This window comes from Coturnix japonica, chromosome 14, assembly GCF_001577835.2.
Source record: "Coturnix japonica isolate 7356 chromosome 14, Coturnix japonica 2.1, whole genome shotgun sequence".
Taxonomy (NCBI): Eukaryota; Metazoa; Chordata; class Aves; order Galliformes; family Phasianidae; genus Coturnix; species Coturnix japonica.
Window position 1 is genome coordinate 7,365,593 of NC_029529.1, and position 284,978 is coordinate 7,650,570.

Consider the following 284,978-nt stretch of genomic DNA (forward strand, 5'->3'; position numbering starts at 1 on the left):
CTTGTGTTGCTTTTTGGCTGGGCTGTCCATTGCTTCCTTGTTTAGTTGCGTTTCAGAGGAGTGACAGGGAGGCACTGAAGTACTCTCTGCAGTGCAAGATGACACAGAACCAGAAGTCAATTTCTCTTGAGCTGTGGTAACAATTCTTTGTTTTTCTTCTTCAGTTAAAATCATCATCTCTAAAATAAGCAAAGCAATTCAACTTATTAATGCACTGTTCTTGGGAAAGGGGAATACTTAACTGCCTATTACCAGAGAAGTGTTTAAAGAAACTTATTGGCCAGACTCGAAATCAGGAAGTATATCATGTTCATCCCTACAACTGGTGTGACATTTGCTTTATGCTCTACTGTTTGTATTGCATATGGCTTCTGAGATTTGATTTTCAAATTAAGCCTGTCCATGCTCATAAAGCCCTATAAAAGTGGGTAAAAAAGACTGCTATGGGTTAGCAAAATGTTGTTTTAGTGGTGGGGATATAAGGTGACTACAAAAGTCACCCTACAGAAGATATCAGCACCTCCAATACATTCTACTGTAGAATATGTAGATTTATGTTCTGTTTTCTAGGTTATAGGAACCATCACAATAAGTAATACAATATAGGCAAGTAAGCTCCTACCAGAGAGAGGTACAGGACGTTCCTCAAATTGAATTAGGTCAGCAGACTCAAGAACCACTGGATCAGGTCTCAGCTGGGGAGACGGTAAGCAGGAAGGAACTGGCTCGCACAAGAGGTCAACAGGAGATGTATTTGTGAGGCAAAGAAGTTCTTGTTCAGTTTGATTAGGAGCTTAAAAAAAAAAAGAATAACTTTCAAGGTATCTGTAAGCTGTGAAGGTACTGCTGCTTCATAGCTGGTAAATGCAAATTCTCAAACGTGATGATCTGGAAGCTACATCACATGCTAATTTCACTTTGTTAGGATGAAAAGCATCTAACAACTAATTACAACACAACAGACAGAGCTATATTACACTTAGTGCTTACCTGAGTAGGAATACCCCTAGAGCAAAATCCAGTGTTTGCCAAACTTGAATAACAAACATAGCTGAGGAACTGAGAGGGGCCACTTACTAGACAACTCCCCTGCAGATCTATACCGTACAGACCGACAAAACTTCCACTAAAATCCACATGAAACGATATTGCAGTAAAAATAACAGATGCTCTTGTCAAAAGGGCACGTGCCTAACTGTACAGCCTAGGATAAGATCAGCAGCTTTCAAACCACAAAACATTTCTGCAAATATTCTCTCTAACTCACACAGCTTTCCCCATGCTACTTTGCTTACTTCCCTAAAGTAAAGATAAGCAATTTCTTCTATCAATCAATTTTGTATTACCATTGCTAGGTGTTCCTAGACTTAATTCCATTGATGAAGTTGATCCTGGGGTCTCCATTATATGTCCATTATGGTCATCAAGTTGACTTCCATGATCATCCACATGATCAGCAGGGGGAAAACTAGGTGAGCTAAAACGAGCTACAAAAAGGGAAGTTCATTTGATTCATTTACTGGAGTCACCACTTAAAGAATACAGAAAGCCAAGACACAGGCTCAAAATCAAAATGACTTACTTTTCATATCATTTTTCAGTACCACGATTCTCTTATGGCCATGTCCTTTAATCCAGACCACCTATAGAGAAAACACAGAATTGTCAGCACATCCTAACCACAAAGCCCAGAACAGTTTACTCACTGCATTCATCCAACCTTGCAATGAAATTCCTAATAGTAAACTAAATCATGTAGCTGATTTGTACCACGCTATGTAAGTAAAAGCTTTGTCAAAATAATTCTTGCCAAAGATGAAAGGCAAATCACAGAACTAGAAGCATTTCCACTTCTCCTAACTATCAGTTTACTTAAAAGCCATGAACTGGGTCACAAAATTAACCTAGAACACTGAAATGCAAGGACAACAATATACCACAGCAAAATTCCATTATGATTCTTGTGACAAACTGCCATTGCTTTTCACTCCTAAAAGCAATAACCTACCTTAAACAAAACTGAACCTCAGTTACTGTACAATTCTTCATTAAAACAAAAATGAATTGATTTGATAAAGATGCCAAGAATGTTTGTGATCTTACTGGGAACAATTCTTAAGCAAAATCAGATGAAGAACTTAAGTTTGTTTTATTGCATAACAAAGGTTTCTGAGAAGCTACTCTAAAATACTACTGCTAAAAGCCCACTTGAACATTATTATACCAGTAATTCTCACCAAATACCAGAACCATCAGCTGTTTTAACTATTTTTAGTTCATGCAAAAAACTTGATGTAACTGTACAAAACAATTCTTCACACCTGTGGAATTGCTCCCAAGAGCTCTTCTAAGTTATTGCATCCATATGCTTTGGGCTGCAGCACCTCTCCTGTGTACTTGCTATATGCAAGTGGGAACTCATGAAGAAAAATCTGCTGATAATGGTAAGTGTGAAGTAAGGACCTCACATTCTTTGCAAACATGTATAGATTTGTAAGCTTAACATATTCTTCTTCTGCACCATTGGTAAAAACCTATCAAAAAAAGAAAAAAAAGGAAAAGTTTACATATCATACTTTTTAGAAGTAGAACACAGCAGAGGAAATAGAACTTTCATACCTCAACCAAGTAAGGAAGACTCTTCAGGAGCTCAGTTAAGGTCATAAATCCATATTCACATGGATTAAGAGAAGTACTATGGATTGTTTCATAGTGCTGTTTGAGTTGCTCAACAGAAAGAAAGGATGCTCCATCCCAAGACATCAACAAGACCAGTAACTGGGCAGTGAGAGTCCGCAAAGATTTTCTATTTATCAGCTGAATTTGCTTGCCAGACTCTGTGTCAACCACCTACAAAAATGAATTTGCAGTAGAGTTAGGGATGGGAAAGATCCCTAAATTAACACGATCACATGATACATTCCAGTATTGGATACTACTCCAGTTAAACACACTATAAACATCAACAGAACTTAAAATACTAAATTTTAATACTAGTTTTTGTCCATACAGACAGTTCCATTTTTTGTTCCACGCCTGACTAAGCTCCAGCCTGATCACCAGCTGCTGGAATAACAGCATGGAAGCAATTAAGAAAATGCATCTGTATCTACATAACTCTAATCTTCCTTTTCTACAGACAAGATTTATGCATTTTAGAGTTAAATGAAAAAAAAGTATGAAAAAAATCAAATACAAAACATTAGGAGGCTAAGATCTACTATTTTTGTGGGAAATAACCACTCCTAAACAGCTAAAGTTAGGCAGGAAAACAGACAATTTCTATTGTCATTTGAGTATTTTAAACAAAACCTGAAGTGTGGATTAATTTTCCACTAAAAAAGTTGGCAAGAACAAAGGGTTTTTGAAGATACATTTAAAATCTCTTTGTAATTCTCCCTCAATTTGTGAAGTACACCACTAAGTGTACTGGAATAAGCATTTAGAGATAGAAATACTTTACATATCAGATACTCTTTTAAAGGATTAGCAACAAAAGACTGAACATTACCTTTACAACATGACAAAGTTTTTGCATTAAAGCTGGAACTGAGCTAACATCATAGTCATGAAGACGCAGTGTATACCCAAATGTCTTGCTGTACTCTGACAGTAAATCCGTCATCATTAGACAGTTGTCTTTTTGAGACCGCAGCAGTTTAACAAACTGGGCAGCTACTGCTTTAACTTGTTCCACCTCTGTGAGTGTGAGAATTTTCTCTTCCCCACATTCCAACACCTGCAAACCAAAATTGCATTTTGTTAAAAAGTGAGTTACCTCGTTTGACTGAAGAAAATCATCTGCAACTAAAATTCAGTGATTGCAGTCATTAGCTATGGAGCAAGGCTCAACTACCTTGTAAGATAACCATCAGTAAGCAAAAGCAGCATAGCTTGTGAAGTAACAAAGCTTAAAGTTAGCCACTGTCTGCAAGATTAACACAATCTAACCTCAATATGCTAAAACCTTGGGGCAATTCTTACTAACACATATATCAAAGTTCTAAAAACATCTAGCTAGCATTAGAAACACAGTCTAACTTAGACTGAAGTAAGCTCCCACTGTAAGCAACAGTTGTGCAGACCTCGTCAGCTAAACATTTAATATAGCTTAGTATTTTAGAACTTACTTGCAAGACCTCTGGTATGGCTTCAAAGAGTTCAAGCAGTTTTGTAAAACCATAGTAAGCGAGTTTGCACTGTCGACCAAAATGGTGGTGGTAAGAAGGAATAAATTTACTGAAGGGCATTCGAAAATGGGGCTGATGGCGCAGTAAGTCTACCACCTCTTTAGAAAATTGTTTGGTTCTTTCAATTTCCTCCTGTGTGCGTTCTAAAAATCAGAAAAAATAAAGCTATAGATATGTACTAAACTACTTCAAAATGCAGAAGAATATAGTAATAAAATGCAGCGATTTTCAGATTTCTCACATCATACCAGGTCATGTTTTCTGATAATGTTACAGACCTGTCCTGAAATTACAAATGCAAAGCCCAAAACAAAGTCATCAGCATTTTGCAGTTTCTTAATCAGCCAAACATTTCAGAGCTGGTTATTTCTGCATAGCAAATTTCACCTTCAGTCATGCCACAGAAAACATAACTACATGCAGTAGTAGCAGTGTTATTTTGCTTTTACTATCTGCTTTCCTACCTTTTTTTAATAAAAGAACATTTCCTTATAGAGCAACATTCTTTACTTTTCTAGCTTCCTTTTTGTTATAGGGATAGTTGTATAAGTAGAAAGATCAAAACTAGAAAGCCAGCATCACTGTGTTCTATTTCACCAGTTTTAAAATACTCCAAGAACAATTTCTTTGACAACACTAAGAAAAAGTACACTGACGTACCTCTCTTGGGAATACAAATTACCATTTCATTATCTTGCTGTGACAAGCAAATAGTTGTATCTGGAATTTCTGATATTATATCAGCCAGTTCACATACTCCATACTCAGTAACATCCCAATCCTTAGAGAAACACCTGAAAGTTTATAAAAATTGTATAACATTTTAATACTCTCATAGGACACAAAAAAAATGTGTAAGCTTTGAGCTAACATATAGTGAAATGCTATTAGATAAGCTTCTAATTCTTATTAGACGTTTGAAATTCAATACTGCAGCAAAGATGGAATATACTAAGATTAAAAGCACTGATCCCCATTTGTAGAGACATGCCTAATTCTTCCTGCCTAATCAAAAGATAACTTACCAGTGATACGCTTGTAAGAATTCCCTTACAATAACTTGCTTACTGGCCTGAGATTTCAGAAGTTTCAGTAAGTCTTGAGTGAAGCGTTTCACTTGAGCTCTGTGCGTTAGAGTTAACAAGCGCTTGGAACCCATACCAAGAATCTGAAAGAAAGTTTTATTTGATCACTTGTCTCATTAAAATTTATATTGAACAAGAAAAACAGTTAGAAGACAATTCTAATACAGATAGACTTGAAAAAAAAAATAAAAAGGATAAAAAGAACATTTTCAAAGGCAACCCTGTGAAGCCATACACTTTGTATATGGAATATATGCCATCAAGAATTACTTCCTCCATAAGTGCTATTGTAGTTGTTGCACATGATTAATTGGCTACTTTAAAGCCTTGGTTTGGAGAAAACAAAACATGGTCACAGTAGCTTCTTTTATTTTTTAAATGTAAGGCCACATGCTGTGTTACTTCACACCAAAATCCCTCAAGCCACAGGTTATACAGACTAACTCACTGGCACTCAAATGCTTGCTGTGTTCCTATGATAAACAGCACAACTTCAGCTTCTTTACCCAAGCACCAGACAAAGCCTAAAGAAGCTTCAAACTTTCTACCAGAGATTTAGAATAAATTGTTCATTTCCACAGTTGCACTAAGGGAGGGTTGGGAGAATAGAGATGAAATAGAGCATTTCTTAAAAAAAGAAAGCAGTTATCCTCCAAGGTTCAATTACCATCTTTTCTAGGTTGACAAAAAGTGCCATAGGATTTATTATAACAACCAGCAATGTATTCATTTCAGAAAGTCCAACATACAAGTACAGTTCTCTGAAATAAAGGAGCAGTGCCACATAACTCACCTGCAGGACATGAGGCACAGCTTCCAACAACTCCATTAACTTGGAATACCCATAGTCAGACACACGGCACTGTTTTGCAAAGTGATGATGGTATGTTGGGATAAATTTACTGACAGGTATGATGCAGGATGGCTGGCTTTTAAGTAGATCTATCACTTCTCTACTGAACTGAATAAGTTGAGGATTACCTACAGGGCTCTTAGAACGTAGAAGCCAAGGGTCTACCAAAAAAAAGAAAAAGTTTGTTACTGAGCTTTCCATTAGTAGTCTTCCACTAATCCTTGCAGATTTCTGACAAAAATCAGAACAAGAATAAATGGAAATTAAGCTAAAACTTAAATTTAAAAGAATAGCATAAAATGACTTGTATGATTGTTGAAGTGTTTTAGTAAAGAGGTTCATTAAAAAAAATATCAAAGAACTACTTACCTGTGGTAGGAGGAGGTGGTTTGTTATGTATCCACTTAATAACTTTAATGCCATTTTGAGCAGTGGCAATATTCACTCCAGGAACACAGGTAATTAAGTGTTCTAAAGGAACACCACCCTGGCCTTCTGGCACCATTTCAAGGTCATTGAACTCTGACATATAACAATCAGGAAAGCTTTAGAAAGAGAAGAAAGCTTCTATTATACACTAAAATACTACTGTAAAAAGCCTTAAAACATTATTATTCCTGAGGAAAAGGCTTTAATAGTTTACTAATAGATCACAGAACTCTTGATTAAGTTAATATTGAAAAATGCACCTTGAACTTTACTTAATTCTGCATTCAGATCTTAAATTCATAATCTTATAAGGAATTTATTTCCTGTAAAGATGAACATATGAGGCCTAGAGATTTATCATAGCAGGTAGATTCAGAGCATTACAACAGCCATCGATAACAATTTAGATACTATGATTTCAGCCCTTACACTGAAAGATTAATTTAAACTACTTTACCTTAGTAAAGGCACAGTACCCTCATGGGTCTGTAGAAGACTGTGAACTTGGGGAGCAAATGCCTTCAGAGATAAGATTGCAAAAGGAATTCTGTAAGAATCTGGATCAAACTCATGTTCACTGTAGTAAGAAGAGATTGAATTCCATAGGTTAATGCTTAGGTTGAGCATATTTTATACCTGTGCACAACTATAGCATACACAATACACAGATACTGCATGACAATTCTACAGGACAGTCACAAGCATCTACAATCTTTTTGTCATTAAAGAGTCAACTATAGCAGGTTTTCAGAAGACAATTACTTTACATCATTTGACTAAACATATAGCAGCATTGCACCAAATACCAGGCAGTGATAAGTGAACATCTAATAACTGCAACAGTAGCACACCCTGGCTGCTGTTGAATAAAATGAAATATTTATTATGCAGCTTCAGGAAGTCTTCAACCCTGTATGAATAATGATTTACTAAAGATAACCAGAGGACAAGAGGTAGATCAGTTCTTGCCATAATTACATGGATCTCCAAGCTAAAACTATGAGAACTATACACTTCTGATGTAACAACAGAAGGTTAGCATACCTTTCAGCTTCTAAGTAGCATTCATGCTTGGCAGCTAAGTTAAGAGCAAAAAGTTACTGAAAGGGCAGATCCATGAGAACTGCCTAGAAAATTCAGTTATCTATTTTCTGCCCAACTGAATTACTGCAATACAACTACATAATGACATAGGCATGTTATATGAGAGCCTTCTCAACTTCAATACAGCTGCTAATGTAAAATGCTGTTCAAGTACTTCATAGTATTATGTAATATTTTATACACAGCTTACATAACGTCTTTATTCAGGCAATGCTGCTTACAAACAGGCTCGTGATATTCCAACTCTTCAAATATTATAGGACTACAGTTTGCTGATGAACCATCGTGTGACTGTGAAGATCCCAGGGGACTTTGCCGGGCTTGGCTGCTGGGTAGGAGACACACCAACCGCCCACCTCCTTGGTCACGGATTGACACAGTATCTGTTAGTTTGTAAAGGTCTGATACAATTAACTTACGTCCAAATCTAAAAGAAAAAAAATTTGATACACAAATTTTCATTTTATGCTTATAAAACAAGAATACTGTAGAAATAATCCTATAGAAACTGATCAGTACAAACCAATTTTTCTATGTGGGGATGAATAAAGTAAAGCACTAGAACTACATCCCCTGTATCACAGTCATGGGCTCTCAACAGATACATTGCAACACCTAACAGCAAAACATCTACTGGGTTAGTTTCTATCATTTCTAGTAAACAGTCACAAAACTCAATTTTACTGTGATATACCAACCAAGAACAATTTAGAACTTACTTTTTCTCATAGATTTCTGAGAACTTGAACACAGGCAGACAACAAGCAGGTGCATCCTGGAGAATGGAGACAGTTTCTGAGCTGTAAGAAAAGTTTCACAGTGTTATTAAAAAAAGTCAATATTAAAAACAGCTATTTAACATTTGGTCCTGCTTGGAAGATGTTCACAGATATATTTTATGAATAAGCATGATAACAGGACAAAATGTATTCCCTTCCACTCCAGCACTATGAAAAACAACACTTCACATCAGTTGAGTACAAATAGTATCTATTTGTAACTCATCTGGTTGGCATCTCTGAAACACCAGAGTCTTTTAGAGGCAGTAGTAAGAGTTTCAGTATCTATAAAAAAATAGCATTACAGCTGTAGTGCTACAAGTTACCAGCCTGATCTTTACATTATGAACTTGGAATTGGCATGAACTACTACTGAAGAAATAAAGTTGTAAGTTACGCAATGCCAAGAGAACTGAAGAACACTGCACACATCACACACTGTTTTGAGACAAAAATGAGGGTTTTTTTTTTCTACTTTTTCTTTCAATAAGGAAAAAAGAGAAACAATATTTGTATTTGCACTCTAGTAGCATCTTCCACACAGAAAACAGATCTGAAATTGTAAGTGGATTTAAAATGTGCATCTTCTTCCTTAAAGAGACAATTCATATGCATTTTATGGAGAAAGCAATAACATATGTATTCTTAACTCAAAATACACTGAGGCACACAGTACTACAAAAATAGTAATTAAAGTCCAGCATAAGCACCCTATCAAGAAGAGGTGTAGTCTCTTTAAACATAATCAGTGTAAAAGTGCTCAACTGAAAACTGCCAGCCTTGTTGTATTTAGCACATTCATCAGGTTTTTTAACAGACGTTACTTGGTTTTCCTATAATTCTTTCACTCTGTATTTTAACTCTTAATTACTAAAAAGACACATAATGACAATTAGGGAATGTTCATTACCTAAGGAGAGAGAGTGATTTATTAGCAGCTCCCGTTGCTAACGAGACCTGGATCCTTTTACTGCCAATTCTGTATCTGTGAAGACTGTTGACAGCACTAATTGCTTCTTGCAGATTTTCCATTTGCACTGTAGCCTTCAGCTGGTAGTCTGTATGAGGACTGAGCTCAACACACTTTACCTGAAAGGGAAAAAAACAAAACAAAACAAAAAACAATCTTATGCATTTACTCTTAAATATTAATTTAAGCCAAGCTAACAAGCATGCCAGTCTTTCTTTTACCAACCTTTTCAATTGAAAAGGGAACAGAGTAAGACAAGCCTTGGGCAACATGACAATGCAAACAATAATCAAACATAAAGAGCCTTTGACAAGGCAAGACCATGGTACTTCTTTAATAGACGTGCCACCTTCTGTATGAAAAGAATGCCAGAATGTCATCTACAGACCACATAAGTAGCATCACTACAAACAATCTTTACTTGTTTTCTTTTACTGATATGTTCTCCAGGTTGTTGGTTTTTTTTTCGTTTTTTTTTTTTTTTTTGAGAATAAGGAAACTTCATTTAAGCACAGTATTGCGTAGAAGTTATATTTGATAGCTTTCTACTCCTACTCAAAGCTAGACCACAAATACAAAGATACAAATATGAACTCTATAAAAAGATTTATTGAATGTATTTTACCCTTTACCTTTCCATGTCTTGAGAAAGTTTCTTGTAAAGTTTGCTGCAATTCTTTTCTGGACAATCTGTAATCAATATTGCTGATCTGAATATCTGCACCATTTGCAAAAGGATCAGGACAGTCTGTACCACTGGTATGATTTACTACATTAAATGTGAGTGGAGATGATCTATTTGAGAGGTTTGGAGACATGCTCCTGGGTAAAACAAAAGAAGTATGAACAGAAGTAGTTACTGCATAATTCATATACATACTGAAACAGATCAAAGAGACACACATCAAGTACATAAATATAACACTTTGAAGGCAATTTCCTACTACATGTATTTATACATGCAAAAACAAATTTCATACAAACAAAACCAGATCAAGTATTCCCTATGCTACAGATAAAAGTCACTGATATATCAAAAGGGCCCAAATTTAATCTATTTGGTTCCAGAGCCTCCCACCATTTTATTGAACGCAACAAAAAGCAAACTCATTCACATTATTTTAAGTAATTGACAGATAGAAGATATTTAAGCCTCAAAGAAATCTTCATAGACCTGGAGAAATTTGTACTAGGAATGCCATTGAAATTAGGAGACACAAGATGGCTAATACCCCTGAAGATTTCTCAGAAGCTTTAGAATTACCTTATGCAAGCTTTTACCAAGTTTCTGATAAAAGCTGACCTCTGTTATACTCATTCTGTCAGCTAGCGCTGTAACAACCGTTCATTTTCGCATGAATTAGCATTACTGCGTTAATGGGTCTACTATAGGCAATTCCACATGTAGATATCAAGATGTAATACAGAGAATGGAAAAGGCCTAGCACTGGCCAGTCACACTGTACCTTTCAAATAAGGAAAACAGCTTACCGAGATGACCAGCAACTCTGAGATACAAATAAAGGACTGAGTTGTCTTGAGGCTGTCAGCTTACTGAAAGCAGAGGGATAACTGACTTGAAATATAGCTTCATCTTTATCCTTTTTATCTACAGGGGAATTTGTAGTACTCCGGGAAACAGAAGTCTCTTTCCTATTTGCAAATACACAAAAAGAAAATTCATTATGTTGCATAATTCACATTAAAATGTGACATTAGTAGTTAATTTTGAACATACTTATAACTACTTTTACAGGATGATTCTCCAATTCCACTTTTTTTTGTTGTCAGAGATACAGGAGCTGCTGCATTAGAGTTATTCTGAGAAGGAATTTCTTGTAGCTGTTCTTGCTGGCTTTCAGTATTTCTACTGATTGTCTTTGATTCAAGACGGCATAGCTCCTATAGAGAACAGGAGAAAGGTCAGCATAAAAGCACCAAACATTTTTTGCTAGAACCTTTCTTTGTAACAAAAAGCTGAATTCCTTCTTTAATTAGATTGCCATTGGAACCTCAACCAAGAGGTATTTGATTTACTATGACAGAAAGCAATAAATGGTCAATGATGAACTGAAGTAATATTTTTGCTGCCTGTATTATTTGTCCTTGTGTCCTTTAAAACTATGAGTCAATCACTTAGTGTTATACTCTACACCACCTGATCAATACTGCCTGCAGAACTAGATCTACAAGGTCCCTTTAAACTCAAGCCAGTCTGATTCATGATTCTACAACAGAAGTCAAAACTGATGTAAGATCCAAAATTCAGTAAATACCAGCAGTATCTCTAGATAGAGAGATATAACATATAGCAGATGTATAACATATTCCTGTAGGAGATATATACTCATTAGTTTATACATAAACCAGGACTGACTAGTTAAAACACAACTCTGATAGAAACAATTCTCAAAACATGACAGAAAGCAAGGACACTAAATAAGGTAGAACAAAATGATACCTGTAAACTTTTAACATTTGTGGGTTTGATGACTGATCCATGACTCTGTAATCCTCTCCCAACAGAACCTTTGGTACCAGAAGACTGATCACTTCCATCTTTGTTGATGATACAAAGCTTTGTACTCCTGTTAACTTTTTTGGGAGACTTCACTTTTTCAGTTCCAACAAAGTTGGAGCTTTTTGTTTCATTAAGATCTTTGTTTCGGGGAGCAAAAGAGACTACAATCCTGTTGCCAAAAACATCTTCATTTTCCATTCGCTTCCGAGCACGCTCAGCACTTTCTTGATTTAAAAAGCGGAGAATTGCACTGCTTCCAGAAATGCTCAGGACCTTTCCTCCACAATTATCTGACAAACGTCTGAGTCTATTACTGACACTTTTACTGTCTCTGTTTGTGGGCAGATTGTAAACATACAATAGTGCATGGCATGCCTGTTTCAAGGGAGAAAGATTTTTAATTTGTCAGAATATTCACATACTGTTCCAGAACATTTTACATATTTTACACTGATTTTGCTGACGTGCCCTACCTTACAAAAAGAAAAAAGATTTTTCCACAACTTTCAATGCATTTAGAAAACTAATACCAAGGTAAGTTCTGAAACTACCATCTCCTTTGTGTTGTAAGGATTAAACAATCTACAAACTCTAATGGATCAATACCTGATTACTTCTTCAGGTAACAGAGCCCAATTGCAACCCAAGAATGCTACATAGTATACAAATGCAGATAAACACAGTTAAGGAAGCTCTTTCCAAGAAAGAAAAGGTTATGTGCTGAGCAAAGGTAACACAGCAAATCCAGATAGCATTACCAAGAGGAAAAAAACCTAACCCTAAGCCAGTTTCAATTAAGAAAGCATCACAAAGCTCTCTTAATGTACCGCTAAGTTCTTACCCTACTTTCTGCCAGTGGAAACATAAGATACATTACCTAATAAAATATTTAGTGAAAAGCATGTGACCTTGCTGTTGTACTTCAGTAAGATACTTTGTTCTTTTATTATCTCATCCTTTTATTCTTAAGGTAGAAAACATACAAACAAGTAACTAAATTACAGACAGTCAAATACATAACAGACACGTCTCCGCATAAAAATAATGCATAGTCTAAGCCTCCTTTCCCTCTAGAATAGAGAAAGATGGGTTTGACACTTGGAAGCGTCTGTTGAATTAAGAACATAAAACCTTACCGGCATTTTCAGTGGTAACCTCGGTGGCAAGTCTGAAATAAACTCTTCAAAACAAACAAGTTCATGAGCATGATGTAAGAGAGCTTCTGAGGCTTGGTTTTTGTGTACCAAAATTATCCGAAAACCATGACGATGTCTCAAGTCGCTGAGTTCCAAAGCAAAGTTTACATCCGCTGGGGGTAGGGAAACAAACAAGATAAGCACATTGGAAAAAGCACAAATCATGGATTAAACAAACAAAACCCTCGACTTCACTCATCAGTTTTTACACATTACTGAAGACTCCTAATGAAAAAGCACCAACAGAAACAAGCCTGCAGTAAATGCAACTTAAAACAGCAGTTGCATTCCAACTCAGAGTTGGATTACCCCATAGTATTAACTTCTAGCAATCTATCAGCAAGGTACTTGACTGCTACTGTAAATTTTCATAACAAAAGATGTTTAGCTTAATACAGACTACAACTTAAGGGGGGGAACCTAAAATACACAGCAATTATACTTGAGCTGCTCTTACTGTGCCTACTTTTGCTGCCAGCAAGACCATTAATTCTAATTAAGCAATTCAGATAAAGCTGGTTCTAAACACTACTGTTGGAAAGGAGAGATACTCTGCCACATGCAGAAGTATTATTGAAGAACAGAATTCTGTGCCAGAGATTAGCACTGCCGATACTTACTTGACACAAGAACCACAGTGGCAGGTGCAGTGTGTGTATCAGCAAACCTCCTAAGACTCTGTCTAAGTTTATCATCAGCAGCATTCTTTGCAGTAGCATTGATGTGTGCAACAGTCACCTGTGGAAACGCAGAGATGCTCTCAAGAAAGGCTTGAAGGTGACTTGTGCTAATTAGATTTATTTTAAAATAAACATTTACAAGCTTTCCCTTACAGCTTCTCTTTAAGAGGCAACTGATGATTTTCAACACATATAGATGCTAATTTGCTCCAAAGAGCAGTGAGCTCCACTGCTAGTTGCTCAGCACTGCCTTAGGGATGCCATCTACTATTCTTTGTTAAAACCCAATTTCCACACTTCGCATATGTTAAGAGTATATGCTGCTAATACAAAAATATTCCACAAACTCTCATTTTTAAATAGATGAGTGACAAACATGCTAAGTAGTCTTATAAGATCACTTTACCTCACCAAAGCATATATTAACAAATAACAAGCTAATACTACAGGATAAATTGTTCAACTAATACTATCCAGTAACAGAATTTGCTATCACATCTGCAAGATTGTGACTGAGGATTTGTGATGTAGAAACCTGCACAGAAAATATCAGATACCAAAAAAAGGTACTAATGAAAAAGCAAATGGTTAAAAGGTAACCCAATGAATACCACTCATTTACAACAGAACTCATTAACCAGCACAATATTCACTAACTGAAGTTAAAACATTTAAGTTACCTGTTTAAGGCCACATTCATGGTTTTGAAAGACAATACTGAGATAACACTATGTAGAAATACATTTATTAGTAAATTAAAACACAAATTCTCAAGTAATAGGGTAATGCCTTCTTCATACCTGACAGTTGTTCAGCTCCTGAATAACTTCTTTATTTTCTTTACTAATGTCACACACACAGATGAATTCTGCTTCTCTGTGACCTTTAAAAAACTTCTCACGAATTCTTTGTACAACTGCTACAGCTGAACGGCCAGTGGGTACTGAGCAGTTTTCAATATCCCAGAAGACTCCAATGGGAGGGAGGTTTTCCAGGACTTGGCCCGTGACTGCAACTTCTGGAGATCCTGTACAGGTTTAACACAGGTTATTTTAATCACCAAATACAAAAGAAACAACACTGTATATACACTTAAAGGTTACAGTGTAAGTATAAACATTATCCCTTTACAGATACAGTAAAGGCAACAGAGTAAGAAAATACTTTTTAAAGCATAGGTAAAGGACTTGTTTTCACATATAACCAGAAAATATGCTCAAACTTCTTGAATAATTTTTCTAGTTTTTAACATCTTAAAAATACGATTGTCAAAAAACTGTATGCAAACTATGAAATATATGGGAAGTTAACCAGATTACAATGCTTAAAACATACAAAGTATGACCTACAGTTTAGCCTGTAATTTCGTAGAAGTCCCCAGAAAACAGTGCAATTTAAGTACTGTTACATTGGGTTCTCTTAAGGAAGACAGCTAAGTACAAGTTTCTAACAAATGTTTACCATATTTCTGTGGTGATTTGCCAAGACTGCTCGCTAGTAGCAAACTCTTCTCATTTCCTGTTCCTTGGGTTCCACAGCCATTACATATTGGGATAGAAACAGGTGCTGTCTTTGTATTTGGTGGAGGAATATTTGGCCAGATTTTAGCAGCATCAACTAGGCTGTTCCTGGTTGGCTGTTGGGAAAGTTTCACAAAATTGATATTTTTTTAAATGCAAACACACACTACTTCAGAGTAAAAACATTCAATTCCCCATCTGCAATGAAGGCAAGTTTGAAAATAATCTAGCAAGCTATTTAACAGCAGTATCAGTGTACGAAGGATGCTTCCAGCCCTAGACTATTTCCTAGCACACTATGCTCCAAATTTCCAAATGCAAAGAAGGATCCTATTAAACTCTGTGTATGAATATCACCACCTTCAAAAAGATGGTAATGTATTAAGGAACACCTACCATGATAAATCAATGCAATGGAGAGTGCAAGGCTCAACTTCACCTTCTCATCAAAATATACTGATTTCACCACTTAATTTTATGAATTCAATGCAGAAATATTTTCATTTCCGTAAATTGAATTTTCAAGTAACACATCCTCCAAAGCAGATTATCATTTCACTTGAATTTCCTATTAATTCAAGTTCTAAGGAGTACCAAGCCAGTACTGAAGCATAAGTTACAGGTTTGGGAAGACTAAAGTAGGCCCAAACTAAATAAGGACACCCATAAAGCCTCATATTTCATGACTTACAAGTGGATCTTTACTAATCAGTACACAAAGGCACTCAAACGTTATTTGCATTTTCTGCATCACCACCACAGAAAATCTTGTCTGGAGCTGCCAAGGAGAGAACCACCCTCTGAATTCAGTCAAAACTCCGACAATGTTACAGATACACTGTGTCTCATCTTTTCATTAAGCTGAATGTCGCTTCAGAAAAGAGCTAGCCTGCAAGGGGATCCTACTACATGTGAACCATGCACCACCAAGGAAAATGGAAACCATAACCCACGGAAATTAGCATTTTGCTCAGGCTTTATTACTTCAACATTAACCATATACCACAATTAATAAACAAAAAAACGCGATGTGTACAAACCTTATTCAAGCAGTCACTGCAGTAGTGAGAGCCCTTTAAACAAACTGAAGGTGCCACACTTAGGTGCAAAGGGTTGGCGCACACATGTGATGTTAGCTCCGACTGTGCAATATGCTCGTCCAAGCGGCCTGTAGCCCCACTTGTGAATTCAGAACAAGGAAAATAGCCAGAAGATGTGCAGCTCTGAAGGGCTGGGAACTGATGCAGTTTGTGCACATTACCATGACAGGACTGGAAATGAAGTTTTCCACAACAGGGTAGATGTTGATAGGAAGATACACTGTTTTCTATGCACATGCCAGGGAATTCACTGGCAATACCTGCCAAATTGCTTCTAGCTGGAGGGTTCTTCAGTGAAGATGTAGAAGGGAAAGCAAATCCTGACCCTACTTGACAAGTAATCGTCCCAGTGCTTTTTGAGTCTAATACTGTGCCAGGGTGAATCACACTACCATCACCAACACCACAATGCATTTGTGGAGTACAAGAGTCAGAGCCATGAGCACAGCAGCTTACTTTCGGGCCAGGAGAAAGCTGTATTTGCTGTTGCTGAAGAGGATGAACATCAGGAAGCGGCACAGCTGGAAATAACTTAGAGCCAGCATTATGAGATGAAGCATCCTTCGATTCTACAACACCTTTCTGGTTCTCCATGTAATCCTTCTGGAAAATGAACACTCAGTTACATTCAGAAACGTGTTTAAAACAATGTTTTAATATAAATATTGCATATTTTCACATTGTTTGAAGGGTTATCTTTACCTCACTGACTGAGCATGTAAAAATATCAGCACCTGTTGTAAAATAAATGCTAGTTTTACATGGGAGCCTGAGGTATTTAAGTACCAATGGGTTTTAGAAAGAAACAAAGAGGCATAAGCCAAACAGAAACAAGTCTCTAAAAACATGATTTGAAAAGCAGAAAACTTTTTAGCTAAGTTTGAGAAATACTATTCAGCCACAGGGCAAAAAGAATGTTTAAGAGCTAACCAAATGGATAAAGTAACAGAAAGGCACAGTTTGGAGGTTTTTTTGATCTTTTGATGATTTCCAATAGATTAAGTTTTCAAAGTAATACATTAAAAATTAGAAATCGTATGAAAAAGAGAACAGAAGACTAAATTCTCATAACCATACATGCTTTTCACCTGCTCTAAACTAACAAAATGTACACACAAGGACTGCAATGAAAACATACACAAGGTTACGAGAAGGTTATGAGAAGCACCAGAAATGAAAGTCAGTACAGCAAACCTGCATACAGCTGTCCCAAGGCTTTAGATTAGTACTTTGAAACAACTTTCACTTTCTGAATTGAGCTTTGTGCACTGCCTACAACACAGCAATGAGTAATGGGTTACTGAAGTTCAAAACCATTACTTTCCTGATGCCTTATCTTATGCATTGAAGAATAAAAGTCCACCTGAAAGAATTAATGCATTTAGCTTGAGAATTTACAGAATTTACAGGAGAATCTACTCCTACCACCTTCAGCATGAAATGACAAACTTATGTGTCCACCCATTTCCCCTTTGCTTTTTAACTAAAGACAGATGGAACAAGCACAGACATTACTTAAGTGCTGGAGCTTGCTTGCTTAAAGAGATGTTAGACTGTTACTCCTATACTTTTAAGATATAGAGTAACAAGTGTTAGAACAGTTATAGAACAAACACTTGAAGAAAAAAAAATAGGGATAATTAGACATTTATTTAGAGCAGCATCCACAACTAACCAATACATATCTAGTTCAGAAAACAATAAACATCTCTCCAAGTCTGTAAGATCTGAAAGCACAGAGAGTACTTTCCTACCCCACTCTTCAGCAACAGATTCATGGAGCTACCAAGAATCTGCCCTATGCACTTACAGTGCAACTTCTATTACTCCCAACACACAAATATAGAGTAAAAACAGTCAAGCAAAACTTGCTTTTCGCCAAAACTGATGAGAGCTGTGGACACAATTAAAGGCCTGAAGCTTCCAGGCAGACCTTGCTCACAGCACAGTAGCTGCTGTTTGCTCTTTCTGCCCTCCCTACTTGCTCCTCTTAGTCATAACCACAGTCAGGTATACTGCTCTGTACCAGTTTATCAGCCATGCTGATAAAGTTTTAGCAAACCAAAAAATTACCTTTTTCGCACTACAAGGCAAAGTCTTCTCAGCAGCAGAAAAGCAATTAGAAAGTTTCCAGAGCCATGGTTTAACATCATTCTCTTGTCGCTGAAGCCATCCAAAAGATCTATTACAGAGGTTCTCTGTCCTGTTTCCTTCCATCATACAACCAAACAAAACAGTTCAACATTCTTCCATCCCTCCTTCCTTTCATTCTTTCCACCTGCTAAAGAAAAAAAACAACATTTCACTTCAGGTTAAGGAAGCCAAGATCATGGTGGTCTTATGAATTCGCTACATCACACTCCTCCATTATTTAACTCAAATTTAATTATGCATGGGCCACAGCCTTGACTATTCATCTCTATTACAGAAATACTCCTCATGATTCACCATACAGGCAAAGAAATATAAAGAAAAGCTTGTTTAAGCCTATGGTATTACCTATAAAATCCCAAAAATGCATTGCTGCTTACATGAAACAGCTCCCAGAAACTTTCATGGCACTATCCCAGAAAGGGAAGCCATGGGGTAAGCTTTCAAGACTAGCTCACTGATTACAAACCAGATGAAAGTGAGCTCAGCTGGAAGATTCAGACTGCATATTCATTGTTCTTGCACTCATTTAAAGAGCTACATACACACGTATTAAGCGCACATCATCTAGTATACAATTCCAGTTTTTAAATCATTAAGATTAACAAGCTGTCCTTGTAGTTCTCAGGCAGTTTCACAGTCCCACTGCATCAGCTCAGCTTTATGGAACCACAAGGCAGAAGGATGCGCCACCAGAACAACCTACAATTAGAAAGGAAGGCAACATATCCTCCAACTATGGGCCACATTGATTAAACTACAGCTCTGTGGTTTATCCACATTTAATGTTCACCACAAGCCCCAAGGATTATGCCCTGTAATACTGACTTTGCACCAACGTTATTTTTAACCACAAATTCCACTTTTCCTCAAAAAGAAGCAAAAATGTTTATTCACACAACGTGTAAACACTCCAACAGAAAGTATTAAATTAAAAACTTCTATAACCCTCGAGTGGGTCGCTTTTGAAGTTAAATAATACCCAACAGAGGCATTCTGCTCACGAATTAAAGCGACTAAATATAAGTAAGCACACGGACACCAGGACAGCCCTCGACACTCGCAGCCCCCAGCCCAGGGGGCGACACTGAGCCCGGCCCGCTGCCCGCTCCCAGGATGGAGGCGCAGCCCGCGGCACTACGGGCCAAACGGCGGCTGTGCCCCGCGGGCAGCTCAGTGCCGGGGCCGTTGGGAAGCTCCTCCGGTTGAGGCGGCTGCAACTCACGGAGGAGCGGGCCCAGCAGCCCCGGGCCGCAGCGTTCCGCACGGCCCTCCGTGCCGCGGGAGCAGCCCCGAGCGAGCGGGAGCAACACGGCCCGTCCGCTTCTTTCCCCCTTCCAGTGCCTCCCCCGGCCTCACCTGAGCCGCCCCCGGCGCCGCCGTCCCTCACATTCCGCCGCCCTCACACCCCTTTGTTGTCCTCCCTCCCCCGCCGCTGCTCCTTCCGCCGTCAAGCGCCGCCGAGCGCCGGAAAGCAGCCCGCTGTCGTGCAGACGGCTGCCGTAACAACACCCCACTCCCTCCTCCTCCCCGCCAGGCCGGGGGCGGCGGCTTTTACAGTGCGGGGGGGCGAGGGAAGAGAGGGGCGGGCGGGGGCGGGGCTGGTGTGTGATGTGGTACCAGAGTTACCTCACGGCGTGGAGGGTCTCTCAGAGGAGCGGGACAGAGGGATGGTGCCAATGTCCGTAATCGGGACTTGTTTCTTGGCTCTCACAGAATCACAGAGAATGACCCGGGTTGGAAGGGACCTCAAGGATCATGTAGTTCCAACCCCCCTGCCTGGCAGGGCCACAAAACATACACCTTTACTAGATCAGGTTGCCCAGGAGACCCCATAGATCCCCATAGAGACCCCATAGACCCCATAGAGACCCCATAGAGACCCCATAGAGACCCCATAGATCAGGTTGCCCATGGCCCCGTCCAACCTGGTCTTGAACACCTCCAAGGACGGGGCATCCACAACCTCCCTGGGCAGCCTGTTCCAGGACCTAACCACTCTCCTAGTAAAGAACTTCCCCATAACATCCAACCTAAATCTTCCCTCTTTTAACTTAAAACCATTTCAGGGAGCTGAGCCTCTTCAGGAGGCGGGAAGTTACAGAGCAGGGTACAGGCCTTCTCAGACGGCGCTGTCTTTGCGGTGTAAGTGACACGGTGATATTTGTCCAAGTCCTCGATTTATCTTTCTGTTAATATTTATTGCTTGTGTACAGCAGCACCTCTGAGCCTCTGGTGTCTGTCAGCATTTGTTGTGCTGTTTTGGAGCCAGACGAGAGGCTAAACAGATTCCTCTGAAATCTCAGAGATTTTGCTGTGTTTTACCAGCATTTCAAGGTGAAAACTATTTTAAAAGTTCATGTATATTTCAGGTGTCGTTTGTGCACTCACAGCATCCTCAAAGAATTATTGAAAAATAACGAGGTAAAGCATTATTTGTCCCTGACTCGCAAACAGTGTATATATATATATATATATTTTGAATTGCTGGGGATGTAGTTTGATGGCACATGGTTTATTTTATGTAACTTACACACCCAAAACATTCTTGAGCAACTGCAAATTGCTGTTAAATAGTTTGTTAAACACCTAATTTGTTTCCTATTCATAGTTGTATAACAATTAGTCCCTGTTTACTTCTATTAAACATCTGACCTCAAAATACAGTTAACTTGCCAAATATCTGACCTGAAAGTACAATTGCTTTGCTCATCCTTTTCAACTAAAGCCATAGTAGCTCTGGATGTCAGCACAGCATACTGTGGGGTGAGCAGAGCTGCTCAGTGATGTGTGGGTCGGAGCCCATCTGTACCTGTATGTGTGCTTTGGTTTTGACTCAGGATACAAACACTGGGCACACCCAGAGATAGGAACACAGCTGGAGCAGTTGGGAAGGCTCAGCCCTGGAATGGAGCAGGGCTGGCACAGCAGCTCCCTGGTTTCGCTCATCCCACTGTTGGCCTGGATCCCATTGCGGGGCCTGTGAGGCAGTGTGGGATTTCACACAGCGCCGCGTCCTTGTGCTGATGGCTGCAGTCACCAGGGATCGTTCCTGGCTCATAATAATAAAGGATCTAATGGAGGAACGCTGCTTTTGAGGAAGAACGTGACTGGGGAAGCAGGGATAGGGAGGTGATTGTCCCTCTCTACTCAGCTCTTGTGAGGCCCCATCTGTTGTACTGTGTCCAGGTGTGGAGCCCTCAGTACAAAAAAGGCATTGAGATTCTGGAAAAGGTCCAGAGGAGGGACAGGAAGATGATCAGAGGGCTGGAGCACCTCCCCTATGAGGACAGGCTGAGGGATCTGGGTTTGTTCAGCCTGGAGAAGGTTGCGGGGTGACCTCATTGCAGCCTTTCAGTACCTGAAGGGAACTTACTGCCAGGAAGGGAGTAAACTCTTGGAAAGGGCTGACAATAGCAGGACTAGGGGAAATGGTTTTAAGTTGAAGGAGGGAAGATTTAGGTTGGATGTTAGGGGGAAGTTCTTCACTAGGAGAGTGGTTAGGTCCTGGAACAGGCTGCCCAGGGAGGTTGTGGATGCCCCGTCCTTGGAGGTGTTCAAGGCCAGGTTGGACGGGGCCATGGGCAACCTGATCTATGGGGTCTCTATGGGGATCTATGGGGTCTCCTGGGCAACCTGATCTAGTAAATGTGTATGTTTGGTGGCCCTGCCAGGCAGGGGGGTTGGAACTACATGATCCTTGAGGTCCCTTCCAACCCGGGTCATTCTGTGATTCTGTGGGAATCAAGCCTCGATGTGAAGTGAAGCTTCTCTTTTAGAGCATGTCCAGGTAGAACTGGTCACCGTTTGTAATACAGCGCTGTGGGACGGTGGCCGATTGATGCCGGCCCGTCCTGGAGGCCCCTCAGGCGGGAGGGGCGGGACCTGCCGGGCACGGTTTGAAAGTAACGAAAACTTCCCAAACGCTTCTCGAGCCGCTGATTGGCTGAGCGACATGAGGCGCGTGACCAACAGCCAATGGGACGGCGGGAGCGGCCGGGCCGTTCTGAGGGAGCGCAGCGTCCGTCAGTGCAGGGTTCGGCGGTGGCTGTGAGGGGTGTCGCGGCTCGTGCTGTGTGTGGAGGTGAGAGCGGGATGGGGGCGGTGGTCGTTGGTCGGTTGTAGGCAGCCCTGGGTGGGCTCCTGCGGAAAAGGGGCGGCAGAGGAGGCAGGAATGGGACCTCGGTGCCCTCACGCCGGGTTCCGTCGCTACGCCTCGGCTGTCCCCTCGGTGAGGACAGTGTGGGAGCCTGGCTCAGCTCCGCCACGATTCCGTGATCTGAGTGGGAACGAGGAGCCCCGGGACTCCGAGGTCAACGGACCCGGAGAGAACTTAGAAACGTTCTTGGAAAATCGGGCAGGAGCGTTGGAGATAGAACGCAGCGGAGCTGTGATGGAACAGGGCTGTGATGGAACAGGGCTGTGATGGAACAGGGCTGTGATGGAACAGGGCTGTGATGGAACAGGGCTGTGATGGAACAGGGCTGTGGTACAGCAGCCCCCGGCCCGCGGGTGAGCTCTGCTCGTTCTCTCTCATGCTGGTTCTCTTTTGTACCGCTTAAACAAAAGGAGAGGGGTCCTGCGGTACGAGGAGACCCTTGGCCCAATGGGAAAGCTGCTTTTCAGGAGCAATCAGCTGACTTTGGTTTCTTTTCGCAATTAAGGTGAAGCAGAACACTGCCGTGCAGTGTTTATGATGGTGTTTTACTCCTGGCTGTTCTTCATCTTTTTTCTCTCTTTTATTTCTTATTAAAGAAATAAAGAATGCACTCTAACAATGTGGTGGAGCTATGAAGACAGCCAATGTTTTTCTCAGAGTTAAAATGTTCCTTTGTTAAAAAGATATTTGGTATGTAAGGATGGTTTGGTGTTCCTTATTCTGGGATAGAAACAGATTTTAAGTTGAGATCCCCGTGATCTCGAGGACTCTGATTCCCAAACTGAAGGTTCTTTAGTAATTTTAGTTGTGTGAGGATTCTTTTTTTTCTTCTTTAAGAAAGATGCAATTCTGATGTCACTCGTGTGACATAACTTCCTGGGACAATTATGCTGAAGTGTTTTTCTCATTGCAGATCTCCATTCCCCACCCCTGGACACTTCCTGTATGATGTAGAGGTTATGTTTGCAACCAGCACTTGTGCTGCTTTCATGCAGGAACTCTGGCATCCCAGATGTCACATCTGGCTTTGTGAAAACAAGTAAGGTGCAACCAGCAGGTGCATGCTGGAGCATTTGGCTTTCTCTTGTTTTTTCCTCATTTACCTGTTTTTAGCAGAGTATCATTAACTCTTCCTTCATGCAGACACATGTTCTTCCCTTTTCGTAGTGAATCTGTGCAGTGAAAAGTTCCTAATTGGTTTTATTAATTACTTTCCAATCAGTTTACATGATGATTTTAAGCTGCTAAAAAGACAAAAAGATGTAGGGAGGATAGTAGTGGGTGGGAATCAAGGCCATGCCCTTTCTGTTAGCTTTCTGGGAGAGATTTATGTGTTGTTTTTTTGTTTGTTTGTTTTAATAGGGGACCTTTAGTACGTCACCCCCAAACTTAGATTTTTCAGTTTGTATATTTCACCTTTGATAAACTTGAAAATCCCTCTGAGATGGGATACAGTGCAGGTGTACAGAGAGAAAATCTACTAGGCTGTCTTTGCATGTTGTAGGCAAAAAAGCAGCTGCCTGTGGCATGGAATGGTGGTGGAACAATCTCTGCCTTGTGTCCTCTCTGTGGAATAAGTACAGGTCTACCAGTCTTTCCTATGTTTACAGTTTAACAACCAATTTTAAGTTGTAACTAGTCTTCAGTAATTGTAGCCATGAAACAATGTATTCTTAATGGCTGACATCATGAGCATGTCCCTAATCTTTTTTTTTTTAACAAGGGCACAAGCTGTGCACATCAATTGCTGCTACTCTGAAAATTACCAGGTTCTGCAGACTTTCTATAATGTTTGTGACTCAGTTAAAGTCCTTTTGTTCGGGATGTGTTATAAGGTACAAATTAGTGCATTCTCTCACTTTTTCCAAAGCACAGTGTAAAAAGACCGGTGAGAGTCAGATACAAACCAACAGTAACTGTTGGTTTCAGGCCATTTGGTTCCAAAGGGCTGTTTGAAAGCTTTCAGGAGTAAATGTTACACTTCTTCACCTTGTCTGACTTCTTTCTGTCGACTCAGGTAATGGTTTTATTATTATGCTTACATAAATCAGAAGAAATCCTTTCTTGAGACTTCTGAAGTGTATTTTTATTGATGTACCCAAGTCAGGCATATCCTGGGTGGATTCTCTGCTTTTTAAATAAAGAAATTTCCTGTTGTACGCATGGAGAGAATTAAGCATCCAAAAGGATCTCAGACTGACTCTTTTACGTAGTGATTTGACCACAGCGATGGAAACCATTCCTTGATTTCTCATTGCACCTACATCACTTCTTTGTGTCTCCTGTCCTTCATTCTTAAAAAAGAATTTAATCTTCTTCACGCTTTGTCTGCAATGTCTGGTGAGTGTCTGCAGTGCCTTAAAAGTTGGATGCTCATTAACATCAAAAGTACTCTTTCAGCTCACTTAAAAATAGAATAGATGCATAGTGAACTGTCCTAGGTAAGGAATGTTAATTGTGCTTGGTCTGGCTTTTCCTCATAAGAGGCAAGGATACTCTTTGGAAAATCACTCCTTATGTACACTCATTTTTCTTTTCTTTTTTCCTCCTCTTCATTAACCTTCTGAAAAAATCACAAGCTGTGAAAACAACTTGTGCTTTCCTTCTGCTTGGATATGTAGGAATTGGGTTTTTGATCACCAGACTGCTCTGAGTACTTGAAACTGTCCTCTGCAGCAGGGAGGAGCACAGGTTTGTCTTGGGAGATGCACCAGAAAATTGACTGCCTAAACCAGGTGGTTTTACAGAGAAGTACGTGTGAATATGGGTTATGATTTTTTTTTCCATAGGTGTAGAATTAGCTGGAAGAACTGTTGCCATGACCTGATTGACTCCCTATCCTCAATCTGCTGAGGTGTCCATTAAATTTGTAATGTCTTTGGAATCTTTGCCTCACTTAGGGTTGCCCTTGGCAAATTATCCAGAGCTTTATGACTGATATTTCTCCCTTGTCAAGACTACCTCATATAAAATGATACTTGCTAGTTACCTGTTTATTTGAGCACATTATGCACATCAGAAGGCATTTAATTATAGTACCTAATTAGATTTCAAGCAGGAGTTACCAACTTAAGGTGCTTAATTTCCACATGGCTCTTGTATGTGTCATTCCTTTTTGGGACTATGACGTGTACCTGTGCTTATGCTTGCACAAGGACTGCTGGCTGGTCTGGATTGCTCACTAGGTTGCTGCATCTATCTGTACATCTAGTCTAACCAGATGCTATCCCACTAGAACCTCTGTGGAGCTCTTAGCATCTTTTCCCTAGGAATTTCTGGTATTCCCTTCTCCCATGGCTCTCTGATGTATCCAAATATGTTGTGCCCATCAGCCACATCTGCATTCTGATATCTCAGGTTTTAAGTCAAGTAGTTTTTTTTACTGTAATGAGAGGTGTTTTTTGTTTTTTGTTTTTCTCATGTTCAGCAGGTATGTCCATAAGAATCTTAAGTGCTCCTGCAAGTGTTAACAGAGGAATCCTGAGTACCTTCGTGTCTCATGGAAGTTTCTTGTTCAGTGTTTCTCTAAGGCTGATGAAGTCAAACTGAATTTGGAGGTGCTTCTGAGATCTTTATCACCTGTGTTCTGTGTGCATTGGCGCAGCTGTAGCTGAAGTTTGACATTTGGCCTTCTGTACTGTGTAGTCAGAGGGAAGATGCTTGCTGTGGGCAATGTGGTGTGCAGCAACCTTGGGAAACCTGGAGAAAAGACTGTGTTGATTCAGTAGAGATTTTCATGTTTTTGTTCTATCCAGCAGAGTGCTGCTGAAGCTGGTCTTTAGTTTGGTCTCCAGACATGCACCACGTTCCTGGGAGGAGTGGTGCACCACTGTACATTGAAAAGTGAAATGAATAAAAAGTTAATTCACTGCATTAGTTCTTAACGCTTGATCCTTCAGTTTTCCAGGGCAAAAAATGAAATAAAGTGTTAAACTCTGAGGACTTACCATGGAAGACTCGGAAGAGCATCGCTTCAGCTCAGTTGAAGAGGAAGCCAGATACTGGAAAGAGTTGGCTGTGAAATACAAGCAGCGGTAAGGCAGTGGTTTCATTCCTTGAAGCAGTTTGATGGGATGTATAAGCAGTGCATGCCAAGATGAATAGCTGAACTACCTTGAATTTACCTCCCTGTGTGGCACTATGTTGAGCAGCTGCAGAAGCAGTGCAGCACCGCAGGTTTCAGCATAATCTACATCAGCCCAGAGTCCTTCATGCTTATTTGAGCAGTGAATTAGTGCTGCCATGGCACTGCTGCTTTTGGTCCCTTCTCTAGATTGAGTAGGACTATGTGTGTTGGAGAGGGCTTTCTGTGCTAGCAGGTAGTATTTTCTTCCTCCAGTGTACAAGAAATTGTTTTGATTCATGGGAGTGAATTCTGTTGCTGAACTGTGTTCTAGTGCTGAGAATACACAGGAGGAACTGCGTGAATTCCAAGAAGGGAGCCGAGAATATGAAGCTGAACTGGAAAGTCAGCTGCAGCAAACAGAGTCCAGAAACAGAGAGCTTCTTTCAGAAAACAATCGTTTGCGGATGGACCTGGAGTCTGCTAAGGTAACAGTGGATGATACCTACAGTAACTGTGTATCCTAAGCATGAAGGTAAATGAGACTGATGTGTGCAGATTCAGCTTGGAAAAATTGAGAAACGTCTATCTGTAATCTGCTTGGAAGAGTTCTAAATATCTCAGTGTTGTTCCTGAACCCCTATTAGCAATGTGGCTGTGTTTCAGTGTAGGTTTGAAACAGGAGAAAATTGTCTGTGGCAGAGTGGAGAGCACACATGAACAGAGCTGAGTGTATGTTTATCTCAGCTATTGTTTCCTTGAGTCTTTAATTTAACCTCTCTGGAATAAAGAGATGTTCTGTTCCACATCCCCAGCTTGGTGATTTCCACACCTCTAACCTCCAACCACAATCTTTTTGGCAATAAAAGCTCCGTGCCTGACTTAACTGCCTTTTTTCTGTCACACTGATCTTGGTTCTTGCTTTATCAGTGGCATAGCAATATTAAATGCTCTGCTTATTACATGGAGTATTGGCCTGTTCTGTCCCCTGTAGTCACATAAACCCATGGAAGTTGATGAGTGAGGAGGTCTATCCATTCAACAAAATCTTGCATTTCATTTGATTAAGGAGAGCATAGATTGCTTTCTTCTGCTGTGAGAGCTGAGAAAAAAGGGCAGTCAATGAGCTGAAGCAGTTGGGAATGAAAATAGTAGGAACTGGCATAAAACTTCTACAACACAGAGAGCAAACGTTTCAGAAAACCTTACTTAATTTTCACGGTAGATAAGTTTATAAAAACATATTCTGCTTGAAATGAACATTTTAACAATTGGTTATTCGTGCAGCCTGAAGATTGCAGTAACAGCCTGCAGTGAAGAAACAGAGGACCCATTGATGGTCATGTCAGCTGATGGTTTATTACAATTGGCTGAAAACAAAGGCTCAAACCTTGCAGTTCTGGTCTTTTATCTGAGTCAATTCAAGAGCAAAGCATTAAACTCATGAAGCTATTGAGCAGCAATGTTAACTGAACCCATCAAGGATTGGTGTCTACATCTAGGTTAACACAAGTGAACTTTATAAGGCCTGCACAGTTTGTAGCTTTGAGTTTACCTTCTTGCTACTCCTCTGAAACTGGAGTTCAAGCTACCTTGAGTATAAATGGAAATAATACTTTGGAAATGGAAATAATACTTTGGAAGGCTTATTTAAGAGTGTGAAAAGCTAGCTAAAAGTAATCTGCTTCTTAGAGCTTGTGGGGGATCTTAAAGCCAACGTGCACGTGTGCGTTCAGGGATCAGGAATTATGGCAACATGTCACCACACTTAACTAAGTAGAAATTAATGAATTCTAAATGGGTTTCTCTTTCCTTTGTCCTTGTCTGCGTGCTATATGCAAGCAGCTCTCTTCAGATTATCAGCTGTGATAAACTATGTGCCATGGTTTTCAAGTTCCAGTATGTGGATTTGTTTTCAGTGACTTCAAGTGTGTTAAATTCTAAACAGATAAGAATCTCAGAAATGTTATTCATCTAGCAATCTCACAGCTTCAGAAAAGTCTCTGGTATGTTGAACTGATCCAGTGGCAAGGTAGTGGAGTGTGATGCTTTTGCTGTCATGTGGTGCTAACTATGTCTGGAAGAGATAACTGGAGAGAAGTTTGTGCTGGTGAAGTTCAGCTCCTTCCTCTCTGGTGTCTCTTCTAAATATACTCTAAGTGCTTTAAAGGATTTTATTTTATTTTATTTTATTTTATTTTATTTTATTTTATTTTATTTTATTTTATTTTATTTTGCCTTTAAAGGGACTAAGAAAATACCAAGTCCCTGATATGCTGTTTTATTTGTCCTGGGCTAGGAAAAGTTTGAAATGCAGCATTCAGAATGGTACAGGCAAATCTCTGCCCTGGAAGATGACTTGGCACAGACAAAAGCTATCAAAGATCAACTTCAGAAATACATTCGAGAACTTGAGCAAGCAAATGATGACTTGGAAAGAGCAAAAAGGTGACCGGTCTTCTATGCTTTCTATCACCTCAGTGCTGTCCTGCAGATATGGTGGCTCTAATTTGTAATGTTGTGCTTTTTAGCATTGTTGCTCTGGACTAACCTGAGCTAACTACCTACCTAGTTGATGGTTGCGATGAAAGTATTCAAGAAAATTTATAAATGGCATTTTTTTTCCCTTCTGTTGCTCCAACTGCACTATTTCATATTCATAAAGCTAAAATTAAACAAAACAAAAAATCCTAGCCCAAAAAGTTTTACCTTCTCTTGTGGGAGAGGGAGTTTCTATATTTCTGGTAATAAAATCTTGTGTACTCTCTTTCAGAGCTGCTATAATGTCTCTTGAGGATTTTGAGCAGCGCCTAAACCAGGCTATTGAAAGAAATGCTTTTCTGGAGAGTGAGCTGGATGAGAAAGAAAACCTTCTGGAGTCTGTGCAACGTCTGAAAGATGAAGCTAGAGGTTAGACAGCAGATCTTCTATTTTTCCCCTCTTGTACTTGTTCAGTCCAATCCATTTGTCTTAGAATTTAGGTTTTATATTTGTGTCTTTTAAATTTGCCATCCGAAATGGTGAAGCTTCACATATGTCTGCCTCAGTCCTTGAACTTGATATAGAGCAGTTTACAGGAGCTGGAGTCTGTTTTAGTCTTCTAAACTGTAGTGATGGTTTGGGGGCCTGAGGTGTAAAGAAGAGCCAGTCCAGCTAAGGGCATGTGCTTTCTGACATCTTGTAACCTGTGAAGGTCCTCTTCAGCAACCATTAACCTCTGTTATTTCATCGCCTGTGAAAAGAGGAGTCAATGAAACACTGACAGAATGGTATAGCAGGTGGGCTGTGACTGGCTTCCAGTTAGCTTTGACAGTTAGCCTTGTGTGCTAGTTCCTCAATATGTCAGTAAGACTGGATGAGAAAATGAAGGAGACTGTGTGGATGTGGAGCTGAAGTAACACTTCCAACTCTGCTCAGATCCCATGACCTTAAGTGGTTCGTACTAGCTACAGTCACTGTGGGACAGGAGTTCCCCGTTGCTTGGCTAGATAGTTGTGGTTTCCACTTGGCCCTAGTCTAGGCTTCCTTGATATGGATACCAAGGTAGAAGGGGAAGCAGTGCAGTAGGTAGGAATAACTGGATCTCATCCTGGTGGGGATCTGCAATGTAGCCAAGATAATTCAAGTTGCAGAGCCTCAATCTTGATGTGCCTCCGCATACTGGTCTGTAACATCTGAAAGTATTAATTACCTGCCTCAAAGAAAGCCATGTGAAATGGTATGAAGCTTAAATCTGGATAACAGCAACTGAACTAATACTGTATAATATTGTAAAAACAACTTGAGCTGCAATTCTGGAGTATGTGCTTGGAGTAGGCTTTACAAGGATAAGTGATTTGGTTCCATTGGTAGAGGTGAAGTATCTTATGTGCAAAACAGACTCTTTCAAATGCTTTTTATGTTAGTGAATACTGATTCTAAAGACATTGTGCTGCTTCCCTCACAGATCTACGGCAAGAGCTTGCAGTGCAGCAGAAACAGGAGAAACCCAAAACACCAATGCGAACTGGCCTGGAAACAGAAAGAACAGACACTGCAGTTCAAGCATCGTTATCTTTGCCTTCAACTCCCTCTGTGTCCCGAGCATGCAAGATCAACATACCCACCCCTGCGACATTTAGGAGAGGTGTGTGACAGAGAACGAGCACAGCAATGCTATGTCATACCCTTGTTTTTACGATAGATTTTGGCTACAGGATAAATGTGAAAATAGGAGCAGAGCAGAGTAAAACCTGCCTAAATCCAATTACCATGATCTCAGTATTCACTGACTGCAAGTTCGGGGGCTTATTCATAGACTATTCATTTCCACTTGATGTGAACAGTCCAGTAATAATAATTATAAGGGACTAGATGAGATATTAGGACTTGATTATTCGTTCACAGCTGTTCTGGAGACACTGGGCTAATTTAGGGAAAAGATTTGGAGAAACTTCTGCATAGTCCTTTATGCTGTGTTTCCATTACTTGAAAAGGCTTCTTTGTGAGGGTAGGTGATTAGAGTGAAGTCTTCCTTTTACTCTGGAACAGCAGGACACTGGCAAGTCATCCTAGATAACTGTACTAAATTATTATATTTGCTTTTGTGCTAAAAGAGTCAGTTACTGAAATAATCAATGCTCATTAAAAAATGGGTATTCCAGACCCCCAACACTAACTCCCATCTCCACTGTACTTTAAAATCAGAAATTTGCGTAGCTGTGTATCAGAGATTACAACAAGGAGTTGTACTGTCACATGCTGGTGACTGAATATTACAGTTAAGCACTAAAAAAGTTTGATTGTAGGCTTTGGTACCCTTAACTTAATTTTGTGGGGAAGAACTTTCACTTCCTTGAAAAAGGATTGAAATTTTTCTTGTAAAATGAGATGATGGCCCTCTCTGAGAACACACTTTTGGTCCTGTTGCAGTAATAGAGATGGGGAGTAGGCTGGTAAAACAAATGGCTAGAAATGTAAACCATGGCTTGATTAGAGACTTCATTTTAGGACTTAGTAACTTGAGCTATCTCAGGGAATCAGTGCTTCATATTTCTAGGGGACGTGAAAGATCTGAAGGTCAAATACAGGAAGGTGAAGGTACTAATGTTTCATCTGCTCTATATGCCAGGCAGTCTTCTGATTTTGTCAGTGTGGATTTTCTGTTTGTTTCTGTTTGTTTTTAAACAACTGGTAATGTTTTTAACCTGCCCTGTAGGTTTTGAGGACAGTTACTGTGCAACCCCTCTCACACCTGCTGCCAGAATATCTGCACTCAAGATCATGGGAGACTTGTTGCGAAAAGTAGGCGTAAGTGTTTATTTGATAGCAAAGGTTCTAGTCAAAAAAGAGCTGTCTGAAACTGCAGCCAGGACTGAATATCTGCACTGGTGCTTGGGCAAGACTGGAAAGAACATCTCAGGAAGCAAGTTAGTTAAGTGTAGCCTTGAAATTTGGCCTCGATTCTGTATATTTCTGAACAAACCTGAAACAAATAAGGCCCATCTCTGCTTTTCTGAGATGTTACACATGTGTGGAGTCCTGATCTCTTTTCTTCTCCAAACTTCAGGAAGAATATGTGCAGAAAAAGACAGACTGGCATGAGTAAATGATGAGGGAATCTGTTCTGTTGGAGGGCAGAGAAGAAAGCAGGCTGATGCCTGCTGTCCAGTGGCTTCTGATAAAGCTTTCATTAATACTCCAGTTGTGTTTTTAAGTAGGACCTAATGCCTTGATGAGTTAATGCTATGTAGTTTGACATTTAAAATAGTGATGATGCTGGGGAAGTTATGTAATAACTTCCTCCTGTCTTTTCCCCCATGCTCCAGTGCTTGTTGTGTTGGCACAAGCATTTGTATGACTTGAAGGGCTGACTTGTGGAACTAATACAGCAGAAAATTATCTTAGCGGTGACATCTGGGAAAGGAACGTGGTAGAGAATAGGGTATCTGTGGCTCTGGTGTACCACCCAGTACGTACAACCTAATGTAAGTTTAGGGGAGTAGATAGTTCCAAAAAGCATTTAATGATATTAAGTACATATGTATACAGTGTTGATGTTAAGATTCTGCAGGTTCCTCTACTAGACAATTCATTTTAAAGCAAACTAAAAATAAATAAATAAATATTCCACACTCTGTGCAATTTTTGTGTCAAAATGACATTTTGTGATATTATACTTTACCTATCTTTCCCTCAGGCTTTGGAGTCCAAACTTGCCTCCTGCCGGAATTTTGTGTATGACCAGACCCCAGACAGAACCAAGTACATGAAGGGAGATGTCCTTGAAACACGCATGAGTCCTTGTCAGCCTCTGTGTGATACAGGGTTAGTGCCATTCTCAGCTGTTTTGTTTTAGTGAGAACTCCAGTGCTTAGATGTGAGGAAGTACAACAGAGGAAGCTCATCCTTATTGGCTTGGTTTGGTTTATGCTTTGTTCTTGTGCAGTGATGAATCGGCAGCATTTTGGCATATGGGGATTTCTCTTATCACAGTTAGGATTTTTATCCATATGAGAATTGGGGAAGTGGGGGGAAGCAAATAGTGGATTGACTCATTTGCATGCTTTATGGTTGCTAAGATGTATTTCCAGGAAGCAGCTGACAAAAGCTATTACTTAATGAACTGGTTTTATCTCTTTCCTCCCACTCCCAAAATATGGAAATTTGTAAGTTTATTGCAAATTAGAGTTCAGTACTTATGCCATGCCAATTTTATACTGGGTGGTTGTGTTTTGGGTTTTTTTTCAAGTTTTCTCAGTGTTTATAGTACAGATTATTGCAGATGCAACTACTCAGCCAGACCCTTGATCTGGGAATGCTCATTTGTCCTGTTAAACAATGCCTAAAGTTGTCGTGTGGAAAGAATGTTCCATGTAGTACTTGCTATTGCAGCTTGGGGAGAAACCTACAAGAAAGCCTCAAGGGCCATATGTTTGCGTATTCCCATAGGTGATTACACATCTATTACTGTAATAACTGAAATTCTAACTCCTGTGAAATCTAGCCTCTCACTGCTCAGTGGGAAATGGTACCTTGTTTTACAGTGGAGAACTTAGCCTAGTTAAGTTACAGGCTCACTTGATATTCAGACTGTTGTTTTTTGTTTTTTTTTTTTTTAAATCTGTTGGCTTCTCTGTCTTAGTGTTGCATTCTTGTAAATGACCAGTCACTGTGATTGAGATGCTAAAACCGAGCAAGGAATGCTCTAAACTCTACTTTGTATTTGCAGGTTAGTGAATCACCTGGAGTTTCGAGCAAGCCGTACAAATATTCCAGGACCGATGAACCATCCTTCACAAAATGTTGTTAAGATGCTGCTATGAAACGGAAAAATAAAATCTAATATACATATAACTTGAATGTCAATTTGCAATCAGACAGAAGTATAAGAGTAGGTGAGGCCTGAAAAAGAAGCTACTATTGATAATGATATCTTACAGCTTTGCCCTTCTGGCTGTTATGCTGAGTTATGTGGGTAGTTTGAAGCAACATTGCCTAGCAGCACAGGACATAAAATTTCTTCCTGTATTCATTGCTGTGAATAACTCCTGCTTTGATACTGCCGGTTAAAGCTATTGTCCCTTTACCTACCGCAAGTTCCTAGTGCAACTGTTTGGGCTTTGGCTTTTGGTGTTAATGAAATCACCCATAATATTCTGGCTTTCTGGTGCAGTCACCAAAGTTAGAGGAGTGGTTATAGGTAGAGACAGGTGTATTTCTGTGGAGAAACTGTGCAGTTCTTTGTGGGTTGCTTGCTGGTCAGAATCTCGCTATGTGAAATTCTGCCTAGTGTTAAAGCTTTGTAAGCAATGATTTACCTTGAAGAGCAGATAAAAGGTGAGGAATGCTTAATACTTAAGGTACTCAGGAGATCCTGGGTGATGGAGAACTTTTGCCCTGGGTTACCTGTAGATATGCTTTTGCTATATTGTGACCCATAAAGCCTGGCTGTTGTCTGAGTTTTTAGTTCTAATGTATTAATAAGTGGGTTTTACTACTTTCCAAACCTCCCTTTATTAATGTGCCTTGGGTATTTGTGAACTTATTTTATCTCTGTTTTTTTAAATAAGATTGTTTCAGCTGTTACTAATTTAGCAATGTTTTTAGTTTGAAAAGTCCTTTCTGCTGGTCAAGTATGTCAGAATAGTGAGTTATATTTTTTTTAAGTTGGTGTGTTTCCCCTACAGAAATACACTACTTTTTTTTAATAAGTAGACTCACAATATTAGTACACATTAGAGAAGCTTGCACTTATGAAAGCAATAATAGATAAAATGTTTTATATCTGGGGAGAGAGGGAGAAATTTACATGACAAGATGCATTTTTTTTTTTTTTTAATGATGTAAAAACTACTGATGCATCTGCTTCTCTGGAATAGGAAATAACCACAGACCATTCCCATTATTCAAGCCGTGTATGAAGTTGGCTTAACTAGGGAGCAGAATAAAGCGTATTTGAATGCTAATTGTTCACTTTGAATTTTTTTTTTTGCAAGTTGTCGTGCTCACCACATATGTATTTGTCATCAGTTTCTTAGCTGGTTCTTATCAATGAAGCCTAAAGAGACATTGTTTGCTGAAATTATATGCAGATTTTTCTACATTTCTTTCTTCTCGTGGTTTCCTACTCTAAGGAGTGTTACTGCCATAGCTAATGATGCCTTTAGGATTTTGACAGCACTTGGCATTACTCTCTTCAAATCTTTAACTGAGCCTGTAATCTATTTTACTGTTTTTGTCCTCTTCTGTCAGACATAGTTGGCACTCTTTTCTTACCCATAAGGAGCTATAGCACGAGCTACTTTGTTAGTTGTGCTGTCCAATGAACTCAGTGGACCGCGTAGCCTGATGACTCAAGACAAGTGTTCTGTATGATCTTGTCAGAATTTGCCTGCTTAGTGAGCAGGTTAACTTCTGGTCAGACTGGGAGTCAGCACTGATGTAAGGCAGAGACTTAGAAAGTCAGGTGGTAGGTAGTTTTTTAACCACTGGACTGTTATGCTTGTGAATTATCCAGGTGAAGACCTTTCAGAAGGGCATGATGTTCAATTTACAAGTTCTAATTTAAGTAGCGGTGCTTAAGACCATTTTATTGAAGTCTGACTTCTTCCATCTCCTTGTTTGTGCATGTGCAGACTTACCAGCTTAACAGCCAGTTCTTGAACATGTTGACAGCTATACTTCTAGGCTTCTACTTTTTTTTTTTTTTTTTTTTTTTTCCATCTGAATGTACAGCTCTTCTTTCAAAAGCAATCACTTAGAAGATACCAGTTTTTCATTCTAGCAGTTACAGTAGATGTTCTCAGAAAGATATTTGAGTTGTAAAGTATTGCATCTCCCATTCCCTTGTGGTATGCTGTATTGCATCCAAGTGACACCTGCACACGAGAATATTGGAGTGGTTTTTATAGACTTTTATTAGTGTGTAAGCACATCCATGGTGCATATAAAACTGTAACAGTTGATTTAATTTGAACAAATGATATTTTATTTTTCAGTATGTGATTAAAAAGGCACTTCCACCTTGTGAATGGTGCATCAGGGGTGTAGTAACCAGGAAAAAAAAAATACTATATTGAATACTTAAGACAAAATGAAAGTTTAAGATTAACTGACCAATGCCTTTTTTTTTCCTTGCAACAGTCCTACAAATCCTTTGTAAACTTCAGTTCACTGAGATTTAAATTGTCTGAACTACTGGAACTCGCTTTCTGGAAATTCTTCATGAATTACTCTGAATTTATAACAAAACTTTTCAAGAACGTTTCATGCTAAGAGTTCTGGAGTACTTTTAACATGAATCTATACATTGGAGACAAGGCAGTTGTGCTTTCATCATCAGAGGAGTGGGTGTGTGTGACCTTGACACTAAGAGTAGACTTAAACAGTGCTAAATATCATCCTCCCTTCCCTTGCTGCAGTGCAATTTTAAGCGTGTTTATTCACTGGCTTTTCCATTGAAATCTGCATCTCTTCCATCAATTTCTTCTTCACCTCCATCTGTTGCATTCTCAATTACTCTTCTGCCTCCAGATCTACGTGGTGGGGCAAAAGATACTGGTTCATTTCCCCTCCTGCAGCAAGAGAATAAAAAATAAAATCAGATGTTCGGTCATTTACAGCCTTCATAAATAAGCATAGAGTTTTGTAACAGTACCTGTGGGCCTGCAGTTTTTCAAACTGAAACAGCCAAGAGTTCTGGGTACCTAAGACAGTTGACTTCTCTGTAGCATCTGAAGCTAGCATGTGGACAGGCTGAGATTTTCACTTGCTTGGAATTGTGATGGGATTCCTGTTCTTGTCCTTGAAGTCTATTCTAAATTGTTTCATCTGCTCCAAATGCAGATAGATCTTCCTTTTGTTTTTTTTTTTCCTATTTTTTTTTTCTTATGGGGCAACAACTGAGTGTGCTTAGAAGGGACTGGGAGTTGCTTATCCCCATATCATCAGGGGGGTACTGATCCTGCCTTTCTCAATGATCATCAACAAGACACAGAAAGTTCATGCTGAATCTTTGACCTACATTCTGAATAAGTTCACCATTAACTGAGGACTAGCAAGGCTCCAGAGACTGGAGCGGTGCTGTGGATGTCAGTGGGTATTTCATGATCCCACAGTCAGGCTGTGTTGCTCAGAGCACTGCAGGTGCTGTGATATGTGGCATTCTAGGCTGTGAGTAGCTCCAAGCTTTTCCATGATGGGGAGAGGAAGCCATCACTGTGTTTTGGAACTGTTGTAATTCATATGCTGACACTCAGCGATGTCTTATATCTCAGACAATGTCTTATAGAAAAACTTGCAGAAAATGTGTTGTGTTTTTTTCCCATGTTACCCATTTTTCCCTTTTCCCTCCCATCCCCATAGATTTCATAGCTACAGCCCAAGCCAGGGACACTTTGGTCCTCAAGGTTAATATTTTTGGGAGGTGTGAGCAAGTGAGGCAGAAGATGAGTATGTCTCATTGCTTGCGTGCTACAAAACGTTGGAGTTTTGTAACATGGCCTCTCACTTGCTCCTAATTAAGCAAACCTTTGTAAAGGCTTGAGACCACAGACATAAGCAACAAAATAAATTCATGATCACTGAATGTTATGCCAAAATTACTAATTTGGTATTAAAATATATCCAACTCCGCACTTTTGGGTACAGCAATCATGTGTAAATATTTAAAGGCTTGTCTTGTCCTTGCAAAAGACTAAGCCAGGTTTGTCCTTTCCGCAGCAGCTATTCAAGTTCAAAGTTCAATTTTCCATAGTAGGAATTAGATAAGAATGTTGGCTGGACTAATTTATTTTCGAGTACAAACCTGTGTTTCCAAGGTAGAACATACTGTGCACATGTGTAGCTTTTGTTTTGTTTTTCCAACCCTTTATAGTAACTTAATTTTGATGTGAGCAAGCAACTAGCTGGATAATAACACTTAAGATCTACTTCTTCTGAGATGTGTATTAGAATGCTCTAAGATAAGGGTATGTTTCTACTCTGTTGCATTTGACAGAGTAAACCAGCTGCATCTGCTAGTTTATGATGGCAGATATTTGTTACTAAGTTCTAGTTAGATCAATACATTTGTTAGATCTTGTCAATGAAGATCTCAGTCTTCACCAGGAAGAGCTCTTTAGCTCCATCCCCTCCTTGGGCTCTGCTATCTAAACTTATATACAAGGCATGTATCAAATGACTTTTTACACTCTTGTAGTTTGCAGAAGAACTAGAAAAGAACATGTTACTGATGGAGAGTAACAGAAAGAGTGTAACCAAGTCTTGTTAAAAAAGTGAACTTTCATCAAATTGATATTGGTCCTGTTCATAAATAGTTTTTAAGTCTGTTAATCCAAAACAGGTTTATGGCTTCAATAATTTTCTTGTGATCATTTGCATCAGTACGTTTAGAGTAATGCGTACAGCTGAGGCAAGCCCTAAGCATTAGTGTTTTGCTTAGCATCTATTTAGTCTACCTTTGAACAAGTGCTACTGGAGTGATGCTTGAATCACGCTCTGGGAAAATTAGGCTGACTAAGAGGCACATGCAAGGACAAGACAGCTTCTTTAAATATTTGTGTATTCACAGCGAAATTCAGCATATGTAAAATAGAAGATATACAAATATTACAAGGCAGTAGCTCTTTAATTTTTGCAACAGCAGGTGTTACTCCTACTTCTAGAGGATGTGATGAAGTGTAATGTAACGCTGTGCTGTATTACAGTGTTCATGTTAATTTCTGTGTCTGTGCTTTATGTTTCAGTAGCAGTAGACAAGCAACACACTGTAGACAAGCAAGGTAATGTCTGCAAAATATCTTAAAAAGCCTTAGTAATAGCTATTTGTAAGCAACCACAGGCACAGAGTGCTATGTAACAAAAGGCACAGTTTCCTTTTATTCACGATTGGATGGCTTAAATGTGTAATAAACCACATGCAAACAAGGTATTCTAAAATCTCGTGAATTAGGTAGGGTCTTACCTTAGAGTCAACATTACAATATGCTTAAGAAATAACGTGAAACACTTAACATGCTGTGACACTTCATGTTCATTCGTGCTTTTAATCAATTTTGCTAATTAATCGTGTATTTGATTTGCAAATTTTTCATCTTTGGCTGTAAACAGGTGCAAAACAACAAAGACAATTGACATGCAGAAAATGTCAGAGTACTTCACTGGGTACTCTGTTGGTAGAGCTTATAAAAAGTGAGAATGCAACACTGGTAAGTCTACGACAGTACATAGCCTACTTTGTAAGAAAGTTGTATCACTGATGAACAGCTGATGGTAGCTAGATTATTGTAATATTTGTCTCTCTTTAAAAAAAATTTAATGCCAAGATATCCAAGCCTTCACAGTTTGCAGAAACCTCACATAATTTTTACTTGGGCCAAAGAAAATGGAATTTGTACAACACAAGCTAGCTGCAAAGTTGAAGGCATGGTACCTGCTTAGTCATGCGAAGGTTCCTGTGTCCCTCTGAAACAGAGATAAAGAATCCCGGGCAGTTATACTAAGCACATTGTCATGATCAGAGGTAGGTATATTACTTTTAAATAATTAAACAAAGTACATTACCGCCAATTACAGTACATTCAGGTCAAACAAAAATAATCTGCTATTCAATGTAAATATCCTTTTCTATGTAAATGGGCTGGATGCAGCAGCTATTTTGTAATGCAGCCAGCAGTGTGTACCAACCAAGGTGGTGCTAATAGAAAAGGCTACCACATCCCTAACTCTTTGCTTTGAAGTAAGTATCCACATCTGAAGGTGCATGCATGTCAATGGCAAAACTCAACTACAGCAGCAAGAACACAACTAGGCAGGTGCTTTAGTTTCATTTGAATTGCTTTTTGTTTTTAGGTAGAAAGTAGAGTTCCACAGTTTGATGAAGCAGATACAGAAATTTCCTATAAATCGTCAGCCTGTGTTTCAGTGACTTGGTGTTTTCAGACCCAACAAGTGCAGGAAAACTCGGGTATGTATCTGACTGATCACAGCTTTATCTTTTTCCCAGTCAGTTTTAATAAGAAAAATGCAAAAGAATATTTTGGTCTTTCCTTGGTCTTTTGACCCTATATAAGGAAAGGTGAGTCCAGAACCTTTTGAATGAGAGTTGTATAATGTTCTTTGCCTTTTTCTGCCTGTGAAGATATATATATATATATATATGTGAAGAAATATATACAGCCATAGAAGTATTTTCAAAAGCAACCAAGCCTAATTTTGTTCCTATTTAAGCCAATAGGAGTTTCAGATAGAAAAATAGTAAGGCCTATGCCATGTTGTCACAGTTGTTGATCTCACAGCTAAAATCTTAAGACTATTGCAGTCCATGATATGCACTTCACCTTCTGACTTTGGCCTATTGTTGCATTTGCCAAGCTAATACTGCAAGGTTACACCTTATCTGTGTCTGTTACTTGACTAGATTATTTTATTTTTCACTTCTTTAGTTTAATACTAAATTTCAATTTTTCTCAAACAGAAGCACTCTACCTTAGCTTGCTCTTCAGTGCTGCAACCTCCCGGCCCAGGGCCTCGTTGCTCTCAGTAGCTTCATCCAGCTCTCTCTGCAGCTTCCTGCGGTTTGCGTTGATACGCTGAGACTCTTCCTCAGCCTCCTCCAGCTGCCTTTTCAGTTGCTTGAGTCGTAGGTTGCCCTTTTCGGCCTGCAAGAAAAAATTAAAGTAATTCTTCAAGTTGAAATACATCTGATAGCTTTAGATTTTCATTGAAATTTCATATTTCTATTGAGGGTTTTCTCCTCTATCAAAGGCAAAATTTAAAATCTAAGAAGATAAATATAACTACTTTGTGGGAGTTCAGTGTTCTGATGCAAACTTGTTTATTTTGCTACACAGTCCTGACTCTGCATTTCTGTTTTGCAGGTTGATAAATGGTATGTAAAGTTAAATCCCTCAATAGGGTATAAAATGTGATCATGGTCTCCATCCATGTACCAAAAGGGATGTTGTGCAGAGTCCTATATATCACGTGTATAGTCAGACTGTTGCAGCTGGTTTATTGATGAGGACTGGTGCTTTGGCACTTGTATCAGCATGAAAGAAAAATCAAATTGTCACATCTTTTAGCAGAAGGCTTTATGGCTGTCCTAGCACGGACCTTTCTTTGAGGCATAACATGAAATCTTGCTTTCTTAGGAAAGGTAGAAACCTGAAAACTTTCAGTAAAACTTGAAAATGTCTGTGTCCCTGACTAAGACCCTTATGATGCAGACTCATACCTGATCTTTGTATTGCTCTGCTTGTTTTCTCTCGTCCTCCACCTGCAGCAGTGCGTCCTTCAGTTTCTTGTCCTTCTGGCGTAATGTCTTGGCTGCAGCCTGCTTGTCTCTGCAAACGACAATGCAACATTTGGTAATGTGGCACCAAGGAACCACATGGTAAAGACCTATCTGAAAGTAATAGATGAATTCTAAGCAAAATGTAAAAGGTCTTCTGTTTAAAAAACAAACAAAAAGCAATGAGAAAAAAACGATATGCTTTTGCTGCATGATAAAGTCTTGAGCAGATAGGGAGATCTACTAAAACAAAAACTGACTTCCTTTGGAAATAGTCCTACAAACGGTACAGTGTATAACAGAGGATCTGCAAGGGTCACGTGGCAAAGTAGGGGGGTGGATTCTTGCCGTATTAGTAGAACTTCTCATCAATAAAATGGTTGTTACTCAGAATCTGTAACAACCCCAATTAGTGGCCATGTCTCTAAGGAATGTTTTGTGGGGAGAGCATTTACCAAATATTAATGGTACTGAGAACTTGATGACACAAATCATATATGCATTTGTTTACTTAGTCTCATTAACTAGAACAGTAAATGGGTGTCTATGCCCTCTGCAAACCTAAGTACCTGGCCTCCTGTTCCAATTGCTCCTCAAGAGAAGCAATTTTGGCCTCCAGAGCAGCAATTGTGCTTTTGAATTTAGATTTCACAGTTCCCTCCATCTCTTGCAGTTTACTCCTCAGCTCTTTGTTCTGCCTCTCCAGTTGCTGCCTGGCATTTTCATTCTTCTGTGCGGTTGCTCGTTCTGTTGCCAGCTCGTTGTTCAGTTGCTCTGCCTGCAAGGGCAAGAATGGATGCTGTCAAAAGCGCTATGTACTTTCAGGGTAATGACAGGTGATGGTTCATGGTGGCAGTTCTCCAAATATATTTTCAAAGCCATAAATAACTTTCACTGGAATGCAAACAAAGCGACACACGTGCTGAAATGAACTCTACCTGCTGCACTGCTTTCCTCATGCGATCACTCATTGCCTCTATGTTGCCATGCTCCTCATCTAGCTCTTCCTCCAGCTGGGCAATTCTTGCCTCTAGGCGCCGTTTCTCGTCCTGTAGGCTCGTTCTGTAAGTTTAAATTTAAGAAGTGTATAGTTATGGGTCCAACCAATTGAACATGTCTAAAGCTATTAGGAACTACCTATTATTCATAAAGAAAAGAAAATCAGATAATGAAACCAATCAGATGGGTACATGTTGTATTGTCAATATTGGATGTCTGTTGGGACAGGAATATACCTTTTCTTGGCATCCATGCAATTTTCAGCAGTATGCTCACAGCTCTGTGAATAATCCAGTTTATTCTTACCTTCCAGAAGTAGCACTTGCAAGTTCCTCTGCCATCTCTTCTTTCTCCAGATCTGCTTGTTTGCGAGCTCTCTCTGCAGCAGCCAGATCCTAGGAGTGAAGGAAAAGGCAGTATAGTAAAGAAAGGAGCAAGTGTTCTGACAAAGTAACACAACTGTGAACTCTAAAACTGGTTTAAGCTGGGTTGTCTGGTTAGTGGAATAAACTCTTAAATCATAAATGCCAGGGAAGAATTTATAGCTACTTAGAACAACTTGTATTGGATGGTAGAGTTCATTTCCCTTTAAACCTGAATTATGCTTTCCTCCACGGTGTTTTTTTTCCCATCTTGACCTGGCTGTGCTCAGATGTATATCCAGCAACTCCACTGCAGTGCATGAATCTTATTTCAAATTTTAATTTTCCATCTCTAGCTATTATATAATGTTAATGCAGTTTTATCTAGCTACTGAAGATCATGTATATTCTGTGTAATTCTGCCTTAGAAGTTTTGTTTTACCTCTTGAAGCTGGATGAGTTCAGCTTCCAGGTTCTTGGCTTTCTTCTCATTTTCTCTGGCTGTAGCAAATATTTCTTCTCTGGCAGCCCGTGCATCATCCAGGTCTCGCTGGTAGTCCTTCATCTGAGCCTTGTTGAAGAGAATAACACAAGTTTATTTTTGTCTGGTTTTACTACAGTTTCAGTATAAAGTATGCACATGTCAACAAACTTTCATGCTATGTCTGTACAAAAGACAGCAATAGAAAAATGTGAATCTGTGGGTCTTACATACCTGTAGTTTGCGAAGTTGTTTGATGGCTTCTTCCCGAGCTTTGTTAGCAGAATCAACTTGGCTTTCTAGATCTTTGCAATCAACCTCCAGCTTCTTTTTGGCTGCAGCTGCCAGGGCACGTTGCTTCCTCTCATCTTCCAGTTCTGTTTCATATTCATGGAGCTGATCATTAGAGAAGATATGTTTAGAAAGCATCCTTGAATACTCCTAAACACTCTGTGTATCTATTTTGATATTACTAGCAGTTAAAATGCATTCCCATTTTGTTCAAAAATTGAAGATTCTCCAAAGGAGTCAGCAATGTGGTCTGTACTTGTGGAAAGAAGATGACTATGGGATTCCTCCTTGCTGTAACAACACTAACATGCCAATAAGCTCTGTCCTGTCTGTTTCCCTTTCCAATGCTTTGGTATCTGTTTCATGTACTATGGGAAGGAAGATGTATCAGAAGCTGTCTTATTTCACTTGCTCTGAGAACACAGGAAAAGTAGTATTTACTGTGCAAGGGAAAATAATTCATGTGTGTTACATTGTATTGACAGTAGTGTTGACTTGCTACATCTCTTAGCAATTGTGCTACTGAAATACTAAATGTAACGCTGTTATGCTATCTTTACTATAATAGGAAGAAAACATTATCTATATATAAAGTGCTTTAGTAATAGCATGAGGCTGGGGACATCCAGGTTTTTTTTTGTTTTGTTTTGTTACAGTGTCTGTAATAGTTAAATGATACCTGTTTAAGGAGTTGTCTCTTCTTCTCCTCATTCTGTTCATCTCTGGCTTGTAAATCTCTTTCAAACTGGCTTTTCATGGCTTGCATATTAACTTCCAACCTGAGTTTGGCATCTTCAGCAGCCTGTAACTCATCCTCTAACTCTTCTAATTGTGTCTTCATCTCTTCTACTTGCTGTTCAAGTGTCCGTTTAGACTTCTCCAATTCATGGACCTTTTGGGCAATGAAAAATTTATAGATTTGTTATACAAAAATAAATCCGGTTAAACCCAGCTTATTTTCTATGTAGGCCACATTTGGAAATATCAGCTGTGGACAGCAAGTGAGCTAATTTGAGCTAATTGCATTTTTTGTATACTTAGTCTCCCTTGAAACAACCTGAGATTCCTTACACTTTATTACATACTGATTTTAATTGGTCAAGTATCGTCACTGATTTTAGTTAAAGTATTAGAAGTGATATTATCACTGTAATAAAAGAAGTAATTGGCAATGTAACAGTGGAAATTTGCTGCAGCTATATTAATGTTAATATAATTAATATGTTAAGCTAGTAGTGAAGTCAAATATAATCATTAAAATGAAATTTGCAGAGTTTACCACTTGAAAGTTATTTATTAAATTACTAAATGAATTAGAAAGTCTTTAATATTCTTAGAAATCAATCTTCAGGCTTGAAGCCATGTTAAGAATAAAAGTAACACACAGTTACTTTGCCAGATCTCTTGAAGGTTTGGACACAAATGGAATAAACTTGGAGTTCTGCACAAAATACCTGATCTTGCTGAAAGGATTTGTGTGCTACAGAAAACTTCCCACACTGAAAACAATTATCTGTTTGTGAGCTGCTGTTCTAAGTTATTGTGGAAATCATTCTGAGCCCCAAACTTACATTCTTGCCAACATCATCTTTGGAGCTAACAAGATCTTCCATTTCAGCCTTCAACATTTTGTTTGTTCTCTCCAGTTCTTCTTTGGCTTCCAATGCCTCTTCAAGTGCACGGGCCAAGGACAGAGCCTTTGTTTCCTTTTCTCTAGCTTCAGCTTCTGCTCTGTCCCTTTCGTCTGCGTATTTTGAAGAGATGTTTTTCTCTTCAGCCAGCATCTATAAAAAGGTAGTACGCATATAGTAATATTAGTATAAGTTTTTTTTTTTTCTTTTTAGTTGATAATGACAGTGAAATCTGCATTTTGATTAATGCATATAAATAGAATTTAACTGCTATATGGTATTTTTCATTCAAGTTTAGCTTCTTTTTTGATCCTGCTTTATCTTTCACTATCATCTTTCAGGTGATTCCCTGTGAGTCACAGAGAAGTCAGGTGACAACACAGCAAAGGAGAATCTTAAATCCACACCTGATCAAACTTCTTCTGCTTCTTCTCCAGGTTGGAGACCAGCTGACGCTGGTTATCTAAGTCCACCACCAGGTCATCCAGCTCCTGCTGGAGTCTGTTCTTGGTTTTTTCCAGTTTGTCATAAGAAGCAGCTTTTTCCTCAAACTGTTGTGTGAGACTTTCAATTTCCTTCTGCAGTTTCTTTTTACCTTCTTCCATAGTTTCTACTGTAGCAGTAAATTCTTGTAGCTTCTTCTTGGAGTCGGAGAGCTAAAATTTGAATTCAGAGAAGAAAACTTTATGTCAGTGACTACAAAGCTTGGCATAAAAGGGGACTAGGAGAAAACTGAGACCACAGAACCTCTAATTTGACTCAGGCAGACAACCTCTAATTTGACTTGGCAGACTACCTGCCTAGTATGCACATACGGGCCTAGTGTGAAAAACTGCCATGGGACATCTTTAATATATACTTATGCTAAATAAGTACTAGAAGTCCTCTGTCTCCATTGATGCCATCTGGGCTAACAATGTGAGTTCCTGAATATTTGTATTTTGTGCTAGGATAGTTCTACCTGTCTGAAGCCTCTGGAATTACTGATGAAACTTGATGATAGAGTTAATGATTTAGGTATGGCACGGATACCTGTATTGTCAGTGTAGAAATATGTCTCTCCAGATTTTGTTTTGCTTCTACTTCTTCATCCAACTGCTCCTGCAAGCTGTTCTTATCATCCTCTAACTGACGAAGCTTTGTAGACACATTCAACTTCTGCCGTGTTTCTTCCTGAAGCAGCTCCTACAGCAATCACATCAACCAGCAAGACAGTCATTAGCTGAGGTCTTCTTATAGCATATTCCTTAAAATTGTAGGTGAGCTGTTACTAGATACTAGTTTACCTGTGTATCTTGTAGCTGAGATCCTAAGGTTGCCACATCTTTAGTTAATTTGATGTTCTTGCTTTCTGCTTCATTGAGCAAACTGGTAACATTTTCAACCTCAATCTGTGAGAGACCAAAGTGAAAACACTCAGTTATTTTGTGCAACTTTAACAACTTCCCCCACTTTTAGTTTGCTCTAGATTGAAGTCTTAATGTTTGAACAGGTTCTGAATATGCAGCACTGTTACTGAAACAGTGGTGGCGTTACACAACATGGGGAATCCTAAGACTAAGAGCTCTCAGTTCCATGAGTGGTTATAATTGTTTAACAGTGTGGGAACTGAAATAGGAGCCTTAAAATTGAACCCTTCCCCAATCCTTCCAAAAGAAAAAAAAGGAAAAGGAGCATTCTGACTGAAGTCAATAGGGCAAGGATTCCTCCAGACGTACCTCCTTATGAACTTAGTCTAACTGGTCTACTCAAGTCCAAGGTGACATAGTAATAGCTCAAACCCCACTCTTACCTGTAGTTTGTGAACTTTTTCATTGAGTTCTGTCCGGACACGCTCTCCATCACTGTATTTAGACTGTAAATCTTGCAGCTGTACTTCCAGCTTCTTCTTTTTGTGCTCTATGTCTTGTTTGGCATTACTCAGGCTCCTGATTTCATTAGCCAGATCAGCATTATCTTTTTCCAGTGTCTGTTTGGTCTTATCCAAGTTTGCTTTAGCCTACAAACATGAAGAAAGAGTTTTCTGTAAAAGGAATTCATATTACTTAGTGGATGGTTATCAATAGGATGAGTTGCTATTTACCCGTTTAAATTGCTCAAGCTGCTCTGTTAGTTCTTCCACAGCTTGAGTGTGCTTTTGTCTCATCTCCTGGACTTGGGCTTCATGAGTTCGAGTCTCCTCCTCCAAAGCTTTCTTCAGCACAGTGACCTCTTGTTCACGCTTTGCTCTGCAAGAAGACGCACATAAATGAGCACGTAAGAATGTTCCAGTCACTGGGAAAATGGCACTCCAACATAGCTGTAAAGTCAGTCTAGTTATGCTTCATATTGCGAGAAAGCAAAAATGAATTTACAGGAATTCTGTGAGGTAATTTTCACAGGACATATGACAGACAAGATCAGAAGAGTGTTGTACTGAGATCAGTTAACAAAACTGTGGTCCCTGAAATGTGAAACATCAGGAGAAAAGAGTTATGACTGTTAAGTACAAGACTGAATTATTAAGGTGCCTAAGATAGAAAGCTATTTACCTAGCTCCAGGGAAAAAAAAATCTAGGTAACCTGAATTAGATTGTCTATATGTTGGAGACAATCACTATGAGAGTTTAGAATTGTTCCATCTGTGGGCAAAGTCTTCATACCTGAGCTCTTGCTGGGTGGCTGTGGTATCCAAAGTATCTTCAAGCTCCGTCTTAAGAGCCTCCAGCTCTTCACCTAGGTCTCTCTTCTGTTTTTCTGCTTTGTTTCTTGCAGCTTTCTCAGATTCCAAGTCTTCCTGGAGATCAGAGATTTGAGATTCCAATTCTCGGATCTTCTTGAGGGCGTTGTTCTTCTGACTAGTTTCATCTTCAAGCCTGGAAAGAAAGTATTTAATTTTCTATATTAAAAAGTATGATTTCACTTCCAGGATATCGCTGTACAGAGATTAAAGATTTATGTTCAAGGTGCAATTTTAATCTTAATAAACTGGAAATATTTAGTTTTACATGATCACTTCAGTAGGAACCGTGGTTTATCTATGTATTTGGATATCTCCCTCTATCTATTAAGACAGTATGTGAAAAACTGTACATTATTTGTGAATACTATATGTTTATACTGTGTTATATCTAATGTTACACAATGACTGGAATGCATTAAAGTCAGACACTTAAGTAATTTCTGCTTTTTGCCTATCAACGATGTTGCTACTTTTTATTCTTTACTTGGTAGTGCTACTCAGACTGCTGGGAAGAAGTGTTTTCATTGCTGTCTGGGCATAAGGTTGTTTATGAAAAAGCAATAGTATAAATATTTTCAGCAGAAAGGCAGGCAGGATGTACTCGGTGTCTGGAAAGGAATGAGATATATGTCTCAGCCTGGGATTTTTAACTTATGCATAGATTCAGGAGCAAATACCTGGCTAGAGCAGCCTGCAGCTCTTCCTCCTTTTTGGCTAGCTGTGCCTTCAGCTCAGCAATTTGTGCCTGGAGCTCCGCAATCTGCTCATGCAGATCACTTGATTCTCCTTCCAACTTCCTCTTTGTTTTCTCCAGTTCTTGTCTGCTTTTCTCTTCCTTTTTCAGTCGCACTGAAAACATAAAGATTTAGGTCATGAAAGAGGGTTAGTGCAAGCAGCTCTCATCTGATCTTGAACTTGGATGCAAAAATGTTCTGGTCTTCAGTGAGGCTGTACATTTAAGTGCAAATTATTGTCTTTCTGAAGCAACATGCAATACCTTGCTGTCATCTCTTATTTCCAGCCACTAAAAAAACCCCGTATATTTCTCTCTCTCCAAAAACACTTTTTTCCCACCCCAACTTCCACTCCTCTACTCTTTATATATATAAAGAGAAGCTATCTATGGCTTATGCATCTTGGGATTTCCATGGTTGTTCACAAAATGGTTTCAGCATATGAATATGGATAACACAGATTTTAGAAGTTCGCTCCACATGCTCTTTAGGGATTTATTGTTGTTTATTTTTTATATATAGCGATGCAAATATCTGACATAAAACATCTTTATTCATATTACCTTCCAGTTCTGAAATCATAGATTCATGTTTGTTTTTCAGCTTTGTGAGATTTTTGGCTTTTTCTTCCTCTTCTGCAAGATTTGTTGTTAGGTCACTTACTCTTTCCTCAAGGAGTTTTCTTTCCTGAAGAAGGATAAAATAGTCTTGTTAACAGAACTGTCTGTCATTGGTCATCATGAAGCATCTCTATACCAAATAAAAAATGTCCAGTATACTGCCTTTGGATGCTCTGAGATTGTAGCAGTGTGTTTCCGTTTGTTGAGTACAGAGGGACTGGGAAGCGGTATTGAAACTTCCCATATTCTCTAATCTGCTGTCATTAGAACCTTGTGCTCATTTTGGCTGGTAACTTAGTAGTGTAGTTCAGAGGAGTATCCCCTTCGAGAAGTACTTGAACACAATACGTGCTTACTCCCAGTTTTGATCATGAAGTTTGGTTGAAAAGTTGAGACACGTTCCACTGATTGTGCTTGACTACTGTGGGGATTTTCTTTAAGATACACCTTACCTTAGGTTACCACAGGGGACCTCAATAATAGTATTTTTCAGAGTTCTGAACTGTTCAAAAAAGCATGGGAAAATTACCAGAAACTTGTACAATACAGGCTGGCCCGATAGTCTGGTGAATACTTACACATGAAACTCAATAATCAGAAGTATTCCTTTTCCTCTTCTAGCTATAGAGATTTTCTCTCATCCTGTGCTATTTTCACAAAGCAAGGAAATGGACCCACAGTGCTTACCTTTGTTAGCTTGTTATTCTGATCTTCCATTATAAGAATATCATCTTCCATTTTCTTTATCTTGCCATCTGCTGTAACTTTTTCAAGTTGTAGTTTCTGTCTTGCGGCTTCTTCTTCTTCCAGCTGTTCCTCCAGGTCCTTTGAAAGGAAAAAGAAATTATGAATTCTGGAAATAAAATACAATTTAAATTACGGGAAATGCATAATGTTTGACAGTCTGTGTGGGGTATGTTATGGACTTGGTTGTTTTTACTAAGAAGTAGATGATCTGTAATACTTTTTGACTTAGATTTACTGAAACCGTTGTGTTTCTTTTTTTTATACAGAAAATAATTTAAAGTTGGGGTAGGGAAAGATGATTTATAAAGAATTCTGGAGGAAATTGTGTAAATCTGTTACTACTTCAGTGGCACAAACACATTCTAGTAAGGGCTGCATAGCAAGGTCTTTCATTGGCAAACCTCAGGTCCTATTTCCTGCTGTTACTGAGATGCAAGTGACTGTGTCTGTTTGTTGCTTATGCTTCCTTACCAGCATTTGTTGTTGCATCTTTTTCTTTTCTGCCTGCAACTGTTGGCTGCGTTCCTCCTCTTCCTCAATTCTGGCCTCCATCTCATGCAGAATCTCTTCCAGCTCTTGTTTTTTTGCAGCTAAACGGACTCTCATCTCTTCAGCTTCAGCATACAGTTCAGTTTCTGCCTGCAGTTTCTCCTGAAGGAGGTTCTTTTCTTCACAAAGCTATGGAGACAAATTGTATAGGCTGTTAAAATTTAGATTGCAAGTTGTCCCCATGGTGTCTTTATAGTAGTCATAATATACATGTAGGTAGCTGTACCACCGGTCTTTCTGCAGATACTAGGCTTCTGCTGGAATTATTGGGAGTTTGCACAGAACTTTTATTCTGGACCATTGCTATGAATACAATCATAAGTACAAAGAAAACAGACCTCTTCTAATATGTTCTGGAAATAGTGAGACATTGGCTAATACTGTGGAGAGGCTTAAATCTGTCAGTCACCTGGGTGTGCTTCTGTTCCAGTTCCTTCAGTTCAGCCTCGGCTTTCTGTTGTCTTTCCTTAGTTCTTTGCAATTCTTCATCCTTGGCCTGCATTTCTTCCTCTTGGCGGGTGACCTGTAGCAGTGGTTTCACCTGAAAACAAAAAGAAAATTAAGAATCATACCATGATTCTTAATTATATTATATAAGATAAATATAAGATATTTATATTATATTATATTATATATATTTTATTATATTATATAAGATAATATATTATATATATTATATAAGATAAAACTAACTGTAATAGTGTTATAAGAATATCCAGTGTATCTTTTAATCCAAACTTCTGTGAAGCTAATGAAGCTCTTGCTGTCATCTGTGATGCACTGGAGCAGGGAGGGTGCCTGACATGACTTGTTGTCTTGTGCAGTCAATTACTTTTCCAAAGCTGAGATTCACAGACAACAGTTACTCACTTTGGTGAACAGTCTCCACCATTGCCAGTTCCTCAGCTTCAGGTAAGCAGCACAATTTCTTTGGATAACCTTCATTGCAGTCAGCTGTTGCTGTCTCTTGGCAAAGGCCCTGTGATAAGAAACATAAAGAGAATTTGTTTAGTCTGAGAATATAAACTGTAAGACAAACATATTAAGCAAAGAAGCTATGGCATGAGACTGCTAATTTGAGAGGTTTGCACAAGTTCTTCTGTCACTTAAACAGTGCCTTTGCATCTCTGTTTAGATTCCCAGTATTTTATTTAGACTGTGTTTTGTTTTTGTTTTGTCGTTGTTTCTTTCTGTTTGTGCCCAGTAGATAGGCACAAACCAGAAAGTATGCATATAGTTCTGAATATGAAGTATATGGGCAATAAGAGCACACATTGGTTATCATTGTTGAAATGTACTACAATTTTGAAAGCCATGGTAGCGTGCAGAAAAAGGCTATTGCTGTTAATAGTTCTGTGATGTGTATTAACTAAGATTATGCCAAGTGACTCCAGTGAGTGCTTTGTGCTCTGTGTCAGAAATGATGTTTTGTTTTACAAATGCCAGTGGTGCTGCTATTTGTACCATAACGGTGCAAAAGATTCCAGATATAGACTATAATGCACCTTGTCCCACTAGCACATTTAACCTGTTTAAAAGACAGGTTGCTGCCTTGAATGCTTACTGTATGGAGGGTTTAAGTAGTCTCACAATGTAATTGTGTCTCTATAACTGTACTGGTAAGCTACTTCTGAGCAAGAAGCAGGTACTTTTAGGTAAACATTGAACACAAGTTGAATTCCAAAGCAATACTTGCAAAAGTAGCTAATAATAAAACGTCTGAATATCTCCAGTTTGTTATACAGAGAACCAAAGGCTACTTTAATTACCTCACTGCCAAAGAGATTTTTTTGGTTAGTACATATTCTTACTTTCTTGCTAGGTAGCCTCGGCACTGAGCCTGGAAAGCAATAATGACGTCTGTGATCTTCAGGTCTCTCTCTTCTTCCAGGTGTGCCAGAACACCAGTTCTGAAGAAGATTTTACTCTGTCCAATTCTGTACAAGTTGGGATCAAGTTCCAGTGCTTTGATCTGGAGGAAAACAGGGATATTTGTTAATTCCAGTGCTGAAGTATTAAAAATTATTATTTTTTCATTCCCAACAGTTTTTATATAAGAGATTTAGATCTGATAATCCATAGGATCAAAGTTGTTTTCCTTACCATCAGTATGCAAGCCTGCTTCCCATCCATGAATCCTTTGGGAATAGCATTTGCAGCAAGAATTTCATATCTGCCAGAAGACACAGATGTTAGAGAGGTGAAAAAATGTCAGATTATTTTGTGCAGGCAAATATGTATACAAGCCCTTCTAAACCCTAAGTTAGGACTGAGCAAGGGATTCCTACCGCTGACGGAATTCCTGGAAGACAATCCTGTTGGGGAACCCTTGCCGGCAGATACGAATACCTTCCAAGACACCATTGCAGCGCAACTGCTCCAGCACTAAATGGGCATCAAGTTTGCCAGCCTGAAAAGGAAATAAAAAGTATTCTTAGCACAGTAGGAATTTGCAAAGATGTTACCAGCACATATCTATGTTTGAAGACATCTTTTAGTTCTGCAGTATGCTGACAGAGTGAAGAGCATGAGTAGTGTGCCAGGAGTCTGAAAATTGATCATTTGATATTTACCCTTTTTTCATGATTTGGAATGATGCAGCGGACAAAGTTGGGATTGGTATTCCTTAAGGTGGTCATCAGTTTGGTCAGTTGTTCCTTGTAGAGTTGGCCCACAGTACGGAACATGCCTTTTTTGGTTTTTGAAGCACTAGGCAGTGAACTTTCAGTCATCTTGGCCATCTGGTCTAGACCAACAATCCGATCCACTGCAATATAACAGAACATGTTAATGGGACTGCTTATATAAATTGTATTTGCTTCACATTACACTTTTCACTGCCATTGCTGAAGTGCAACTTCCAAAATAGGACCAAAATACTTTTGATGCAATTGAAGCATGCTAATGAAAGAATTAGAAGATATTTCTCTGTCTAACTCGAAATTAAGGATTTTTGTTAAGTAGTGAAAGAATGGAACAATTGAATACACAGAACATGTTTTATGGCTGCTCTACAAAGGACAGTCCTGTAAAGTATCTGTACTGGTAGCTTGTGTCACAATGTGTGACAACCATTAAATACGTATAATGTAGCATATATCTTACAGATCCCTGGAAAATCTTCAAACAAATGCAGTGTTTTCTATACATACAGATATTCTTCTGGTGGAGTTTATTTGAGATGAAGCTTTGGTGAAGAGAATTGTAGTAGAATTTTTGGGAGAGGAGCATGTAAGTTAAGGATTGCACACAGTCTTTCATAACAGCAGTGACAGTGTATTAAATGAGCTGTCTAATATATCCCATAACATTATAGTAGCATAATGAATATTTTTTATTATGTTGTTGAATAATAATAATGTAATGAAATTATTTTGGTAGTACTTAACTACCTAATATGCTTTCCATAACTATTTAGAAAAGAATATTCTTGTTTCTTAGATCAATCTCTTCCACTCTTATCATTTTCACATTTGTTTCCTACTCATAAGGGAGAGCTGATGGAACAGTTTTAGTACAAGTTTCTACCTTTAAACCACATTAATGGTTTAGAGTTGTGATTCATACCGTCTTTCCAAAGGTCTGCCACAAATTTGTCTGATGACTGGTTTAGCAGAGAAGTCACATTGTCGTTTAGTGGATCCATGTTCTTTGTCAGCCAGGCACTTGCATTGTAGGTAACCTACAGAAAACAATGCTGGGTCAATAATCTGTTTTGCCAGAAATATGGCACAGCCAAGAACACAGGACACTGTACTAACATAAAATAACTAAAAACACAATAAGATTTGAAAAGCTTTCTATAGTTGTGAGCTGAGTTGAATACTTGTTCTTACATGTATCATAGTATCATGGTCTCGTGCGGGTTGGAAGGTACTTCCATCTAAAGTGATTTTTTTTTGCAGACATACCCATGGCAGAGGAACCACTATGCCTTTAAAAATCTGTTTGCTAGAGAGGAATCCAAATTACTTGGATATTCAAAACCGCAGTGCTGGTTAGTTTTGTTTTCATGTGAGCTTAGCACAACAATGAATGTTGTGCAAATCTTATTTCCCATCTTTTGTAGTCGAAGCTCTTAATATATATGTCATATAACTAAAGCCATTCATATCAATGGGAGAATTAGATTTATTCATTGTTGGTCAAACAGTAAAAAAAAAAACCAAGTTCTGTACATCAAAGTAGTTCAGTCTCTCTTGTACCTTTCCTGCGTAGTGCACTATGCAGAACTCAGTTTTATCCTTGAGTGTTTTGGACTTCTGGAATTTGGGATGGTTGCCTTGTTCTTGAATTAGTTTCTCCACAAAGGAAGTGTCAGTAGCTTTGGGGAACCAACACTCTTCATCCAGCAGAGCTAGGACACCTGGGGGGTTGGTCTGCAATGTGAACAATACCAGATCAGTATCATCAAAGCCAGAGAAAGAAAGAAAAAAAGAAAGAACACTACCTTTGTTTTACTTTGTTACTAATCCTCTCATGCAACAACAATATAAAATATCTTAAATGGTTCTCATATTGATACATAATGGACCCTGATGAAACCTGCATAGTTTCCCATCTATACAGATATAGACTTACGGGTCTTTCAATTAGCTCAATGCAAGGTTGCAGGTCAAGACCAAAGTCAATGAAATTCCATTCAATGCCCTCACGCTGATATTCCTCTTGCTCCAATATAAACATTGTGTGGTTGAAAAGCTGCTGAAGTTTCTCATTGGTGTAATTGATGCACAGCTGCTCAAAGGAATTGATCTGTGAAGAGGACAAAAGAATTGAATTCCTGATGTTAGAAAGACACCTAATAGAGGCAACTCAAATGACAAGATAAAGATCTGTGTGTATATATATATATAATATATATATATTCACTTAAGATTACTGCAGTTCAGAGGATCTATATTTTCCTAATTTAAGACCTTGAAAACTTAGTTAGATCACACATGGTAAATCTTAATACTGGGACCCATCCAATAAACCATAAAGACCAGACCTTGGTTCTAAACACAAGCCCAGCAATGATGCTGCCAGTTTCCAGCCCTTCCAAGAAGAACAGTCCTGTGGGTTGTCTTGGCCACGTGCTTCTATCCAACTTGAGAGAATCTAATTGTTTATGTGTCTCTGAATTTAGATATTCATTATCTTGCATTCCAAACTACAGCATGACAACAAGGAGTTTAGCCAGTTTGTGTCCCACAGCACGTACCTCAAAAATCTCAAATCCAGCAATATCAAGGATCCCCAAGAATGAAGCGCCTTGTCGTTTAGTTTTATCAAGAGCTTTGTTTACACGAGTCAGAATCCAACGGAAGAGACGTTCAAATTTTGCTTTGGCCAAAGCCTCTATGGCAAAGTCAGCCTGAAAGAAAGGAAATTGTAAGTGAAAGAAGAAATCCAATTAACTGCTAATTTAAGTAAGGATAACACAAAGAGAGAAAGAAAACAGATTCCCTTTAGATGTGATGTAAGAAAGAAAAGAAGAAAGGAAAAATGACGCCAGGAGAGCAGAGCAGACTGCAAGTAGGTACCTGTTCTTTGGTCTGAGCTTTCTGAACAACATCTCGTCCTACTTTGATCCTTGGGGTTAGAATAGATCTTGTGAAATCAGTCACATTAATCCCCATCAGGTGACACACTTTTTGAGCAGCTGGAATGAAAAAGTGATGTTATATTTCACACTGAATTTTCTCTTAGTGTGAATACAAGCAAATTAACAATTATGTAACATAGTTTATCTTCTTTAAAAGCTTCTCTGTTGTACACACAAGAGATGCCACTTGCTGTAAAAGTGTTATCCATGATATAACGAAGGAATTCACTCATCATCAATTTATGGATTCAAGATTACAAAAAAAGGTAATGAATATTGACCTGATTCTAAGTATGGCATATCTTTTAAGACCCATGAAGCATATACACATTAGCAATTTAAAATCCTGATAAAGAGTGCTTTCTCAGCTGCTATTTTATTACCTTCTTAATGTTAACTAATTTTTTTAAGTGACAAATCATACCAGTATTGTCAGGCATAGAAGCTTGATCAGTGTTTCTCTCCTTCTTGAAGACAATATTGCCCAGCTGTAGGACAGACGAGACAACCCTCAGTATGGCTGTAAGAAAAGCAGATAGTATAAATGAGGAGTGGAATGGGCATATTTTGAAAACTTCATTGTCTGTAATAATGAAAGTTCATTGAGTCGCCTTTTGGTAGTCTATACTTCCATAGAAAGATGTAGATTTGCTATATAAGACAGCTCAGGCACTGATGCAGACAGGAAAGGTAACAGAAATCAGCTCTGGCTGACAAAGCTGCTCGAAGGCTCGAGTGATGGTGTGACACTGTTTCTGCCACCAGGTGTCACTTGAGGCATGGCGGCTGCAGCCACGCCAACGTATGCTGCGAGCACCAGACAAAACCCTACACTCTCCCTGGGTCTATGACAAAAGTATGAGTTATTTCAGAGAATCACAGAATTTGAGCCTGATCCACTTATTTAAAAATTACATGAAGTAAGAGTCTACATTCATATGCTTATTTTGCACAGTGGTCGTTCTGGACAGAATTAACTGCAGTGCATTTGGATTTGTATATATTTTTACTTGCAGAATACAATCTTGCTAACAGTTCTCACCTATCTGTTCCTCCTCAGTAAAGCCCATAATTTTCATGGCTTCCAAAGTCTCCTGGAACATCTCATCATCTTGTTGAGCAGGAATAGGAACGTGACCATTTGATAGAAAGGTGTAGTTGTTGAAGCCTTCCAGCAGCAAATCATCTAAAAGACAAAGAAGAAAAGTGTAAGTTGGCCAGCAACAGATTCTTATTCTTATAAATATCAGGGAAAATGTAGAGTTATCCTTTGCTTTATAAATTCTTTGGCAATCGGTAATGTAGGGAAAGATGTTGTATTTAAGCCATGATGTTCCAATTGATGTTATATTGAATTCCCATTTTTCACCATGACATTCTGAAACTATGAGTTTCACACTGTAAGCATGAGCTGTGAGAAGGACATTCTCTTGATTGTGAAAATTCTAGCCAATAATTATATTCAGAACCCCCATTTTTTGCATGGGTGTAAAAAAAAAAAACAAACACAACTTCTCCTTGTTCATCTTGATATCGTTCAAGATGAATGAGTTTATATTGCCCGTCAATTGAAAAATCCTATAAATGGTAAACCACCTGACTTAAACAGACACACAAGTTGACACACAGTTCACTTAAGATAATTATTTTCTATGGCTAAAGAGCTGTTTATTTATCAAAAGGTTTGGATAACATTCTCTGTAAGATATTAAGATAAACCACATAGGTATTCTTCACACTATAAAATGAGATGTAAGAATCGTTAGCATGTAACTTACTTCTCATTTGTTCAGAAGCTCCAGCAATCAAATAGTAAAAGATATGAAATGTTCGCTCATCTTTAGCCTGACGAATAGCACGGGATTTTTCAAGCAAATCTGTTAAGTATGTTAAAAAAACAAACAAACAAACGTATTCCAGTCCTTCCGTAGTTGTGCCTTCAGACTCAGAACCATCACCAGCATTACTTAAATTTTTGCCATGACCTTAACTAACATGAATTTGGTTCTAATTTTGTGTTGGGATCACTAGTACTGATTTAATTATCACCATGAGGAGTAGATCAATTTCCTACCTCTTACTGCATGATAAAAGCTGGTAATGATGATACTAAGCTCTGCAATACTCATAAATGCTTCTAAAGTTAAACATATAACAATGGTATTCATAACATTCACTTCACTTTTAAAATTAGGTACAAATACGATCCTTTCATCATTGAGTGGGACTTCTAAAAGAATTTTTTTGAGGCCGGTATTGTAGCTATAGAAGCAGTAAAAGCAAACTGTATTTACTGTCTATTTTTATGACTAAAATACTAAAAATGTAGTTGACAGCAGTGTTAAGTATTTTGACATCAGTCGCCAGTTTACACTTCAAATGATATAATGCCATAGATAAAAATTCAGATAAGACTTGAAAAAATAAAGTCCATTTTTTCTCTGTGGGTCACTTCTCAAAATAAGTGTGGAAAGCTAAACTGTTCGTTGTTTGATGTTACATTCAACAGATAAGGTCCTTCTTTTAGCTGTATGTTTATTTCTCCTCATTTATTGGAGCAAGCAGCTCCTCTTTGTGACGATGAGCAATGCAGCACTGAGGAATTTAGCTGCATATCCATTTGTACACTATCTCATAAACATAACCCAGGGAAGAGGCATCGGTACTTGCCATGTAAAGTCAGTCTTAAGTTGAATTTCTCTGAAATACTTTTACTTTATTCCTGGAAAAAATTCACATCAGAGCTAACGATACATGGCTCTAGGTATGTCACTTGAATGACCAGGAACTACAGAGCATCCAAAGACAGCTCTTCTGGCTGCACCACGTTATTTAGCTTTTCCTGTCTCTTTTATTTTTACTACTATCAAGTTCTTAGAGGGGTAGGGAAAAGTACATTACTTTTATTAAAATGGCCTTATATGCTGCAGTCATAAACTATTAAACTGTGTTATCATATGGAATTCTGCCTCAGCAGGTCATTCTCCATCCTATTTATTGAAATCCATCTATCTCAGTGCAGCATAAATAATTTTTGCAGGAATGCCAAACCTGGTCTTGAGAAAAGGGAAACATTCCCTGAGCTCCTGGATAAACTGTAGTGATAATGCCACATTCTCAGACCTTTTTCTTTCTTTCTTTCTTTTTTTTTTTTTTTTTTCTCCTCAAAGATTCTGTAACGTCACTGATGAGAAACAGGAGAGTTTCAAATCTTTTTATATTTGGAAACCTAAATGACAGGGAACTGGATTAACCCGTGCATGGTTCTCACCACTGTGAACTGAAACAACTGCATAGCTCTCAAGATCACATGCAACCTCAACCACAAATCAATCTCCTCTACTTTCTGAAGCTGTATGTGGAGAACAACAGACTTTCCTATAGATGAGAAAAGAGATCTGAGAATCTGGTACCGGCATAAATGGAACCACTTCCCTCCATCTTTGTTTATACCAGCCTCAGTGTTATTTGCCTTTCTTAGACATGCAGTGGAGCTTGTTTATCTTTCTTCCTTCTGCTAACCCTAGTTAGCTTCCAGTGCTGTTCACAGAAAAGGATACAAGTCTCTATGTTTGCTCCGACAATGTAGCCTGTCACATCAAAGTTGATGCGGATAAATTTGCCCTGCGAAGGAAAAGAAGACCTAGGTTGGGCTGTTCTTTCAGGTTATGTTGGGTTTTACAACAATAGTGTGTAGGCTGTTCAGTGGGACATGTACATTATCCTCTTAAGAGTAACATGCTCAATTCTGTCCTGCCAGGACAACCAGGCTGAAATTAACTCTGACAGTGGTCAGTGTGGGAGTATCATTAGATCTGAGGGATCCCTCTGCAGAGAGTTAGCAGAGGTAGGAGTTAAGGGCCTGCAGGAAAAAAGAACATCTTCCAACACTCCCAACAAAAAGTAGCATCAACTAGTTACAGCTCCCATTTACTGTTACTCTAATGTGAATCCATATGAGAAGCTTTTTCTCTTGTCTTTCATTTAAGTCATTAACAACTCTTGCTAAAGAACAGGAATGCCTTCCAACAAGATGCATGCTCAACAATGGTGCAGAGAAAAAGGAAGTACAGATTTTCTTTTTGAATTTCTAGAGGATGATATGTCCTGGAGCAGTAGTTGACTTTACAAGACCACACATAGACCAATGAACTGTGAGAGCACAATGGTACCGTCCAGTCTGAGATTGATTTTTAGCCCTGTAAAAGGCCAAGTTCCTGTTTCAGAGAGAAATTCTAAACAATATTTTAAAGGGATTGGTTTAGAGAAGCTTTTTAGACAGAAGTACTGTAGGTAAAAGGGCCCCTCTGTACACTGATTTAAAGAATGGTGTAGACCCGAATGGATTTCTCCTACTTACAAATCTGGAGGAGTTGTCATTCTTCACAGTTTTGGCATTTCCAAAAGCTTCAAGAATAGGGTTTGCCTGTAGAAGCTGTTTTTCCAGCTCACCCTAAAATTCATTCAGACTCAGTTAACCCTGAACTTCATAATCAGATATTTAAAAACAGTACATGTACACTGGAGAAAAATGTGGAGAAAGATAATTTAAGCCTCTAACTTTTTTTTTGAAGACTGCACTGCTTGTGGATTTGTTTTCATTCCCTGTTAATCTTTCTGTTTATATATCTGTGCAGTCAACTGCTGTCCTGTATACATGACCCTTTTCCAGCTCTGTTGCCTGTGGCAGAGCAAAGTCTATTAATCTGTTTAGCATCATGACTGGTCTTTATAATAAGAGGGTCATTCATTGGCAAATTATACATATTTGTATTCAGATTAATGTAGCTTTAAAGAGATTTTCTTAAAGGAACCTCTAGCATATCTTTTTCAAGTTAGTTCATCGAGATCCTTTGCTAGCAAATGACAATGTAATTAGAATAACTTGCCGAGAATCATTTTAATGTAATGAAGCACAAAGCTACAAAGCAGATTTCACCAAGTCTATTAATAATGATCCATGCAAGGCTATTTAGGTTAAAAATGGAAGTGCATTGATTTATTTCAAACTAAGATAATGAATTCTCATGCAAACACACAAACCTTTTATTATGTTGTTAATTGTGCTTGGTAATTGCCAGTGGAAACACATCATGCAATGAAATGAGCATGCATTTAATATTCCTATTTCTAAACAAACCAATGAAGCTGAAAAAAAAGTCTTTGCTTATTAAGGTGGTTGATAGGTTTTTTTACTTTTCATTTAGCTCTGTGCTATGAAATTACTTTCACATTTGCTTCTTCTCATCCTATTTGCAGACTACTTTACAGTAGCATGCCCCATTTTAAATAACTCATGCTGAATAACAGCAGGAAAAAGTCCTTGACAGATAACATGATGCCATTTAAATCATTCTAATATGAAAATGAGTCAATATTTAAGTTGAATCCAGAGGCAATAATTTGGAAAGTGACAGTTCTTCCCAATTAGGGTGCAAAACTGGTAACTTTCTAAATGCCATTTCTGAATTTCTTGTAATTTATATGAGAATGATGGGTGTTAGCTCAAAAATATAATAAAAAACCCAAGAGTTTCTTAATAAATGGCTAACCTTATCTACATGGCCAAATGACAGAAGAATGAGGACCTTCCCAAGAGTATAAATGTTTGGAGAGCTAAGCCATGAAGAAAGTCCACTGAACTCCATGGCATTGTTCGGGCCAGCAGAGAGCATGTCAAATGAAGTAATAAATTTAAAAGGCAACACTTTGTTGTCGCTGAAGTCTGAGAACCAGCAATCAGAATGGGGGGAAAAGGGTAATGCAAGAAAGTGCCTGGCATACAAATGAACAGTATATGCCAGCAAATGTGCCTGCATTCCCAAAGTACTGATATGCTGGATGGCACACCACAGTGCAGGAGGACCCATGAGGGCCTGATACAAACTGCCATGACATACCTGCAGACACACGCTGCAGTGGGAACTGCTCTGTTACACATTACAGCAGCAAGCTAGGAGCATGCTAACCTTTGCGGATGTGAACAGTCCTCAACAGTTACATGAAAACGTAAAATTGTAAGCAATATCAAATGGAAAGCATGCAGCCAAACAAATCAATCAACATCGTGAGTTTTAGGAATTATTTCACAACAGTCCTAGAAAGTTCAACCTGAAGTATGGAAAACATTTAGGTATTTTCATTCAGAAATCACGTTGCTCAATTTCAGGCTGAGTGACTCTTTCAGGATCGTGGGAAATTTCATTCAAACTATGGCAATTTAAACACACACATATAGAAGAGAGTGATATTTGAGAGATGACCCTGCCTGTGTCAGACCTCATTCATCACCATGGAGCCTGACACAGTTAGGGTTGATTTGTGAGAGCATTTTGGCGCTATTGTTGCTTTTCATCATATCATACAACATATTTCAACAAAATCTCTCTTAAATTTTTTTGAGGTGCAACAATAGCATGCAGATCTACACTCAGTGCCTTAAACACACATCAAACAGTCTAAGTTACTCACGTAAGAAAAAGATGGACCTTGCTGTATTGAATAATGTGGTATAAAACAAGTGTCAGTATCATTTCCATTACACAGACATTTTTATCGTTTTTCCTGTATTAAAATAACCAATACAGTTTCCATGCAAATAAACCAGAAAAACAAATGAAAACAATCTATTGCAGACATACCAAGAGTACAAATACAAGTCATGTATTGGAGTATTTTAACTGAATTATAAGAAAGAAAAAAGAAAAAAAGACCTGAAGCAAAGGGATGGGATTTGGATTCAGTCCCAGGTCAGTCTCCCAGCACCAGGCAGATAGGGATAGATATTTCTATGGTAAATCCCCAGCTCTTCCCTGGTGTGGTAGAGGCATTTTGCTATTGATTGTTTCTTTAATGACTGAAATTGCAGTGTCAGTAGCCCCAGGAACTGAATTACTACTTGTAAACATACTATAGAAGAGGTTCTGAGACTTTCTCTCAACCTTCATCTGGTGGAAATTTACCTTTGAGCCTGCCTTGGAGCCAGTTTAATCCTGAGACTCATGTAATTCCCTAGAGGAGTGAGCTGCAACTACAGTTACATACTCAGTAGGAATGGCCCTGAAACCACAAGCTCATTTCCCCCAGCCACTGAGAAGGACTCAGTTGGATGAAATAAGTTTTGTTTTGTGTTTTTTTTCATAAACATTCAACAGAGGAAAACTCTGCCTTTGATAATGGAATGTTTCCAACAACTTGAATGAAGGATTTCTAGAAAGTACTGCCCCTAGGTGACATCTACTTCTTCCCCTTCCCTGAAGCACAGCAATTATTCACGTTGGAAGAGGACAGGCAGGGCTTTGGAGCTTTCTAACTGTAGATGTATAGCACAGACAAGACCCAGCACAGATGCGGTTGTGAGGTTTTTACTTGTTTTGCCCTACGTTGCTAATTCCTTATTATTCACTCAGACTTGCACTTGGGACACACTGACATCTCTCCCTTAATTAAGCTCTTTTTGTCATAAAAGTAAATTGCTACTTCTTTTTCTATTCCCCCCCCCCCAGGAGTATTTGAGTAGCATAAAGTGGGTTAGAAATGACTCAGAACCTGGAGTTGCATCAATGAAAGCAGCAAAGACAGGTGAGAGCTTCAGCCACACCAATGTCTCAGAGAACTGCGTTGGCATAAGCTAATATTACAGTTCAGAGCAAAATGATGAACTTTAATCATGAAGAGAAGGTTTTGAAGAAACAAATTTTGAAGAAACAAAGTTCTTTATTTAAAATCTGCATTTCAAAATTTTTCTGTGTTAAAGGAGCAAAAAGAAGTAATAGGTTACATTTTGGAACTCTGCTGCTTTGCAAGAAAATATGCCTGCTTACAAAGGCATTCAATACTTTAGGAGTTTAAAAGTTGATATACATTTTTCATGATACAGTAGGATAATGTTTTAGTTAAAAGCTTTTTCCAAACGTCTTGTTTTCAAGGGGCTGAGGGTAGAGTAATGACCCAAGTCCTTGCAGAATTTAAATCTTTCATGTTATGATATAAATAGGTGCTATGCATATAGAAAGCTATGAATATTTCCCTTCTAACAAAGTGCATTCTGATTTGATGCCTAAGACAATGTCAAACAAAAGATTTTCTTTTCCATAAACAGAGGGCTGTGACCTAATTGTGTACTCTTAATATGTCGACTATTTGGCAAGCCACAGACGTTGAATTGCTGTTAGGAATAAGCTCAATACAGTCCCAGTAGTCAAAAAGAAGAGTTGAATACAAAAGAGCTCACTCACAGTGATGCTGGTGTCCTTTTTGCCCTTATGTGATGAAGCAACAACGGCCAGGTACTGAATGACCTTTTTGGTGTTCTCTGTCTTGCCAGCACCAGATTCACCTCTGAGGGGAAAGAAGATAACACAAAGAAAGGTAGGTAACTGTTGAACTCCTTCTGCCATATGATGTATGTCATGTATAAAAACAAGACTGGAATCTGCCTGGCTCTGTATATATCCCAGAACACAGTCTCTCTAAATCCACCTGACTTTAGCATGCAAAGAACGCAGTATCAGAGATGTATCTCTGTCCCATTCGTGTTTTGACTGGACACTGGGCCATTTAAGGCAATTGTAAAGCATTTTTTATGGCAGCTCATCTTGCTTTGGCAGTGCCTGAACATTTATGAGAACTGAGGCTGGCAGGGATTCTGCTCATAGTTTAAGAACAAAAAAAATAAAAATAAAAAAACCAAACCAACATTAACTATGGTGTGGTACAAGAATAAGAAAAGCTATCAACAAGAACATAGTAGTTTTCTCTACCAAAATTCTGGCATTAAAGCAAGTTATATCAATGCTGGCGAATAAGGGAATTATACTGCATTGTATTATTATCTGACCTCCGTGTTCAAACTTTCTATGAATTCAATGGGACCAGAGCTGGCACTGCTGGAGGCATCCCTGCTAACAGGACAGCAGGGACATATAGGGACATATAGGGACATATAGAGACATTTCTGACCAGCAGAACTGCCATCCTGGCTGTGCTCTGTCTCTTGGTAAGCAAGAATGCAGTGGTAACTTTCCACCTCCCAAAGGACTTCCACATTTAAGTTTATTTACATCTTCCAAATCTTTTTATAAAGCAAAATGCTAGTTTTCAAAGTGCAGGAACAAGGACCATATTTACAGTCTTTACTCAGAAATAAGAACATTTCCAGCCTACTCTTCCCTCTTTGTCACATTTTATCATTTCAGTTCTGCTAGATACCTTTGACTCCAATGATGATATGGACTAGAATGTTTTTATATTGTCCTGCATCAACAGTCAAAAAAGGCACAAAAGTGGGTATGGATATAGTAATTTAGCTTTTTTGACTCTATCTTGTGAGGACAAGAGTCTATATGGAAGTCAGACCTCTGTCTTTTGATTTAAATTAAAATGGATTTTAAAATAAAAAGAACAATACATGCAAAAGTCCCACAGATATTTGTCAGCTCTTCTGAAACTGAGTTTGTTTAGCTGGATCCACTGCAGTTGTGTTTCATTTCCTAATTAGGAAATAGAGGAGTTAATTTTTCCTACCAAGGGACTAGTGAAAAATGGACATTAAAAAAATGAGAGTAAATGCTGGGAAGAACTTTTAAATTGAGATGACATTGATGTAAACCTTAGAAAGCCAGAAACAATTTCTGCCTGATGCACATCACAATGAGGAACGTTCAGAATTTTAACCTGAAATAATTGAGATGGTTCCCTTTCACAAGACCTGGGTTAATTTGCACAGTTTAGAGGTTGGATCCATCCCTGCTCTGGACTTCAGTGCTAAAACATTTCCATGTTTTATTGATAAAAATTAAGTGTTCTGGGAACAATTCCAAACCAAGCACACCAATTTGAAGACATACGCGTACAAAGTTTTCAAATAAATCTACCTTGCATCCCTGATACTTTGGAAAAAAATAAAAGCATTCTTCAAACAAACTCTAGGCTTTGAACTATTCTGTTTTATTAAAGGTTATTTGTAGTTCATCACTACATGAATTGCATTTCCTTTCTCCCAGGGCAATGGTGCCCATCATTTGGCTTTTCCCTGAATGCCTGTGAGTATTACCATATAAGGCATCATTTTACTTGTAATTATCCTACCATACTGTAATGCTTTAGTTACTTAACATTTTGTTCTGTGCTCGCTTTTCCTTAACTCTTTGCTCCTGCACAGTTTGAGGGTTTTTCTATTTTCTGCAGCTATTCTTTTTGAGCTTTTAAATTCCTTTTGAAGTGGACAATAACAAATTGTTCAACATGAAATGGAAACGTTTCAACATGAAATGGAAAACAGACGGGATCTCACAGCTATAAGGATGAAAAAAAAAATCAAATAATGAAGTATCACTTTCACTGCTGGTGAATACTTGTAATTTTTCAACATATCAAATCACTTTTAAATGTCCCTGACAATACACAAGTCCAATAAACAAGCACTCATTAAACAGCATTACTCTGAAGGATGCAGAAGAGCTGTATGTACAAAGTGTAGACTTCATCTCAGTGATAAAATGCCATGTGTTTGAAGAGTAATTAATGAAGAGGAATAGCTGAATCAGGTTCAGTACCTTTAAACATCAAGAAGCTTACAAGAGGAAAAGCCTAGGAGGAGGAGAGCATGTGACTCAGTTGAGGTCATAGGTGAATTAAATTTTTCCCAGAGCTATTGAGCTGCAGCAGAACTGGTCGTGCTGCTTTTTTTCCTCAGCATCTTTCTTGAAGAACCATCACTTCTAGGATGGCAGAAGCAAGTTTTATTGTGAGGTGGTAAGAAGAATCCCATCTGTTTTGAATCTACATGCCCTCTTGAGTCTCAGTGACTCATTTGTTACAGAAGGTTCTTGCAAGGATCATGACTGTGGCATGGACCATACACACAATGGGGTTCCTCCTAGGAGGCATCTTCTGGTTGTCTGAGTTCCTCAATCTGTACCCCTAATCAAGTTCCAAGTGAGGAGTGCACTATACGCAGCCTATTACTTCATCATTTTGGGGAGCAGACAGATCATTTAACTGAAGTATCTCAAATCATTGCTGCCATACTTAGAAGCAGGACATTTATTGCCAGTGCACTTCTTTTCGCCCAGCTCAGGTGGGCAATGCAAAAACAAGGAGAGGAAAAGCAGCTGATCAGTCCAATGGTACTTAATTGTCTTCCCATACATATTTTCATCCTGAGAAACTGCTTTGTTTTCCCAGAGTAAGAAGATAGACTAGGCTTATAGGCTTGCTAAGCTAAAAAAAAAACACAAAACAATGCTCTCTCATTGTGTGACATATTTCAAATGTATTCCTCCTTCATTTCTTGCCCAGGCATTTTAAATAATTTTTATTTTAAGTAACTCAGCAGTGGATTTAAAGCATACAAGCACACTTATGTAGTGCTACTCAATCCTCCACAACTCAATTGTCTTCACCTTAAATGAAAATCATCTCAGTTTGAATAGGTTTCCAAATTAGCACAAAGAAAGAGTGGGAAGCTGACCGCACTGCTGTGGAGTGAACCTGGGGTGTAAGTAGGACTGCTGCATTTGGGGAAAAGATAGTTAAAAAACTGGATATTGTTGAAAACTTGAAAGCTTTCTGTATTAATATTATGATATAAGACTTAGCTTAATTCCACTTTTGGACGCATCTAAAAAGTAACAGCAGGATTTATTTCCAGCATTTGTTTCATCAAGCAATGAACCACAAAAATTGACCATTCACACATCCCTTAATCTGGCTACTCTGGCACTGCGGGAAGCCTCTGTGAACATAGCAGTCAATGAGGTGCTCCAAATCACATTAGGGCTTGGCAGGCTTCATCCTGCAGTATGAGATGTACAAAGATAATGAAAATCTTTGTCCTAGACCGGCTGAATCCCCAAACAGACCTCGCTCAGAAGCCAGCCCACTGATCCTACTAAGTTTATTTACAAAAAAATCCCAAGAGACTGAACTGATTTGGCACCAAGCTCCACCCCAGGTCTAAAGCTACACAAGATAACCACGCGGGAGAAGGGCCAGACAGCGTTGCTTGCCAGCTCCAGCCTTTGAGATTTAGTGTGCTGGGAAATAAATGAGTTTAGCTTTCTTGCAGAGGAGGTTTTGCCTAACAAGTCTTTGCAATTTGGAAGATGTCTTGGGTGACTGCTTCTTGACATGTATCAGGAGAGAAAGTACGGGGAGGTAATGGAGCCAAGTGAGGCTCTGGAGTGTTTGCCACAAAAGCGAGAGGAGAGGATGGTCACTGCCTAACCCCGAATTTTGTCTGTTGCTGTACCAAATCAAGTGCAAAGAGTACCCTGCTCTGTACATTTTGATAGAAGCTAATCAATCTAAATGCATGCATTAAAAAAAGTAGATATGACAGTAGGCTACTGACAGGCTGGAATGAAAAGCAGTCCAGTTAATATCCAGAATTCTCCATGCTCCTCATTTTTCTCAGTTTCCTTAAGGGACCTCTTAATTTCTAGTTCTCCCTTTATGGTTATAGTACCCAACTGCTTGTCGTAAATTCTGAACTCAAAGTCAGTTTAAACTGAGAACTTTGTGCACTGAAGACATATTATGGCACTGATAATTTCTTCTTATTTTGTCAACAGGCAAATCTACTAGGACTGCAGGTCAAGCTCTTTAAAGGTGAGAATATATCATTTCCATCAGAATTTGAATTGATTCTAGATAACATTGTAATTGTAATGTTGAGATATAACAAAACAACCATTTACTTACGTGCACAGGATAGACTGGTCTTCTCGGTCTGTGAATAAAGAAAAAAAAATCCATTAATTAGGGAGAATAGCTCAGTCCTGACAGAAGTACTTACATTTACAATGACTTACATTGAGCAATCTAGACCTTTCAAAACCTGACAATTCACAATTAGTCAAAAGTACAGGGTTCACATCTTATTTCATTTGCCAACATATTTAAATAAGCATCTCTAATGGAAATATTTTGTACCAAAAAATGAACAAAAGGTTAGGAGTTCAAAAATATTTTTTCGTAAATTCCATGAGAGATGAACTATAATGAGGACAGCAAGAAGATCAGACTCCCTATAAGAAGATTATAATTGATAATTTCAAGTCTGAAACTTGAGTTGTTATTATGCTTATGAAATATGGCTGGCAGCCCACTTCAAAGTCTGGACAGATAAGGTATCAAAACTGAAGACATTTTACAGTGGTCATTAGAAAGCAAGGCAGTCCAAATAGAAATCTCCATTTCTACTGTGTAAGGCATGTAAGAGGTTTCTGTGCTGCAGTCCAATGCACCATCATGTTGCAGCATGGTTTAGAAGCACATCTTGTCATGCATCTCTCTTTTTATAAACTTGGAGTTTCTTTTTCCCTTCAGAAGTTTTGCACAGAGTTTTCTACCTGATCTCAGGACTTCAGGCTGTGATAGTGAACACACACTGAGGTTTCATAATGTGCTCCATAACACTAACGTATTTCCCAAAGCTCCACTGAAAGAAGACTTCCAGAAAAGTCTGTGATACTGACAGGCTTTACAATTGGCCTCTATGGCAAGATGTGTGTTTAGTATGTTTGTTGTTATCAGTTCTGAAGTAAAACCCTCTTTTAAAACTGTGGAAATGTTCAGCACCAGAAGAGGCTATTCAGAAAGGTGTGGTGTCCCAACCTCAGCCATATTTGCAAGTAGACTTGATTAAGGCTATGAGCAACTTCCACCACATTGAAACTGGCCCTTCTTTGCAAGAGGCTGCCTCAAACTGCCTCCTACACTGTGAGTGTAGGAGTGAGCATTAGACCAGTGAAGCTTCTGGGCAGAGGCTAAGACACAAACCATTTCCTCATTTTATTTTGTGAGTTGGATGACTTGCAGGGCTACCTCTCTGGTTGCTCACCCTTATCACTGACCTTGCACGTAATAAATGGCATGAGATAAATAAGCTTTCTGTACTGCACAAGGATAATATAGATAAATTCAGCCTATTAAGATTACAAGTTGTAATTGCTGCCTGGACAACAGCCAGCCCAGGAAAAGCAGTAGTGGATTCTGCTTTGGCCTGGATTGATATTAAATAGTCATATTTTCTAACTGTATTTTATTAATGTTCAAACCAACGTTTTAACATCAACTGCTTCACTGATCCCTTGCTCAGAAAATGGCACCACTTAACTGCTTTAGTTGGTAAACTGGTACAAAATGAATCATTACGTTGCTGTTGGAGGTATTTGTCAACACCGCAGGACTCTTCCACGTACACATTTTGGAGGAGGGGAGTTGTGCGCTGTGTTTATTTTTCACTGCAGGATACTGAACTTGGCTTTCTTTAATATTAAAAAAAATGAGAACGCGGTAGAATTTTTGCTAAAAATACACTGTTGTGTAAATAGAAACCATTGGCATATATTGATATTACATCACAAACCCATAAATATCATAAAGAAAATAAAAGCGACTCCTTGATACAGAGTTGCCAGTGGAAATTCTGAGCTCAGGGGACATTTGAAAAAGTAATATTCCTGCAAGCCAAGTATTTTTTTTTATTTCTCTGCCTGTTGTTGCACCTCTTTCCCTCCCCAGTAAGTGATGGACCCCTCCTGATGGTGTCTTATACAGAGGAGCACCACAGACATTTGTGCACGTGCACTTTGTGACTCTGATAGCAGTTTGCCTGAAGGATGCTGGGAGTTCTTGGAGGGAAAAGCAAAACTATTTGTTTGGGTTTTTTTCATCTTTTCCTTGTAATCCTGAATGGCTTCTAAGATCGCATCTGTGCAATCCAATTGTTCCCTGTAAGTGGGCAGCCCTGTGGCTTTCTTGTAGAAGTCTGTGAGGAAGCAGAAGGAAAAGACAGCATGCTCGGTCACTGGACTTATCCCCTTCTAATGCCCCAAGCACTTGGCAGCCTTATGCAGTCCTGAAGTAATAAGCCCTCTGCTGTTGAGTCGTGCACTCTGACCTGCAAAACCTTCCACTGACACACTGGCCTATGCACATTCATGGAGGGAGAATACGCAACATTGCTCTATTTCCTTCAAAAGCTTCAACATATTGAAAAGGTAAGGATGAAATGAGGAAAGCAAATCCTATTCTGTTTTGTCTTGAGCTTCAATGCCTGCCTTATTTGTTTTCCTGGACTCTCCATATTGATTGCTTCTATTTCTGTTCTGAAATATTTTATTTTCTATAGGAAGGATTGTGCCCTGCTTATTTATTTTTTATTTTAGATTTTTTAAATATTTAATAGTAAACAGACCTACTTCACAGTCTAAAATCCACCACCTTTCCTAACCCTGAAATGGACTTCATTTTTCTGGAATATACTTCACTTTTTCACCAGCCACCTCCAGGTGTAGGAATATGCTGGTGGGTATATGCTTGTAGGAATCATATGCCCCTCTATTCTCAATAGCCATGCTAGTTCTGCTTAATCACAAACAAAATCAGATGGTTTATCACAATGAAGCAGCAAGCTGGCAGCTTTACCATAAAAGGGAAGAACAGACTGAAGCCATGCTCCAACACTCACTGCTTCTTTACATTTGTTAATAACTGTACTGCCTAAAGGGGACATTTCTGTATGGTCCTGCTAAGGACACAGTAAACAGCTGGGTTTTCATGCAGCTTCCTTTTCTAGGACCTTGGGAACTGTGCTTCCTTCCCAAACCTCCCAGTAGCTACAAGGTTGTTTGTTTTTCCATCTTTAACTCAAGCTTGCTTACAAAGTGTTTACATAAAAATGGCTTTGCAGAAAATAGATAAGTTTCTTGGTGTTGCAGAAAGCCTTGGTATGTCTTCTCAGTATTATTCCGAGCATTTAATAAAAGCATAATCTTCCACATGAAAAAATACTTCTGTTATTACTACACAACCTGACTTTCTGTATTTGTGCTGTTTATCACTAATTTGCTGTTTGCCACCTGCAGAGACAATGGCAGAACACAGCAGAATTACCCATCCTCACAGGAATCTGGCAGTGCTGTGGAAGCCATCCATCCACCCATCTCTGGCTCCTCTGCCCTGGACCATGGTGCCCTCTCTTGTGCTGCATCATGCCTTTGTGCAGCCGCACTGCACGCCAGGCTGCAGTAACCCACCCTAAAGTGGACCTAGCAAAAAGGAATGATTATAAGCTGGACCATTTCTGTGTGAAGTCTGAATGAAGACTGGTGCTGGGAGTACTGGAATGAGGAGGCTGAGCCCTTTGCATAGCAACTGTGCAGTGCTATTGCAACTGCAAGGAGAAGCAACTACATCCATAACACAGGGTACAGAGGTCAGTAAAGAGGCATGGAGGGACTTTTTACTATCACTGTCTCTGGTATCCAATTATTTGATTTCTGTTAACAGTGGCTGTGTTGTTACCAGAACAACTTTGTTTATGAACATGAGTATCTCTTTATACTCCCTTTACAAATGTGTTTATGAAAACCCATGAAATACTCTGTCTATACGTAATGCATACACACACACTCAATTATGTTCATGCCCATGCTCACCACTTCAGCATGAATACGACTTGGCTACACTGCTAGTTATATTAAGCTTTGGTTTAGTTTTATGCACAAAACATGAGTCTGTTTTTCCAAGCAAAAGCTCAGCATTGAAGGCAGCTGGGGCCCTCTTCAGAGACGGAGCGACTCCAAAATTGCATGTGCAAGTAAATAAGCAAGTAAAGCGTGGGTGTCCTGGGCTCATGATGCAAGTTCTTGTGGGAAGGGTTTGGCTGCTGTGCCAACTGTGTGTGATTAGGAGGAGGTAGTGGAAGTGCCCCTCTTAAAGGTTCAACTTACAGTCTGTTCCCTCCTCCTTTCTTTCCCCTTCCTCCCTATTTGTTCTCCCCTTCCTCTTTCATGTCAGGAAGGTTTCCTTCCAGAAAATACATATGAAGTTTCATCAAGAATTGATGGAGTCAGAACGTTATTCCAAGCACCCAAAAAGTGAACAGAAAGAAAGGAAAGCAGCCACTTGTTCTGCCTCCTCCTCCCAGCCTGCGAGGCACAGCTAAAGCCTGGCTGTTCTAGAAGTAGTTAATGACTGCAGCGAAGGGTGATCAAGCTCAGATGGCTTCACAAGGCCACCTTAGGAACAACAGATGAGAGGAAGAGTGAAAGAGGTCTTTATGCTGTTGGGATCAGGCAGGGAACTGATACTAGTTTCATCTTAAGAAGGAAAATCATATGTACTGCTATACTGAAACAATCGTTATTTTTCGGTAGTAGATGCAGTACGACATTCCTTCTTTTCCCCTGTGGGTACCTTGTAGCATTTTCCCAGTTGACTTTTCCCTCATCCCATTTATAGGGACAAGTGGCCGAGTTCTGTGCTGAATGAGAAGGGTACTGCTGAACTTCTTGCATAGTTCCCAGTGAGGCTGACTGCTGAAATGCTTTGGGGAAAGAAGACTGCTTTGACTGCAGGGCCTGCTCAGAACCCTGGGAAGTGCTGCATGCAGAGCACAGAGATCAACGCCTAACCTGCAAGGCAGATACGTGGCTGAAGCTTACAGGGATCTGCTTCTACCAAGTAAGTTTCTTTCAGCTTTGACTCCATTAAATATGAGATTCAATGCATGATGTTATCCTAAAAGCTTAAACCTCTCTTCTCAACCCTAAATATTTTTTATATACCTGTCTTTGTTGTTACAATAAGGAGGAATGTCTGATTTCAGTATGTCTGTTACTGATGCTTTATTGATCCTCCTTTGCTGCACTGTAATTCTAATCGAAGTTACAATTAGCTGATCAACTTAGATAAGTAAATGATCTTATCTGGGTTATTTTGTTAGCACTGCAGTTAGTACATTAAGTACTGAAGACATTTTTGGGGAGAAAAGACCTGTTTTGATGCTTTTGATATCTATCACCACTGGTGTGTGTATCTGTATGTACTGCTTGTTCCAAAATAATAGAGATTTGGTTGATATTTAAAGACAGCAGAAGTCTGAAAAGGTATCAGTCAAATTAGACAGCACAGAGGCCTATCGTAGATTTTGTCTTCTCTGAGCCTTGAATTATAACAACATGAACCATCTGCAATGTTCTGAACAGGCTGATCTTAAGATCTAGTCAACTTACTTCTTTCAGATTCAAACTACAGGAGTTCTGCAATCATTGTGATCACAATGTGTGCCAGGGTCATGGTTAGATAAAGTGTAAAATGATTTTGAATGGATTAGTATCTCCATAGCAATTGCTGTTCTCTGTTTGTATATAAACGTTGCTATGAAGTCAATGCTGGGTATTTATCTAGCAGCTAAACTGACATTTCTACATGCTGTTAATCATTTTTCCTCTGTCAGACCAAAAACCCATAAGCCCTAAACCCTTAAATCCTTAAATGTGAAACAAGGCAGCCCGAAGCTTCAGGGATGAGTTTGCAAATCTTGCTGAACCACAGTTGTAGGGCAGAACTGCAGGAACAGACCTCAAATGGAGATTTACATTTCAAAGTGTTCTGCAGCCTCCTGGTTCCCCAGAGCACCAGAGGCTCCTGTGAGATGGCAGCCAGTCACATCCCTGCATTCTGTAGATGTTGCAGCCTTCTGTGGTCATTGCTGTAGCTTTTTTATCTCTGAACGAATGATCATTCCTTAGGACAAAATCCCCCTATCCTGTCAGTATTCAATACAGAAATTCCTTACTTATTTCTAAGGTTTCATTTGTATGTTTTGGGGTCTGACTGCTTTCCCGCTTCTGTTCTATTAGAAAGCAGAGCACATCTCAACTCAAGACTCCAAAGCATCAGACTGTACTAACAGTAGCCCCAAAGTGTTATTTGAATCTGCTTACTAGGAGAGAGCGAGGAGCAATGCCTACCGATGCAACAGCCTTAGCAGCTAACTTTGGAATAGTCTCCACTGGTGCAAAGGGAGCGTTTTCCATGCCCGTATTTGCCAAAACTATTTGCTCAACTTTGAAACCTTCCCACATGCCTCGACACAGATGGGTAAAAGGATTGTTTTTCCTTTTTGAGTCAGTGTTTGTGGAGTGCCGTTCCTGCCAAAGAATTCCTTCGAAACTTCTTGAAAGCCCACGTCTCCCTCAGTATCAGAGCTTTTGACCGTGCTTCTTGCTGGAGCACACGTGCAGCAGCAAGTTGTTTTCTCCCATGTTAAGGTGCAGTGATTTCTAAGAACTTGCCTACCTTGCAGCATGCTCCTGTAGGCTGTGTCCGCAATAGCATAGATGTGGGGCGGCATCTCGTGCCTCTTCTTTCCCTTGTACATGTCAATAATCTTCTCTGAGTAGATGGGCAGCTGTTTGTATGGGTTTATCACAACGCAGAAGAGACCTGAATAAGTCTGCAAGGAAATTCAAGTAAAAAGGGGAATTAATATCATGTACTGTGTCTAGGCTGGAAAACACAGGCATGCACTGAACTAACAGGATTTTAGCAAATAACAATTATTTTTTTCGATTTAGTATGACAAATGAAGTGGCAATTTCTGGATGTACATGTGTGAGTGCAGTTTCAGAGTGCATAAATAATTACATATTTTCTGTCAGTTTCCTTATTAGAAACCATTTTATTTCCTGCTTGTAGAAACACTGCTTTGATACAATGCTTCACATGTTTTTACTTCATTTGTTTTTGGTACGTAGTGGATCACCTTTATTTGTGATGACCTATAGATTATAATGCTTCAGAATATTCCTTTACACATGTATTTGTGTGCTGGGATATTATTTGCTCAGGCAGGTATCAAATTCTTAAATCATAGATCAGAAGTTTGGGTTTATGTTGAGCATATCATCACCACATAGCAGTAATGTTTAATGTGAGTCTTTGGAAAAAGATTACTCCAGTTCCAAACAGATCTCTTATCAGAACGGCCATATGCCTTCACTGAGCTGCTGTTCCTGAAAGAGATTCAAGGAAAAATCTGTTTTCTGTGTTCAGTTTACTGAAGGTATTCATGTAAAAATGTGTGCATAAACAAGCAAGAGCACTGGCCACCAGCTGATGGCTATTATCCAGGTTCTGATAGGTTTAAAGAACATCCTTTGTTTCAGGAAGCTCCAGCTTATTGAACTGGGAACGGAAATATTAGTGAGTGATAATAGATGAAGAGCCATATATTACAACAGTTACTAAAAGTAAGCGATGTAAACAAACACAAAAATAAATAAAGAAAAATAAATGGTAGTTTTAGCTCTTAAACCAGCCTATGGCAACTATTTTTTGAAATGACACTAGTCTGAAACAAATGGAATAATGAACATTTGTCCTTTATGACTTGGACGTAAGTTGTTTGGATTTCCCCATTTCCTGACTGAGCACTGTACTGCGCAGTGCTGCCTTGCCCTACCCTCAGTGCTGTGTCTAAGGACAGCTGAAGCTGCCTCAGTTCCCCCACAGGAACCAGGGTAGCACAGGACTGTAAAATGCCATCTCAAAGGCTTGGATCTGGGCACGGGGGTTTCCCTTTCCTGACCATATTAGGAAATGGCACAACGTGGTCTCGGCACAGCCTGAGGCTTTATATGGTACTGAGCAAACAGGGTGAGAGCGTCCATCAGCTCCTGGCGGTGAGGAGAGGTTGGGTGCCCTGCATTGGGGTGAACATCTGGGGCGCTCCAAGCATCCATGGGGGCATTTCCTACCTTTACAGCATTGTGACTGCATCTTCACTAGCTCCTGATGTCCCTGAGTTAAAACCTTTGGGGAGAGTAAATCACTGCTGTGCTGGCTTTTAATTGATGACAGTTTAGGACAAAACACTGTGCTAATTGTGTTAAAATGAACTTTAGTGCTGCGTGGTCAATACACTTAAAACTAAAAAAATCCTACATAAACCAGAATGACCACTAGGCCCCTAAGGGAAGGATAATAAGGTTTTTTTTCAGTTTATGTGCTATATTTACTCAACTACTAATATCCAAGTAAGTAAAATAATAGATTTTCAATTCTGGACGTTTCTTAGGTCTCTTCCCTGAAATTTTTAGGTATTTTCCTGACTTGCATCATACAAAGTCTAGATGTCACTAGAGACTTATGAAATACATACATCTGAGTTGTTAGTGCCTACATCTGGGCAAAGGTATCCCCACACAGGTTCTAACATCTATGTTTGTTTTCTATAGACAAACAATTTTACATCGTTGAGCAAAGACTGAATGAATAGTGCCTATGAGTGCAGGTACAAGAAACTTGTTTATGCTCTCAGATTGACTTGAATTCCTATTTTATTGATGCTTATACTGTCATTTTTTATCTCATTTGTGTCTGGACCAGTCAGATTCTGTTTGTTCTCAGCAGCGTGAAACAAATGTTAGTGGCAAAGCACTTCTTATTCATTTTTTCTTAACTCCATCAAAGAAAAAGGTCAGGGTACTCTTTCAGTGTATTGTTACCTTGAATTATTGCACACTTTATTTCCTCTGATTAAATAACATTTACTTTAAGGACAGATGATTTGCTCTGAGACTTTTTTGTTTGTTTCAGCTTGTTGAATTTTTTTTTTCTCTATAGCATAATTGGGAATCCCAACTTGCATCAGTGATGCTCGAAAGAGAAGAACAGTAAGGTCAAGTTTTTTTGTATGTGTATGATTCCAAGGCAGGCAATGTAGGCAGACAAGGCAAAGAGAGGAAAGGATCGTTTAAAGTTTGTTTTGCAAGTAGATGAGAACAAAGCCATATGTTTATAACCATACCATATGGAAGGTCCAGTTTCTTTAAGGCATCTTGATGACATGCGTTTAATACATTCCTGAAGCAAAGATCTTCAGCTTTAGCTCTATTAAGTTATGCATAACAATTAAATGTTGGGTTTTTTTTGTTTAAGTGTATATAACAATCTTTTTTTTTTTTTTCTCTTTTCTTCATTTCCTGCCTTTCAATTTAGCATTCTTCAAATTAAAGAGGCCTCTATTCCTGCTTCTAAAACCACGTTACATAAGCTCTGTGCTTTCTTTCACTCATTAGTGGTCTGTCATGCAAGTAAAATTTCCATGGATTGAATCATTTGGTTTCTTCTCTACAACATAACGTAGGGATCCTCCATGTAAAATCAAAGATAACAGCTAAATCCCATGGACATTTCCTGGCTTCTTTTATAATTCAATGACTATTGATGTAGATTATTTTAATGGCAAAACACGGTTAAGTTAACACACTTGTGTGAAATGGGAAGCAGAAAAATCTTGGCCCTGTATCACATGAATGAGGAGAGATTAGAATTTACCCAGGCTTCTCTGATCTGCAGGTTGACCCACAAGGGGGGGGGAAAAAAAGCCCTAGTAGATGCATATCTTTGAAGGATATGAGCATTCACAATTGAATTTTCAGTGAGATTTTTTGTTTTGTCAAACATAAGGTTTTACTCAAGCAGCCACCAAACCAGAACTTGTCCATTGCATTTCATTGGTAATTTGCCTCAGAAAAGACTATGTAACCTGGCTTTTCCATGTGTTCTTTTTTGAAGTTACTGTTGGGGCATATGGACTGAAAACTTGTTCAGGTTTCCATTTAAGTCATGATTTTCAAAGCAGCAGGACTGCAGTTTAACTATCAGAGGATGCACTCCAAGTCAATAACATCATTTCATAATTAGCAAACTTTGGGGAATAAATCCTTTGTGTCTTTTAATTTAGTCGAATAAAGAGGAAAAAGTAATAAGGCAGAAGAATCATGGAGAAAANTTGGCTTAGGATCTTGTTGCTGAGGAATATGTACTTGCATGGCAATGTTATACGCAAATACTGTATCCCAGAGAGCATGTGGGATCCACCTTGTTTGTGATAGGGCATGTGTTAACAGAAGCATGCAAGATAAAATCTCTTGTGCATGTTTGTCTCTACTTACATAAATTAAGCCTGAGAAGTATCTCTCCCTTAGATTGTGCAGCACTGAGGCTTCGTTGAGGCAAGTCAGCTCGGCCATGTCCTCCACTTTGGAGAACTTGGGAGGGTTCATCTTCTGGACATCATCCTTGCTCAGTGTCACTTTCTTTCCATTTTCTTGCAGTTCTACTGTCACCTCATCCCCTTTCTCTTCCTTGATACTTGCTGCTTCAAATCCATGTTTCTCTGATGGAACCCAAACCAGTTTCTTTGCTGACCAGTCAGCCTGGGCAAGTGGGTTGTTAACGAAGTTTTTGTCCACAAAGAGGAATTTCTCATCATCGCTGAGAGCTTTTTGAGACATTTTGACTCAGTAATTACCTGTGGAAGAGGCAAAATATTCTGCTTTAAAAGAGAAGTAAATGTGAAGGTTTTCCAAGCAAAACATCTTTGCTAAATCCTTGCCATGTGGTAGATCCTAAGTACTGCAAGTCCTGGGTCATATCTTGCTTTTCCACACAGATACTGTTGGGTTTCAACCTTAGAGAATCTCATTTGAATAGCTGAGTCTAAATCCTTTGTTACTGTGTCTGAAATCATGTAACTCAAAATCTTTAGGACACTAAACAAATGAGGAATCCTGAGCTAATTACCCTCAGTTTGTTTATTTTGTACAATATACTGGAGAGAAAAGTAAAACACAATTAGCACTTGTGCAATTGGACTGTCAGGACTGCAGCAATAGCACCATCTAAACAGTTTCTTCCAGCCTCATCTCTTATTCATCACAAAGTTAATTTAACTCAGATATATTCAAAAGTTACCAGTGCTGAAACAGTGTTGGGTGTGTGCTGAAACAGGAGTGGAATAATGAAGTAATTAATAGAAGAACAATTCCCAGGTTGTGTTTCAGAAAGAACAGAAACAACCTTTTTCTTGCTAAAGATCATTCCCAATTGCTCTATTACCCATTTCATTTGGAGAAGAAAAAAGATTAAGAGAAGATAAAAAGAAAAAACTTGAAAGCAAACTCAAGAAAAAATAATACCACTGCAGTCAGTAGTGCTGGTGAAGGGGAAGTAATATAGAGTTACTCTCTTTCTGTATCTCAGACAGTGAGAGCTGATCATTTATGAAGGGTTGATATTCACAACTTAAGAAAGAAGCAGAGAAAATAAAACAAGTCCTGAAGTTACATCAGTTATTAGATACCCTGAACTGTGATTCTCAGTTTGGAAGGATGATGAACTGTGTCATGCAGTTGCTCATAACATTGTGCAATTGTGCATGGATAAGTTGCTGGATGTATCTGCTCTGTAGGTGGGAGCAATGGGAGGGTTTTGGCTGTTTTGCACTGTGTTTAAGAGGGAGGAAGCAGCTTTTTTTTTTTTCCCCTGGCCATTGGAAATCAAGATGTAGCTGCAGAAGCTGGACTGATTAATGCTGGAGCATTCCTAAGTATGGGATGTACAGTACTCAATGAGAAAAGGAGTAAACAGAGGTCTTGTAGTTTGCTACAGAGTAGGAAACAAGTGGCGCTAGTCAGGAAACCTGCTGTGCAGCAGAGCAGAGAAGGCAGCTCTGGGGAGTGGAGAAGAGCATGGCTGAGAAAAACAACAGGAGACAGAGGCTGTTTCATTTCCTTATTGAGAATGAATTTAATATTTACAGTATTCAAACAAACACAAGTCTTGAGGGATTTTGGAGATCTGACTGCTACAGATGTCAGCAGTGAACCCATAAGCAGAATGATATTTGCAAAGCCCCAGCTCTGTGGTATGAGGCCAAATGGTCACCCTGTACTCTGGGAGTATCAGAGAGTGGTTTCCAAGTATTTGTCCCCAAAACCTTCCCACAGATAAACATTTTTTTGCAAGGCCGAAGTGTGTGAGAAGTCTGAGAGAGAAGTGTGGATCATGCAGAAGGTGATCTAAAGCTTAAAAACAAAGCTAGGATTCTAGAAGTGCTGAAATGAGTTAGCTGATATCCCAGTGAAATGCAGTGGAAATAGGGTGCCCTGACTCTTTAAACTCCCTTGAAAAGGCTCACAGCTTTCCTTTAAATGTTTGTATTCTAGTGACACCTAACCTGGAAAAACCCCAGCAGGAAAGTTTACCCAAATCACTCATGAGCACTCGATGTGTGTGGTGAGGTGGGTAAGTGGGAAGGAGAACCGAACAGCTTGGTTCTGTGCACCACCGCTCACCCATGTGTGGGGTTCCTTGCCCTGAGCCCCTGTGAGGAAGCTCTGTAGGATGCAGCCCTTTGCTGGCTCCCAGGGGATTCTTGGAAGAGAGCTGCAAGAGGAAACTATTTGACCTCTGTGCGGATTAAAGCAGAAAATGTTCCCTTGCTGCCAAGAGGGCTGGTAGAGCTGCACAGTTCCAATAATGGAGATGGTATTCTCTCCAGCAGAGCTTTCCAGCTGGCGTCCACAGGGTGAAGGCAGCTGGATGGAGGAACCATCCCCAGGACTGCAGAAGCAGGGCTAGGGAAGCAGCAGGAGATCCCATGGCCTCTGTTCCTGCTGCAGCAGCAGAGGCACCCTCTTGCCCCAGTAGCATTGAAGGAGATGCTGCGGAGAGGTGAGAGGCTTTTGGTTTGCCATAGACCCAGAGAAGAGAGCTGGGGAATTGCCCCAAAAAGTTGGGTTGTGATGTCCTTGGGTAAGTGCCAAGTGGCAGCACATCCATATTGAATTTGATATTGCCATCAGAAACATCTGAAAATTACACTGAACTGCAGAGCTGAGTTTCGTGGAGTCAAATCCTGCTATTTGGAGACTGTCCAAAAGTGATGATGGTGGAAACTGTCCTGACCATTCACCTCAAAAGCTCAACCAAAGATGAAACAGCCGGCCTGCTGCAAAGCATGCAACCAGTGGGATGACTCAACTGTTCTTCGCTTGTCTTGTTGCTCAGGGACCAAGGGAAGCTCTTTCCTAACTACACAGAGCTTCCTGTGAGTAAAATGTTTTGTACCTTGCATTTAAATTTCATCTTTCTGAAAATTAGGTGAGGTTGTAAGCTCTAAGATATGGAATGAACTGCAAATCTTGCGAATACGAGTTTTTATTCAGATCTAAGTCCTGTATTAGACTGTTCATAGTCATGTATGGTCCTGTGAATATTAGTTTAAACATGGTGAGAACAAACTCTCTGCAAGAAATTAGGACTATTTAGTCTGAACCATATAACTCCTATGAGAAATGAGGAAGAAACACTGACTTGACTGAAAAGATTTCAAGAATGATGACCTGGAATCTGAGGATGAAGCCTGAGTAGTTGCTGAGTCCAGTTGTAGTAACAAAGGAAATTCTGTTACAGAGTATAGATTAAGAAGCATAGTAATGAAATAAAGTTTTCTTAATAGAAGGTGCATGAGATGAGCACCACAGACTCGAGCAGATTTGTCCTAATGAGGTACTGACGCTTTCTGAATCATAACAGGCAGTAAGCCTGCAGGTCCATCTTTGATCTGTACTGTATTGCACTGGTCCAGCATGACTGATGTTGGGAGACTGGGTCAAGGAGAAAGACTGATGATTGGCTGTTAAGAACGCTCCCTGAGAAGGCAAAGCTGAGCCCTTGGCCAGCCCCTGGGTTTCATCCATAGAGCTGGCTAACAAAAAAGGAGATCGAATATTTTATCAGTGCAAACTCAGCATGAGGTTATTATCTGTTCTTTCAGGATGATAGCGCAGATCTTTAGGGCAAGAGGAAAGCCTGTTCTGCACCCAGAAGTGAGCTATCCTGAAGAAAGGAGGAGTAAAAACAGTGATAAAAAATATTACTTACATGAGGGGTTTTTTTTGCCTCAGAAATATGCCAGGTTACACCAAGAGCTGGATGAATCTGCAATGCTTGTTCAAACTCCTAACATGCACATACAAAGGGGCACACACACTTCCATAACCTATTTTCTATTCCTCCTTCTTCTGCCCTTCTGCTGATTTTCATTGTCCTTTCCCTTATAATGTCAGTGATGGAATCTGATTGCTGCTTTTACAATTAGTTTATCCTGAGTATATTATTCCAAGAACAAATTATAAATATTTCCAGGAAGTGCTCTTTCATTAAAAGGTTATTGCCTCCTGGGTCAGAGCTTATAAGGGACTGCTCTCATCCTAATGAGATGATAAAGGGCACTTCTCTCTTCCTTTGCAGGATATGAATGTCAATATAAAAGCTTATCATGGCTGCACAGGGAAGAATTATCCAAACATAAGCTCTCATAGTGGTTTCTGATGGAAGGATGTAGCCATAACCTGCTTCTTGTCTCAAAGTGTGCCTCCAGAGGTACAGTCACTTTGTGGAGGTCTTTTCAGGTTGCTTATCTTTCATTTTTCCAGTACTTGACAGAATTACCCAACTGAGCATAGCTAAGGGGAGAAATAATGAACAAATAATAATAATCCAAGGGTGAATCCTGATCAATTGATGTTCATTTTGGACTGGCTCCCCAGAGTTTAGCTTTATGACAGGCACTGCGAGGCATCCCTCCTGGCCTTCTGCATCTCCTTGGTCACTGGGGCCGTCGCTCAGATGCTCACTCTCATGACAGACAATTTTATCTGAATACAGAGTTACCGTCAGTACAAGTTTTAAAGTTACTCAACAGCAGAAGTCTGTGTTTTTAAGGGAGCATTTTCAGTAATTTCACTGGACTGGTTTTAATGCGCTGTCCATGCATTTTAATCAAATAGTCTGAAAGTGACTTGGCTTCCTATCAGGTGTGCTCACCTCCCTTAATGCAAGTTAATCCGTAACTCTGATGGGACACTTGACAGCTCTTCTGCTTCTTCAGAGAAAGTGGGAACAGAAAAGGTTATTTGTGTTATAAACTGGAGAGAGGGGAGGGGGAAAAAAGGGAAAAAAGACTTGAATTGCATTATGTGGGGATAGATTCCTTTTCATAGGGAAAATACCAGCTATTTCCAATAGCCCCAGATATCACTCTATGAAGTAAATCAGATTCTGTATCAGAGTTCCTAAATAATCCCTATGTGAACCAGGCTGCGCACAAGTTGGAAAGCTACCTCTCATTCTTTGCTTCTTCTAAAATTAACATACTAAAAGAAAAGACAACAGATTTGCAACTATTAATTCTCAGTGAGTTATAAAGAGTTTGGATCCCTGCATACATCCATGCACGCTACCATATAAGGCGATGTTCTCCTCAATACTCGCTGTTCCACAAAAATGTAATGATAACAAATTCAAAACAAATACCTTTTAGGGACTAGCATGTCAATTGCAAACGAGATAATAAAAATCATTGTTTACATCTAAGCGAATACAGCCAGAGGAGCACCATGCAGTAACAAAGTGATTACTTAGGCAACTGCTTTGCCCTCTGAGGTTTTATCATTTTGGCCTCTGTGTTAGTGGGAAATGAGAGCTTTGGGGGCTTGGGAAGCTGGACCAGGAGCTGCATCCTCCTGCAAGCTGCCTGCCAGGGCCAAACCTTGAGGGAAAGAGGTGGGCTTCCCTTCACACAGTTGTGTTTTAGGAAGGGTTTCACTGAAAGCTACATATTGGATAATAATGGAAAACTTCTGATTTTCCTTATATTTAAAGTATCTCAAATTGCTTCTTCCTTATAAACACATGCACACATCTCCCATATCAATACATATATATGTGTTTATATATATGCATATGCACACATATATTTATGTGAAAGCCAGATAACTTCTCGGATGACATTGAAGCCACTTTCTCTACTGCCATCTACTGTCTTCCTAACTTACTGGCAGTATGTATTGAAATTAAAAGTTTGTTTCTTTATTATCCCTTTAAATAAAAAGAAAAAAGAAAAAAAGGCTTGGAAAGTTACATTTGAAATTAATTAAATTATTCTATCAGAGAAGCTTCACTTCCAGTTGATTTCCAGAATATTAAAAATGCAATAGCAAGGTTCTTCTGTAAAAATGATTTGATTTCCTCTCCTAATCTTTAAGTGTTTTTTTTGTTTAAAGGACCAGCTGACAGGTGAATGATACTATCTGCTTACATGTTCATTGAGCAGCTTAGGAATTGCACTGCAAAATCTGGTGGGTGTCTTCCATATCCAGTGCCCCACTGCAGCGTGACAAGGTGCAAGGTTGCACCTTGCTGTGGGCTCAGTGCAGTCAGTGCTCAGTTTGGCAGTGGCAGTGTTGTAAATAACCAAGGACCAAGCTTGGTCTGTGCATGCTTACAAATGGTCATTGCTCTATCATATTTTAAGCAGAATGCAATTTAGCAGCACACAACTCAGGAGAAGCCATTTGAGCATAGGTAGGTTTCCTGTTTCTGCTTTGTGTGCTACCTGCAGGGTCATTCACTGCAAGCTGTTGTAAAGTAGCACAGTGCTCAGCTCACCACCCCGCTCCATCCCAGCGTGGTGGCACCCAGCCCCGACCCAGCAGGGTGTTCTGCCCCCTCCTCCCCTTATCCCCATACTCACAGTTGTCCAAGTAGGGCAGCAGGGAGGGAACTGGAGAGTCAGGAACCTGTACAGCCACCAGCCGGGACAGTCCGAGTCCTTGCAGGCTTCACTGCCTCCCTATATAGAGGAGGAGAATCTTGTCAGTGGGGAGGGGCCCTGCAAACCACGTCCTGCTGGAAAATCCTCCCAGTACCTGGGTTAAAACACCCCATCTCAGAAAAGGAGCTCATTGCCAACAGGGCCCAGCCCTGGACCACTGCCCTTGCCCCCAGCTGCCCTTCAGCAGAGCAAACTGGGTCTGAAATCCCTTGCTTTTGGGAAGGCCTCAAGGGGTGCCCTCAGGTTCAGAGCTTTTGCTTGTTCCTGGAGGTGCAACTCTTTGGCCAAACAAATGGACCTTTTAACTCCTTCCTGCCTTGGCAGCATCCTCACCTCTCTGCCCTGCAGAGGGTAAAGGACAGAATCTGGTCCTGTGGGGCACAGGGAGCTTCCACCCACCTCAGTGCCTTTTCTTGGAGCTGGGATAAGTTCTGGGTGGAGGGGCTGCTTAGTGTGTGTGGGGTGTTCCTGATGTGGCAAGGGGCAGCAGGGTGTTGGTGGCTCTGGGGTCTCCACGTGTTTGCATGACACTGGGCTCCAGGGGCTGGTGTCAGCCTCCCTTGCCGCTGGGGTATACAAGGGATGTTTCCCAGTTTCCCAGCAGATTTGCCAAAGTTTCTCTTGCCAGCTAACATGCAGCAAAGTTTCCAAGAAAGCACCGTAAATACATTTTCATATATAAGAAATACCTCCCTCTGTCCATAAATGGAAGAAGAGAAGTGATAAATAGCTGAGGGGGAACAGCCGTGGGGATGTGGTGGAAAGAGTGGGCAGCAGCACTGAGTGCGGGGGGAGAGGAGGACAGGGAGTGTGAAACCAGCCCTGGAGCTGGGGAGGGATCTGCTCCTCGTCAAACCTCCCTCACAGCACTGAAGCTTTCAGTCCCTGGCTGTCCCCCCTCCTCCTGCCATGAGTAGCCAACAGCCTTGTGCAGAGAGACCTGGGGATGGAGACATCCCAAAAAGGGAAAGCTAGGATCCTCTAGGAATTCCCATCAACATGCCAAACACAAAATACCGAAACATCCCCCTCTCAGCAACAGACTAAATATGGTGTATACCCAAAGGATCAGAGCATGGTCCTGGCTGAAATAATTTCTCTTGACATCAACAATCGTGTCTAAAAAAATATGCTCTGCTGGGGAAAATGGATGAGACTTATATTGGTCTTGGCACCCTAAGAAAATACCTATGTGGGGAGGCTGGGCTGAAAACCTACAGTGTAAGCACCAGTGCCTGCAGGTGTGATGGACCATCTGGACCATCAGACCCTCTTTCCAGCACTGGACAGTGATGAGCAAATCTGGGCAAATGGGAGAGAGTGGAAGAGTATCAGAGCTTCTTCCCCATCACGCTGCAGAAATTCTGGCTATATTATAAGAAGATGGTGAAGACTCCATCTGCTCATCCAGTTACATGGCTCCAGACTTTGCATAAAAGCAAAGGGTCTGTCTCAGGAGGTGGGGGCTGCACTGCACTGCAGTCCAGCAGAGCCCTGTCCAGATGAGACTTGTGTGTGCATGGCTGGGTTGGAATGAAGCAGGGGGAAATGATACCCTGATGTCAGTCAAGGAAGCTCACCCTTGTTAGCAGAAAGCTCCTCACTGTGAATTTACCCTATTCATTCTGCAGTTTCTCTGTTGCAAGCATAGCTTTTAATCAGGAATGTAATGAAGAGAAAATACTGAAATGCAAGGGGATCCTCTGAAAAGCACGATCTTTTTGGCATTCATCACAGTTATCCTAAGAAGCTTCTTGTAAACCTACCCAGCTGTTTCACAAAACCAGATGCATTTTAATAGTAGCTTAAAAAGGAGTGGAAATTATTCCTGCTGGTTTGCAAACCACTGCATGTGCACATGCAGGCTTGGTGCCCAAGTAGTGTGTTTAAAGAGGCAGCAGTGGAGGGTGATATATGATGTGACATTAAACCGAGCTGGAAAGTTTAAAACAATATTCCTGCTGTGCCTGAAACAGTTGCACTTTTGAGCTGTGTGGGGTAGGAAGTGATAAGTGTAAGCCTGGTTCCAACCCTCTTTTACAAGTCTGTGTAGAATACACTCTAATAAAATAGCCTGGTTGGAGCTTCCCTGGTGCTGTGGTACTTCTTAAACTGAAGGTGCATCAGGCGGGATGCTGCGGAGTCCCAGTGGACAGTGTTATTGTTACAACAAAACAAGCTTTCTTTATCTGCTTTCAAAAGATAACGATTTTTTTACTTTTCTAGAAATAATAGAGCTCATCTTTAACCTGTCTCCTGAATCTCCACAGTAAATGTTGTACTTGGAAAAAAAGAGGGCTTCAGAGGGAAATAAATGGGCTTTCAGCTGCCGCACCATGTGTAACCTGAATCCCAGAGAGGAGAAAAACATCATGGTGATAGGTCAGGTTCTTAAATAACGCGTGTCAGGCAAGCAAATTGTTGAGTAATGATTTTACTTCAAAATCAGCTGTATTTCTCTAAGCTGGAGTGCAGTGGGAACCAGAGAGTAGTGCTTTTGCAACAGGAGAGGCAGTCTGCATCCAAACCAGAACAGTTAATGACACAAGGAGTCTGACAGCAAAAGAGTCAGGAACTGCTCAGGGGTAAATGTGCTAAATGCTGGACTCAGGTCAAGTGAAGTGTGTGAGGCTGAGAGGTCAGTTCTTCATCAGCTGCTGCTGAAAGGGCATCTTTTCAAGGGTGAGCAAATATTTTTTTGTTTTTTTCATCCTAAATGTAATCACCAACTGCTAATTACTCCTCCGGAAAGCCAATCTAACACAAAAATTCAGCTGGATACAGAGTGTGCTCAGGAAGGAAAGTGCAACTGAATCCTTGGGGCTTGTTGATAAAATGTACAAAAAAAGTTCCACCGTGCACGACAGAAACTAATCCCTCCGAAACAGCCCCGTGGAGCTCACACAGAGCTGCTCTGCATTTATGGGAGAGCAAAAAATGGGTTTTAAAGAATCTTTTTGAAACTCGTGGGTCAAATTCTTCCAAAGTGCTTTCCAGATCTGATATCCACACCAAACCACGCCGGCTCCTTGTCACCTCCACTTCTGATACCACACTCAGACGAAGAACAGCCTCTTTTGATGTAACCTCGTGCGTAACAGTCTCACTTACATTGTTCTAACTGATAAAATTCAGAAATGCATTCTGCTCACAAAACATGTGGCACTTGTAGATCCTTGTATCTTTTTCTCATTTTCTGGTATCGGTAGGAAGAATAAGGGCAGTTACTGCAGGATGTTTCAGTCTCTAATTCAGCAAGACAGAACTTCTTAAGTTTGAGAAAATATTGGTTTGCTCACCTAGAAGGAAATTTCATCTAAAATCTGAGGCTGCAACTGAAGGACTGTGAATTACTTTCATTTAAATACTGCCCTAGATTAGTTGAAACTTCTTAGGAATGTTTTTTTTCAAGTGCATCCGTTTTGTACAGAATTTGCACCTCCTCTTCTTAAGCAAGTGAAGGCAGCCCAGCACTCATAGAACTCACTGCATGTCCACACCTTGAAAGATGCCCTCATATTCCAGGTCCTCTCAGGACAACTGATAGACATTAATAATTAGGCCAGCATATTTTCATAGACATGTTTCAAAGCTTCATTATACAAATAAATGCCATGGAAAATACACTTTAATTTGGTTTTAATTTGCTAGTATAATGATTGTGCTTTAAAATAAGATTATTCCAAAACTCCAGATCTGTAATGTGAGGATATAAAGACAATTAGGTGAAATGCATGTTGCACAACAGAGCAGACACACCAACTCCGGCTCCTGTTCCAGCGCAGCATCTTGACAATGGACAGAAGCTGCAGTTCCCAAAGAAAATGATTTTCTGTTTTCTGTTTTAAACAAAATTATACTCTGATTTCTGATATATACCTTTACCTCAAAGCTTACTGTAGCACACCCTTGTAGCTACCTCTGCTTTCATGGCAGTGGAGACAAAAAGTATGCTGAGCTGTGTTACTGGGGAAGGCCAAGGACCAAACTTCCCCTTATCTTTTTTCACAAGAACAAAAATTGTATTTAATTTCAGCAGCTAAAATTCCAGGCAGCTCCATGGCACCTGAGCAGCTTCTGTATGATCTATGACGGGAAGATAGAAAGCAGACACGATGGCTTTGGTTACCCTGGAAGATTTGCATAGCATAGAAGGTTGTGGCTTCTGTTTTCCAGCAGAGCCTTTTCCTTGCCCTTGAAAAGACAATTCAGATTCTAAATACACATAATAGTTCGACCCACTGGGTTATGAGAAAAATAAAAATAGGTTCTGGACAAACACTTAGCCTCTGGAAAACCAAAGTTCAAAATTCAGGACTTTCTGTATTTTGAGCACTCATATCCATGATCTTTAGAAGTTCATTTCTGCAAATTTTCAGAGGCACTTCCAGCTTATTCAAAAATGAAAGTCATCTGTAAATAACTCAAGGACTGTTTCTCTGCTGTACTATTAGGCAGAGAAATGGAGAGAGAGAACAGTGATTTGCACTGTCATGGCAGGAAAGAACCCCGGTAACAAGGCAGCTTCCCATGACAGGTAGGTTTTATATAGATGGCTCTTCATCTAAGCAGTTGAATGTGCTGGTGGTGGTAACACCAAACATTTACTGTGACATTTATTTAACAGTTACACAAAACAACTCTCAGTACCACTGCAAACATTAACATGCATGAATTTGTTAAAAAGAAAAAAATAGCCTTTAGTTTCATGTCATTTGGGAAAAAAACAGAAGTTCCTCCCCTGTCCCATATCCTCAGCATTACACTGTACAATTTATAGCAACTCCAGATGGAAAAGACTTACCCTCGTTTGTTTGCTGGCATAGAGATAAATATAGTCCTTGTTTCCAGAGAATTAAAAACAACTGCAATTTTCTTTTCAAATTGATTTTCCCATACTTATCTAGGAGCAGCAGGTGCTTGTTCTTAAAGGAAAATCATTCCAAAATTATTTCAAATACCCAACACAATAAAACTGACAAAAAAATATTCAGACACCAGAAAAGGCACACGAAGACATAAAAAGACAAGAGCAGAAATTATAAATATCTAGTAAACTTTTATTTTAAAATATAAAAGAAATATTTTTGGGACCTAATTCTAGACGCAGGCTTGACTAATCTGATTTTATGTACAGTTTTCCTTCTATCTTCTGGAGGAAGAACGCCTGTTTGCTAACAGTTTGTCACTGGCAGGAATAATGACTCAGTCTTCCTGTCTCATGGGGAGCTCCAACAAACAGAAATGATCCCACTGGACACAGTGGAGAAATTTACATAACGAAGAATTACATAAATTACTCTCCAAGAGCTTTACAGGATAAGTGAACATATAAAAGACACCATCATGTCATCTCTTTATACTCTGTAGAACAAGAGGCTCTTCAATGCTTGTGCCAGCCATCCTTCCTGGTTCTGGAATTCTATCTAAAAATGAAACATAGACATAAATGTTTTCACACACTTGGAAAGCCAAAGATGCAACCGTTATTAAGAGCTTTGATATGGAACACCATCATAGCAAACTCAGACAATTTTACAAACATGTTCTTTCAGCCAACCACATTACCAAAGATAGGATCTCAGATTGCTTCAACCCACCTCTACAAAGTCAGTTAACAGGAACATCTGACTGCAACTTCTATTGAGATCCCCGTTCCCTGTACCAGCTTATTTGAATATTCACTCAACAACATAAGCAAGAAAGGCAATTTCTAATAGTGAAAGCAAGATAGAAGTTAAATATGAGACTGAATGTTGAACATATGAATGGACTTGATTTGATAGTGCATACCCTAATCAAAATAGCCAGGTTGTATTTTAAAACCACTGCCTGTAGGTCTCCATGGGTATATTCCATAAACTCATACAGAAAGGAACAACTTCCAACTCTGCTTTCATATTTTTGTTTAGTTCAAAGAGTAACATGTTGTCATGTCTTACAATGAATCCTGAGGCTTGTAACTAACTCTAAGCAAATAAATCCCTATGTGATATATTACATTGGGATTAGCAGGGCAAGGTGACTGTGCAGACTCAGTTTCAGAACTGGGACAATTATTCACATATTTAAAAAAACAAAAACAAGCACTTGTTTAATAATGACATTTTTAAAAGATATGAATTTCTGATAAGAACCTTCTAACAAAAAAGATAAGTTATAGCAGCTTTGGTACCACATTTTATGTCTTCAGCCCCCTCTACTGGCAGAAGAGCAACGACATCGTCTTCATCAAATACTAAGAAAAGGTGCTTACTCTGTACTTCCTTATACTTCTTAGAAACTGTAATAACGTCTTAGACCTCAGATTTATTCAAATTTCTGGATACAATAGGAACAGGTGGCAGTGCTATGATGGGAAAACAATTTGTTGGGTCCACATTTAGATGAGTTTTCAGCTTTTCACAGTCCAAAAGAATTGAAAGAATAAAGCTAAACAATTTGGGTTTTTTTTTGCTTCCCTTTAGTATAACAGATAGCTACAGCTACCGCATGGTAACAAGAGCTTCACAGTAACTTTTACACTGCAAAAAAATTCTACACATTTTGCTATCCCTGCTTTTCAAAACTGCCTGCTTTCTAAATAAAATATCCATTCCAGTAAAATATCCATCATCTTTCCGCTGGGCAACCAGATTTGTATGCAGTACATTAACATACCAACAGAAGAGAAGCAGACCTAAGAAGCTGTGTCAGTTGGACACTTATTTAAGTAAAGGAACATAGAGGTAGTTTTAGAAATCAGAAGTTAGATTTTGTAGGGCTATTCTTAAATGAATATATGAGCAAGAGGGATGGTCAGGTCACATGGTTTAATGGTATTCTGACATATAAACAATGTCCTACATGGTTTAATGGTATTCTGATGTATAAACAATGTCCTACTGCAGAAATTTCTCTATAGAAAAGGTTTCCTTGCACAGAGAAGGAAGTACCCTGTGCGCACTCACGTGTTTACACAGTTATCAGCAAACCCAGCTCATAGAAAATGAAGTCACAAATAAAGCTCCTGTGAAGATGACCCTATACTCACACCCACCTTTCTGATTCCTCTCAGTAGATGGTTTGGCAAAGTTCTGCCTTGGATAACTCAGCAACGACACCTTTGGATGAGTACTCTGGGTACTTTCTTCATTACCACGATGTAAGAAATGCGATATAATTCCATATAAGAGGGGTCTGCTCAAGGCAAAAATCACAAAAGCCGTCTATGAGATATATTAACTACTGAGCATTTGAAAAAAATAACCGAACAGCTTCTCCTCAGAAGTTCTTACATCCTAATGTTCACTTCTAAAGAACATTCAGATATCTTCAGAGTAGCTATTTAAAATTCATTATGCTAAATGCAATTATATAAATAAGCACAGGCACAAGCCACCCCTCAAGACCACCCCCTCCCCATAGCTTGCACTAAGGGACGTTCTCAGCTGAACTCCAGATCACTTGCAAGCAAAGAATCAGGGCATACCAAGAACAGGTACGGAGCCATGTTGTCATGCAAATTAAACATGTGATCAGTGGGCTATTGGCTTGAGCACCACCACGTATCCCAAAATACATTTATTACTAAGCATGAGACAGATTGTGTGGGCCCAAGATATAGGGCATCACCAAACATGTCTAAACCTGCTTCTGTACCCTAACAAACCCAGTTGCATCAGAACACTGTGAATTTATATCTTATCTCACAGCGCAATAATCTTTTTACAGCTTTGCGTATCAAATCAATAATGTGTAAAGAACAGGTTTTCTTCTGACTGAAAAGACTGAGGTGGTATGAGGCTCAGCCACACAATTACAACAGCTAGTGAGCATATTCTATAGCGTTCACAGAACTTAATGCTACTTTTGAGGATGTTTGAAAACAGCCCCATGCTTGACACTGTGCGCTTGAACACAGCATGGTTAGAGCAGCTGTGTGATCCAGTCATACTGAGCTGGTGACTGAACATTTCTATGTGATTTATACAATCACTGTGGAGACACACGTGCAGGGTACATCGTGTGTTCCCAAATCAATCCTTACACTGATTTCCCATTCGCATCTTCAACGATGTTCAGCTCCTTGACCAGAAACTGTCTATCCAAGGGCACTTCAGGCTGGCCAGCTTCTGGAAAACAGATCATACAGCAAATGTCATTACCTACCACATCTAAGGACAATTACAGACCTTAACAACTTTAGATATAAATTAGAGCTACCAGTTAAATGCTGTAGCTCTCAAGTCATGCAAGGTGTTTTGGCTTTGTAGGCTGCTGGCAAACTGTTTTGCTCTTCCATCATCTGATCCGTCAATGTAAACTCTATTTACCTCAAGGATAAGCAACTGAGAACACATTTTCTTAAAAACTAATGGTATAATTTGGTGTTACGCTGCAAATAACACAGCAAAGGTTGTTTGTATCCTGTTTGTTTCCAGGGTTAGCCAAGATCACACAGCCTGTTCCCACCTGATTGCATGGCTTCAGTTACCCAGCCAGGCGGTGGATAGTAATGACAGCAGCGATGACACCACGCACAGCCCAGTACCTGCAGTGAGCACAGACGCCGCGTATTTGTACTTGTTGAACTCCAGGTATTCCCGGATCAGCTCATTGATCAGCAGGTTCTCATCAGACAGCGGTGGCCGCGGTTCGCTTTGGTCATCCAACGCGTTGAACACCTCAGCTCTGATCCTGGCTCTTATCTGCCCCAGGGCTCCTCTTTTTTCCAGCGTGTCCTTTAAAACTGTCACCATAAAAACTCAGTTAATATAAACCCAAAAGCGCTGGAGCAGCATTCACCCCCCTGCAATACAAACACCATTCCCGGATACTCGTGATGAAATTAAGAAAACCACACCCGTGTACGGATCGCTGTGTGACAACACTGTTAGATACAGATCGGTATTGCCTACAGGTGTGGGCGTTGAAGAAACATGGGGGATGCTTCAAATGCTTTTCAATGAGCAACAAACGGCTCCGCCACTCCCCAAGGCGAGCAGCCAGCAGCCTGCAGCCCCGTTAAGGCTCGGAGCGACCCTTGTCTGCCCTGCCGTCCCTCCCGCAGCCCCTCAGCGCTCCATCCACCTGCTTTCAGCTCCGCGATCGTCGCCATCTCACAACAACCACCGCCCTGACCCGGATGCGGCCAACGGCCCCCAGCGGGCGGGCACCGCGCAGGCTCTGAGGCGCTGACTGGGCGGGCTGAGGGCGGGCCGGTGTGACGGGAGCCGCTCCTAGCGCTTGTGGTCCCTTGTGCTGCCGGGATGTCCGCTGGGAAGGGCAGGCAGGGGTAAATAGCGAGCAGGGTAATAGCAGGCAGCACATGTGTGTGCGGAATTACTCTCACATTGGTGTCCTGTGTGCGCCTGCTGACTGCTCAGCGAGCGGAGGCTGAGGAAGGGCGCTCTGGTATTGCTGTAGTGCTCTCCCCTCTAATTTCAAAGAGTATTTATTAGTGTGCTAAGAGAGTCCATCCATAGAGAGTTTTGCTCGAGGTCTCTCAAAAATGAACGTTCCACAGACCAAAAACGAGATTCTGTTTAGAAGGACCCGCCTGTAACACTGCCGGGGCTGTGTGGGGCTGTGGTGGCTCCGGGGCAGGTTTGGTGCCTCGCCGTGCTCTGAGGAGCTGACTGTTGGCTCTGTGGATGATGAACCATTTCCCAAATCAGTTCAAATCTTTGCTGTTGATTTTTGTTGGAGTTTCTAATAGAGGTGGAACCAACTGGAAGAGAAATAACTTGTGTTGTCGTGCACAGAGGATGAGTAGAAATCTTACAGATTGTGTTATCTATTTGGCAGTATTTCTCCTGGCTTCTCTTATCAAGTACTACAAAAAAATTCTTCCATCTTATCAAGTGGAACTGGTGACTTTTATTGATTGTGAGAGCTATTAACTTTATAAGCACTGCAGATTAAACTGGAGGAAAGGCAGCGCTGACAGGCTCGGGGCAGCAGGAGATATGTCAGCTATTTCCACAGGTGCTGTAGTGAGCATCAAGGCACCAAAACCCACCCGTGCACCCAGCAGGGCTTTAAGATGAATGTAGTGTACAAAACAGGGCAGAAACCCTTAATAAAAATAAATCTGAGGAATCAACATGAAGGCAGCGCTGTGGATATTTTAACAAGGTGCAGCTTAGGGTGTAAAAGAACATTGTAAAGCGGCGTTCTGTCTCTAACTTCGATGGCTGCTCTGCAGGTTGAACTGATGCACTGAAATGCGGAGCGAGAGACCATCGATTTGCACCGCGGGGCGGCGGGTGGCTTCACTAGTAGCGTATTTTAGTGCGAACTGCGGGTGGAGCCGTTTTGGTGAAGCTGTTTTGGTTCAGTTTCAGTTCCCGCTAGCAACAATTAGAAGTGGCTCAGGGTTTTGAAACCAGTCGAACTGGTTCACGTTGGGAAGTCAAACGCTTGAAAACGAGACGAGGTTTTGCTGCGGCTTTTCCCCGGTCGGTGCCGGGGCTCCCGAGGGGCAGCGCGGATCCCGGGGCGGTTGGACCCCGCGGGCAGCGCGTGTTCGGTGCCGCGGGAGCCGGGGCGGCAGTTGCGACCCGCAGGTGAGCGGCAGGAGCCGAAGCTGTGCCGGTATCGCCGAGCGGGAGCCGAGCCCGTTCCTACTCTGACCCCCCCCAGCCCCGGAGCGGCCCCGCGTGGCACACACGGCCCGGCAATACACACCGCCTGCCCCCGCCTACACCGAGGCGTGGCCGCGCGGCGCCGTCGGGGCCCGCATCCCCGTGACCGCGGAGCCAATCAGGGCCCTGCGCCGGCGCCGTCGGCCGCCGCCGCCCGGGCACGGTATAGAGGTGCGGAGTGGGAAGCGCAGCGCTGCCGCGGCGGGTCGGCTCGACGCCACATGGGGATCGAAAGCCTGTGCGGTGCGGACGGCTCCGAGCCCTTCTGGGTGAGTGAGGGCGGGATGGAGCCGCGGAGCATGAGGGTGGTCTCCGGTGGGCGGTTCGTGCGGGGGGAACCGAGGAGCGAGCTGCGGCCTGAGGACGGGAAGCGAGATGAGCCGAGCTCCTTGTGCGTGGAGCAACAATAACAGCGGGCGGCTGCTGGCGGCACGGAACGGCGGCGTGCTGCCCTGGGGGGAGGCCGAGGACGCTCTTGCTGCAGGGCAGCGGTTGTGTCACGTTTGTGTAGCACTGTTTTGGGTCGTCTGTAATGATCAGCGCTGAGTGCGACTGAGGGATGTGCAGCCTTGTGGTCCGAGGAGGCTCCCGAGTGCCGGGGCAGCGGGGGGGGGGAAAGCCTTGTGCGGGGCGGAGCTGGAGGATGGGGGAGGTTTTGGGTCGTTGTTTGAGGTGATGCCGGGATGCGAAGAAAACACGTGGCTGTTGTCGGGCTGTTAAAAGAACTTGCGGCTGTTGGTCGGATGTTTGCAGATAGTTGTGAGCTAATGAGCTGCATTCACCAGCTCAGGAGAGATGAGATCATGTCATCAGATACCGTTGTGCCACTTATCTCAAGAACCGTTAAAATATTACTTAGCAAACACTATAAAAGCCATTAGCACTTGGAGGTGTTTGCCTTTTACCAGCGGATCGAAAACAACCCATTCTTATATTGCTGATATTAATATCTTTTTCCAGTTGATTTTTCAGGTTTCTCAAAACTGACCCTTGAGCTCCCATCAGCTGTTCTGGTTCTGGTGTCTGTTTTCCTGAGATCCAGGCCTTTGTACAGGAAAGATTTTAGATGCCGCGTGTTTCAGACTTCGATTTATGGAAGAACTTATTTGAGATTTATGAATAACTGTGGAGCTGAACCATCAGGTGGCTGCAGGAACTGGGCTGCCATGCTTGCAACAGCTCATTTGCGTGGCTTTCTGATGACAGCGTCTCTTACGTAAACAGGCTTTTTGGTGTGTAATGTGGTTATTTATGAAGTTCTTGGCACGTTGTAAATCTGTTTTTTTTCACTCTCTGCCCTGGTTCCCAAAATGCAGGCAGTTTGGTGATTTGTCATCCTGCTCCGAGCCACGTGGCGCTGGCCTTTCATTTCATGAGTAAAAGTTCCTCTGGGTGTGGCTGCTTGGTCTCTGGATTCTTCTAATCCTTCAGAACAATTATGAGTTCTCACTGATGCAAGATGTGTCTGGCAAAGTATTCTCCTTTATAGAACTTGTCCTGTCTATCCGCCTTGTTCTGTTGTTTGCTGTGTTGGGAAAGGTAGAAATGCTGCTATTGGCGGCTTTGGATACTCGGGGTGTATTTTATGGTATTTCTATAGCAGCAACAGTTATTTGAAGCCAAAATTGTAATGGCTTTCCACAAAATGCCTGCGTGTAAGCTGTGTTTATTGGCCTTCCAGATACCACTTGTGTGCGTGCTATGGACTGTCCTGTCTTGTGGAGTGTGTGCTTCCTGTTCCCAGCACTGCTTTGCACTTAGGATACGGGTGACTGGTGTCTTTGCATTCTTGTGGTCAGCTGTGGTCACATCAGATGTCCTGGTGCTGGCAAACCCCGCTGCTATCAGTGAGGAGATGTGCTTCCTTTCATGCCTGGTGTTGAACTTGGGACAACTCAGTTTGAAATTGCAGAGGAAGCTTCATAGGCTGGAAGGACCCAATGCACCTTTAGAAACTGTGTGCTAATCTTCTTAAACCTTGCTGCCCGGGATTTTTCTTGTTTGTACACTCAAGGAATGTTATTGTTGAAAATCCTTGTTTGAGAATTAAACAGATGGATTTTATTTAATACCCGCTGTGAAAACAAAGCGGCCCCGTTTGCATCTTCTTCAGTGCTTTGCTTCCTCTCCCTGTTGAACCTCTAGTGCCCAGCGTGAGAACTTCCAGCCCAATCAGTGGAACAAGCACAACTTGTATGTGGAACTTCACTGTTTCTTGTCATTCTTTGAATCACAGTTCCTTCTTGGAAGGGTGCTTTCTCATCCTTGTGTCATCATAGAGTATCTCACTGATTGTTTCATCCATAACATCAGGTTGTAGCTGTGTAAGATACTGATAACACTAAGAGATTTTGCTTTTATTTTTAAGTGAAAACTTGTGGGTTGGGGGAAACATTCAGAGGAACCTGCATTTCAATGTATTGTCTGTTTAATAGGAAAAGTAGGCTGTGGTCTGGAGTGCTGAGATCGCTGTGCCTTGAATGTCACAGGAATGGGAATGCAGTGTGTGCTGTGAAAAAGAACTGTGAGATACGGAAGAGCAAACTCAAGCAGTTCCGTACAGTCCCTCTCCAGCTGCTCTGCCAGCCTTTATGTGCAGACTGTTATTCATTAGAAGATGTTTGTCAGTCAAGTAGAATCTGAAATGTTGGGGTTTTTGCTTCTACCTGCAGGTAATTTTATTGAAAGCGAGTTTTGAAGGAAGAACAGCGTTTTGTGGAAGGGATGTTTGATGATCTGAGTTGTGTGGCTCATGCTGTCATGTATTAGCTAAGTGCTAAATCAGTACATCTCTTGAGTACCAAAGCTTTTTGCACTGTAGATGCCTTCAGTGCATTTCCTGAAGCGTAACATAACCTAGGAAATAACTGCGCAGATAAGATCGTTACTTTGTAATGTATCAGTAACACATTTTTATAAGCAGCGATAGCTCACAGTAACAGCAGGAGTGTGCCATGGGAGGGTGCTGGTGTGGATATCAATGTGAGATGGCTGCATTCAAGCTGTCACGTAAAGTTGGGCAGGTCGGCAGAGATAGCTTGGGGAGCCTGGGTGCAGGTGTGTGTCTGCGGTTCATACTTAACAGGCTTCATTTGCTTTTAATTTTTGTGTTTGTTTTCTTCTTCCAGGCTTAGCTGAGTGGGAGGTCGCTGATATCTTAGTGGTAAACAAAAGGCACAGAAGAATAAGGAAGTTAAATACATATAATAGCATAAAGCGGCGCGATAGATGCATATCACACACACAAGTCTAAGTTATTCACAAAGACAATTGATGATTTGGAAAAACAGGGAGAAGAAAGAGTGATGTTCTTGCAGGGATGTGTAGTCTTGAGTTACAGAAAACAAGAGATTGGTGCTTAAGTGGAGGCAGAGTTTGGACCTAGTTTAGGTTAGTAATAAGATTTCTTGGTTTTCAAACCTTCTTCACACTGATTATTTCTACACGGGTTTCCTTAGTGCTGTTTGAAGGCACAGGTTGTATCTTGTAGTAATTACTGCCTGCAGTTGGTTGTAGTTGGATTGTACTTCAGAGTGTTTGTGGCAGAGCAGGGAGGCAGCTGGGGGTGGTGCTGGTGTGAGCTTGGTTCGAAGTTGTGAATTTAAGTTTTCCCTTTAAATTATAAAGGAATCAACTTGATCAACTGAAAACCTTCGTGTGAAGAATTGAAATGAGTGCGCAGATCATAAAGTACCTGCATTTCCTGACCTAAAAAGGTCACGTGTGGGCAGGATTTGCGACAGAGGAGGAGCAGAAGGTTAAAGCCTTTACACAAGATGGTGCCTTTATTATAATTAGCAGCTAATTGTCAGGCTCTCATTGCTCGGTTGTGGCTTCATCCACTGATGAAAGCCAGATGCAACTTGTCGGCTCTCTCACGTTTAAGCCTGAAAAATGAGTCTTGGTGGTGGTTGCTCTCACAGGAATTATTATTACCTCTGTTGATTCAGGGTTGATCGGCTTAGGGGAGGTACAGGAAAACGAACCTGATGCTGTGTTTTAGATAGAAATTTCCATAACAGATTGTCTGTCATTTTATGGCTGTCATTTCAGTGTGACTGTCTCAAGGTTGCTCAAAGGATTTAAACCCCAGGGGTAAGTTGTGCCGCTCCCAGCAGCCACGGTGCAGTTTACAGGGAAGCACTGTGCTATACTCAGACTGAAGGAGGTTAACCAGGGTTGCACTGGAGTCATTGTGGGTCACTTCTCTATAAAGCTGTCGGCAGGGACTGACCTTTCCCTTACTTTTAATAGAGTTAGAATTCCATGCATTACCTTTCCCCCCCCCCCCTCACTGTTTGTGCCTGGTGGGAGCTTCAGATAAAGTTTATTAAACAACAACAACAAGGAGGTGCTAACAGGGTTATCTTTCTTTTCCTGCATCCTATTAAATTGATTTCATTTCGAAAATTTACAGATAGATAAATGCTGCCCTTTTGATTCTGAAGCTGTCATTGGTAGACAATAATTTATTGTCACACGGTTGCATACTGTTTCCTGGTACACAAGAATCATTGCACCTAGAAAAGTATTTTAAACTGCCAGCTGCTTCTGATGAAATCTGTGATAAGTTTATCCAACCCACAGAAATAATGCCATGTTCCAGAGGCTTTTTGGCTTGGAAATTCCACAAGTGCAAATGTTCCCTTTTCTGGCAACTTGTTGGCACCAGCTGCTTCTTTGAGCCTAAAGGGAAACAAAGGCAAACCGTGCTGTTTTTCTGCCTTTGTACGCATAGTTTCAGCTGATGCTGTGCTATATATTACAAGGGATTTCATCTCATTGTTAACAACAGGAAATGCTGTTTTTTGAGATTTGAAGAAGGAGCCGCAGGCACCAGGACTGGAAGGTGGAAGCCTTATTTTTGAACTACGTTGGTAAATCAGGTCTATGTGATGCAAGCCATTGCTGCTGAGAACTTAATGTTAAAACCTTTTCTAGTAGATACAAGAAACTGAGGGAATGAACGAATGAAGGCGGAGAGCTGGAATTGATTCTAGAAGCACAGGATCCACTGGTGCAAGCAGTACTTGGTCCTGATAATTTGGATGAGGTGTGCATAGTTCATACAGGTGATATTAACTGTGGCTGGCAGCCTGCACCTCTTGCACACCTGTGCACAGCAGGCGTGAAACTGAGCAGTGTTGGTCTCTGTATTTCCGCTAATGAGAATTGTAAAATGTGCTGTTGGTCAAATAGGATTATTGATGTGAGAACAGGTGGGTGGCTGCTCAGTTAGCAGCAGCCTTTCCTGGCTGCCAGGAGGGAGACTGCCAGGCACGGGGTCCTGGCAAGCATCAAACTTTCACTCTTGAGGCCGGCCATGCTGGGGGCACACAGCTCGCCTGGCCTCCTCCTCCCCCCAGCAGCAGCTGAATAACTGATCCTTTGTGTCACAGCTTGATCTCACAGCCCTATTGCCAGTGCTACTAACTGGCCTGATCCTGACATTCTAGATGGGAATTAATGTAACTTGTACTTTGTTTTCCTTGGGATTATGCACCGTTAAATAAGTGTTTTAATTCTGAATAGATCCATGCGATTGCAGGGGTCATCAAGCAGTTTTTGTACTCTTCTTGGAGATGGAGGATTTCACTTGAAATATAACATGGAACCATTCCGTGCTATAGGACAAAATACTTTATTTGGCACAAATCATTTGTGGCCAGATATTGTTTCTTTTCAGCCACAGTGCTCATGATGGAAATGAAAACTTTCTAAAATGAAAACTGAGCAATATGTCAGAAGATTTCAAAAATACCCATTTGCTCCTCTGCTAAACTTTAAATTCGCCAAAGGATTTTCAAAAGAAAACAACCAATGAAACCACAACACCTGGGATGAGGGTTTCATGGAGAACAACATGCAGCTGATGGTCTCTCCCAGCACCCACCAAGAAACCAGCAGGAATCTCTATGCGACTTCTGCTGTGAGAGCCTGAGCTCATGGTTCAGTGTAAAGTAGCTTCCAAATTATACAACACAGTAACTGTAGAACTAAACAGCTTTTTTTTCTCCCTCCTACTGCATTGCAGGAGGCTGCTGGTTTGCATAGAGCTTTTAATGCATACTCGGACCCCTGTCACCTGATGCTCTCTTTAAAATAGAAGCGTTAGATGATTGATCAGAGTGAAAAACAGTAAGAAATGAAAGTTTAGTGCTTGAATAGGGCTTGCTAAAATCACTTCTAGTAGTTGAGTCGCAGAAAAGCATCGTTTTTGCTAATTAAGTTCTATTAAATGCTACATACAAAGGTTTTACTACTTTGATCTTTTACAGAATTTTATCTTGTGCTGGAAGAAAAACAATTGGTAAACTTGGCTTTTGTAAAACAAGAGAGAAGCAGCAGTGGGAGGTGGCAGGACTAGTCGAGGCTCGTGTACCTGTAACTGACTGCTGTAATCTGTGTACATGTCGGTCTCATGATGTGAGTGACGTGCCTTCCAGCATGGATTGAATGTCATAATGCTGTGGTGTCCTCCATGCAGAATTTAGAGTATGTCTTTCCTTTGAAAAGAAGCTTGTGGGTATATGTGAGGGCAGGGAGATCGCTTACTAATCACTGTCAGGAGCAAAACATGCTCAGTGTAAAGGAGATTAATGTAACGTACGCCTATTGCTAACGGGCTAAAGTGAATTAAAACCGCCTCCCTGCCCATCCCACCTCCTCCCCCGAGCAGTACAGGGGAATGGAGGTCAGTCTGGAACACTTGGTGCTGCTCCTCCATGGTTAATCAGGCCCTGCTCTGCATGGGGTCCTTCTCCCCTTCCAATGGATGCTGTCCTTCCCAGACTGATCCCATGTGGGCTTCTAGAACTGCCCCAGTGTGGGTCTGTACCACGGGGGGCCCATCATTCAGGAACTGCTCCAGCACACTTCCCATGGATGGCAGTTCCTCCTGCTCCATCCTGAGCTCCTCCTTCACTGCACATGGATATATCTGCTCAGTGCAGTGCCCGTGGGCTGTATGGGGACAGCATGCTCCACTGTAGGCCTCTCCTGTGCTTTTGGGGAGTTTCTGCTTCATGCCTGGAGCATCTCCTGTCCTCCTGCTCGGACCCTGGGGGCTGCAAGGCTACTGCTTTCACTGCTCTCACCCAGCTGCTGGTCGACAGCAGATTTCCCTTACTTAAATCTGCTCTTTCAGAGGCACAACCAGCCTCACAAGTTGCTCAGCTCTGGCCAGTGGTGTGTCTCCAGACCAGAGTCGACTATGGCTGGCTCTTATCTGCCTTGCAGCAGCTTCTTGGCTTTTCTCACAGAGGCCACACCTTCAGCTTCCCAGCTGTGCCAGAACCTTGCTGTGTAAACCTGAACAAGTGGACCCTCAAGTACAAGTCGAGAAATCCTTCTTAACTTTACCCACTGAACACCTCAGTTCAGACCTGGGGAGTCTGTTTCAGATGTGTCTCCTGACATATCAGTGTGGAGATGGGCAGTGCACTCTGCCCTCAGAGAAGCCCTCAGCTCGTCTTGGTCAATCTGCAACAATATTACAACATAAATATGTCACATTTCTTTTTTCTTTTTTTATTTTTTTTTTGTAAAGCTGATCAGTGCTCTTGTATAATCTTATTAACTGTGTCAATTTGTGAATTGCAAACTGTTCTTGTAGAGTCATGAGACTTTTTTTCTTGGCTATTATGCCGAGCAGACGGGATTTAGGAAGCTGAAAAATGGTTCGTGCGGTGGTGAAAAGTAAGGATGACTCAGCTGAAATTTCTAATGATGGTTTGCAGCTGGGGAACTTAATAAGCTTGTGACTCAGCCACAGCCTTTACAGCTGCAGCCCTTGCACGAATGGCTTATGTGCCCGCAAACTAAAACATAGTTGGGTGTTTTTATGTTTCACCACTGTTAATTTCTGGGAACTGGCTGCATTTCTGTATTTAGGTTAGAGATCAGTGGGGTTTTTTTGATCTTTTTTAACTGAAAGGAATGATATGAAATGAAAAGATTGCAGGGGAAAAATAACAGCTGTGTATGTTGTCTGTTGTATCCAGCCAAGAAGGAAGTCCCAGATTCTGACAGAAAACAGGAGGAAGATAGAGAAGGAAAATATTTTTGTTTCTGTTTCCAAAATATGTTTATGAAGGGAGGAAAAAAGGGTAGACATGATCACCTTCATAGAAAATGGCTGCAGTTAAAGGAAAACCTACTTGAAAACATTGCATTTGATATCTTCTTTTTCTCTTTAGTTCTGTTTTCCTCTGTTTTAATAGTGTTTATCCAGTTGGGAACAAATAAAGATGAGTGCGGTGATTCTGAGTGCTGAGATGTTTCCATCTTTGACATTGGAACAAAGCGAGCAGGCGCCACGGTTCCTTTTGGCTCTGTTTCCTCATCTGTAAAATGTAGATAGTAGCATTTGTTTTTGTGACGTGCTCAGGCTCTTACTGATGAGGGAGATTACTGCTGTTAAGCCCCAGCAGTGGTGCTGCTGCTTGGTGCAGTTGCAAGCTATGCAGCTGTCTGAAAAAATGCTGTAAAGGGCACTGTAGTTAAAGAGCCCCTGGGCACGTGTCTCCTTGTCTTGGATGCTTTGCTTCTAAACAGGGGCCTGTAAGGTGCGCTTTGCCTGGTGAGTACTGCACTACTGGAAGATGCCAATAATAAATACAGCGTCAAGGATAGATTTACTGCTTAGTCTGCCATCATGCCCTTGTACCAGTAATGGGAACAGTGGTCACATTGTCATTACTTTAAGCCAGTTTTGCTTTGACCGTATGGAGGTTTTTCTTTGTTGAGAGAAGTAGGGAAGTGATTAATTGTACTGATGTACATCTTATTGTTGCTGGGTGGTAAATATGCTCCAGAGGTGAGCCTGATGCTTCTTTCTGCGTGCTGTTCTTATGAATTACCAGCAGCTCACAAGTGGATTTGCTGTGTACAACTTTGGATTTGTGAGGCTGTTCTACAAGCAGTGACGTTATCTCGTTCTGTTCACTCCTAATGTGTGCCAGATAATACTTCCACAACTACATTTGGTTATTTGTATGTGTATAGATGTGTCTCAGTACAGAGCTAGTCTAAGTACAAATAAGCACACAATAGACTACAGAATAAGATGGCCATATTTTTTCTTTTTTTTCTCTTTTTAATACTGAGTTCTGCTTTTGCTTAACTGTTGGTTTTTTTTGTTTTTGTTTTTTTCTTCTCCCCAGGATTGGAATCTAACATGGCACACAGAAAATCCAGACTTCACCCAGTGCTTTCAGAACACAGTCTTGGTCTGGGTCCCTTGTATTTACCTGTGGGTCTGCTTCCCAGTGTACTTTCTATATCTTCGTTATCATGACAGGGGTTACATCCAAATGTCAGTCCTCAACAAAGCCAAAACGGTATGTGACTCCTTCAAATCGTTCAGTTCGTTAGTCTGGTTGGGTGGAACCCAATGACCTCCAGAGGTCCCTTCCAACCGTAACCATTCTGTGATTCTGGTTCTCTTGATTCAATTTTGATTATTTATTTTTAGATGTAGCGCAACTGTTTTTTGTTGAACATCAATTTCTACCAGTGTGCACAGTTCAACTGTAATTTACTTATGCTTGATTTCTGAGTGTTGTGTTTTTCTCTTGCTTTCTTAAACTGATCTATCAAGAAAACAAAGTCATTTCTAAGGCCAGCTAGAGCAGACAGTTTTGAGGCAACTCAAATGTATGGTACAGAAAGTTCACAAACTTTTTTCATGTTAGTGGGATTTAGTAGGTAAAATCAAATTATTCTTCCATGCGTGTTGTTGCTTAGAAGGGTTGTCCAAAAGAGGTGATCTCATTGTGGCTTCTCTTCCATTAGCCTATTGCATGTAGTGTTCTGTTGTGCTGCCTGATCTGTGTGAACTCATGTATAAAACACACTTTTGTATTGCAGGCTTTGGGCTTAATACTGTGGATAGTCTGCTGGGCAGACCTTTTCTACTCTTTCTGGGAAAGAAATATTTTTCGAGCTCCATTTTTTCTCATTAGCCCTACTGTGCTGGGTATCACAATGGTAAGTTCTTCTGTTACATCCTTTGGTGACCCAAAGGCTTAAGCAGTAACGTGCAAAACAAAAACTGTCCTAGCTTTGTTTGGTGTGTTACGTGTCAACATGCAAGCCAGTGCTAGTTATCCTGCTTTATTTTAGTAGGCTTGAGCTATTCTTTACTTAGTAACTTGATTTAGGCTTAGGGTGGAAAAATCAAGTCGGGAGGACTAATGGAATCCAGAAAACACAAGTTTCAATGAACTTCAAAAAGTTTTTTGAAGCTGTTATCAACTTTTTACAAACTTTCCTGTGTGGGGCATTTAGTGCCTTTTAGGTTTGATGGTGTGGTGTCTTACAGTGTCACACAAGGCACACAGGTGTCACTTTCAACCTCTTTGTACCCTTGCTAAGCATTGTCTTCCTTCTCTATAGTATCTGCAATGTCAGCTTCAAGGGAAATACCCTGTTGTTTATTAGCAGTTATCTTACATTTATCAGGGCTTAGAATGGTGGTGATTACACCTGATTACACCTGGTATGTTTTGGGAGAGAATAAAAACCTGGACTAAATTGGACATGAAATGCTGAATGAATGCATTCTACTTTGAGTATGTGTAATGTGTTGTTTTAAAACTTCTATTACAAATATGTTTATCTTGTTTGCCAACAGTTGCTTGCCACGTTTTTGATACAACATGAAAGAATGAAAGGAGTACAGTCTTCAGGCGTGATGATGATTTTCTGGCTCATCTCAGTGCTATGTGCCACAGTAATTTTTAGATCCAAAATTATGCTTGCCTTAAATACAGTAAGTGGTTTCTAGCCTCATTCTGTTGAAAATAATCTTGAAAACTGCAGTAATAAAGTAGTTGCTTGCTAATTACGCCAGTCAAGTCAGTTAATGATCCATTCAATGTGCTTTCATTCCTTAGGTTATGAAAATAAAACAAGCAAAGACTTAATGGCCTTGTTTTTCAGGTTTTGAAACGTTAAAGAAATTCACAGTGATCTTACTACAGTGACAGTTGCCAAGAAAATTCTGCTAGCCGCTCCAGAGAGGGCTTCTCTCTGCTTGAGTACACTTCAAATGGCAGATTAATTATAGAGCTGCCTGCAAACAACATATCACTTTTCCTTCTGGAAACCCTTAAACCATATTTTGAGAATTTTGAGAACTTGCAGCTAATTTTTGTCTGGTTGTTGTGAGTGGGTTTTCTCTTTTATCTGTGTTCCTCCCTCCTTATACTTTGATTTCTCAGGAGTGTGCTCTATGTATCTGTCCCATCACAAATTGTGATGTAAATATTACTGCTCCGATTATTATTGTTGTTATTAACCATTATTATTTGATTTACGCTTACCATTTTTCTTTGGAAACTCCATTCCATCCAACGCATAAGTGCCTTGCTCTTCTGCAGAATACTTTGATGTCAAATTGAGGCACGTTGTGTTGATACAACACAAGTGTTAAGGAGCACTTCATGACAGAAGTTTATGCTTGCATGTTTGTGGCACTGACTGAGTGAAAACAGAAAGCTGTGAGGTTCCATATGTGATAAGCTTCACCTTCTCCTCTGTTTTTACCTTCCCTTTACCAAAACAGATGTTGACTTTAATTTGCAGGGGTGGGGTGCTAGTATAATATTTATGTGGTTTGCAGAGTTTACTGTCATGATCTCTTTTATGTTGAAATGTTTTAAGGAAATCCCTCAGCCCTTTAATTGCAAAATTACCTTTCTTTGCAGGACACTGAAGTGGATGTGTTTCGTTACGTCACTTTCTGCACCTACTTCATCCTGTTACTTGTACAGCTCATACTATGTTGTTTTCCAGAAAAACCGCCTTTGTTTTCTGAGGCAGTAAATGATCCTGTAAGTGTGAAGTCTATGCTGACTATTGTAGGTGAAATTCTAAGTGATATGGTATGTTGCCACTGGTAGGCAATGTAGTCTGTGTATATGTGCCTGGAGAAGAGTGTACTGTTGAGCCTTTGGGTTCTTTGCATCTCAGCTGGGGGTAAAAAACATATATGACTGGATTTATTATTGAAATATTAAAACCTTTGATCATGATTAGTCGTTACGTGGTGCTTTGAAAACAGTTATTTGTTTTTGTTTTCTGAGTTCTTCTAGGAGTGTCTCTAGGAAAGAAGGCAGACTTTCAGTTTTAACTTTTGATAAGTGTTGTGTTTGTTCAATATTATGATAGAAGGGAAAAGAAAAAACAATTACTCATTCTTAATTTGATTCTTCTTCTGCCAAACTTTTCCACAATGAAATGTTCATTAGTCTTGAATAAAATCTTACCACTAATGTACTTAAGCCAAAAGATAACAGTGAAAGTTAGAATGTGTAGGTGCTGATGTCTATAGGAAGCAAACAACAGGTTTTGTGTTTTGCTTTATATTTATTTTTACATTAAGTTACTCCAGATTTCTTACGTTGTTGTATTCATTCTATTCTGTATCTTCAATACAGAGATTAATGGGGAAGCCAACTTGTACAAACATGAGTTGAAAAATGCAAATCTTGGGGAAAATCTAGGTTTTCCTATTTTAATTGTGGTACTATATTGATGTTTGGTGAGTTTTATAGATGAAAATACAAGTTACTCTAATTATTGTTGATTAAAATCACAGTGGATTGTGTGCCAAAGGAATGGCTGTTTTTAGCATTGTGTAGGCAGTGTTCAGGGCAGCGAACAAGAGTTTCCAGTGGAATTTGTGTAGTAAATTTTGTTTGTTTTGTTTAAATTGATATTTGGTTTCTCTTTGTTTTGCTTTTCAGTTATTACTTGTGTGTTTGTTTTGATGGAATCTTAACCCTTATGTACCAGAACAGTGCAGTTGAGCTTTTCTTTAGTAATGCTAACTGTAACCAAATAACACATTTGTGCTTTCAGGATAACATTCCTTGTATTAATATTGATAAGCCTATGCTGTTTTATAATATTCCATAGACTATTTATGCCTTATTGATAGGGTGCACTTCTATTTCTGTGACATCCATGAAGCTAGACTTCCCTGTTTTTTGTTTATTATTTGTTTGTTTTAAACAAATTCTTAACAGCATAAATGACAAATAATATTTTGGAAAGGAAAGTCTCCTTTCTGGTTGTTTCTGATGTCTCTGTTGCTGTTATATTTATATGTGGGTTGATTTCTTTTTCTCTCCTTTAGAAACCGTGTCCAGAGTTCAGTGCATCTTTCCTGTCAAGAATCACATTCTGGTGGATCACTGGGTAAGTCCAACATGATACACAAAGCATCAGTTAGAATTGCATGGTATCTTAGAATCTTGCTTTCTCAGTTAATTTAGCAGTAATCATGTAGTGCTTATTTTGGCTATTTTGTCTGTCTGTTCTTTAAACAGATTAAATTGATGTATTTTTCAACTTTTTTTTTTCTTTTTTTTTTTTTTTCTTCTTCCTAATCATGCTGTAGAATCCCTTATTACTTTTCACTTCTTTTGCCAGGTTCAGTTCCATCTGTGCCTTGGATTTCCTGATCTCAGTTTTACTTGTCTGAGTGACATCCCTTCACTCTTCCCAGGCCTCACTTTCTTGATTCCACTGTCTGTGCATTTCCTTCTTTACCCTCAGTTTGAGCATCAGGTCCTTGCTTAGCCATGCTGGCCTCCTGCCTCCCTTGCTTGATTTCATGTACTGGGGGATAGAGAGCTCTCTTGTGCTCTCAGAAAGACGTCCCTAAGGAGATGCCAGTTCTTCTCCATTTCTTTGTTCCTGAAGACAACTTTCCAGGGGATCTTATCCAGGAATTCCTTAAACATCAGGAATTTTGATCTCCTGAAGTTCATGGTTCTGCCAGGCCCATATTTCATTAGATCACAAGCTCAGCCAGGGTGTGGACACTACAGCCCAGGCTGGCTCCAGTCTTAGCCTCTTTCATGATCTTCACTGGTGAGCATCAGGTTCAGTCATGCTTCACCTCTGGCTGATCTGTCTTATACCTGGATTAGGAAGTTATCATTAATGCTCTCCTGGATTGCTGTGTTGTATTCCCAGAGCCATCCAGGTGGTTTAAGTTCTCCCATCAGTACAAAAACCTGCAAGCAACATGCTTCTTGTAGCTGAAGCAAGAAGGCATCGTCAACAAGCTTCTCCTTGATTAGGAGTTCTCTAGTAGACCCTTACCTGTATTTATCTGGTCCTTAATTTCTACCTTAACATCTGGACCTGTGTTGCTACAGGTAACAATTCTCACCTGCGTTTTCATGAAGAGCTGGCTCTGTTTTGGGGCTGAATGTAAGCACCACTGTCTTATGGTATGCATAAAACTTATATTCTCAAATATGTGGTACGCAGGTTGATGATTCAGGGTCATCGAAGACCTCTGGAAGCTAAGGATTTATGGTCATTAAACAAAGAGGACACATCTGAGCAGATAGTGCCAGGTTTGGCAAGAAACTGGGCAAAAGAATGGGCAAAGACCAAGAGGTAAGTTAGTTATCCGATTACTGATAAAGCTTTCATTAAGAAATGGCAACTAGTTGTTTTCATTAAGAAATGAAAACTAGTTGGTCAAGAACCAATTTGTTAAAGTATTTATTGATTCTCTGTGTATTTCTGAAATGCTGAGAAGAACGAAATTACTGTGTGGATGCACCTGATGGAGAATACTAGGGAAGGTAAAGCATACTGGTGCTTGGATCCTACCAGCATGGTTTCTCTGTATTGCCATAGTAGGGAGACCATCCAGGGTCTAGGATAGGTGAGTGTGGTAAAGGATATGATGGTTCCTTGGAGATGTAAAGATTCAAAAATTCAAGTTACTTGGCGTTTGCTTGGAAGTATTTGTCATGTATTACTAAGTCTGTTTCTGCAAAGCTCAAATTTGTCTTTAAATGCATACAGGGTAGGGAACAAGTTGGATTGTGTTTCTTTTTCAAGAGGAATGGCACCGAGTTTTGCATTAGTTGTTCATGATCTAAAGCTGATCATTGTAATTTTTAATGTATAGGAGTATTTAATCCCCCTGGGAGGGAATGTTTTCTTACAACTTTCAGCCATGTAATTTAGGAGCTTGAGCTCCCTCTATAGTTAGTAAAGCCTGAGGAGGGCAGTTCAGGGTGTAAAGTGAGAAGCTTCTTTCTTTCCTTTGACCATATAGGGAGCTTGAACACCTAAGCAAGATATCTAAAATTAGAAAGACTGCATGCCTACAGTTTCCATTCTACTTTCATCTTCTCTTACTTCATCAAATAGAAGTACCTTTTCATTGAAGGAAGAGTACTTGCTTGTTTCCATAGTGTATTTTTACCTATAGCTTGTCCTCAGAAGTTTGGTAGTACGTAGTTTGACATAACCCAGATGTGTGGAATAGATGCATTCAGCTCATTGGGGATGACTTGGCATAAATCTGACTGCAGACTTTTAACTCCTGTGGTACAACAAGGCCTTGATTTTGATGAAAGTTCAACATACTGAATCCTAGAATAATAACACTTTTTTCTTTTGAGTTTAATGCAGATTGCAGCCCTATTCCTCATTCCCCCAGGCTGCTGTAGGAAATATTCACCACAAATGTTAGCTAACCATATGAGGAAGACTATTTCTGAATGCCTGTTCATCTAGCTATGGCCTGTAATTAAAAAGGTGGCTGACAGGCAATAAAACCTAGTTATACTATTAAGAATTGTGGTGAACAACCACTGGGACACTTGCTGTTGCTAAAATGAAGAATGATGCAAGAGGCACAGGCCAGTGAGTTGGCTAGGATCAGAAGCTAAATGGCCCAGTTGAAATAAATGTCTCATACGTATACTTTTTGCATTTGGCTTTATACTTATATAAAGGTTGCATTGTGTACCTTCAGTATGTTTTAATTCTTATTTCAGGCAGTCGCCGAACATGTTATACTCTTCCAAGAAGCAACAAAAATCAAGTGACTCCAATGGTGAAGTGACAGAGGAGGCTGAAGCTTTGATTATAAAACCATCTCAGAGGAGCTCTGAGGCATCTTTATCCAAAGTGTTATACAAAACTTTTGGACCGTATTTTCTCATGAGCTTCCTGTTTAAAGCAGCACATGATCTCTTGATGTTTACAGGCCCAGAAATTTTGAAGTAAGACCTGTTTACTTTATTATTGAATTAAAAGTAAGCAGAGAGGTTTCTGAGTACGCTGATATTTCAGTCAGTTACCAAACTGCTTTGTCTTTTGCTGGATCAATCGGGTACAGCTGTCATCCAAATTATCATGCACACCGATTACTTTGGTCTATTGGTTTTCAAATTATAACGTCAAACATTTGATACATGATGCTATTTAGTTCCCTTCCACCACGAAGAAAGCATGGCAAAAGCATAATTAGTACGAGAGTTTGATTCTAACCTGTGATGACTATGGAACTGCTCAGAAGTCTAAAGGTTTTTATAACCACAAGTCACAGTATGTGTTGCAACATTGGGCTAAAGCAGTAGGAGAGATTGTGTTTAAGGTGAGAAGTAGTGAAACAACTCTAAGTAGCTGCATGTTAGCTGGAGGAAATATAAGACTTTTTGCTCAGGGAATGCTGTGCATAAAAGATGTTAAGTTTTTGTTTTAAAGGAGAACATTGTTAGCAGTGAGAGCTAGTATAAGATTGTGTCCTGTTTCTGAGAAGTTAGCTTAAGTGTTTTATGTAAGTCTTGCACTTTGGGTACTTGTGTGGCCCACATAATGTTTGGAATAATCACACTGTAACCTTGAAACTTCCTTTTGAGTTGCATAAGTCAAGAGCGCTAATTTTTCTCTCCACAGATTGCTAATCAACTTCGTAAATAACAAAAGTGCCCCAAACTGGCAAGGCTACTTTTATACAGGTCTGCTGTTTGTTTGTGCGTGTCTTCAAACATTGATTCTTCATCAGTATTTTCATATTTGCTTTGTAACTGGAATGAGGGTCAAAACAGCTATTGTTGGTGTGATCTATAGAAAGGTAAGTTCTTTCTTCCAATATGTAAGAATACCTCCAGTGACCCTGTGAATGTGCTGCTTAAGTCTGAGTAACTTAAGTAGTTTGGAAATGGCCCAGCGGAGTCTCCTAACTCTTAATAGAAGTAAAAGAATATCTAACTTATAAATACAAAGTTTGGAAATTACATAATTTTGAGATTAATTAGTTGAAATTCTGGTGCCTTTCCCTTCCAACCCCTATGATTCTGTGATTGTGTGAAAGGAATTGCTTGTAATTGTAAAGTTAATTGCTCTGTAAAGCAGTTTTGATTTAGGAGACAGAAAGCAAATAAGTAGACTTTTTTTTTCATGATTTTTAAATTTTTTAAAAAGTTCTTTATTTTAAAAATCTGCGCCAGGCACTTGTTATCACAAATTCTGCCAGAAAGACTTCTACTGTCGGTGAAATTGTGAATCTGATGTCTGTGGATGCTCAGAGATTCATGGACTTGGCTACATATATAAACATGATCTGGTCAGCGCCTCTCCAGGTGATACTAGCACTGTACTTACTTTGGCAGGTGAGTGTTGTATCTATTGTTTCCCGTTTATCTTACAGGTGTGACTGCAGAGAGCTGCTGCCAATAAGTGTTTGACTCAAGACTTTAAATACTTTTTCTCTGTTTTTCTCTTCAGAATTTAGGTCCTTCTGTACTGGCAGGTGTTGCTGTCATGATTCTTCTGGTTCCCATAAATGCTGTGATGGCAATGAAAACAAAAACCTATCAGGTAAGAAACTTCTGTGTGTATGACAATGGTTTTAAGAAACATGTACTACTGTGACTTGTTTCTACAGGCCTACTACATGCTTTCTGGTAAAAGCTTCACTGCTGAGTTAAACATGTTTCCCTCAACTGTTGGTAATTTATTTGAATGAAATCTTTTGGCTGTCTTGTCCAAAAAAATTTCCTGCAGCATTTGGTTCCTACATGGGACAAGTAGGAGTATACAGCCATGCTGCCACAGGTAACAGCTGTCTAGAATAGCAGTCTTGGTAAAACGCCTGCAAACTGTGCTGGGTGCTGAGTCAGAACATCGTTTCAGGTTTTACTCAGCCCTCATTAAAATATTTTCTTCAAAGGTTTTCTTCTTCCTAATGTTCTGTCTTCTTACTGCTGAATAGAAAGCTTTTTGACTTAGTACACATCAGAAGGCTGTTGATAGTGTTGAAAACAAAGCAAAAACAAGTTTGGGCTGAGGTTAGATGCAAAGTAGATTTGCAGTTGTGTGAAGAACTCTTTTGATTGGTGTAAAACATTGTGGTGATTCTGCATACTTGCTTGTTAAGATTGTGTCTCAGATTTCTTGCTTGGAAGTTCGTAAGCTTTTGATGATAATGAGGCAAATTTCACCACTGCAGAATAAAAGCTAATAACTTTGTGGTTCTGCCAAGTACTGTGCTCTAATTATTTATTGCCTTGTTTTCAGGTGGCACAGATGAAGAGCAAAGACAACAGAATTAAGCTGATGAATGAAATTCTTAATGGGATTAAAGTTCTAAAACTTTATGCTTGGGAATTAGCCTTTAGAGAAAAGGTATTGGAGATCAGACAGAAAGAGCTCAAAGTCCTAAAAAAATCTGCTTACCTCGCTGCAGTGGGTACCTTCACTTGGGTTTGTGCTCCTTTTTTGGTAAGTGAAAGAAATTTGTAGGTCTGTTCTTCTCTTTTGGGCCATGTTTTCTGAAACAGTGTTTGATAACTTTTTTTAATGAATGGAAAAGTAGGAATTACCTTTGCAGTAGTAGGAAACCAAACTCTTACCTTCAGTTCCCTGTGAAAAGGCATTTCTGTTTTATTTGGATCTTAATAGCATCCAAGCTGAATGCATCATAGGAGTTAATGACTGAATTATTTAAAAACAAAAACCTCTTGCCTACCTTTACTGTTTTTACTGTTATGCTCAAGGGACCTAAGAGTAAAAGTACTGTCAGATTAAGATTACTGTGTGCACAGCGCCCTCCAGGTGGTAGCTGTGGATGACAGTGGAGTCAAACTTCCTTATTTCAGTATGTTTCTGGAAGCAGCAGGTCCTTGGATAAGAGTCCTTGATCAAATGGAATGCCGCACAAAAAGCGTGCCTGTGGCCTGGGTTCTCCCCACATCTATTTAAGAACAATGTGGAGAGGTAAAGCTGTTGCATAGCCTGGGACTGCACTAAATTCTTCTTATTAGAAAGTATTGTTGGTATGTGAAACATCTCTGCTGTGTTTGAATGTAAGCTAACCACAAACTAATGAAAGGGAGAGAGGAGTGAGATCACATCAAAATTGCTTCAGACCCTATTAGAACAATGGGGCATTGCTCTTCTGCATAGAGGCAAATAGAAGCCATTACTACATTAGGATAAAATATGTACTGTTCCAATTGAAGATGTTTAAATGTACTTTCCAGTCTCAAATTCCTTCCCTTCAAGCATTTAGTGTTTACATTATTTTCTGGGCGTGATGAAAGGCAGAAGAAGCAGTGCCCTGGATAGGAAACATAAGCTGCATTCTTAAGCAAATGCTTTCCTATAACAAGTCTGAGATGGTTTTAATATAAATATATTATTAAATGAAGTTTCTAAATAAAACTATACAGGTGGACTCCATAATGCTGTTCTGCAGAGTCTGGGAAAACAAGTTCCCCTAATGAGCAGCTTTGTTTCAGTACGTGCTGTTGTGGCAAGAGGCCTGAACCTCAAGATTTTACCGCTGTTGCAAGGCTGCTGTTTAATGTGCAATTTCCCAGATTTTTATTCTTGATAGATGTTCTTCTATAAACTTCTGATTAAAGAATTACACGCATGCCTACTTAAAAGCACTTTTGAAATGCAAAATACTTTCTCTTCTCCTGTTTCAATGGCCGGGGTTCTTCCCACATTGTTTAATAATGCTGTCAGGAAACTATTCATTTTGCAGTACCTCCCTTAGTGCTGTCTATGCTGATAAAGTTCTATTTCAGACTAGTTGCTGACAGCACAGGAGTGCAGACATGCTGCTTCTGAAGTTATTTTTTGGCTCCTATAGTGTTTTTGATCTCCGTGGGAGGGCTTTCTCACTGGGATATGATTGTCCAAACTTAGGACTGTACAAACAAACTACTGTACCAGGCACAGCTGAGTCAGCCACCGTAGGATGGACAAGGCTTGTCTTCACAGCAGTCAGTTTTTAAACATAAATACTGATGATAATATTTTGTAGGTGTTTGAGCTAATTAGTTCATGCCTTGTAGGAGGGAGGTCACCAGTGGTTAAACAACCTTGTTTTCCTGTGTCAGCTTGGGAAAGGAGTGCTAGTTCTTGTTACGTACAGAGGTATGAGTGTTGTTATCATGAAAGAAAACAGTGTAAAAGGAATAGGCATATTGAGATTGGGAAGGATTGTACTGTTTTTTCTTTGGCTTAACTTAGTTTACTTCAGTTTTATTATAATTTAATCAACATAATTTTGAAGAATGTTGATATTTATGGCTTTTATTTGTATATCTTGCTGATAATGGTTTATTGTCATTTTCTTGTTTGGAATGAATCTTAAGCTTTTCTGCTGTGAACTGTTTAGGTAATACAAGTTTTCATAATTGCAACACAGTAACATTTAAAATTTCTTAGGAAATCTGTGTTAAAGAGAGCTGTACTTTGCTATCTGGAGTTATAGTGGTCCCTATGGAATATAAAATGGGTTAGTGCTGGGATATTTCCAACTTTTCAGTCCACGTACGTTACTCATCTAATGTCTGTGATTGACTTAGAAGTGAAGGAGAGCAGAGACAAAGGCTGGCTGTCGTTTCTTTCCTTCCCTTCTCAGGCAGTGCAACCACAGGGAGCCTGGGATGTTTGTGGCTTCACACTCACTGTGTGCAGAAAGTGAACACTGGAATGCTCCAGAATATATTCAGATCAAATGTTTGTTTTGGGAGGCGTTAGTGGGAGTACAGAGTTTATCAGAATGATAAACGCTTTGATTTTAGACCTCTGGCTTAAAAAAGGCATTGCTCTGATTGTAACCATTACTCTTTGTATTTCAGGTTGCCTTGTCCACATTTGCTGTGTATGTCAAAATAGACGAGAACAATATCTTGGATGCTCAGAAGGCATTTGTATCCCTAGCTTTATTCAACATTCTCAGGTTTCCATTGAACATACTTCCTATGGTTATCAGCAGCATAGTAGAAGTAAGATTTTGTTCATTAACAGGCTTTTCTGTGTAGAAGTAGTCACTGATTGGAAAGACTACAGTTGTGTGCTCAGATAACATTTGCTGGTGATGTTCAGTCACCTCAAAATAAACTTTGCATTTCCTCTATATTGAATGCTGTACTGGCAAAGCTATCAGTCTTGGGTATGGTGGGTGAGCGTACCCAAAATCACCTGTATTTCTTATAACTGGGAAATACAAGCTTGACTACCCAGGAAGCTACATAATGGTTTAAAAAAAAAAAGGGATTAGGAGTGTGTTGTAATGATATAATGCATACATGGTGTATAATACTGTTCTTAGATATAATTAGCAGAATAAGGGTTTTGTGTCTCTTTCTAATGTAGGCTAGTGTCTCCTTGAAGCGCCTTCGGGTGTTCCTGTCTCATGAAGAATTAGATCCAGACAGCGTAATCAGGGGTCCCATCACAAATGGTGAGTTTCTTTTGCAAAAGAACTTGTGCAAATTTTTGGTGGCTTTGCAGTGTCTCTTTTGTTTTCTGTAACAAATATTCTGGGTTTTGGTGGATTTCACTGATTAATTTTAGCCAGTAAGCAGAGAAGGGATGTTGTAAAAATGAAAGTTGTATACAGTTTCTACCGGGTTCTCAGGTGCAGTTTCTGTCCCCAGCTTCTCTGTCAACTGTTAGACAGTTTTAGGTGTGCTCGTTTGAAAGTTAAGAGGTTGATAATTAACTCACCCAGAGCTGAGTGTTTTGGAGAAAAGGAATTGTAAACCATTTCAGCGCCTTTAACAGAGAATGGGTGAGTCCCATTTCTGGCACATGCCCCTGGTTCATCTTGTGCAAGGAGCATCACTGTGAGCTTTGCTGTATCTAGCACATATATTTAGCTGCTCTGGTTTTATACAGCTGTTCAGGACATAAATGAGCTTGAAGGGAGATCTACTTCCTAACTTCTGATGAGGTTATGCTTATTATTCTAATGCTTATTATTCTGCTTAGAACAGAATACAAGATTTGGGTAAGCAGTGGGTTTTTGTTCTGCTACAGAAGTAGTTGTATACATCTACTTTGGTGTGCTTAAATCAACTTCTGTGGCTTAATCCAAAGCATACAGTTTATCTGCTTGCATTCACATTTGTGTAAAATTATATTTTCTGTTTATCAGCTGAAGGAAGCATTGTTGTAAAGAATGCAACATTTAGCTGGTCCAAAACAGATCCTCCCACACTGAATAGGTAAGCATTGGTACCCTTGATGTTTTGCTGCATCATAAATTGTCTGTATTTAGATTAGAAAGTCTAAATGCACAAGACTTTGTTTCCTTAAAGGAGCAGGAAAAAAAAATGCTTATTTTTCTTAATTTATTATGTTTATTTTACCACATTTATTTTACACACACACACATATATATGTATATGCCTATATATGTATGTATAAATAAATAAATATATATTTTTTTAAAAAAGTAGCAACAGGTTTAATGGAAGGTGGGAAAGCTTCAAAGATGTTAAACTCTTGCTACAGGCTGCAGATGGGATGAGCTCCATCTAGAGGATGCAGTGGTGCAGTGAGGTTATTTCCTCATCCCATGTCCCTTAACATTAGCACTGTGTGCCATGTCTTCCCTATGCTCTCTACTCTTCCTTGATCTTGGCTGCTCTTTCTTGGGTCTTAAATTGCATGTCCTTCGGGATGAGGATACTGTTTGAGCAGCAACCATTAGTATTACATTTCTGCTTACAGAACGTTTAAGAGAAAAACTGGAAGTGATTTTTTTTCTTCTTTTTGACTCATTACATGTGAAGGTGCTGTTTCCTGTCTATGAGAAAAGCTGTGTGCTTTTTGAAAGAAAGGCTGTATTTTCAAGTAGTTTAAGTTCATGTGGTGTGTCAGCATTTTGCAGTGCGAGTTCACGCTGCATCTGACTTTATATGGGCTGTTCAGTAGATTGTTTAACTACTGGGATATGCCAGCAAGTGAGGCTGAATTGCATGCATTTCATTTCAGCATTAACTTTGCCGTTCCTGAAGGCTCCCTGATAGCTGTTGTTGGTCAGGTTGGCTGTGGGAAGTCTTCGTTGCTGTCTGCGTTACTGGGGGAGATGGTCAAAAAGGAAGGCTACGTGGTCGTCAAGGTGTGTGATGTGTCTGAAAAACTGCTTAGCTATTTGTGGGTCTTGCCTGAGTGTTTCCAGGTTTGCAAGTGATGTGAAGGCAGCTTTTCAGATGAACGCATACGTGGCTCAGTTTCCTGGCCAACCATATTTATGCCATTGCCCACACTCTGTTAAGGATTAACTCAACTTCTAAATCGGTCAGTTTCAGGTTTAGCCAAATAGACAGAATAGTGGGAGGCTCAAAGATAAGTTCTTTTGAGGCTTGCTGGCAGCCAGGTATGGGGGAAAGAGACCCTATTACATGTGCTCCAGGATGAGGAGGAGCATCATTAAGTCAGACCTTCTTCAACATCAGAAAATTGCAAGGGGAAAGGGTATACCTGTCCCCTATACAGAGATACCCAAATGTGGGATAAGCTGCTGTTTACTTTAAAAACAGAACAAATCTGTTGCATTTTGTTAAAAAATAAAATAAAATAAATGCATGTTTGGTCACCTCCAAAATTGTTCTGGAAAAACCAAAGTAAGAGCTGAGCAACTGATGATTGGTGTCAAGAGAAAATACAACTGTGCTTCAAAGCAAATTATTTTGCAGCAGCCAAGTTCCTTTGAAGTGACATTCTTACATAAGAGCAACTTCCCCTACTTTTAGCAGAGATCTCTTGGCAGGGATGCATTTGTTAAACACTCTTAAATTCTATATTAAATTGTTTTATGGTGAGCATAATTTATGGGTAGATGAAAGAGCAAAGCTGTAATGACTTTTAACATCCAGTAATTGTGTAAATATTCTCTAACCAAATGTTTCTTCTAAGTTTATGTTAGGGAATTGTGTTTCATTTGAAGTCTTATTTTCCACCAACATGCTTTGTTACATTCACTTGCAGAGAGGATTAAAAAATAATATATTTTAGGAGGTGCTACCCCAAGTGCACGCATTTGTCTGTGTCATTCCAAAGTGACCATAAGCAGTTTGTGGAGTATATAGCACTGCCAGCCTCACAATGCCCTGCTGTGATTTCACGTTGTGACTGGTCTTTTTGTCTTATCTACTGAATAAGGAACTTTAATTTTTTTTTTTGCAGGGCTCAATTGCATATGTTCCTCAGCAAGCCTGGATCCAAAATGCAACTTTAGAAGATAATATTATCTTTGGAAGAGAGATGAATGAGAGCCGGTACAAGCGTGTTATTGAGGCTTGTGCACTTTTGCCTGATTTAGAGATTCTTCCTATGGGAGACAGAACAGAAATAGGAGAAAAGGTATTTAAACACCCACTCTAACTCTACTATTACTCTAACTCTGCTATTACTTGTAGATAAGACCATATGGCTTCTATTCTACTTTGTAATAAAGTTATATTGAGTTGAAAACATTCAGAGTAGGAATCCTCTAGAATAAGAGGCAAATTTGAACAGTATATAGTTTCTTTAATACTCAGAAGGGAGAAATGCTTTCTCAATTACAAGTGCAAAAGCATCTTAACGAGTCCTGTTTTTAAACAGCCCTGAGTTGCCTCGATCATAGAGCATAAACATTTGTGGAAACAGGAGAAGAACCTTCTAAACACTTCAGGGGGGAACGCGTGTAGGAGAATGTGTTGGGGTTTTCTTTTTGGCTTTTGGTTGCAAAAATACATGCAGTGTGATATTTAGAAACTTGCCTAAATGATAGAGTGCTCTGGTTTCTGAGCAGGACCAGGTGTCCCTTAAACACGTGGCCAGCTTTGTGTAGGTTAGCTGCTTGGTGTTTTGCTAAGCTGATGCCCTCCAGAGGACAGGAAGGGATATGCAGAGATATATGCTTTGCCTGCCGGCTAGTTTTAGATGGGGTATAGCTGCCAACTGTCAGCCTCAGCTCCAGATTCAGGTGAGTGTGCAGCTTTATTTTCACCACAAGAAATTTGGCTGGTCAGAAGGCCAACCAAACTGTAGGGTGTGCTTAGAGTTTGTTCATGAGATTGGGGAAGCACTGTAGAAGTAAAACTGAGAGGAAAATTAGCCTCTGACTGCATGGAATGAGGTATGACTGCTCTGTGTTAATTTCTTGCAAGATTAGTAAACAATACTTTTTTTTTGTTTACTAATCCTATAGCACTAGTGATATAAGTTAACAGACTTCCTTATGAGGGGATTTTGGCTGCAGTTGTTCATGCTGTAGTAGTGAATAACTTGTGATAAGTATCTGTTTATTCAGTGCTGTAATGTCTCTGGTTTGCATAAACCTGCTGTGGCTTTTCTATTTCTCAAACACTGTGCTTCTTTCACTACAGCAAGGCAACATCTTTTAGATGTAAATAAAGGATCTCATTTTCTTATTTTCCCCAGGGTGTGAATTTATCTGGAGGACAGAAGCAGCGGGTTAGTCTTGCTCGAGCAGTCTACTGTAATGCAGATACCTATTTATTCGATGATCCCTTATCAGCTGTTGACGCTCACGTTGGGAAACATATTTTTGAAAAAGTTATTGGACCAAAAGGAATTTTGAAAAATAAAGTATGTAATGATGTAATAACTTGTCTTTGGGGAATTATTTGTTTTTCTTTGCTGAGTTCAAATGATTCCAAGTTGCACAAATTTCACCTCCAGACTTTTACTTTAAATATGAAAAGAATAGAAGGATCCTTCTGAGATTTGTTTATTTTTTTAGAAATCCTAAACCACGTAGTTCTTGTGATAAGAAATACTTTGGTTTTTCTAATTCAAAATTCTGGGAAGGAAGAGTCAAAAGACAAGGACAGTTGTTTTGCATGCCTGTCCATAATTTTTACTGTATTATACACAGAATTAAAACTGTGAATCATTGTATTTACTAGTTTGAGATGTTAGAATGATTTTTTTTTTCTTTTGCTGCTTAGACACGGGTTTTAGTAACCCATGCAGTGAATTATCTGCCTCAAATGGATACAATTCTAGTAATGACTGATGGAGAAATCTCTGAGATGGGATCCTACCAGGAGCTGCTGAAGCAAGATGGAGCTTTTGCAGAGTTCCTTCGTACATATGCTAATGCTGAACAAAGCATGGAGAGTAGTGGTAAGCTTCCAAGTAAATCCTCTTCTAGATAAACTGATGTATGGCAAGTTTGGGGACTCCTGTTGAATGATAAGTATTAGTTGTGTTGGTTATAAGTGCTGTTTTTCTCAATATATATGTAGGTAGAAGTGATTTTTTTTATTGCTGTGCTTATTTCTAACAGTATGAAGCTGAGTTGGGCTCAAGAGCACTATGCTTGATAGATAGGATGGTTGTACAGTGCCTGTAGGTATGGATGGTGCTTCCCTCCTATGGCTTCTGGAAAGGCAAGAGTTAAATAGTCAGAGGTGTTGGCTCTGATCTAAATGTTGTTGTTGAATCCCGATATGAGCGTTAGTTCAGGAAGCACCTGCCTGGGTCAGGAAATAATCTGACTTCCTCTTAAATTAATTTCACTTAACCTTCTTCAGCTTTGCTGTTCTCTTTGGTAAGGCAAAATCTGGCTGTATTCTCTGCCTCAAATGGCCTAAGCAAATAACTAATTCAACGTGAGCACTGTTAAGGTACCAAGGTGCTTGGAAGAGTGAAGTATCCCACAGTTCCTTACTTATCTAACCATGCTGTGTGATCACAGAATCATTAAGGTTGGAAAAGACCACTAAGAGCATCTAGTCCAACTGTCAGCCCATCACCTGTGCCCTCTAAACCATGTCCCTCAGAAACACATCTAAGCTTTTCTTGAATACCTCCAGGGACAGCGACTCTGCTGCTTCCCTGTGCAGCCTGTGCCAATGCATCACCTCTCTTTCCGAAAATAAATCTTGCCTGATATCCAGCCTGAACCTCCCCTGGTGCAATTTAAGGCTGTTCTCTCTTGTCCTGTCACTGTTACCTGGGAGAAGAGGTTGACCCCCACCTCACCACAACTTCTTCTGAGGGAATTGTGGGGAGACATAAGGTCTCCCCTGAGCATCTTCTCCAGACTGAACAATCCCAGGTCCTTCAGCTGCTCCCAGCAGGGCTGTGCTCCAGACCCTTCACAGCTTCATTTTCCTCCTTGCAGATTCATTTACATGGACAGAAGTTGTCACTCTTAAAATATGATGATATACATCCTTATTGTTGAGAATAGCGAGTTTCTAAGCTTTTGATATGAAATCTCTTCCATGCCATTGAGGAAAACTCCTATGGTCATTGCTTGTATATTCTGGGATTTTTCTGTTAATTCGAGGTTGCCTTGGAGCTACTTTTTGATTTCTGCTCCCCAGCCCTCATTAGTGCATTTGTAGAAGGAAGTTTAGTGATCTGTCACTTGCAGCCATATGGTTTGGATTTTTTTTTCCCTTTAAGGCTGCCTTTTTTCTCCACAGAGCTGGATTAATAAGATCAGCTTCAGTGAAATTCAATCCTGCCTTGAGCATCTGTTTGTCTTTATGGTTTAGGTTGTGCTGCTTTAATGCATTTATGCTTGTGAGGGTTGAAAATGGTTGTGTTCTGGAAAAAGTTAATAATATATGCTTTTAGACTCAGATCCTTCGTTAGAAAGAACAATTCAACCTCTGGAAACAGGTAACTGCTTTTTTGCCTTGTGGCTTTTACTAGTGCTTGTAGTGTGGAGCTACACTAGTCACTGTACTTCGTTAACAAAAGAGATTGAATCATTATTAGAAGAATTTCATCTGTATAACAAGGCATTTGTTTGGTTCGCGTGTAACCTCTGTGTGTACAGTAATTCACATGCTGACTTACAGGTAACTAATTTACCCACTGTGGTTCTGTATCTCAAATGTTTTCATAGGGAAGCTTTAAATTAACTTGAAAGGTGCATCTCCCACTTTGGATTTAGGAGTATAATGAGTATAATCTGAGAGGGAAAGCTCGGTATTGAGACATGAAGGTCCCCTTGGTTCTTGTATACTTAGTATTTTATATTCTGGACTCACTATGACAATCTTCAGTACATTTCTCTCTCAAAGGGTGAATGCAGTTTATGCATGAAATCTTTGTAGCCTATAACAAGACATCAAATGTAAGAGCTGCTAAGGAAGGGTGGTTTACTTGTGGTTTTCTTACGTTCCTGTGGGTTTAGTGCTTCAGTGATGCTCCAAAGTGATATGGTGTTTTTCATAAGGGACCTCGGTAAAAGAGAACATATCAAGTGCTTAAAATAGCCAACATTCATTTCTTTTAAAAATAAGAACTAAATAATTGAAGCTTTCACTTTTGTTGTTGTTTCTGCTCTTTTTTTTTCCCTCCCTGCTTTTGGACCACACTGAACAGTTTAGCTTTGGGTTTTTAGAGTTTTGCAGAGCAGTTTTAAGTTCAGGCAGCCCATCATTTGTGAACCAATGAGCTGATTTATGCACACATGTTGTGCTTTCTTATAAAAACATGAAGAGTTCAGATTCTAAACCTACACCAATTATTCTTCATTTCTGTTTGATGGAGTCAGGTGAGCTTTTTTTCTGTTTGCATAGACTCTTGAAAATGCAAAATTATTTTGTTACAAATTAAATGTTATACATGAAAATAGGGCTTCACCTAGTTATCAGAGGTCAAAATCATTTACATTAGGGAAAAGATGACATAATCTGAACCCAGAAGTTTTATTCATGTGTTACACTGGATTAGGTTGTTAGGAGAAATCTTAATTCAAGCTGATAGGTTTTGTAAGTGTTTTAGGCAACACTCTTGAGTGTTCTGCATTTTGTTACTGGTGGGATGTTGTGGAATAACAAAACTTCACTGACGTGTGCAGTCATCTCCTTGCTTAAATGAATGATTCCTATGATTGCTTGAAAACATGGGGCTTTTCTATGTTGCTTTCTGCGTCATTTTGCAGGAGGATACAAAGTTAATGGCACCTGTCACCTGTTTTTATAGCTTTCTTCCATTTACTAGAATGTCTGCTGATTGTGTTCTAAAATAAAACTAATTTAAGGCTTAACTGTATTAAAGATGCTGTTTGAGAAGTAGAAGATGGTTTGAGTGTTGGCTTTTTGCGTCAGAGTGAGACATAGTGCAACTTGGTATTTTGTGTTTTAACATCAAGTATTTTCTCATAATTATATTATTATTACTGACCTATAATTGTAAGAAAACAGAAAAATAAATGTTCCCCGTGTTGTCAGCTAACCCTTTTGGGTTGGGACTAAGCTGATGTTCCCATCTGATCAATTATCTGTTAGCGTGTGCAAATACTCCTGTGTTTTACTGTTTATTTGCACACCAGGACTGCACCTAGCATTTATTACAGCAATTCAACCACTGTATCTCATCACTATCACTTTCATATTTTCTTTTTTACTTTATTTTTTTCTCCCTCAGATGCGAGTAGTCCATCTGGAAAAGAAGGAAAGCCTGTAGAAAATGGAGTTATTGTGAATGAAGCCCCTGGAAAGCTGATGCATCGGTTTGTGGTCCTTTTCTTCCTCTCTTTTTTTCCTTTTGTTTTAGTTTTTTTACTCTCTCCCCCCCCCAGAGAGGGGATGCAGAGGGGAGAGGACCAATGATAGTCACTTGCTTGGTGATGGCTAATAAGGAGACTGATTATCACGAGAATAATGCAAACTAGTCACTTTAGCCATAGGCCCTTTAAATCTGTCTATGAAGTAAACACCTGGCTGGTATTTTCCAAGTCAAAAATAAAAATTAAAAAAAAAAATTTGTATATTTTAACAGGCAGCTCAGTAATTCCTCCACATACAGCAGAGAAACTGGGAAGTCACAGCACCAGAGCAGCACAGCAGAGCTACAGAAACCTCTTGCAGAGAAGAACTCCTGGAAACTGACAGAGGCTGACACAGCAAAGACTGGGAGGGTAAGATTTCATGCTCCCACTTCCTATGCTCTATTTCAGTTTCAGAAAAATAACATGATTGGGAAAAAATGGCTTCTAATGACCACACAGCTGGAGTGAGAAAGGGTTGAGTGAATTGCCTCTTGTTCTGTAGAACTTCATTGAAGTATTACTGTGTTCTTTGTATGGCTGACCTCATCCAAACTTAAAAGAAAGAAAAAACTTGCAGCTGCTTTTCTTTTTTTTTTTTTGAAAGAGGTTGTAAGGTTGTGACAAATGAAGTCACCTTGTGAAATCTGTACTTCAGCACTGAATTTTAAGCCAACTTTCCACCGTAGACACAAGTACCTAATACCAGGATACTCAGGTCTTTCTTAGAGACCTTCTCTCTTGGGAGAATGGTAGTTACACCTCCTGATGATGTTGCTCCTGTCCTCTGTTTTATAATAGATCATAGAATACAAAGCTTGTGGAGCAGGGGTTTAATTAAAGGCTGTCTAATCTTATGGTAAAAAGAAAGAGATGAAAACTGGAACTCCACAGTGAAGTTTTTGGCTCTGCCACTTAAGGGGTTTTATTTCAGGCAGTGCTCTCCCTTCCCTTCTCTTGTAAGACAAGGGGAAGATGATGTATGCCTGCCTTCAAGGGATGTTTGATTTGGTACAACTCTTTAGAATGTCTTACAGCTTGTGCTTCTGGGCAGTGGCTTTGTACAATGGAGTTGTCATGTTTTTATGGCTTAATGCAGGAATATTAATTCTAAATAGATGTTCAAGGAATGGGAACTGTTGTCTTTGAAACAAAATGAAAACATTTCTGTTTCTTTTCCCTCTTCAGGTAAAGGCAAAAGTATACTGGGAATACATGCGAGCTATTGGACTCTATATCTCTTTTCTGAGCATTTTCCTCTTTATATGTAACCATATAGCCTCCCTGGCTTCCAACTATTGGCTGAGTTTGTGGACAGATGATCCTGTTGTCAATGGAACGCAGCAGTACACAAATGTCAGACTGGGCGTATATGGAGCACTGGGAATTTCTCAAGGTTTGCCTGATTTTACCTTTTTTAAGAGTAGCTTACTTAGAATTTTCTAATGCTGTTGTTGACCTTGTATTCCCAGAACTGCAGCAGCAATTTGCTAAGGTTGTGGGTTTTGTTTTGGTTAGTTTTTTTTCCAGTCATATAAAGATGAAGGCACCATGAAGAGGCCAGACCAGCTCAGTGGGTTTTTCTTATGTCTTCTTTGTGGCCAAATTTTTTTTTAACATGAAATATAACACTCAAAGTGGGGTGTGCAACAGCCCTCTTTAGAGTTGTCATAAAAATCCTAATAAAAATTATATGCCACCTTAAAATGAAGTGCTGTTTACTCAGGGAAAGTGCTCAAATATTTTGATTTTGGTAATGGAGAAACAAATACTTCCACAAGGGTAAAGTGCTGATTCCACTGAAAAAGCTTTTGAATAATCACCAAATCTAACTGTAATGAACTCCAAATCTCAGGATTATTGTACTAGAGCTGTCCCAGTTCTAAGTGATGACAAAACGGAGGAAAGTTTTTAGTGTGAGTGTTGAGAGCGGTAAAAAAACAAGTCTTCTTTTCCAGGTATTGCTGTGTTTGGCTACTCGATGGCTGTGTCAATAGGAGGAATATTTGCTTCACGACACCTGCACCTTGACCTGCTGCACAATGTCCTCAGGTCTCCAATGAGTTTCTTTGAACGTACACCCAGTGGAAATTTAGTGAACCGATTCTCTAAGGAGATAGATACCATCGACTCTGCCATTCCGCCAATCATCAAGATGTTCATGGGCTCAACATTTAATGTGATTGGGGCTTGTATCATCATTTTGCTGGCCACCCCTATAGGTGCCGTCATTATTCCACCTCTGGGACTTGTCTACTTTCTTGTGCAGGTAGGAGATGTTGGCCAGTGTCAGCTGGACCAGAAATTATTTATCTTCTGTGTAAGACAGTGGGCTAGGATAGATTTTAATGTTTGTGTTGTGTCATTCTTAGCTGATGGTGCTTTGCATGACTTACGGATTAGCTGACTTCAGCAGATCATCTCCTTTTGTTTTCAAGTGTAGAATGACTTGTGTGCAGATGTTAATCCTCTAATTACCTAAGCAGCCTTTCCTAAAATGCCATAAAATTTTGTATTTCTCTGTGTAAGTTGAATGTCTGTGACTGACAGTCCAGAGGTCTAGGAGCTCCTTGTGATTCCCCATGGCTTGTCAAATACAATCTGGCTGTAACCACAGTTTTCATATTCTGATTTGCAGAGATTTTATGTGGCCACTTCTCGACAGCTCAAACGCCTCGAATCTGTTAGTCGTTCTCCTGTGTATTCTCACTTCAATGAGACCCTTCTGGGAGTCAGTGTAATTCGAGCCTTTGAGGAGCAGAAACGATTTATAAAGCAGAATGACATGAAAGTGGATGAAAACCAGAAAGCTTATTATCCAAGCATTGTTGCAAACAGGTAATGGTGCAATTGTAATATTGAAAGATGTTTTGTTATCTCTGCCTTGTCAGTCACCTGTCAGTGTATTTGTCCCAGGTAGGGCAACCCTTGTGAATATAGCAGTTATCTTAAACTTGCATGATGCAATTAAGGTTAATTCTGAGTTTCTCTTGTTTATAGTTCCTGTCTTACATCTGGGTAGTATTTTTAAAAGTCGTGGTTCATCTGTTTCAATGTAACTACATCTGCTTTCTGAACTAAAACAGGAATTAATGTCTCTGAAAGGTTTATTTAATTCTCTATGCCTTTTGCATGCTATTGGAGCAGAACATCAGGTGCCTTACAGTTCCTGTGTCACTGGAAGTACTCAGATGCCACGTTACTAGTCATTTGAAGTTAAAAACAAGATAAATGGCAGTAGCTCACTGCATTCATGATTATCTGGGGATGTTACTGGAAAGATGTGTTACGTCTTTCTGTATTGCAGATGGTTGGCGGTACGTCTGGAGTTTGTGGGGAACTGTATTGTTCTCTTTGCAGCATTGTTTGCAGTGATGGCACGCAACAAGCTCAGTGCGGGACTGGTTGGTCTTTCAATCTCCTACTCACTGCAGGTAATTACACCTTAATGAAAATAAACAACCGTGACTGCATCAGAAAACTAGAATCTTGCTCAGACTTTGGAGAGAATGTAAGGTACACAAAATTTTTGAAAGTTGTTTAGTGTAAAGTGTTGTTAAAATTCTTTTCTTGCAGATTACAGCATACTTAAACTGGCTGGTTCGTATGACATCTGATCTGGAAACCAACATTGTTGCTGTGGAAAGAGTCAAAGAATATGCTGAAATGGAGAAGGAGGTACAGTGAGTTGTTCACCACAGTGAACATTTGATGTTTCCCAGGACTTGCAGTTGTATCATTGTGCCCAGGTAAGGGAAGAAGTGATCAGGTATGTTTGTGTGGTTGTTTCAGGCTGAGTGGAGTATTGAAGAAACTGCCCCAGCAAGCACCTGGCCTGAGGAGGGGAAAGTCGAGTTTCGAGGCTTTGGTTTACGTTACCGGGAAGACTTGGATTTGGTTCTGAAAAATATAAATATCACCATCAATGGGGGTGAGAAGGTAATGACTTTGAATTAATAGCAGACCATTACTGTATTATAAATATGCATACATAGGCCAAAGAGGGGCACATCTACTGTCAGGCCTCTATAGTTGCCGTTTCCATTTAGGTATTTTTATTTTTTTTCATGAGTGCATGCTGTCTATATACAGATACGGGCAGAATACTATGTCAGTGCTAGATAGAAAATGCAGATGGCAAGAGATGTGTCAAGCAACTAAAGTAGCAATTTGAAAAATAAAGCAACACACTTTTTCTTAAAAAGAGAAAAGAATCACTGAAGACTTCAGCCTAAGTGGGAAGCAGAACATATAGTATGAAACTGAGTGTTCCGCACAAATGTGCGGAAGAACTTCTTTACAGTGAGGGTGACGGAGCACTGGAACAGGCTGCCCAGGGAGGTGGTGGAGTCTCCTTCTCTGGAGATAATTAAGACACGTCTGGACGCCTTCCTGTGTGACATGGTGTAGGGAGCCTGCTTTGGCAGGGGGGTTGGACTTGATGATCTCTAGAGGTCCCTTCCAACCCCTACAATTCTGTGATTCTGTGAGTGCTTTTGCTGTAAATGTGCTTTAAATTCAAGGAAGAAAAGGTAAAGGCCAAATCAGAAATGTAACTACAAAGCATGAAGAGAAAAACAGAATAGTTAGGACATCTGTTACCCTCTTCTCCTGATTCCATCTGCCTTTCTGTAAAACTGAATAATTCTGTGGATTGCAATTTTGAGATTTCCTTTTATTTCTGTAACACTTGATATTTTTTTTCCCTTCCTGTTAGATTAGCTTCTGCTTATTGCACTATTTTAGGGTGTTGATAGCTCAAGAAATATAACAACCTTTCAGCAAAGTCTACTTTGGATAGAGTCTTGGAAACGCTTTAACTCTGTCCTAGTGTAAGATCTTCCCGTATTTCTTTCCACCAGATAGGAATAGTTGGAAGAACAGGAGCTGGAAAATCCTCCCTTACTTTAGGCTTGTTTCGGATCAATGAAGCAGCTGAAGGAGAAATTGTTGTTGATGGAATTAATATTGCAAAGATAGGGCTCCATGACTTGCGGTTCAAGATAACCATAATTCCTCAGGTGGGTGAAGCCTAACTCCTTAATTCAGTAGATTGGTTTGCTTCAACTGCAGCTGCACATGTTGTTTTCCTTTCTCTATTTAAGAAAAAGTTTTGGAGCACTTGCTGTGTTCTGCATGGATTGTCAATTATGTTTTTCTGTGAGTAGGATCCAATATTATTTTCTGGTTCTCTGCGTATGAATCTTGATCCTTTTGACCAACACTCTGATGAAGACATTTGGAGATCTTTGGAACTGGCTCACTTGAAAAATTTTGTGTCTTCCCTTCCTGATAAACTCAATCATGAATGCTCTGAAGGTGGAGAAAACCTCAGGTAAACTTAAAAATAAACGGTGCTTGCCTTAAGAGTTATGTATGAACTGGGAAGTGTGTGTGTGGTCTCCAGTCTGCAGCTAGACTTGCTACTTACAGAACACTTAGAGCTCACTTTGAACAAAAGGTACTTGGAACCTCGCAGTAGCAGCGTTGGTTGTTTGTTTGTGGGCGGTTGTTGTTGGTTGTTGCTCATTTTAATGTGCTTTGACATTTGGCATCCTGGCTTGTGCAGACTTGGAAAGGGTTTTGGTAGCAGCAGCCTGCTGTTAGTAGGAGGAGCTCTGAACTAATGATGGCTTGTGCTCAAGTGATGTAGCTTTCCTATGGGGAGTAGTTAGCTTGTTAGCACTGTAACAAAGTTATGCTTTCAGTCTGTAGAAACCATTTGAAGTCCAATTCTTAACAGTGCAATGATTCAGTGATCTAGACCATCTGTAATGTGCTCTTTTATTACATTGCCTATATTTTGTTATGAGAAGGATGTTATAGTTAAGATGCTGTTACATACTTTATAGTGAAGTAGTAAGGCTGACATTACCTATTTTGCTGGAATCAAGGCACTTACACTTGAGAAGAGTTCTAATGGGAATTGCTGGGCTTTGGAAAACAGTTCTGAACTTGCTATGACTTCTGTTTTTTTACACCCTTCTCCTTTCTCCCATCTGTGCAGTGTGGGACAGCGCCAGCTGGTGTGCCTGGCACGAGCTCTGCTCAGGAAATCCAAAATCCTGGTTCTAGATGAAGCCACGGCTGCTGTTGATCTTGAGACAGATAACCTCATACAGTCAACAATAAAATCTCAATTTGAAGAATGTACTGTTTTAACTATAGCACATCGTCTGAACACAATCATGGACTATACAAGGTAAAGATTTATTGTTTCTGTCTTGGTATGTGTGATTTGTAGTGTGCTCTACTTCTATCTAGCACAGTAATGCTCATCTGTGTTGGCCAGTGTCTTTTTAGCTCTCTCCACATTGCTGCTGAAATTGTGGAATAGGTGGGTTGTCTGTATTCTGGCTTACAGTGGCTGTGCTTGGCCTTTGAAGCTCCTCAGCTTCCTCTGTCATGTTGCTGTTGTGCCATTTGTGTAGGGGAAAGGAGGCAAGAAGGACAACAGGAATCTATTCTAATCTGATTTAGGCACAGATGGAAGAGGCATTGGAATTTTAGGGAGCACATAACCTAACCTGGGCATAGACAGCATAAGGACTCAGAGGGGAAGTTGCTGCCTTTGTCTGGAGTTGATTTGATGTTCCTCCATCACTCAGTTCTGCCTTTATGACCTCTGTCATCTTCGGCAGCCTTGTGAAGATGTGGTCGAGTGTAGATTTTTCTCTCACATTCAACTGTAATCTCTCTTGTCCTTTTTATCACAGTATGTCAGAGTGCAAAGTGACCACCAATACAACTGTTTGCTCTTGTACACCTCTGCTGCACTGTTGATACTGAAAGATAAGAGACAAGCATTGCATGTGCCACTGTCACCAGGTTAAAACCCAGTTTGGTTGAGGCAGCCAGTAATGCCATGCAGCAGCAGCACTTTCCTAAGGGTCTGGCCAGCATCTGCAGTGCCTGGACCATTGACAGAGGGATGTGAAGGACTCTTCGAACTCTGCACTGACTTTGAGTGTAGTGACTTGCTTTGTGAATTTCCTAGTTACAATCTCTCTTCACTCATTCAGTCTGGACTGTCTTCCCTTGCATAGAGTAGCTGTGTTACTGTTAATTTCTCTGTCTATATATACCACCTATTCACTGACGTTCTGAATTGACCTTCTTCTGAGTTTTCTTTTTTTTTCTTTAATTTCTTGTTTTACAGAGTTTTAGTCCTGGAGAGAGGCGAAGTGGTGGAGTGTGATAGCCCAGAGAACCTACTTCAGGCAAAAGGCATTTTCTATAGCATGGCCAAAGACTCAGGATTGGCATAGGATTTGAATGTGAATGGGAAAGGGGGAGGTGGTGCACTCAGACAAATGAAATTTCCCCTGAGCTGGTGTGAATTCGGTTACAGATGTAATGAAGTCAGCCACAGCACAGCAATGAAAGTAGTACAAAAATGCACATTTTTTCTTTCTTCTCCTGTGTATTGATTTTTAGCCAGCTTTAGGAGAAGCATATAAACTCTTGCCTGACATCTGTCATTATATGCTCAAACATAAGGTGGAGAAATTCATTGGAGAAATTATTTTCCTTTTCATTTGCTCTTATTTCCTCAAACCCATTTTTATTTTAAGTACTTTTGCAAATGCTAGTTATTTGTTTGCTGATTCCTCGTTTGATGAGCCATCTATTGTGATATGCACTTGGAACATTTTGTGGCATATAGTCCTAACATCCAAAGATTTTGTTCTTGTGAAATAATGCTTGTGCCAGATTTTCTCATTACGGCATTTACTGTACATGGTTAATGCTTCTATGCATTCTCCTAAGGATTTTACATGTGTTTACGTTGTATAGCAGCAAGTTCACTGTGTCAGTAGTGCTGATGTGCAAAAACAAGCACAGCCAACTTCAGAGTGGTATTTAAGCTTTTTTGGAATGATGATCACTCCAAAACCCATTTCTAGCATCTGTTGCAGAATACAGTACAAGATTTTACACCCGGTTCACTCAGGAATTCTGACTTGGGTGGAGAATTCTGGTTATGCCTGTGGGGGCTGAGCTGAGCGGTGAGGACTGACCTGAGCAGAGGTTGCAGGTTCAATGTAATGCTGACTGTGATACCCCTGGCTTCGGCAGTTCTGTGCTTCAGTAGAAGTTCTGCTATATCAAGGACCCGTTGGCCTTACATTGAAGAAACGCCCTTCATGCTGCTCCAGTTGACTCTTAAATCTTCTAGGAGACTATTCTGTGACATAGTTAAAATCAACAACAACCAGCCAAAAAACAAACAACACAAATCCAACACCAAAAAAAACCCAAAGCAAAGAACTGTTTCTCTGTTTTTCGAGTTGCGTGTCAGAGCTCTAACAATTCAGTTAGCAGTGGAGTCTGGTTTTTGAAGTCTTCGTTGAATGTTCAGTTTTTTGTGGGAAGAAAAAAAGTTTTAATTTGTGTTATTTTTTAATTTGTCTTATTTTAGAGGAAAATGCTGGAAAAAAAGGCAAACTAAGCCAGATGGATCCAAATATTGAGTACTCTGAGAATGTGGACATCTGTGAATGATGTTGACCTTAATACTAGGCTGTTGTCTTCTTTAGAGTAAAGCTATTTATTTTTTTGTAAATTATTATGACTCTCTGAAATTGAATAGACTGAAATTTCTTTGTTTTTTTTTGTAATTACTATATGAATATTTACAAAGAACTTGCAGTAAAAAAAAAAAAAATGTTTGAAAGATAACAACGTGTCCTGGATGTGTCCTTCCTTGCCTTGTTTTTGACAAAGGTTTCACTTAAACTGCTTGTGGGTGGTTTTTTGTTTGCTTGTTTGTTTTTTGCCTTGAAAATAGGAATTATTGGTACTGCAGACTAACCAGGCTTGTTAGAAATGATGCTTGGAGGTTGTTAGGATGGCTAAGAAACTTTGAGTAGCGCAGTTTGCTGTGCAGATGGGTGGTAATGACAGATCAGTACAGGAGGTGCTGTGGAGAAGACCAGAACGCTGGTCTTTGTATGTCTCATTCTTTTACACTTAAGTGGTTGTTAATAATTGTCACTGTTTTCCCAGTTTCATATAATTTACACACTTGCAAGCACAAATCGTTCTGTCCCAGCTCTGAAGCACAGTCGCTTTTGCTTGGTCAGAGCACCCATCAGTGCTTTGTGCTGTTGTTTTATTGATTCATGATCCTGATTCCACATCTGTCCTCATAAAAACTTATATCTTTTCTGAATGCAACTTGAACGACATTGCATTATGCATGATGGGAATCTGTCGAAATTAATCTTTGCTGCATGCAAAGGTAACAAATATAGTTTTCTTTCCACAGAATGAGCAGTGTCGTCTAGTCTTCAAGGTGCCTTAAGGTAGGAGCAATGCAGCTGAGAGAGATGTGCTTTCAGGTAGGAAGGAGAGGTCCGTGGGTTGATCTCTGCAGGCATTGCTGTTGGGAGCAATTGCAGAAAGTGGTAGGAGTTGCTGCAAGGTAAGATATGGTGTGTTTTCCTTAGTTAATCTGTTTCCATTGTTGTGCTTGTTTGCCCCTGATGCTCTACTAGTACCTGCACTATCTCAAGACCTGGGTAAGTGAAATCTAGCGTGGCAACTTGTGACTGATCCAGTATGAAGCCTTTCTAGGAGCCAGTACAGAAGAGTTTGGTGCCATCCAGCAGTGGTCAGTGGTATTACAGCCCAGGGCAATGAGCTCTAGAAGTTAGTGTAGAATGGGGAGTAAAAAGGTCACTACAAAATTCATGGATGAATTCCAGCAGCTAAGTGCAGTCATGTAGGAAACGCCTGTTTTATCTGCTTGCTTTTGAGTGCCTTGATGTTGGTGCACGTATTTCCATATTTTCCTTTGCTGTGAAGACTTAAGGGGGAGGAGTTATGAACTGCACTGGGCGCGTGTGTTGCAATGAACAGTTTGTGTGAAATATGAGGTGGGCGCCCTCAGCCAGCTGCTGTAGAGCAGGAATTCCCTGCAGCGTATTGCTGGGGAATGGACCAAGTTCATCCTGTCCTCAGCCTCCAGGCCTCTTCTGGGTGAAGAGGGAATCGTTTGCCATAGCTGATGGTTTGTGATTCCATAGACAGGGGGACTCCTTCCCTGCCCCCTCCCCTGAGTCCCAACTTTTGTCTCTGCTCTTATGATACCCTATTTAATGGCAAATACTGGTTTGGAGAAAGTAGGAAAAACAAACATTTTTTTGGGATAGCATTTTAATACCAGTAAGGCAGCAGGCATTTGACTGCTCTCACTGTCCACCCTTACTTGTGATTTGAGCCATTTTAATACCTGCTTCTATCTTTATTGCAGCTTTATAGCAAATGAAATACTTTAATGAAACTCATAGTAAACAGCAGTATTTCACAGTGTCATTTGTTCACTTTGTTTGTCCTGTTGCAGTCCCTGAGGAAAGACTTGGGGAGGCAGCTCTGACAGCAGCTCCTTGGCACTGTGGGAAGCCCAGGCAGGCTTTGCTTCAAGCAGCCATTTTGCTTTGTTAAAGTAACACCTGAGAGATGCAGTGCCAGGGTGGTACGCACAGGAGGTAAACTTGCACTCCAGGAGAGAGCTGGGAATTAACCAGGTGAAACAGGAACCTTTGCTCATCTGCCAGACTGTCACACTGCAGGGATCAGAGGGAGGACACTGCAACACAAATTCATTGTGACTAAATTCAATTAGGAAATACTGGTGTCTGAGTTTGGGTGCACTTACTGTGACTGGGGCTTCAAATACAATGAATGATGATCTGCTGCCCTCCAGCAGCTCAGTTACTCCTTTCAGTGTGGAAGACTGACTCACATTCAGGCAAGTTGTCAGCCTTCCAGACAGCATGAGTCAGTCAGATCCATCCAAAGCAGATGAGGGAGATGGAATGAATGGTTGTGATTGCCGGTTGTGACAGCAGGCAGTGCAGTGGCAGCTGTGTGCTGTCATGTTTAGTGGCCTCCTACTTTCTCTTCCCCATTCTCTTGAGCTTTTGCACTTTGGATGGTTCAATCCAGCTGCTGCCTGGTAGTCCATCACATGTGTGTAAGAATAGTGCTGAGGTGATCAGTCCTTAAAACTGGAAAAAAGCTCAAATTTGTTCTGCCTGGAGCTTAGGATAAGCTGTAAACATTGTTTGCTTCCTACCAGTTAAAATCTTATTCTGCATGAAATCTTGGCTTTTAAAAGTAGTCCGTGTAATCCTTAAGTATGTCAATGTATTTGGGCTCAACTTATAGCATAAATGGGAAATGCTGTGGTCCTTTGGTTAGCTTTCATACCATAAAGCAGTAAGGTGTTGAAGTTGAAGATTCTGACGCTCATTTTCAAGTTAAGAGTGAGGTTTTGGTATCTGGAATCAATGAAAACAGAATGGCTGTTTCCTAAGGAAATAATGTGCATCTCAGGTCTTCCTTTTTCATCTACCTGCTGCAGTTATATCTCAAACAAGATGTAGCTGAATGTCAGGCATTTTAGAATGAAACCAAGATGATAACTCAATTAGCAGATCAATTACGGATGATAATGGTGGCATTATGGTGTACTCCATGACTCAGTCACACAAGACCTGATTCTTCCATTAGCTTGTAGAATAGTCCCTTCTGAGCTATTAATTGTTTCGGAGTATCAAATTCAGCTATCTGACCATTTTCCAAGACTAGAATCCTGTGAACAATAAAACAGAAGTATAAGTTTGGGAGGATATCAGAAACTGAAGAAACGTAGCTATTTGTACTTGTTTCTGAAATAAACTGTAGTACTGGGTGAAAAAAAAGGGTATGATAGGGCTTAAAAAGCATCAAATAGGCATCAACAATCTTCAGTTAATCTACTGTTGCCTAGTTGATGTGAAACAGCTTCTAAGATCTATAGCAAAGCTTTGAGAATTAAGCACGGAAAGGGCTGAAATGGAATTGTTCTCTAGGATTTTGTCTCATTCATACAGGCTGAGTTTTCCTTCCTCCTTAGGAAAGTAGCAGAGAACATTACCGGTCACAGTCCATGATGGTGTTTATCCGGTGAGCTATTGTTAACACTGTGCTCTCTTTGAATTGAGTTCTCAGGGCAGACTGAATCTGAAGGTCAGTTTCTGTATCTATTGCTGCTGTGGCCTCATCTAGAATGAGGACTTTGGCTTTCTGAAGAAGTGCTCTGGCCAGACAAACCAGCTGCTTCTGACCAGTGCTGCAAGTAAGAAAAGAGATGGTAAATTAAAAGCAACAGTCATTTTTCCCTGGGATCAGGGGATATGATTAATTTGAAATCAGTAATAAAAGGGAGATTGAGGCTGGTGGCTGGTGATGCTGCAGATAAACGTATCAAACAAGAAGCTAAGAAAACAAAAGTTGTGTATTACTACAGAACACAGGAGAACTGCACTTAAAGTATTTCAGCACATGAAGCACTGCACAAACACAAGTTGCAGTGATCCAGTCTCAGAGGTTCTCCACTCTCAGTTATTTAATGCTATCAGATATGCCAATCATGCAGTAATTTGCTTAATGGGTATTGCTCTTCCCCTGCCCTCCCCCATTTATTTACTTATCTAATTATAAATTAGACTCCTTGTCCCGTTAGTTTCATGTCCCACAGCCCACAGGCTGGTACAGCCCTACCACTGTCTGAAGATAAGGTACCTTAGGTTTTCCCCTTGGTCAGTGCACTTATATTCCAACTGCTCTGGCAAATCTGCAACAAAGTTCTTGAGCTGAGTCAGTTCCAAAGCTGTCCAGATGTCTGCATCAGTGTACTGGTTTAATGGGTCAAGATTCATTCTTAAAGTGCCAGAAAACAAAACTGGATCCTGAACACAGAGACAAACAACTCCTGAAATGGATTATATTAAAGGGCACTTTGTTTTTTTCTGCTGAGTGTGAATCTGTGGCTGATTTTATATGGAATGGGAAACTAGAATGGTGTAGAGGTTATTTCCAACAGAAATTTTAGAATGTTCCCCTTCTCACAGATTCTTTCTAAACCCCTTCTGTGCGTTAAGATTTATTTAGCTCTTTGTTGAACTCTGCTGAAAAATTCTGGAAGTTAATTGAATACCTGGGGGATGACAGTTATCTTCATTCTAAGGTCATGGAGACCTAGTTGAGCAATATCTTGTCCATCAATTAGGATTGCTCCTTCTGCAGCTTCCACTAATCGCAGCAATCCTGCAGCAAGAGTAGACTTCCCAGCTCCTGTTCTTCCAGTTATGCCAATCTGTGAAGTGCAGTGTGAATCTTTAATGTTTATCATCTTTCACAGCTGGAAAGACATGCCTGTAGTTAGTTGTTGGCTGGTGTATGGCCTTTGAAATGGATGCTCAGTTTTGTAGCGCTGTTCAAGGCATTCTTAAATCGTTTCAAATTTGTGATTGTTTTGTATGAAGGCCAATCTTGAAAGCCTCTAATGGAAACTATCAACTAGAAGGCTTACCATGTAGAACAAGGCCTTCATGTGGGCATTTCTTTGCTGTTAACTCTGCTAATCCTCTGACATGAAATTTCACTCAGATAAATGTATGGTGCATGGAGCAATCCCAGAAACACTACTTTTTACTAGAAGGGGTGTGCAGTGTGATTGATGAGAGAGGCTCGTACCAGTTCTCATGCTTACAAGTTATTATTGCAGAGCAGGGTCTGCATCTGTACAGATCTCATCACTTTTCACATTCAGCTCTTCTGAAAACTCTTACTTACCTTCTCTTTTCCATTGATGGTTAGATTGATGTGCTTCAGAGCTAACTCCAGATTTGGCCTGTATCGTAAACTGTAGTTTCTAAATTCAATTCTTCCTTCAGTAAGCCAAACTTGACCTTGAAGTTTGTTGTTTAGAGTCCAGGGTGCCTAGACAGATGACAAACATGAGAAATGTATAAAGCTGATTCAGATAACCAAGTGAATTAGCCTTTCTGAAATGGGAATCTTAAGAAGATGTGTATGCTGTATTCTTCCTGGTCAATTTACTGTTTCCAGAAGAGAAAAAGGTCTCCAACTTTGATATTGCAAATGTGGCTTTTTCCTTTGTGCAGTGAGCCCCATCACATTAACTGAAAATGGGGATAAACATTTATTTGCATATCAGAGTTCTGATATTTAAGTGTTTCAATGAAAAGGTTTGTGTCTGTATACACGAGGCTGGGAAAGAAGTCTCATTTTGTATGATATCAGGTCATATGGAGAAATAATGATTACAGAACAAAAATGATTGCACTGGAGATTCTTAGTGGCTAAAAGGCTATCTAATACCCATCAGTTATCAGAATTGCATCTGAGCTTGCACAGTGAATACATACTCCAGATATGGGCAGAAAACATGGCTCATTCATTCCAGGACTGTTAACAAGCGAAGCTATTTTAATGACAAATCTAATGCTTAAGTGTTGTAAGGAAATACAGTGATCTAAGGTTACAAAATGAGCCATGTCAGCTGGATTTAAAAGGCTACAGTGATTTAAAGGAAATACAACTCCTTTCAAAAGGGCAAAAATGGGGAACAATGAAATAACTGATTTGATTGTCAGCAACGTTGACCAAACTAGCACAAGCTAACAACTGGCTGCCTACCTCTTTAGGAGTCCTGGAGTATTCGCTCACTCTCTCCACAGAGACAATGTTGTTTTCAATTTCTGTCCAGGAGCGCACCATCCAGTTCAGAACGCCCGTTATCTAGCAGAAAGGAGCAGAAACACTAAGGTAGATAAAAGAACTTCGATATGTGCTCACAGGTACCTGTTATGTTGTTTTAGTGTATATTTACAAAGGCATCCTCATCAGCTAATGACATGAGAAATTATCCCTTAAAAGGATAAAAACTAAACTTTGACAAGTTTCTGTGGTTATAAGACTTTGTTAAAGAGCCTCACCAGCTCCCTCTGAAATGCCACTGTTTGGGTAGTGAAAGGTTGTGTGACTATTGTATAGGCCATTCTGTAGCTAATCTGCACGCAAATAAGACACACGGAAGAACTTACTTCAGGTGCTTGGAACATACTGCGACTAGTGTGAAGTGATGCAGGAGGGAAAGGACAGCTGGGTTTGAGAGGAGAAGGCACTTAGAAAACTACAGAAAGAATTAATGACTTTTTAAAGAATGAAATAGTAGCAGAAATTAAAATTTGATTCTGGTGCAGTGTAAGATGGTATTCCTATTACCTGAAGAGCATATGAAATGGAGAAGCCTGCAGTTCCTGGGCTAAGATGTGTTCTGCCAATTGCTGCAAAAAGTGCTGCAAACAGTACGACGCCATTGCCTAGGAACTCCAGGTTTGTTGCAAGCCACCTGCAAGAGAAGATTACAGAGCTGTCGTTGGGTGCCCTGCTACTTTTTAACCCACAGCATCCTGTTTGTACCCTAACAGCTCCACAGTTATTTTGCAGTGTTCAACCAGAGCAAAACAAGATCTTTGTTGCTGTTATCTACCTTGTAGCTCACGAGTGACTCCAGTCTCTTCAAACTGGTTGGCCTGTGGTCTCTGTTAGAACTTTATCCATGGGCAGTGGGATGAGCAGCTAGAACAATGTATTCCATTAATTGATTTAACCTTTCTCACTCTGCTACTCCTCACCTGCTCATGACAGGTGGTTGATGGGTTTTGCATATGCTTGCTGTCCTATGCACTGCCATGTGTGTACCCAGACAGGCCTGTTATTACTATAGCTTCTTGCGTTTAGGACGTTGGATGGTACCTATAGCCATGTGTGAGCATGTGGGCCCAGTCATACAAGGAGGGGTGTGTTATGAGTGATACGTGTAAGAGACTGCCCTACCCTCAGATCACTGCATCAATTCTGTGAACCTCCACCCCTGCCCCAAAAGCAGCTCTCTCCACTCACAAGGGCTATGGCAGCAGCAAACTGTGATTTCCTCTACTCTGTAGATTTGTACCTGTCAGCAACTGCTCCAGGGAAGCATATTCTCAGATTCTCATCCACGAGGCTGTTGCTTTTCGTAATAAACCTCTCCTGGTCCTTGTAAGCACGGATCACACTGCTCCCATGGAAGGTTTCTGAAATGTGGGAGTAGATTGGTGATCTGCTGGCAGCCTCCAGGCGTCTCAGCTGGCAGGAGGTGGTGACATAGAAATGCTGGTACAAAGGGAAATGAAAAGAGAAGTGACTGGACAGTTAACATCTCTGTTGAGATGCTCCATAGAAAATTTGGAAAGGGCTCAGCAAGTATTTACAGTCCTACTGTTATAAAACCTAATGGGCAGGCAGGAGATGCCCTTAAAAGGTGAGGTAGTGTTTCTGCCTGTGTTATGTGCTGCCGTCATTAAGAATAACCCTACAGTTGGGTAATGCAGGAAAGACAAGGCACTTAAACTCAGAGCCTCTAAACTTATTCTTGATTTCTACTGTAGACCAGCCCTTTGCCTGGCTGAGCATGGAGGCATACTTGCACTTTTCCATCCCTTCCTTCTATTTAGTCTTACCTGGCAGAGCATTTGAGCTCAGCATGGGAGCTGCTTGGTATATGTGGCTGTATTGAAAATACAGAAATAAAAATGCAGCACAGGAATGCTAAAGGAAAGGAAAAATGCCTTTGGTCTTAATATGATTCCATTTACACTAATGGAGGTGAGGAGTGTGGCCCTGAGGTAGATTTGATTTGGACAGTAAAAACTTAGAAGTCTTCATTCCAGAGACCTTGTGCTTTGGAAGGTTGAGGTGATGTGGGAAGAGTTGATGTTATTCTTGTTTACATGCAATTACAGACAACGCAACTAGTTTCTGCATGTCTCTGCCCCTGCAAAGTGGGAGCAGGCTTTCCACAGAGATACAAGAGAACAGCATTGCTGTATATGTATACTATGAGCTCCTACCTGGAATACAGCGTAAAAAGCAGTCAAGGGCACAATGGCTATTGCTGCCTTTGGTGTAGCCACTATAATTACAAGGTAGATCTCAAGCAAGTTGAACAAGAATCCCAGTAAAGACTTCAGCTTGTCAGGGATGATAGAATCGATGGCATCCATCTCTTTGGAGAAGCGGTTCAGCAAGTTTCCAATGGGTGTCTCCTCAAAGAAGACTGTTGGGGATCTAGCAACATTCCTCAGCAACTGCAGAAACAGCTTGTGTGACGCTGACATGCCGCCTAGAAACACTGCTGCTGTGGACACAAATCTGACAACAGCTGCAATTAAAAAAATAATAATTACTGGGTCTGAACAAAGAGACCTTAGAGATCCCTTTTGTGAGAGACTCTGTGTATAGAGCCCATAGTTTTAGGTCCTATGCCAAACTTTTAGGACTGGTGCCAAGAACCCGGGAGATGAAAAGCCTGTGGGTATGGACTTGTCTGTCTTGTGAGAAAAACATCCTGAACATGGAAAGTGGAGATGGAAACAACTGGGTGAGAGATGAAACAAACCTTGAATGACTCCTAGTGCACCAAAGACTCCAACTCTTAGCTCTGTGTATTGTTGTGTACCATTGTGTACAGGGTCTTCTGTCCACACGCTGAGCCAATAACCACGAAAAAATGATAAAACTTGCTGACATGTGAACAACAAAATGATGTAGGCACACAATGGTAAGCCTGCTGCCCTCAGGTAGGCTGCATAAACTGAAGTATTAACCTGGAGTGAAGCAATAAGGAAAAAAAAAAGTTGGAAGGCTTAAGCTTGCTAGTAAAGAGAAACAGCTCTGAGGCAAGGAATGATTTATTAGAGCATGTCTACTCAGTTATATATTTTGAACCATGGCAAAAATTATTTTCCGGGTGGGTGAATAATTAAGTCATACTTAAATCTGTGGTGTTAACCAGTAATTGTAGGTAACTGATGAATATCATTGTTACACTGGTGTTACTTTCCTTATGCTGGGCTGACTTCCCTGGAGTTGCGCTTTGGCAGAGAGCTGACCCACCTCAGTGATAAACCAGCAGTACCTCCTTCACCCGTAGAGGAAAAGTGCTGTGCTTACCCTGCCCCGCTGAGTTTTCTCTCCCCTGGTTAATCTTCCCTCAGTGACTTCAGCAGTAGTACAGCCTTGACTTATAGGAATGGTCTCCCTTCCCATAGCAGGAGATTTGACTGAATTGTCACTGTATAAAGAAAACAAAAATCCTTTCAATTTTTAGCCAGGGCAGTGAGCATTTAGAAGGTATTTGTCTCTAGGAAATCCTACCACCATGTATGTTTATTTGTAGAGAGTAAAATTGAACTTCTCTTCCTTCTTCCCTAAGGTGCATTTTTAACATTTCTTACAGTGGCAGTGCACCTTTCCCAGAGTCAAATGGGATGTGCAAGTTGTGCAAGTCACCCTTATTCATCTCCTCTACAGTCATGCTCATTTTAAATGCTGTATGTTTGTATGGACTTTCAGAGCAAATTCTTTGATATCTGAGACAGCTTTAAGCTTACCTCAAGAGCTTGTCTCCTGATGGATTGTTTCTAGAGGTGACGGTGTCTCTGATGCCCCCTGTAGCTGTAAAAATAAATGTGCTGTTTCCTCTAAGTGCTTTTTAATACTACATTATCATGTTACAGTCTTTGAGAAACTAAGAGAGAAAAGATTACAAGTAATGGTTCATAAGGATAGAAACATCAAAGTGAGGCTTGAAAAACTGCTTGTATTGTAGGTAATTATGTTAAGTGCATGATTGGTGTTTGCTATAAAGAAAATTCAAAAACCAGTTTTGAGGTGATGCCTCAGCTCATTTGACTGGCATTTTTCCCATGGAATTCCTGCTCAAAATGTCCTTCACAGAACAAAACTTAAGATTGGCTTTTCCAGCTTTGTTCTTTTCCTTCTTTCTAGCTGTTAATAGCAGCAGACCCCCAGTTCATTAAGTAAAACAATAATGAAACAAGGAAGGTATTTCTGGGAAAAACAATTCCAATTAACTTGCATTACCTGGAAAACCAGAGCACGCCTTTTCTTCTGCAGTATTGTGAGACTGAAGAAACTCTGCAAAAGCCCCATTTCTCTGTGAAAGTTCTTGGTAGGAACCAATTTCTGCGATCATTCCATTCACCAACACAACAATGTTGTCCACTTGGTGCAAAACGCTGATCATGTGAGTCACAAGAACACGAGTCTGAATAAAGAGGGAACAGTTACGGTGGTTCTGATGTTCCCCTGCTTACATGAGTTGTTGCAATTAAATGTCTTCTAAGAATATATCCTCAGAGCTGTAACTTGTACTAATGTGAGAATATTTTTGTTATTTGTTCCTGTCAGTTCTGAGTGTTTCTTTGTCAGAGTTTATCTTTGCAGCATGGCTTCGTAAGTGGAAAACTAAGGAGAAAATCATGGAAAAACAAAACAAAAACTAAGTGGAAAATCGTAAGTGAAGAGGTGAACCAACTTGCTCTGTGTCATGCATGGCATAAAGAAGCAAAGGTCGGAACTCATGCCTGACTTTTCAGATTAGCACCGTGTAGGAGGACCTTTTGCAGGGTTCACTGACCAGTCTCATGTTGTTGATTCTACTCAGACTGAAGATCCTAAGGAGAATGATGGTAACTGGAGAGTCTATCGCGTTCATTGTCATTGATGTCAGTATTCTAGAAAGAAATTTGTGTCTGAAAACTTCTTCAGACTGAATAAAACTACATTATCAATTCATCATCTGTGTTGTCTGACAGCAGAGAAATACTAAGGAGGTCTTTATGACTGAATACATTTTGACGTCTTTTACAGTTCAGAATTTATAACAAACCTTATCCTTCAGTAAACCATTGGGTCCAAGAACATGTTCAAAAATGTGCTGTCCAACGTGGGCATCAACGGCAGAGAGGGGATCATCTAGTAGGTAAATGGAAGACCTTTGGTACACAGCACGAGCGAGGCTTACTCTTTGTTTTTGTCCTCCAGATATATTTATTCCCTGTAAAAATGCATTGATACTGTTTATTACTTTGCTACCTTTTACTCCTGAGGTTTTATGAGTTGCTTATTATCAAATGACAGTCTGCTTTTCTCCTTTCCATCCCTCCTATTGGGCTCCTGAGGTGCTGAGGCAGAGGCCACTTGAGAAACTCCACTCTACTGCAGAAGAGGACCCATGAATGACCTGGATTTGTTTACTATGTCTGACACATCTCTCATATCTCTAGTTAGCCCAACTATTAAGAGGTGGGCTTGAGACCCCTTTAAATTATAGCTTAACTTTTCAGAAATTCCTGAGTACTTGCCCTTGCAAGTTTAATTCCTTTCTTGGTGTTTTAAGCAGGACATCCAAAGCTGAAGTTAATCGTGTTTTGGTAATTTTCCATAAAACTGGGCCGGTACCTTCTCGCCTATTTCACTCTTCTGCCCTGCAGGGAAGCTCTCCAAATCAGGTTGCAATGCACAAGCATCAACCACTCTATTAAACCATGTTTCATCCATCTTCTTCCCAAAGAGAATATTATCTTCCACTGAAGCATTCTGTATCCAAGCTTGCTGGGGGACATAAGCAGCTGTGCCCTACAAAAACAGAAATAGAAGAATGTTATCAATTCCTTTTGCATAAGTACAACTTGGTACCGTGTGAATCTGTCTTTGAAGAAACAAATTCCCAATTAGCTGTATGGAAATATGCAAAGACCATCACCATTGAGAGGCCTCAGAGTGCTTTGCAAAATGAAAGGTTCCTCACCCTGCTATTTTACAGGGGGAGATAAAGGTGCAAGTGACATGACTACCACAATGCCACTATAGCTCACTGTCAGCATGGGAAATGGAACTGGATCTCTAAAGTCCTGTTCCAGTTCCCAGTCCTAAGAGTCAGGCTCATTAGAGAGCTCTTAAGTGCCTTTCGATTAAATGTAGGCTGCTATGCTATAGCCTTTGTTAACATTCAGCAGTGAGTTTTCATCAAGTATGTGATGCCTTAGTTTATGCTTCACTGTTCTTGAATATAGCTTAATTAAAAGCAAATGCTCAGGGGAAAATTTACCTTCATAGTCACAAAGCCATCCATCTTTTCCAGGTCACCGAGTAACGCTGACAGCAAGGAGGACTTTCCAGCTCCCACTTGGCCAACTACAGCAAGCAAGGAGCCTTGTGGCACGGTAAGATCTATCCTATAGAGAAAAGAGACCACACCATCCCCCCCCCCTCCCTGATCACTCTGACCACCTTTTAAACACACTTCCTAAAAGAAAACAAGCAAAATTATTGCTGTCGTGATGCAGCAGTAAAAAATACATGCTTCTAATTTCATATAATTTCACAAGATTACCCATTTTGTTATGCTAACAGTTCAGTAGCACAGGATTCATCCCTTCAGAGGCATGTTCAGCCAGAAAGTCTTTGTTTATATCTGCATTTGGATTTCAAACCAAGATTGAAGACACAGAGTCCCACTCTCGATACAGACTTGCCCAAAGTACTGGATAGTATTTCTTCTCTAAAACTGCAGTGCCTTTTGAAATGTAGCAAGTGTACACCACCAATTCCAGTTCTTTTACTTAAATTAATCTAATTCGACATTTTAATGAATAATTGTGTAAATACAGTCTCTATGCATTAAGGCAATATTTAGATACAGAAACTTTCCTGTTTCTGTGCTTTCATTAAGACAGGAATAGAAGAAAGAATACACTTTATCTGACTTAGTAATTGTCAGGATTCAATGTGAAATATGACGCAGACTCATAAACCTCTGTATTCTACACTGGTTTCACTTCAGGCTCTGAATAATTCATTCATTCAGCTCCTGTTCTGACTTACAGCACTGAACAGACTAAGCTTAAGATTGTACCTTCTAAGGCAAGGAGAAGTGTCTTTGCTCCAGCAGAAAGTTCCATTTCTTATGATGATACTTGCTGGAACTAAAGTATGAGGAGAAATAGAACATCTGTAAATTCAAACGTAGCTACAGAAAACATCCCTATGTTTCAGTATGTACTTAGATAAAATCATCCTTAAGTGTCAAAAGAAGAGGCTGATTACCAGATCTGATGTCATTGTTAGAAATTACTAGGTTTAGAAACAAAACAATGGTAAAGGGCAAATAATTTTCTCTCTTGGCTATGGCAGGCACCATAGTAGAAACTAAACAATGGTACCTAATTCCTTTTGTAAGACAACAGTACTAACACAAAAGCTCACCACAATCAGAAGTGTTTCTGTTTGAGCTTTCAGGATTCAGTTCTTCCAGATTCAGAAAAGCTGCTAAGCGTTTTAAAGAAACTTTGGCCTGAAATGAAGAAGCATGAAAACACTAAGATTTAGAAGAGAAAGGGAACTACAGCTAAAAGACTCAACCTGAAAGCCCATTGACTAGGTGGCATGTTGCAGATGCTGTAGGCTTAGATGGACAAATGCAGCTCTTCCCTAAGTTAATTGCCTTTACTTTCACTTAGCTCATCATAAAGGTTTTGTTCTTCCATGTGTTTTTTTCTTCTGTTCACGTTTGATATTGGTGCTTTTTCCTCCAAATTCATCTTGCAGGGTTTTTTTTGTTTTTTTTTTAGCAATTGCTCCTGTATATGAAGAGTCATGACGGCCTTCTTGTGGTGCAAAAGAGAAGTGCAATTTCCCAGTTTCTCACTGAAAAATGACTTGCTTCTATCCCTGGTGTGGTCTAGCAAGGGTTCCCTGATCTGCCATGGAGATTCTCCCCCCCACTCTGATCTCTGATCAGAGCCCATCTCAGGTCTACTGTTGCTCGTGATATAAGACTAACAGGTAATTAATGTTTCCAGGAGAAGTGAAGCATAGATACTGCCCAGCAGAAAAAGCATTAGAACCCTGCCTCACACAGCATGATGCTTGTAAGGCCCTGGAAGATTTAAGAACTATTCCTGGGGAATATTTTGTCAACTTATGGAGCCTTTCTGAAAAACAGTACTTAGAAAATACTTTTAGCTGCAAGTCCTTGCACTTCTCTGTTTCAAAATAGCAATTAAATTGCTGACCTGAGTCTTAAACCAAAGACATTCCTGCCTTTACCTTTTAATGGTGGTATGTACAAAAAACTCATGAGGCCAAAGAAAAAGAAACGTAGCCTGCAATTAACCTGGACAGCAGCATTTATGGAGAATGGCAGGAATGAGTGCGCAGTGTTGAGAATGTTGATCAGTGTTAAAGATACAAAGGCCTTCTGAGCATCCAGGACGTGTGTGTTATCCACCAGCGTGTAGACAGCAAACATGACAAATGCAATCTGGAAGGGAGCAAAGCAAAACCAAACCATTTCCTTCAGACAAGGAAAAGAGAATGATTCCTAGTTGGCAGATCCCTTTCTAAATATTCTGGAATTCATTTAGTTAAACCTAGGCTATCATCCACATACATTATACTGCTGTCCTGCAAATATCATAGGCGTGGTCTTGCATGTTGGTGATAAACCAAGTCTGATCATTTGATGTTTGTCCTGCTTTAAGGAAGTTTTGGTGCTGCGGTTGCAGTAAGATGAAAACATGGCCATCTTCCACTAAAAGCATTTATGGCTGACCTACAACAGTATAAGCAGAAGTGGCTTTTGCTGGTACTGACTGTATTATGAACTGTGTGTAGCTGGAGGTCTCCAGGTGGATTTTACAAAGCAGGCTTCATCTGCTTGGAGCACATCACGAGACAAGGTGACGTGTTCACAGAACTGTTAGGACAGTAGAAGCCTGTGTGGATGATTCACTATGAGTCAGCTCCTCCTGTGAGACCACCAGCTGCTCCACACAGATATTGTCTTTAGCTGTCCAACAGGAAAAGTCTGTCCAGACAGTACCACAAAGAGAAGTGGAAGTAACAGTGCGTGTTTTGTGTAGGAAGATGAACAACTCACCAGGAAAGTTGATGAATGGAAGGAAGCTAGAGATGCTGAAAAGAGAATCTGAGATCTTTTTAGAGCCTGAAGTTCTTGCCTCCGGATAGCATGCACTTTTTCCATGAAGGTTTTTTCCCACCCGTAGAGCTTGATTACTTTAATGTCACTAAGAATGGCATTGGTTAGTTTGGCCCGCTCATCTTTATGCTTCATCTGGGCCTCCTGTAATAGATTGAATATATAACGTGCAATTATTCTGAAAAAACACTTCAACCCTGCCTATGAGCTCTGAATAAATTTCCCCGCAGCTGAAGTGTGTATACCCTTTTGCTTGTAAATTTTTGAGGCTAGGAGACATTTTGCTTTTGTTCTTTAGAGCATTGTTTTTACTGGCAATACATACAAAACCAGAAAAGGTCAGCAAACACAAATTAAAAGAAGTAAAAGGCAGATGATCTTATTCTAAACCTCAAGTAACTCTTCAGGCTTTGGATTCTCCTAGGTTACTTGAGAAAGTCGTGGTCATAGTGAATAATATATATTAACCCATGACTTAAAGCCAAATGATAGTGATATGCACCAATGCAAAGCTTAACAACTTGCCTATTGTAATCATCAGCCTTTGATTTTTTCTGTAGCCTGGGGTTACATGTAGTCCTTCCCTAGGAGAGTATGGCAGCATTTAACTTAGATTTTAAAGTTGAATCCTAGCATAATTCATGTTAGTAAAAAACTTTATGGAGCAAAATGTACCTGGAAATGACTCCTCCTTTTGGTGATCATAAAATTCAGAGGCAAAAGAAAAAGGAATACAGCGATTGAAGCCAAAGCTGATGGCCCAAGGAGCTGCCAGGAGATAAAAGGAAAATGGAGGAACTTCTGGTTTTACTAGAAATGACAGTCTTCCACTCCCTCTTGCTCACATTCCTTCTTCTTTGAAACCTATGATTAACACCCCTGAAGTCTAAGGCTTTTCTCCAGCCCAGCCTTTGCCTTTCTTGGGAGTTGAGCTGCGTAAACACTGTGGGTTGTTAATTCTCCAAGCAGGGTAACTCCTGTCATCGTACTCTGCTGAATTTATTTGCTTTCCTTTTAGGAACTAGATTAGTGCTGAGAGAGATCCAGAAGCACACTTGGTGGTTCTAATCATTTGCTTCCCACCTGCTCTTGGATTTATTAAGGAGGACATCTTGTGGCTGGCATATGGAAGTGACACCAAAAAAAAAAAAACAGGCTTTGTTTGGAAAACAAACTTATCTTGCAATATAAATAACTAAGTTTGCCTGAATTTACGTCAATTAGTGAGATAAAATGGCAGCCATTGAGTACAGTGCCACATACTCTTGGACAGCTCTTGAATTCATAACTCACGCACCAAAACAGAGCTTCTTTCTTGTGGTTTAGTCACATCAGATCCAATACTCTTTTTGAGTATCATATAGCTTTACTTCAGTTTCCTTCACTGATCTCATGGTAACAAACCTTCAGTACTCTATACTAATACAAATAACTTCTGACAATAGAAGTGAATTTTACATGCTACACATCTAAGAAAAAAAGGGCAATTTCTGGTTGTTCAGACCAGCAAAACTTTAAGACGAATTTTGAAAACTCCTTTTTCTTTTGATACCTAGAATGGAAATCGAATGCTGCGTACTGTCATCATACTTTACCTGCCACAAGAAGACAAAGCAGATGATAATCCGAATAGGAGCAAGCCAGGTTCCATTAAAATAGATAATGAGATCCATTAGCTTTTGGACATCAACAGATACCAGATTAACAATTTCACCTACTGTTACTGTTTTCCTTGATGCACTTGACATGATTAGGATCTAAACAGGGTAGAGAAGAAGGGATAAGTCTGATAACAGCTTTGATCCAGACATCAAAGAAAAAGGTCGTAGCTACTGAAAATGTGCTGATGCCTGAAATATGTGACTTCACTTGAGGAAGCAAACTCCTATAGTTCCCTTTCCCAACTATAATCTACAGCATAACAAAGCTTATCTTTCCTTTTCTTGTCTTTCCCTTCAGAGGTAACATCTGAAAAACAAACAGTAAAATACCCCACACATTGCTCAGAGACAAATATAGCACAGAATTACATGCTAGAAGTAGATCTCTAATAGTGTATTCCCTGATATTGTTGAGAATAATGTAACAACATCACAATTACTAATGTCAGGCTAGAAAAAAAATGAAGTTGAAAAGGAAGCTTACAGACTCACCTTCCTGTATACGAGCCCTGTTACTGCAGTTTTCAGTCTCAGACCCAGAACGAGACACATGTACATATATCGTTGTTCAAATAGAGTCTGGAGGCAAGCTAAAAGAACCAGAACGAAGGCATAGAAATAACCATGCCAGCTAGGGGCCTCTTGATCTTCAATGAACTCAAGGAAAAGGCTGCAAGACATAAGCACAATATTGATTAATTTATGTAGAACTGATGTGATGTCAGAAACGAAGAAACACCATCGATTTTTCTGCATTCTCTAGCTGACCTTTGTCAGTAAAAATAGTAGATGAGATGGGAAAACTGCTAGGTATCCTGTCTATGCAATATCTTGTTTTCTGACATTTAGCCACTCTTGGTTTTGAAGTAATCTCTGATCTATCTCAGCATCTCCTGAGATGTGATCTTTCAATGTGAAAGATGGCTCCTGAATTCTGTGAATTTGTCAGAAATATGCAAATAAGCAGCGAGAACCTAAGGAAGTCGTTGAAATTTCCACAGCTGCTTCTAATGACTGAGAAGTGTTTCTGCCTTTGAAAATATATTGCAATGCAGGTTTGTGTTGTACCAACATAATCCACAGAGTGTAACGATCAACTAAATAAGATGCTACTTAAGATGTGTAGGATGCTCAGCTGTGTGCTTTATAATTAGTCAAGGAACATAGAGCTGTGAGTTTACAGCAAACTGCTGACAACCTGTGCAATGAATGCAATGCATACAACCACCAAATAATGCTTGCTTTTGTTCTAGCAAAGTTGTCACAAAGCTTAGGGCAAATGGTCCTTTCCACATAGCAGTAAAGAAAATGTACACAGCTCTGCAAAGTAACACTGAACTGACTGTGGGCTTAGAATAAATGGTAATCCAGCTCCTTTCAACACCACTCAGAGACTGCAAAAGCTAAGAGTCTGTTTATCCACTTTTGTGAGTGCTGACATTTATTTCTCTGGGTGAGCTCATGCACGCAGCAGTCTTATACATGTGGTGTTTTCTTTGGGAAATACATTCTAAATAGGCACATACCTCAGTATCTTTGGGATGGAGAATAAGAAGACATCACAGATAACTAAGCAGAGGGTGCTAAGTAGGAAATAGGTTCCAAACATGCTCCAAAATGCTTGCAGCAATGGCCCGCTCTGACTGTGCTCTGACTGCAGTAGAACCTCTGTCTCTTCAGCTTCTGCAGTATCAGTTTCAGTCTTCTGACTCTTTTTAAAAGTAGCAGACTCCATTTTTCTAAAGAAAGAAACAACAGAAAAGCTGACTGCAACTGAAAAAACTCAACTCAAATGATTTTATGATTTTGTGGTCTCTCCCTCTGTGGGGAATGGAGAAGCTTCAAGTCTGTTCAGAGATGGCATAGCAGTCCCTGTGGGCATATTTGTTTATAGCATCTAAAGGAGAGAGAACCTGCCCAGCTGAATCCATGACACACTCTCTAGGTTAAGTACTCACTGCTTCATTCTCTTGTTATATTTCTTCCACTCTTTCTCAGCCCAGGCAACAATTTCTTCAGAGGAGTCCTTTTTCCTCACTGACCACAGGTCATCCACCCCCAAAGACTGCCGACAGCCTTTCCAGACAAGCCTGGAGAACACAGCTGATAATAAGCACACAGGTATTCATTGCGTATTTAATATTTTCAAAATAGATGGGACTTAATTCAGTGTTCCACAGTGAATTCTGTAAATACTGCTTAGGAATATCCTTTCCCTGAATACATAGGAACATTTAGGAACAGCTGTTTTGCTTCAAATCCCTATGCTGTCTTCTGTCAGCATAATTATTATTTGCAAGTAAACCCTAACTGATAGTTGGGTCTCGGGCAGAGGGGCACAAAGTTCTTTTTAACTGAATTTGTGGCTAAGTGAAATGGAGGAGGCATTACCATAGCTGACATAAGGTCCAAGTTATGTAATCATTTTACTTCTGACTGTTAAGCAGAAGGCTGGGCCAAAATCCTCTTCCAAGATTTTCTCTCTGTCCAGCTTTTGATACAGGAAGGTCTGGCAGGCAGGGATCATAAATTTGTGTTTTAAACTATTTTGAGAAAGATAAGCTACATTTTATAATTTGATCATGTGAGATACCTCCCATTCCCAGAGAAGGAATTAAAAACCTCACTATGTGAGGTAACCTGGGGGCAGAGATGCTTCAACTGCTTCTCACCTACACCCCTCTCTTATGCTTCTGTTATTTATTTACTTATTTATTTCTGATATTATACCAAAACCATGTCTTTTCTGTGTTTCCTTACCCAGAGAACCACCAGTATGTGATTTTGGACAGAAAAGAGCTGCTGGCTTCTGGACACTGATTCTGATGGGAGGAAAAACATGGGTATATGTTATTTATATGATATAATATATGATATTTATATGGAGAAAAGGGAATGTGTCAGACAATATCCCTTCTGCACTTCTGCACTTTTCCATGGAAAAAAAAAAACAAGCAAAAAGCTACCCAGCCCCCACTCCTTGCCTCTGACTGCGTAAGTGTATTGTGAGGGATCAATGGGACTTTGGAGAATTAGACTTTGAATAATGTCTCTGAATACCATCCTTCATATCCAAAGACATTTACTTTCTGAAGCACATAGCTCTGCCATACGCGTACCACAGACAGAGGAATGTACTGGTTTACTGAAGACCAGGCAGAAGCAAAATAAGCCCTATATGCTGGTTTCAATGAAAACAAGTAAGAGTATGGATAGGTCATTAACTCTTCAAAACACAGAGAGAGAGATGGAGTTGTTATCCCCAGATCTGCTGGTTACCGTTTACTACCATTGGCCTTTATACAGGATGATGTATTTTGCATCTCCTAGATAGTCATGTTCCTGTGTATCCCCAGAAGATTAAACTTGCTTGAGCAAGGAAGCAAAGCATTATGAAAAGCTACAATTATACTTACAGAACAGTTGACAGCTTTAGAGAAGAAGGGAGGGTGATCGACCAAGCAGAATAACACAAGCTCTCCAAGCACCAGGCTGACATAAAGGTAAGTGGCAACATGGTGGAAAAAGTCTTCCAAGAACCCCTAAGAAACAGAATATTGCTGAGAAGGTGGTAAAACTTGTTCACATGAAATCAATGGGGAATATGGCTTCTCCATACTCTACAGGCCATAAGCTCTGTGTTTCTGTTTGAAGCATGGGGTTTATTTTTTGTACTTACGTTTATTTAAATTATAACCATGTTACTATTGAAATAGGTAACTCCTAGAACTGGAACACCAGAAACTGCTGAATAATGGACTCGTTTATCATTTATAGTAACACTTTATCATGAGACTTCAGAGAATTCAGTTCCTTCACCTTGCTACCAATGAGACAAAAGGAACCATATTGTTCAGAGCCTTTATAACCTTTCATGTTAAAGATACATGATTTCACTTACTCTTTCCAGGCCACGCTGGATTTTGGAACTAAATATCACAAGTGCAGACAAGAATGTGAGCAGCCAGTAAATCAACATGATGCCTGAAGACCGGATGCCCATCATTCTTTCTGCTTGGGTAAGGAACATGGCGAGGATCTGTGAGGAAGCAGAAATACCTCCAGGTAAATAGTTGGTAGTGAAATGCCAAGCATTATTATCAAGTTAATGGACACAATAAAGCAAAATCAATTTCTTGCCCAAACATTTCAAGATACTTAGAGTTGAAGTATTTTAAGGCTAAAATTGAATGTAATATGAGCAGTTTGCACTGCAGAATGTCACTACTGAAAGAGCAAGTAATAAAACCACAACTAGACCAACAGGCTGGAAGGCTCTAGGCTATGAAGGTGCCACGACAGAAGGGGAGGATAGGCACTTAGTAAAAAAGAAATCCCATTTCATTCATTAAGAGCCAGCCATACTAACTAATGTGCTGTGGTTGTGGGAAACTGGATCTTGTCTTGTTGTTAAAGAACCTCCTTCTAAATATTATTGTTGCTTTGGCTCTTGTGAGATATACGCAACCCACAGAGCTACATAATGTAGCTGCCTCAACTCTTACCCCCTTCTGCTTCATGCATCAGAAACTCACAGAGCATTGCTCCAGCCTTATACTCCCCATCAGCTGTCTTTGTGCTCAAAGACACTCAAAAACATGGGAAACACCAGAAGTGCCCACAGAGGGCTAAGCTGGGCCACACAGAGATGGGACAAAAGAAGAATTACCATTGTGATCCCCAACACTGCAGGGCTAATGAAGAATGCTGGAGTCCGAGGGATTCCTTGGCTTATTTCCCACATTACAAAGAAGACATTAGAAAAACACAGTATAACCAGGAGGAATCCAAGGACCTGGGGAAGAGACAGCAAAAACATATTGGAATGAAATAAAAAGATGCTGGGCCAGCCTACTGAACTGACTGCTCCAAGATGGCTGGGCTGTAAGAATGAAGAGGTAACAGAGCAGGTGTGAGGCAGAGAACATTATGGGAAGCAACAGGGAACTATGTGGAGCTATAGGGGAAGCTCGACGTAGTTATTCCTGAATTTTTACTTGACTTGTACTGATGTGACTTTGACCTGAGTGAATAAATGTCAATACAGACACAGAGATGGATCGTCAGAAAAGAGTTAATGATTCATAACAAACTGTGCATCAAAGTTGCAATAATGTTAGGATCAAATCCCATCCTCCACTGTTACCATTTTGATTTTGAAGATGTGGGACATCCTGATATAGCCTTTGTTTTTGTGTCGAAGATACGAGTAGTAGAAGGGAAAACAGATCCACAGATAGGCACAGGGGATCCAAGCAAGGACTGTGTTCTCGAAGCACCAGGTAAATCTTGGGCTGTTGGTGTACCACGTCTGGTTCCAGTCCTGCCACAGAACCAACACAGAAGTGAAACAGTAATGCTAATGTAAGCAGAATTTCACCAGCCAATGCAAATTGCTCATAGTCCAACTGAGATGAGAGAGCTGCTGGAGGCAATGCCACAGGAGAGGGATCAGCAGCAACGTTCTGCAGGGAATGGAAATGGGAAGAGGAAAGAAAGGGTTGAAAAGTGCCCGAGAAAATGAATCATCTAACAGAAATAAGGAGGAAAAAGCGAGAGGAAATGTAAGTTATCGAGTGCGGAATGAGGAAAAATAAATTTGGAATCAAAAATACTGTCAGCATCTAGGAATGGTCAGTAGAGAACAGCTGGTGCAGCAGAGATAAGGAGAAGCGTCCTGCAGCATAAACTGCTTCACAGCTGCATTTCCCCAGCTGTCTTTATAATCCTTAATAATAACTGCTCTGACAGGGGCTCATCAGTCTGATGCCAAAGCTGGAGCAGCCCGAGGGAAAGCTCAGCCCGCAGCAATGTTGGCAAAGCAGGCGGGTATTTGGATCAATGCTGTCGCTGTGAGAACAGGGCCGGGCTGTGCTCCAGCTCGAGCCCAAACTCACCCACAGCCCGGCCGAGCCGTCCCGGGAGCCGCACAGCCGGCCCAGCGCCATGCTCAAGGTTTCACTATTCAATGGCACCCGCAGAATCGCGTCCCGAGTGGAAAACGGCGGAGAGCCCCGAGCCGCCCGCAGCCACGGGACGGAGAGCAAAGTCCGGCCGGGAGCTGCCGGAGGGTGAAGGGGAGGCAGTGGCCGCGGGGGCAGGAGGCGGAGGTACAGCCCGGGCATGAGGGGCTGCGGCCGGGGATCTCGGGGCGGCGCTTGGGCCTGTGAGACCCGGGAGCGGCGGCGATGTGAGTCCAGGGCTTCATCGCCACGGTCCCGGCACACGGTGTGCAGGACGGCTCAGCCCGATGAGCGACGGGCGCTGCTCGGGCAGCGGGGCCGCCGGGCCGGCAGAGGGCAGCACCGGACCCGCCGCGCCTCTCCCGGCCCTTCCGGCAGCGCGGCGCTGAGTCAGTCCGTCAGTCCGTCGGTCAGTCAGTCGGTCGGTCGGTCCGGTCGCTGGTGGCTATGCGGGCCTGGGCCGCCGTGCTGTGCTGCGCGCTGTGCTGCGCCGTGGGACGGGGCTCCGAGGACATCGTGGTGGGCTGCGGCGGCTTCGTCAAGTCCGATGTGGAGATCAACTACTCCCTCATCGAGGTGGGCGCCGTCTCATTTAAGCGCTCGCTGATTTATCCCAGGGCCGGAGCTGAGTTCTGTGCCGCGGGTCCCCTGGCAGAGCGTAGCAGGAAACCTTTGCCCTGTTACCTGCATTGCCGCTGGGGACGTGCACCCTCTGCTGTGTGCAAGCACTTGCTTGGAGGATGCCCCATTCCACCTTTGGTCACGTTTATTAAAATATCTCTTTGTGTTTTGTTTTATTTCCTATAGATTAAGTTGTACACAAAGCATGGTACCCTCAAATACCAAACAGATTGCGCTCCGAACAACGGGTATTTCATGATTCCCCTCTATGATAAGGTAAGGAGTCAAAATACTGCCATGTCTCCTCTGCAGTGGAGGCACGAGCTGCTGCTGTCAGAGCAGCGCCCATCACAAAGTGTTTGGAGCGGTGCATCGTTTTGTTACGCTTGGATCCAACATCCCTTCTTTTTGTTTTCTGTTTGTAATACAGTTGTTTTGTTTCTCAGCGGTGTTATGGTGAGGAATACAGGTAGTTCCAGCTGTGGTGCTGTGCTATTTAGACTGGAAAAGTGTTTACATTCAAATTAGATACAAGCTGCCCTCAAATGATCTGGTTAAGAATTGTTTAACTTGTGGTTTGGCAGTAAAACCTTCTGCTTCAAATCTGAGGACATAAGATGCATCTTATCTCCTTGGTTTCATTCTTAGGTCTCAGGGCCTTTTAATGGCTGAACTTCAGAACCCATGTGGTGTCTGCTGATTTAAAGAGGATCTCTGTGTAGATTAACGCCTTTTCGGCACAGGACTTTTAGTAGGATTGGGATTTTGTTATCTCATGTTTGGGCAGAACATTTGAGTAGAATCACCCAATGGAAATACTGAAGGCAGATTTAGAATGCACCTGTTGAGGCAGGTAGAGAGATCTGAACTCTTTCTAACACTGAACTGCTTGTGCACAAGCCAGGTTTGATGTAGATGCAGTATAAATGTGATGCTGCTTAACTCTTGCTCTTAGCTGTCATGGTACAAGCTCAGCATTGCAGCCTGTCTGGGTAGATTCTGCTTCTTTGAAACAGTATAATAGTAGGGGAGAGGAGAGGAGAGGAGAGGAGAGGAGAGTTTGTGAGTCTTGCATTACTCTCTGCAGCATGGTGCTTGTATTCTGACTTTTTTGTCATTCTTCAGTTAAATGAAATTCAGATCAGTGAAGACTGTTATTGCTTTTTTTAAATTTATTTTTAGGGGGATTTCATTCTTAAAATTGAGCCTCCACTGGGATGGAGTTTTGGTGAGTGTTCATATCTTGTCTTAAAATAGGACGCTGTATTTGCAGTGTGGGAGTGTGGGACTTCAACTTCTGCTACCTTGAAGTTGGCACGGAAAATCACGTGCTGTTCAAAAGATAGAAGTCCTATTTATTTTTGATAAATATACTGACTGCACAGTAGAAAAACAGAGCTGTAAGGTCTGCACTGACAAAATAACACGTGAATGGATAAGAAATAATGAGTATTTTTCATTAAAATGTCTTTAATGAGAGGGGGAAGGATTTTCAGCATCAGAATTGGTGGGTAGTTCACTTGCTAAGGTAAGGCTTCCAGAGCACAGCTGGTGTGCTTGAGCTAGTGCCTTTCTGGCAGTTTCTGAAGCCGCAATAGAGTATTTCCATGATTCCTCTGTTACTAACTGCGTTGCTGTTTCATTGTTTTTCTCCTCCAGAACCGACCAGTGTAGACATCCATGTAGATGGCATTAATGACATTTGCACAAAGGGAGGCGATATTAACTTTGTGTTCACAGGGTTTTCTGTGAATGGAAAGGTCAGACTCCTTTATATTTATTTATTCCATCTTATGTTATTTCTGCCTTCAGAAAAAACATTCCACTTTACCTCTGGTAGTTATTTTTATCCACTTTGCACTGTTTTCATTTTGACAGGTTCTCAGCAAAGGTCACTCATTAGGTCCTGCCGGAGTCCAGGTTGTACTGAGAAATGCTGGCAGTGATGTAAACTTACAAGCAACTATTACCCAACCTGGAGGAAAGTGAGTATGGAATGTGCATGTGTGCATGCGTGCATGCCTCATCTGTTCATTTACACCAGTCTCTTTCTATTCTGCCATATTGGTTGGGATTATAGAAGTTCTGAAACACACAAAGAATATGAACTGCTTTTCTGTAGACAGGTGTTAATAACTCTTAAGCAGCAACACCTTTTTCTTGCTTTGCAGGTTTGCTTTCTTTAAAGTGCTTCCTGGTGAATATGAAATCGTTGCATCTCATCCCACCTGGATGTTGAAAGAGGTTAGAGCCTAAAAAAGTTCTGATGGATGTGTTTAGTGATGGTGTGTTGTCTAGACTTTGTCTTGATCAGCTCCTTGAGCAAGTTTGTATGAGTGGACTTGCTTAATGCAATTTTCCTAGATTTTGCTGAGGTTACAAGAAATTGCCCTGCATAGGCCTGATTTGGAGCTGGTAGTGAGCTCCTTTATGTTTTCTAACCCTGTACATTCTGTAGGGACTTGGAGGTTATAGCAGACGCTTAAATCCTTTCAGATTGTTTCCTTTCTGAGCTCTGAAGTCCCGACCAAATCCTAAGTCAGTGAAACAGTAAAAATGCCAAGATGTGACTGCAAAACAGCTTTAGCATCCTTCTGTTTTGAATAGCTGGTGGATTCTCTTTGAGTACTGCTATTCTGGGTTCTTCTATTTCTGATGTTGAATACTGAGCCTCTGTTTGTTATTTAGTGCTGTGAACAAGATTTAATATCTAGGTCTGATGCAAATGTACGTGCTTTGGTTTTTCAGTCAAACACAGTGGTGCGGGTGACCAGTTCTAATGCTTATGCTGCGAGCCCTCTGATTGTTGCTGGCTACAACGTGTCTGGGTCAGTAAGGAGTGATGGAGAACCAATGAAAGGGGTCATGTTCCTGCTTTTCTCCTCCTCAGTGACCAAAGAGGTAATGGTGTTTCAGAACCTTTTCAGTACAAGTATGGAGATAAGTGGAAAGCAGCTAAAAAGCTTTGTGTACTCCCAGTGTCCTGCTAATGCTGTGGGTCAGCAAGGTAAAGGGCTACAGTTCTAAGACAGTACTTGCTTCTTTTTTTTAATATTGAATGTTGTTTGGTAAATATGTTCCCTCACGAAGGTTACAATCCACGATTGTGAAAGGTCACCTTCTGAAGAAAGACTGGAGTTATTGCCAGGCAAACTGAATTTCACTACATGGTAGCTGTAATGCTGTAATTTCCCTTCAACACAAGATCTGAATCACTTTTTGCCCTTGTGATATGGAATCAAAGATCAGTTGCTTCTGTTGCCACTTTAAAAGTGTGTTATTTCTGAAAAGACTGTGGAACATTTGGTGGTGTACTCTGGTTTAATATACAGAGTAGAGCTCTGTTCTGTAATGTTAACTTTGTCTTCAGAGCTAAAGTCAGTTAATCTTAGACATGCAGTTTGAGGGTACTGGGGGGGTGTTGAGTTTCTTAGTTCTCTGTCCTTGTTACCATGGTTGCTTTTTCTCTTTTACCTATACAAGAATTGTAAGCTGTGTTGTCAAACTGTCTTTAAAATGGCTTTTATATTTCCCATCCTTCATTCTCAGTATAACATTTTGAGTTATATGCATTCCTGAATTATTTTCAGTGTTCTCTCATTTATTGTCACAGGATGTTGTGGGCTGCAATATTTCTCCTGTGGATGGATTCCAATCACGAGACGAGTCTCTCTCCTATTTGTGTAATGTTGTATCAAAAGAAGATGGATCTTTCAGCTTTCTTTCCCTTCCAAGTGGGAAATACACTGTGGTATGTTTGTTTATCCATTGAGTTGTTAAATTTTGCTTTCTACGCTAGCTTATGTAGAATTTTATAGCTGCTGAAACAGAATTAGTTTAAATATTTTTAATAAGGTCAAGTAATTGGAAAAGGAGAATCCGACCTAAACCATTTGGAGGGGAAATAAATAGCTGTATTAGAATTCTGTGGTGTGATTTCTGAGAAAGGACTCGATTACAAAGTTCCTGAATACACTGTCCGCTCATAGGGCCACACTTAGTGGCTGATGGAAGGCTGAAAGCTTCAGCTGGCTGTGGTTACCCCACATCCTTTAAGTACCCTGTTTTCTTTTTGTCTATTCTCTTCATTTATGCCCAGGAAGTGTGATGAGAGTGTTGTTGTCTGTGTGATGCCTACAGTGATGGTCTTGCAGTCTCAACATGTGTGATCCAGTAGTGGGATCCAGGCTTGTCTCATTCCTTTAATCCTCTCATGATCATATATTCTCTTATATAAACTCCATATAAGCTCTCTCACAAGTTCTGAGTGCCTTCTGAGTGGAGGGCTATTTTCCTGTTTTTTCATGTAGTCTCAAATGTATCCATCAGACATTCTTGAAATACTGCCTTTATTTCTGTCTCTGTTGCTCTCAGTTATTTTTCCAACATGTTTGCAGCCCATTTGGCCATTCGTAGAGGTGTCTGTTAGTGATAAGGACGTGGAAAATGGTAAAGGAAAGGAGTTCTGATGTCATGGCTTCTTAAGAGTCAAAGCAATGTGTTCTCCTTTCAGATACCATTCTACAGAGGAGAAAGAATTACCTTTGATGTTGCGCCATCTAGATTGGACTTCTTTGTAGAACATGACAGCTTACAAATTGAGGTAAGAGAAATCATCTTGTTTGTGCCATTCATTCCTGTAAAAGTGTAACTGATGTTAACAGAAAGCAGATGGGCTGTGGAAAAACTTCTTTGGAAAAAGCTTAAAGAGATTTGTTACATGTAGCCTCTTGCCAAGCAGGTAGACGACAATATCTGGCATTACTGTGCTCTTTCCCTTTCACTAGGAGGAAAAAAACCAGGGAAAAGCTGTCTGCTGTGTTTACTTTCCCATCTGTGTTACAATCAGGCAGTAACCTTTCCAGCTGATTAAGTTTACTCATTCACATTGTCATCTCTTCAAAAAGGTCTTGGAAATTTGTATGGTTTGCAGAATTTCTTGAGTGATATCATTGTGATGTATGATTTGAGCCTTCAGAACGGTACCGATACAGATAACTTGTGAATTGGTTCTATCTCTTAGTGGGACAGTAAGCCTTGGGTTAGATGTATACTTTCATTGTGATTATCCTGGTGATTTTTTTTTTCTTAAATCTGGAAATTAATTTCTCTTATGTGTGTGAGGTGAATAGTAGACCATGTTAATTGCTGTACACACATGGGCGCTTTTGCTGGGTAAAGGTTAATGTTAACTTTCTTTCCCATTTCAGCCTGTTTTCCATGTGATGGGTTTCTCTGTCACAGGCAGAGTGCTGAATGGTCCTGAAGGAGAAGGAGTCGCTGATGCCACTGTGACACTGAACAATCAGATTAAAGGTATGCAAACATCTTGGTCTGTGTTGCTACAGGGAAGTCTTTAATAATCTCAAGTACATGAATAGCAGGATATGCGATGGAATTAAACCTTCATGATAATGCACTCCTTTTTTCATGAATTATTTGTAATACTACAGTGATTTTCATAGAGTTGAGTAATTTTGTATATTTTCTGGCTTAGATGGGAGTGTTAACTGTTCATTAGTTTTGTAGTAGAGAATTTCTTATTATTTCCTTTGAACATTCACCAAATTGAAAGTGTCGCTTTGCAGTGCAGAAATGAAGATTCGTGTCTTAAGAAACATAATACTGTTTCATTGTTGTGCATTTAAATTAAAAGTAGTCGAAAGCAGTGGATGCCCTTTGGTGCTTTTGACACACCAAGACAGACAGTGAAAACATGCTCTGCTTTTTTAACTCTTTGCTTTATTTGTTCTAGTAAAAACAAAAGCTGATGGATCTTTCCGTCTTGAGAACATAACGACAGGTACATACACAATTCATGCCAGGAAAGAGCATCTCTTCTTTGATACTATCACAGTGAAGATCGCACCAAATACGCCTCAGCTAGCGGACATCATTGCAACAGGGTAAGTGCCAGTGTCATGAAAATGTAAATTGATACACAGACAGTGTCTTCAGAGGGGGTTGTCCTTTGTCATGTCATGCCTGGTCTGGTGTACTGTTGTTTGTTAGGAGTTAAATGTTGCTCAAGAGGTTCAAGGGAAATAGGACAGCGTAAGTGCAAAGTTATGCTTTATCCACAGAGTTTTGCTCAGTCCTGTTTAAGCCTTTGAGAGCGCCCTTTTAATCATCACTCCCTTGCAAGCAAAGGCTCTGTGACCTGAGGACACTGAGCAGTTGTAGAAGTGTGTGTGAACCAAAAAAAGGAGAGTTTTGTTGTCACTGGTGCTGCACTTCAGATACCCTCCTCTTGTGTGAGAGTGGAGTTGTGTAACTATCTGATACAGTATGGTACCTGACGTCTATCAGGAGGAATTGGTCCCCATTCATGCAGTAGTTCCTCAAGATAACAAAGCTTGCTTATCAAGGAAATTTTCAAACAAGTGTTTATGAGTTTTTCAAAGTGTTTAATGCATTCTGATAGTTGGCATTTATTTTATAGATTCAGTGTGTGTGGCCAGATCTCAGTAACTCGTTTACCTGACGCAGTCAAACAGATCAATAAATACAAGGTAACCATGGTGCCTCAAGACAAGGACAAAGCATCCACGGTTACAACAGAAACTGACCCTCATGGAGCATTTTGTTTTAAAGCACAATCTGGTGCATACAGTGTTAAGGTAAGAGTGAGCTTCTGTTTCTTCACTGTAGGACTGTCAAAAGGTTTTAGAGGATTTAAATAATTTAATTTCTAAAATTTGAGAAGTTGATTGTAGGTTTCCTTGGCTTTTTTATTTGTGCTGTTTAAACTATGATAGGCTTTTTTTTGTTTTGTTTTTGAATAAGCAGAAATTCTCATACACCTTTTCCTTTATATGTGTTTAAAAGGAGATCAGCCCACTGAGACTGAACAGTTTTCTCTCCCTTCTCTATTGGTAAAGTGCCTCGAATTGCTTCTTTATGCATTTTCCTGTAAATGAGACATGTGATGTGTGCCTTTTTCAGGTTTGTTAATGGTTCCTGAGATTACAGATCATGGCAGAACCATGGCACAACCACAATTAACCTCGCATTGTAGAGGAGAGTGCAGGCTGAGAGATAAGGAAGTGCACAGTTATGAGGTCCCTAACTGTCCTAGATAAATGAAATAGCCTAATTTGGAAACCGGAGTAAATAGATCTCAAAGTGGAAGCTCATCCAGACTTTAGAAACTTTTGTATCATTTTCAGCTCAGACTTACTGCAATTCTTTGGGCAAATTTTGAAAAGCATATTTTGGAGGCTGGTTTTGCTGCAATTTATGGTGAAATACCCATTTTTCTAATTTCTGATAAGTCAGTTCAACTCAGCAGAGTTGGGTGTATTTGGTATTTATAAGCCGGTGATGTGCTGATGACCTGTGCTCTACAGGTTATTATTCCAGAGGCTGAAACCAGAGCAGGATTGGCCTTGAAACCCAAAGTGTTCCCTGTTACCGTTACAGACAGACCGGTCATGGATGTGACCTTCTCTCAGTTTTTGGCATCCATTTCGGGGAAGATCTCTTGTTTAGGTAAGGTGGTTTTGAAAGTGAAGTGGAAATGGACAACTTCAGCACTGCATGTGTGCATCAGTACTGTTTAAATCCAGTTGCTTTAAAACTACTTGTGGTCAAGCACCATTGACACATAAGTTAACTTCTAGTAGAAAGACAGGTCTTTTGTCAAGAGACCTTACAGCCTGGTACCTAGTAAGTTTGGGATGAAGTTATGAACCTGTTTTTAATACTTTCTAGCAGTATGTTCTAATTGTTTTAATCTTAGTACATGTGAAGCTTCCTTGGAGTTGCGGGATTTGGAGGGAAGCTGGCAAGTCAGGATGCACTCATTTTCTGATGTCTGTTCTGGGCAGATGCTTGTGGTGACCTGGTGGTGATGTTACAGTCTGTGAGCCGCCAGGGTGAAAAACGGAGCCTGCAGCTCTCTGGAAGTACAGAGTCAGTAGCCTTCACGTTTGAAAATGTGCTACCTGGCAAATACAAAGGTAGGATAATAGGGAATTGCTGGAAGTCTTACCTTGCTCTCTAAATCTGTGTTAGTCTGTATGCTTCGGTTATCATGTGCCACGTACCCAGTGCAGAGTTAGTCTAAACTTGAAAAAGTTGGGAAAAATGCTGTGTGCCTATGCACCAGGTTGTCTTAATATTGTCTGTTTAGCCATTGTTTTGGTGCTGATATTTAGTTTTTTATCTGACTCTGAAGATTATTGCCTGGGAAGTCAGTGTGATTGGGCTTTTTACACCACAAAACCAGTTTTAATTCAAACAATTTTACATTACTAAAAGCTTTCTGTGGTGTGTGTTCTAGTAAGCATTGTACATGAAGACTGGTGCTGGAAGAATAAATCTCTGGAGGTGGAAATCGTGGAGGAAGATGTTTCGGGAGTAGAATTCAGGCAGACTGGATATATGCTGAGGTGTTCCCTTTCTCATGCAATTACACTGGTATGTATATAACAAACATCCTCATGTTTTTTCATTAACATCTGTAGGTAGGTTGGATTGCTCTTGGAATCAAAGCTTTCTTCTATCTGTAGGTTGTCTTGTGGCGCAGGAGCTCTAATGCTGATTGTGCTTTGAGATTTGTCTCTTAGATTTGGTGAAATGATCTTCAGCTGTTGGTTGCTATAAGAGAAGCATTAATGTACCGTTAGGCAAAATCTATTTTCATTTTGTTGTTTAGTAGTTGCTAATAGTGAATTGTGTTGTGGCTTCACAGGAATTCTACCAGGATGGAAATGGACCAGAGAATGTTGGTGTTTATAACTTGTCTAAAGGAGTTAATAGATTCTGTCTTTCAAAGCCAGGTAACAGCTCTAAAGTATTACTTGAAAAAACAACCATTCAATCAGAGGTACTGGTAATTCAAACAGCCTGCTGTGGCTTCTGAGGTTTCAGCATATACATCCTTTATTTTTTCTGTTTTAGTAGATGAAGGGCATTGGTCTTGGACCAACTGAGAGCACGTTAAAATAAACTTGTTCCATTGGATTCTGTAATTGTAACATAATTGATAAAGGAAAGTTTCATTTCAATCCAGGATTCCTGAAGGGTCGCTATTAATGGTACCTCGGGGTTATTTATAACAAGAAAAAGCAATGCTTTAATGTTTCACTTTTTTTTTTTCCCTATGAATATTTTAGAGCTAATTACATGTTATTGCCCATTAACAGAACAGTTAACCAGTTCATTTGGTTTTGATTCTGTTTTTAGCTTCGCTTAGTTCATCCTTAGAGTCCATGGCTTCATTCACAATTCAGTAATGGAGTTTCAGTGGTGGCTCTTTAATACAAGACCATCAGCTGTGGGATTACATTAGATTACTTCTGATTTAGGTTTGTTATATTTGTAACTGTTCCTGTGTACCTCTCTGTTGAGGTGCCATGTTTTGTATCAGTGTACATTAGAAAGTCAACACAGCTTCCAGTGGTGATTTGTAAGTGAAGAGATGAATTAATTTACTGTAGTCAAACTTAGCAGTTCTTTCTGTACCTCAGGTCATATTCAGTCTTCAGAATTCAGGCAGCACAGTAAGCTTTATTTCTTTATTTGTGTATCAGTGGATCATTCTTTGGCTTAATGTTTACAGGTGTGTACGAAGTAACCCCACGTTCCTGCCACCAGTTTGAACACAAATATTACACTTATGACACGTAAGAGCAGAATCTGCTTTCAATCTTATGCATCTCAGTGTGCTTTCATAAAGCTTCCTTCTGCTGCAGCTGCTTTCTTTCAGTAGTTCGGGATGAGCTGCTATGACTGGCTCTAACCAATAGAAGGAAGCGTTAGCAAAATGTATCAGATGTGTTTTCTTAGCCTTTAAAAAAGAAAAATGTGACTAAAGATAGGCTTTAAGGATGCTTTTGCTGCTTCAGATGGATGTTTCAGTCTGCCTTCTGTCCGTCTTTAATGCGTTTTTGCTCTTGTAACAAAGGAGAGATATTTCAGTGAAAAATGTTGATGGCTTGTAAAGGTTGAAATGCGAAAGATGGTATATTATGTTTGCTAGAAAGCATGTACCGCTTACAGATCCCTGGTACCAGTGATTGATTGTGGTGATGCTGCTCACCTCGATTTTGTGGGCTGAATAGATATTCACCCGAGTTACCAGCGGGCAGTGCGGATCTTCCCAAGTCAGCCATGTTTTGCCATGTACATCTAGGTTGTGATTTGGCAATGTGCTTGTTAGCTTTGCTCCTATAAAGAGGCTTTCTGCTCCCTGACTGCTTTTAATTCCTACACACAACAGGAAACAAATTCAGCATTAAAATATGATTCTTAACTGAATACATGAATTGAAAGAAGCCCCTTTCTGCAGCAAAGCACCATTAGACCTGGGACATTTTTGTGAATCATTCCCAGTATTGTTGACTTCTCTGATATGTGTAGAGAAATTGTATGTATGAATTCAATCAAATCGGCATCAGCTTGAGAGGAGATGAGAAGCACAAAGGAAGGGAAGTTATTTGGCCAATGCTGTGCAGTAGTTGGGGTTTCACATCTGCAAAGTGCCGCCTTTGCAATATGCCATCCCGTTAGCACAACAGCTTTGTTGTGTAATTTGTATATTGTGTTTTATAAAGATCTTTCAGCTTATGGGTAGGAGTACAAAATCAGCTGAATAACATCCAGTTATTTTCTTTAGGAGGGGAGCCTTAAGTTTGTCTCTGTTGCTTTGATTTACAGGTCTTCTCCAAGCATACTGACGCTCACTGCTGTTCGACACCATGTCCTTGGCACGATTGTGACAGATAAACTGATGGATATGACTATTACCATTAAGTAAGAACAAAGAAATAATGTGGCTGTAAAAAGTAGAGGAAAGACATCCCTCTCATAAAGTTTTATTCTGGTTTTAATACTTCAGTGGCTATTCTCTAAGGGAATGGTACCCTATGCTGGACTGCAGGAGGTTTTTATGCTAAGCTGTTCTTTGAGTTCTTTGTAGACAGATAAATAATGCTCAGACCTCACTTTGTACATTGTCACTTGATTGCAGTATAGCTCCTTCCGACTTGTGTGTCATAGTAAAAAGGAATGGTTTTCTGAGTGATTATGCATTTTAATGAACTGAAATTTCTGAATTCAGAAGGTTTTATTTTTGTTTGCTCTGAGCTGTTTAGCACCAGGACTATTTTTTTCTTATTTTATTACCTCAGAATAAGAATCTGCTGCTTTAGAGCACTGTTATTGATGCGGAGAGAGCTATAAGAGGAAAAGTATGCAGAGTGATTACACACTAATGTACCAGTTTATGTTTAGCTGAACAGGCAGCTCAATGGGAAGCACTGATTTGTGAATAGCTTTAATCTGTGAGTTGCCAGATCTTACTGAAAGTGGGTGATAACAATGAGTGTTTTAATGCTTTCTTGATGTCCACTTGCTCTGGACTAGAGGTTCTCAAACTTGGAGTGTAGAAAACATCTTTATGGTGAAACAGATTTCCTCAGTAGCCCTTCCTTGAGTCCCTGAGTTTAATGAGCACAGCTGCAACTGCTGGGCAGCAGCCAGAAAAGAAGCACTGAGACAGAAGAGAGCTATTAGGATTTTAAAACTAATTTATCAAGGGGGTGAATATTATACCAATAGACCGGGCTGGTGGGGTTTTTTTGAGACTGTTGGGAACTGCGGAGGCATCTCAGTTGCCAGTGACTGCCTCTGTTCCAGCCTGTATGAAGCTTTTCAGCTGAAGTCCATTTTGTGAAATGCTGTCAATGTAAAGGGAGCAGCTCTGGATTTCAAAGCAAAGCTCTTGTTTTTAACAGTCTGTGCTTACGTATTAGGTTTAGAACAGTGATGTCTTTAATTTCAGTTAATCAGAAACTGCAGAGAAAGGATTTAAAGTCTTAATGAAATTCGGTGTGTTAGAACAGATGTATATATTTGTCTCAGGGTTATAGGGTAGTATGGAAGCAGGAAATGGAATTATCCTGATATTCTGAAGCAGTCTTAGGAAAAAATAATGGGAATCATTTCTTCCTTTGTATGAAATGAGCTTATTGTGTTATCTTTGTTTTCAGGTCATCTATTGACAGTGAACCTGCCTTAGTTTTAGGGCCATTGAAATCTGTGCAGGAGTTACGCAGGGAGCAGCAGCTGGCAGAAATTGAGACCCGCCGACAGGAGAGAGAAAAGAAGGGCCAAGAAGAGGAGGGAACAAAGCCACCAGTGCAGGAGATGGTGGAGGAACTTCAGGGACCATTTTTATATGAATTTTCGTACTGGGCAAGGTACTACCGAGCTCTGATGGGAAGGGTGTTTTCTTTGGCCTGTTGCCTGGGTTTTCTAACAAACTGATCTATTCCATGTAGGAAAGAGCTGCTCTGCAGGTATCTGTTCTGGCTGACTGTTAGCAAAATGGAAACTAATAGCACGTAATATGAATTTTGCTTATATTATTGCTTGTATTTTCCCCTTAGGGTATTTTGAAGTATTCTGAGGTCAATATGCAGTGTTCTATCCTGTGTGAGAGACACTGATCTCATTATCTTCTAATGCTTTTTTGTTTTTGTAGGTCTGGTGAGAAAATTACTGTGACACCGTCTTCAAAAGAGCTTCTTTTCTATCCACCTTATGTGGAAACAGTCGTTAGTGGAGGTAAATAAAAATACAATTTCTGGATATTACAGCAGATTCTCAGAATTACTTGTATTACACTTACTGATAAAAATAGCTGTGAGGATGGATGCAGGTGTACTTTGAGTATGATAATCAATTGAAGTTTCTGTCAGTTTTTCCTTTCTATTGAGTTAGAACTATAAAAGTAGGTAGAAACAAACAAACAAACAAAAAAAACAAAACAAATCATGCTTCTAAAATTGTGAGGGCTGCCAGCAATCAGTTACGCTGCCTGTTGTATCAGTTTGGGTGTTTTAAGATGTGACAGGGAGCCGTACTGTTATGTGGATGGATCTCTTATTCCAAGGCAAAAGAACTTTGACAATCTCTTTAGTAGTAGTCAAACTCTTGCTGTAAGATCTAATATTGAGTGTATTCTTGACTTGTTTGTTTTGAATCCCCTTTGCAATAACCAAGAGAGCTGTCCTGGAAAGCTGATAGAGATTCATGGGAAAGCAGGCTTATTTTTGGAAGGACGGATTCATCCTGAATTGGAAGGTGTTGAGATTGTCATTGGTGAAAAAGGAGCTCCTTCCCCTCTCATCACAGTTTTCACTGATGACAAAGGTGCTTACAGGTAATTAGTAGATTTGTTTTGATGTTTTGGATTCTTTTGTTTAAGTGCCAACACACCTGTGTGACATCTTCTAAAGTGCTTCTTCTAAAGTGAACTTTTCTTTCCTTATATTTTGAAGTGTTGGACCACTGCACAGTGACTTGGAATATACAGTTACTGCACAGAAAGAAGGATTTGTTTTGACTGCAGTAGAAGGAACAGTTGGTGACTTCAAAGCTTTTGCTCTTGCTGGTGTGACGTTTGAGGTAAGTACATCCTGAGCACTTAAGTTTTGAATGGTGTTTAGTTAAAGGTAGACAAGCAAAAATATTAACCTATGTGTCCCAGGGAAATACAAACAAGTATGGAATGTGGGAATCAGGTAACTTTATCATAATGGAAACAAATCCCAGGCTTCTGAATTGAGCCTCTTTTCATGAGAGAATTCTATCTTACACTTACTGCTATGGCTTTTGTTAAAACAGATTAGATCTGAGGATGACCAGGCTCTTGCTGGAGTACTCTTGTCTCTCAGTGGGGGGGTGTTCCGGTCCAACCTCCTTACGCAGGATAATGGCATGCTGACCTTTTCCAATCTGGTAAGTTAAAATTGATCTGAATGCGGTTGTATGTGTGGTGCTGTGTATCTTTGCCCTCCAAAACAGGGATGTAATCAGTGCTCCTCAGTGACAGGAAGATGTATGAAATCATAGCTTATAGTGAGAGATGTGAGAGTGGACAGCACTTAAGCTAGCACTTAGCTAGTGGAAGTTGTGAAATCTAACCTGGAGAAACCCTTGTCCCCAACATGCAATAAATGGTGTTGGTTGATCTCATTTACGATCTTGCAGTCTATAAACATGATCACCAGCAAACCAGCTGGGTTAATTTTAGAGGAAACAAATGTAGTAAGATTATTGATCTGTACCTACGTGTGGACATACCTGAATAGTTTCTTTCCAGACTCCCCCTGGTCACTTTCCTGCCCTTGCAGTCTTGTGATGAAGTGTTAGAGTCATAGTTCTTTCCCTTTTCAGGCTTCATTTTCTGGTAGAAGTCCACCAGTTCATTGTCTGATGTGTTCCTCGTTTTTTACTACTCGTGTTTTCCAACCAGTTTAACCTATGGCTGGAACAGAGAAGTTTTGCTCTTTGGGGCACTTGAGAGAAAAATAATTGGAGCTGGTGAATTGTTGGGTCACTATCAATAAACAGCTTGTTTTATGCGTCTTTGCAGAGTCCAGGGCAGTATTACTTTAAACCCATGATGAAAGAATTTCGCTTTGAACCATCGTCTCAAATGATTGAAGTGCAGGAAGGACAGAATCTTAAAATTCGGATAACTGGCTACAGAACAGCTTACAGGTTAGTGGGGATGATAAACTGTGCAAAATGCTGCATACTGGATCAGGTCGCATTATACAAAATGTGTTTTCTTCTGATATGTCTGTTCTGAAGGCTTGGAGGTACTTTTGAAGGCACAGTTTAATTATTGTGCTGCTTGAGAGTACTGTTTCTAGCCTTTTTTTCATGCATGTGGATATACTAGCAAAGCCCGTGACAGAATTGTAAGGAAAAACATTGCTAAGAAGGTACTGTGCGAGTGGTTTGTGCTGTGTTCAATAGGAGGGGTTTACTCTGGGGACTGTGTACCACTCCAGGTATCTGATTTAAGGGTCCTTCCTTTCGCTGCCCCCTGGGGTAAGTGTTACTTTTCTTGAAGGGTTGGGAACTTGGATTCCTGAAGATGTCCACTGATCTGCAACTAATTTAAATGCTTTGAAACAGTTTTGGGTGTATACATTACAAATTCTGCTTTTCATTTCATGCTGTGCTGGATATATGAAGAACTTTTCTCATGAGTTATAACAATCATGTCTTAAAAATACCCACTAAAACAGCATTTGCCCATAATTAGCAATTGTTTCTCCTTCTAGCTGTTATGGCACTGTCTCTTCATTAAATGGAGAGCCTGAGCAAGGGGTCTCAGTAGAAGCTGTGGGGCAGGAAGGATGTAGCATCTATGGAGAAGATACAGTAACTGATGAAGAGGGCAAGTTCCGGCTACGTGGCCTTCTGGTAAGGATCAGAATGCTTTCTCTCATTTACATTTATGTTAGCATGTTAATGGAACAGTACAATGTGTTCTATGAATTAGCTGTAGATTTTTGTCTTTTCATCACACATGCAAGGTCCTTGGTCTTTCTGTGTTAGGACAAGGTGTGAGTGATGATTCTTTCTTGTAGAGGGGGAACATTTTTGTAGTGTAAATCTGTGGAACTTTTTGACTGCTTTCACACGAACTGAACAGCTCCCATGGAGTGACACATGAGAGTGTCTCACCAGTGTTCAGTGTTCACCACAGGTGCTATAGCAGGGAAATCTCATCTCTTCAGCTTGTGAAAATTCTGCAGCAAGTGCATCTTAGATGTCTATTGGGTGTTTGTATCTTGTTGACTGTATAGCATATGTATGAAGTAAGCTGCTCTGAGGGGAAAAAACAGCAATAGAATTTCTGGAAGTGAACACACTTAAAGGAGTTAGTGGGTTAAATTATCTACTTAGGGTAAGAAAATGTGTGGAATGCTAGAAAATTCACTTACTGTCTTCTAAAACTAAAGCACATGCTATTTGGTGTTAAACTTATCATCTGAATGTTGCTTGTAGCCAGGCTGTGTGTATCATGTACAACTCAAAGCCGAAGGCAATGATCATATTGAAAGAGCTTTACCACAGCACCGGGCAATTGAGGTAATTTATTTTTTTTATTAATTTTTTTGTATCAGTTACATTTAAAATGCATCTGTGCAGGCGTTACATCGACAACAGTGTTTTTGAATGCATTCTGTTTAATCAACTGGCTTTTCAGCAAGTTAGCTCCTGTTGTGTCAGCACTAGAGCTTATAATTGCAATAAGGCCCAACCAGATTCTTTCACAGCACAAAAGCTGTATGTTAAGAAACAAGAGAATAAATATGCAGCTTACTTTTCAGTGTTCTTTTATGATGCAGGACAGAGAATTCATCATTTGAGTTTGTCATAAATTGTTGTATTATCTTCATATTCTATTACGGAATGTGGTTTCTTGTGGTTTCTTTGGTCCAAATCTTATGGTCTCAATGTAAATGAAATTGCCATCCAGACTTGCAAATCTTTATAAAACGCAATAATAACTTTGAATATAGGAATGATGAAATCTCGTTAAGTTCTCCTCCATCCTTACAGACTCAAACTACCTGCTACTCACCTATCTCTTAGCACCCAGCAGAGGTTAATTAGCCTTTGTTAGTTGCCTAGAGCTTTTTGGTGGAAGACGGTCATTATTTGAACTCAGACTCATGCCTGACCAACATGCTCTCCTTTTTAGCATAATAGGCAGAATTCTTTCAAGTCCTTTGTGTCTCTTGCTAAGAGTGTTTGCTGCTTAGAAGGGGATGTGAATGGCAACACAAGTCAAATGAAGCTTACGTACTGCAAGTGAGAGCTGTTGGCAGTAAACCGTACTAATAGTATCGTAACCAGATTGCCATTTTCTTAAGGGCAGAAAAGCATTTGAAAGAAACCTGCTTTAGTTCTTTCTTTGTCTGTAGAAATATGACTGTTTTGTGTGTTGCAGGTTGGGAACAGCGACATTGATGATGTTAATATTATAGCATTTCGGCAAATTAATCAATTTGATTTAAGTGGAAATGTGATTACGTCTTCTGAGTATCTGTCCACGTTATGTGTAAGTTCAGGCCTGTGATCTTTGTCAAGTGCATTTGCCATTGATTTCCCAGTGTTTTTTTGCAGGGTCACTGAAAATCATTCAGAAGTCTTATCTGAGTATGATGCAATCCTCTTTTAATTACGCTCATTTTCGAGCAAACTGTGTTTTCTCAGTATTTCAGGCTTACTTTGTGCCTCGAGCTGTCTAATTTGTGAAGTAAGTACAGAGAAATTGAAACTCAACAAAATGAGCTTACCAGAGAAATTAGAAACAATCTCCTGCTGCAAATTCCTCTGGGGATTATTTAAAAGAATTGCTGTATTCTCTTTATTGCACTGCACAGACTATGTCTAATACATCTAGATATGGGAAAACATCATTCTTCCCTAATGGTACTCTGAAGTATTTTAAAAGTCTCTTTCTGCGATTTTTCACATGACTTGTTAGAACAAACCCAGGTGTTCATACTTGACATCTTTCTATTTATACAGCCCATGATGAATTTTGAAGTACCTTTATCATGTAGGAGTATGGGCTCTTCTAGTGCAGACTCAGAAATATCTCTTGTGATTTCTTCTTTCCCTCACAGGTGAAGCTCTACAAAAGTGAAAATCTTGACAACCCAATTCATACAGTCAATTTAGGCCAATCTCTTTTCTTCCATTTCCCTCCCCTGCTCCGAGATGGAGAGGTAAGAATATTCCTGAATAATTGGCTTAATTAGCTTTATTATTTTTCCCCTAAGCACACTGAAGTATTATTTTTGGTTTGCCTGCAGTACTGTGTTCATTCTGGAGGTGAATGTGAAGCCTATTAAACTGACTTTTGCCTTTGAATCTAATTTTACCTAAGACTGCTACTAGTGCTGTAGACTTGAGTTTATTTTATACCCACAGAATTACGTGGTGCTCTTGGATTCTACGTTGTCTAAATCACAGTATGACTACATCCTGCCTCAAGTTTCGTTCACTTCCATTGGATATCATAAGCACATTACGCTGGTATTTAGTCCCACTGTAAGTACCAAGTAGGTAAATGTTCATTTCAAATGCTCAACTTGAGAGCAGTGTCTGGGTAGTGTTTCCTGCGTATACTTTGTGATCTTGGCCTGACTTTCTATTAATGTAAATATAAAGAGGTTTATGAGAGGCATTAATGTGGCACTAAGCTTGGTAATTTGGTTTTGGCCACATTTAAAGTATCAGACAACAATGTAATGATCTGGTATATTATGGGAGGCAAACAGGGAGTTCAGAACAGAACTGTAGCCTTGGCACTAGCAGAGGATGCAGTAACTGGGAGCTGAAGACAAGATTATTGCTGGGATTTCCTTAAAAACTTCTATATAGAGGACAAAAGCATCAGCAAGCTCAAATGGAAGTTATCAGTTCTCAGAGCCCAAAGCAGATGGATTCTCAGACTATTCTCAGGAGAAATCTCCTGTAAGTGAGAAAAATGTATTTTTGCACCTTTGGAGCTTGGAAGGAAACCAGATGGGAAGGGCTGGATGTTCTTTGGCTAAAATTACTTAAAGCTGAGGGAATTCCTAGTCAAAATAACTGTTAAAAAATAATAAAATGCATCATCAACACTGTTTTCAGAGAAAGCTACCTGAGCAAGATATTGCCCAAGGATCTTACATTGCACTGCCACTGACACTGCTTCTGTTGTTGGCTGGTTACAACCACGATAAGGTAGGACATGTTTTTGGTTCTACACGGGTGTACTATTGTCTGTTGGTACCCATGAATACTTTGTACTGTGTTAAGTGAAGTTGTATTCTGATGGATATCTAGATAGAGATGCAGTCAGCAGCTGCCTTGTGTGACACATATGTAGCTAAGCTTTTCGACACTTACCTTGGGAAAACTGTAGTGGGGAAACTGTGCTCCTCTGTTATTTCTCAGTTTCTTATTTGATAGCTCTGAAAAACAAACAAAAAAATCTAACACAATACAACATCTTTTAAATTCTGACCAGAGTCAGTGATAATAGAAAGAAAATAAATATTTTATTGACTTCAGAAGCAGTCAGACTGAAAAAACTCTTACAAGTCATTGTGCCTGATCTCTTTGGCTTTATATCCTTGGTATAAAACTCTGAGGAGAAATATAAGGAACTACCTTTTTTATTTGTTGACAAACTGAGTTCTTTCAAGCTTTCTCTGATAGGGCTGGATTGTTCTTTTGGTGATAAGAGGGGAAAAAAACTGTGCAATGTGATTTCTTTCCAAACTTGAATATACTGCACAGAACGTGAGGTTCTCCAGGATTTTTCAGTGGCACTGAAAGTGCCATGGATATGAACGGCTTGTCTATACTCAGATCTCAAATGCTGGTCTTAGGTAAATAGCTGCAAGAAAAAAAATTTGGGATGATTTTTGGTTTTGATTATTAGAAGTTCCAGTAAGTTTGGTTTGCTTCCTTTCCAAAGAATTGCTGCCATTTTCTGACATCTTTTTAGATGTTGTAGATGTTCTGCTTATGCATTGGATTCTATTTGTTTGGGAGCATATCATTCTGAAGAGCACCACTACTATGCAGACCTTACAAGCCACCGTAATCACAATCTTTTTCCCCTTATTGTTGGCCCAGCTTATTCCCTTACTACTGCAGCTGACGACTCGACTTCAAGGGGTCCGTGCCCTTGGACAGGCGGGTTCTGACACCGGTGGCCCAGAGGATGCAAAGAGACAAACAAAAAAACAGAAGACAAGACGGACGTGAGGTGAAAGGGGTGACTGCATAAAGTGAACCTCCATCAAACTGAATTCTGGGGAAGCAAAACTAAAATGCATTTTTGATATACATGCGATCTTCACATTTTTGTCGTTGCTACCTGAGTGCAGTTTGTCACACTGGCTCCATTTTGGTTGTAAATTTTTTATGGAGTTTATAGGTTTACTTATTATAAAGTAATGAAATGAATGCATCTGTTGTTACTGTGAGTACATCTCCCATACTTGAAGACAGTTCATGAATTCTTTTTCTCTTCACTGGAATAGGTTGTGTTGTCTTCATTAATGATTTGTAAAAGCAGTGGTAATAAACTGCCGATTTCACTCCGTATTTTTGGGAATATTTTTCCTTACTTTTCAGAATTCCCACTTTGCTCCAGAGAAGCAGCACAGAGGGATTTTGCTAAATCAGTGGTACTTGAAGCAACAAAGTTCTGGGGGAAATACATGAACTGGTGAATGATGTCCTTGGCACTTCCAATTCAGCAGCTTGATTGAAGAGTCTGTTATCTGCACAGCTGTGATTTCAGTTCTTATCCAGTAAATGTTTGATTTTAATAAAAGATAACATATTTGCCCAATGAAGACAAATCATTAATGTCATGTAAGATTAGTTGATAATGTCAGGTAAGTTCTGCTGATCCCTGGTGCAAAAGCAGTGTTTAAATGTCAAGTTCATGTACACTGTGATCTCTTTAGACCTCCAGTATTCCTGAAGTGGCTACAGCTAGTTAGCTAGCTTCACTGTTCTTTCCAAAGTCAGACTGTGTTGTGATACTTGTCTGTGTGTCTGTCTCATCTACTGCTCAGGCAGCATTTAACTTTTGTGCCAGTTGCTGATGGATTGTTTTCTTTTTTTCCCCAATTATTTGAAGAAGTGTTAGCTTTTAGAAACCTTCAACATGCACGGTCCCAATAATGTAGACTGTAATAAATAATAGCCTGCTTCTTACAGGCCATCTTTTGATTCTTGTTTGAAACAGACAGTTAGACATACACAGCTTAAATGTTAATGGGGCTTTTTATTGACAAATAGTATAAAGGTTAATAGAGCTTTTGAAAGATGAACATAAATGCCTACAAATATTGCAAAGACGTTGGTACTGCCAGTGAGTGGCAATGTTTCTCTTTTATAGTACTTGAAATAGAGTCCCTTTACATTTAAACACTGAAGCTTACAAACCCTACTTTAGAAACCTGGATACAAAAATTGCTTTAGTTTGGTCCTAAATATTAAAACTTCATCTGCTGATCCTTCTACTTAGACTGGCATCTATACAACGGAATCTGAGGGGAAACTGCCAAGATCATAAGAAATGAATGTCAAAAAAGCACATGTGTATAAAGCTTGAGATGAAGCTCTAACAAACTCATGCTCTCAACTTAATGACCTCAAAATTTGTGGTTTACTGTGATGAACTACGTGGGGAAAAAAAACAGCGTTGGAGGCCTTGTATTAAATATGTACAATTTTTATATCTTTTTTTTAGGTTGGTGAATGCTGATAAGGGAATTGCTGCTTAGGGGAGTTGTGTGAGAAGTGAATGATCATTCAGTGTGACTTGAGGGACTACCAGATATTCTGACCTCTGAACTGTGCGACTTGATTGACATTAAACATTGGAAATGCTGTTAATAAAAAGGCACTGATGCTTGCTAATTTGTTGACAGAAGCTGTTTGGTTTGTGACATCCATTTTCCCTTTGCTAGCTAAGGATCTCAGGATAAGATCTGGTAAATAGTTCTTGCTACCTCTGACAGCAGTAGTGAGTCGGAAGGAACAAAACATATCTGAGTGTTGAATACAGAAAATGGGTTTGTGTCAGACTTCTTTGTGAGGCAGGATTCCTGCTGATTTTATCCTGATACTGATCTATCCAGAAAAACTGTATATGCTCATCTTCCATATTGGCCAGAAGGGTCAAAGGCAGCTGGAATTGAGGACTACCTGCTACAGTGTGAGTGCTGGGGTATTTATATTAATACAGAGACTCCGTGCAAAATGGGACTGGCATTCATTTACTTATTGACTTACAAGGAAACACTTGAGGCTCAGTGCTTTGCTTACTTTTCTGGTGGCACAATAGTGAAAGAATAATGAATTCATTTGCATGGTGAGCTAAATGTGGGCAAATGTCTGATTCTTTTGGAAATGAGAGTAAGACCTTCTGGATAAAGTGACATTGCATGCTACTTGTTTTTCTTTTGAAAGCAACAAATGTTGTCGGCTGCCTTATCAGCGATGCACAGAACTCTGTTTCTTAAGAATGGAATGAACTATTGGTACAGAATTTCACAGTTTCTGAGCCTAATTTCTAAAGCATTATTTTCATTATGCCAGTCAGATGAAGTCAGATTTTGAGAATAAGAGTTTTTGCTGCATAAGCAACAGTGTTGTTAAGTAAAGATGAAACCATTTAAAAAGCAAATGTGCAGGAGAATGAATACAAAAAATGAGGAAATGACCCATTTCAACAAGGGTAGGGAAGCATAGATTTCTTCACAATACTTCTTGTTGCATTTACTTTAAAAGGTTCACTACGTGCTGAGTGGCACTACTTAATAAATAATACAGAATTGAATCCTAAGATGATTTTGCGTCCTGATCAGTATTCCCTTCTTTGTATGGTATCTGAATTTCTACTTTTTTTCCAGTCCGAAAGTAATTTAAACTGAGCTTGTTGCAAAGGTGGAGGCAATGAAACAGCTATGGCAGGCAGAGCCCAAAAGTGACTGGATTTCCTGACTTGTGCATGGAAGAGCTGGCTCCAATCCTGCTGAGAGGTGGGTGCGTTTACATGTGGGGAATCACATCTGCCTTACAGATTGGTGGTGGCTTTAGCAAAATCTCCAGAAGCCACTAAATCTATTTCTGGGGTATTACTGACTGATGCCAGAACTCTGCAGTGTTTTTAGAAGAACACCAATGAGTTTTAATCTGTCATTCAGTTGTTTAAACCTGCAACATGCTGTATGTCCTTGTACACGTGGAGAGCAGCTCTACGCTAATTAGCATTCCCTGAGCCCTTGTGGATTATTATTAGCAAGTGTAACTTTCCCCTTGAATGTTTTACAGAGCTTTTTGTGAGCTTTTCACATCAGCTAGCTTGTCCTTTCAATTTTCTATTATACCTTTTGTAATTACTTTCTGTCTTCATTTGATACATTGGTGCTTTACTCCAGTAAGCCCTACTATCACTTTTAACTGTTTGCTATTACTAAGATCAACATGATTGCATTATTTACTCTGCTTGCTTCAAACATCACTTTTCCTCCCTTGTTTTCCCCCTTCCTCTCCCACTGCCTCTCTGGGAATATTTGAGTTTTAACAACCTGATGCTGTCTGAAGTTTTATTTGTTACCTTCATAGCCTAAGACCATGATTACTTTAAGCCCTGTGATACATTGTCATGAAGCAGTAATACCCACCAGACCATTATTGAATTTATTATATCTAAGAGCTCAATAAACAGTGAAAGATAAAGCTGTTTTTTACTGCCTGTGGAAATCAGCCTGTTGATTCCTCCCTTAATTCTCATTCTTGTCGATACCAGAATAATTAAATCCCCATCACAAAAACTCTAATTTCTTCTCAGGTCACTTATCACATGGACTCTGGCTACTTCTGTATATTTATTACTTTGCTGCATAGCATTTTGGCAAACCAGCAACGTATTCTCACTCCAAGCTTCCCCTCTGTCAGGCAGAAGAGAAAATAATAGGTGCTTATGTAAAACACAGGAAAACAAACTTTTGTTTTTATGGTGTCCAATATTTGCTTCATCAAAGTATTTTCTCCAGCTCTCTCTAGGAAGCACATTGATACGCTCCGTTCTGTACTGTAAAACTCACTCCTGAAGGAGATGCTGCCCATGACTTCCTCTCTCCTTTCCTCTCTGCGACAGGTGATGCACCTGGATGATTCCTTTTATCACACATGATCAAAATGCTGATCAAATAACACATCTGCAGGCTCTGGGGGCTGGTGGTTTGCTCTTTGCCATCGAGACAAGTCTGACGAAGTTTAAGTAGCGCCTGTGATTCTCAGCCTGGCCGAAACAGCCTTCTGCATCACTAGAGGAGCAAAGCTGTTGGCGTGCAGAGAGAAACAAATTATTTTATTTTAATAAGCATGGAAATTGGATGCAAATTTCATTATCCATTTAGAATTAGGAATGGTGTTTTCTTCCTATTCTGCACTCCAGCCATATGCACTGTTATCTTTTGGTGGCTCAGAGCAGTTGTGAAGTACAACTACAAGAGTCTGTCATTCTTTCTGCCTAAGGAAAGGAAAACCCAACCTAAAGTAGTAAATGTCGGCTTCAGAACAAGGTCTGTAAGGAGCTCTGTGCTATCAGTAGGCATTCATGTGGCAATGTATACTTGTACGGAGCTTGGTAAAGTGGTCCAGCAGTGATACCTTAGGCAATGTGGAGCAGATGTGGAACTAGTAACATATAATTAGGTCAGAACTTCAGAAAGGAAAACTGGGACTCGTGTACAGAGCAGTCCAAGTACTGTGGAACAGACAAATGTCTCCCTTTTGCAGTAGTATATTGCAGGACTATGGCATTGCAGAAGGGAGAAACAGCAAGAAACAGTATTGTAAATAACTGAAATTGCAACAGATACAGTTCTTGGGGGGAGGACAGGATGATTAATATCATTGGTATTGAATCTGGTTAAAGTGTACATCACAAAACCCAAAATACAAACACGAGGCACTTATCCTGTACTTCATATTCAATAACTTTAACTGCTTAATCTTGCATGTAGGCATTTGTCTTTACTAGTAGCTAAATTGGACAACGAGCTGTGAGTTTGTCACATTTTTTTCTTCACATTATTAGAGAGCATGGGACTTCCTTGACATATTTAGCCCAGTAATGATCATCATCTTAACTTGATCCTTCGCTAACCCACTAGCATTCTTCCTTAAAATAAGGGCTGTTGTCTTTCCTTGCAACTAGGCTTCCTGGAGCATGGAAGGCCAATGCTTGGAGATGTTTCAGTGCCATTTCTTTTATCAGAAAAGGTAGAATTTCTAGGAGAATTTATGCAAGCAATTTCACGTGTTTTGAATTAAGTGTGTATATATATATATATATAAATTAAATGCTTTTGAGTATATCCAATAAACATCTATGTGCATTTTCAGGTACCTAAGTAAATAGTTAAAGCAAGAATTTAGTATGCATTCTAAAATTAAATTCTCTGCTCCTGATCAATGAAACCTGGTACCAACTCATCCTGCTGTGTCTTAAATATGTAGAGCAGATGGCTGCTTTGTAATTGAGCTTCTGTTTTTCCTGCATCCTTTGCTACAAGGGCACTGGGTAGTCAAAACTTCCATTCCCAGGCTACAAGTGTGATGTCTCCAGAAAACAGATGCCATACCCCAGCAAAATGCTTGTTGCGTAGGTCCAGACTCAGCTGGGTATTTGTGTGTAAATAAGGCTTCAGTCTTTTGGTGTGCTTCTGTTGTGCTTGAGCTGTGTAGACAGATCTTATACAGGAGAGAAAAAGAAAAAACAACAAACAAACACAACAGCATACTGAAAAAGCTCAGCTTAATAAAAAAGATGACCTCCACAATTAGAAGGCTTCTATTTTTATAGTCTTCAGCTGTTTATATATCAACTGAGGAAATGGAAAGGAAGTAGCACAGGAGACTAAAGGCAGAGGGCACAAACATATTTTGCCTGCTTAGCTTTTATTCCTCACTGTGCTGTGCAACATTTCTTTTCTCCATCAAATTAATTAGCGGAAACCTGCATCTGTAAAGCCCTGCCTGAGCTCCTGGGTCAGTGAGCCTTTGTTCTTTCTGGCAGTGAATGCTGTCTGTGATTATTGCATTCATTAATTTTTATATGGGAAATAATACCTCTGCCTTGATCTATACAAACACAGATCTCTGTTCCAAATCAAACTTCCTCTGTACATACTCTGTTGCTGGGAGGGAAGTGGGAAGTTAATACAGTATTAAATCAATTTAAAGAACGTGATTTTATAAAAATATCCAATAGTAGTTGTTTGTTCTGTTATGCAAGGTAAACTGGGGCAGATGAGTTGCATTGATTACGTTTTGTGTGATTCTTAACTATGAAAGCAGAACATTGTTTTCCTTTCTCAAGTTTATTTTGTTAGAGACATTCGAGATGTGAACCAGAGACCACCTCCTTCATGAATTTGCTTATGGTTCTGCAGAACTTCTCTGATCTTCCTTGTTTCAGGTGTTTTTTCTTGGCTGTTCCAGTTTCTGTTCTCTCAGGTACCGAAATTCCAACTCTAGTTCTGGTGATTATAACCAAGAACTGCATCTAAAATCATTCTTTTCTTAAGATAACTCACTGAATGAATCCTAATTACTCATGTTTTACTGATCTTATTTGCAAAATATTTTTTAAATATTTTTTTTTAATATTTAATATCATTTCATCCATCCTTCACCCCACAAGAGCCCCCTGTATTTACCTGCACCACATCCACAAGGTCCATAACAATCCCAGCTTCCAAACTCATCTGGTATGACCACAATTCAGAATAAGATTTTGTCAACAGCAAGGAAATTTTCAATCTTTGTCAAGTGCATGTTGGAAATCTGGGACATTTTAGTGCTAAATGGTGTGGGCATTGTTCCACGTTGTTATTTACTAGCTGAAGTGTGAAGGCTTTCTGAAAGCCGAGTGGAAACTAATGCTCATCATTCTAGCTATTCTGTCATAAAATGCCACTGCCTAAAGGCTTTGCAGTCTAAAGGGTTTGGACAGATAAAAAATGATTGGAAGTTCAAGTTAATAGTCTATAAGACGGCCAATGGGATCCAAAGCAGTTGGGTCTTACACTGCTGCCATGGAGCTTTGCAGTGCCCACTCCTATTCGCTGTTAGAGGATCTATGCTCCTCATCACTTCGACTCCTGAGGAAGCCTTTAGAAGCTGCTTCAAGAAGATGGCATGGTGCTTCAGGAAGCTGGGAAAAGGAACTTAAAGAAAGCGTGTAATGCACTGAAATCCTTAGTTTTGTAATTTGTCCTAGAGGAAGGAGCTTCAGCTTGTGTGGATACAAGATGGGACAGAGATTGATATTCTTTTAAAGACCAGGATGATGCAAATCTCCTGAGTACATGAAAACTTATTTCCTTAAAGTAGATACTAAAGACTTTCTCCTTTGGGTCCTTTTTAAGGTGTAGTATATCATCTTTGTTCTCAGTATCACTAGAGGAGAATAACTGATTTCTTTCTTCATTTTCTTCAAGGTCTTGCAACTCTTGCCTGGAGATGTTTCAGCTTGTGGTTTCTTCTAATTTCCTTCTGTATGAAAGAACAAGATAAAATAGGGATACACCATTTACATACTATAAGATGAGGATTATTTAATTTGCAAGGAACTTAATAGTATTCTGAAGAATCGGGTTTGTTTATCGTTGTAGGGAATTGAATGACATTTATGCTTTACAAAAAAAAGCTACTAAAAGATGGCACGTTTATGAGACCTTACCTGGATTGAGGAGGAGAAAAAAGGCATTCCCATGAGAGCTATTGGTTCTTTTGCCATTTGTAAAACTGACTCTGAAATGATGGCTTTAGTGATTAAAGACTGAAAGAAAGTAGTCTCAGAATAATCAATGGATTCTCCAGCATATGTTAATATATTCTGTTTGGAAAGGTTACTTCCATTTATACTCAAGATGAAAATACTTTATGGCATGTAATCGCAATCTTTTTTATCTATGGGAGCTAAATACTCAGGTTAACATGGGCAATAAGAATAAAAAAATGTGATGGATTAATTTCGCGAGGAAGTGTTGGTTTTAATAACACATTTTTAAAGATAAAGCAGCATACTGAGTCATTTTTTTTCTCTTCTACATAACGTTTCTGATCTTATTATGCCGTATCATCTAAAGTAAATGTCATACAGTAATGGTAAAAATAAAAAATGCAACAAGAACTTTTAATTTAATAAAAGCAGGTTTGTGTTTGCCTCCCAAAATTCTGCAAATTTCATGATAGTGGACTTTTATGTCTTTTTTTTGTCTCCTTCCATTTCATTTGGTAACAGAAGGAGATCTGAAATTGCCAGGTGTTTCTCCTGTAAAGGGGTTGTGTGTTCAAACAATCCCAGTCAGAACATGCAGAGTGTTCTGCTGAGAGCCAAACCTTCCTTGTGTTTGTGCAGGCCAGCCATTTAATCTGAGACATTCAGTGGATATGGGATTCACCTAGTATTGATGGTAGCTGGTGGGGTCCTTCATGTATGTCTGCCACCATGCAAAATAAGCTTCTCTCACTGCAGAAATCCATTGCTTCAACCAGGTAAGGAAAGTCTTCCAGTTTTCAAAAATGGGTTGGAGGCCTGGATTTATTTTCCTTTCTCTTCTAGATTAGGACATAAATAACGCCGCCTCAGTTGTTCCCTGAAATATTTTCTGCTCCTTTACATCCGATCCCACCTTTGCTACTTGGAGCACTCATTTGAAGGGTAGATCATTCAGATTCAGATCACTCCTCCCTGCTACAAAGTTAGTAAAGGTATCTTGGCACCTTAAGAAGGTGTTTTAAACATGAAGCTAGGAGAGAGGGAGAAATGGGGCTGTGAATTTGCTGCTGCAGTGTTGAACACATTGCAGGAGAAAAACATGAATAAAAACATAAAGGGTGGTAGCATGGGGCTGACCTTCACAGCACCATGGTTAAGCAGCTACGAACATGGAAGGCAACTGATTTTACAGAGCCCAAGTGTCTCTGCAATACACTGCAGTCACATAGCTGAGGGCAACAACATAATTATTGGCAAATAAAGAGCCATGCATGCAGTGCAGAAAGTGTGATGATAGGCAATGAAGAACCAAAGAATAGAAGAATTTGGAGACAAAACCTTAAACTTCATCTTGGTATTCTTGGTAACAATGTCAGCTGCAGCTATGCTATGGTATTTGCAGATACACACCGTACAGTGCTGACTTAGAAACATGGAATCTTTGATGTGATTTTTGTGGCATGTCACATATGAAGCAGTCTTTGGGGTATGACTGTGTCTGTGTGCTGGGAATGGGTGAAATTGCTTTCTAACTTCTTTTTAGTAAGTAAAAATAACCTCATAAATAAAACCTGAGGACAGTAATTTCTACTTCTCAGGTTGCTTGTCATTCTGAGTATGATAAATGTTAAATGACTGCAATTTCAGTATAAAGTCAATTATCTGTGTGTAGCAAATTAAAATTAGACACATTTTTTAGTCTGGAAATTTATCCTAATGGAGAATGCAATTTGCTTCCTATCGAGGAACAGTTCTCTTGGGTATAACATCAGTGTGCATCAGTTCAGGAGGAGCATTGACTTGACAGGTTTGGGAAACTGTTGACTCATTCCTCACCAGTCCAACCAGGGAGCCTTTATCTAGAGATATTTGGGTATAAATATGCCTAAAGGAAGAATAGGATTCAGACTTAGATGCAATGGGTACCATGCTGGTTTGCTGCCCTGCAGTTTGCACAGCTGCAGAGACACCTGGTGTGAGTGAGGGCAGGTGCAGTGGGGGCAGCAGGGGGCCGCGTGCCTAAAGGGGTCGAGCCACCTTCCTCCAGAGCTCTGGGGGTCTGTTTGCATCTAGATGCTCCTCCTCCTCCGTCCTGTAACAGAACCTTCAACCATTTGCAGCAGCCATTAAGCTGCCTCAGATGGATGCTTTGTGTGGGGAGTCAGGATGGCTGCTGGCCTTATTTCATCACGGCTGTGGGTCAGCAAGGTGGTCTGCTGGCATTACCTCAGTGTGGCCGTGGGTCAACAAGATGGCTGCCAGCATTACCTCAGCTCCAGAGGTGATGTGCTGTGTGGGATGTGCAGGCTGAGCTAAGGTATGTCTGACTGTCTGATCCCTGTGAGGAAGGTCGTATTTTCAGAATGAAAACCTTTTTAATTTTGTTTGTTTTGTTTTGTTTTCCCTAAGTTCCAGTCTGGTTAAAAGCAAAGAAGGTTTTGTTGGGAGGTAGTGGACCTTTAGGTGTGGTTGGCAGAAGCAACAAGCTTTTGACTACGTGAGCTTTTCCTCATGCAAGCAGGTTTTGCCAAAGATTTTGGCACTCATATATTTCTGTTCCCAACAAGGTGGTGGAGAGGCACTCAGGAGCCATTGCTGTCCTTGGGGAGATGCACCTTCTGCCATCTGTATAAAGGTGTAGATCAGTAAAACCCTGCAGAGACTCTTCAAGTTTTGCAAGGAGGGCTATTGTTTGTTAATTATATTGTTCCTAAAACTGTGCTCAGTGCTGGAAATACTCACATTTGTTCAGGAATACATGTACAGGCTGATACACTGCAGCATTTGGTGTATCCTGATGTGTTGCAGGTGCTTGGCTAACATATTGCTTTGCTCTTTTGCTGAGTTCACTGGGTATTGTTTGTGTGAATAAGAAATACTTGTAAGGATGCATCTTGCTAGATCCGAGCCTTTTCTCCCGAATTTTGAGACAAGCTGTCCATATGGTAGGTTGGTTTGTTTGTTTTCTTTGTTTCCTTTGTGTTTTCCTCTCCATTCTTTTACAAACGTTGACGCAGGGTGAACACCTGCATTGAGAAAGTCTCTGTGAGCACTCTGTGTTGAGTGCTGTGCAAAGCATGCTCTGTGCACCCTCGGCTTTGATTTCAAGTGAAATCTAAGCAAGATCTCAACTGTGAGTACTCCCGTGTGACCTGCCTGGGTAACAGGTAGAAAACAAGCGGCATTTTTTTTCTTCCCACGAAGGCAATAGGAAAACACAGTCAACGAGGGAAAAGCTGGCCGTGGTAAATAATAAAGGCCTGGTGTACAAAAACTGATGAGCACGGAAGTCTGATTGGTATATACGGTGTGTTCTGCAGGGAGGGCTCCACCAGCACTCTCTGGGAAGTGAGTGTGAAAGATTTCTTAAGCTGTTAGTTCAAAGGGTGCTTGACTAAGGTCAGGACTCTGCCATGGAATGATTTGAGGAGAAAGAATGCTGCTTAAAATCAAAGCGTTTCCTATTTATGTAAATCATTTTTACTATTGCATGTTAATAGAGCAGTTAACCTCAAGTTGTCCTCTTGAAGAACTGCTAAGACTCTTGGCTTGTGCTTCCTTAGAAGTTTTAAGTGGGTATTTGCAAGTCCTGTTCTCAAAAGAAATACAAGCAACCTGCCAGTCACATCTAGCTGACAGGGAACAGTCACTAAACGGCATTTGCTCTTTGGGGAGGAGAAAAAATACATTTCATACATGCAGCGAATCTTTTCTCCTTGAAGCAGACCTGCCAGTTGGCAGTGACTGTTCCAGCAGGGGAAGACTTTGGCAAGGAGCAGGGTGAGCTGTGGTTGTTGAAAACTGGGCTGAAGTAGTGGCAGCAGAAACAGCTTGAAGGATTTCTGATAGTGTGATGATAGCCTGTCTAGTACTGCCATCCAACAGACTTGGCTGGAGCAGAAAATTCCTGTTGTCCTAGGAAGGATATAGAAAAGTTGTATTACTTTGCAAAGGAATGGTTGTTCTCTTGCAGCATGGAAGATTGTTTTGGCATTTGCTGCAGTGAAACCAGTTCATCTTGACTGGCTGCTATGGATGATGTGACCTAAGTGTTACGGTTTAACTTTCAGTGGAAAAGCTACAATCATCAGCTAAAACATTGTGTTTCTTTCTGAAATCCTCCTGTTACAGCAAGTTACTGTTGCTATAAGACAAGAGTTGAAGTTACCCCTCTTTAGTGTAGAGTCTGAATTTAGTAGAGATCTGAAGGTGGTTTGTTTCACTTTTGATAATGTAAGTGGATAACTTGCAGTGTAACCGGGGAAAAAAATAGGATGAAATCCTAAATAGGAACTGGTTGGTTCCTGGGTATAGAAGCAGGTAATAACACAGAGCTCTGGAGCAATGAAGATTTAGGGTCAGCAGACAATTCCATTGGACAGGTCAGATACTTCTGCAACTATTCTAAGTGCATCTATGGCTGTGTTCGTACTTGCTATGTAGAAGTGTAAATGAATATATAAACTCCATTGTGGAGATGGCAGTGTTTTATTAAGGGTAGAAGGGCTTTTAGCTTCTCTGCTACAGTGTCTGGCTGGCATTTTGGAGGCTAGCGTTATAGGCTGTCCAAATGAATGATTCCACGCAGCCAGACCAAAGCTAAATAGGCACCAGTTGTTACTTCTGGAAACTGTGTGTGCCAGAACAAGGGCTACTATGACAGCCACTGGGAGAGGGAGGTGCCAGAGAAACTCATTGTGGTGTTTGATCTACAGATGAGATGCGTACTCATATTTAGCTCTTGAAGAAAAATGACTTGACTCTTCCTTTCTGCTGTGAGGGAAAGGTACACCTGGAAGACTTACACAACATGTAGAACAGATAGATTCCTCAGGCTTATCCCAGCTGTGGTATGTTGTCTTGCAAACAGATCAAGACTGATGTGTATGGCAAAGCTTGGGTATCTGGAGAAGCTTGTTCTTCCATACTAGGTATGGGGCTGGATCAAAATCTTGGAGTGAAATTAATTTTCTTAGCAATTGTGAGTAAATTTAATTTTGGAGCTACACCTTGTATTTCAGCTTAGTCCAATACTCTGCTCAGGCAAGTATTCTCATTAGTAGCTACCTAAAATGATTCTGGAAGCTGTCTTATACAAATATAATGGGGTAAAATACAGTCTTGAGTATTTATGCAGTGCCAAGTATTAATTAGCTGGAAAGATACCAACAATTGACTGAAACGTCTGCATGTAATTTTATTAATATTTTTTAATCCTTATTAGCGATGTATTATAATTATTTGGGTACATGTTTTTCTAGCACATTTAACACGTACAAGTTTATTCCTGGGGTTTAGGTTATCTCTGTAAAAGAAACAATAGAGGCTGAGCTCGAGGTTTCCAACCTTAAGCTAAGCCTCTGTGTACTTCATTTGGAAGGAGCAGCTGTTAAGGGATCACAGCATGGAGACTGTCACCAGGGATGTGTGTGTGCAGGCTCGCGTTTGGGGCCAGGGATGCAGGCCAGTGTTTTCCAAATGAAATTGAAGTCCTGTTTGAAGGTGTATGTCTGGCTCCTTGGAGTCTTTGAAAATACCAGCTGAAATAGCTCTGCTGCAGACTACTTTTTCTTAGCCAGATTTGATGTTCCAGTGACATGCTTGATTAAAATTTGCATGATGGAATGAACGAGTTCTTAGCTACCTGATGAAAACAGTGATTACATCTAAAGCGGTAGTTATGGTACAGTACACATCTGAGCTGCAAGTCTGAGGTACTGTGGCGTACGAGCCAGTTTGACATTGAATTATGTTTTCAAATGTCAGAATTCCTTTCCCAGTCACCCCACAGTCCTTAGATGGATGGATGGAAGGCTTCATTGGGTGCTTTATCGGCCAACTGGCATTCTCTGAATGGTGGCTGATAATGCAGTAGTGACCTTGCAGTGATAACAGAGTTGCAAAGGGGAAAAAAAAATGGAGCAAAGAAGATAATTTACACCTGCAAGGACAAAATATACAAATCATATAAGAGATAAAGAAATCCTTGGGCTTATGATGACAGTGTGTTTGTTGTACACGATGTTATCACAGGGTGCTGTAGCTAGTTTATCTTGCTGTCTAAGACACTTACAAGACATGCTGGCTTAAAAACAATTCCAAATCGAAAGGGTTTCAGGGAATTAATTTTGCAACACTCTTGGTTCATTCTGTTCTATGAAGGTAGCAGTGAAGACTGAAGCAGAGTAGAAAACACCTTGTAGTCTACTGGCAGCTTTTTAAGAATCATGCTTCTTTTTATTGATGCATGAACATCTGCTACTGAGCTGGAATTTTGGCTGATGTGAGCTGAGACTGGTGGAGCACCAGCATCTTAGGCATGTTCGTGTTGGTTTCTGTCATGCTATTGATTTCTCTAGTGGCTTCGAATTACCATAACCTTGACAGGACAACGTTTTAGTCCTCTGAGGTCTTTAAGTGTCTTTGTTCATGTGCTGTTGGGTTGGATGTGCAATGAAACCACAAGGCTTAACAGTTAGTTTTATATCAGATCTGACATATTTGCAAGTTACAAACATTGCCTTTAAAGCCATGGCAGCTTTACAAATGCATGTACAGTCATTGCCATATTTGCAGTTACACACTATTAGCAGGAAAATGCTTGAGTTCTGGAATAAGATCTTGTTAATCTAATGAGTGAAGAAAAGAAATTAAAAAACGAGTTTGGTTCTTGAAGCAAGGTTTCATTAATTAGAAAAAAGTCATAGCTGCAAGTTTATCAGTGCAGACAAATAATGAATTTTCATGTTACGAAGTATGTTTTCATTTCCAGTAATTATGGGAGAAGTGGAAGTGTTTATTTCAGGAATTGTTTTTCTAGTTACTGTGTTGGTTGAGAATATTTACTAATAGCTGTATGTAATGAATGCCACAATTCACTATCTTGATTTTTCTTAAAATGGAGTTAGCTGAAGGCACTTCAAATCCTATCCTAATTACTGCATCATGCAATTACTGAAAAACTAGTAACTACTCTTGATGTTATTTTTGCTCTACGTTAAAAACTTTGCTTTGCTGGTGTATGGGAACTGTTAGGTCATGGCCTGAACCAGTGATTGAGCACCTGGTGAAGAGGTGTAGCCAGCTCTGGGAGCACAGGTGGAAGCAATTCTACCCCTCCCTAACCTCATTTAAGGGCTGGCAGCCACAAGAGAAGCATCTCTGCTTGGAGATTGCCTCCTTTGGAGTGTTTGGTGATTACTTCTTTATTACTGGATTGTGACCACTACCTTTTTTGGGTTTAAAGCAATGCTACCATCTAGCTTTATAACTACTGTGTGTGACCTTTCCTTGGGCACCATTTTGGGTGACAAGTATTTATTACCTTGAACATTGTGAGGTATGTGGCAGGGAAGTCAGAGGGGTTGAACTCTGTTCTGTAGAGGGTTTCTGGGAAAGCCTTGAATGAACTAGTTGGCTGGTGCATGAAGTGCTGGTCTTGTCTTTTACTGCTTTTATGGTGAAAACCAAGCCTCATTTTGAGGCTTTAATTATACCAGTGATGTGTTGAAGGCAGTAAAGCTGCAGCAAGGTTTCCTGTTTATTCACAGCGCTGTGGCTCCTACAGGGTTCATACTTGTCCCTTTTCTGAGCAATCTGGTTATTGCTCACTGCAATGTGGGTTGCAAAACGAAGAGGTGAATATGTGAGAATGACAAGACTGGAAAAGGAACTGTTAACTTAATATTTAAAATAAGAAAAGGGTTCTGGAGCATGAGGGAATCATCGTTAATCTGGGATCAACCAGCTGGCCCTGCTGAATGTGCAGGTGCTTATGGTCTGGTTTGTGCAGCTGTGCTGGAGGGAGGCTGGGCAGTGGGCTCTGTGGAGTCCCAGTGTGCTGCTGCTCTGAGCTCTTCCTTACTACTTGGTTTTAACCCAAATGGACAAGCTGATTTTAGAACAGAAAGTGTTTCCGTGTTACTATTATTGGACATGTACTATATCTGAAGAGCTGTGAAGAATTAGTAATGGTAAAATCAAAGGTAAATCGAGAGGGAGTTTATATACTGCTTCAGTAAAGTTGATTTTAGGGTAAAATAAAACCCTGAAGGCATATAAATGAAATGTATTAAGGGCGTCAGGCTGTGGATAGTGATTTAAATAAAATTAGCCTAACAACATAAAGTACCTACAATAATAAACATCTCCAGCCACAAGAGGCTCATTTTACTTAATTCAGAAATATTAAGCGTTCTGTATAATCATACTTGAAAACATGATGGAAAATGCACGTGGAAACAAGAATGCTACATTTGCTGAGTACTGAACTAGTTGGAGGTGTACATCAGTACCTAACATTGTTCTCATTAAATGCTGTAGTCTTTAGCTGATTTCAATTGGAGATTATATTGACCGCTGTAGTAAGGCATTTGCTTTTCATATTGGTAGACTTATTGTTGGATGATTTATACTGCAAAATGCACAGCATCTCCTCATAGACTGTAAGCTGATTTTTCTTGAGATATGATATGCTGTTATGTCAGATGGACCCGAATTGAAACCTGTTGAACTCCCCACACTCCTGGATTCCTATTACATCAATCTAAATTCCCTTGCACTTGGTTTGGATGGATTCTGTACTGAGTCAGCATCTATGAGAGCAGGGGTGGAGCTCTGTAAACTCAGATTTGAGGTAACCTTAATACTAGACAAGGTTATGGGTTGATGTGTGCGGGCCAATAAATACCACTTAACTTTCTGGACTCTCAGCAGGCTTGTAACACTGATTATCCAGTAGTGGTCTCTGCTCTTCAGCATCAAGGTACTGCCAGGGCAGTGTGAACGGGGATTTAACAGGAAGTGTTAACTCAGTTACCAACATGTGGGAAAATTGCAAGAGATGGGCAGGCACCTATGGGTGTGTAGAGAGGTGACATCTACAGACACAGAAGGGAGAATGTCTGCAAACAGCCTTGGTAAGAGAGGAGCAAACTTATTTTTTGTTGTGGTGGAGGAGGAAAAAACAGCTACTAGAAACACAATCTTTACTCTTCAATTGCAGAGACTTATTTAATTTCAAAAGGCTTTACCTTTATTTGAATTATGGTATAGTAACACTAAGCTGCTTTGAGTAAAAACAATTCTTTTTTTGTTCTGTCAGTGAACCAAAAAATCAATTTGCTTTTTCAGCTTAGCTGTTAAGTAATATGACTTTTTATTTGCATTCCTGACTGTAAATGCATTTTAATTCTACTCCACCTTAATTTTCTTCTGTCTCTCAGGGTTTTTCCACTCCAGTTCTCTGTATGTGATATGTGAACTATATGGACAAGATAAGGGCATTGCTCATCGAGAGTGTGACAGGCTGGCATTAACCTGCCCAGAATTTAAGTCCGATGCTTTGTTTGGACGAATTATAAATCTGGTCTCTAAAAGCATCTCAACAAGAAGACAAAGCCCTTCACTTTCCTCTTAACAATAATGTAGAGTAATGAAATCTGACCCCCCGCACACTCAGTAATGCATAGTCAACGCAGAAGCACTAGTGTGATGTTACGCAGTGCTTTTGGAAGGATGGAACAAGTTGTTCTTGTTGTTCTGGTTAAGTAGGGTTTTTTTTGGTGCTGATTCAGCACTGGTGTGGCTGACTGAGGAATGTGAATGACAAATCTGGTCTGTGGAGATCTAGCTTAGGTTTCTGCACAGTTCTTTAAACTGGTGCTCTCTGACCTTAATTTCAACTCAGATCCATGTGTGCTTTAATTTATTATCCTCTAAAGCAATGCTTAAGGATTCCACTGTGCACATGGAGAGTGCTAGGAAAAAGCTGGGTTCATTTGGAGACGGAAAGCTGTGATGATAATTTGCAGTTAATGCTGCTCACAGGTGCTTCCATTTGTGGATTTTTACTTTCTCTTAACTGCACTAGATGGCAGTGGAGCTGAAAGGGATTTTCTGGAGTGCTGCCAACAGAAGCTGCTAAACCTTAATGGCTGCAGACACAGATTCTGGCTTCTTCTTTATGTTGTCAGATCCTCGGGATCCACCTGCTGAACTGTACTGGCCCAATGGAAGAATAGCCACGTGCCTCTGGTTGGAGGGGCAACTGGGTTTGCAACAGTGTGCCTAGAGAGGCAGTGCACGGTGGGCAGCCCCCAGTGAGCTGCGTGAGGATGAGCTGCAATGGGACGTGACAGATTCCCAGGAAAGGGGCTGCTGAAGGTTGTTTGTAGATTTTTGGATCAAATACTGCCTTGTGACTTCTGTTAGTTTTGATCAATCCTTAGTACAGCCCTGCTAGCGTTTGCCAGCTTGTGACTGCTGAACTGCCTCTGTTGAGCCTTTTGAAAGCTATTTGTTTCCATTTCTGACAAAGCGTAGTTGCTGTTTCTCTTGAAAGTCTGCATGACTTCTGTAGTTAAGCTTTTTCTGTGGATAAAGCAAGCGGGCAGAAGGCCAGGGCTCTCTAACCATCCTTCATCTGATCAATGTCTTAAATCTTGAGGTAGTGGTCAAAGCTCATCTTGTATGCTCTGCTGATGGCCAGTAGGGTACAATACAGCTATCAGCTCTGTGGGAAGCCAGCTTACTTCTCCCAGGGATCTGGGGCAATGAAGTTTACATTAAACTCATTCTCTGAATTGTCCATATCCACTAAATCCAAGGTCCTTGTCATGTTCCTGGAACCCATTAGTGGGCGGGGACATCTGAAACCCCCTGATGTTCAGAAGTGTGGGTGGCTAACGTTTTGGCCAGGATGGAAATTCCGGTGTGCAAATTGAATGGGGCTGTAAGACACAACATCCACACAGATCACTGCAAGCGGGTGGAACAAACTCCCACTGGGAATAAGCGACACAGTGCCAGACGACAAGGAGAGGGTGGCGGGGAGTGAATCATAGGAGACAAACTTGTCTGTGTTATTGTGGCAGAGGCTGAGACTGACAGACTGAAATGGAGATGGCAAATCGGAACTGGAACTGGAATAATTTCACTACTGTCTGCGATGCAACAGCAAAGGTGGAATTTCCCCTGTTGCAAGCAGCAGGAAAAGATTAAGGCTGGGCACTTACATTGAATCAGGCACAGCGTGAACTCCAGGAAGGCAGTTGTTGCTGCAGGGATAAATTTGGCCCGGTGAATGTCACATTAGCACATTCAGAACACAGAAATGCCCTTTCTGAAATTTTCTATTGATTTTTATGACAAATGGAATATCACAGAGTATGAACACAAACACATTACTCCTGTTCTGCAGAGATATTCCACGTTTTGCATAATAGCAGTGGGGCAGCTGTTGCAAGGGGACTGTCAGAGTGATTCAGACAGGAGGAGGTTGATGTTGAAGTGCCTGTCATGGGAGAGTTCTCCCGTAACTTGTCTGACTCATCCAATTTACACATATTGAATGCACAGCAAATAATTGCTGTGCTTTGCCAGACTTTTCATGACCAAAGCACAGTTGATGGCATTAAGTGATTTCAGTGCGCATAATTGAGAATCAAATTATCATGTGGTATTCATCCTTAATGCTGATTAAGAGTTGCACCCTATATAATTTCACACTAATAGTGAAGCACTCCATATTGCCAGCTATTCGTACTGGTGAGGATAAGAGTTTAATAACTTACACCGTCATGATACACTGTATGCACATACGCTGACTGTACACATGCTTTTCACTGACTTCTGTCCCTTTTCCCTCCCACCACTTTCTCTGCATGCAGTCCCTGAGGCTGCTGAATCTGACAGAAGTTACTGCTGTCACTGCAGCAGCTGCACAGCCTGGCTGAGATTTTTCAGGTTGCTGTTGTAGGCAAAGATGATCTAGGAGAACCTAAATGGTCTCATTCCCTTTTCTCTTAAAGGAGCGGAGCTTCCGTTTATTTGCTAACAGTGAATACAGAAATCTTATCAGTATACTACTACTCTGATGGAAGCAAGTGGTGAGGACCCTGGGATGCTGCTTAGCTGCTCAGACTGCAGGGCAGCAGGTTCTTGCCCCAGATGGGCTGTGTGTAGTGGGGCTGTCTTTAGGATCTTTTCTCTAACAACTGTGAATTGTTAGAACTCTAGACTGTTACCAGAATTAGCCTTTGGGATTAACTGTCAGAAGATATTAATTTGAATGGAAACTCAGCTGTACAAACTCGCAAGACAGTTTTGATAATCTTATCCGTGGCTTCTGGAGAACAAAGTACCAACAGGTTCTTCTGACCTGAGGGAGACCTTCAGTGGTTACCATCTCTAAAAAGCTGCCAACACCTTTTCCCTCAAATTCATTTTAATATCTCGTTCATACCATGAGGTTTTGACATTATGCTAATAGATGCTAATAGGTCTGCAGAGGGATAGATGGAGGGTGAACTTCATTACTCATTCATTAAAACTTTGTATGTGCGTCTGAAGGCATCATGTACTGCAGTGGCTGGGTGGTGTCAGGGAGCATTCACCAGGGAACCATCAGACGTGTTAATCTGCGAACATTTGGAAGGGATGAAGGCGTCCTAAGGAGTGCTGATCCCCATGTGACAACCTCAGCTTGGGTGGAGAAGGTAGGTCTGTGCTGTGCAAGGCTGCTCTGCTAGAAGTACTGAAGCTGGCTGGCATGGCAAGTCTGGCTCTGGTCCTACAAGTGATGTAACCTTGTTATTGAGCCGCTATGAGCTAGCTGACTAACTTAAATGGAGTGCTGTGCCAACTCAGCGAGGTGGCACATTCATGGTAGCTGGCTTTTTGAGCTGGTTAAAGGATATCTAGGTAGTGCTGTGTTCTGTGGCACAGCTACCCTGGAAAAACCATCTCTAGTCTCTGCAGGCAGGTCCAAGTCTTTCAGATGAACTGAAGCCAAATGTTTAAATGCTGGAATGAGACCTGTGATTACTTCTAACAACAGTGAAGTCAAAATGATTCACGAGCAGGATTAAATTGGCACTGGCAGTACCATATGAAGGAAGGAGGCAATGTAGTCTCTGGTGTATTCAAACTGTGTTTGACATGATATTCTATTGACTATTCAGTTTCATTTTTCTCACATTTTGAGTGGTGTTTATAGAATAGGGAACCTTTATTCCCCTCTCTTAACTTGCACTTGCTGTGTGAACTAAAGCAAGTCATTTGAGCATGCTGTGTGTCAAAAATTTGAGCAATTTTTCTCCTTTTTTTTTTTTTGTTACAACAAGACTAACACCTTTTTTGTAAGTTTGATGTCAGTAGGTATGTGATGCTGCTTAAAGGAATTTGGTCTTTAGGAATGGCTTCTATGTAAAGATTTAAGCACTAAAATAATTGGACTTTAGAGAACTGGAGGTATGGCACTGCTGTAAGTTTTTCAAAGATCCCAGAAATCTGGACTCCATCATCTGTTTGAACTACTTGAACGTCTGTCCTTCAGGAGGCTGGAGCTGAGTCACTGTAGTGGCTGGCACAGGACCAGGCAGTGGCACAGCCTTTGTTTCAGGCTGAGGTGGTGGTTGTTCTTTGGGGAGCTGGTTTCTAGTGGCCATGTGGGACTTCTCAAAAACCTGGCCTGGTCTTTCTCTCTGGAAGGTGGTGTTCAACTAGCATGTGTGCTAACTGATTTTCTTTGTTTTTTAATTGTCTGTTTTTTTAAATTAATCATTGACTCTGATTTATTTTTTTTTTTAATTTTTAATCACTGTTTTAGAATGCATTCATAAAGGTCTGTAGAATATTGTTAGTATAACAGGTGTGAGCAATAAGAGCACTTACCTTTTATTGTCCCAGCATGGGGAGATTCAATCCCTTGTGCTTAACAGATCAAACTAATCATGGGCCCTGTGTTGCATTTTGGTGAAATATTACTGTCCAATATTGGCATCTCTATTGGAACTGAGGGCTGGGGAAGTCTTTTGCAGCTAAAGTGAAAATTATGTTCCAGCTCCTGCTTGTCCTGTTGTTTCATTTCAATTCACTGTTTTTAGGGCTGTCTGGTAAACTGTTAATTACACCAGGAGCTAAGCAGATGCATCTATCACTCTTGTGTGCAGAAAACTCTTCAAGTGTGATACTGCTGGTCCTATTAGTGGAAGGATATCTGCAGTGAGTGTTTTGTTTTTCTCTTCTTTCCTCCCTTGAGACCTGATGACTTTTATTTATAGCCAGAGGAAGTTTGTGCTTGTTACTTTTGCACCAAGAGGCTTCTATTCAAATCTAGCTCTTTCTATAAATCATTCACAAGCTATTTAACAAACCAACCCTATTTGCACTCCAACCATTGCTTTAAAGTTCATACATAAACCTTATGACAGTTTGGTGATAAAACACTTAATTTAACAGTTAAGATACCTCTTTGTTTAAAGTTGGGCTGTGGAAAGAAGATGAATCTTTAAAAAAATGGCAGTGCCTAAGCAGTTTGCTAGTAAATGACTTTGAGCCTGCATGCAGAGAAGAAGCCCTGCCAGTGTGCTGGGGGAGGAAGGAGACCACGGCTGCTGCTGACCCTACCTGTGGCCTGATCTTTCATCACAGAATGTTTTCCTGCGGTTGTGGGCCAGCTGAGGGAACTGATCGGTCTTTTAAGACCTCTTCTCCTTTCTCCCTTTTCTAAGTTTGTCACTTCTAACCCATGTCACTTCAGTTACCAGATTTATAATGGAATCTCTGGTTGCACAACAAACCATTGTATGTATGTGGTGTAAGTAAAGGGTACAGAAGCTGAGACAGCGTGTAGGGGAGCAGGAGTGGGCAAGCTGGGGAGAAGGAAAATAGTAGAAGGCAGGATATGCCAGAAGCTCTTTAACCTGGCAATGCTACTGACACCAGTGATTCAGGAAACTATGGCATCAGATCAAAAGCTGCTCTGTAATCACACAGAACACTTTCTCAGTCAGTGGAGCAGGGTTAATAGTGCATCCCAGTGCTTTTATTTCTAAACTGTCTTGGAGAGATTGGGAATATTTGAGATGATTACTCATGGTAGCACAGGAAGGGAGGTACAGTACCATGTCCTCTGTAATCACTGACACTTGTGGAAAACAGCCTCCTTTCTGTGCACTGTCCATCATCTGTAGCTGTACCTGATGTAGTGTGTTGGTCGCAGGGAAATTGTAGGATTGTTGAGCATCACACTCCAGCGTTCTCTGGCTCTTGACTAATGCCGTTTGGAGGAGCTGTAATTAAGCTCAACCTCAGTGTTCTGCTAAATTTAGCCGAAGAACCCACTTAGGATCAAACCAGGTGGCATAATGATTAGCTTGTCTTTGTTGTGGACTTGGAAGTGGGTCTGAAATTGTGAGAGTGACTTTATACTTGCTTTGCTGTGGGGTAGAAGAGTTTGAATTCTGAATCAGGCTTGAAATACCTAAGATGATTTTGATTATCTGCATTTCATAACAGATGTTCTCCCATCATAGAGATGCCCACAGTGACCTGGGTTGTGTCTGTCTTCCTCCGTGCCCCCACCATGTCTAATTGGAGCTCCATGTTAGAGCTGAGAATAAATAGGCAGCTGTTGGAGAACACAGTGAATAAAAATACCCTTCATTCAGATAGCTTAAGTTCCCACCCTTTGCTGTTTCCATGCTGCAGTATGCTTTTCCTTGTAACTGTGAAAACACTAAGTCACAATCCAGCAAGCCTTGTTAAGTGCATTGCATTAGGCTCCTGGAGAGCTGTAGGTCTTTCTGGACGTAGCTCAACACTGAAGTTTCAGCTGACGATGCTTACCGAGAAAGGTTGTATCCCATATGGAGGGAACATCTCATTAGTTTCTTCTCCATTAAAACCAATGCCAGTGAACTTTTCTTATCTGACAGTTGCCTTAGTAACTTGATAGGGACCTGAAAAGCTTATCTAATTTGTTGCAAATACTGCATATCTTCTGTGAGTTGGTGTTGACCTGAAATACAACTGAGTGTTGGAAGTCTGTATCAGACAGGCACAACTCAGTCTATACCAGAGCCTGGCAGACACCAGCTCTTCCCATGCTGCAACCCCCCACGCTTCCCACACACACTAAAGGCATGCCTGACTGAGGGAAACCACTTGCCATCTGTTACGTGCTCTATAAATTCATTTGAACCTCAGTACAACTGCATATGTTGCTCGCACGCTTTCCTTTAGAAGCCTTGCCTATTCAGTGCAGCCTTTGCTTCAGACAAACTGTCCTTCTGGCTTGATTCACTTATCAGTAATTGTTGATAGTAACCTTTGGGACTGTGTATTCGTTCAGCATATTTCAGATAAAAGTTATGAATTCTTGACAGATGCTCCTACGTACTTACATGGTAAGTGGAGTGCTCAAACAGGCAGAATACAGCTTTTAAGCAGTCTGTTAAACCACTTCCTGTGCATTCATTTTTGATGTGCTACGCAAAAACAATGCATCTCTGAGAACAGTTATTCTGCTTGTTGAAAGCCTGAGTACTTTGTGGGAATGCATTAAAGTAGAGAGGTTTATTCCCAGAAGCTTCAGCAAACTTGTTGTTAATCAACTCTGCGTTCCCAGGTGTTCTTCCTTTGCATCTTAAGACAAATTTCAGGACTTGTTATGTGACAAATGTTGAACTTGATCGTCTAGTTTTCTGGTGCCTCTCTCAACACTTTTATAAATAAGGGAGATTTTTTTTTGTCTTCCTCTTCTATTTAAAAGAAATCAGATAGCAAATGAGAACTAAGTTCAACAGCTGCCTTAGCACTGGAGTTTGTTTTGGAAGGGCAATGTTACTGAGCAGTGGTCTGTGAATATAGGAGGTCAGGGTGTAATTATCCATTATAAATTAATATTTACTAGCTATGCATAACCTCTGCTGTTGTCTTATAAATTGCTCTGGTGTAGCTCAAATGCAGAGAGTAGGCTGAGCAGGATAAATCATTTGAGGCCTTTTTCAAGGTTTTGCTTTAACAGAAATTCTTCATGTCTAATTCGCAGCCACTCATGCATACTACACAGTGTCAAACTTTGGTGACCATACATCATTGGATTAATCTTTTCCTACAACAGTCTTATGAAAATATATTAAATGTCTACATCTACCTTGCTGTCATCTCCCTCGCTCTGTGGAGATGGGCATATAAATGTTAATGCCTGGGAAAGGGGGAGAGATTAGATGGAGTATATTGCCATAATCTGCAAGGAAAGTGATTCATGAAAACTAGATTGTTTTACATGATTCTGTCAAAATGTCTTCTAAGATGAAGTAGGAGGTAAACCACATAGTTAACATGGTTTTGCCACATCAGTCTCTCCCTTTTTTTATGCTGTTCTTGTTTTCCACATGATACTTGAGCTAAAAATTACCCCATCTGTGTTTTGATTCTGAAATGTTCCTTATGCTGAGATCACTGCATTTTAATTTGATGTCAGATTTTACTGAGGACTGCTCACGTGTATGAAATAACTCTAACCCTTTCAGGAGATGACTTGTTAGACGTCAGAGATATAGAGTTGGCATGAATGAACCCGTATGAAGCTTTTAAAGCTCTAGAGCATGATGGATGCCATCTCCTTCCTTTTTGCTGCTACTTGAACTACTGAAGTTGTCTTAAGTCACATACTTTTCTACTAAATCTCGAAGGCTGCATGTTCATCTCTATTCTATATGATGCTCAACTCTCCTATGCTGCCTCCTGACTCTCAAGCCATTCTGTGATTGTAACAGAACTAGTAAAACAGCCTGGAAGACCTCTGTGATGCAGTTGTGTATCTGGACAAGAAGTAAGCCATACAATCTGATCTAGCTATCCTTGTGATGTTATACTGTAAGCAGGGGGTTTTAGCTTGTGCTGTAGATCAGAAAAATCTGGGAAGTATATTCATCTCGTTACCTTCACGGCACAATTTAAAGCGCAAGTGCAGATCATTTCAGTAAAGATTCCAGAACTGGAAAAAAACAAACCAACAAAATACCCTCAGTTTAGCAGAATAAGCTCTAAATATTCTGCAAGATCTGTCTTTTTAGCTATAATCCCATGTACAACCTTTAACAAACTTTAATCCTTGGTAGGATTGCAGTGCTGACCTTCTACAAGGCCTGTATCTCTAAAATATCCAGAATGGTCAAATTGTGAGTAATTCAGGCTGCTGCAGTTATAACAAGAAGATGAAGTGAGATGTGTCCTCTGAACTCTAGAAAGCATGAGAGGCAAAGCTCAGCTGTGTCCCCATTTTCCTGGCACAGAGCCCATTTGTCTTATCAAATCAAACACAGGATTAAAACTTCTGGTGTCTAAAGAGGAGTTGATAGGAATTGATGAATGACATACACGCCTTGGTTTATCTGTGTGATCAGATAAGAGGTGCCTCTAGCCAGATATTCTGTCTTAAGCAGTGGATAGATAATAATAGGGAGGGAAAATAGAAAGGCATAGTGTCTGTTCCCCACCTCCTTTCCAGGAATGGGTGGTATAGTACAGCTGGGAGCGGCATCTGGATCCTGTGCTTTTTGCTATGCCCTACTGATTCATTCAATCTGTTGAATCCCTGCAGGCATCTTGACTTCTTTTTACCTGTGGTAAAAGGTTCACAATGTATTGTTAGGTTGGGGAGGGAGGACTTGTCTGAATTTGTAGCTAATCCCAAACAAATAAAGAAGCAGCAGCATTCACCTTCTGGAAGCTGGCACCAACAGCTATTAGAGCAAATGGATTTGGAAAAATGAAACCATTTTGGAGCAGGAGAACACTGCCTGGGAGTTTGAGGCTGTCCTGTGAAAAATCAAAAGTAGTATAATGAGAAAAGAGCCAGAATGCTGTTGGCTGCTGGCAGTGTTATCTGAATTTGGACTGAGATTTCTTTGGGGTTTGAGTGAACATAAAGTTTTCGTAAAACTTGTCCGAGTTCTTGAGATTCCCCAGTCAGCTTCTGTTTACTTGTATTCTGCTGTCTGGAATTTATTTTTCCCCTCTTGGAGTATTCAAATCGTGAAATCTTTGTGGTTGCTTTTAGGTCTGCTATTTCAGCATGGCTGGAGGGGAGGAGGAGAAGCAAAGATCACATTCTATTTTTGAAATGTGTTGCCTCCAGACTGTCGCCCCTTGGCACTGCTTTGAGGAAATAGAAATATAGTTCTGTGTAACCTGAACATAAAGGTTTAATACATTCTTTTCAGAGCAGTGGCATTCATTTGCCTTTTACACTCCAGGTGCGCTGGGTTTTAGTCCCAGTTGTGTAGCGTTGCAGTGTAGTGTAACATAGAAGTAGAGGAATGCATGATAGTTTACATTCATGATCTGCATCAGCCAAGTCTTGGTTTCCAGTAGTATGCCCAAACAAGTCAATGATAGAATCATTTGAGTTGGAAGGGAACTTTAAAGATCATCTAATCCAACTCCCCTGCAATGAACAGGGGCACCTACGGCTTGATCAGAGCTTGATCCAGTGTGACTGCACTTCATTTGAACCATCCCAGAATGCAGTTGGCATTTTGGGCTGTGAGGGCACATTGCTGGCTCTTGTCCAGCCTGCCATCCACTAGCAACCCCAAATCTCTATTGGCAAGGCTGTGCTCCATCCGTACATACCCCTACTTATACTAATAGCAAGAGTAGCCATGACCCAGATGCAAGACCTTGCACTTAGATTTATTGAATCTATGAGGTGCTCCTGGGCCCACTGCTTGAGCTCGTCTAGGTCTCTCTGAATAGCATCTTGTCCCTCAGGTGCATCAATCACGCTTCACAGCTTGTTGTCATCCACATACTGTGGAGAGTGCACTCAATCCCACTGTCAATGTCATTGATGAAGGCAGGCAGTATAATAAGCAAGAACCTTAAAGAAAAAGAAGAAAAAAAGCCCTTAAAATCATCAACAAAAAATGTGACAAACCATAGCATTCTTAAAAAAGAAGGTATGAGCAGAAAAATCCCTCATCATATGGATGAGATTAGCTGGCAATTAAAAAGCCAACCAATTTGAGTTAAGAGGTGGATTAATTAGATAAAACACTGGGAAATCTGATTTACTCAGCAATTTATTTTTAATCCAAGTCAAGAAGATCTTATCGTGGCTTCTATGAAGTTGGAGGAACCCAGTTGGATTTAATTATACTCTCGTGTAATGACCCACATCTCTTAAGTTTTATGATTGTAATTTATTTTATTTATAAATAGATGTACATTTAAGATCTGAAGAGAGTATCGAGACCATTTGATAGGCAGTTTTGATGCATTAATATTGAAACTGCAGATGGAGACAATTTTATGCTGTTATCCTTGAAATACAACTGTTGGCCAGGAGTACTGAAATTTCTTTATTCCTTCCTATGTATCAAAAATCTATTTTTCTGTTTATGTGTTAGAACTGTCTCTTTATCACTGGGCACCTAAATGTTCAGAGAAGGAGTAAGACAGTGAATACATCTTCTCCGTGTAACTGTACGTGCTTTGAAGGGTAATTATTTTCCTGGACGCTTTCCTAACCAGATTTCTTAGTCAGAAAATGCACATATCCAAAGTTAAGATTGTGCAGACTGAAACTGGGTATTAGTGAAGACGCTGCAGATAAACACACTTGTTGAGGACTAGATAAAGCTCTGCAATATGGCTACGCAGCAGCAATTTTATTGAGTTTCCCCATATGACTTGAAATATTTAGTTTAACTGCCCTGAGCAAACAGTCTTGTATTGATGCAATTTTCTCCTATTTTATGGAAGTACATGAGGGTTAAGCATCTTTAGGCCTGTGGTGTGGCTCACAGGGTTATCCAGGATGATGTCACCCTGTCTTGTGGGTCTGTGGGGTCTGTGCCCCAGCTTGTGCACCAGGTCCCAAAGGTACAACTTGTGTGACTCCTGCCAGCCATGGAGGCTGTGTAGGTATGTCCACTTCAAAAGGAGGGGGGAACTTGGGTATGTTTTTTCAACGTGCATTTTGTGTAAACAAGAGGTAACTTTTCTTTGACTGAAAAATACATATGAGAGGCTGTAAATGTGGTTTCTTACAAGTCCTTGACAAACTTATTCTAAGGTGAAGACTAAAGAACAGAAACTTTGGAAGTAGAGAGTGAGGCAGATCTCTGCTCAGTAAGGACTGGGGGAGTGTTTCTGGAGGAGGAGAAACTTATTGAAGAATATGTTTTTTGAGGAGGTAATCACTTAGGCTTGAGTTATACTTTTTTCAGCCATAAATGCATATTCTAAAAGTGGCAGAAAAATGTTCAGGAAAGTTAATTGTTAAAACTTTGAAATAAATTAAAGCACCTTCATAAACACCTTCATATCCTATTTTTTGCATGAACTGAATGAATTTTTAATATACCTTTCAGTTCTGCAACCAACCCAATATATACATTATTCATGCGGATCTGCATCTCCAGATAATTATAAGGAACATCCTGAGTAATGTCAGAGGTGTTTGTGCTAGCATAGGAAAGGTGAGTCAGGTGGCAAGAAAAACTTCCCACTGCTCTGCTTGTGGAGTCAGCTATAATCCAGAGAGGGCTTGCATGGCCAACAAAGAAGTTGTCATAACTGGATTTGTTGGAAAAGAATTTTTCCAGATACTCTGCTGTTGTGGGTCCATTTTCAGCATTTCTTACTGGCCCTACCTACAGGTAAACTCCAGATGTGCTTAGGTACAGCAGCTAGATGTGAGATAAGATGTTCTTCAAGTGTGTGTTCCATATCTATGGGTATAAGCAAAAGTAGGAGATACTAGATTCTGCTTCAAGAGCTAAAACTGGTGATTTAAAAGTGCAAATCATCCTCAGGCTGTGGAAGAATAGGAGGAAAATTGATTAGAAAGGAAAGCTTAGGATTGGAAGATCTTAAACAGAGGTTTACTGTGTGATGAAAATGTGCATTCTCAGTCCAGACAGGTGCTGGTGTTACCCAGAAGACATTCCTCATTCCTTGATGAAGTGAAATGAGCCTCTGCAGACCAACAGACAAGTGGGGAAATAACATATGTGAGAAATATGAATGAAAGGCAAAAATTTAGATGTAGAGAAGAGTTTTAAAAAGATTGGGGAAACTGAAGACATAGAAGGGAAAATAGAAGTGGAAGGGGAAGGAGTCCCTGTGTATTGGGTGGGAAAAGCTTTGACGTGATTCTAAGAAAAAGAGCAGTTGTAAGCAGAATCTTTAGAATTTGTATAAGTTTTAATAAGAATGCACCAAAGTTAAAAAGCTCCTGGGAAATGCTTGCTCTGGAGGTAGAAGAATTTAATTAAAGTCCATCCTATTCTTTTAGTTTTTTTTTGACAATAACCCTAGGCGAGCCCGGAGCTTCCTTGAAGATTACGACTTTAAATACAGCTGCATTAATTTAACTCCTGTAAGCTTTTAAAAGGTGCTTGATTAAGAAGTCCAGTGTTTGGGTTCTTAAATGAATGGATTAGGAATGAGTGAACTGCCTGATCTCAAAGGTAGATGCCAACAGGATTTTATTTGTTTCATCTAAGGTCACTGATCATTGTCAGTGATTGCAAAGTAACATAACAGCATTTTTAGCAGCTATTTGGAACTGACATGTGAGTAAGGGAAGGGCTAAATAAAGTATAAAACTCTGGCATAGAGAAATGTCCATCTTTTACTTGGTTTCCTTCAAGGGTTTTTGATTTACTGAATGAAAACTGTGTATTTGAAACACTGAATCATGATGTTCCCATGGAGGGTGTATTTTGGATATCTCTGTTGGAAGGGCAAATTAAACAGGCAGCTACTCTTGAAGTGGTTCTGTCCTCATCTATACAGAGCACAGGAAAAAAAGAAAAGAAAGCAGGGCCTTTGTCACATCCTATTCAGTCTATGTTTGTGTGTGAGCTGTGATAGGTATTGGATGCAGTGCACCCTGGAGGAAAAAAAACATCCAGTAGGGACTTCTGGCAGGGGGGCGGTACTTGGGCAGCTGAGTATTGGAGCAGCCAAGGACACATGGGGTTCTGGGCAATAAAGAGCAAGGCTTTAAGGGAACTGGAGAAGCAAACAGCTTGCTGCTGCATAGTCCTGGAGACTGCTAAATTAGAGGCTGCTAAATTAGAGGGAAATTTTGTTTTTCAGTAGTAGCTTGTATGTCATGTCCTCTTACTGTCATCAGTTCTACTTGGAGGAAAGATGCCTCTGCTAGTTCTCCTGGCTGCCTTCCTGTAACACTTCCATTCTAGAACAAAGGACCTCAGCATATCTGGCCCTTCTGTTGTTGCTAGATCATCACTTCCAAGAAAAGGGATGCATTTCAGATAACTTACCCAGGGATCTAAAAGCTTTCATGTAATATTGAAAAATATGTGCACCAAACCAGATAAAACTCTGCAGGCTCTGTCCCAGTTTTCTCAGTTAATATTGCTGATTTCTTTCCCCTTAATAGTTCAATACCTCATTGACTTAAAACGTGCTGGTGGCTTGTGGCACTCTCCTTGCTTTAACCTGTTCAGTATGTTTTCTTTGAGTTCTTTGGTTTAAAAGGCTCCAGTTCTGCCTCTTTTGGCAGGCTGGCTCCTTCAGAATACTCAGATTAATTTTCATGCCCTCTAATTCTCCGACCAGGTGATAGCTTGTTCCTCTTGATTGAAATCCTGTCTGGATTGACCTTAATGCTTCTCTATCTGTATCTGGAGTTACCAATTGTCTCTTCACTTGAAACAGTGCAACTGTTCAATATTTCCATTGCTGTCTGAAGACTTTTAATTGCACTGTTGATTCCTTAGCCTTCCCTGCTGGGTTCCTGGGCTCTGCTGTAGCTCAGGTCTTTGCTGTTTTGCCCTTTTACTCTTTCATCAATTTTCCACCAGTTCACTGGCCCTGCTAGATGGCTTCACTGACTGTAGCTTCATTCAGTGCAGCTGAATTCCTTTAAATTCGTGGTAAAAACAATTGTTCTGAATATTTTCAAGGGATCTCATTTTGCTAAAATATGTGGGATGAAATTGGCAAAAGACATGGGGGAATCCCCAGGAAGAACAACTGCAAGGCTGCTAAACCAATTTGATATCTGTCCGGTTCTTTCTTTTGTCAGAAAAATGGTTTAAATTAGAAGAGAATCAGGTCCACTTGAGGAAACCAAATACAATCATGTTACACTGTGATTTAAAGGAATAATTTACACTGAGCAGAGAGAATGCCTTAAAGTTTTGTAAATTCCTACACTAAGAACTTAGAGCTATTTTGTTCATCTGTCTTTATTTCCATTTCAGAGCTGATTCTGGCTTCATGGGCTTATAATTGAAATTTGATGTTGTTTGTTCATATTAAAATATTGTTGATATGCAAAAAGGCACACACGGACTGTATTTGATTTGCAAACGGCTGCTTTAAAATGGATGATCTTGAATATTAATGGAGGGAGCTTTCAAACAAATTGCCATTTTCTTTCCCTCCTCCTGTCCCCTCTATTTGATGTGGATGCAAAAGGTTTGACAGCATGGAAATTATGAAAATAAGCAAATTCATTTCATCAAGTGCACCATTAATTTTTCATTAACTATTTGAAAGGCAGTGTCTCAGCTCTTCGTATATATAATGTCATGCTTCAGCCACTCCATATAGTGTACTCTGCCTTGATTTCTATAGGCCTGTTGCACAGTTTTATCATAAGTTATTCAGAAGTTTGTGTCTTCCTTATTCAGATCTTTTTTGGACTAATGGAGCCATTACTGTTCCTGCTCTGACTATATGGGCTTTTCTGAGTGATGTGTTATATGCAGTGCATGTTTTTATCAGAGCTTCATACAACATAGCTTTAGAGTTAAATTAAAGTTCTCTTCATCCATTAGCTGGAATTTCAGCTTATGCTTCTTACTGTATAGAGGAGATAGCACTCAGTGAAATAAAACTGATTTTGGTCTTCAGATGTTTATTCTCCTTGATAAGGAGATTAGAATGGTATTGTAATGAACTTCTTGACAGTTCTTAGCCTTGGTCATCAAATAAGATGAAGGGTAAATATAAACTAGATCTGGTTTAAATGCAAAATGTGAGAAGTTTTGAAGGTTATCCTGACAATAGTAACTGAAAGGGACAAAGATGAAGTCAACACAATAAACTGTTGCTTTTGTATCCCAGGAAGATTTCATATAAATCTACCTAGGCACAACCTGTGTTGCTTTGACTGCAGACCTAGGTCCAGTATCTCAAGGCAGGATGTCATTCAAAGCAGCTTCATGAGCCAATTGGCTTTGGGAGAGCAGAAGCATTATTTACCTATATATGCATATGCAACTCATGTGGTTGGGTTTACTGATCCACACTGGACTCTGAAAGCCCTTATTTTTTTTGTCTCATCTCATGCAAATTAAAATCTCTTTCCAAACAAGTTCCAAGTGCCTTGTAATTAGATGCATTTGAAAATCAGTAATGTCGAAGTGATGTTGAAAAATTATTAGCAAACAAATGTCTGATCAGTTACACAATTGAGATTGCTTACACTGCACTAATCAGATGGAGGGAGGCTGTTAGCAGCAAAAGTCATGCAGCTTCAAAGAGAACAACAGATGCCCAAAGACAAGGTTGATAATAAAATAGTAAGCATCCCTGTATATGTAATTTATTCAGTTTGCTGTGCTCTTTATCTAATTTGCCATATGCTATGGGATATAAATTTTGTGTATGTGTTCTTTTTTTCTCTTCTACTCTGATCATTGCACAAAAAATACTAAAATCTTCACCAGAAGAATGCTAAGGATCTGCTGAGAGCAAGGACGTTTCAGTGTTTCCTCCTGTTATTATAACACGGGCCATTGAGTTTAACAATTTATGATGGTAGTATGTTGTGCAGGCTATGCTAGGCTAATAATTTGCCATTAAATACACTGTCTAGGCCTGATAGCAGAAAAGGGAAGAGGGTACTGGGATCTGACACTTTTTTTTTTTCCCCCTCTCATATGAAAATGATTAGGAGGAAGAGAGACAAAAGGGTAAAGTACATGACTCCTTGTATGGCTGATGTGTGTGCTGGGCCATGCACAGTGCAGTCTGTTGCCAGCGGTGCTGGCGTTGATGCAGCAGCAAAGCTTGAGGAACAAATGCTGTGGCCACAAATGTACATTGTCAGAGGGTGTCTGGGATTGTTTGAGTAGCAGCAGACTTCTGCAGTACCCTCTTCTGCCAGCATCCATGAGATGTTGGTACCAGGGACATTCCTCTCCTGCAAGAAAATGAAACATTTCTGCATTCTAATTCACTAGTGCTAACTGGTTGAAGACAGCAGAGTCAATCTGTGTTCTGTTTGCTAAGGAGAGTTGCCTGTTGTGGGTTTTGTTTTTTTTTCCCCCCTAGAATATGGGGAAATCACGTCAGAAATGGTAGGAAGCTACAAGCTAATAATGAAACATGTTTCTTCTTAAAGAACAACAGAACACTTGCTTAAAGGCAGGCAGTCTGAAGATGTGTTCAGAATGCACAATGTAGGAAACATTAAGGAATATGACTTGAAATATGAAGAAACAAAGCCTGCAGATAAATTAAATGTCCAATTAAGCTATCTGCTTGGCTGCAAAATATCTTCTTGACAGACGATTAGTTCTGGGCAAGTCAAACATTTCAGCTATGAATTCATATAGGGCAATTAAAGAAACTAAGTTGTATTCGATTTGAAGAAATAGTGATTTCAAAAGAATATAGAAGTTTAGGTTGTGTGGACTTTTGTGTGGACTTCTCTGCAGCTATCTGACTGCATGAGGAAGGAAGCAGTGATTTTTCTATATGGCTCCATAGTACCTTTTCTTTAGAATGTCTCAATTGGAATAGAATTACAGCAGTGTCTTCCTGCCTACAAATCATGCTACCATGTGGTTTTTCAGCAGAGTGGGTCATTTCAGATTTTGTCATCCTGAGGTTGAGCAGTTGGAGTTGTCCCAGGGTTGGCCTGTTTCCCCTCAAGCAAGTGAAGAGGGAAAAAGGGCTGAAGTTGAGAGGAAAAGAGGTATCTTAAAATTAATCTTGATGCTCCAGCTGCTTCTGGAGGAAGGAGAGGAGAGGAATCATAAGAGAAATGAGATGGGACAGAATCAGTTTCTGTAAGATTAACTCAAATTTGGAACCTGTCAAGTGTTTAACCTGAATGCATGCATTACTGCTGCCTCACGTGCACACCAGTGGTTTCTCAGAATGCCCCTTTGAATTTTGTCCTGAAAAACCTTGATTATTAATAATTTGAGGAAAAATTGCTTGTGATACTGTTTATGATGTAGAACTGAAACCCCATTGGTGTTCCCAAATCTTCTCACCCTTCTTTTTGATTCTCCTTTTGCATTCAATCCTCTTCTTATCCTGCAAAGTAAAAAATTTAGATGTACAAGAAATTCAAAGCAGGATCTGTTCTGTTCCTCATCCTTCTAATGCTGGAGATGCTAAGAAAGAAGCTTGAAAAACCTATGGGAAAAAAAACTTTTCTGCGGCTGAAGAGTTTCTTGGCTCCTTGTTCCCTTGTGTTCCTGGAAGCAAATTTTTTTTTCTGCACTCCAAAGATATTTTGTAATCTTTAAAATTGATTTTCTTCATTTAAGTGGTAGAGAACCATATGTGCTGGTAGGTTGCTGATATGCCAAAATCTAGTCTGATACAAGCTAGAGCTCCTGAGTTGTATGAAGTTCTTGAAAAGCATTTAGACTGGAAGCAGCAACTGACCATTAACTAGAGTGGTGCTGTTGAGGTACTGCTATAATAAATTGTTTTGACTTTATGAAATGGTGACATAAAGAAAGAACATTTGGTTTTAAAGCATAATTATCCCATTATTCTACTTTCTGAATTTTGTTTTATGACTCTTTCTCCTAAAATTTATTTTATTACAACCATGAGCACATTAAGCCATAAAGAAGTTTATCCCATGGGCGAGTGTTTGCAGTTTTAATGTATTCTTTGCATGTGTAAGACACGCAGTATATTATGTGACATGTGCAAGGGCCATAAACTCGGTTAGCAATTGAAAACGTTAATGTAGCTCCGTAATCACAGTTCAGAAGCTTGTACAGGTTTATACATTAAACCCTTGCTGAGCAAACATATCGCTTGATACACAAAACACAGCTGTAAGACCTGGTGGTTTTTTTAGTTTTCTAAGGAAATTTTGCAAAAGGAACAAATAACAACTGTGCTTTTTTGGTGTTATTTTTATTTTTTCAGTTACAAAATCAATATTTGTTCTTTGTCAAGTAGCCTGTCTGAGATTTTCTTTTGGGAAGCTGCTGAACAGAAGATCTGAACTTCTTTGGAGTTACTCATGGGAAGTTGGAAGTGCTTCTCCAGTTTGCTCTCTTCTGTGGAAGTTGAGCCCCATAAGATTCTGTTTGTGGTTCATGCACTTCTCTGTTAGACCTTTTATTCCATGCCTCTGGCTGCATGGCTAAGTGTAGAAGTTCTCCATCATAGACACCCCTCCTACATGCTGCATTGTCCTAAATTATGGCTGTAGACTTCTGTCTCAAAAATGGCTTTCCTAAATCACAGTAAATGAATTAGTGCAGAGCAGATACATGGTACCTGTAATACTATCATGCATGTGACAATTCATATTTATTAGACAAAATGATAAAGCAGGTAGAAAGAAGAAAAGAAATATCAGAGATGCCGACAGTCTCCTGGGTGTGATGGAACATAGTTCACACCAGCCTATTCCTCTTTCCCTGATCTCCAAAGTTATCAATTAAAAGACAATCCTCAGGCAGCTCCTGTGTAGCATCATCTACAAAAATAAGTTATAGTCATGAAAAAGATTTATTCACTCTTCTGGTGATTACCAATTCCTGGTATGATGAATTCTGTGCACCTGAAAAGGAGTATGAGTATACTGACATTAAGAGTGAGCTGTATATTTAATGCCACTATAAATAATAAGTAGTAAAATCTTTGTAACCAGCAAATAATAATTAAAGGAGAGAACTGTGAGATGTTATGGAATATGTATCACCTACAGAAAGGAAAAAAAACAACAACAACCCAACCCTTCCTTTTATACTCTGTATAAAAAGAACCTACTTAAAGCTTGTTTACTTTGACCTAATTCTTTTCAGATGGTAAGGAGCCAGTGGGCCAGCATGTAGACTACCTCATAAGATACATTATTCATAAGGAAGTATTGACTTGTGTACTACACTGCATGTGTTAGCCCTTAAATTTGGAAAGCCATCATTTATCTTCTTCATAGCATGACACTTCCTGAATCTTCATGAGTGCTGTACTCACCAGTTGCCTGTTCTCTGTGGGATTTAGCTGAGTGTTTGACCTTGCCAGTGTTCCTGACTTTTTATCAGGAAGATTGCCTTTGAAAAGGGTGATCTGTAATAGATGTCCTCTAATGATTAATGTCACAGAAAAAGTAGTGGATGGTTCTGGGGAATACATACAGCATTTTTCAATTAGAGATCTGCTAACATATCAATTAATTATCAGGAAGTTGGTCGATCAGGTATTATACATTTCAAAGATTCTAGGTTTTCGTCTATCTACTCCTTGCTTTCAGAAAATGTTTGTTAGCTTAAGGAATTTGATCTTTCCTGGGAATTGAACACAGCTCTCACAATGTTCTCATTTCCTAGATTTGGTACTGGTGAGATCAGTCTGTTCCTAGTTCGGACTGCATGGTGCACTTGGTGTGGTTGGTGCAGTCTGTTCCCAGGAGAGTAGCTCTGGCAGCAGGCAGTGTGGGGTAGAGCAGTGGGAGAAAGTTAGACTCGTGTTATGCTTGGATTTGGTTGGAGTTTCTCTGATGGAAGGCACAGCTCTCTGTGGGACCCCACAATGAGCAATGTGGGTGAGTCTCCTTGGAGAGAACAAGAAGGGAGGAAGGGGCAATCTTCTCTTGCTCTCTTCCAAATTCATTTTTGCTGGAAGCAGTTTATGCTGTGCTTTTCAATGCTGTTAATAAAGAAGCCACCCATTGTTCTCCAAGCACAGAATATAATCAGGGTGATTAAAAAAACAATTTTTTTACCTCTCATCTTCTACTTAGAAACAAACAAATAAAACAACACATTCATCTGTTTGCATTTCTTTTGTTATTTACTTTTCCAAGTGAAGGAACTATGAAAGATGACATATTTAATGTTTTTGTTTGTTTGTTTTGTCTCTTTTTTGGCTTATTTCCCAGCTGTCAAAATTTCAGGTGGGGGTTGGGATGAGTTCTGCAAGGTTGTGTATAATTTTATTTTGCTACATGATGTAGTGCTGTTCCAAATCCCATGGATAGAAGTGGGAAGCCTCTTGGTGTATGTTACAGCTAGCAGTTATGATAAAGGACTTGCTGTTCCTTTAGCCTAAAGAAAAAAGAACTAATGCAATGTTTGCTTTAATGGTTAGCAACTTGTGTTGTCACATCAGTCTCTGGGGATTTGTTACAGTAAGTGAGTGAGAAACATGCTGGACAGATAAATATCTGGATATGGGGGATAACTGAAGAAAAGAATATCCCTTTCAGACAGCTTAGTCCACCTTGCATTAGGGTGTGTTGTCTTTTCTTACCCCTGGTAAAATTATTGTTAAAAATGACTTTGATACATTAGCACATATCAGAAAGTTTTCCTGCTAGATCCCTCTTTTTCTTCCTCAAGTCTTATGTTCTAGCTTGAAATAGAAACGTTTGTCTGAAGCACACTTGGAAGCAAAACATTGCTTGCTTTTCTTTTTCTGTGTTGTTGCTTAAGGGGGAAAGCGTGTCAGGATGATCTATGGTGGGCAGTTAAGTAAATCCAGTTCCAATTTGTATTCTGCACTTCTATCAGTAGAACATTTCCCATGGCCTTATCAGGGCAATTTAAAAATATGCAACGTATTGTCAGATTTCATAGAGAAGAGCAAAATGATTCCTGAATAATTCAAAGTGAAGTTGTAGTGGTGGGTCTGTCATTTTTCATCATGTAGTATATAAATGACTGACTAGTTACCTTCTGTCCTGGTCTTAGGTGTTGACCTTCCTGCACTGGCAAAGAGGTTGCTTACTCATTTGACAGTAACCTTTTCAAGGCGATCACTTCCATGCCATACAATATTAATGGAGAGACAATGAATAATAAATGCTTTCCAAGACAGCCTGCTTGTTTCAATTAGATCATTGGATTTCCCAGGAAATACGGCTGCCTTATTTTGTCAGGTGTGATGTAGATGCTTGTGCTGGCAAGGACAGCCCAATATTGTAAGAACAAAACATTTTGCTTATAAGTTTATGGGCTCAGGATAATACAGGCTTCATTGCTTGATGCTAACCCTGCTGACTTATAAGTGTATGGTGTGGTGTGAAAATAACAGCATAGGTTGTAGCAGACCAAGGATGGGCAGAGTCTCTAGCTAAAGAATATTACTAGCATTTGTGCAGGATGTTTTGGACCTAAACTTCTGGCACGTGTTTGAGAAGAATGAGCACATTGTTGTTCTGACTTCTTACTGCTGTGAACTGGCTGTTTAAGTAGATGTGACTCATTTGAGATTTGAAGTGGTCAAGAACCAATGGTATCATAAAAAGTGCTTTTCATAAAAAGATGTTAAAAAATACTCCCACCTTTATTTGTACATATTTTGGGGGAAGGAAAAAGGAGAAACTCCCTTATTGCAAGGGCTGGAAGCAGAAATGTCTTTTGATAGAAGAAAAATCAAAGTGGTAAGTCAGTTTTGAGCAGTAGAGAGGACTGAATGTGCATTTAATAGAGATCTATGCTAAGGATCCTGCTGCCTGCTCTGAGGTTGAGTTTTGGTTTCACTGCCACCATTCAGGTGCAGCACACCAGGTGTTTCTTTGAGACCTTTGCACAGGTTTTGTTTCAGTGCATCTCATCTATCCCACCATTCCTGCCTGCCAGCCGAGTCACGGCAGGGCTTTGTATGTAGGTGAAAATCACTGTATTTTAACTGATATCCTAAGGGAATTTGGGTCAAGTATTGTCCAGCATTTCAATCCTTGAACTGAAGGTTCTGCACCAAAAAATAAATAATAGCCATGTCTGGAAATATGGCTGTCCCCTGGTTTTCTGTGCATAAAAAGAATCGCTTGTAATATTTTCATTAACAGATTTAAAGGGTGAGAATCTGTGCATCCATTCTACTTTGCTTTAATTATTATGATTTTCCTCAGATTAACTTATTTATTGCTAGTGGGCAATAGAAGGAATGAGAAAAAATTCTCATTTCTGTCGCTGAATGACCCATGGCTATTCAGAATTCCTTTATCTGGTTATAAAATCTGACAAGCTGTATTAGGGACAACTTTTAAAATGAAGTTGCTCTGTCTGTTACTGACAGTTAAAGCCCCGTATATGATTAAAATGGAGCCTACTCCAGGAATCCTGTAGGCTTTTCTCACAGTGTAATAAGCAATGCCATTGCTCCTCCTGTGCAGGAGGACAAAGCCCTGCTTTTATAGCTTTGTGTAGAGTTTTATGCTTTGTAATAATCTGAATTTGTTTCCACTGAGGCAGTATGTTTGAAAAACATCATGTTTTCTGATGTGTCTCACTTAAATCTGTTGGATTGCTAACCTGCCTACAGTCTGCTCAGCTGGGGGGGAGAGATTTTATTTACCAGTATATTAATCATGGTATTTTAGTGTATTCAATTCTGTTCCTGAAAGTTTCTTGCAAGACAATATTTGTATTTGTTCTGGCTCTGTGTGAGGTTTAGGTCTTTTCATGCTCCATGGAGCTGCTTATTTGATGTTGGAAGAAACAGAGCCATGGGATGGGGCTAAGGCAGGGGGATGTGCTCAGTGGAACTCAGCCACCAGCTGGTCATCTCCTCCCTTCCTGAAGTGTGAGTAGATTGAGTGACAAGTCTCCTAGCAAAGAGCTACTTTACCTGTCCATCTGGGAAATAAACTCTCTCATATGTGGCTGGATTTTCTTCTCAGGCCATCACTAACGTGTTGATGTGTATGCAGGAAAAAAAAAATAAAAAAATCATTTTACCCTCCCTTCTCCTTCTGGGATGGAATGAAAGCAGTGGAAGTGACAGTGCTGGAGCAGCTCACAAGGAGGCAGCTCTGTATGGGGGAAAGCCTTTCCCCTTCTCCTGTCTTGCAATGTGTGCAGTGTTCTGTCTAAGGAAGGAGAATGACCTGGTTCTTGGTCTAATGAGCCTTCGCCTGCAAGGCGGGCAGCTGGACTATATGTTTCAAGAATGCTTTCTACGATCCTTGAATTTCTGTGATCTGTTAATAATGTGAGTGCACTGAACTGTCTTGCACTTCTTTACAGTGCCAGTCTTCTGTCCTGTTACATCCTGAATGCTTGCTTCTGCGTGGTAACTTAATTACTTAGTGCTATCTTCAATGTTTAGGCTCTTGAGCTTGAAACCTGAGGAATGTTTTAACTGAGTATGTGAGAATAAATGGATTTTAAAAGCATAGATTTTCCCATGGGGAGTGCCTGCCAGATCCCGTTTCCTTAGCTGTTTCTATCGGGGTTTGCTGATCCAAGAAGAGATTTTTGTATGATAGGTGTGACAGGATCAGAAAATCACTTATCACCATGTCTTGATGATAATTGTGCTTAATGATCATATAACATTAGGGCCTGGGGTTGCTGCTCATCAGCTGGAGGAACATAGGCCAGCAAGCAGTGTGCCCAAGTGGCCGAAGATGTCAGTGGCATCCTGACCTGGACCAGGAATAGTATGACCAACAGGACCAGTGATTGTCTCCTTGTCTGCAGCCCTGGTGAGACTGTGCCTTGAATAGCCTTGTGCTGAATGCAAAAAATAAGCACACAAGATAGAAATGTCTGTAGCTACAATAGACAACAGGCTTTGGCTCATGACTTTCCGATCAGTGACTTCAGGGCTGAGGTGACTGACATAACATAGCTCTCCAGCAAGGTGTCTCTAACTAAATTTACAGGGATGTTGTCAGAAATAAAACGAAAGCATAGAACAGGTTTTCATTTTGTTTTGCCTTTGTTTTTCTGACTCCCCTCCTCCTCATCTTCCCACACGTTTTTTAATGACTATTCCGCTTTTCTTTCTCAAATCTCTTCCAGATTCACTTTAGCCCATTAAGTTTGTAAACATTAACTCAAAGAGATGATGCAGCTTTACACATACACAAAAAAGATAGAATGCCAGGGCTTTTGTGAGGTTGTTTTGAACCAAATAACTTGGTATTGCTATAATAATAATAAAAATTATGGAGTGGCTTTAATTATGTTGCACATAATAATTTGGCAGTGAAACTATTTTGAAGAAAAATCTATTCCCAAAGTGCCCATGAGCCAAAAATCAGATAATGAAGAGAGAAGATTAAAAATGATCATTGTTGGGATTATCTTTCAGCTCTTGTGCAAATAAAACAAAGTTATGAAAAATACAAGCAGGTGAAGGCAGTTTGTAGCATCTGTAGGTATAGATCAAGCAGTTTTGTTATAAATTTTGCAGCATCTTTTGCCACTTTGGGTATTTAACTTGCAGATGAATTACTTTTTGCTTTTATCAAATGCATTATATGTGGATAAAATTTATGCTAATCACAAGATATTCTCTATGAGTTTGTTATGTGGTTAGATCTATCAAATAATGCCTTTGTACCAGTTTGATTTTCTACCTTTGACCTGACTCTGCTCTTCTAGGGGGCAGTGTGTTGGAGGCATTTTGATAAACAGTGCCGAAGTGACAGATTTAGGCTTTAAGTGAAATTGTGTTCCATAAACTGTGAAACAAAGAGTCATAATTTACCCCGAGCTACATACATTTCAGGGAAAATTATCTTTCATGCTTTGATCTACACTGTATCATTTTACTGAGTGGCCTTGTGTGTAATATCAATCAAATCCACTGAAGATGTGTGAGAATCTCATTTAACATCAGAGAATACAAATCATAGATTCATCTGCCTGGTTGGAGGGAAAACGTTCCATGAGTCCCCCTTTTCCCAATTACAAGTGAGTTATATTTGTAAAACTCCAGAGCAGCACTCTGGCCATCTTGGTGTTTACTCATCAGCTTGGGTTGTCTGCACGTGGCGGGCTTGGTCCTGGGCTGCCTTGGAGACCCTGGAGCCTACCTGGTAGATCTATTTCTTGTCACTTGAACCCTGACCAGAGGCTGGATCTGGTGATGGACTGAAGGAAGGATGGTATGTGTTCCTGTTCCCCATCAGGTGCTTTCAGGCTCTGCTGGCAGCGAGCTCACTTGGTGTGCTGGTGAAGGTGATTACCCGGGAAGGTTGTTTCAGGTTGCACTGCACCTACTGCACTCAGGACAAAGGGCAAGAAAACAGGGGGAGGTAATCTGCTTTGAGAAGACTTTTAAGGGTGGAGTGAGTGGTTATGTGCAAGGTGGGGAATCTTCATGCAGTGCAATACATCTCTCTACGCTACTTTCCAGTCATAGCTTATTGTCTCTTCTTTAATATTTGTAGCTATTTCAGTGTGTTGCCAGGGAAATAAGGCCTGTGATGTGATAAATTCTGTGTTAGAACTTCAGTCCCAAGATAAATGAGATCAGAGATCAGAGAGGAAAACATTTTTTTAAATGCCAGCAGTGGTGCTAATGAGCAGTGGTAGGAGGGGAGTGACCTCTGTGAGGCAGGAGGCCTTGCGGAGCCTCTGAGAGTCCACAAACCTTTTCCCCTTTTGTTTCTTCATCTGGAAGAAAGGTTTTAATGACTGTTCATAAAAGAACACTTATTTGGAAGAGCTGTGTGAGCTGTATTAGTGATGCGAAAAGAGGGATAGGTAGATGTCATTGCTCTTCATCTGGACATGGCTTCCCTATCTGCCTGCCATCAAGCCCTCAGCTTTGCTCAGAACCAGAGGTGGTTGCTGTTGTCTGATCCATCTGGTGTGCACAGGGCACTTGTGTGCTGCTGTAAGCTGATGATTGCAAAATGCCCTACCATGTCTATGTTTAGCTTAAGAAAAAGAAAGGCAGAAGAGGTGCGGAAAGAAGAAAACTTCTCACCCAGGCTGTAGAGATCTGTGTCCTTGCACTCATTTTGGCTGGAAGACAAACTGCAGAATGAAGTTATTTTGCTTAATAAACCTTTCTGTGTTGGCTGCTCTGCCTGTATTTGCTTACTGACATGATCCCGTGGTGATTTGTATAGGCTTATCACTCTGGGTACTAAGACATTTGATGGGTCTCAAAAAATATTCCAGAGTGCTTAACCCACATTTTGCCTTGTCTCTGGTTACCTGTTCATTCCTTATTTGCAAGAGGAAATGCTTAGGAAAAGACGCTGAGAAATTAGACTGATTTGATTTTTTTCTGTACTTTGCACCTTTGTTTGTTTGTTTTTTACAATTAATGACTTTAAACAGTAATATTCCGGAATAACAGCTTCAGGTGAACCATGGAGCTGATCTAGGGAAAAGCCTTTAATTTGTTTTTTTTAATTGTTATTATTGCTTTTCATTTTATTGTAGTTTTCTGCTTTAGGCTGATTTGATGTTAGAAGGATTTAAGGGGTTTTCACTTATTTTCATGATCTCCTGCCCTTGATTTTGGACTCAATAAGTGTTGTTTGATCTTCAAGTGCATTAAGGGATGCTGCTGCTGTGTGCACTTAAGTGGCAATAATTCTGAGAACATTAACTTTGGTTGGCAATCTGAAATCTTCAAGGAATGTCTTCCCCTGTGGGGGCACTGGAGAGGCAGTGCCAGCCTTTAACCTTCTATCTTTGTCCTGTAAGCTCTCTGAGGCAAATGGAAGCTCCTTCTGAGAGACTGCAATGCTCACAGCAAGGAGACCTCATGCTCAGGGGCTTTTTGGAGATTTTATAACATGGGCCATATGAATGTAGTCTGTGTGAGGATGAGAAACTCTTGATCTCCTTAATGGCTCCAGAACAACTATAGAAGCTAGGGTGTGGTATACCTTATTCTGTAGCATGGTGGGAACCTACTGTGTCTACATATAGATATCAAAGTCTTTCCTCTTCTGCTCCTGCCTGCTTGTACAGATATCACCAAGTGTGCCTGTAGCCTATAGCAGCTGTCTGCATTTTGGTGTGAGAACGTGGACTGTTCAGTACTGAGATAGGAAGCCTGTTTTCAACATGCTGTGAGAGGAGCATCTGCAAAAAATCACAAGAGTGACTAACATCTGCCCCTCTAGAGGAAATTGCCAATGTTCCCATTTTGTTTCAGATAAATCTTTGAGTGCTGCTATGTTTACATATTTAAATGCAGATTTGAAATGGAAGAAGTGACTAATTAATTTAGCTTGAGCTCTTAACATTTGCATTGTTTTTAATTTTAATTGAACGTTGTGTTCCCAGGGTTTGTGATTTTACTTCAACTCAGACTGTGCTGTGAGTAGTTTTATGTGTAGGAAGAGCAAAAAGAGACAGTGAAAGAGAGGAGTGTATGGAATTGCTGCAAGGAATCTGAAAACAAAAGGCTCTGCTGTTACTCTCGTGTTTTTCCTCTGCATCTCTTATACCTTTCAAGTATTCATATTCACTGCAGTTATTGTGTCAGCCCAGATGTGTCCCCTCTGTAACCCATGGAGGCTTTTACCTACCACTTTCTCCAGCCCTTGAAGTTCTTTGTGTCCTCATCCCCCTTGCTCTGACCTCTGGTCCCATTTTTGTGCACAGTAGAGCAGCATGGTGCCCAACATGAATGCAAGTGGAATTGCACCAGGCCCTTGCACTGATGCTTTTCCAGCAAGTATATCAGAATCAGCCTGTAGCCTACCACAGCTTCTGGTAGATTAATGCAGAAGAGCAGGAAGGCGAGTACTTGTGTAATAATACTTTTATCTTGTTTTTCTGAAAGGAAAAATAGAAACTTCTATACTGATACTGCTGCCATCTGACACTGGACTGCAATTGCATAGTTTAACTGCAATAAAAAAGGCAAAAAAGGTCTGTGTGCCACCACAAAGAGCAAAATGCACTAAGAACTGGTAAAATTAGATTTGCATGTGCAAGGCTTTCTGCTCTTCTGAAAGCACAAGTGTCTGGAGGAGTGAGTCTGGAAGCTGGCCTGTGCTCCAACACAATGGTCAATTTGTGTTTTGTAAACCAACCTGGATTCATGTTTTAGAGTTTTTTCTCTCCTTTTCATAACTCATGGGGAGATGGTGGCTCTTCTATACAAAATTCTGGAAATAAGCTGTAAGAATTCTATCTGCCAGGGGAGGGAAAACATTCCTCTGCAAAAAGAGCAGCCCTGCAAGTGGGTCAACTTCCATATATAAGGCAGTCTGTAACAGTTGCTGTAAGCAGTGGATCTCCTGTTCTCACTTTAGTTATCTGGAATGTTCCCTCCTGCCCACCTTCATTTGTAGCAAAGGCTAAGTAGAAGTTTGGTTAAAAAACTGAAACAAAACAAGACCCTACCAAACTGCATGGGGCTTTGGCAGTTTGCTTCCTTGGTTTCAGCTTAATAGGCCTAAAGAGGGTCAAGATACAGCATGCCACTGAGGGACGAGGTGTACAGTGAAACTGTGCTGACATCCCAGCTGTTGTTGAAAGATAAAGTAAATAGCTGATGTACTAAAGGTGCAGACTCAACAGCGCTGGGAAACTTGAACTTCACTACAGAAAATATGGAAACGGAAGTTGACAGATTCACATAATGATCCAAGTCAGTGTTGTTTCTGCTTGAGCAGGCAATTTTGATTTAAAGGTAAGCCTGCCTGTGGTATGCTTTTCACTAGCTGTCAGTCAAGGAAGACGAGGGGGCTCCAGCAAACCTGCTCTAGCATGCTGCATATCAGCTTTCCATGAGGCAGTTCGGTCTGTTCTGTATTTCTTGTGCTCCTAAAATCCCTCTGGGATTTCTGCTCTGGGGTTTGAGGAAACTTAAAATCTCACTACAGAAAGATAAACAGAGGAGACAGCAGCAGCCCTGTGTGAAAACACTTGGTAGTGCTTGCTTCTAATTTTAGGCTTTAGGAGGAAAATAATTGTCAAAAAGATTGCATACTAATGTGCAGAGCAACGTGCTGATGTCAATTTAAAGCTAAAATGTATCTGAAGATCCAGCTTTCGTGTGTCTCGCTGGCAGTTACTTGCCTTATATATACAAGCAATAGCTCACTGCGTTATGACATAATGTGTCACTGACAGGAGGATCTGGCAATACATCACTATCAATTGCAGACAACAGATTTCACCCCCTGCAGGAACAGAAAAATTAAATCACTTGTTTTATGGAAGGATGCTTGGTGAGTGCTGGAGAATTGCTCATCCATTCCTCCCAGTGTTGCTTGTGGGGTTTCTGCCATGAGAAATCTGCCACATGCTTGGATTCTTCGGTGTCGTGTGTATGTGGATGAACGATGTCTGTTTTCATCTCAGTGATGACTACAGATGAATTCCTAAGAAGCTCAGACTGGACAGCTATGCATTTATTTAAATGAGAAAAAATAATAGAACAAGTGTTCCTTATCAGCTGCATACTGTTTCTGCAATGCTCTTCTTTCTCCTTGTGCTGTTCTCTTTTTCCAAGATGAACAGAATTACCCTTCCTATTTTCTTTCTTGTATTATCACAACCCATTACAGCAAACACGTACCCTTCTCTAAACTTGTCTATCTCTTGGTCTTCCCCTTTCTCCCATTGCTTGTACAGGGGTCCATTGCCAATAATGGGAAAACAGAAGTACACTTTCGTAAGTTTATAGCATTCATTAGTTTTTATTCTACGATATTTATGCTTGTAAGAGAAATGAGAAGTTGATTAAATAAAAGAAAGCTTGTGCTGAAAATATGAATGATGCCCAGTTTTCACAGGTGTAACACCACGAAACTGAGGATTAGGAATGCTGTATTTTCTATTTGCATGAAGTTATGAAAATAATTGCTCCATTTGTAGTTTTGTTTTTTGCTTTTTAAATAGATGTTATTATTTTTTTTAAAATTACCTCAGAGGATTCTTTCCCCATAGTTCATCTAATATGTATTTGATTGATTCTGATTTATGCCGGAGGGAAAGGGAACATCCCCTCAGTCTCTGTGCTACCTCCTTTTTAATGATCTTGAATTTTCTTTTTGTTTCACTATGAAGACATCCCTGATCTAATTTGTGAGCACACAGAAGTACTAGTCCAGTGCTGGTCTTGTTCCAGAAATGCAATGTACTGTAGCAGGTGGTGATCAATAGCATTAGATTAGTCTGGCCAAGGTAATAAAATCTGTACCTGTCAGCTGCTTCATATATCAGATAATGCCAAGCAAAAACTGAACTCTTATCAAAACGTGTGCACGTCATAGTTTGGCAATCAACTTGTAATAAAAGCTCATGGAGTTTTGTACCAGAATAATTTCCCAACTTTTGTCTTAGAAAAACCCTGACATGAATTTTGAAAAAAGAAAAAGGAGAAATGCTTACCACCCTGTTTTGCTCATAATGTAAGGAAATGATTTGTAATCCATGTGAGGGGCGTGCTCTTGCTGTTTGCTGTGGTACAGTGGATGAGGTTGAAAGAAAAACCAGTGTGAGCAGGAGGTGTGTCACTCTTGGTACCTAGATTTTTTTCAGATGCTGTTATGTTAAATAAGATCAGGATCTAAATAGTTCTTTACAATCTCTGTAGTATTTGCACATGCCTTGTAGCTATTGCTTATATTTAACTGGAAAAATCTACACAGCATTTTGGTCATCTGGTGAATTGCAGCATTGTCCACATACAGGAAAGCACCATAATTCTGCAACAGCTTTTAAGACCTTCTCCTCAAATGTTAAGATATTGCAATTTTAAAACTTCCAAATATTATTAAACCTTTCTCTTTAGTTTTAAAATGATTCTGTAACTGATGCCTGCATCAGTTCAGCAGGATAATGACTGTTTTCTACAAATAAAACCATGGTTCTATGTTCCAACATACACAGCTCATTTCTTGAAATCAGGCCCTTAGGATTCCTGAAACTCCTTTTCTCTGCACGTCACTTACCTTGTCTTCTCTTTACTATAAACTACTAGCAAAAAATAAAAATAAAAGGCATTAAAATTTTCTTTTGAAAAATGAAATCTAGGTTACATCATCTGTAATGCTCTGTTCTTTTTGCTCTTATTTAGAATTATTAATGGAAACTCAAATTTTCATTAAACCTTTTTTGTTTGTTAGCAATCTGTAGCCAAATTCTTCTGTGTGCCTCAAGCTGACTGGGAATAGGGTCATCTCTGAGCAAATATCTGATGGAAATCCAGTGCTGCCATGGTTCTGTCTTGTGCTTTTCCCAGCAACATTCATGGACACATTTCACTGTATGGTAGTTGGTACATTCTGGGAGCAAGCACAGGTTTCTCTGAGTAAATAAGGTCTTGCCCAACTTCACTATAGATTTCAACTACAAATGCATAGTTCATGTGGAATATTTAACCCTTTTCTGACTCTACTTGTGAGCATAAATTCCAATTTTCTTACAAAAATGTTGCCCTTAACATAGTTTATTCTGCCAGATGCACAGACATGCGAAAATGCTACTCTCTCAGGAAACAGCCCAAATGCCCTTTTCCTTGCAAACAATCAATACTTTCTGCTTCCCAGTATCATGCTTTCTTAATTAGAGCAGTAGCATTGCTGAAGGTCACAGCCTGTGACACTTGGTTTCACTTGGGCTTGATGTTGCCCAAAGGAATGAGAGGCTCCTGCTGTTGCAGGGATGTGTTGGCAGCACAGGCAGAGTTCTCACTTGCAGTGTTTATAAGGAGAGATTCAGAAAGAAAATGTGCCTCACATTTCTCTGCAATGCTGCATGGCTGTTACCTGAGATTTGAAATCCTTGTTCTTTTTAGGCTGTAAAGTTTGTGGGGTTATTATTATTGCTTTTTCTTTTCTCCTTTACAATCATTTGGTTTTAACTTCTGAATTTGTTCTGTAGCAAGAATGGCCATTAGTGACAAGCAAAATGTATATGTGCTGGGGTTCACCAGATGTTATGTTTTTATTGAAGCTTTAATGCTCACCCATCAAATTTGGATTTTGGGAAAAAAACATGTATGCAACATAATTATATGCAGAAGTGGAGAGCAGAAATGTGAAGGTGATGATGTGAAGATCTTGCAAAAGGGAATCTGTAATGTCACTATATGTTACAGCTTATCAAAAAGGAGTTTTGCCTCCACATGGTGTTATTCTGGCACAAATCCTGAGAACCATCACCAAGGTCTCTGCATGTCTCTTGAATGAACTGGTGTGGCTCAACTAAAGGCAGCTCTGTCTGACAGATTGGGATGATGGTCCAGTTTTCTTTCTCTGTAGAAAACCTGTTATGTTCTTAAATGTCTGCATGGTATTACAGTAATGATTTCAATATTTTAATTCAACTGAAATTTGTGGTACTTGCGTAACATAATTTCATACAATTTAGGACTAACTCTCTGCCATTCATCCAGATGAAAAATTTAAAAGCAAGTGTGCCTCAGAAATTTTCTTTGTAATATTTCTTTGGAAGCAGTCATGAGTTGGTATTATGTTTGTAAAGGCATCAATGTATCCCATAAATGGCCTTTTACCTTAAAGCTAATGCACCTTCCAGATACTTCTAGGTTGTTGGAGCCATTTCGATTATGTGTCAGTGGTTACAACAAGTATGCTGTTAGCTTTGATTTATGTTTTGTAGCAGTTTTGACTCCTGCTCAGTTTCTCAAAGAATGTTGAGGATGTGAAGCAGTTTCTGTTCCTGTAGGAGCTCTCTATAGCAGATGGCCATTCAGCCTCTGAAATGGTCTGCAGGGTCTCGGCTGATAGGTGACAGCTTAAATTCCTGAGCTGTACAAATCTTGGGGTGGTTCTGCTGAGCTTCAGAATGTTTTATCTGAAGAGATATTCCTTTTTGTGTGTATATGTTTCATCTTAGTCCTGTATTTTTGCATCTACTGTTGGATTTATGATTATGGCTGATTATGGCTAGATTAACAATTAAAGATTCTCAGGGCACCGTGTCTATAAATATAAAACGTATCTACATAAAGAATAAAGGAAACTTTTGAAATGCTCCACATATCTGTTATTCCATTGTATCCAGGAAATCATTGGCTGCTGTGCAAACTTCTCATTTATACACATAGATTTTATTTTATTTTTTGCAAGATGTCTAAATCTTGCTCATAAACAGTCACAAACGCTATCATGCTTTTCTCTATCTTATGTCAGTGAGAAAATTGCTGTGGCCTTAATTTTAATACAGTGCATAAAATAGAATGATATCAACTTTAATGAGAGATTTAGCATCCCAGCACACGTTTGAAGTAGACACGTTAGGTATGAAAGACATAAACTTCATGTATATTTGTGTTTTTAAATCTCCTTGGAAGATAACCTTTGATAAAAGAGTTGTTTGTTCAGTGATTGAGACGCAGCCTGACTTTATCACAATGACTCTTGACAAAATTACTTTTCACACAACACAGTGAACAAAAAACTAATTTAATTTTGTTTTATGATGCATAAAGATGAGCTGCAAGGGTTTGTTTATTTCCTTTTCTGGTCCTTGACCATAAAGATATCTGGAGCAGTTGATCTTCCTTAGTTTTGCTGAACTTGTCCTTTGAACACAGAACAACTATTTAATGCCATCCGTCTCTAATGCCCACAGCATGGGTTGTGGAACTAGGTGATCTTTAAGGTCCCTTCCATCCTAAGCCAGTCTATGATTGCTTAAAACATTAGTCAAACTTAAAAATTGTTATTCCACTGTTATTCATTAATCTGACATCGAACTGGAGATATTATAATTAAGGTATTTTCTTCAGCAGAGGGAACAGCTAGTGCCTGCCAGCAAAGGAAATAAATTACAACACTGGCTACCCAGTGCAGCCATCAATTTAGAGCCCTGTGCCTAGCTGACCTCCAGCTGCTCTCTTGAGACCATCTTCAAATGGCAGCACTGAGGTAGGGAATGCTGATGAGTTGCTGAATGTATAATAAGGGATGTAAATGATACTGGGGACCATGCACACAATTGCCTGTGCCCTGTCTTAACTCTTCTTGGTGTATGAGGACTTTGACTCTGTTCTTTGGGGACTGGTGGCTGGGGTACAGGGTACTTCATCCTAAACTGGGCATCTATTGGGACAGGCTACCAGTATTTGAAGGAAATGAACTGAGTCCAAATTATATAAGTTGCAAAATAGTTAAGGCTAAACAAGAATGGCATCCACAGTGAATACTGCAAGATATAGGTAAGTTAGCTTAGCAAATCACCTCGACCAGTATTATTTGCAAGTTCTAAGTTAAGCAGGCAAGGGACCTGAATGTAAATATATTGACAAGATACTTTCTATCCACCAACTAACTCAGAAATGACATTCAGTGTATGAAGCATCTTTCTGTTGCCTCTCTTTTATTTTGTGTTCTCACTTGTGGGGTATCTCAGTCAAGGCTGTGCACCAAAGGAATCCTGCCTCTTCCAGAAGCTCTGAGCACCTGCGTGGTGTGTTTGCACAGTGTCAGCAAACAGGGTTTGAAGCATAGCTGGAGTCATTTGTGCATTGTGTCCTTGTATCCTGAGTGGATAAGATCTAAATTTCTGTTGTCATTCTTTAGGAAATTCTTTCTTCCATTGCATTTTCCAGTTCTGTTGTAGCATTCTTGAGCTTCAGGCATGGGAGTAAGAAGGAAAGAAAGTCTTGTGCTGTGCTGAGTACTGAATTTGGTTTGAGTATTTAACAGGATCTCTTCTCTCATGATTGCGGCAGCTCTCTTATTCCAAGATTATTTCTTATATCATTTTTGTATATATTTCCTTGCACTGGCAAACTCTGCCTCTGCTCCTAAATGTTGATTTCATATTGCAGATCTATTCCTTCCCCTAGGCATCTGTCCCACTGTGTGCCATTGGAGAGACCTGCCTTGCAAGATGTGACATGTTTAAGTCAATTCTGGTATCAGGGAGAAGACTTGTTCATTCTGCTCTCCCCCCAGCAGCTGCTGGTGACTGTGTGTTCTGCAAGGCTCCTGCTGAGCTTTTCTGCATCCTCCTCTGTCATTGTCGCAGAGAGACAACTGTTCTTCAGGGCTGCTGCCTGAATTTGGAGGTGACTGGTCTGCATCTTACTTGTGAAATGCTCTATGGTCACAGTCTCTCATGCAATGAGACCGCAGCTAAGACTGACTTAATCTGTAACCATTTCCAAATGTTTGTACTTTCTTGCAAGTTGCTGTCCTACAAAGCAGTACATAAGTTGATCAGTCATTTTTAATGAGTCCTTCACTGTGCAGATGGTTTGGGAACATACATTCCAATAGGACCAATTTCTGAAGACTGATGGGTGGTATTTACAGTCTCTACCATCTACACTTGTGTGTGATAATTAGATTTTTCTTAATTAGGAAAAGTGGGTGGACAGTTTTGTCACTTAGCAAAGTCCTTACCAATTAAAAGAATCAATAATGTTCTTCACAGAGTTTCTAGACTAAATATACATGGAACAGATACCTGAACTGGAGCGTATGTGTAGAGTAATTGTTTGAGTTGTTTGCAGTTGATGAATGTTATGTGTGAAAGCAGAGTCTATCTTCACCTGGATGCAAGCCAACAACTACCTTTTTGCAGTCTAGCTGCCTTTTTTATGCTACTTTCTTTTTTATAGAGATATTAACTGCTATCCTGAGAGCCAGCTCAAGACCCTCAAATGCTGAAATCTTATCTAAAACCTTTAAAAAATACTTAGTTTATTATTAATGATATTTAAATAGGTGATAATATTTGTACTGCCTTTGCTGTAGGACCACCAGTGTCATCGCATAAGACAGGCTGCACTGTGGTTATAGGTGGCTGAATACCCCATAGCAATATGCCCCTATAAGGCTGCGTGTTCTTGTGCTGCCGTGAAGGCCAAAGTCCAGATAATGCTCAGAGCCTGGCAGTTGTTGAGCCCTGGCTCAGTTATGTGTGGATTCATAGAGCTGCACTGTGCTTTCCATTTAAAACTCAGAAATACCAAGTTGTGATTGTTGGCACCTAATGTTGTCTTTCCCAAAACATAATTTTTATCCCTATGTAACTTAATGATTGAATTCCTACTTTTGTTTATTAAAAGGAATATAGAAGAGTGGTATTTAAGCACAATGACACAAACTATGTTAATAATAACTGTATTAATATTAATAGCTTGTCATAAGTGACTTTCATCCTGCAGGATGAGAAAGCACTTCTCAGACTATGTGCAATGATAACTTCTATGCTGCTGAAATGAACCTTCTTCTGTGTAGAGGTGCTCTTTAAGAGTTGTCTTTAAGAAAGGAAGCAGAGTGAACAATCATTTCTCTGCTGAAAGGCTTAAAGAGAAATCTTCAACTGTGAGGAATGTGATAACTAAAAATGGACACCTGGGTGATTATTTTCTCACTTATTTTGTGTATGTGAATGTACCCAAATTCTGCAGAGATGCATGAGAATATGTGTGAGAATCACCTTGAACTTGAAAAGATTGGGATTTGAAAATGAAAACTTTACAGTCCTGTGTTGTTCCACGTTCCTGCTCCCCTCCATCCACAGAATGGTGGAGCTCTGGATGACCCTTATATGGGCCTGAAGATTTGGTTCTTTATGAATGGTTTCTAATGACTGAGGGATGGGTAACAGACTGGGGTCTGTGTGGAAGAAATGGAGACCCCAAGTGTATATGAAATTTTGAGAACGGTAGCATCATTTGAAAATTCATCTGATTTTAATTAGAGAAAACTAATGGAATTAAAATGGCAAATGAAGCTATACGAATCATCTAAGCAGACAGCTTTATTTGTGCTCAATTTGAACTATTCAGAATCAACCTTTAGCCTTTGTTGCTTGAAACATGATTGTTTGGATAGTTTTTACTTTCTATCAGTTTAAGATGAGACATCATCTTGATCATAAAGAAATCATAAAAAAGGAGAGAAGCTCCTGTGCTGTCATTAGCTTTCTTCACCCCCACTGTGCAATGAGATGGTTCAGTTTTTATGTCCTGATTCCTCTGGAAGGTGAGAATGCTTCAAAGCTTTGTCCCCTTAAAGCTTTTTTTTTTTTTTTTTTTTCTTTTTTCCTTCCAAGAAATCCATAGAAAAGCAACAGATTCCGAAATTCTCTGCTGCCTTTGGCAGCTCCCACCTGCAGAGCACGTTTTGCGTGCAAGTGCTAATGTGCTACAGTTAGGTTTCAGCCTATGAGAGCTACTGGTCTTATGTAAAGATTCTGAGTTTCAGAACAAAGACGGGCTTTGCAGCCTGTCCTTTGAATAGTCTGTGCTGCAAACTGCTGCTCACGTGGCTGATGGTAGCTCTCCAGCAGAGCTGCTTCTCTGCTGTGCAAGTAGTGAAATAGTCATCTTTTTCTACCAGATGTGTGCAGAGAAGTTCATTCGTTGGCTGGTTCTTCATTCATTCTTGCCAGCTGTCCTTGGCTGACTGACATAAGCTTTGGCAGATGGGTATGATAACGTCATTATCTGGAAATAACTGATGTGCTACTTGATCTTGCTGTAGGCATATTTGTTCATATGTAAACTTGATTACTATGGCCAGATTCTCAGCCTGTTGAAAGAGGCTTTAAGTTCCTTTTACCCTGTGTATATGGAGCATCACCAGCCAGACATTAGGCATGGCAATGGTCCCAGCCTGGCTCTGCTGCTGAGCAGAACTCGTTTTACTGGAGGTTAGAAATGTTTGGAGAGCCAGGACGCAGCATCTTTACTCCTGTTAGAGTCTTCTGCAGCTGCTTCAAGGAAACTTGACCAAGCAAGCCATGCTCTGCAAGTCCAGCTAGTGACTGAAGTCAGGCTGTTTTCTGTGTCAAGCAGTAATTGTTCCATCCTGCTGGAAAATCTACAGGATTTTCTCAGTTTCTGCACTTCAACGTTTTAAAAACTCCTTGTGTGCTTGGATAAAAGGAGAGTCCTTCAAATCTTCATCCTTATTTGCAGGTTTCTAGAAGTGAAATTCTTTATGGATTAAGTGCCTGAGAAATTTGTAAGGAACATTAAAGTAATGAAATAGTGCAGAATTTTACAGCCGGTGCTTTGGGGTAGGCATCAGGACAAATGGAAAAGGGGCTTGTATGATGCTTGGACTTAAGTTGGTAAGAAAAAAAGCAGATATTGGAGTGAAAATACAGGAAATGGTGAAGGGTGTGATCATAAGCATCTTATTCATAAGAGGGTGAGCAGGAAATTGAAGAGATATTTATGCACTTGTGGAGATTCATTTAAAGGTTGGAGCACTGATCACAGAGGATTTCAATTACTTCAAGTTTGACTAGAATAAGAATTGTTTAATGCCCGAGAAAAGATACATGTGGTAGCAAAAGATTGTTTTATATAAATAAGCAAGTAAAAAACAAAAACAAAGAACCTCAGAGGATAGTTTGGATATAGTCCCAGGAAATTAAGCAGGACCTGTACGATAAATAAGATAGACGCTGGTAAGCTTATGAGGTTGAGTGATCATAATGCAATTGGATTTGAAATATTCATGAGGCTACAATATGTACAGGGAGTAGTGGCACAAAAATATTCAACTTTGAAAAGTCAGTATTTGAAGAAGTGTGTAATGAATTGAAGAAAACTGATGTAGATGCAACTACTGTCCCCAGTCCGTGTTGTGGGAGATTGAGGGACATGTTTTAGGAACCGAAGAAAGATGCAATCTACATCTTTCCCAATAAAATGTAAATGTCAAATGTGTCATTAGTCATCTCAAAGCAACACTGTTCAGTGAAATAGGAGACTGCAAAGGGATTAAAAAGAAAAATCAGCCTTTGTAAATAATATAAAAAAAGAAAAAAGCACAAGAGCAAAAATAATGTGGAGGATGCAAAATGAAACTTGCAATACCATAGAAAATTGCATGACAATAATGTGTTGAAAATGTAGCTTTTTTCAGTCTCAAATTAATGACAATTAAATTAGAAGTGAATAAAGTTCCATAAAACCCATTTGCTCCTGCCACCTCAAGGTTTTCCTAATGCTTTTTGTTTTTTCTGTCCCTACATACCTCTGTTGAGACAGGATGATCTCTAATGACAGTCCTGTTCATGACTTGCTCTTACTATTTCTGTATACATTCCCAGTTAATTGCTAGTATTCCCTCACTCCTTTGGAGAGCATGCTGCCTGTCTTTCGAATTTATTGGTGTTGTTGAGGATATATTTATATATATATATATATATATATATTTCATTAATATATTTCAAAATATATTAATATAATAAATATATATATTTAAGTTTAGATTTTTACTAAGTCTATGTGCTTGAATAAGAGATAAATGGTAATGGTCCATAGGTAAGCTCCCAAGGATTACTTGTCTATTGGGTTTGAAGATATGGGCTTGCACTGTGGATCTGACCTGCTTATTAGCTCTATGATGAGCCTGGGCCCCTTTGCCCCTTGTAGGGCTGAGCAGTGCCTAAGTGTGCAGAGGTTCCTGTAATCTGCTGTCCTTGTCCTGGTGATAGCCAGAAGGTGATATTTTGACAGAGATGACTTAGGAGAGAAAAAACAATTTCTGCAGGCGTTTATCACTATTTATCCAGGAGGGACAAGCCATGGGGAGTGTTATTATCAAATATAACTCATTTACTCTTTTCTTCTTACTCCACACAAGGAAGAACTGCCTATTTCTTATCCAAGACTGATAGTTCCTGGTTATTTGAGTTGTTCTAAAGGTGAACTGCAGTGTGATTGACTGTGCTCTTCACTCGCTCAAGTGGAGATCTTAAGATGTGCTCACACTTTTGTGTCTGATTAGGAAGACTGGCAAATTTGAAACAGAAATTAACTCAAGACCTTCCTTGTCTCCTGAACTAGAACTGTTTTTAAACAAATAATGTCGTAGCTGGCACCATTAGAAGCCTGTAATGGCAAATTGATCTTTCAGACTGTGTCAGATAAATCTTTCTTCGTTTATGATTACAGTGCACCAAAAGAAGAATATATAATTATAATGGTTAGTTTATTAAAGATTTTTTTTTAACATATATCAGATTAAAACAAGTGACTTAGTGATGCCTGCTAGTCTGATGTTCAGCAGGAATTATCAGGATTTTGATTATACTTTGCTCAACATGCGACTCTTCATTTTTCTATATATCCAATTCTTCCTTATTTTTTCCTTATTGAAGAAAAATCTTGCTGCCCCTACTGTTTACAGAATTGCATTCTCCTGCTCAACTGACCCTAGAACATTCATTGCTCTGTGGCTGATTTAGTGTGCTTGCTTGCATGCTTGATAACAGCATAAATGCCATGCTTATGCGCCCATCTATCTTGAAGAGCTGAGAAGAATCCAGAATCCATCACTGCTGGCAGTTGTGCCTTATAAGTCAACTGTATGCTGGTCAAAGCCATGAAAATGGCTGGTGGTGAGTCCAGATTTTCATTCTTCCAGCAAAGTCAGCAGAATTGTAACCACATGATGAGGTCTGTCTCACTGCATCACTTGTTTTCAAGCTAAAAACATCTCTGTTGTATTGTGCTGTGAATCTGCTGTAGTGTTTGTGCAATTTATCATACATATAATCTATGTTTTGCTATGAGCGTTAAAGGTGAGAGGAGCGGATTCTCTCTGTTTTTTATTTTTCTTTTCAGCCTAATTCATTCAATGATTTAGCTAACATTATTCATATCCTAAATTCTTCATTAATTCCTGTCTACTTTGAAATGTCCATCTTGAGGAGATTTTGTTGTTATGGTCAGGGTAAAATAATTTGAATATATTACCAATAAAGGAAAATAGTGACCATAATTGATGGATAAATGTCTTAAAGCTGCTTTCTGGAGACTAAAACCGAGAGATGTGCAATGCTCAGCCAGGCTGTTCTTTCCTGTGAGCATGTGCAGAAAAATGGACATCAAAAGAATCTTCTCTAATAGAAGTTGTTCTGAAATTAAATCTCTCTAGTGTCAATACTTGCTGGAATGTGGATTGCTTTTCATCCCATCTATACCTCTGAAAATGAAATCTAAGAATTTGCTACCTGTAGGAGTGTTGGGAGGATAGGAAGATTTGATTGTCTTTTTTTGAAACCATATTATGTTAATTTTTCTGCCTAGACTATAGCAGCACAAAAAGCAATAACTCATTTATATGAAGACAAAATTCTTAGGATTGTTGTCATGGAAACAAAGTAGAAGCAGCATCACTTTTCCTTAAATAAATTCAGTAGCCAAGCTAACACAGATTGAATGCACAACTCAACTACAGGCTCTTGCTGAATGGTGCAGCAGTTTGCCTGCAAACAGAGCTCCCAACATCTGCACTGCAGGCACGGGGCAGCTGCCCCTGCAAAGGTCAGGTTTTTGCATAGGAGTTGAAGGCTTGGCCTTGGGTTGATGCAGCGTGTGCTGCAACAGGAGACAAGGACGGCATTAACTTACTTGTACAGATTTACACAGGGGCTTAACCAGACAGGGAGCTTTTCCTCTATGCTTTATGATGGCTTGGTTCCAAGTTTATTCATCTTCAGAGACTTCAGCTCCTGCTCTAAATCAGGGTGACTTCAAGAGCTGTTCTCTTTGTTGGTGCACATGTTATTTTTACTTATGAACTCGGGTAATTGCATTTGAAAAATCAGTGAGTACCAGTGAGAAGTAAGCCCGGGAGCTCTGGAGGGTTGGTTTCTCTGCCCTAAGGGGTGCCTCAGCAAAGGATGAGCTTGCCTGTTCTGTAGAGAAACAGCCAGTATCTTTCCATTATTTGGGCAGCTTTTTGTTCTTGGAATGTGGTATTTTAGTTTTGTCATTTGTCTGAGTTCACCTTTGTTCTAGTACTTAAATAATGGCTGTTTATGGTTTGACTGTCGAGGAGAAAAAGTTTGCTCACGTGTTTTAGTCTCAGTATCTACAAGACAGTAGGGAATGGAAGGAAAAAAGCTTGGAGGAAGATGGGAGAATCAGAAACTTTTATTTTAGTGATCTGTTGGTAATTTGATACTATTCAGCTTTGAGGGCTGGGCCAAAGTGGGTTTAAAGTCAACAGAAAGCATTCTGCTGAAGTGTTGTGGGCTTTCCATCATTTCCTGGGTTGCCATGAAGCCAAGTGGTGCTTTATGAGCATGGAGTCATCATGCTTAAGCCTGTTTTAAAGAAATAGAGCTTGTCTGGGATGGTTCTCAAACAAATTATGGAACAAATGGGAAGCCTTCAGATGTGAGGCCACTTAATGCACTGATATACCGCAAAGTTGGAGGAGAATTGCAATGTCTGAATTGGAAGCGCTGTGTGGCATTGTGCCACTGAAAGTATATTTGGTTCCTTCTTCCAAAGGAATTAATATTTTCTCTGATCCTCTGTTGCCTTACTGTCTGTCTCTTCGTTATTCTTTTTGCATTATTAAATGTGAGAAGGGCAGAAATTACCCTTGTGCACTCTCATGCAGATTGATTTTGGCTTGTGTGAGAATTTTACATTTGAAGAAGCTTTGACAGCAAGCACATGTTGTCAGCACTGCAATGTGGAGCCAGCGTGTAAATGCCATGGAGCAGCAGGCAGTGCGATCAAAGTTCATCAGCAGAGCAGCTGCAGCAGGGTTTGGATATCCTGTTCTGTTAATCTGTGCTGTGAGTTACGTGCTGTTAGAAATTCAAGCACATTGTACGTTGGGTGCAATGGAAAACTTGGGATAATTCATGAGCAAAAATTCTCTGTATTGCTTTTGATGCCTAATATTATATTTACTGATTTATACTGGAACGCAAAACACACCAGTACCTGCCAGGAGAGCTGTAGAGCACCACATATCCAGAGAGAATTTAATCCAAGCTTAAAAAGAAGAAAAGCTTATTTTTTGAAGCTTTCTTTTTTCTATTGAAGTTTTTTTTTGATGGTTGAATTGGGAAATATTCCACTCATAAGAGATGTGAAAGTTGCTTGAAATGTTGAAAAGTGTGAAAGTATCCCAATTTCTGATCTTCCAGATGCTGAAGTATGTGAGTATTTTTGACTTACAGAATTTGAGTTGAATTCACTTCTTTTAGACTAAGTGTCTGCAGAATGCAGATTTGCAGTGAGCTTAGGTGACGCTGCTTGGTGTTGATAAGGCAGGTGGAGTATTTCTCCTTCTCCTTATTCCTTTCCTTTGCATGGTTTGTTAAATAAAATTAAGGCAACAGGGAGCACTTTTTTGTGTTTCTTGTTCCTGCTTCTTATTGTCAGTCTTGTAATGGTTGATCTCTCACTCTGGAGTTGCTGGGAAGTTTCCTGTTGGTTTCTCAGGGATGATGTCCATACTAGCCTGCAATCCATTGGAAAAAATCTCTTTGCTTATTGGGTAAAACTGAGATCTTGATCTCTCTTCACACCTTCCACATCTCTGCTGCAAAGGTAAATCCAAATATTACAGCAGAATGAAACAATCTCCTTTGCTACAGAAATTTAAACAGCTGCACATGAAAAGATAAAAATGTTTTGCCGAGTTAATCTCATATGATTTACTGCCTGGGCCTAATCTGTTTGGAAGTGGCTATGAATATTCTAATGCCTTTTGGAAATTACTTCCAGGGATGACAGCAGCTGAGGAAAGCTGTGAGAGCTGTAAGACGGCTGCCTGTGGATCGCACACCTGCCTGCATGCCCACAGCAGTTGCAGTCAGACTCTTGGAACAATGAAAATTCATTGTTATTTGTTGTAGCAATAAAAGAATGCTGTCTGCATACCCAGGAACTTCTGGAAGAGTCAGCAAATGTGCAACCTGTTAAGCAAATTTACGTTTTATATTGGAGGAGTCAGTTCTGTCAGGAGAGGTGAGGCAGAAGCCCCCAGAAGGCTGCCCAGCCCTGCCAGCTGGTGGCTCCCAGCTGCTCTGTGAGCTGGGGGACTTGGCTGCTCATTGTCCCTGCAATGTGCTCTCTGCAGGCTGGGGATGTCTGGGGGGCAGCTTGGAGGTAGGCAGGGTATCACGCTGTGGGCATGCACCTACACTTACCTTGCTGCTTTAGTGGAGCTCCTATCACTGATAGGAGGCACGACCTCAGTACAGTGTGGAGATGTCAGCAAATGTCTTATTGACTTCTGCTTTAATAACAATAAAAAAAACCAGAGGCTTTTGACATAATTCTCTCAGAACTGTTGATACAATCTGCTGTTACACCTGCCTACTATGCTCAGCACGCTGCCTGAGCTAAATGCCAAAAGGAGCTCAGGTGATACTTATGAAAGGTCACTCATTTCTCTAAAATCCTACTGGCATTATTATAGGATCTTCTTGGATATGTTTTTCCTCTTTAAAAGGTTGGCAAAACAAAAGTCAGCAGAGTGGTGAGCTACCTGAGAGGCAGTTGTGGCCAGGAGGCATCACAATGTGTGGCCGCACAGTTGCATATTGCTTTGTGTTTGCAGGTGGTTTTCATCTGGTACAACTACCCAGTAAAATCAGCTTGAGGAAACACATGTAAGATGAGAGAAAGAGGTTAAGTGTGTTTTCATATTCCCATGCCTGGGACTGCATCACAAAGGAGAAATCCAGGAATAGCTGCAGGGGGCTCACAGAGGTTTAATGCTGAGGTGTTACACCTATGGCCAGAGTGACACTGGATTGATCTGCCAGCATGAGCCAGAGGCTGCAGGAGAACAAGAAATACTGCAGGGTTTCTTGCCCACATGCCGCTATTTAACTTTAAAATGAAAAGGTTAAGTTTATTTTTGTGTTAGTCTAGACAAGTCTTGAGCACTTTTTTGTTGCATGCTTTTATCTTCAGGGAGAAGATGACTGAGCAAATCATGAAGAGGTTTCTCACCCTGTCTGGTGCCCCAGGTCGCTGTGGCTGCTGTGAGTATCTTGCTCAGTACATAACTATCTGCTGGGTTCATTGTGAGTTTAAATCTGTGTGAAGAAGTGGTTCATGGAGAGCACGCACTGTCACATAGCAGTGAGGAGCTGAATGGGCTGTGTGCTGTTGCAGGTACCTCTGAGAGCAGACACTCTGCAGTATGCATTGCTTAGAAGACAAAACATCTACCTGCCAGGTTGTGACCCGGGAAAAGGTCCTCCTGACTTTAAAACAGGCCCTATTTTTGTAAATAATCCATCACATGGTGATTTTTTTATTATTTTTTTTAATTTCTTTTTTTTTTTTTTTGTCTGCAGAGAGATTCCTTTGAATTTTCATAGTCTTACTGTGTTGCACACTGCAGGTTGACTGCCCTGGTTTACTGTGGAGGATGTGGCTGGAGAGCTACAACTTGCAACTGCATGTCAGCATGCTCCCACATATCTAACTGGATGTGCAGGCTGTATCGTCAGGCTTATGGCATGAGAATGTCTGGGAATTCCTGTGTTTCAGCCAGCTGTTCTTGTTGATAGTCCTGGAGCTCGGAGCAGTGTCATTGTGCTCTAACTGTGCTTAGAGCCTGGTGTGAGGCCCTGCTGTCATCTTGCCAAGTTCAGTTGTCTTTGGATCTGACCTAGTCTAAAGTGAATGCTACAAAAAAACTTTCCAGGAAAGCAATGAATTTTCTTTTTTTGGCTATATAGCTGTGGGATCCAGCTTAAGGACATTTAAAAATTCATTTCCCTTATGTCTTTATGCTATGTTAGAAATGAGTCTTATTCATCCCAGTAATCACTGAATGCTGTTAGTAGTCACAGTCAGTGCTGAAAATTTATGGCAGTAATTCTAAATGCAGGCAATTTATACATTGCCAGAAGAAAGTAAATATTCTTCCTATTTCATCTTAGTATTTTATAACTCCAATTGCCAGCATATTCTGCAGATCTCTTAAAATTGCAAATGCATTCCTTAAATCCCACATTTTAGTTGTTTATTTTTGCTGTCGTTGTTTACAAGTTTTACGCCACTTTGAAAATACTGCCACTTCTGTAAATGTCATTTATTAGTTTTTTTAATTGGGACCTAATTTGAATTAGGGATTTCACCATGGGGACTTGTAACAAACTGGCAAGTGATAAAGTTAAACGCAGCTATCGCAAATACATATCTGAGGAAAAGAGTTAAAATTACTCATACCATACACCATACTGAGATCTAAATAACGTGTATCAGTCCGGAAGAGAGACTGAGATATCGCTGTGGGCCGCTTGTTATGCAGCAGTGATGAACCAAGCAAGTGCATCTCACTGTATGTGAGAAGTCAGGCAAAGGACAGCACAGCACAGCGGCTGGAGCAGGGTCAGCTTGAGATGTCCTGAGTGGTACAGGGCACTGCAAACTGCAGTTGTTGTTCTTTTGCAGAGTTTGGCATAGAAGTTGGAAAAGTTTGAGTTATGTAACAGAACATTTGAAGGGCTAATTTTCTTATAGTCTCTTATAGTTTATAATAATTATATTATAATAATTAATATAGATTAATAAGGAAAGTGATTTGTTTCTCCTTTTACTTTTTAATATTGCTGAACCCCCTTCTCCAGGTTTTCTTGAAATTCTGATGTGATAGAAGAATCAGTTCTCACCCACAATGCAGGACTTGTTGTAATGAGAGTGATCTGAAGTCCAAAAAAATTGTGAAATTCAAAGGGGGATGAGAAATCTGCATAGGGAACAGGAGTGTGTAATCTACCAGACATTTGGAAAAGACATATTTGTACTTCAGAGTTGAAGTTCATCTGTAGTTACTAGGGCTTGGCAACTGGCTGGCTGCTGTAGATGTGACTGTTTCCACCCCCACATAGCAACCAGTCATGGTAGACTGCAGGGACCTGGTGAGGAGTTCTCTGTCCTCCTGCTGCTCAGCATCAGGCACGGTGAAAGGAAAGGGAGAGTTGTATGAATGCTGATGAGGCCCTGGGGTGGCTGAGCCCTTCTTTGCTGTGCTGTGCTTTTCTTGTGTCAACATGGAGAAGCCATCTGGACTTGGTTCCAGTAGGGTCTGTTGAGCAATCAGGCTTGAGTCAAACCGTAAAACTTCTAACGTTTATACTTAAGCTTCCTAGTGTGCTAATACATTGGTTTGTCTATATTGATTACACGAGGAACAGAGAACAATTAGGCTTCTGAATTAGCCAACTCAGTTAATTGCCAAAGGTAATCTGAAAGATGGATCAGGGCCTAATGTAATATAAGAGGAGAAAGATTGCAGATTGAGCTAAATCAACTTAGCTGAGAGCAGTGTGTCCTCTGGCTTGTGGTGGGAGGCACACAGCGGTAACATGAGCATGCTGTGGTTTTGTGCTGGGCTCTCCCAGAAAGAGTATCTGGTGAACCTAACGCTTTTTGTCTTTCAGGGGGAAACTAACAATAGAAAACAAAGCTGGTATCATCTTTTCAGAGATCTTCTCTCAATGCAGGCTGAGGAAAATAAAATACTTTGTCAGTAGTGTCTTACATTTGGTTGAAGTGTTATCAAGTCTTATATGCTCTAAAATGGATGGGAAGGGAAGTCCTTGATCTCTCCTGCATTAGAATGTCCTTTGGAATTACAGAGGTAACTAGCATAGCAGTAGGATGAGCGGTAATGGCATCGAGTTATGCCAGAGGAGGTTGTGTTGGATGTTAGAAAAAATGTCTTTTTCAAGAGAGTGGTTGAGCACTGGCACTGCTGCCCAAGGAAGTCTGAAGCTGTTGTCCCTGAAGGTGTTCAAGGCGAGGGCAGATGTAGCACTGAGTGACGTGGTTTAATGGACATGATAGGGATGGGTTGATGGGGCTTGATGATCTTAGAGTTCTTTTCCAACCTGAATGATTCTATATTTGTATAAATTGTAGGCTTTTGAAAGGTTTAATATCTGCTTTTTCACTGTCTGTTTGAAGTGTGAGACTTTGAGCTTAGCAGCATCCAGCTTTGGATCCAGCTCTGTCATGGTAACTCTAACTGCACAGAGCACTCCTCTCCACTTCTCTAGTCCCTTTGGGCATGGTGTGGTATCAGTTACAGCTGGGGTAATTCAGAGTCATTCAAACTAAATCCGATTAAACCATGAGCCCTGGCCTGGCTTGCTTTTAGCTGTCTGTTTACAGAGGGGGGAAGAAAGTTTCTGAGGAGTTTGTATCATGGCTATGAAAATACTCTGACTTGAAACCGTAAACTGGAGTTAGAAAGTGGGAGCTGCTGTATAATGACTAATTTGTTAATAAATGCAACCTATTGCAAACACTTGATTCATAAATATGTGAATAGGAAATACAGTTTCTTCTCCCCATTCTTTATATTCTGTATATTCTTTGCCTAGTGATGAGACACAAGGTCTGAGATTTCTGAATGGATGTGGGGGCAGAGGGGGTAGGGGCTGTCAGTCGGGACAGGTAGACGCAAATTAATATCCCTGCTTGGCCAGTCGTCACGCTGTGTCACAACTGTGGCAGTCTAGAATGCAGTAATACTTGAAAATTTAGCTCGGTTTGTATTAGTTTGCTCTCAGGATCTTAAAGGACAGAAGGGCCAAATTATACTTAGCAAAGATGCCTTTGAAACCTTATTTGGTTTCCCCAAAGTAATTGCTGTTGTCCCTGGAAAACACTGAGATACGGTTTTATGGCCAGAGATTGTGCACTTACTCTGTTTTTTTCACGTTGTTTCTATTCTTGCATGTCTGTGTGTACGTAATTGATGCCCTAGCACTTTGCACTGCTTGCATGTACTTATCTCTTTGTTAGTAAGACAAGTGTTTCTAGACTCATAAAAAACAGCTGACATGAGCTAAATTGGGATGTCCCGACTACAGACCTTAAGTAAATAAACAGACTTTAATACGGACGAGTAGTGCTAGCTGTAATTACCTGGGGCTGTGTGCCATGGAACTGGAACAAAAGTCCAAATAAGCTAATTTCATTATTTTAATGGAAGTCTGCATCCCATTCATTAGACTGACATATGACTAGTCATTAGTAACAGTTCGTTTCAAAAGCTATGGTGGATAAAGGTTGATTAAAACTTAATGAGGCCCAGACCCACTGCATTGCCATCATGTCAGGCTTGAAGTCATTGTTGAAGTCTGTGGAGCTAAGAGAAGAGCACGCTTTAAAAACCTCTTCAGGCTTTTCTTTTTTATATGATTTATGGATTTCTGCTCTCTGCCATTGAGGAGCAAGAGCTTGAGTACCTTGTCTTGCAGTAGATGTCAGCAATAGATTACACAGTCACATCAGTTATTAACAAAACAGATTGCTGTGTCATGCTGATGTTTTTGCCATGCATCTGTAGGAAATATATTTTGCTGATAATCTGGTAAATGTGAGACTTGATTAACCAGCACTCTCATTGCCCTCAGTTCCCTGGGAAGTCAGTGACATTGAATTGGCAACTAATGCATCAATTGATCATGCCCTGAGTGGCTTTCCTGACTACTAGCATTGATGCTGGGGTTTTGTTTTTGGAGAGAGCTCCGCTATGAGAAGACCAGTATAGTTAAGAATGAGTGTGTGGGCAATTTCATCCACTTCATATCTGCAGTGGTTCTGTTCTGGCACTTTGCTCTACAGCAGGTGGAATATTAGAGGAAGGAGGCCTGTTTTCTGCCTTTCCCTTCTCTGTTGCTGGAGCACTCTGTTGCGCTGGCCTGGCTGTGGAGAGAGGGAATGGTGGAGGAAGGCAGAGGCTGGATTAGTTTCTGTTCTGTAGAAGAACATGGGGTACGAGGCTAATGCCAAAGATCTGTGATATCAGCACAGTGGCATGCTGCCTTTATATTATTGGCTTTTCTTCATTGTTGCATGCTTTAAGAATATGAAATTACTTTTCACTTAAGTGAATGATACACATAACTCAATGTCTGTCTGCAGGTTTCTTCTGAAGGCAGCATAAGATGTTGTTAAGGTGTATAAAGCTTTGAATGCAACCTGCCTATGCACTTGTCTTCCGTGCTGCCAGCAGCTGTGGTGGGGTCACCATGCTGCAGGGGACTGTTTCACCTTCAGGTTGTGCTTCAACTCTGCTTAGAAGTCTTGGAGAGTTCAGGAATTGCTGTTAACCTCGTTTGGTATCCATTCCCCGGTGACCAAAGGTACTAAGCATTTTATTAACAAATTCAAATAGCAATCTGCAGTACTTCGGAATTGTATAGCCTTTGCTCCAAAGCCTCTTTGTTGCTTATCATTATATCTTCAATATGCTTAACTTCATTTTAAATGTTCTGTGAAACAGCTGAACTTAAACCGGAAGATAGTCAGAAAAATCTGGAGTGACCATATGGTGTTATAAAATTATAAAAATGTGAGAGAGGGTTGAGCCAATTCCATTTGCCAAACTTGCTACTTGCTTCTAATAAACACTGAACTATCTGGCATCTGCTATCCCTCAGGTAATACCATCAAGAGTGGAAGTAAATGTTTCCTTTTAATTGCATTGTTTATGTCTCAGAGGGTCCAGAGAAATCATGCAATGTTTGTTGAAATTTCCCATGAATACTGAACCAGCCATTTCAGGGAGAACTTTGATATCTCTGTTTTTAATTAGGCTGAAGTTTCACTTGTAATCTTTCAGGGTCGTGTTTGGTATGTCTTAAAGAGTTACTTTCAGTATGGTTTTTGGTAGGGTTATTTCTTTTATTTTCACTATTGGTTTGATATTTTGGCAAGGAAAAACTGGGAGTTGCTGCTTTCAAGGAGAGCTTCAGATGAAAGTGCAGAATGCTACAGATTCTTAGGGATCTGAGAAGAGCTTGGGTATCATGTCGTATTACCTGAACTAAAAGGGAGACTGAATTATGTGAATGACTGGGAGGGGATACCCTTTTGCAACCAGTTGTTATTCCATCAATAGCAAACTTTAAGTGAACTGTAGATACAGAAGGGGTTTGTTTCCAGGTAGCTTCTGCTGGATTCCATTAGGAAAAGCTGTGACGCAGCTGAACAGCTCTGTATTACCATTGGTGCTTTGCTTCTGTGTTCTGTTGACAAATTGTGGCTGCATGGGCTTGAGTCTCTCTGCTGCTGGAGGCCACAGAGTTGATCTGACTAAGTGCTGCCCTTGGAAAGCCTGTGCAGAAAGAGGCAGAAATTGGTGCAATTTTAGATTAGCAATGGATAATTATTGATCTGGGCCAATTATGATATAATGATATATTTTATTACCATCAGCTAGCAGAATTAACTATACTGCTTATGGATTTGTTTGTGACCCTCAAAGTTGTTCACAGTTGATCAGCAACTATGACATTTCAGCTCTTACTGTTACTTCATCATTGGGAGCCATTGTCTCTCTAGTGAGTATGCTGAAATGTCAACTGGAAGGGCTTTTTATATCCCTAGACCAGCCCCTGGGTTCTCATGCTTTGTGTAGGGACAATTTGCATCAGCTGTGCTAGTCCTTTTAGGAATGGTCTTTCTCTGTACAGTGGATAATCTTGTCAATGGGACATTACCTAACAGTGATGCTGAGCAGAAACAAACTGTTGCCTTTAACAGCATTAGGAAGTATGTGGATGTGCTCCCAGTCAAATTGGGAAGTGACCCGGGAGCATAAGGAATTACATGGCAAAAAGAAGGATTTGCTGTGTCAGAGGTGAAATCCTTTGACTCTTATACGAAGGCTGAGATTCAGTTCAGCTGAACCGAATGGCTGTGGGAGCCACGGCTGGAACGTGTGCAGGAAAGCCAACTACACAGAAGTGGAAACCTGTCAGTTTGACAAATACTGCAGCAGAGCTCATGTCACCCAGAGTCAGTACTTCCCTGTGGTGAAGTGCGTGTCTGATTGGCAAGGCCTCGAGATAATTTTGTCTTGGCTGAGGCTCTGTGCAGGCACTGGTGTGAGCTGTCACAGCCTCCTCCCGGGGCTCTTCTGAGAACTGGCCACGTTCTTGCTTGATATACATTGTCAAATTTCATCCATATCTCTGTGTTTGAAATTTCTGCTCATCTAAAATGTGTGAGAAGGTGTTAGGAAACACCAGTGATATGTGATCTAATTTTTCGGACATGATGCACAGAGTGTTATATCAAGAGAAAGTAATGCATGACACTGGAAATACTTAGTCTGGAATACTGAAAAGCACAGTGACATTTGATGGGTAGAAGTACCATGTTGCAGGGTATCTGCCAGCTGTTCTCGAGATGACTTGTCATCAGGGAGAGAAACAAGTGTATGGACAGAGCAGGGTTGCCAGCCTGCTTACTTGTAAGGGTATAATTGTCAGAGAAACAGTCTATGTTTGTTATGTGCAGACATGAAAAAATGAAGCTGAAGAGCCAGACGTGTGTCCTGAAGCCACAGAAGGTAACAAGCTGCAACAAGTGGATGGGGAAAGGGGTGATATTTCCTCCAAAGCATTTCCTTTTGTACAGAACTACAGGTTCTTCAAAAAGTGATGGTATACTTGGTGTTTGAATTGGGGAAGAAAGATGATAGAGACCATGTACAGCTGGGGGCTTTCTGTTTGTGACGACTCCATCATAAATAATTCATTGTGCAGGCAACAGTGAAATGGAAAAAGATTCATAACTTTTTTTGAGCCTGTAAATATCCAAATGTTACACTCCAAAATTAATTAGAAGCAGTTAGTATCAAACGTATCATGTAGCACACGTTGCTTAATCAAAACAATGTAGGGCTGCCAGTGTTTCCAGCCTTGAGTTTCACCTTAGAAATAAAAGGATTTTCTAAATGTTACATTTATAGCTGCTGTGGATCATGGAAGAGATAAATGGTTTAATATGGTCTTGCCTTGTTTTATTTCTGTTGTGACAAAGGAATTGTAGCACAAAGCTCAGTACACTTAGATAGGGAAGTGTTCTTTCTAACACTGAAAGATTAAGGTGGGCAGGGAGTCTGTTCATTCACAAATAGCTCAGAGTCTGGGGCTTTTTAATAGTAGGTGACTTGCCAGCCTCTATTATATGGTAGCGATTAATTTCTCTGGCACTAACGTGCCAGCTGAGGTGCGTGCTGTGGCACATCAGTGTGAAGGTGCTGTCCCAGGCAGGTTCCAGCAGAGACAGGGGTGAAGCTGGCAGCTCCCAGCTCAGCCCGCACTGGCAGAGAGGCAGGAGAGCCCCCCATCAAATGTAGGGGTGAGATCCAGGAGGTCAGATGTTCTAAAAATAAATGTTGAAGGCAGTGATTTCAACTGAGAATCAGTGTTATTTCCATAAAAACAACTTGTTTTTCTCTTGCCTGGGATGATCCTACCCCAAGGGTACGAGGGATGGTGGAAGCCATCCTGCATGTGTCACCATGGTGCAAAGGTAATGAATGAAATGATTTCTGATTCTTGACTCGAGGAACTAAACCTGTTTTGGTGAGAATAGAAGGGCTGTCTTGATGTGGTGCAGGAACCAGAAACAATTAAAAATAAAGCTGGTTAAACATGAGCCAAAGATAGCTGTTTTAGGAACCTACTTATTTTGTCAGGAATAGAATCAAAAAGAAGTTTTGAGATATATATATATATATCTCAATCTCTCTCTCTCTCTCTCTCTCTCTCTCTCTCTATTTATATATATGTATGTATATTCCGTTCAAAGATGGCTAGTCTTGCTTCTTTTTTTTCCTTTTTCTATTTATTTATTTATTGTTGAACACAGAACAGCAGTAAATGAGAACGAGTTGCAAGAGTGGCAAAGTGGAAAATATAACTCCAGTTCTGCCATTTTTTCCTTGGATTTTTGAAAGTTCGATTTGGGAAATGATTTCTTTGAGTGTAGGGGTGGCTGGAACTGCTGACATCTTTCCTTCCATGTTTAAAATAGGAGGTGTGTTAAAAGAAAATAGTGAAGAACTTGTGGCATTGCCACTGAATTCATTAGCCTTGGATTTCATCCAGTTTTCCTCCCAGCCTGATCGAACTGCAGGTGACTGCACAGATGGGGGAGCCTTGATGTAGGTGTGCAACCAGTGATAGTTTTTTTCAGTGATTTCTCTCATTAAGATGAAGTTTGAAATAGCCTTGGGCAGCGCAGTTGTGGTGTCAGTGACAGCTGAAGAGTGCAGGATTGCTCAGATCTGCTGCCTCTTTTCATCAAGTGCCACTTCCGAGTGAGAAAGGAGACTGTTCTCCTCTGCTGGCCCTGGCAAACTGCACTTGGCAGATAACTAATTGGGGTCCAAAATAACCTCATAGTTTTAATTAGTATAAACCGAGCGGTCTGTAGAATAAAGGAAGAGGAAAACCACAATACATGCAGAGATTTCTAGTTTCTTTGTAGTGGCAAAACAGAGTATTTGAGAAGCCTAAGCTTGTTCTAACAATCCTCTGTGCCCCCTGGCTGTGAGATGTGTTTCTGATCACCCAAAACAGACAATGTATATCTCTTAAATACCTATCATATATTTTATAAATAATAGTTAGACCCAATCGTGTACTGGAGATGTAGTGTTTGTTTGTTTAATTAGGAAGCTGAGCTGAGCTGAATCCTGTGGCAGATGTTGCCATGTGTAATATAATAAATAAAAGTCTTTATGGGACCCAGCAGGCAGCAGAGCTTTCAGTTAGCAGATGGCAAAATATTAAACTGGCAGTGCAATAATTTAGCTGACTGTGTCAGCTGGACCGTACCCAGGTTTAGCACAAACATGAATCAACTTCACATAGGAGGTGTCAAACCTGTTCTTCTGCAATAGATGGTAAACTTTTTTAATACGATACACGATAAAAGAAGGCATTTTATCTGGCAAGATGCTGTTGCCATAGAAGTCAGTCTAGGATTAACATGATCTCTGCTGCAAAGGCTGCAGAAGATCTTTTACAGCAGAACATCTATTAACATGCTGCTCAGTCCAAACTGAATAGAAGTTCAGGAATGGAATCTGTAAACCTGATACCAGCAGCCCTCTGGAGCCCAGTGGGTGAGAGGGTCTTTTCCTTCCAAAAAATTGATGAGCTGTGTGCTTGGTTTGGCTGCCCACCACAGTTCTCACATGGCTCTGTCAGAGGGGTGAGTCCCTACCTAATCATGGCAAAACCCATCTGTTGGTTCTACAGGCATCAGATTTTGCAGGCTAAAATTCTTCAATTCATTGCCACGAATAAGAGTTGCTTTTCACATAGATTTGCCAATTGGTCATCCTTCAGGTGCCTGTGTAAATGTACCTGCATTGAAATGCATAGCTTCAGGCACTGCTTTGGTGCCTCATGCTGGGAGCTGCACCTCCTGAGGCTCCCTGTGTTGCACAGCAGCTTCTCTAAATGGCAATTTGAAAGCACAAGGGTCTGTAATTTCCCCAGCTCCATTCCTCTCCCGACCACTGGAGAATGTTTCTCTCAACCTACAGATCTAAACATAAAGCCCACATTCAGACACTGCCAACTTCTGTCTCTGTCTCCCCATGACTTTTCCTCCATCTGATCACATGGCAGATGATTCTGGTGTTTTCCCCAGGCTCCAGTTTAGGACCCTGTGGCATGATGTTCTAGTCCATCTTAAACACAACAGCAGAACAGCAGGCGTTTATGACAGAGTAAAACAGGATGGATTGCAAAGCAACTGGGAAGACAAAATTCTTCGTATGACCTTCAGAATCCAGCATAAAGTGGTTAACCACCGCTTACTACTCTGGCTTGCCATGTGCATATGGCAAATTTAATATACCTCTGTGAAAGGAAAGAGTCCTGGATTTTCAATGATCTGCTGTTTCCTTTGTTTTGAGAGAATGTTGTAAAGGGATGATAACAAAGATGGGACACTTTCTTGTCTGTTTTCATCCTTCAACCTCTCAATCTCTCTCTCTTCTCTTAGCAGTCAGCTCACACCACCTTTTGAGCAAACTGGGAGATTAGAAAGGTTTCAGAATTGGTTTTAAAAGTCAAACCCGTAGATAACATTGCTGTAGCTTGAAAATATAATCCAGGTGAAGTGCAGCTTGTAAAATGCATTGTTTTGCTTAAAAAAAACCTTGCTACTGTTTGCTATTTTGGTTATAGGTGTGAATCTGGAAAACACATCTCTGGGTAATAAAACCAACCGGCTTCTTAAAACATAGTTTTCTCCTTAGAAAACAGTGGACCTAAATTATTACAAGTTTTATTCCTTATCCCCAGTAAAGCAAACTAATAAATGTGAGGTGCTGGGATGAATGTGTTGAGGTAGAATTCTTGGTGACCTCCAGCAGGCTATTGCTGTTCTGTAGTCAAGCTGTATTAAGTCCTGATAGGAACAACACAAGTGACCCCTTCCCCTAGAAAACACTTTGAGACTGTGAGGACCCATCTAAAATACTTGGAAGGTATAACAGTAAACAAAGCAAGTTTTGTTTTCTCCCATGTGTAATGAAGGCCCAAAGCTCTGGGTACAGTTGAGCAAGAGAGAGCAGGAGGGCAAGATGGCTTTGCACTGGCCTTCCTTTCCCTGCCTTATGTAATTAACCAGAATTCTTCAGTTTCATGAAGTCTGAAGGCCATTCTAGCACCTGATAGGATTAAAATATTGTCTAAGCTCTGAAATAGGCTTGCTGATGAACACCACACATTGCATCAGTGGTCATGAAAGTGTCAGTAGCTATTTCTTGCCAAGAAGCATCATCATAGAATCCTTTGGGAGAAAATGATGGCTAGGTCTCAAACGTAAATAGCTGTCCATGAAGAGCTTGTTTTCTTCTTAGCCTTCGTACAGTGGGTTTACAGTAGTTGCCATAAATTGTAAACATCGATATGTTAGCATTGTGTTAGGAATAATGTTGAATCTGGAGGGACTAGTTGGTGATTGAATCAAGATGTGCTCACCGGAGGACAAGATCTCAGAAGTGTCCAACAGGAATCAGCTGGAGAACGATCACAAGAAGAGAGAATGATCACAAAGATTGTTCACAAATCATTGTGTATTATGAGATGCAAAAAGCCAACTGTGCTGACAGATTTCAAGAATGTATAAAATTCTTGAAGGTATTTATAAACATATTAGGAACATCTAATCAAATCAGATTCATCTGAAATGAGATCATGTTTGGAAATAATACGATTAAGTGTAGATGCTTAGGAGTCACTGTGTTTCAGAATCAATTTTATTTGCTGCACTTGGGCTGCAAGTCTGGAAAGCAATCAGTTTTTTTATTGCTACCTAAATGTCTGCCCACACTCTTTTGAATGTCATTTGTTCAGATACAGCCAGATGAGAAGGTATCACTTTATTGCAGCACCTGACAGCAGGTTTGGAAGCATGTGTACCTATTGCTGAAATTGAGAGGGAGGAACTCAGGACCTCTTTGCACGGCACTCCCTTTATCCTTGTTGGTTGGGCAGCCCTTTGGTAATCAGTACTTGCTTGTCGGGATTAAAACAGTCCCAAGGCTGCTCTAAGCTCCACACAGGTTAATACAGACCTATGCTCACAGTCAGAGACCTGCAACCCTTCCATGTGTCCCAATGCTGTAACAGTGCTGAAAGATAAAGATTTGATATCAGGCAGTGCTGAATTATGGTTTATATTGTACTTTGCCTGAAACCGGTTTAGGCAGCGCAGGCAGAACTTTAGCATTGCTGACCACCAGCATAAACCTGCTCCACCAAAAAAAAAAGCCCTCAATTTCAATTAAAACAGGTAAGGTCTGAAAAGTCTCACCAGATGCAAAATTCACCATATTACTCTTGTCACCTAAAAGCATTTTATTAATATTAAATGCGGTTATTCAATTAAGATTGTTCTTAGCCTGAATGTGTGCTGAAGAGATCTTTCAAAAAGCAAATGTAAAGTTTATGTTTATGCAGCTCATGTTAAATTCAGATTGGTGCAGTGGTCCCTGGTTAACACTGATCCTTTGTCTCTGAAGGGCAATGTGGAAATTGTGTTCTTTGTAGGAATTCATAAAACAAAAGATGAAGTATTAAGTAATTTAAGCCTTGCGTCTACACTTGTTCAGAGATGAACTTTTTGGAGGGAAAAATGATGATAGTGCCAGCGTAAGACAAGCAGGATCCTTGGATAAGTGCATCAGTTGTTGTTACTGACAGGTCTTGTGCTTGTAATAAGACTGAAGTGCTGAGGTCAGCAGCAGAGTGAAGCCACGCTTGTTTTCACAAACGTATTTATGCGATGGTAATAGTACCTATTAACGAGGTTGCATAGCATCCTGCCAAGTAGAAAAATGAGTTCTCCTTTGCATCACAAGATGAACAAAGTTGAGGGGATAATAAATCATAAAATTAGTTAAGACATCATTTATCTTTCATGGTTTTCCTATATTGCAGCTTGGAGTCCTTTGAGACTTTAATTCATTTATTGCATTTTATTGTTATGAAAACATGTCAAAGCTGGTAGCAGGCTGTGGGAAAAGAGGTAAGCAGGGGCAGTAATGTGTTGTTAATTAAGGAGGTGTCTGCGTGGTTTCCTTCTGATCGTGGCCATCTTGCTATAACCTGTAACTGTTTCCTCTGAGCTCTGTCAGTGAGAAGAATCCAAAATGAGTAACTTTAGTTGAAAAATCTGGATGTCTTTGGTGCTGGTGAACGGATGGCAGCCTACACTGTCAGCTCAAAGAAACAAGGTGAGGTCATGCCCTGTTTAGCTATTCATCTGTGTGCAGTTAGTCTAGCTCATTAATTTTAGGCTCTGTCAGCATCAAAACCAATGCTGTCTGTTCTATTGGGTGTCCTCCTGTCTTGTGTGATTCCATAAGTATTTTGCACTTTGTTGTCAGAGGACTGCATTGCTTGCAATGAAAACAGAGGTATCATTTCTTGGTACAGCTTCAGTTGCACACTGCAGTGGTGCAATGTTCACAAAGGCAGGAGGATGAGGTAAATGCATTGATCTGAAACCTTAAAGAGCAGAAAAGAGTGGAATTGTAACTTAGGTTCTGCCATTCCCTCCAGTCAACTGCTAATAGTAATGATGAATTTATTTCCTCATTATTTTTATTTCCGGGTTGTTTGTAACTTGTGTAATGTTTTGAAAACCAAAATAAAGTTATTGCCTAACTTAGATTTCAACCCTGCCACCTCAGCTTTGTTTTCCCCTCTAGAGGGCAGCGATTCTTAACTGTTTTCAACTTCTAGAGTGAACACACCCCAAAATAAATGGTAGATCCTCAAGGCAAGGACTGGGCTGTGTTCTACCAGCAGCATCCACAATAGCTGCTATGCACAAGTTGTGTGGAACTGGGAAAAGGTGCATGATGCAGAAATGGAAAAACAAATAAATTTTGTGTTCCTTTTACCCCGAGAGTGTTGAAGCATTTCCTTATGTGATACCTTGTGCTATTAAAAAATAGTTAGATTTCTTCAATGTGGAATTTATTTTCAGAAATTGTTTTGTGATCCCACCAGGTGTGATCACAGGGGAAGAGAAAGTGCAAAGAGTGTGCAGAAAACTTCTAATGTGCTTCTTGCATTGAAAATACAACTACATATATATTTAAATGGCTTTGACAGATGGGATAAGGCATGTTTGAAGCTAACATCCTTGTTCTCTTCTTTCCTCTCCTCCTTTAGCCCATTTCTTTGGGAGTCTCTCTGTTCTGCCTTGGCTGCTTTCAGTGATGGTTTTATGGGGCATCGGCACTGAAGTATTCCTTCTGCTGCCTTAGAGAAACTTGTGTCCCAGTTTGAGTGTCTTGAGTGATTGGAGGTTTAGCTCTGAGCTAGAGAGGCTCACTGCCATTGGAAACTAATTTTAAATTAGTAGGGCCATAATCCATGACATGATTGTTAATTTACCTATTCCCAAAGGAACAGTGAACATTCCAACTGTCACTGCAAGCTGACCTTTGAGGCATGAACAAATAAGGATTTAGAAAGTAATTGATGACAAAATACTGGCAATTTGTTAGTCTCAGTAGAAAATAAAGAGGATAGTGGATAGGACATAGCACCCTGCTGCACTGAATATCACCTTGAGTAGATGTTTGGGGGAGCAGATTATGTCATTTTTATCCTTGTTTTTCCTTCTCTTCCAAGTCCATCATCTTCATTTCCCCTTTTTGGGATGTTAAAGAAGAAGTCTGTTGTTTTTGTTTGCTAAAATTGATGAAAGCCTGATTTAACAAGTTACATTTGTCCCCAGATTTCATCCATTTCAGAGTGTTTAAAGCATACACTCTTCTGCTTCCAAGTACCACAGCTTCAGCTCACAAGCCTACAATAACATGCATTTGTCTCTGGTAAATTACTTTTAAAAAGCTGAAGAATGGTGACATACCGAGGCCTCTGTTCATCTCAGGGATGTTAGCACACCTGTATGCCCCCAGACCCAGCCATACTGGAGTTCTGCAGTTTTGGTGTACCGAGGACATCTAAAAAAACTGACTTCTTTCGCATATCTTTTTGTGAGCTGACAGTAAATGTCTGTCATTGTGCTTCCGAGTCATAGCATCCACAAAGGGATGTTTGAACAGGTGAATTTTTTAAAAGAAAAAGCTTAGCAGAAGCAGAGTGTGTGGAAATCACTTTAACTGCCTATCTGTCCTCTCAATCTCCTGACTGCAGAGGTAGCAGAGAAGTATTCCAATGAAGTTTATGCCTGAGTATATGGCAGCTTGAGTATTTTTGGGAAGTGTTAAGCAGTTCTTCCATCTGAAGCCTACAGGGAGAGGTTAGGCAGGAGGTGGAGGATTTATAAGCTATCTGAATGTGCTCAGCAGTGCCAGGGATTTGGAGCAGATTCCCTGAGTGGGCACAGTGCCATTCTGAGACACCAGCTATAGCATGGATGGAAAGGAAGGGTAGGAGCTTCTAGAAAGGAGGATGTACCCAAACAGTCCATATTTCATACTCATGCTTCCGTCTTGCAGGTATTTGAGATATGCTGGAGATATGCTTAGAGGGAGATGAAGGGTAGTTGGAATTAGATGATTTTTGAGGCCCCTTCCAACTCAAGCCATTCTCTGATTCTATTATATGATTCTATGACTGAAATCCAATGAAGTATGAGGGGGGTAGAAACATTACCTGCCCTGACAGCCCTCTTAGCAATGCTTTAGAATGGAAATGTCAGTGCTGTGCTCTTTTTGGGCCAGACATAAGCTGTTGCTTTAGTCCCCATTTGGAGTCTGTCATTTGGAGAATGGAGCTCCTAAATTTTAGTCTCTTTTGTTTGGAAAAGCTTGTCTGCTCCCTGAAACAGGCAGATTTCTTCCAAAAGTTTGGATTTTTGTCTGTTCAGGCAAAATAAATGCATCTTTTCTCTGGGAAACCCCTGAGAACATGGGATGTGAGTAGTACTCCAACAAGCCAAGCTGTATGGAGGTAGTAATGGTATCAGTAAGCATATATTTTACTATATATGTAGGTATGTGTTTGTGTTTGCACATAAATAAGGCTCTTATTAACATATATATGCACATTATATGTTTACCAGCATATGTTTGTGTTAATGCATGCCTGTTTGGGATGGTATGGTTCGGTCTCTATGAATGTGTGCTTCCTTCCTGCCTCAGCAATGCTGCTGCTCAAATCCTCTTTCTCCAAGCAGACAGCAGTACTGCTTTTGCAGTGCTGGAGCTTAATCCCTCTTGTGCATTGTCTCTGTAATGATAAGGTATGATTCTTACAGAAGCACTTACACTCATGGTTTTGCTGTTGGATTCCTTCCTTCTGCATCCCTCTGCTCACTTGCACATCTCTGTCTGCTGCCTTCCTTTGCTGTCAGGGGAGTTAGCCATCAGCTTTACTGGACTTTTGTATCAGGTGAGCACAGGCCTCTGGGCTTTGGAGGCTTTGCCAGCTGCTGCTCTGACTGAGATGAATCTTGTGTATCTGTGTAATGCACAGCGAGTAACATAGCACATCCATATTCTCTGTGCGTTGGGCAGAATTTCTCACTTCATACATCATTCGCAGCTTGCTGCAGTGATTTCACAAAGTCAATCCCTATCCATTAACGCGTAGAAAAAGCAACAGAGAAATATACATGTGTGGCACAGGATTTTATTTTATTTTTTATCTTGAGAAGGTTTTCTAAGCGTATTAGACACAGGCTTTATCCTGCTGCAGTATCATGAACTGCATCTAATCCTCCAGAGCCAAATCTTTATGCTAAATAAGAACAACAACAACAAAAGCTTTGGCTTTTTGACATGTTCTGTGCAGGAGCTGACTTGCCTGTCCATCATGCTGAGTTATTCAGACTTCATTCCCTAAGTTATGCGGTTAATTAGTCTGTAGATGACCACCTCGGCACAGCTAGGACTCTATCTCTGACTGTCCTTTAATAATTCTTCTTACTATGTTTTTTTTTTGTATCCTCTGCTGTAAGTTTCCAGCATGAGCTTCTTTCCACTCAGCCCATTTCCAAGAAATCTAACTGCTCAAACGATGATTTTTCACCATAACAAAGGAGCCTGGAGGCTTTTGTACCCAAACAGCCTCCTGATTTGGAGAGCAGGCAGTGGGCTGGCAGGTGACATGGGATTGCAGCCAGCTGGGTGAGCTGGCAGGAGCACAGCCAAAATGTTGCTCTCCTTTGGCAAAGCTGACACCCAGCCACCAAATTATCTTTTGTTTTTGTAAATCCTTGTCTCTGGGAGCAGCTCGTTTGCCTTCATTAGTGCAAAACTTCCAAATGAAGAAACCGTTTATACAGCGTTGGGCTCCTGTGGTTTATCCGGGCAGCTGCAGAGAGCACTGTGATGTGCCACAGCCCCAAGCACTGTGCTGTACTGCCGGTTAGCCATGTCCTGGAGCTGGTTTGTTTCTGGGGCACAGCATCATTTCTCTATTTGGTTTATAATAAGCCATCTGTGAAAGGCCCTCAAAATAATTTAGCAAAATTAATGGCTGCGGTTGATTAAGCACTTCAGCTTGTTCTCAGTGCCCAGGAGGCAGAGGTGTTCTCAAGCACAAAGCTCTGCATCGCCACTGTCTCTCCTTTTGTTTTTGAGTGATGCTTCCCTACAGAAGTGATGTTGCAGATGGGTCGCCGTTGTGTTTCTGAGGGATTTGGTATTGTTGCGTGGCTCAGTGGTGCAAAAGCAATTTTGGGCAGAGGAGCTGGAGCAGGTAAGTGGAGCTGTTGGAGCAGGGAGAAGCTGTTTGGAGCCTGCAGCTCTCGTATGCTCCAGCGAGTTGGAGCACAGCATGTAGAGGAGCTGCAGGCTGGCGTTGAGCCCTGAGCTCCAGCCTTCTTGGGCTTTGGGCCGAAAAAAGCTATCAGGTTAGAGCAGGCTGAGAGCATGACACGCTCTGTCCTGGAAGTGAGCACGGCTTTGTGTTGGTGTCACAACTGATGGTCGGAGAGGCAGGTGGGTAGAGCCAGGCACACCTTGGAGGAAGATGCAATGACACAGTTTGTCCTACAGATCTGCTCCAATTGAAAAGCAGTCTCTGGCACCCTACTAAGGCCTGTCACTCATTTCTTTCTCTCCAAACAGCTGGGGTGCCTGGTGCCAGGGGAGGAGGGCTGCTTGTCCTAAAGCCACTGTGTGAATCACTCCCAAGAAAGAGCAACTTGGCGGCAGCACCCTAGGATTTGCAATTCTGGCAAGTCATTCATGGTGGGGAGTGAGGAAGAGTTGTGAATGAATTATTCCTTCTGCACAACTTTATTCCCTCTGGGGGATTCAAGCATAATCTTCCTCCTCCTGAGTTTGCCTTGCTGATTTTATAAATCTGTAGCATGCAGGCAAGGTCCTAAATACCACCTAAAAATATCTGCCTGACACAGAGATTTATTTATGCTGGCCCTTATGGAGCATCTCTGCCTAGAGATGGCTTTTGCCTGGTGAAGTGTTCTGTAGAATTATCCATAGGCATGGGTTGCCTTGGTCTGCTTCTGATAAGACAGAGGGAAAATAATTCAAAGGAAGTGTAAGAAAAAGCATAGTTAAATGTGGAAGGAGAACAGCACCAGGCTGGAGAAATACAGTTGGACCACTTGAAGGACAAGTTTGTTGAGCAGAAGCAGTAGAAAGTATGTAGTGTTGTTCATGGTAATGAGGTTCACAGTCAGCAAACAGTAATTTCATTGCTGCTACTTTCAACAATAATAGATCATGATTGAAGATCCTTCCTCCAGCCCAACAAATCCTTAGAAGTGTTGTTATTTTCTGGTTGGTATTTGAGGATAAGCTTGGAGTTCTGGAGAGATTGCCAAAATTTTGGGAATCTGAGATAAAATGGTGGGATTGGGCAACACCACATCTTGCTCTCATCCCTAGCAGTTATTTATAAAATGATAATGGGTTTTATCTATTGATTTTCAGTAGTCAAGTGCTACAGGGATTAAAAGAAGTAGCAAGGAGAAGATGCGGTCTACAATAGATGATGGCAAGTGAAAGGGGAGCATGGGGTGGCTCATTGCCCAAAAATAACATTGCTGCATGTAGGGTGGGCAGCCACACATGTTTTATAATATAAAATAACAGGAGGAAAGGTCTTTCTGAAGAGAAAGAAGTCACAGTCCTTGTGTTCTGCTGGTGTAAGGAGAGTCACAACCACGATTAGGTCAGAGCAGGGACACGGCAGCCCCAATGCATCGCATATGAGAAGGGTACTTGGGGCAGGTGCTTGCTGGAAGCTCTGTGGGGCCGCAGCACTCAGCAGCTGTGGAAATGCTGAAGGCAAGTGCAAACTCCTTGGTAAACAACCTAATCTTTCATCAAAAAATTTATTCCATGTAAAGGAGGGATTTTAGTTTGCAAGGCTAATCTGCCTTGTCTAAACCCTCATTTTTATCTTTGAAGCCCAAGTAAGTGTCTGATTTATAGTATTTAGTAGATAGGATTTGGGATTCTTATCGACTTAGCAATCTTGGTTTTGGACTTTCTGGTCACGTTTCTAAAAAATAAATCAGCCCAAGAAACTGACATTTTTGACAGCGTATTTGCTTTTCTTTTTCTTGAATGCCTGAAACATTTCTGCTTGGGAAGTGTGTATATTGCAATTATCAGAAGGCTATAACATTATTCTGAATTTTTCTTTAGATTAAATGACTATAAAAGCTGCAAGAGTGTGTGTGTGGGGGGTAATTTTCTTATTTTTCTGGCTTTGCTATTGGCAGTTAGAATGTTCCATAGATGTACTGTAAGGTACACACCCAGTCTTATGTGGACTTGTTCTTTCCCCCATGTATCTCAGTTATTACTTAGGCACTTACAGGTTAGAGCAAAGGATAGGAATTTCTCCTAGAGTGGGTTGCACTGGGGTTCAGTGGTAGTTTATCTTCAGTCTTCTATTGCTGTCCTGGTGGCTTCTTTGGTGAACTAGCATCTGCATGTTTTAGCCTGGGAGTCAGCTCGCTCGGAGCTCTCTGGTGCAATCCAGCATGGCACAACAGGGCAGGCACGCATTTGCCTGCTAAGAATGTTCATTTAAAAAACATGAGTTACGTTATACATGTTGTCCATTACTGATGCAAGCAGGGCAGAGCATCAGAACTCTATTTTCTGTTGAGAAACCAAATGTCTGCACCAGCAGCAACTGAAAGGAAACCGTATTACCGGGGAATAAGCCCGGGAATGACATTGCAGGTCTGCTGGAACCTTCTGCATGACTGGGTTTTCTGCTGGAAAATACCCAGGAACAGCTGCAGCAGAGATGGTTACTGTGTGAGCAGGGCAGACTGCATTGGCCATCCCAGGCATGAATTAAATGCTTCTGGTGTGACTGAAACCCTGTGTCTGAAATACTTTTTCTCTCTTTTTTCTCTTCACCCCCACCCCATTCAAACTGTAATCTAGATTGATATTTTGTGAATGCTCTTTTTATAAACACACCAAACTGAAAGCTGCAGGTATGAAACAAAATTGCTGTGTAGAGGGCTGCAGGGTGGATGTAGATATGGATTTCTGCAACTAGGTTTTTCCCTATGATTTTACCTTCAGTAGAGCTAAGGATGCTTATTAAACTGTATGTGTGTGCGTGCTTGCTAGTCCGTGTGGATACCATTTGCATGGTAATGAAAGTGCTTTCTCAGAGTCATTAGCATTACAGCACAGGGACTCATGGACATGTATGCAATGTTTGCAGGAAATGAGTATTTCCAGGCAATAAAATCTGAAATGGTCAAACACGGCTGCTGTAATGAGAGCATTTATTTATAGTAGAAAGTGAATACATCAGCTCTGTGTAGCTTAGTATGGGAGAGATTCCACCACTGGCCACCTTCACCTGTAGGGACAAGGAGTGTTGTTGGAAGGACTGAGGTTACTAACATACATGGAAAGATCTGCCAGGAGGTTTTTCAAGGTGTCTGCAGCAGGAGGCGCAGGTGAGGGTGGAATAATGTTACATGTATTTGAACCGGCTTTACTTAAAAAAGCAGAGCAGAGCGTGGGTCCAACTCAACAGCAGATTTACTCCCACGTTGTTTTATTGTTGTCTTTGTCATAACCACGTATATTTTCCATTATCGCATGGATATTATGTGAAGGAGTTGGTCCTGCCGTGTCAGAAGGGATTAGTTACAACTGTTTCAGCAGCTGTTGCAAGGCAGGTACAAAGGGACCTTAAAGTAATGTTTCAGATTTTGCTTTTACTTATAAGTTGACAATGTATCTTCACCTTATTGTCTGGGAATTTATTTATTAACAGAGGAAGACTATTTATTTATTTTCTGTGTGAGTCAAATCCAAGCTCTAAGCTTTGTTTTCTGGGGAGAATAGAGCTTGTGGTCCATAGTCTAGTTCCCATTCCACATGGCAATAGCAGTTCCTGCCCTATTTCATGGCTAATATGGGTCTGAGTGAATAGATTCTATTGTGTAGGAAACTCAAATTTGAAAATGAAAGGAAGTTTGGGGTGGAGCTGTGGCTGGAACAAGTTGGAGCCAAGGCTGTATGTAAAGGTGTTGTATGCTCTGAACAGTGAGTTCTCAGTCTAACAAAGTTCACAAGTTTTGCCATAGTTCACTTACACTCTGAAAACAGTTAGAACAGTTTAACAGCAAACATGGTATAATTACAAGTTAATAGCTTAGAGCCAGTCCTCCTAAAGTGCAAATTGTTTCTGTATTGATCTGAGCCTACATTGTCAGCATTCTGTAGGGACTGAACTTTAAGTGCTTAATTCAGCTGTATTCAACCAATAATTTTGTTGTTTTTTTTTTAATCCCCCAAACAAAAGTGCTCTTGTTTATTGTATTTTTTTCTGCAATAATAAAATCAATTAAACCATTTTTTCCCCAAACATAGCTGACCTTTGTAATCAATGCACTTGAAATGCCAACACTTGGAAAGAAAATTATGAGCTCTTATGGTTATTAGGGGGACTTGGAAGACTTGATAGCAAGTTAACACTACTGATACAAACTAGGCACCCTTTATACCAGTTTTCAGTGGTGGAAGTTCTGCAGTCATGTTTGTGTACTATTAGCCTTCCTATAGTAATCTTCCTGTTTTGGCTCTATTGCGGTTCCAGCATTGATTGTGCCTAGGATATCACCCCTTGCTGAACTTGCAGCAGAACACAGAGATGTGGCATTCTACATCACTGTCAGCACAGTGGGGTGAGAACAGAGTTAAACATAAATGAATAATTGGAGATGTCTCATTTCTAGGATCAAACCTCCACCTCCAGAAGAGAGGAACTGCACAGTAAGAGAGACTCTGAATTTATCAGAGCTGTCTGAATGGTGAGACAGCATGCAGAACAGGAGAAATTGTTTTCCCCAAGTCCTCCTGAAATTGCCACTGGTGGCAAAGTCAGGTGGAGTCATTTAGATGCACAGATGATGTGGCACATTTTTCAGTCCAAGCTATACCAAGGATGGCAGTGAGCACACAGTAATCCAAATGCACCCATCAATAATTTAAAGGAACAACAGACCTTTAGAAAAATCAATTGCGCTTCATGAGCAATCACTTTTTGCCACCAGCAGAGCTGCTGGCCTGGGAATGAAAGGCATCATTGGACCTGTTGTTTGGTTCTGCACATATGGGAGAACATCACTGGCAAAAAACAAAGAATGAATTAAGGGGAAAGTAGAGATGGTTGCAAGACATTTCCCCAGTGGGAATATCATTTTAAGTACAATAATGTCCTTGGTGCCAAGACCTGTGTGCAGTGAGTTCCCTGAATGTCATACACTGTGGTCTACAGTCAACGTTGTATGTTCTCTCTTTCTTGTTCTCTGACTTGAACTGCCTTCAATTATATCCCATGGTTGCCAGTCCTCTAGTCCTGCCTCTCTGGTTCTCCCAGGAGAGTAATGTGGTCAGCACCAGTCCATCCTGTGGTACATGTGCTCTCTGAAGATTCTGGCTATGACTTTTGTAGTCTTAGGGACAAGAATATAGATTGATTCTGGAGCTCTCAGCAATGGAGAGACAAGGGGGAGTATTGCTTCAGTGCCTTTTAGCAGAAATAGAATATTTCAGTTTGTTTCTATTTCAGGGTATTTTTAGAGTGCGAATCTCATGTCAGATATGTTTTATTCTTGCAGAAAATAAATGACATTATTAGATTCTAGATGCTTGCAAAGTAGGCAAGGAGCTTGCTGGAAAAGTCTTGCATTCCATAGTAAGAAACGGAAAGAACTGTATCTGGCTGAGCTGCTCGTGAACTGTGTGACTGCCAGGCTGCATGTAGAAGTACATTCATCTAGCAGCTAATTAATTATGTCAGTACGTGGTCATGGTCCACACCATTCTTCTCAACTACAGGATGAGCCCTTCCACACTTTCCTTAAGGGCCAAATCATATTGAAGATAACAGTATGTAAACTGTACAGAAACCAGCTGGAGGACTTGAGTTTATCGATAGCAAATTTGTATTTAATCCTTACGTAGCTTCTGAACAGATGTTGCTGACTTTTCACAGGAAGCATTTTGTGCATAAATTTCTTAAATTTAAAAATTGAGCGTCTGAAGTATTTGTGAAAATTTACTTTTTCCATCTCTCTTAGACTGTGGATTATTGCAGAAAAAATTGCTTTGTCTGTGGAGGATGCATGTAGTTCTCAGCTGGTTAATAGGAACGCATGTATCTCGAGCACTCTGCTGCAAGCATAGTACCCGCGTACTGCAAACGCAGTAACTGGTATCATCATTCTTTCAGTACAGCCAGTACCTGAGATGTAGAACAGTGGATTCATAATGTTTTGATCATACTGTCTCATCAGACTCTGCCTGAATGACACTGTACTGGCAATTCACATCATTTGCTGAATTTACTCTTGACATCAAGAAGTGCTGAGGATAGCAAGTGGGTGCTTTTCAAGTCTTTCCTTAAATCTCACGATAAAGGAAATGAAACTGATGGAGCAGTAATTTTAAAAATGCTACCAAACACTTCTGGTCTCATCTGAACCAGCTTTGCTACTTAACAAAATGCTCTCAGTAGTCAAAGATCTAACTGGACAGCATACAGAAGTTCTGAACTCTTTGATTTCAGATTCTGCTTCACTAATGTAGGGAACCAGATATCTTCTGGGATGTCTGATAGAATGATTCTGGACACATTTATGTTCATTTGACACAGGAATATAGCCTGGTGACTTTCTCATTCTTTTAATGTTATAGAAAAAGTGCTCATATTTTATTAATTGGAGTTATTAAAGCTCCCATAATTTTGCACAGGGAAGGAAGAAAAATATGCTTGTTCTAGAAAAACAGCTTTGGAAAGCTAAGTGGGATATTCAACACTAAGGTAAAATTACATCAATAGATAAGATTATGGGAAAACAGAGATTCCTGTGAAATGGTAATGGTGGTTACTCAGTGCTACACTTCATTTTGAAATGATATAGTACCTTGTCAGCAAAGAAAATTCTTAGTTCTCATCTGCTAAGAGTTCTAACAAGCAATAAAAGAGAAGGTTTTGGTTCATTTACCCCTAGAAGCTGCCTCCAATTCAAGAGTTATTTGAGGTAATGATGTATGACCAAAAGAGTACAATATAGATTTAACCAACCCGAAGGTCTCATTCGTGACAAATAGCACAAAGATGACACAAAGTCCCACTATTGCTACTGCCTATATGGTGTTATGCTCTGTTGTTCTCATAAGCTGCTAGGGAAACCAAGAGCATATGGTAAGTGTGAGTCCTTTAAAAGAATGCACTGGTTTGTCATGGGGTTGTATGGAAGGGAGTTATATGGGGAGCATGGAAGTTATGCATTCCTAGCAGAGTACTAGGAGAAGTTGTGTGTGTTTTTTCCCCTAGATTTTGTAGAGGAAAAGGGAAAAAACCTGCTGGTGCAGCATATTTCCTTGCTGCAATGCGCACAAATTGTAGAAGTGTGGTGCAACTCTTGAGTGCCCTGTTTGGAGAAAGATGTCATCAGAAGATGGATGGAAGGAATTCGAGAAACATATTGTGACTTGTTTTGCATCCCCAAAAATCTTTATGGTCTGGTTTGTTGCAGACGTTGTTTTTTGTAGGAAGGCTTTGCAATATGGTTCTATTCGCTAGCATTTCCAGATGAAGTACTTGCAGTGATTGATTATGATCTTGCAAGACATATTTCATTCACAGACAAATTTTGAAAAACATTCTCTATTTCTGGGGATGATATTTTGCAAAATGTACTCATTTGCAGCTTTCTCTTTCCTCCCACTGTATGGAGTTTCTAACAACCTAGAATTAAGGTGGGGAAGATGAGTAACACAGAATTGAAAATATCATGGCTCTTGCATATGCAACAACAGCTTTGGAAATGCTAGCTGATAAGTTTTCTCTGTATTTGCATGTAGAAGGACTCAACTTTGCCTTCCCACTTCCCGGTGTTATTAAATACATTTCTCTCTATAAGAATCAGATTTTACTTCTGTAAAAGAACCCTTCTTGTATGATGCGTGGCCATTTAAACAGCTCTAATTCTTTCAAGTGATCATTTGTCTCTATATCATGGCTATGCTGATAATACTGTTCCCAGCAATCGTTCCATATTAATAGGAGAATCTGTGCAGTCTGGCAGCTGATCGAGGTGCCTGGTGCAGCTGCTGCTGCCTGGCACTGTGACCTTCAGCAAGCTTATGGCCTCTTCTGTCAGTAATCTCCCCATACTTGAAGCAAGGTAATGGTACTGAAATATCTTTGTAATATGATAGGAGACCCTTGGTTATAATGACCTGCTGTACGTATGTTGCCCATGTATGCTATGTTCATCTGCTTTTGTTATAGAGTGGGTCCCAGGAGAATATTAAGTGGACAGGGTGACATTTGCTATAACACTCAGTTCTGGTCTAATTCCAGTCTTGTAAAAGTTTATGAACACTTTGACTTCACTGTCCTGTGAATGATTCTTACTGTAAATCTCTTTATGGAAGCCATTCCAGAAGATGATAGAACACTTTTTCCTGACACTATCTTATATTATGCAAATGCTTTTAAATCTAAATTGGAAGTAAACAGTGGAACTTGAAGAGGATGACTTGAGGCTCTCAAGTCATACGTTGTTTAAGTGCTGAGTGCCTAAAAAAACATTTATTTTTTCAAGCAATGACATAATGTTTGTCTCGAGACAGTTTAAGCCTTAGCACACCTGGCTAGAAAGAAATGAAGCTGTTGACAAGGCCTTACTTAAAATGATTCCGTCAGTCTGAGGTTGCTTTCAAAATCCAGTGATTCAAACTAGACCTGATTTTTAATCATAAAAAGAGGTGGAAGCAGGGAATGTCATTTTCTATGTGTTTTCAAGGCGCTGTTCACAGTAAGATCCAGGCTGTGCTGAGTTCTGCACGGGACTGCACTAATAACATTTTCAATCAGTTGCACTGTCATTGTAGTTGCAGTGCCCAAAGGCTGTGAAAGACAGAATGCTTGCATGCTAGGGATTTATATTTGGGTAATCCATTGCAATCAGGTAAGCTCGTGCAGGACTTTGGATGCAGGAAGTATCTCTGGGTGTTGTGGTTGGCTCTCCTGTGTTCTGGTCAATGAGAGCAGCAAGGATCTTGCTGGCAGCTCTTCCATGGCAGTGAGTAGTCAGCTTATTTCAGAGCCTGCTGAAGAGCACAACGTTCTGAGATTTGGTCTTTTCAACATCAAAAAGAGGGAAAAAAGGGAAAAAAGCATGTGTTGTATAGTAATGAGCGTTATTTTTAGCTGATGACATGCTGTTCTTTGGGACATTCAGCACAGGAACTCCTCTTTTCCTGTCTGTCATCTCTTAGGGATTGTTTCCACAGCTAAAGATTTTTCCATGTACTTTGTACATTATTAATATTTTTTTAAAAGATCCCAGCAGCAGTCTTAGTGATTTTACATCATTGGTGCATTGATATAAACCTTCCTGGTATTTGAGGTGAATTTCCCTGTGTTATATCTTAGGATTTGCACTGCTGGGAGGATGCATATGTAACAAGGTGATAAATTTGCTTCTCAGTGCATTCGCTATAGGAGGGAAATTCCTAATTCCTTTTATTTTATTATTTTATTTTATTTTATTTTATTTTATTTTATTTTATTTTATTTTATTTTATTTTATTTTATTTTATTTTATTTTATTTTATTTCTATAGGAATAAACTTGTGAAAGAAAGCCATGTTTCCAAAGGTGCCCATTATTCTTGGCTCTATTGGAAATTTGGCCTGGAATGTTTGCATTTTTAGGTGTATGATACTCTGTCACTGCTATTAGTGTATCAGTATTCAGTGATGAATTAGCCATGTAGAAACATTAGCTTTTTTCTGGGATGCAAATTTACTGTTGCTATTTTTTCTTGCTTATTTCTGAGGCATTTATTATTGGGGAGAAAAAAAAAAAAAAAGTCTGAAGTGATGCTGATGGAGAAAAACAGTCTTTCATTACATTCTCCTCATCTCTAGATGAATTCTGCTCTGACGTCAACATGAGTGACCCCACAGGAATGCTGATGTTCCAGTTGGGCACATCTTTCCCAGTGATGGAGCCTCCATTTGACAAAGACTTAATTGCTGGGGAAGCCATCCACGGTCTGTTTTTGGCTCTCATTTCATTCAGCCCCATTTCCCACTCTCCATTGGCAATCATTTTTCCAGTGGTGTATTAGCAGAACTTGTTCAGGCGCTCTGAGGATGGGAATCTCACTGTACATCCAGCAGGCTCTCTCCCTGCCCACTGGTGTCCTTGTTGTACAATGAGACCCCATTTTTTCTCCAGCTGCAAGTGTGTCCCATTAGAAAGATTTTAGAAGAATATATAATTTAGGAAACAAAAAGAAATAAAATGCATTTGAGAAATGCATTATTTTGTGGAAGCAGGACAGCTGAGAAATCTAGAGGTCCTGTTAGACTACTGAGTTTAATACAGGTGAATCCTGTTAGTGTGAACAGCTTGTGAAAGAGTCAGAATGACATACCCATGACTGAAATCTTGTTTTAAAAACCTCATACCTATCATTCTGTTCCTGCCCTTACTTCGGATTGGTTTGTCCCAAAAATATCAAAAGAAATGAGTTCCAGCATTTATTATCTTGAACACCAGGCTATAGGCAGCAGCAGTCACTCAACTGGAAGGAGATGCATCTCACCTGTATGTATGCAGCAGTGAGCTGTCACAGCTGGCTGGCTCATCCCTTGGGGTATGAGTAGGACAGAGTCCTAATGGAGCAACTCTTCAAGTGATATTAATTGTATGGTAACTAATGTTACCGGCAACAAAAAAGCTGTATGTAACTCCAGATATATACATCATTAAAAATGATACTGTCTGCAGAGGTAGTTGGTGTTGACAGGACAATTCCCCAGTAGCATTAGAATAGCAGCATTAGGAATACTGCAAGGAATTTCCATTAGTTTTCTCGGGTTTTGCTTTCCAATCAATACAAATGAGTGAGAAATATGTTGCATTTGCTTTCCTTAGAATGTAAAAAGGCAAATGTATAACTTGTTATTGATTAATCTAACATAGCCAGATACAAAAGAACGCAGCAGTTCAAATGCTAAAGTGGGGAGGAGAGAATAAATGAGCTCTGTTAAAAGAGCAGAATCAATTTATTGAAGTTCCAAAGATGTTTGTGGTCTGTTTAGAGGTAAAAAAACAACAAACAAGTTTCCAGTGATTTGACTGACAGCCTTTCCTTTTCAGACAGTGTCACAAAGCAGGCAGAGCCTTCTCTTGTAAAGAAAGGGAGGCTGTTGCCCTAACTTGGTTCCATTGCCTCAATGAGAAGAGTTAAAGGCTAGATTAATTCCTTTGTGGGGAAAAAAATAATACTGGGGTGACTCAGATGACATCTGGTGCCTGTGGGATTCCCAGGTGCAGTCAGTGAGGGAAGTCCTACTTTTCAGCCATGTGCAGGAGTCCCATAGATGATCAGGAGACCTTCGTGCCTCGGCTTTCAGATCCTCCCTGAAAGGTATCTTTCCCACTTTGAAATATTGTCATCTGCTCATAATGGAATTTCAAGTTCAATTCATTAAATGGCTTCATTAATCATTCAGAATCATTCAGAAAAACGTTTGATCACGTGCATTGAGTCTTAACGGCATCCTAACTGCTTCCAAAATCATCTGAAAATCTATTTTTGTCACAGGAGGAGTAACGAGATTGTAAATTAGAAATGAAATATGAAGGCAGATAATTGGATCAATGGTTTGTTAATGATTATATCGAACAGCTCCTTTGCTGCTGCTCCATGATGAAATATATAAAAAAATAAAGTGTGGGCACTGTGTCTAAAACTGGCACAGCCATTGCCACAGAGCATGGGTGTGGGGATGGGCACTTCTGCCAGGGCTCTCGGCTGTGGTGGGAGCTGCTCATGTTCCTCCCTACCCAGCTTTGGCTTTTGTGAGATGAAAGCGAGCAGTTGCTCCCAGTTGCTGCTTGTCAGTGTACTGTGCGGGGATTAGGAGTCACAAGCACAAAGCACGGAGTGGCTTGGCCACTGTGTCCTTCCCCTGGGCCAAGCTAGCCATGTATTTCTGAGCAGCTGAAGTAAGAAGTAGAGCTGACAGACCTATGCCTGCTTTATACACTGCCTTGGATATTAAAAATGAGGATGGGAGCCTTGAAGTGATATGCAGCAAATTTTGCTCCTGTAGCATTCCTGCTGTCCAGGCAACAGCTGAGACTGAACAGAGCTTGCAGGGCTGGATACAGAGCTGCCTTGCTGTCTTGTGTGCTGTGACCCCTGCATGTAGCTGCTCTGAGGCTGGAGGGTACATGAACATCTAAATTCGTAGCCTGCTGTCTTGTTTATGAATATCTAGGAAAAGAAACCTGATAGTAAGATTTTTGGACTCATGCATGCAAGTTTGGTTGTTGACTGCAGATATGAAGTAGTAGCAAATAGCTAATCTGGCATTTAATCCCATCTGTTTGCAGCAATGCTCATTACCTACCTACAAGGTGACAAGGTGACATTTAGCTACCTGCACAGTAGGCAGGTGCCTAAAGCAGCAATCTTCCTGCAGATGAGCAGTCAGCACCCACTGATTCTCCTCTGGGCATCCCTCTGTTCTCCTCCCTGGCCAGACAGCCATGGTGAAGGGCTGCGAGGGCTGGAGAAAGGAGGGCAGCTGCAGTTTTGTTCATGTTTTCTCTAAAGTCTTGAGCTGGCTTTAGTAAATTAAATCTATGGAAGTCATTGATCTGTCTCAGAAAACGGATGATATCAACAAGGAAAATGACAATCACCTGTTTCACTGAATCACTTTCTATAGTAGATGGTCTTAAGCTTTTCATGCCTCTGCTGACTAATTTGCTAACTAATGCAGTTGTTTTCTGCCCTGGTCATGAGATGTATTTTGTAAATCTATATCAAAATTACAATATATGTATACATATCTATTTTGCAATTTCACCAAATTTAGTTTACTATTTAGATGAGACTTCGATACAGTCCTGGGCCTTGCCTTCAGCAAGCAGTTGTCTGAACAAAACAAAGCATAAATATTTACTCTGTCTCAAACTTATTCTGACCTGGGACTGCAATGAGATAGCACTGATAAGGCCCAAACCCACGTACATAGCAGGAAATGTGCTTCCTATTGAGCATGTCTTTTTCTGCAGACACCGTTTAAACTTCAATAAAATAATTATTTTCTCTGCTTTTCCTACATCAGTAGAAACCAAAACACGTGCTTTACAGTGCTGATGTTGAGAGAAGTCCATGAATCAAGCAGGACATTCACTTATCAGATAGCTCGATGATTTCCTCAAGCTTTTGACCTTTTAACTTATTGGATACTTTTTGTTTTCAGTCCAGTGAGAGGATAGGAGAGTGGTTTACTTTGGCAGCAGCAGGAGTTACCTTCCATACCTTCTTAGTGTGTATTAATTTTGTTTGGAAAACTCAATTTTCAGTTTAATCTGGGTTGTCACTGTAACAGCACATGTATCTTCCAAGCTACTTACTCAGCGTTTCAGGTGTCTGGATGGATATAATCACTTCTACATTTCTTTCCATCACTATAGCTCAGTAAATGCTTTTTGGAAACATCTGTTACCAGCGCAGGCAAACGTGCTTTCCAAACAAAGTCACTTTTAAGGTAGGGGGGTGTTTGAGATGACATTGCTCAAATACATTGCATGGATGCATCTCCTGCAGAGGAAGTGCCGCTCTGATTCTTTCCACTGTGCTCTTGGAAGCCATCTCTGCCGCCAGTTAGAGCTGTACAGGTGAATTTGTGATGGCTTTGCCATGTCAGGAGGTTAGGTTCCTTTAAAATTATATATTTTTTTAGATCTTTTTGGTGTTGAATGGTATTGCTTTGTGTGAACTGCTGCTGCTGAGGCCTCTTTGATTCAATCGATAAGACATATCTACAGAAATTGCACACCCGAGCCTTCAGCGGCTATTAGCAATCCCATTTCATACGTGGGCTTTCAAAGGTAGCCTTTCAGGATGTGCCTTTCCTTTACAGGCCACAGTGCTCTTATATCAAGCACTTTGCCCTGTGTCTGCTGGAGTCTTTGCTCCAGCCCCTTTGAAGGTGAGCACATCCGTGCTGCCCTGGTGGTGCTGTGCAGCAGCTGTCTCTTGGAGGGCCCTTGCAAGTAGGGTACCCAATATGCTTATGTCAGACTGCTGTGTGAGGCACAGTTGTTGCAGACTGGGGGGTTATCTTCTACACTGCATGTTTTGGGTGTCTTCCTCACCACCTCATGTTGGCGGGCAGTGTTCTTTCTCTTTTCGTAGCTACTGAATGCTGTAATCTTCTCCTTATGAGGAGTCTGTTTGCTGCTCAAGCCCAGAGAGTGAGCAAAAGAAACCAGCCAATTTGTGTGGAGCATCAGTCAGTTATGTCTGTGTCTTATCATGTAATTGTTCTGAGTTCCTACTTTAGTGTAGATTTCTAGCTGAATCTAGCATAAAGGTGATCTACGTGTGAAGCAGAGAGGAGGGAAGAAGCCGGTTCTTATCAGTTTCATGTGTCTGAGTCCTATGTGATCCTTTCCCTTCACTCACCAACCTGTCCCACACTAAGCAGCAGTTGGAGAGGTGGGTCCCACTTGGTGCCCACTTACTGAATGGTTCACTGGGGTTTTTTTGTTGGTGTTCGCATCTGGTGTGGAAATATGGACAGACTGATTAAAAAATAGGCAGGAGTCTCTGCTGGCATCTGGGCTGCTTCTGTAGCAAGCTGCAGTTTTATGGCAGGGGAAATCTCCTAAATCCTAGAGGAGGCTGTGTGAATGCTACATGGGCCTTTGACACGTCAGCTAGAGCAGTTAGAGCTGAATAGCAAACATTAATTACAAATGTCAGACAGAAGTTGCACAGTAAGGAATCATGCGATATTAAGGCTTTGATTTAGCAAGCTGCCTTTATTCCCCATATGCCAAAGAATAAGATTTGCTTTAACTCATGAATTTATAAACCGCTCTACCAATTTCTTTTTAAAACATTGTCTGGCTTCTAGAAGAGAATAGAATATTAACAAGGAAAAATTACCGTGCCATGAACCATTAATAGTTTCATCAAGAACTCTGTGAAAGTAATCAGTTGATGATAAAGTTTGGACACTGAATTACAAAGGGTGTGATTTGGAAAAGTAGTGGTATTAACATCAAGAGAAACTGCCTAACTGCCAAGCTGTGCAGCTGCTACTTCTACGAGCATGTGCTGCACCATGCTGGCAGAGGGCTGTGAGACCAACCAGGTGCTGAGCTTTGGGTTTTCAGATCCGAGGCCATTTCTGCACATTCCCAGGGCCAGAGCCAATGGGGCCGCTGCTGTGTGTGGGGTGCAGTGTGGGCATGTAGTATTTGCTGTGGCTTTTGGGGAGAAGCTCTTAGCAGTCAAAGCTGCCCACTGGAAGATGGATGTCTTTTGCTCCGAAAGGCATTCGCTTAATTATTCACCTAATTATTATTTTTTTTGGACCAGCTGTTTTTCTGAAAGATTTAGACAAACTTTTCTCTCTGTTTCAGCAAAGAAACTGTTTAATTCAGAGGATGGTAGAATTTGACCCCGAAGTCCTATCTCTGATGCAGCTCACAGAATTCAGAGGCTAAGTGACACAGGGGTCTTTTATATTTGGGACTTCTGTAGCTCTGTTTGTGGATAGGAGTCTTGTGAAGCTGTCTTTCAACAAACAGCATTTGGAAAACAGGGTCTTGAAAATGGGATGTTTTCTTGTCAAGTGGAACCCTGAAAGCAGGAGAATTGAATGTTTCTGCAGAAATAGTGGGGGCACAGAGCTGATTGTATTTGAAACACCAGAGGAGGAACGGTGCATTGACCATCATATTTGGACAACTAAATGACAAGATCATAAAGCAAGTGCAACAAAGGCCTCTGGCACACATGACTGTACTAGGTCCAGTAATGCTTGCACTGATAGCACAAGGTGCCAACAGTGTGGTGAATAGGACCAGAGACAGCAGGTATCCTAGACAGCTGCCTGGGTGGATAAAAGGCAAAGAAAGGATAGTTGGGGCCTTCACAGCTTGTGGGAATCATTGATGTAATTCCCAGCATGGGGCATAAGAAGATAAAAGTATTTCCTGTTGTCGGGTAGTACAGTGTTCGTGTGAGGCTTAGATAGCACTTGTCAAGTGCTTTCAACATGATAAGCACTAAATGAGCTCTTAGTATTAAGAGCACCTTGCATTAATCCTTAGGATGAAAGTAGCTGTAATTAACTGCTAATAAATTAATAAATAATGAGAGCAATAGTAAAAGACCACAAGTCAATGTACATTGAAAATGTGAAGGTTTTTTTCCTCTGTGGCCTGCAGAGACTCACCTCAGGGTCTGCCCTGCTCTGATATGTTCAATCTGGGACATGACTGTGATTAGGTCTGACATTCATTTTGGCTTACAGCTGGTAATTAGCTACATTTCTGTTGATGATAAATAAGCCTATGCATCACACTTCTGCTGTGGATTGCTGGTGGTGGTCTGAGGAAGGAAATATAAATCATGACTGTTGCCAGGTTTGACAAAGCCTGATTCTGGCCTCACTTGCTCTTAATTCTGTTAGGTTGCTCGTGAGCTATGTTTATTTTTTTATCTGCACCATACTAAGTAGAAGAGAAAGAGCAGCAGAATGGCTGTTCAGGAATCTTCTGCTTCTTCCCCAGCATCACAGAAATTTAGCCTTCATTTAGAAAAGTATCAAGGCATACGTTTGCATTTAATATATGCTAATTGCTTTCTGGATCAGGATCTGTAGAGTCTGTGACTTACGCAGCTTTTTTGGAGCAGGTGAGCAGATTGTGTGAGGATCACTGATAAATAAGTTGAGCTGTTGGAAGTGGAGGTGGGAATGAAGCAAATACATCAGTGGATTCTATACTGAATAAGATCATTGTTGAATAATCTTGCTAGATATCACAATACCACTGTTGACCCATGAGAAATGTCAGCCTGTTTGTTAATCAAAGTGACATTAAGATGAGAGGAAAAATAACAATATTTTGAGATTCTCAGCCAGAAAATACTGAAGAAATCCAGAAATGCCATGTGTGTTGAGCTGGCAAGTACTGCCTCCATTTTGTGGATCAGGAATTTGAGAAATGACAAAAGCAGTTATTCTGCTCAAGGCTTTGAAGCAACACAAGGAAGTGTACAATACATCTTCTGCTTCAGTCATTTGTTAACTCTGCAGTGGGGTATGGAAAGATGTGGAATCCAGAGTAAACACTTTACCTAGATATGTGTAAGGATGAAAAGCATAAGGACCATGTGGCCAAAGGTAAACCTTAGGAAAACTAGAAATGTAATAACACAACTATCTAATTTTGCTTCTCTCATTATCAGTAAGCCTGGGATTTATGTTTTTTCCAGTGTGTCCTGAACCACTGTGCTACAAAATTGTCTTCTCAATTAATACAAATGTGTACTTCAGAGCTGAAGGAAGCATAAACAATTTTGGGGATTATATGGGCATGAAGCATTTTAGCAGGTCTTGTAACCAGCTGTGCCTCCTGGGCTGGCCTCCCTGCCAACCCCTGCACCTCCTTTTGTCTCTGAGGGCATAAATGCCAAGGCTGACTGATTTCATGCTGGATTATGCCGTCTCCTCAAGGCAGGCCCAGTCTCCCTCCAGCACTTTCATGCAGGTGCAGTTGCCAGAAATTGTAACGCTTTTATCACTTTTTGCTTTTGTGGAATTAAATTGAGGTCCTTGCTCAGGCACATGTTAATCAAGCAGGGAAGATTGGCCTCAGCAGTGACTGGAAGCATTGGTGTGTAGGAGAGACAGATGTGTGAAAGAAGGAGAATTACCATGTTTGCCTCGTGCTAGTTTATCTGAATCTTAAAAATATATCTTTTTCTGATGGTGTAATATATTTTGAATTAAGTCTTTCTTCAGACCTCCCTGACATCTGTGAATGAGGAGAGATTTATTGGTGAGTTTGAAGATTTGCTGCCATGTACATCTGGGCCTGGAGCAGAAACATCTGCTGCTTTTTAATAGCCAGAGGCTTCTTTTTTTTAAGCAGTCAGTGCATCCTCAGATTTATTCCATGCTTGTCCATAACCACCCATAGCAAAAATAGCAGTACGAATTCTCACAGGAAAAGGAATCAAACTCATTTCTAATAATAATTAAAAAATAAGGAAAGCAAACTTACGTGTGTTATTGAAATATTTCCAGCTTTTTCTCTGCTCTGAGAAATTGTCCCATTTTGTAACTGTAGTGCTTTGTTTAATGGCCCTCTCCTGCCATGCTCCTGGTCTTGACAAGAGCTAACTGCTAACTTATAAGGATGGAAAGTTGCATGAATTTAGTGTCAGGAGCAGAGTGAGTCGTTTGTATCCTTGTTGAACTGATTGTGCATTTTAGTTCAACTGCTAGTGTTATCGTTTGATTTTATATCTATCTACTTATGCACCTGTAGCTATCTTTTGTATATGTAACATTAGTGGATCCAATGAATTGTGTTTCTCCCAAAATCCAGGTAGTCCTACAAGTCTTACATCTGATGAATACTGTCTGACACATCCCCCAAAGTAGCTTTGAGTGAGACCAAGCTGAACTACCTCTGATTTATTCAAGTCTGCTGAGCAAGTATGGTGTTTTGAACTTCAAAACAGTGTTTTTAAACAGTCCTCAAGAGCTGATTTTGGTCTTTGCAGTGGCCTTTGTGGAGCCACTGAAGTAAAAGTAAAATCTATATCCAGGAGCTGGGAATACCTCTGTCTGTGTTCATTTGGGAACCATCTCAACAATATACATGGCAAGAATAAGAAAAATAATAGCTTTTTTGCTTTTTTTTTTTTCTTTTCTTTTTGTTTTCCCAATTGTAATTCCGTGAGAATGAATACGAGGAAAAAAAACCTTTTCTCATCTCTTTTAATATTATGAAACTAGATTTCACTCTTACCTATACCAACTTCTAGATGGCCAGAATAAACTGGATTTTAAGCTGCTGATCACACATTCCACAAAGAAGACTGTGTGTTTCTTAGGAAAAAAAAAATCAATGCTTACATGTTTTATTGTCCTTTACAAGTGAAATTCAATCATTTGGTTCATCTGAGAAGTTCCTTTGTGCCCTGCTTGTACCTTAGGTCATTGAAATTTAGGCGTGACTGCATCTTGTGTCTTCTCTGCAGTAATTTGCTAGGATGTCAGTCAGTCCCTTTGTTAAAACTGCAGTAGTATTTCTTCTGAAAACGAAGGATTAGAGAAGAGATTTTCAAAGCTATCAGAGATCTCTTTGCTAGTGAAAACAAAACATTCAAAATATATTTATTTTCAATCTGCAATGTACACATTCACATCCTGATAGAGCTCGGTTATGTGTGATTTTACCACATGTAAGCTGATTTCATTTGCTTGGCAAGTTAAATGTACAGCTGTCCTGCCTTTATAGGATTCGAATTATAAAAAGAGCCTTTCTCTTTCTTCCCTATATTGTTATTTTTAATGGATCCTTTGACTTGCAATAGCTTTTTAATCCTACTCACAAAAATAAAATACACAATATGACTTACAAAGAGGAATTTCTGTTTTGTCTAATGGAGGTTACCTAGAATTATTTTCCATAAAAGCCTCACTTATTAAAAAGAAAAAAAGAAAAAAAAGAATAATCTGTGAGCATTGTGGATTCCTTGGGAGATCACTGGTTAATCAGTGTTGTAGTGCAGTCCATTTAAAATTGCTTTTGTACCTGCAAATGCTTTCTTCAATGCTTTACCAGTTAAAAGTGCAAGCAAGGAGCCTACAATTAAATTACATAGTGATTTGTTTTCTATTAATTAGGTTTCATCCAATTCTCCTTTCTAACTTTGCCAGCACCTTGTTCAGAAACAACATGGCTGTTTTTCCATGGACTTAGAAGAAACATCAGCCTTGATCTTGCTCCTATTATAAACTGTTCAAACATATCTTTTTTAAAATCCATTCTTTCTCTTGAAGATGATCAGAATTTGCATTAAGACTACTGAATGTGTTTTCACAACATACATCATGCATCATATAAATCAGTGCTTGCATTCTTCATTCTCTTCATTTATATGTTGTTGTTGGTTTTTTAATGAAACTATTTAAATGAAATTATTGTAGAAAGAACCTACAATTCATGTTAAAAAACAAGGCATGTTGCTTGTCCCACCCATCCTAACATAAATTCTCCTTAGTTTTGCTGATAGCATTTCAGTTTTGACTGGCTGGAAGAAGCCAATTCAGTCAGAAGCAGTAAATACTCAGTTTAGAGCAGACGAGAATAAACACTTTCAGACTATTTGTACAAGACATAGTTTATTATTATTGTATAATGCATCCATATTTAAGCTTCCTTAGATGAAGGATGGTTAAAATGTTGTCCAGTAGGAAAAGGACTTTGAGATAAATTGGGCTTGCAAGGCTAGACAATGTGTTTTAGGCACTGAATCTGAGCCCACTGGAGCTCACCAGGGTACAGTAAGTGGTGAAGAGGAAACTAAAAGAAAACAATTTTGCTGGAGCAATTGGAGCTTATATAAGAAAAGAAGCAGAAAAGATTAGTTTTATAAGGTTGCTTGAAGCACCATAAAGCAAATAAAAACTTCTGGATTAGAGCACACAGAGAGATCTAAGGACACTGAAAGGCCAAATGCAGCTTGTGTTTGTAAAGTAGTATTTAAAATTAATGTGAAAATGGTTATCATCCCTTTTACGTGCCCTCATTGCACCAGTAAGATAAAAATACATTGTTCATTTCTTAAACTCTTCATTGACAGAATAGACATTTCTTGGAGGTGTTTAAAGCTCCAATCTAAAAGTATATCGTCATGGGACTTGAACATCAATTGGCAAAAGCTGTTCATATGATTAAATTATAAGTCTAAAAATCCCATATGAATAGAATGCCTTGTGGAGGAAGCCAGCAAGAATGAAAATATATATTTTGTATTAAAGATAATGTATAAGAAGCTATGGATCTCTCTGGTTAGTTGAGCACAGACGCTAAATCACCACTGATTATTTTTGTATTGAGTGTAAGCTGCACCTGCGAGACCTCTCCTTGACAGCAAGCTTATTGTTTTCAGTGCTACAGTAAATCACATTAGAAAACTCTCCTGCCCATTGGAGAAATTTTCAAATAATCTATTAGCTGTGTGTGCCCCCTGCAATCCCAGCTGCATGGGAAAGAATGCAGAATCCTGAGATCAAGGTCCTGCTCAAGGCCACGTGTGAAATCTGGCACCTGGATCAATCTTCCCTCTCACTTGAACTGATGCTGTGGCAGTGAGACAGTCCTTCCTCTGCTCTTTCCTGACTGTTTCTTCATTGTCCTCTAGATCAGAAACCACGTATATGTGGATTAGACCTCCTAACATGCACTGCATCACAATATGCAGAGTCCTTGTTTCACATCAAAGATGAGAAGTTTGCTACAATTGTGTGTTACTAATATTCCAAGTAGACCATATGACTGGCCAGGTGCAAAGTGACAATGTGTATTGGTATGCAGTGACTGTGTAATTATTAGACCTGTACATCTACCTACCTGTTATTTTATCAACTCAGAAACTAACGTTCTGAAGAAGTCCAGATTGTTCCTTTGAAGTGTCTTAAGTGAAACATATTAATTCAGAGCTTTGTCATTTTTCTGTCCACAGCCTTTAGGCTGATGTTACTTTAGATATTTTTGTCTTCAAGACCTGAGCCAAAGGTCACCAACACCCAAAGTCCTTCCTTTGACCACTGCACCTTGAATCCTGTGTACATTTGCAAATCAATGAATTCCTCGGGCATTGTTCACTCATTACTAAATTCAGTAAAGTAAAAGATTCATGCTTGTTTTCTCCGGGCAGCTGTAGTTCTACCAGTTCTGTTTTTTATCTTTTCTTTTCACAGAGGGATGCCAAAGAAACCATTTCATTTGTCTGTATAAGAAGAGAATTGTAGTCATTATTAGCCTGCTTAGCAAACCCTCTCTCTGTGGTCCCAGGGAGCAGCTAGGAAGCCTGGGTTGTTTGAAACCTCGAGTCCATGCTGTGCTTTTTCTGTTTTGCTCAGGCCATGGAGAAACAGTAAAGACTTTCTGCCAAAACAACTCTGATTTACTGTCTGGCCCATTTCCTTGTTAGAAACTTAGACCGTTGGTTTGCACATTTGATTTTCTTTTCTCTTAAATCTCTTTGCTTCTACCTCCAGTTTAATTGCAAGTTTAGGTGGACATTGAGGGAGCAGATTACCTCTGGAGTCAGACACAGTCTGACTGGAATGAGGAATGCAACCTTAGCCTCTCTGTGTTGGTGGAAACAATAGTTACCACTACAATAATTATTTATAACACCTCTGTGCCTCCACGAGGACACCTAATGTGCCATTATACCTCATTTTTTGTAGTTAAGAGATAAAAACACTGTCTACAAATGGTTATTTATAACTCAAGGATAAGCTATGTCTCTGATCTTATAAATGCTGCTTCTGCATAGTCATTGATTCCTTGAATTGACGCTATTGTAATTTACAGAGTAACTATCTAATCTCTTTTAACCATAATATTCTTGTTTTGCATATGCTTTTCTTACAGTCTCCAAGCCAGCTTGTATCCTTATCCCACTTCCTGTGCTAGCCAAGCCAAATCATCAGACAGCTGGAGCCATTCACATTGTAATTCTTCCTAGGAGATAAAAAATAACACTACTTCAGCATCACCAGTCCAGGGCTTCAGTGCAGGGCTCCCTGCTGCAGGGAGCCTCGTGGCAGCAGTGGGAGCTGGCCCAGGAGCCCTGGGTTGTACTGGGCAGGTTGGGCCTTTGCTGGCTTCTCTTTGCAGAAGCACAAAGAGTGAGAAAATTGCTGGTCCACTGCTATGCCCCATTGCTAGGACAAAGGCTGAACAAAGGGTGAGGCTTCATCTTTGCATGCTCCAGGGCTCATTTGCAATCTCCTCTGCTAAATAGACTTTGGCACTCCTCATCCTCTCAAGGTTCTGGAATCTCTGGTTTCTGCCACTCTGTTTGGTGTAAATTTATATTTTGAAAGTGAACAGCAATCTGAATTTTGGTCCTTAAAGACAGTGGTGAATGCTCAGCTGGTGATGTTAAGCCTTTCTGCTCCTGAAGTTACAGTTTATGTGTGAGTCTTGTTTTTGTAACCTTTCCTCAGCAACCTTCAGGGCTCAAAACTGGGCAGGGAGGAACTGAGTTTCTCAAGTAATTCCATCAGTCTGGGTACCAAAGCTTCAACAGTCCTCTAAAAGGTGTGGAACTTTGGATGAAGCTTACAAAACAGAGATGCTGTGTGTTCCATTTCACTAAGAAGGAAAACTCACCATTGTGTTCTGAGAAAGGGAAGGTGCTGGCAGAAATGGATACGGTACAGTAAATAAAGACATCCTGCTTGGAGTCAGTCTAGCTTCAGCATATGCAGATGTACTTCCAAACATGAAAGGATGTTTATTTTAGATGAGAACACAATTAAAATGAAGGAAAAATGAAGTCTCTAAGCAAATGTAAAGTTTCAACTGCAGTTAATCAGTCCTGACAGCGGGTACTGCCCTCTTTCTCAGCACACAGGAAGAATTCCTACAAAGAGAACCACCTGCACCACCCAGCATAGTGACAGCAAACAGCACTGGCAGCCTAATGAGCAAGCCTTCATTTTATATGATAAAGCTGTTCCTGCATTTCAGACTTCATTCATTTTTATGATGTCAACTTGAAAACCAGGTTGCAAAACTCTGCTCTGAAATGCTAAAGCTTTTTGTGGGCAACAGTCTTAGAAAAGAGGGGTAAGGGAAGGCTGAGGGTGCCCAGCACAGCGGGCACAGCCATGGGGGGAGCTGGGTTGGCAGCCCTGAGTCTGCCTGCCTTGGGAGTGGGGCTGTGCTGAGTTCTGTTCTGGACTGCTTGTAGGAGCACAGTGTGCAGCTCTCTGCTCCCAGTGTTTTTTTTCCACGTTGTATCAGTACAGAAGGTTGGAAGGCAGTTTTTCTGATGGAAAGGAAAAGTGTTTTAACGTTGGAGAATACATTTAATACACGGCCCTTTCATTAAGCAGGCTGAGGTTTCACTGTGTTTTATTGATGCAAAAGGCCAGGCTTTTGTTAAAAGAAAAAGGCATTGTGTGCACAGGAAAGCAGCTCATGTTTGAGAAGTTTAGCTTTATGAAACTTTAATTGCTTCTTGAATAAAAAGCTTTAATGAGGAGATAGGACCTCAAGTAAACAGAGCTGTACAAGGCTGAGCTGTTAGTGGTCAGTCTGGTAACTGGGAATACAGGGAATTGTTCCTGTTGGGGTTCTGGGGGATACTGAAGATGGTGCCTGCAGGTCAGCTCAGGCTTGGGTAATGTCAACATGCACTGGGATTCCATAAAGAAGATCTGGGGAGTCACAGCTGTTCTTCTCTGGGGTTAAAAACAACCCCTCATTGGTTCAGAAATACAGGATTTCAGCCTGCATAGAAATGTGGTGTGAATCTCCCACTTGGGGAGGGATAGAGGACAGACTGCAGATGAGGTGATCCCATAGATTCCATGCTGTGTGCCCTATTTTGTCCTGGCTGCTCCTGCAGGCTCGAACAGCAGGCAGTGATACAGCTGATCCCATTCTGCAGTGGCCTGGAATTGCATCTTGGCCAGCTGTGCAATACATCTTGTTGGTGTGAGGCTGAATCGCTTGAGAGACCCTTTGCGTGAATAAGCGGATTACCTGCTCCCTTAATGAGGAATTTCTTTGGTATCAGATCTATCAATAAAACATGTCACTGACCACAGCACTTATCCCTGTATGCTGTTTCTATAGAGATGTTGCCTGTAGCAACATTGATACCAGCAGCTACCAAGGAGTTAACTCTTTGGACCCACCACAAATATTCATAGATTTCAGCAGGTTTGTGTTCATCCAGGAGACAGGTCGTAATTCCACAGAAATCCATGTTTAGTGCTTTCCTTTGGTTGGTGCCAGGTGGAGATTTGTCTCTGCCTGTAGTAGCTGTATGGAGGCGTATCAGGACATAATATCAGAGCAAATATCTTTGTTGTTAGTGTGTTGTTAGAGCAGTAAGTCTTCATTTCAGGATTCTTAGCTTGCACTGCATCTGTGACTCCATTACCAAAGATCACCCTCTGTTTCCTTCTACTGCTGTGTTGACCCCCACTCCTCTCCCTCCCCATTTTAATACATTTCCACTACTTTACAGAATATTCTGAGCTTGAAGCCATTCCCTTTCCTTTGGAATAGAACTTCTGACTTGGTAAGAACATATTAGAGCAAAAGGAATGCATCCTTCCCAAAGAGAAACCAGGCAGAATTGCACATTTCTGCTACAGTTAAACAAAACTTTGAAAGCAAAGATCTTCCTTTGTAGGGATTCTATTTATTATTAGGGTAAAAATGGCATATTCTTGAATTCATATACAGTCATGTCATTTATCAGACAGTTTGGTCCTTTTTACAAGCAGGTATCTGGTACTCAGTACCCAGACAGACAGACATTGTATTAAAGCTTGGGGGAGTGCCTGTCCTTCTCTGCAGAGTAATGCAAAATGTGAGAAAGCTCTAAACAGTGATGTGGGAAACAGCTGCCACTGGCACTGAGGCTAACAGAGGGGCCAGGGGGAGAGGCTGTGAGAAATGCACATATTCTGCATTGCTTGGTTGTGTGAGTTCAGAATAAAAACACTGCAGTGCTTTTATATAGATTGATGTTGCCATTTGCTGTAATTTCTAGCACCTCCTTCATCAAATTAATAGCTGGAGCTTTCCCTAACATTCTCCTCCAGGAAAAGCAAACAGACAACCACCCTTATCTCTGCATCTGCATGAAGCTGTCTGAGAGAAAGAGTGCCTTGTGTTCAGAGAGCAAGGAAGGTGACCAGAGGGAGGAGATGCAGCCTGGAGGTAAATGTTACAAGCTCTGAGTGACCTGAGTTTGACTGTCTGAATGACTGCTGATACCAAGCACCCAAGGGCACAGCATAGTTCTGCATGGCTGTCTGGTTCAGTGCTTGGTTCAGTTTGAGCAAGGAGGGTGTGAGGTGGGAGGGAGCTGGAGGAGCAGCTCCATGCGTGGGAGGTCGGCACCATGCCTCGTAGAGACCAGTTGCAAAGGGGTGATGTTTAAATCACTGTTTATAAAGCAAGAAGTTCAGAGAGTGCCGTTCTGCAGCTGCAAAGAATGTGCTACAGTAACCGAGGTGTGGGTTTATGGAAACACAGCCAGTGCACTGCTACAAAGGCTGGGCTCCTCCTTCCTTCAGGGTGTCACACACTACACAGGGCTTTGTGAAAACAGTGCTTGAGGGAGACTTGACAGTGTGTGTGTGCCTGATGAGCACTGACTGAGTCAGGGTCAAGAGTAAAATTTGTCAGTGTATAGTGGGGGCACAAGGGGATGTCGTGGCTGCTAAAGCAGCTGGCTGCCATTATAAATGAGCCTTATAAAGCCAATTACCCATTCCCCAAACACAGAGCACAAGGAGAAGATCAACTATTCCTCCAGACTGTGCTCTTGCTACAGCAAAATAAAAGCTAGTGGCAGCCTGGAGAGGTGACTTGCTGTTAGTAAGCTGAGCTGGATGTCCACCAAACCAGGGCTTACATTTGCAGCTGCACTGGTGGAAGTCCGAAGGGATAAAGCTGGTGTGTTCTTGAGTCCTGGGGTCAGATCCTGCATGGGGGAATAGCAGCAAGTCTACATTACTGCCTTCCTCTGCCTGGTATAAGTATGCTGCAGGTCTTTCTTTCTAGAAACTTGTGCCTGGAGGGTGCTGGAGGAGGCTGAGAGCTAGCCCATGTTTTGCTAAAGCTGGTGTATTATAACTGAAAGATTGAGAATAATTTGTTTCAAGCAAAGTTGCCTCATCCCTTTTCTAATTCTTCTGTCTCCTCAGCTGCTTGTCCTCCCCTTTGCAGTCTTGTCTGTGACTAAGCGCAGCAAAGAGGAGATGGAGATGGTGTGTTACAGCAGTGTTGCTGGTACAGTGATTCCCTGTGTGATTTAAATCTCCCCTTTCATCTCCAAGTCCTGACTCTGCTGTGCTGGGCTGGGCACTGGCTGTGCAGCTCTGGGACTCCAGAATGTGTCCAGCTTGTGTGCTTGCAGGGAAGCTGCCATGGTACATCACAACCACTGCTGATGCTGGCTGGCCTAGATCCATTGCAGTGTGTTTATGCCCAGCAGGGGACACTTCGACTCATTATGTGTTTATTCCAGGAGGATATTGCATCTCTTTATGTCTCTCTGATACAGCTGGGACATCGTGTAAGGCTTCAGAAAAATAAGGGGTTGATCCCTAGAACCAAAGGCTCATAGCTCCCGGGGCTCTGTAGAAATGTAGGAGTGCAGTTATGAACAGAATCTGATATTTAGTAATCAGCTTTTACTTGGAAACTGAAATTTGCTTCATGCAAATAACTAAAAAATAAATGGGGTGATTTTTATTAGATGATTTTTTTTTTTCATTAGATGAGATTTTCTATTCTCCAAAAAGAGGAAAACATTAAAGCATGAAGCAAGGGATAAAAGCTAAATTCAGAGGAGACAACTAATGAGTGCTGTATGTCTCTTTACACATTACTTCTTTTCTTGGTATCCAGAGCTCTTTGCACATTGGTGTCCCACATTTTTTCTCCTTATATAAGGAGACGCCAACCAGATTGCAAAATGAAACTAACATGTTTCTATACACAGGAAGCATCCTGTACAATGTCTGATGGCTGCTGGGTCCATGGGAGCTCACTGGGAGTGAGCTTAACTTCCTTTAATTATAAAATGAGACAATAATCTTGCTTAAGATTGGAGACATGGTTTCATAAAATGTTTTATTACCGGGTCCAGCAACACAGCATTTCATGCAGATTGAATGAAACTGTGCATACAAGCAGCCATAATACAGCAACACCTGAATTCTGAGGGTCTGATTGGATCATCTCTTGTTTCCTTGTCATT

At 40.3% G+C, this 284,978-nt stretch overlaps 7 protein-coding genes and 1 long non-coding RNA gene across 26 annotated transcripts in view; 4 read left to right on the forward strand and 4 right to left on the reverse strand.

The window, feature by feature from the left end:
• Positions 1–20,080, reverse strand: part of MARF1 (meiosis regulator and mRNA stability factor 1) — a 22,345-nt gene extending 2,265 nt beyond the window's left edge. The window contains exons 1-27 of one of the 6 annotated variants that reach the window (XM_015876831.2): positions 19,938–20,080; positions 18,501–18,708; positions 16,884–17,030; positions 15,269–15,443; positions 14,608–14,834; positions 13,748–13,865; positions 13,068–13,240; positions 11,872–12,306; positions 11,149–11,312; positions 10,902–11,063; positions 10,043–10,232; positions 9,351–9,529; positions 8,381–8,461; positions 7,852–8,088; positions 7,015–7,134; positions 6,498–6,673; positions 6,069–6,289; positions 5,216–5,358; positions 4,851–4,984; positions 4,131–4,333; positions 3,512–3,739; positions 2,620–2,850; positions 2,322–2,534; positions 1,583–1,643; positions 1,347–1,487; positions 623–793; positions 1–179 (exon numbers count right to left, since the gene is read on the reverse strand). The exon at positions 1–179 is cut by the window's left edge and continues 2,265 nt beyond it. In XM_015876831.2, coding sequence (XP_015732317.1) covers positions 1–179; positions 623–793; positions 1,347–1,487; positions 1,583–1,643; positions 2,322–2,534; positions 2,620–2,850; positions 3,512–3,739; positions 4,131–4,333; positions 4,851–4,984; positions 5,216–5,358; positions 6,069–6,289; positions 6,498–6,673; positions 7,015–7,134; positions 7,852–8,088; positions 8,381–8,461; positions 9,351–9,529; positions 10,043–10,232; positions 10,902–11,063; positions 11,149–11,312; positions 11,872–12,306; positions 13,068–13,240; positions 13,748–13,865; positions 14,608–14,834; positions 15,269–15,443; positions 16,884–17,030; positions 18,501–18,647 — 4,656 coding nt within the window. In that variant the 5' untranslated portion in view covers positions 18,648–18,708; positions 19,938–20,080. Of the gene's footprint in view, positions 180–622; positions 794–1,346; positions 1,488–1,582; positions 1,644–2,321; positions 2,535–2,619; positions 2,851–3,511; positions 3,740–4,130; positions 4,334–4,850; positions 4,985–5,215; positions 5,359–6,068; positions 6,290–6,497; positions 6,674–7,014; positions 7,135–7,851; positions 8,089–8,380; positions 8,462–9,350; positions 9,530–10,042; positions 10,233–10,901; positions 11,064–11,148; positions 11,313–11,871; positions 12,307–13,067; positions 13,241–13,747; positions 13,866–14,607; positions 14,835–15,268; positions 15,444–16,367; positions 17,031–18,500; positions 18,709–19,937 lie in introns of all 6 variants that reach the window. The other 5 variants (XM_015876829.2, XM_015876826.2, XM_015876828.2 and 2 more) reach the window with 5 other exon arrangements.
• A 2,459-nt stretch (positions 20,081–22,539) lies between these two features.
• Positions 22,540–34,141, forward strand: NDE1 (nudE neurodevelopment protein 1). Of its 4 annotated transcripts, none has more exons than XM_015876766.2 (9): positions 22,540–22,662; positions 26,637–26,771; positions 27,135–27,288; positions 29,100–29,248; positions 29,574–29,710; positions 30,747–30,926; positions 31,998–32,083; positions 32,979–33,106; positions 34,011–34,135. In XM_015876766.2, exons 2-9 carry the CDS (start codon positions 26,686–26,688, stop codon positions 34,102–34,104), a joined length of 1,014 nt encoding a protein of 337 aa, XP_015732252.1. In that variant the 5' UTR covers positions 22,540–22,662; positions 26,637–26,685; the 3' UTR covers positions 34,105–34,135. The 4 variants fall into 4 exon arrangements, with proteins under 4 accessions (XP_015732252.1, XP_015732249.1, XP_015732251.1 ...); XM_015876763.2 differs by having other exon boundaries at positions 22,541–22,662; positions 31,998–32,089; positions 34,011–34,141; XM_015876765.2 differs by having other exon boundaries at positions 22,554–22,662; positions 26,645–26,771; positions 31,998–32,089; positions 34,011–34,141.
• Positions 34,142–36,174: 2,033 nt separating this feature from the next.
• Positions 36,175–85,593, reverse strand: MYH11 (myosin heavy chain 11). Of its 3 annotated transcripts, none has more exons than XM_015876759.2 (42): positions 85,485–85,593; positions 79,057–79,415; positions 75,395–75,551; positions 69,005–69,032; positions 64,537–64,639; positions 62,771–62,791; positions 60,660–60,752; positions 59,860–59,923; positions 58,078–58,176; positions 57,342–57,485; positions 56,724–56,819; positions 56,238–56,356; positions 55,916–56,068; positions 55,291–55,464; positions 54,915–55,088; positions 54,277–54,391; positions 53,283–53,476; positions 52,998–53,119; positions 52,813–52,882; positions 52,521–52,681; positions 51,580–51,688; positions 51,119–51,250; positions 50,632–50,838; positions 50,101–50,238; positions 49,357–49,480; positions 48,737–48,908; positions 47,980–48,192; positions 47,421–47,565; positions 47,130–47,336; positions 46,624–46,728; positions 46,370–46,522; positions 45,745–45,993; positions 45,278–45,490; positions 44,386–44,598; positions 43,650–43,811; positions 43,377–43,505; positions 42,879–42,967; positions 42,512–42,635; positions 42,143–42,351; positions 41,517–41,625; positions 40,769–40,941; positions 36,175–36,855 (listed from the first exon to the last, which is right to left on the reverse strand). In XM_015876759.2, exons 2-42 carry the CDS (start codon positions 79,396–79,398, stop codon positions 36,720–36,722), a joined length of 5,940 nt encoding a protein of 1,979 aa, XP_015732245.1. In that variant the 5' UTR covers positions 79,399–79,415; positions 85,485–85,593; the 3' UTR covers positions 36,175–36,719. The 3 variants fall into 3 exon arrangements, with proteins under 3 accessions (XP_015732245.1, XP_032303472.1, XP_032303471.1); XM_032447581.1 differs by lacking the exon at positions 85,485–85,593 and adding an exon at positions 39,714–39,745 and having other exon boundaries at positions 79,057–79,398; XM_032447580.1 differs by lacking the exons at positions 62,771–62,791; positions 85,485–85,593 and having other exon boundaries at positions 79,057–79,398.
• LOC107320666 lies at positions 70,553–75,400 on the forward strand. Its single transcript, XR_004308964.1, has 3 exons — positions 70,553–71,307; positions 72,175–72,524; positions 73,553–75,400. It is a non-coding gene; the product is annotated as an uncharacterized LOC107320666 (long non-coding RNA).
• A 5,011-nt stretch (positions 85,594–90,604) lies between the features above and the next one.
• Positions 90,605–94,774, reverse strand: CEP20 (centrosomal protein 20). Of its 2 annotated transcripts, XM_015876665.1 has the most exons (5): positions 94,638–94,774; positions 94,099–94,296; positions 93,595–93,679; positions 92,605–92,744; positions 90,605–90,991 (listed from the first exon to the last, which is right to left on the reverse strand). In XM_015876665.1, the coding sequence occupies exons 1-5, from the start codon at positions 94,663–94,665 to the stop codon at positions 90,915–90,917; spliced, it is 528 nt and encodes a 175-aa protein (XP_015732151.1). In that variant the 5' UTR covers positions 94,666–94,774; the 3' UTR covers positions 90,605–90,914. The 2 variants fall into 2 exon arrangements, with proteins under 2 accessions (XP_015732151.1, XP_032303588.1); XM_032447697.1 differs by lacking the exons at positions 90,605–90,991; positions 92,605–92,744 and having other exon boundaries at positions 93,591–93,679.
• A 1,201-nt stretch (positions 94,775–95,975) lies between these two features.
• Positions 95,976–134,477, forward strand: ABCC1 (ATP binding cassette subfamily C member 1). Of its 3 annotated transcripts, none has more exons than XM_015876658.2 (32): positions 95,976–96,462; positions 105,358–105,534; positions 106,064–106,183; positions 106,830–106,967; positions 107,905–108,030; positions 109,338–109,399; positions 110,483–110,614; positions 112,015–112,242; positions 112,919–113,096; positions 113,473–113,634; positions 113,750–113,842; positions 114,542–114,745; positions 117,121–117,267; positions 117,638–117,725; positions 118,422–118,491; positions 119,264–119,390; positions 120,458–120,634; positions 121,700–121,867; positions 122,230–122,407; positions 123,872–123,916; positions 125,675–125,759; positions 126,029–126,167; positions 126,984–127,191; positions 127,754–128,064; positions 128,434–128,633; positions 129,103–129,229; positions 129,372–129,473; positions 129,588–129,734; positions 130,658–130,816; positions 130,964–131,130; positions 131,803–131,997; positions 132,955–134,477. In XM_015876658.2, exons 1-32 carry the CDS (start codon positions 96,415–96,417, stop codon positions 133,061–133,063), a joined length of 4,617 nt encoding a protein of 1,538 aa, XP_015732144.1. In that variant the 5' UTR covers positions 95,976–96,414; the 3' UTR covers positions 133,064–134,477. The 3 variants fall into 3 exon arrangements, with proteins under 3 accessions (XP_015732144.1, XP_015732145.1, XP_015732146.1); XM_015876660.1 differs by lacking the exon at positions 95,976–96,462 and adding an exon at positions 104,650–104,774; XM_015876659.2 differs by lacking the exon at positions 123,872–123,916 and having other exon boundaries at positions 96,298–96,462.
• Positions 133,870–157,439, reverse strand: ABCC6 (ATP binding cassette subfamily C member 6). 4 transcript variants are annotated; one of them, XR_001558321.2, is made up of 32 exons: positions 157,061–157,439; positions 156,310–156,486; positions 155,833–155,958; positions 155,065–155,202; positions 154,580–154,705; positions 153,924–153,985; positions 153,122–153,253; positions 152,690–152,902; positions 151,656–151,833; positions 151,098–151,259; positions 150,178–150,270; positions 149,443–149,646; positions 148,678–148,824; positions 147,768–147,855; positions 147,418–147,487; positions 146,611–146,737; positions 145,962–146,138; positions 145,390–145,557; positions 144,582–144,765; positions 144,089–144,152; positions 143,649–143,769; positions 143,095–143,302; positions 142,547–142,857; positions 141,610–141,809; positions 140,877–141,003; positions 140,289–140,390; positions 139,422–139,568; positions 138,784–138,942; positions 138,369–138,535; positions 137,722–137,916; positions 136,459–137,397; positions 133,870–136,366 (listed from the first exon to the last, which is right to left on the reverse strand). XR_001558321.2 is itself a non-coding variant. In XM_015876656.2 (31 exons), exons 1-31 carry the CDS (start codon positions 157,286–157,288, stop codon positions 137,289–137,291), a joined length of 4,710 nt encoding a protein of 1,569 aa, XP_015732142.1. In that variant the 5' UTR covers positions 157,289–157,439; the 3' UTR covers positions 133,870–137,288. The 4 variants fall into 4 exon arrangements, 3 of the variants coding, with proteins under 3 accessions (XP_015732142.1, XP_015732143.1, XP_032303587.1); XM_015876656.2 differs by having other exon boundaries at positions 133,870–137,397; XM_032447696.1 differs by lacking the exons at positions 133,870–136,366; positions 136,459–137,397; positions 138,369–138,535 and having other exon boundaries at positions 137,831–137,916.
• Positions 157,440–157,507: 68 nt separating this feature from the next.
• On the forward strand, positions 157,508–179,905 carry LOC107320625 (nodal modulator 3). Of its 3 annotated transcripts, none has more exons than XR_001558322.2 (32): positions 157,508–157,702; positions 157,934–158,023; positions 158,930–158,975; positions 159,407–159,507; positions 159,626–159,732; positions 159,919–159,991; positions 160,496–160,648; positions 161,361–161,498; positions 162,261–162,350; positions 162,958–163,063; positions 163,503–163,653; positions 164,190–164,367; positions 165,097–165,238; positions 165,577–165,708; positions 166,032–166,168; positions 166,443–166,530; positions 167,313–167,376; positions 168,410–168,505; positions 169,744–169,953; positions 170,238–170,320; positions 170,759–170,918; positions 171,037–171,163; positions 171,383–171,496; positions 172,134–172,261; positions 172,834–172,975; positions 173,564–173,647; positions 174,513–174,623; positions 175,195–175,296; positions 175,502–175,621; positions 176,207–176,299; positions 177,200–177,969; positions 178,833–179,012. XR_001558322.2 is itself a non-coding variant. In XM_015876663.2 (32 exons), the coding sequence occupies exons 1-31, from the start codon at positions 157,574–157,576 to the stop codon at positions 177,329–177,331; spliced, it is 3,627 nt and encodes a 1,208-aa protein (XP_015732149.1). In that variant the 5' UTR covers positions 157,508–157,573; the 3' UTR covers position 177,332; positions 178,833–179,905. The 3 variants fall into 3 exon arrangements, 2 of the variants coding, with proteins under 2 accessions (XP_015732149.1, XP_015732148.1); XM_015876663.2 differs by having other exon boundaries at positions 177,200–177,332; positions 178,833–179,905; XM_015876662.2 differs by having other exon boundaries at positions 177,200–177,332; positions 177,704–179,018.
• The last annotated feature ends 105,073 nt before the right edge of the window (positions 179,906–284,978 follow it).

Bases quoted from the DNA above. Each gene is read 5' to 3' on its own strand.
- NDE1 (XM_015876763.2), top strand. From the start codon at position 26,686: ATGGAAGACTCGGAAGAGCATCGCTTCAGCTCAGTTGAAGAGGAAGCC. The intron at 26,772-27,134 runs GTAAGGCAGTGG...ACTGTGTTCTAG, and splicing joins GCTGTGAAATACAAGCAGCG to TGCTGAGAATACACAGGAGG. The intron at 30,927-31,997 runs GTGTGTGACAGA...CCTGCCCTGTAG, and splicing joins CCCTGCGACATTTAGGAGAG to GTTTTGAGGACAGTTACTGT.
- MYH11 (XM_015876759.2), bottom strand. From the start codon at position 79,398: ATGTCTCAAAAAGCTCTCAGCGATGATGAGAAATTCCTCTTTGTGGAC. The intron at 53,477-54,276 runs GTATGAATCACA...GTTATATTGCAG, and splicing joins GGCAGACCTTTGGAAAGACG to TGGATCGGATTGTTGGTCTA. The intron at 44,599-45,277 runs GTAAGTTTGGGG...ATTGCCCAAAAG, and splicing joins AAGATGATGTTGGCAAGAAT to GTCCATGAATTGGAGAAGTC.
- CEP20 (XM_015876665.1), bottom strand. From the start codon at position 94,665: ATGGCGACGATCGCGGAGCTGAAAGCAG. The intron at 94,297-94,637 runs GTGGATGGAGCG...TTATGGTGACAG, and splicing joins GATCGCGGAGCTGAAAGCAG to TTTTAAAGGACACGCTGGAA. The intron at 92,745-93,594 runs GTAAGGATTGAT...TGCCTTGAGCAG, and splicing joins GATGCGAATGGGAAATCAGT to ACCCCTCTTATATGGAATTA.
- ABCC1 (XM_015876658.2), top strand. From the start codon at position 96,415: ATGGGGATCGAAAGCCTGTGCGGTGCGGACGGCTCCGAGCCCTTCTGG. The intron at 119,391-120,457 runs GTGTGTGATGTG...TTTTTTTTGCAG, and splicing joins AAGGCTACGTGGTCGTCAAG to GGCTCAATTGCATATGTTCC. The intron at 120,635-121,699 runs GTATTTAAACAC...TATTTTCCCCAG, and splicing joins GAACAGAAATAGGAGAAAAG to GGTGTGAATTTATCTGGAGG.
- ABCC6 (XM_015876656.2), bottom strand. From the start codon at position 157,288: ATGCCCGGGCTGTACCTCCGCCTCCTGCCCCCGCGGCCACTGCCTCCC. The intron at 152,903-153,121 runs GTGAGTACTTAA...TTCTTTCTTTAG, and splicing joins TATAACAAGAGAATGAAGCA to AAAAATGGAGTCTGCTACTT. The intron at 140,391-140,876 runs GTAATAGGAATA...CCTTTCTGCTAG, and splicing joins CCATTTCATATGCTCTTCAG to ATAACGGGCGTTCTGAACTG.
- LOC107320625 (XM_015876663.2), top strand. From the start codon at position 157,574: ATGCGGGCCTGGGCCGCCGTGCTGTGCTGCGCGCTGTGCTGCGCCGTG. The intron at 163,654-164,189 runs GTAAGTGCCAGT...TTTATTTTATAG, and splicing joins GCGGACATCATTGCAACAGG to ATTCAGTGTGTGTGGCCAGA. The intron at 175,622-176,206 runs GTAAGTACCAAG...CACTGTTTTCAG, and splicing joins CGCTGGTATTTAGTCCCACT to AGAAAGCTACCTGAGCAAGA.